Genomic DNA, 288,358 nt, shown 5'->3' with positions numbered 1-288,358 from the left:
AATATTTGTGCTTGATATTGAAAAAGCTTTTACACATAATGTGAACTTGCTGGTTGATCATATTTACTCCATTCAGTTCTAGCGAGGAAGTCTGCTCTTGTCCCTGTTGAAGCAATAAATACCAGTATATCTTGTGATCTTCCTTTGACCAAATGAGAGACATCAGAGCAAGGCAGTGAATCACTATTTTGCTGTATCCCTGATAGGAAAAACAGAAGGACACTATTCTGCTCCTCAAGTCTACTTCATTAAGATTGCATTCAAATTTGACCTCTTAACACTTGCCAAACAAAATCCTTCTTGAATTGTTTTTTTTTAAAGACAACCAAATCACATATAATCCAACGGAGATCAAGGAAAACTTTAGAGAATTCTATGAACAATTATACCAAACTGAAAACGAAGGGAAAGAAGGGAAAATTGAACTACCAAAATTACAAATAGAGGAACAAAATAAATTAACAGAACCATTTGAAATAGTAGAAATACAAGAGATAATAAATAAATTACCAAATAATAAAACACCAGGAGAGGATGGAATCCCAATAGAATTCTATAAAACATTTAAAGATTTAATAATTCCTCCCCTCCTGGAAGTAATCAACCAGATTGATAAAACACAAAGCTTACCAGATTCATGTAAAACAGCAATAATTACAGTAATACTAAAGCAAGGGAAAGATCCACTCGCACCAGCATCATATAGGCCAATATCATTGCTTAACACAGATTATAAGATAATAGCTAAACTATTAGCAAACAGATTAGCAGAGTATGTACCTAAAATGGTAAATCTATATATTAAAAAAAGACACACAGCAGACAATATTTGTAAATTTATTAACTTAATTCATGCAGTAGGAGGGAGTAAAGCGCCAACAGTAGCAGTTGCTTTAGACGCAGAGAAGGCCTTTGACAGAGTAGAATGGAATTATTTATTCAAAGTATTGCAAAAATTCAGTTTACCAGAGAAGTATATTAATTGGATTAAAGCATTATATAAGGGGCCATTGGCGAAAGTGACAGTAAATGGATATATATCAAAGCAATTTAACTTAAGCAGGTCAAGATGGCAGTGATGTCCACTATCACCCTTATTGTTCGCGATAGCTATAGAACCACTAGCAGAATTGATAAGAACAGAAAATAATATAAAAGGGATAAAAATAAAAGACAAGGAATATAAAATCAGTTTATTTGCGGATGATGTTATAGTATACTTAACAGAACCAGAACTATCAATAAAAGAATTATATAAGAAATTGAAGGAATATGGAGAAGTGTCGGGTTACAAGATTAACGTAAATAAAAGTGAAGCAATGCCAATGAATAATGCGGATTTCTCAAAATTTAAGAAGGAATCACCATTCAGATGGCAAATGCAAGCAATAAGATACCTAGGTATACAAATAAATAAAAATCTCGGCCAACTATATAAACTCAATTATTATCCACTAATGAAAAAATTACAGGACGATTTAGAGCATTGGAAATATTTACCATTAACACTAATAGGAAGGATAAACTGTATTAAAATGAACATTTTCCCAAGGATATTATACCTATTTCAGGCATTGCCAATAAACTTGACAGAGAAATTCTTCAAGGAGTTAAAGAAAATAATAAGGAAATTTTTATGGAAAGGGGGGAAACCGAGGATAGCACTAGATAAATTAACAGAATGGTATAAACAAGGAGGCTTACAACTGCCAAACTTTAAAAATTATTATAGAGCCGCACAATTAAGATACCTATCAGATTTTTATCAAACAAGGGAAAAGCCAGATTGGACTAGATTAGAATTAGATAAAATAGGGGAAAAGATACCTGAACACATATTATATAAATGGGATGAAAAATTGGTACAACATAGAACTTCTCCAGTATTACATCATCTACTCAATATTTGGAAAAAGATTCATGTAGAAAGGAATAAAATAAATTACCAATTACCAAAACTAATATTGATGCAAAACAAGTTACTCCCTTTTACAATAGATAACCTTTCCTTTAGAAAATGGGAGAAAAAAGGGATCAAAAGAATAGAAAATTGTTTTTCAGGAAATAGATTATTATCCTTTGAATAAATGAAAGATAAATACAATATAACTCAAGATACAGTGCTGGCATATTACCAATTGAGATCCTACTTGAAGGACAAATTAGGAAGCAGTCTAAGGTTACCAGAGGGAAGTAACTTTGAATATGTGATTACAGATACAATGATAATCAAAAGATTTATAACAAATATGTATATTAAACTGCAAGAAAAGGAGAATAAGGAAACAAATGGTAAAACTAAACAAAAATGGGAACAAGATTTAAATATAAAGATAAAAAAGGAAACATGGGAGAAGTTATGTTCTGGAACGATGAGAAATACAATAAATACGAGGTTACGTATGATACAGTATAACTGGATACACCTCAAAAGTTAAATAAATGGGACCCAACAGTATCTGACAGATGTTTTCGATGTAAAAAAGAAATGGGAAAGTAGAAAAATTTTGGGAAGATCTAAACCAAATATTAAATAAAATTACAGAAAACAATATACCAAAGAATCCAGAGATCTTCCTCCTAAGTAACATAAAAAACAAAGAATTTGGAATTGATTTGGATGGCGCACAAAAAAGATTTGTTAAGATAGCTCTAGCCATAGCAAAAAAATGTATTATGTCAACCTGGAAATTGGAAGATAATTTGAAAATACAACAATGGTATATAGAAATGAATAAATGTATTCCATTAGAAAAAATAACATATAGTTTAAGAAATAATACTGAAATATTTGAACAAATATGGGAGCCTTACATGAAACACAATAGAGAAAACCTACCGGGGACATTCACTACCTAAATTAACGAAAGGAGAAGGAAATGAAAAGAATTGACTCAGTGGAATTTCTTGTTTATTTTTATTGAATGACAACATTCTTTGACTGGTTTAATGTATCTTAGATTTTGTACTTTAAATGGATGGGGGGAGTTAGGGAGGGTGGGATGGGAGGAGGGAGGGGGGGAGAAAATGGCACTGTATATATTTGAAAAGGAAAATGGTCAATGTGGTTTATGGTGTGAAAAATTAAAAAAAAAATTTTTTTAATTGTTTTTTTTTTAATTTTCAGGTTCCCATCCAATTCATACTCCTGCATTACCTGAAAATGTATTGCTTCCAGGTCAATTCCCCAGAATTCTATTCCTAACATCTCTGGGGGAAAATCTTCACAAAGACTGCAGCCAAATAAGAAAACAAAAGGTCATTGGCCTGAAGTACTACATCTGTTCTTCTCTTTAGGAACTTTGTGTCCTCCTTAGTATTTCTCCAATCCTCCTTAGTATTTCTCCAAATTCAGTTATTTTGCCTTCGGAAAGAGAAGTGGAGTTCAAGTTTTGGTCACTGTGGAAAGATATCAATAAGACTGAATCAGTGCAGAGATTTACAACGCTGTTGCTGGGACTTAAGCTGGGTTAAATGGGTTACAACTTTACTCCCTTGAGAATCAGATAATGACAGGAGATTTGATAAAGGTATAAAAAATTGTGAGGGCTATAGATAGAGCAAAAGCAAGCAGGTTTTTTTCCCCCACTGAGGTTGAGTGAGACAAGAACAAAAAGACATGGGTTAAAGGTGAAATGTTTCAGGCGAACTTCTTCACTCAGAGGGTGGTGAGAGTGAGGAGCCAGCTGAAGTAAATGCAGGCATGATAGAAAAATTTGGGTTGTTACATGGATGGGAGGGGTATGGACAGATTTCCGGGTGCAGGTAAATTGGATTGTCAGAATAATTGGCATGAACTAATGGGCCAAGGAGCCTATTTCAGTGCTACAGTGTTCTGTGGTTCCACTGCACTTTTTTTAAAATTTTTTATTTTTCACACCATAAACCACATTAACCATGATACATACTTTTTCCTTTTCAAATATATACAGTGCCATTTTCTCCCCCCCCTCCTCCTCCCATCCCACCCTCCCTACGTCCCCCCCCCGCCCCATCCATTTAAAGTACAAACTCTAGGATACATTAAACCAGTCAAAGAATGTTGTCATTCAATAAAAATAAACAAGAAATTCCACTGAGTCAATTCTTTTCATTTCCTTCTCCTTTCGTTAATTTAGGTAGTGAATGTCCCCGGTAGGTTTTCTCTAGTGTGTTTCATGTAAGGCTCCCATATTTGTTCAAATATTTCAATATTATTTCTTAAACTATATGTTATTTTTTCTAATGGAATACATTTATTCATTTCTATATACCATTGTTGTATTTTCAAATTATCTTCCAATTTCCAGGTTGACATAATACATTTTTTTGCTACGGCTAGAGCTATCTTAATAAATCTTTTTTGTGCACCATCCAAATCAATTCCAAATTCTTTGTTTTTTATGTTACTTAGGAGGAAGATCTCTGGATTCTTTGGTATATTGTTTTCTGTAATTTTATTTAATATTTGGTTTAGATCTTCCCAAAATTTTTCTACTTTCTCACATGTCCAGATTGCATGAATTGTTGTTCCCATTTCTTTTTTACATCGAAAACATCTATCAGATACTGTTGAGTCCCATTTATTTAACTTTTGAGGTGTAATGTATAGCCTGTGTATCCAGTTATATTGTATCATACGCAACCTCGTATTTATTGTATTTCTCATCGTTCCAGAACATAACTTCTCCCATGTTTCCTTTTTTATCTTTATATTTAAATCTTGTTCCCATTTTTGTTTAGTTTTACCATTTGTTTCCTCATTCTCCTTTTCTTGCAGTTTAATATACATATTTGTTATAAATCTTTTGATTATCATTGTATCTGTAATCACATATTCAAAGTTACTTCCCTCTGGTAAATTCAGACTGCTTCCTAATTTGTCCTTCAAATAGGATCTCAATTGGTAATATGCCAGCACTGTATCTTGAGTTATATTGTATTTATCTTTCATTTGTTCAAAGGATAATAATCTATTTCCTGAAAAACAATTTTCTATTCTTTTAATCCCTTTTTTCTCCCATTCTCTAAAGGAAAGGTTATCTATTGTAAAAGGGAGTAACTTATTTTGCGTCAATATTAGTTTTGGTAATTGATAATTTGTTTTATTCCTTTCTACATGAATCTTTTTCCAAATATTGAGTAGATGATGTAATACTGGAGAAGTTCTATGTTGTACCAATTTTTCATCCCATTTATATAATATGTGTTCAGGTATCTTTTCCCCTATTTTATCTAATTCTAATCTAGTCCAATCTGGCTTTTCCCTTGTTTGATAAAAATCTGATAGGTATCTTAATTGTGCGGCTCTATAATAATTTTTAAAGTTTGGCAGTTGTAAGCCTCCTTGTTTATACCATTCTGTTAATTTATCTAGTGCTATCCTCGGTTTCCCCCCTTTCCATAAAAATTTCCTTATTATTTTCTTTAACTCCTTAAAGAATTTCTCTGTCAAGTTTATTGGCAATGCCTGAAATAGGTATAATATCCTTGGGAAAATGTTCATTTTAATACAGTTTATCCTTCCTATTAGTGTTAATGGTGAATCTTTCCAATGCTCTAAATCGTCCTGTAATTTTTTCATTAGTGGATAATAATTGAGTTTATATAGTTGGCCAAGATTTTTATTTATTTGTATACCTAGGTATCTTATTGCTTGCATTTGCCATCTGAATGGTGATTCCTTCTTAAATTTTGAGAAATCCGCATTATTCATTGGCATTGCTTCACTTTTATTTACGTTAACCTTGTAACCCGACACTTCTCCATATTCCTTCAATTTCTTCTATAATTCTTTCATTGATAGTTCTGGTTCTGTTAAGTATATTATAACATCATCCGCAACTAAACTGATTTTATATTCCTTGTCTTTTATATTTATCCCTTTTATATTATTTTCTGTTCTTATCAATTCTGCTAGAGGTTCTATAGCTCTTCTTTCTTTGGCTTGGCTTTGCGGACGAAGATTTATGGAGGGGGTAAAAAGTCCACGTCAGCTGCAGGCTCGTTTGTGGCTGACAAGTCCGATGCGGGACAGGCAGACACGATTGCAGTGGTTGCAAGGGAAAATTGGTTGGTTGGGGTTGGGTGTTGGGTTTTTCCTCCTTTGCCTTTTGTCAGTGAGGTGGGCTCTGCGGTCTTCTTCAAAGGAGGTTGCTGCCCGCCAAACTGTGAGGCGTCAAGATGCACGGTTTGAGGCGATATCAGCCACTGGCGGTGGTCAATGTGGCAGGCACCAAGAGATTTCTTTAGGCAGTCCTTGTACCTTTTCTTTGGTGCACCTCTGTCACGGTGGCCAGTGGAGAGCTCGCCATATAACACGATCTTGGGAAGGCGATGGTCCTCCATTCTGGAGACGTGACCCACCCAGCGCAGCTGGATCTTCAGCAGCGTGGACTCGATGCTGTCGACCTCTGCCATCTCGAGTACTTCGACGTTAGGGATGAAAGCGCTCCAATGGATGTTGAGGATGGAGCGGAGACAACGCTGGTGGAAGAGTTCTAGGAGCCGTAGGTGGTGCCGGTAGAGGACCCATGATTCGGAGCCGAACAGGAGTGTGGGTATGACAACGGCTCTGTATACGCTTATCTACTCTTTGCAGATGATGCCGCTTTAGTTGCCCATTCAGAGCCAGCTCTTTAGCGCTTGACGTCCTGCTTTGCGGAAACTGCCAAAATGTTTGGCCTGGAATTCAGCCTGAAGAAAACTGAGGTCCTCCATCAGCCAGCTCCCCACCATGACTACCAGCCCCCCCACATCTCCATCGGGCACACAAAACTCAAAACGGTCAACCAGTTTACCTATCTCGGCTGCACCATTTCATCAGATGCAAGGATCGACAATGAGATAGACAACAGACTCGCCAAGGCAAATAGCGCCTTTGGAAGACTACACAAAAGAGTCTGATGTTGATGCTGTTATGTTTAAGGCTGTGCAGGAAGAAAATTGTGTGTTGTTCCTCAAGTTTGAACTCGCCCTGACAATGGATAAGGCTGGGGACAGACAAGGCTAATTCGGAATGGTGGGGGATGTTGAAATGATTGGCTGCAGGTTCAGCCTGGAACCTTGTAAAGTTGATGGTGACTGGAGTACTGAGGGGAAGCCCCTCAATCAACAAAAGGTGGGGGGGGGGGGTGGAGAGGAGAAACCCAAGGTCCCATAGTGGTGACAATGGGGAATTAAGAGAAGAATATTCAATGATGAGTATTTATCCAGATGGTTAACACTATGAATGTAAAAGGTTTAGTTTTTTTTTCCTGTATTGTAAATATTTTAGGGGGAATGAAGTCTCACAAACGTGGTCGAATTTCTGGAGTGGCTCAGTTTGTTATTTCTCTCCAATCTGCAAAGAAAAGTGCGCTGAGAAAAAAGTTTGTATCCTAATATCCAGGTTACAATGCAATTTTACCGATTTTTTTTCTCGTTAATCCTTGCATTTTCTCTTTCTCCAATCCCACACTCGCTTCAAATCACATGTAACGAAACAAATCTTAGTTCTGATCCCTTACTCTAAATGTTCAGTCAGTCTTGGTGTGTTTTTTGTCCCCCGGTTGTTTTCTCTCTTCGTGAGGTTGATGAGTCATGCAAAGCAGTAAATATATGTGTGTTTGTGAGAGAGAGAGAGAGAGAGAGAGAATGAGTCAGGGCTTTGCCAAGAGTCGCATACGCACAACCCGGGATACCGTGCATCACCACCGTCCCCAGAACCAAGCCATGCCAGCCACCAGCCGCTGATCACGCAGCCCTCGCCCTCCCATTGGCCGCCGCGCAGCACACCTTTGCGCGTGATTGGCCAGAACTCGGGCACCGCCCCCGTCCGCCCGGGCTCCACCTGAATGGGGCTCTGGGCGAGGCAGTGCTTGACGAGCCGGTGTCAAACAGCTGCAAAAGTGGCAACAGTAGCGGAGCTGCTTTTGTCATCGCCTCAATTCAACAATTTGGTCGCCGAAAGCCAGCAGAGTGTGAGTATTCCTCCCTTATATCTCTCCTCGATGAAAGGCTGAAGCCCGAAACGTTGGTTGTGTCTGTGCTCCATACACTGTTTCCCCAGCTGAGTTTCATAGTTCTCCTTTCTGAGCGGAATAAGAAGGGTTCAAGCCCGAAATGTTTGGCTGGGTATCTTTGCCTGAGCAATACATTTCATCTGATTTTCCCTCCCCTTTGGACCCGTGATTGCCCGGGAGATTGCCGCCAGTGACGGCACCCTGCACTTTTCTTCTTGGAATCGCGCTTCTTTGGGGCTGGATTGTTTTTAAAGAAACTCCTGTTGAAATGAAAAAAAAAACCCCGATGCAAATCTATGCGCGTTTGAAGAAACGGTCCTGGGTTTCAGTGATTTCTCCCTCAAATCCTGAACGGGAATCCCCTTGTTTGCTTAAAACTGGTGATTTCATCCCTCTTTCTCCTCCACCCGGTCTCAATGGGAATGTTTGTTTGAAGTTCCACTGACTGTGATTGCGGGGGAATTCACTTGAATCCAAAGTGCTTTCCGGGTTAAAACACAATTGTCAAGTGAATCATAGGAAGTTGGGGTATTTTCCCCTATAAACTGGTGCATTCGTTTGCAGCGACCTGGGCCGGGTTTTCCTCCTCAACCCTCCTGCACTGGTGCAAGTGACGCCGCTGCCTGCGGCCCGGGGGATGGGGGAAGCTGAGCCCGGGGGAGGGGCGGCTAGTGTGTTGCGGCGCGCCTGCAACTGGGTGAAAGGTGGCCGCGGCGACTGGTTCAAGTTCGCGCACGGCTCGGCACGCACGCACGCAGTCGTCACGCGGCTGGTGGGTGTCTGCCCGCCACCTCCAGCAGGGCTGGCGGCGCATGCGCGGAGCCGCGACCGGCGTCGCTGCTGCTGCTGAGTGAGTGAGTAAAGGCCAGTGTGGGAGAGTTGTGAGCGGGCACATCGGCAATTCCCCCTCCCCTTCCCCCTCATCCCTCCGACCTCCCCGCTGTTACCGGGTTAGCCTGGAGGGAGGGACCACCGTCTAGATCCCTCCCATTACCGGGCAGTGAAGGGGAAGCCCCTCAAACCACAGAGGGGGAGAAACAAGGTGCCATGTAACGGGGTGCAGTGTACATTGATGAGAATGGGTAGATATGACTGACAATATGTGTGTAAAAAGACTTGGACTCCTTTCTTGTTTGTAAATATTTTTTTCTAGACCATGTGTAGAAATGACAAGGTGCAACAGTGGTGGTGACAGTAGATGAGAATGTATAGATATGACACACTATGAAATTTTAAAAAAAGCCTTGAACAGTTTTCTTGATTTGTAAAAAACATTAATGCGAATAAAATATATTTTTGGTGGGAGAAAGAAACAAGATAAATCTGAACTTAAATACAAAAGAAACCTACTTTCTGTTTTGAAATACTAAAAAGCGAAGCTGATTGAAGGAATCATTTAATACTATCAAATGAATAGATGCTCTTCCTATTACTTTAGACACCATACAGTCTAAGATCCTCTTGGGCAGTATTTTTAAAATTCAAATCTTAAGAGATGGACATGATAATAAATAAACTATCAAAATTTATAAATGCAGCATGCTTCATTTATGAACACGAGCAGTTATAAAGCAAATTAAAGTCAACATTTGACAAAAATGTAAACATTTTTCACTACAAAAAAAAGTGGGTAATGCTTGAAATTATGTTTAAAAATGAACATCGTAAAAGAAAAATACAGTGTACAAATGAATTTCTTTGATAAGATTACCTGTATTAAGCATAGTCGCTTGATGCTGCTGTGTATCTGTGGCGCTTATGCATGCACACGCACACGAAAAAGCCTGCTAAATTTAAAAAGCCTGAGAGTAGATTCTCGTGTGGTCTGGATTTTTGCCATTCAGATTTTTGGACTTTTATGTATCTTGAAGTCTGGGAGAGGCTGTCACACAGGACCCAGGCTTGCAATGTCCAGTAGTGGGAAGGCGCCAGACTCTGTTCCTTTCTCTCCCCATGTCTCCTGAGCATATGGTCCTGCACCTTGGAATGTGCCTATTGGCAGCATTCATTTCCGGGCATCTCCTTGTGTTGGACGATCCACAGGTTTCAGGCAAATCAAAATGTATAATTCTGCAAGTAAGTGAACATTTATATGCTGTATCTAAAAAAAGAACTACAGATGCTGACAAAGCACCTTTGTGCTGATGTGTTAACTCTATTTCTCTTCCCACAGATGCAACCTGACCTGTTGAGTAATTCTGGCATATTCTGTTTTTTTACTTTGTTTCTTTCACTGGGTTGATGTTTCTCTGTCAGCACTTGATGTTGGTGTCAGTGGGCAAGTCTCCATCCCTGGGAACAGGCCATAGATTAGGAAGTTCCCTCTTGTGTTGCTTTGCTGTATTAGCTGAGGCATACAAATTAAGGGAATGGCGTGATGGTATAACTTGTAATTCGACCATAACTTGAATCCTACATTAAGTACTGAAAACACAAATGCTGAAGGAACTCAGCGTTCAAACTCAAACCCAAAATGTCAGTAATATATCTTTACTTCCTATGGATGCTGTGAGACTGGCTGAGTTCCTCCAGCATTTCTGTGCTTTGACTAGAATCACAGCGGCTGCAGACTTTCATGTTTAACTCCAAAATTCGATACTTTGTGGAAGGGCTCAGGCCTGAAACGTCAGTAATATATCTTTACCTCCGATGGATGCTGTGAGACCAGCTGAGTTCCTCTGGTGTTTGTGTTTTCACTGCAATCACAGCATCTGCAGACTTCCGTGTTTCACTCCTACATAAATTACTGATGACCATGAGTGCAGTTATGATATTACACTGGAGAAGGTGCGGAGGGGATCTACAGGTCTGGGTCATTTTAGCAAAGAGGGTTGATTGTTTTCCCTGGAGGTTGAGAGAGATTTAATTGAGATGCACTGATTAGGGTTAGATTGTAATTTGCAGAGATGCTTTTCACTTGACTCAAGAGTCAAAAACCATAGGACATGAATTTCAAAGCCAGAGTTTAAAGGATTAGAGGGGAAGGGAGAAGAGGAAATAAAATTGTAGGGGATACTAGAATTCTGGTGTATATTGCCTATAAGGGTGTTCAAGGCAGAAATCCTTCATATTGAAGATGTGCTTGTTTTAAAATTTTGCAAGTACTAATAAGGCTAAAACATACAATAAATATTTAGACATACATACAGCACGGTAACAGGCCATTCTGCCACACAAATCTGTGCTGCTCAATTAACCTATATCCCTGGGTACATTTTGAATGGTGAGAGGAAACTGGAGCCCCCAAGGAAATCCCATGCAGACATGGGGAGAATGTACTCCTTATGGGGAGTGCAGGATTTTAACCTTGGTCCAGATTGCTGGCACTGTAAAAGCATTGCACTAACTGCTACATCAACCATGCTGCCCCCTATGCCAAATGTGCTGCCTCAGTAGTAGGACCCGGGTTGGTTGGTTAGTGGGTGGTGGTTGGAGTTGATCCCTGAAGTAGTAGATAAGGTGGTGAAGGGGTGTCTTAGCAAGAATACAAGAGCAGGGTGGTTATGATACAACTGTACCAAACTTTGGGATTGAGCATTGCAGTTATTAGGTGGGACTGGATAAACTTGGTTTTCTTTCTTTTGTGTGGGTGCCGATAAGAGGTCCCTTAAATGATGGGGGAAACGGGGAAGTTGAGAGCTCACTTGGAGCATTGTGTTTGGGCTCCTCATTTTAGAAAGGGTGTGCTAACAATGGAGAGGTGTCAGAGGAGGTTCACAAGGATGATTCCAGGAATTAAAGTGTTATCATATGAGGAGTGTTTGACAGCTCTTGCCCTGTACTCATTGGAATTTAGGAGAATGGGGAGTGGAATCTCATTGAAACATTTTGAATGTTGAAAGGCATGGACAGAATAGATGTAGAAAGGTTGTTTCCATGGTGGGAGGATCTAGACTCTAGGATAAGAGAGCACAACTTCAGGATTTAGGGTGGGAAATATGTGGAATCTGTTCCCACAGGCAGCCATGGAAGCGAGGTCATTGGGTGTATTTAAGGCAGAGTTTAATAGGTATCTGATTAATTAGGGTATCAAAGGTTATGGGGAGAAGGTTGGGTCGTGGGGCTGAGTGGGAAAATGGATCAGCTCATGACTGAATGCTTGACAGTCTCGATGTTCTGCTTCTATGTCTTATGGTAAGAAACTTTTCCTCATAGTGGAGGTGTCTAAAACTAAAGTGAACAGTAAAAGGTTTCGAGGGGATCTGACGAAGATTTTCAGCCAGAGTCTGGTTGGAAACTGAAATGCATTACCTGAGACACTGCCATAACATTTAAGAAGTATCTATCAAAGCACTTGGGCATTGAAAATGATGGTGAAATACTGGAAAATAGGATTTGTGCAGAGGGCTGCTCAGTTATTGACAGGGCGGGTCTGTGCTCTGAATCTGACTACAAAATGACTGGGTAGTGCAGATTCAGACATGTAGTGCTGGAGGCTGGTTTTGGGTTGGTTTGCTCCTTTTCTACTAGCATGGGTTTGATGGGAAGAAGGCTTTCTTCTGATTTGCAGGTTTTCAAATTACAAAGTGAATGTGATAAATGTATCATTTTTCTGCACAATTGCGTAGGATTGATACACAATTTATTTTGGATGAAGCCAAGACCTTAAAATGATCGTAAATTAATTTTTTTTGTGGGCCAAGTGAAATTGATATGTTTGAAATTTGTGTGTACAGCAAGAATTTTTTTGTGAACTGTACCATCATGTCACATAAGATCATAAGATATAGGAGCAGAAATAGACTTCAGCCCATCAAGTCTGCCCCGCCATTTAATCATGTACTGTTTACATCCGGTACCGCACGGATGGCAGTCTCTTCAATCTGAGGCGCCTGCAAGCTCACACCAAGACACAAGAGAAACTTGTCCGTGAACTACTCTTTGCAGACGATGCCGCTTTAGTTGCCCATTCAGAGCCAGCTCTTCAGCGCTTGACGTCCTGCTTTGCGGAAACTGCCAAAATGTTTGGCCTGGAAGTCAGCCTGAAGAAAACTGAGGTCCTCCATCAGCCAGCTCCCCACCATGACTACCAGCCCCCCCACATCTCCATCGGGCACACAAAACTCAAAACGGTCAACCAGTTTACCTATCTCGGCTGCACCATTTCATCAGATGCAAGGATCGACAATGAGATAGACAACAGACTCGCCAAGGCAAATAGCGCCTTTGGAAGACTACACAAAAGAGTCTGGAAAAACAAGCAACTGAAAAACCTCACAAAGATAAGCGTATACAGAGCCGTTGTCATACCCACACTCCTGTTCGGCTCCGAATCATGGGTCCTCTACCGGCATCACCTACGGCTCCTAGAACGCTTCCACCAGCGATGTCTCCGCTCCATCTTCAACATCCATTGGAGCGCTTTCATCCCTAACGTCGAAGTACTCGAGATGGCAGAGGTCGACAGCATCGAGTCCACACTGCTGAAGATCCAGCTGCGCTGGGTGGGTCACGTCTCCAGAATGGAGGACCATCGTCTTCCCAAGATCGTGTTATATGGCGAGCTCTCCACTGGCCACCGTGACAGAGGTGCACCAAAGAAAAGGTACAAGGACTGCCTAAAGAAATCTCTTGGTGCCTGCCACATTGACCACCGCCAGTGGGCTGATATCGCCTCAAACCGTGCATCTTGGCGCCTCACAGTTTGGCGGGCAGCAACCTCCTTTGAAGAAGACCGCAGAGCCCACCTCACTGACAAAAGGCAAAGGAGGAAAAACCCAACACCCAACCCTAACCAACCAATTTTCCCCTGCAGCCGCTGCAACCGTGTCTGCCTGTCCCGCATCGGACTTGTCAGCCACAAACGAGCCTGCAGCTGACGTGGACTTTTACCCCCTCCATAAATCTTCGTCCGCGAAGCCAAACCAAAGAAGAGCCATTTTCCTACTCAGCTCCACCTCTGGCTAATCAAGAACCTAACAATCTCTGCCTTAAATAGACCCAATGACCTGGCCTCCACAACTGCCTTTGGCAATAAATTCCACAGATTTGTCGCCTTTTGGCAAAAGAAATTCCTCCACATGCATCTCTGATCTAAGCAGTCCCCTCTTGTCCTGGATCTCCAACCATGGGAAATAACCTTTCTGCATTTACTTTGTCCACACCTTTCAACATTCAAAATGTTTCAATGAGTTCCCCCTTCATCCTAAATTCCAATGAGTACAGGCCAAGAGCTGTTAAAAGCGCCTCATATGATAACCCTTTCATTCCTGGAATCATCCTTGTGAACCTCCTCTGAACTCCAACCTTTCACAAATAGGGAGCCCAAAACTGCTCACTATACTCCAAGTGAAGTCTTACCACTGTCTCATAAAGCCTCACATTTGATCACAGTAGTCTATATCTCACTGTCTGACACAGAATCTGTGACTGATATCATTTCAAACTGCCTGTTTGCAGTTTAACAGTCACATATTTTATTCATTCCTTAGGCTTGGATTGCCCTTAGAATTTGTCCTTGTGATGGAGTGAAGGGGAAGATTTCTCTTCCTCCCTCCTCCCCCCCACCCCCCCATCTGCATGGATGCCCACTGATGTCATTCATGCACACAATAAGTTTCTGTATGCATCTGTTTCTGTTGTGTACCTCAATCCTACAATGACCTCCATGCTGATCTCAACCACATAACTTCTCATTTCTATTAGTATTTGCTAGATGTTGACACGTGTAGGAGTCACCATTTCTTCCAGCTTGGCATAACCTAATAGTTTGAAGCCTCTTGCGCCGCCATCTCTGAATGTTAATTGTCTACTCTTTTCCTCACCATTCCCCCAGTGCTGAGCTTATAACTTCAATTACTTATCACCAAGATTGCCTTGTTTCTCATTTTTTTTACCCATGTTTATTACTAAAGCCTGAAATTGATATTTTGGTCAACCTCTAGATTTCTTTTCCCAACTTTAAGCTATCAAAGGGTCAAAATGGTATCCTCAAAGTTTGTTCTCTGTTCTATATGTCATCTCTTCCTCAGTGGGTTTTGTTTCCTTTTTTTGTCCTTCCTGGTACAATATGCATCTTCCTAATTACAGTAAAATCCCCGTAATCCAGAATTTATAAACAACTGGCAAAACAAATCACAAAAGATAAATAGGTAAAAAATGCAAGTTTAAATTTTTCACCCCCTAGCAGCCAGTTCACCAATCAACATGGAATCTCAAGCAACCAGCAAATTCAGTTATTCAGCATCTACCAATCCCCATAGGTCCCAGATACTGGGGATTTTACTGTAAATTTTTTTCTTTCACCACATGTTCAGCAGTTTTGGAATATTTTCTATGTTAATGGTGCAAGGTAAATTCAAGTGGCTGACAGAAGGGAGTATTGACAGAGAATCTGCTCTCAATACCTTTTGGGGGACAAATGGTTAAAGCTTTGAGTGGACTCTTTTTCAACATTCTGCTGAAAGATTTGTACATTTTAAGTATGCACAGAGTCAGGAAGAGGGAGGAGAGGAAGTGTCGAAGGGGAGATTTGTGAAGGGGAGGGCAGGAGAGGTTAAATTACATAGAGAATGTTGGTCAGAGAGTCGAAATGGGGTAAATAAAGAAATAAAAGATGAGTAGAAATGGGAATTTGGCAAAAACTGCCCTTGGGTGAGGTGGAATGAGGCCAGTGGGTTATGGCATGAAATGACTGAGTCATTGTGGAATCTGAAGGCCTGATATGTTCCCAGTTGAAAGATGAGCTGTAGTTGTTCCTGCTGGCATTGAGTTTCATTAGAACAGCACAGGAAGCCAAGGGGTGGCTGGAATCCCTAGATCTCACAGGCTGAATGGAAATTTCCACAAAGTGGACCTGGTCTCCCGCAGGTAGTGAAGACTACATCATGAACATTGAATACTTCAAGATTCTATTATTCTCATGTAATAAAACAGGTGTAATGAATTTTAAAGCCTCATGAATTGGTCCAACCTTTGAGAACATTAAATATCTTTCAATAGTAACTCTGCAGCATGGTTAGTGCAGCAGTTAATGTAATGCTATTACAGCGCCAGTGATCTGGGTTTGAATCTGGCACTGTCTGAAAGGAGTTTGTATATTCTCCCTTTGTCTGCATGGGTTTCCTCCCACCCTTCAAGACATGCGGGGGTTGTAGGTTAATTGGGGTATTTGGGTGACATGGGCTTGTGGGCCAGAAGAGCTTGTTATTGTGCTGTATGTCTAAATCACTCAAAATTTGCCATCAGCAGAAATTGCCTGGCACCCCTTACAGTCTGAGAAAAGGATGCTAAAGAGAGTTGCCGAGTGTCCGTGGATTTTTCTCTTGCGCTGCCATAGCCTCCACAGACTCCAAACCAAACCATCGGCAACCTGAACTCCAAACCTCTGACGCGATCAGGAAGCCTCCAGCATCTTCTCGTAGCCTGGTTCCAATACTTGGTACCCCTTCAGCCAGTCTCCAGCAGTCCACTGCCTGGCGCGAGTCTTTTGACTGCAGTTACCAGCAGCCCGCAGTTGTAATGCAAATAAATGTCAGTTTTACTTTGAAGGAATATGTTCAGACCTATGGATAGGTGCAGTCAGGAGATCTATAAGAGCAAGGGAATGTGTCTGGAATAAAAACTGAGGAATATGTGGAAGTTACAATGGATCAAATGTAGGTTGGACATGTGAATTTCAAAGCTTCTGAAGATGTTGTTCCTGATCTTGTCTGGGCTTTTAATCTTTATAATGCTCTCATGAGAATTTTGCACAGCTCCATTTGAAGTGTGGATTGTTTCAAGTGAGGGCTTAAGTGGAAATAATTGGAAATCAAAACAACTGCAGATGCTGGAAATCTCACTGCTGGGAAAACTCCTCTGAAAAGAGAAGCAGTCAGTGTTGCTCAAGCCCAAAATGTTGACTTTTTTTTTAACACAGACGCTGCCCCAGCTGCTGTTTCAGCACCACTTTTTGTTTATAATACAAAATATTTTTTATTTTAAAAGTGTACTTATAGGAAGGTAATGCAGTGCAATGAGTCTTTCTTTAAATTTACTGCAAGGTATTGTCGGTGTTTTTAGTCAAGGCACGTTAGTGCTGTGTTTGAGGGGGTTGGGATTGTGTGGACTAGTGTTAAAGAACGAATAGCTTTGTCGAACATTGGGTGCTGATCTTTGGACGGAAGAGAGGGAGACCAAGTTTACTTTGTGAAAGTGTTGGGATTTTTCTTGAGTTTTGGGGAGAAGAATGGCCTTTGCAGAAGGAGTTTGGGGCAAAGGAAAGCACCTGAATAGTCAGGTGGAGGGCGTGGGAGTTTGGTCTCATTACCTAAGGAGGAGATGGAGAGGAAAGCTGTATTGATTTTGATGTGGTTAAGTAAGGCAGGACTGCATTGAACACTTGATTAGCTGTGTTTATACTAAGGACACCTCGCATCACCCCGCATCACCTTGAATCACCGCGATTTTTTGTCGCTCGCATCACCGCGCATTTTTGGACTACCTGAACTGTTTCTACCGAACGATTGAATACGCGGTGATGCAGGGCGATGCGAGGTGATGCAGGGCGATGCGAGGTGACCAGGAAGTCCAATGAGCATTTGAAAACTGCGGGTGAAAAATCGTGACTTCTGGTGAGTCACCCGCGCTGTTTCCACTGTCCCTTGCGTCACCCTGCATCGACCACCTCAAAAGTTGGACAACGAAGCACCTCAAATCACCGCGCATCGGCCGCAACCGGATGTGTTTTCAGTGCGGCAAAATTCGAGGTGTTACCGCGCATCACCTTGCATCACCTCGCATTACCTCGCATTTCTCCGCTCACTGGAAACACCCCCATTGACAGGTGAAATCTTGGAACCACAGAGTGATAGGAGCACTATCAACTTAGTTGTATTCTTTGGGTAAAATGCTGAGAGAAGGAAGGAAGCACTTATCTACATCCTCTGTTAAACCAGGACTTTTCTCTCTCTCTCTCTCTCTCAATAGCAGGAAATGATGGAGACTGGTTTCAGACCATCCTGGGACAGCAAGCATCATTGGGGCAGTCAAACAGAGCAAGGTGATATTGAGGCGGTTGAAGCACTCATGTCAATGAGCTGCAGCTGGAAGTCCGAGCCCAGAAGGTACACCGAGCTGAGACCACTGACACCAGCCTCTGATGTCTCCGAGGAATCTGAGGATAGCTTACTGTCCAGTTCCAAGGATTTCCACACATTGCCCCTGTTTGTAAGTAACTATTGATTGAGAGCTGTAAATACATCATGTAACAAATGGTTTTGCAATGGCTTATTGGGTAAACCTGTAGGATGCACTGAGCTGTCAATCCCATCTAGAATGTCATCGAGTGATGTTACAGTTATCCTTTGTTCCAATACCAGGCAACCAAGATTCAGCAAAGCTACACATGGGTACGTCAGGTTCAGGCTTGTGACTTGGGATTGTGCATGAAGATGCGCCATTAGGAAGAGGTATCCTTGACTGTAAGCTCCTAAAAAGCTATAGTTCTCTAGCATTCAGGAAAAGGAGATGAAAGTATCTGAGCAAAAAGAGAGATTTGCTTTCTTAAAGCATCTTTTGCAAAGCAAGGAATTTCCAAGTGCTCGCAGTCAGTTAATGGTCTTCATGCTCCATCCTTGTGAACAAACTGCAAAGAGATGAATAACCTGCAGCAATTTGTAAATTTGGATGAAATTTAGTCTGAACTCTGTCTGTAAATAGTCTCAATAGTTTTCAGTGTTCAGTGAATAGGCAATGACTTAAACTAGAATCTCAACTCTCTGTCATTATCATTGAATGCAAAATTTCCTCAGGACTGCACTGTTCTGTTTTCAAATGAAAACTCCTGTGAAAGATAAAATGTACAATATATTAAAGGAAATGGTGGACTCTAACTCTTGTTTTCTGTGTTTCTAGTGCTTAACCCCACCGTACAGCCCTCCTACTTTTGAGGCATCTCAAACGGTTCATTCTGCAATGCCAGTCCTTACTACTGTTCCTAAAGTGGGAGTTCCTTTATCCAGGCAAACCGGGAAGGTTGTGGCCACACCGGTGCCATTATCCACCAGCTCCACCAATGCCAGGAGTCCAGATACTGCCAGGAGTCAACAGTCCCAAGCAACAAGTGTGATTCGTCACACCGCTGACATATTGCCCTGCACAGATGGATCTTGTCCAGTTCGAGTGGCCCAGTTGCCTGCTGGCCACAAAAAGATATACAGGACAGAACCAGTGGGTAGAAGGGAAGAGGAAGCACTAGATCATAATGGCAGTGAAAAGAACATCTGTACGGCACAGGAAGTGATTTCTTCTATCAAGCCGGTAAATGAAACTAATCAAGGACCAAAAGAAGATAATAATCAGAACCAAAGCTTGAATTCTGCACCAGTTTTAGGACAAGATCCTCTTTCAATGATCCAGTCTCCCATCAACACTCAGATTCAGCAAAACTCGGTGTTGGTGTCTCCTCCGGCCCCTCCATTACCTATCATCTGCCAAGTGCTACCAGTTGCCACCAGCAGCCCTGTGATGACTACTGTAATCCCTAGCACTCCAGGCAAGAACCTGACCATGAGACCTCCTCTTGTCTTCATGGGGACTCCGGTTTCAAAGGGTGCCCTGATGTTTGTTTTGCCACAGCCTGCAGTCAAGCAATCAAAGCCGCAGGTCACCAGTCTCAATGGGACCAGACTATCTCCTATTGCTCCTGCCCCAGGGGTCATGCCGCCTGTCCAGAAGATGGCAACACAGATTGATGTGTCTCGGCACCGCAGCCACATCTGTCATCACCCAGGCTGTGGGAAAACTTACTTCAAAAGTTCTCACCTGAAGGCCCATATGAGAACTCACACAGGTATGGGAAGTGCACCTTCAGGATTGCTTGTGCTTTGCCATCAAATTACTTTGTTTCCTGGAGATTGAGTCTAGTGCGATGTTCCTGAAACTCCTCTGATTAGGCATAAGGTGTTGCTCGATGCCAGGCAGATAACTCCACTTGGGAAGCACTGGGGCATTAGTGCCTTGGTGAAGTGGGCTGGAGTTGAGGGTATTCTTCTTGTTCCTTTGTTCTTCCATTCTTGGCTTAATTTTATTTACTGCCTATGTAATTTTTGCAAATAATTAATCCAATCGACTCTTGTCTCATAAAATGGTAATTATGAATTATAACAAATTAAATTGAAATAGGATGATGCTGTAGCAAGGTTGCAAGCAAGCGCAGTGAAGAGACTGAGACAACAGACTTGGCTCAGGTATCACAACTGGTTTATTTTGAATTCCGTGCTGCAGCCTTTCAGCCAGTCCTCGGTCCCGCCCTTAACGTCCTCGTGTTTGCTTCCCGATGACACAAGTGCATAAGCGACCTTTTGGTCTGGACCAGAAGAGATGGTTCCACGACGCCATCCTTGCCGCGGCTGCCCTGCTGACCATGTGCGACAAGCGAGGCTGGTTCACCGTTGCTAACCTGTGTGTCGCCACACAATTCCCTCCTCCCCCCCCCCCCCCACTCCCCAGAACTGGCACTGATGGTTTCGGGATGCGTTGTCAGTGAGGTGTGCTGTTTTGGTAGCCAACCTCTGTGCATTGGTGGGGTCACCTGTACTGTCTGGGGCGTCCAGATGATTTGGTTTTAACCAGTCCAACGTGAATCACTCTACTTTGCCCCCAACATCAAGGGTGAATGTTGAAGCATTCCAGTCTAGTACCCTGTATGACCTTCATTAGATTGCTGAAGGGGATTCCTGTGTGCACCTCTGCGCATGAACCCATACTCACAGGAGAATGTCCAGTGGTAGTTGCAGGGTGGTTGGCCATGTCGTGATGGCGGGGGTGGTGCAATGGAGCCCAGTTTGTCGCGCAGCCTTTCGAGGATGATGGCAGTGTCAGTGTCTTGCTTGGTTGCTAGACTAGTTCAGCAGAGGAGACCCTTGGGCGCTGTGCAAATCCCCAGGAGAATCCAGGGTAGCTCATCCACACAGTTGGGATTTTCAAGGCGTGCCATCAGCGCTGATTTGAGATGGTGGTAGAAAATGCTTGACTAGCCCATTGGCTTGGGGGTGGTAAGCTGTGGTGTGATGCAGCTGGGTGCCTAGGAAATTGGATAGTTTTGGAGGTGAATTGCACCCCCAGGTCAGTTATAATGTCTGCTGGAACGCCGAAGCAGGAGACCCAGGTGGTGAAGAAACCTCTGGCACATGTCTCTGTGGAGGCATCTGGAATGGGATTGGCCCCTGGTCAGCGAATAAACCTGTCCACCACCGTGAGTAGGTAGCGCGACCATCGGGAGACTGGCAGGGGTCCAACTATGTCAATTTGGATGGGTCGGAACCTGCAGGTCGCAGCATCGAACTGCTGGAGTTGGTGTTTGGTGTGCTGCTGGACTTTGGTCATCTGTGCAGGTTTTCGCCCACTCCGAGACTTGTTTACGCAGGCCGTGCCAAACAAATTTTGCGGACACCAGTTGCACTATTGTGCAAATTAAGGGGTGCAACAAACCGTGGATCATGTTGAAGACTGTTCTCCATTGGGTGGGGATGAGAGGTCGGGGTTGGCCAATGGAAATGTCGCAGAGAAGCATAGTACCATTGGCGTCAAGTGGGAGGTCTTGGAGCTGCAACCCCATGATTGCAGTCTGAAGCAGCATGTCTCGGGGTCATTCTGTTTTTGCCCGAACCAGATCATGGTAGTCGGTGCCCTGAAACATAGCATTGACTGCCGGCCTGGAAAGTGCATCTGCAGCCAGATTGTGCTTTCCTGATAGATGTCAGATAACAGTGTTGAATTCAGAGACATAGGATAAGTGTCTCTGTTGTCGGGCAGACCACGGGTCAGATTACTTTGAGAAGGTAAAAGTAGAGAGGAGTCACGTGATGGAGTAGTGGCCGGACGGTGAACTCCAGCCCTCTCCAGAAAAGTCGGGAAAAACAAGAAAAAATACAAAGGCACAGAAATACAAGTTAAAGAAAAGTGAGTATAAAGGTGGAAAGAAGATGGAGACAAAAGGAGAAAAATCAAAATCAACGGAAAGAAGAGAGGAAGAGAAGACAACGGAGGAAAAAGGTGAAGGCCTTACCTGTCCGAAGAAGCCCGCTGTGGAGAGAAGACCCCACTACCTCAGGTCGGTAGAAAGAGAACTACAACAATGGCTCACAGAGCCGAGTAAAAATGCGCAACCGCGCATGCGCATAAAAAAAAAACACACCGACGGGAGGGGGGACCAGCTGGGGAGTCGATCTCCACAGCCGGCAACGACAGCTGCAGAACACCTGCAGCAAGAAGAGACCACAGAAGACAATAGAAACAAGAAAGAAGAGGAGGAAAGGGCAGCAAAGAAACAACAGATGGTCAACCTAGAGGAAGAAGAAGAGGAAGAGGAAGAGTACAGAGAAATAGAAGAAGAAAAGATAGGCAAGGTAAAGGAGGTACTTGCTCTTGTTAGAGGATACATGGAGTCATTTAAAGAATGGCAAACACAGGAATTCAATGATTTAAGAAGAAGAATAAACAACACAGAAAAGAAAATAAATAAAATGGATATGACCTTAACAGAAATGGGGAAAAAAATGGACAAGATGGAAGAACGGGCAATAGCAGCAGAAATGGAGGTAGAAGACTTAAAAAAGAAATTGGAGGAATCTAATAAAAAAACTAAAGAGACACAAGAATTACTAGCCCAAAAAATAGATATAATGGAAAATTATAACAGAAGAAATAACATAAAGATAGTGGGCCTCAAGGAAGATGTAGAAGGCAAGAATATGAGGGAGTTTATAAAAGAATGGATCCCTAAGGCCCTAGGATGTCCAGAACTACAGCAAGAAATGGAAATAGAAAGGGCACATAGAGCATTGGCCCCTAAACCACAACCACAACAAAAACCAAGATCTATTGTAGTAAAATTCCTAAGATATACTACAAGAGAAAAGGTACTGGAGAAGACAATGGAAAAAGTAAGAGAGGGCAACAAACCACTGGAGTATAAAGGGCAAAAAATCTTCATTTATCCAGATATAAGCTTTGAACTCCTAAAGAAGAGAAAAGAGTTCAATGCAGCAAAAGCGATTTTATGGAAGAAAGGATATAAATTTACACTGAAGCATCCTGCGGTATTGAAAATATTTATCCCAGGACAACAAAACAGACTATTCTCGGATCCAGAAGAAGCACGAAAATTTGCAGAACAATTACAAAAATAGACTGAGGGATGAAGACGGGTAATGAGAGCAAAAATTATCACGATTGATATGTATGTGGGTAAAGACAAAAATAGACTGAGGGATGAAGACGGGTAGGGAGGGTAAAAATGACCACGATTGATATGTATGCGGGTAAAGAGGTATAAGAGTGAATAGAGACAATGGGCATATGTGAAAATATCTGTAATTAGAGGAAAACATAGAAAGTATAGACAAGAATTAACAAGGGAAGGTAATGGAATAGAGAGAATAAGGAGGGAACTAAAAGAGTGACCTTTGTGACATATAAAAAACGAAATCTTTTCTGGGGGGGGCTGGGTGGGGGGAAAAGAGCGGTCACTGCAAAATCAGTTGACGCTTGCGAGTGGATTCGCAAATCCAAATGGAGAGGGGAGATGTGGTTGTCCGACAAGGGATAAAGGGCAACTCAGGAGGGGAAGGGGAGATTGGGGATAAAGAAGATAGAAATAGGAGAATAAGGAAAATGTTGGATGTTGTAGGAATGTTGTCTGGTAAAGAGTTGAAAATAAGAAAACAGAAATGGAAAAGGAGGAAAGGTAATGATGGAAAAACGGAAAGAGAAGATAAACAAAATATAAAATGGCTACGCTGAACTATATGACTCTAAATATTAATGGAATACATAACCAAATTAAAAGGAAGAAACTACTAAATTTACTGAAAAAGGAAAAAATAGATATAGCATTTGTCCAAGAAACACATTTAACTGAATTGGAGCACAAGAAATTAAAGAGAGATTGGGTAGGACATGTAACAGCAGCATCGTATAATTCAAAAGCAAGAGGAGTGGCTATATTAATTAGCAAAAATGTGCCATTTAAAATAGAAGAGGAAATAATAGATCCAGCAGGGAGATATGTTATGATAAAATGTCAGATATATTCAGAGCTTTGGAATCTACTTAATATATATTCACCTAACGAAGAAGATCAAAAGTTTATGCAAGATATCTTTTTGAAGGTAGCTAATACGCAAGGGAACATACTAATAGGAGGGGATTTCAATCTGAATTTGGATCCAAATATGGATAAAACGGGGAAAAAAATTAACAGGAAGAACAAAGTAACCAAATTTATAAATAAATCAATGCAAGAAATGAAACTTGTGGACATATGGAGGAAACAAAACCCAAAAGAAAAGGAATACTCATACTACTCGACTAGACATAAAACATACTCAAGGATAGACCTATTCCTGTTATCAGCCCACATACAAGGGAGAGTTAGGAAAACGGAATATAAAGCTAGACTATTATCGGACCACTCACCCCTGTTATTGGCAATAGAGCTAGAAGACATCCCTCCAAGAATGTATAGATGGAGATTAAACCCCATGCTACTTAAAAGACAGGATTTTAGAGAATTTATTGAAAAACAATTAAAAATGTACTTTGAAGTAAATACGGAATCAGTGGAAGATAAGTTTATACTATGGGACGCAATGAAAGCATTCATTAGAGGGCAAATAATAAGTTATGCAACCAAGATGAAGAAGGACTATAATCAGGAAACAGAGCAGTTGGAAAGGGAAATAATAAACATAGAAAAAAAATTAGCAATAAAGGAAGATACAACCAAAAGAAGAGAATTGGCGGATAAAAAAATAAAATATGAAACATTACAAACATATAAGGTGGAGAAGAATATAATGAAGACAAAACAGAAATATTATGAACTAGGGGAAAAAACACACAAAATCCTAGCATGGCAGCTTAAGACAGAGCAAACTAAGAAAATGGTCTTGGCAACAAGGAAAAAAGACAAACAAATTACATATAATCCAAAAGAAATTAAGGAAAACTTTAGAGAATTCTATGAACAATTATACCGAACCGAAAACGAAGGGAAAGAAGGGAAAATAGATGAATTTCTGACTAAAATTGAACTACCAAAACTACAAATAGAGGAACAAAATAAATTAACAGAACCATTTGGAACAGTAGAAATACAAGAGATAATAAAAAATTTACCAAATAATAAGACACCAGGAGAGGATGGACTCCCAATAGAATTCTACAAAACATTTAAAGACCTAATAATACCGCCCCTCCTGGATGTAATCAACCAGATTGATGAGACACAAAACTTACCAGATTCATGTAAAACAGCAATAATTACAGTGATACTAAAACAAGGGAAAGATCCACTCTCACCAGCGTCATATAGACCAATATCTTTGCTAAACACAGATTATAAGATAATAGCTAAACTATTAGCGAACAGATTAGCAGAACAGGTACCGAAAATGGTAAATTTAGACCAAACTGGATTTATCAAAAAAAGACGCACAACAGACAATATTTGTAAATTTATTAACTTAATTCATGCAGTAGAAGGAAATAAAGCACCGGCAGTAGCAGTTGCTTTAGACGCAGAGAAGGCCTTCGACAGAGTAGAATGGAATTACTTGTTCAAAGTATTGCAAAAATTCAGTTTACCAGAGAAGTATATTAATTGGATTAAAGCATTATATAAGGGACCGTTAGCGAAAGTGACAGTAAATGGACATGTATCAAAGCAATTTAACTTAAGCAGGTCAACGCGGCAGGGATGCCCACTATCACCATTATTGTTTGCGCTAGCTATAGAACCACTAGCAGAATCGATAAGAAGAGATAATAAGATAAAAGGAATAAAAATAAAAGACAGGGAATATAAAATCAGTCTGTTTGCGGACGATGTGATAGTGTACTTAACAGAACCAGAACTAGCAATAAAAGAACTATATAAGAAATTGAAGGAATATGGAGAAGTGTCGGGATACAAGATAAACGTAAATAAAAGTGAAGCAATGCCTATGAACAACGCGGATTTCTCAAAATTTAAGGAGGAATCCCCATTCAGATGGCAAACGCAGGCAATAAGATACCTAGGTGTGCAAATAAACAAAAATCTAGGCCAATTATATAAACTCAATTACAATCCACTAATGAAAAAATTACAGGACGATTTAGAGCATTGGAAAGAGCTACCACTAACACTGATAGGAAGGATAAACTGTATTAAAATGAACATTTTTCCAAGGATACTATACTTATTTCAGGCATTGCCAATACAACTGACAGAAAAATTCTTCAAAGAGTTAAAGAAAATAATAAGGAGATTTTTATGGAGAGGGGGGAAACCGAGGATAGCACTAGACAAATTAACAGAATGGTATAAACAAGGAGGCTTACAATTGCCAAACTTCAAAAATTATTATAGAGCCGCACAATTAAGGTACCTATCAGATTTTTATCAAACAAGGGAAAAACCAGACTGGACGAGACTAGAATTAGATAAAATAGGGGAAAAGATACCTGAACACATATTATATAAATGGGACGAAAAATTGGTACAACATAGAACTTCTCCAGTATTACACCATCTCCTCAATATATGGAAGAAGATTCATGTAGAAAGAAATAAAATAAATTACCAAATACCAAAACTAATATTGACGCAAAATAAGCTACTCCCTTTTACAATAGACAACCTTGCCTTTAGAAAATGGGAAAAAAAAGGGATTAAAAGAATAGAAAATTGTTTTTCAGGAAGTAGATTCTTATCCTTTGAACAAATGAGAGATAAGTACAATATAACGGGAGATACAGCGCTGGCATATTACCAACTGAGATCCTACTTGAAAGATAAATTAGGAAGCAACTTGAGTTTACCAGAGGGAAGTAACCTTGAATATGTGATTACAGATACAATGTTAATCAAAAGATTTATAAAAAATATGTATATTAAACTGCAAGAAAAGGAAAATGAGGAAACAAATGGTAAAACTAAACAAAAATGGGAACAAGATTTAAATATAAAGATAAAAAAGGAAACATGGGAGAAGTTATGCTCTGGAACAATGAGAAATACAATAAATACGAGGCTGCGTATGATACAATATAATTGGTTACAAAGACTATACATTACACCGCAAAAGTTAAATAAATGGGACCCAACAGTATCGGATAGATGTTTTCGATGTAAAAAAGAAAGGGGAACAACAATTCATGCAATCTGGACATGTGAGAGAGTAGAAAAATTTTGGGATGATCTCAATCAGATATTAAATAAAATAACAGAAAACAATATACCAAAGAATCCAGAGATCTTTCTCCTAAGTAACATAAAAAATAAAGAATTTGGAATTGACTTGGAGGATGCACAAAAAAGATTTGTTAAGATAGCCCTAGCTGTAGCAAAAAAATGTATTATGTCAACCTGGAAATTGGAAGATAATTTGAAAATACAACAATGGTATATAGAAATGAATAAATGTATTCCATTAGAAAAAATAACATATAGTTTAAGAAATAATATTGAAATATTCGAACAAGTATGGGAGCCTTACATTAAATACAATAGCGAAAACCTACCGGGAACAAACATTACCTAAGTTGATGGAAGGAGAAGAGAAGAAAAGAATGGACTCAGTAGAATTTCTGGTGTATTTTTGTTGAATGACAACATTGTCTAACTGAATTAATGCAACCTAGATTGTATAACTAAAATGGATGAGAGGGGGGGGGGGGATGGGGGGGTGGCTTGGGAGGAGGGAGGGGGGAGGGAGAAAAAGTCACTGTAAATGTGTGGAAAAGAAAAAGTGTATATCATGGCTATTGTGATTTATGGTGTGAAAAATAAAAAATTTAAAAAAAAAAAAAAAAAAAAGAGAAGGTAAAAGTAAGTGGCTTGTGATCAGTGAAGTCAGTGAATGGATGCCCTTCCAGGAAGTAGCGGAGGCCAGATAGATGGTGAGTAGCATCCGGTCAAATATGCTGTACTTCAGTTTGGGCCATCGGAGGTGTTGACTGAAAAAGGCGAGGAGTCTCCATGAGTCATCAACAAACTATTCCAGGACAGCGCCCACTGCTGTGTTGGATGCAACGACAGTGAGGGCCGTCGGTACACCCATTTGTGGGTGTACTAGTATCATTGTGTGGCCCAGGGCCTCTTTGGTCTGCTCAAAAGCGGTGTGAGCCTCATCAGTCCATTCGAGCTCCTTTGATGAGCCTGACATTAATGTGAAGAGAGGGCGCATACTCTTGGCCACCACAATTTCTGTTGTAGAAATTTACCATGCCCACAAACTCCTGCAAGCCCTTCAATGTTGTCGGTCTGGCGAAGCATCGTATGGCATCCACTTTGTCTGGTAAAGGGGTGGTGCCAGCAGTGGTAATTTTGTGGCCCAGAAGGTCTATTTCCGTGAGGCTGAACTGGCACTTCTCCAGGTTAATGGTGAGGCTGAACTGTGCGAGGTGAGTAAAAAGCTTGCGGAGATGCGTCATGTGCTCCTCAGGTGAGCTGCTGGCTACCAGGATGTCGTCGAGTTAGATGAAATGAAATGGCAAATCTCTGCCGACCACATCCATGAGGCACTGAAATGTCTAAGCCGAATTTTTTTTAAACCAATCAGCATACATAAGAACTTGAACAGGCTGAACGGGGTGATGATAGCTGTCTTTTGGACGTCACCCAGCTGCACAGGGATCTGGTCGTATCCCCAAATTAAGTCGGCTTTGGAGAAAAGCTTTGCACCATGGAGGTTTGCTGTAAAATCCTGGATATGGGGAATTAGATAATGGTCCGGCATCGTTGAGACATCTAATTGTTACAAGGTCTCCAGCTGCCTTTGGACTTGGGCATCAAGTGGAAGGGTGAGGCCCACAGGCTATCAGAATGATGGATGATGCCGAGGTCCTCCATGCATCTAAACTCTTCCTTGGTGAGACTGAGTTTGTCCGGGGCCAGGCAGCGGGCCCGAGAATGTAATGGTGCGCCAGTGGTGGCAATATGGTGTTGGACGCTGTGCTTAGGATGGAGTGAAATTCGGCGAGAAGGCAGTTGTACTGGCTGTGTTGGGTTTCCACAGAAGCAAGTTGGGTGGAAGGCTCATTGGACTTGCTGAGGGTTCCATGTGGAAAGTCTCAGCATGGACTAGATGTCTGCCCTGGAGATCGACAAGTAGGCAGAGGAAATCTGCGCCTAGAAAAAGCTTGTCCAATGAAGCCAATGTAAAAGGCCATTAGAATATGATGTCATCAAAACGTACAGGAATTCAACTTTTTCCAAAAGTTCTGATGACGGTGTTATTGGCAGCATGCAGGGAAGGGCCATGGGGTCTCATGCACATCTCGAGCGCAGTAGAGGGTATGACACTTATCTCTGCCCGTGTTCACAAGGAACCTGCGGCCTAAGATGCTGTCCCAGATATGTAGACATGCAGCTGGCCCCGTTGTTTCCCGAGAACAAACATGGCTGGTGGCACCTGGATGCGGATGGCCCCCCCCAATGTTGGTGATAGAAACACCATCTGGGATCAGACCTCTCTTTTTCTAATGGGGTGGGGCCTGCTCACTTCATGGACTTGCGCATTGTCCTCTATGATGGCCGCGTGACACGGTTGTCCGAGTCTATGGCTTCATGCTTGGAATGGTAGAGATCGTCCACTTGCACCACAACCTTGTGCAGGTCGCTGAAATCCGCGTCAGTCAACCGGAGTTTGATGTCTTTGGGCATCTGCTCGAGAAACACCTGGTCAAACATGAGGCAGGGCTTGTACCCTTCTACCAGTGTAAACATCTCGTCCATGAAGGCAGAGGGGGTCCTATCGCCTTGGCCATCCAGGTGCAGGAGTCTGGCTGCTCTCTTGCGTTGTGAGAGACTGTACCTGCTAATGAGGAGGTTTTTCAGAGCTATGTATTTACCTCCCTCTGGCAGCGCCCAAATGAGGTCATTGACTCATGAGACGACTTCCTGGTCGAGCGAGCTGACGTCATAGATGCATTTTGTTGAATCAGAGGTTATATGTTTGATCTGGAATTGGGCCTCTGCTTGGCCAAACCAATGTGGGGCCTGTTCGTCCAAAAAGTTGGCAGTTTCAACACAATGGTGTCTACAGCTGCTTGTTCTATTGTGTTGAGTCTTTAGGACGTGGAGACTCACTGGGGTCACCAATGTAGTGGGTTGTGAGCAAGCGCAGCAAAGAAGCTGAGACAACAGCCTATGAGCTCGAGTATCACAATTGGTTTATTTTCAATTCCGCGCTGCATCCTTTAAGCCCGTCCTCGATCCCGCCCTTAATGTCCCGGCACTTGCTTCCCAATGATGCAAGTGCATATGCGACCTTCCGGTCTGGACCAGAAGAGACGGTCCCGCGACACCATCCTTGCTGCAGCTACCCTGCTGACAGTTACAAGCAGGGCCGGTTCACCATTGAAAACATGTGTTGCCACAGTGCAAATTTTTTAGTGAAACATTTTTTTTAAAATTTGAGGATAAAATTGACTTTGATTTGATGTGGAGATGTTCTAAAGGTGTATTTTAAATAACCCTGTGAATCCTGTTACAGGTGAGAAGCCTTTCAGCTGCAGTTGGGAAGATTGTAACAGGAAATTTGCACGCTCTGATGAGCTTTCACGGCATCGCAGGACGCACACAGGTGAGAAGAAGTTTGTGTGCCCGATGTGTGAGCGACGTTTCATGAGGAGCGATCACCTGACAAAGCACGCTCGGCGTCACCTCTCTGCCAAGAAGCTGCCCCACTGGCAGATGGAAGTGAACAAGCTGAATGACATTGTCTCTCCAATGTCTGCTCTGTAATCCTGGTGGCCCAAATGGTCATTTTCTCATCAAATGGAACAAACACAATTTTGTGGGAACTGTTCTGATCTGTTAGAAATGATGGAGCTGAGAGAATGCAAGTTTTTATGTATTATGTATGTATCTTGTAAATGTTTATGCATATAAATGTAAGCAAAGCATTGCATGCTGAACTGAGAGATTACAGAAATACATTAAATTTGTGTATCACCTTCGGGTTAATGGCAGCTCTTGTGGGCATAGAAGGGCAGTGCAGATTTTAGAAGGTGGAGAGTAAGGGGACATTTAACTGTGAGAATAGTGAAATAGTTGTTCACTATCTCTTGCCAAGTCCATCAATGCAGAAACTGCAGGTGATCTGGTGGCCAAGCCTGTTAGAGGTGCTTGTGAGCCAAGAATGGCAGTGGATAGAAGTAACTGCTGGTTGCTATGTACCAACATGTAACCAACTCCTCAGCAGTGAAAGGAGTAGCCCACTCACCTGTCAGTGAATGGAAAGAGTAATGAGAGAAATGGTGGAGCCTCTGGGGCCCTATCTGAGAGAGGCAGAGACCAGCAAGGAGAGACACCATGACATTATATACATTTGCCATGATGGGTGGACATTGGGGTGGAAATTTAATTGCTTGTGCAGTAGATAGGGTTGCACAAGCACAACCAAATATTCCAGAGATGAATATTGGGCAGTGCCAGGAAGGGCAACTAAAGTGGATCACCACCACTTGTGCCAAATTTCTGCCCCATTATATATCTTTGCTTTATGAAGTTATGGTCACAGAGCATGAAGACAATTGTCTGTCTAAATGCTGATTTAAAAAGTTGACATGGGCAAATTCCCAAGCTAATTATTTTTGTGATTGTATTTTAATGGGAATGCTAATATAGCAAGTTAAGTTTTGGATGATAATTGCTTTTCCTCTGCTCAGATGGAAGTTTATTTTGGATCTTGCACAGAAATGGGGACATGACTTGTGCCACACATAAATTTATACGTAAATTACTATATAAATTTACATGTTTTGTAATTGTTGAAACTTATTTATTTCATACGGTCATCATAAACTGTTATTTACTGAACTGTTTTGCTTGTTTTCCTGCTGTCCAGCACATAGCTTCCTCTGAAGAGATGGGGCTGGTCCATTACAAACAATTAGCGAGTGTCTGTTTTGCTTCTTGTATTATACGGTTTAGAATTCAGTCTTGTCTCTCTCTCCGTCAGGTGGCAGTATTTTGAAAAGAATATTTGTTTTGCAAGGAAAGTCCTCTTACTGAATTAATTGTTAGAACATGTCAAACCTTATCTGTTGTTTGCTCTAGAATTATTTAATAGTGTATTTGTTCAGCTGCAACAATCTTGCCTTATGTTTCCTCTTATCAGCAAACTTTGTGTTGGGGTGACCAAGAGCTATCTTTACCCACATATCCTATAAAATGGAGAACCTTAGGGCCCGATCGCAGTACTGTGGTTACTGACCTCTCAGCACAGCTTCCTTCATCAGCTTAATGGAGGGAAGAAAATGCCAAGTTTTAGGTTTCATTGTGAAAGCCCAAGGGCAAGGGGTGGTTGATAAGGGCTCTGATAAACATAGTGTATCACATGGCTGTGTGAAACCTTGTTCTTAACATGATTGGGTGTGTTATGTAACCAGTGAATCCAATGAGTGGTATGTAACCAGCCAGGAGGAAGTTAAAAGTACAAGAAGTGCACGTTCCTTTTTCCCAGAAGTGCAAATGCTTCCTGCACAGTACGCCTTTGGTGATGAGAATTGACCAAGGTATTGAGTGATTCTCCAATAGTTTGACTTCCCTTGGAGGTGGTGGGTATGTGGGACTCGGACAGCCTCCTAAAGAGCAGGGCATCCCAAGTAGTTGCACTATGACCACACTTGCACTTTTGCATTTAAATCTAGTCAGAATCAGGTCAGAAATCATTTCTCCTATTCCAAATCTTGAAGGTCCAATTGACTGGGAGTGATGAGAGAGTGTTTTTTTTAAATGCATTACTGGTAATTTTTCAAAGTATTTTTAAAATAATCTGTTATAAGAATTGTGATGGTAGATGATGAGGTGTGTCAGATTGTGGGATGGTCCTCTGAGAAAAGGCCCAAAGGATAACTCTTCCTCACCAAGTGTAATGACAGCTGTAGTGGGGGCTGGCTGGAGCAATCCTTCACATTCTCTTATGGATCAAGAAAACAAGTGAACATTTATTTTCAAAATTAGACTTTGTGAGTAAAAAATTATATACAGGAAATAAAAGATCTGACCGTGTCCTTCTTTGCATTCATTGGGCTCTCAGACAAGTATGTATCTCCTGTTTTCACTTTAAACAACTGATACTGGACCCACCCTCTCAGTGAATCAATCCAGCAGGAACAGGCTACGGAGAAGTATGGATGAACAGTTTTGCCAGCCCTAGGGTGTGATCCAAGTGACCTAGTGGACGACAATGATGTGTCTGATTTCTAGCCCCAATCTATTAAATGAATGATTGTTCTCAAAGCCAGGTGTCAACTACTAGTTTCAGTAGTAATTGTTCAAAAAATAGAGAAAAGGAAGAAAAAAAATAGGGACTGATCAAGTGGCCCTATGAACCTACAAGTCAGTCCAGCTCAGTAGTGGATGACCTATAACTCTTCAACCTCAGACTTGTTCTTATGCTGGGGAAAAAAACCTTGGCTAAAGTAAAGGGAGATGCCTGTATACCTCATTCTCCAAAACTGAGACATTACCAGGCTGGTGACCAATGAGTGAATGTTGCCTGAAGTTCTGTCAGAGCTATTACTGATGTGATGGGTGAGATCACTTGGTATACTGGGGCTATTACTGATATTAGACACATAGTGCATTGAGATTGCTCAGTGCAAATCAGTTACTGATGTTAGATGAACATTTGGTTGGGACGACAATATTTCTATTGTTAGACATAGAGGTTGGTGGGTGTAGGACAGAATATGGGTGACCATTGCTGACAATTAGCTGTGAGGTGGGATGAGATCACTGCCTACAGAAAGAGTGATTTCTGGATGTGGGTGAGATCATTGTTTTTAAATGTAGACATACAGCACAGTAACATCATTTTGACCCACGAGCCTCTGTTGTCCAATTACAAGGAATTGACCTACCACCCCTAGTACATTTTGAACGGTGGGAGGAAACTGGAATCCCCCAGGGAAAACCCATGCATCCATGGGGAAAGTGTGCAAACTCCTTATAGACCGCACAAGATTCAAACCCTGGTCCCAATCACTGGCGCTGTAACAGCGTAGCACTAACTGATCAGTTGGTGTGGGTACAGTTCCTAATCCAATACCCAAGGATAAAGGGCTTACCCAGTCATTTCAGGTACATGTTAAATGCCCCAACAATTGCTAATTACTGCAAATAGTACCAAAATGTGACTACTAAAAGCACATTACGTCAATGGGTCATCTCACCCCTCTCTTCCATGTGACATCAGTGACCGCCAATGAGATTACTGGAGGCTTAAAACATAAATTAATTTTTCAAATTTTTATCCATTCTTATTTTTCTTTCTACTTGTATTTGCCTCATATGATTTCTATCTCCTTGGTTATTCGCTCCTGAGCCTTTCTGCCAGACTGGTTAAGGAGGTTACACGACTGCTTGTCCTGTTCACTCAGCCTAGAGATGCTCAATTTCTCCTGCAATTTCACAGAAAAATACCACAGGAATAGACTCATCAGCCTATGGTCCATGCTGCCCATTTAAACCACAAATCTTTCTGCACGTGATCTCTATCCCTCCATTCCCTATCTAAATGTCTCTTGTATCGTCCTCCACCACTTACCCCGAGCAGTGTCTTCCAGGTACAACCACAAGTGTAAACAACTTGCTGCTAAATCTCTTTAAATTCCCCTCCCCCCCCCCTCACCTTAAAGAATATTCTGGTATTTGACATTTACACCCTAGGGAAAAAGATTCTGACTAATCTTGACTCTCATAATATAAACTTATATCAGATTGCCCTCAGCTTCTTGTGCTTGAGGTAAAACATCTTGTCCATGAAGGCAGTTCTCCTCACAGCTCAAATGCTCTACTCCAGTAACATCCTTGTGAACCCTCTTCTGAAAGCCTCCACTTGCTTCCTGTGATGTGGTGACCTGAACCGCACACAATATTGCATATTCAGAAAGTTAGGTGCCAAGTTGAAGGACTGGACCTAGAGGGTCGTGATCTCAGGATTGCTACCCGAGCCACGTGGTGGTGAGGTTAGAAATAATACAGATCAACATTTGGCTAAAGATGCGGTGTAGGAAGGAGGGCTTCAAATTTCTGAATCATTGGCCTCTTCCAAGGAAGGTGGAACCTGTTCCCATGGAGCAGTTTGCATCTGAATTGGAGTGAAACTAATCCTTGTGGGAAGGTTTGCTAATGCTGCTCAGGTGGGGGGTGGGGGAGGGGTTTAAACTTGATTTGCAGGGGGAGGAAAAAGATGATAAAATTGCATGCTCTGTTAGAAGTCAATGGGTTGTACGAGGTGAAAATGTTCTCAGGTGTGTCTATTTCAATGCAAGGAGTACTGTAGGAAAGGCAGATGAGCTTAGAAAGTGGATTGACACACAGAATCATAGCATGGTGGCCATCTGAAATTTGGTTGCAGAAGGAACAAGAGTGGCAGCTCAATGTCTGGGCTTCCATTGCTTTAGACGTGATAGAACGGGGGAGATGAAAGGGGGAGGAGTGGATTTTCTCGCCAGGGAAAATATCACAGCTGTACTCAGACAGGACAGACCAGAGCACTTGTCTACTGAGGCTATATGGATGGAACTGAGGAACAGGAAAGGTATGACCACACTCGTGGGGTTGTATTATATACTGCCCAACAGTCAATGAAATTTGGAGGTGCAAATCAGTAGAGGGATAGCAGAGAGTTGCAGGAAACAATAAGGTTGTGATAGAGATTTTAATTTTCCACATATTGACTGGGTCTCCCATACAGTAAAAGGGCTGGATGACTTGGAGTTTGTCAAATGCATTCAGGAAAGTTTTCTAAATAAATATATAGAGGTACCAACAAGAGAGAGTGCAAGACTGTTAGGGAATGAGACAGGTCGGGTGACAGAAGTGGGTGTAGGGAAACATTTTGAGTCCAGTGATCATAATGTAATTAATTTCAAGTTAATTATGGAGAACTTGGATTGGGATTCTAAATTGGAGAAAGGCCAATTCTGAGGAAATGAGAAAGGATCCAGATTGTGTGGATTGGGATAAGTTGTTTTCGGACAAGAATGTGCAAGGTAAGTGGAAGGCCTTCAAAGGTGAAATTTGGAGAGTAGAGTTTGTATGTTCCTGTCAGGATTAAAGTATAAGTTAACTGACATGGGGAACCTTGGTTTTTCAAGGAATATTGGAGATCTGGTTTGGAAGGTGTATAGCAGGTATAGGCAACAGGGAGCAAATGAGGTACTTTTGTTATACTCCTCATTTGTTAATGCAAGAAAAACCTCAAGAAATAAATCAGGAAGGTGAAAAGAAGACACGAGGTTGCTTTGGCAGACAATGTGAAGGGAAATCCTAAGGGTTTCTACAGATATATTAAGAGCAAAAGAATAGTAAGAGACAAAATTGGTCCCCTTGAAGATCAGAGTGACTGGCTATGCACGGAGCAAAAAGAGATGGGGGAGATCTTAAATGGCATTTTTCCATCAGTATTCATTCAGGAAATGGGAACAGAGTTGAGGGAAGTAAAGGAAACAAACAGTGAGGTCATGGAATTTACACAGATTAAAGAGGAGGAGGTACTTGCTGTCTTAAATAAGGGTGAATAAATCCCCAGGGCCTGATAAGATATTCCCTCGGACCTTGAATGAGGATAGTGTAGAAATTGCAATGGCTCTGTCATAATTATTTAAAATCTCCTTACACATGGTTTGGTGCTGGAGGATTGGAGGGTAGTTCACATTGTTCTGTGGTTTTAAAAAACACCCACAAAAAGTAACCCTGGAAATTATAGATCAGTGAACCCGATGTCATTATTGGAAGGTGTTCTAAGAGATCAGATATACAAGAATTTGGATCGCCAGGGACTGATTAGGGATAGTCAACATGGCTTTGTGTGTGGTAGGTCATGTCTAACCAATCTTAAAGAGTTTTTCAAGGAAGTTACCAGGAAGTTGATGAAGGAAAGGATGTGGATGCTGTCTACATGGACTTTAGTTAGGCCTTTGACAAGGTCCAACATGGGAGATTAATCAGGAAGGTTCAAACAATGTATTCATGGTGAAGTAGAAAACTGGATTCAACAATGGTTGGATGGGAAAATCCAGAGTGTTGATGGATGATTGGAGGCCTGTGCCTCAGGGATCGGTGCTGGGACTATTGTTGCTTGTCATTTATATCACTGATCTGGATGACAATGTGGTAAAGTTGTATTAGACATTGGCGAGGCCAAATTTGGATTATAGTTTTGGTCACCTAACTACAGGAAAGATATCAATAGGATTGAAAGAGTGCAGAGAAGATTTACTAGGATGTGGCCTGGACTTCAGAAATGGAGTTGCAGGGAAAGGTTTAGCAGGTTAGGACTTTATTCTTTGGAGCATAGAAGAATGAGGGAGATTTGATAGAGGTATTTAAAATTATGAGGGGAATAGACAGAGTAAATCTAGGTAGGCTTTTTCCACTGAGGGTAGTTAAAATACAAATCAGACGACATGGATTAAGGGTGAAATGGAAAAAATTTAGGGGGAACATTGGGGGAACTTCTTCAGAGAGTGGTGGGAGTGGAACAAGCTGCCAGCTGAAGTGATGAATGTGGGCTCAATTTTAATATTTAAGAAGAATTTTGATGGGTACATGGATGGAAGGGGTATGGAGGGCTGGGTGCAGGTCAGCGGGGCTAGGCAGAATAATAGTTCAGCACAGACTAGAAAGACCGAAAGGGTCTGTTTCTTTGCTGTATGTTTGTCTGGTTCAAAATGTGGCCAAACCCATATTTTATACAGCTGCCACAAAGTCCTGATTTTTATCCTCAATGTCCCAACCAATAAAGGCAAGTATGTCATTTAACTGAGTACTTAAAATGCAACACCTCACATTTGTGCAGATTAAACTCCATCTGCCATTTTTCTGCCCATATCTCCAACGGGTCTAGATGCTGCTGGATCCTCAGACAACCTTCCTCACTGACCACAAATCTTCCAATGTTTGTGTCATCTGAAAACGTACTTATCAGCCTACTGACATTTTCAAATTTAATTTTAAAAAAAATTCAGATATACAGCACAGTATCAGGCCCTTCCGGCCCATGAGCCCCTGCTGCTCAAATATTCCAATTAACCTACAAACCTTGTACATTTTGAAAGGTAGGTGGAAATCGGAGCACCCGGATGAAACACACACAGACACGAGGAGAATATACTAACTCCTTACACACTGCACTGGAATCGAACCAGGTTGCTGATACTGTAATAGCATTGCACTTACTGCTATGTCAACCATGCCATATATCACAAATAACATTGGTCCCTGCAGAACACGACTGATCACAGACCTCCAATCAGGGAAACATCTTTCCATATCTACCCTATGGCCAAGCCAGTTTTGATCCAAACATCCAAGTTTCCATGGATCCCTTATTCCTTAATCTTAAGGAATGTTGAGCAGCATGCAATATATTTTGAAACACTTCCAACCATTTGAGGATGTCTAATTAATAGCTGACGTTCTCTCACCCTCCCCCAACTCGTGACAAAATATAATATTCAGATTGGGTCTGCTCAATGTGGAAAGACTGCCAATTGGGCAATACAGAGATGGCCAGGGCCTGTTTTAGAAGCTCTTAAATCAAACGAGAAGATTTATAATTTTAAATTTAGACCCACTGCACGGTAACAGGCCATTTCAGCTCAAGGGTCTGCCCCACCCTATTTCACCCAATTAACCTCCAACCTTCGGTACGTTTCGAATGATTGGAGGGAACTGGAGCCCCTGGAGAAAACCCACGCAGACAAGGGCAGAACATACAAACTCCTCACAGACAGCGCGAGATTTGAACCCCGGTCATGATTGCTGGTGTAACAGCATTGCGCTAACTTCTACGCTAACCGTGCTGCCTGAGAAACAAAAACACAACATTGCAAAGCTATCAGTTTACCAAGGGTAGATCCCTTTATGTGCAGCCATCCTTTCTGTGTGAGCAAACCAGTCCAATATGTGAGTTTGAAGCAGGTGGAAGTGGTGAAGATAGATGAACCCAGGTTGGAAGTGGAAATTAAGGTCCCTCTTATTGTCCATTTATGAATTTTGATCTTTGGAAAATCACAGTGGGCGAAGCAGTTTCTGATGCACGTTCCCAGTTTGTGTTGTTGATTCAGCTTCCTAGATCAGCAGCAGAAGTGCTGAGAACTGACTTTTTTCTCTCTCCCCGTCACAAGGTCAAACAGCATAAACCTCCCCCAAAACTATTAACTCATCAGAAAACCAATCTTGACTTTCTGCCTCATTAGGGTTTAATGGGACTATACAGCAGATCCATTTCTAAATATCACCAGCTTTGTCTCTAGAGTGTTCCATGACACCAAATAAATAAAGTAAAGCTCCTGGTATCCGACACCAATGAAGACTGGTAGATGCGGGATAAGTGAATTTTCCATTTGCTTGAGATTGCATGCTGTGTGGATTGGCAAAGTCTGCTAGGGTCGCCAAATTTTTTAACAAATTTTCCATAATTTTTTTCCCCAGTTGTTTGAGGCTGCTGGTTGCTTGAATTCTGGATAATAGGGATTTTACTGTAACAACTTCCCTGGCCGGCAGTTAAGAAGTTTTGTGTTTCAGTAGTGCCACCAAGTGGCTAAATAATGAGGTAGCAGGGTTCATTCAAAAAATATTCAAGTTTCTTTTATTGTCACGTGAAGAAAACAGAATCAGGTCACTGTCTGAGTGCTACTGGTACCAATGTAACCCAGTACTACCTGTCGCATGGTCAGGTGGTTGGCGACTGAACCGGCTTCTCCAACAAGCTTGCCTAGTGCGGAGGGTGGCTGGACACCCTGCAGGATGAAAAATAAGACCTGCCAAAGGGCGGACAAACCCTCTCGTAGGGTCAACGGCCATCAAGCAAACACATGCCGTGAAGCGCAGAAAGGGCGTCCCTTGCATCGCAGCTTGGCCTGGCCATTCACTTCAGTAGAACTTCCCCCAGCCGTTTTGGACCTCACCATGCCACAGGATTCGGGAGGGGATGTCGAGAGGGTGGGGTCTGGACCTGTGCAACCTCCTACTCACCTAAGTCCATTCACGCACACGCTGTTCCTTTCTGAGGAGTGGGGTATCTTCATATCAAACCCCACCAACTGACTGGAAGGAACCATCATCATCCAAGGGGATGGATAGCCAGAGGAAGATTAAAACAGAAAATGTAACATCACATGAAATTTCATTTAGCCTGCTGTAAGGCAGACAGAGTGCCACTATTGCCTGGTGCCCTTTGCAGGAAGAGAGAAGCAAAAATGAGTCCCTTCAGAGTCACTGAGTTTCTGTGGATTCACGTCCAGTGCTCCCACAGCCTCTGCAGCCATACAGACCCTTGTTCTACCCAAACTGCAGATCCAAATGTCTGATATGATCAGGAAGCCTTCAGCGCCTGAGTCCCTTTGGAAGCTCTTCTTGCTCTCAACACCCTCTTGAAGTCCAATGCATTGCATTGCACAGTTCTGGATCCCAATAGATATATAATGTATTGCTGCTACGAAACATGACCAATGTTGTCACTTTAGATTGGGCACAATTCTGCGTGGCACAAGGAAATACAAATACAAGGATGTTAAAAATTGGGATTTTTCTCAATAAGAAAATGCAGGTAGATAATAATGCAATATGATGGAATGGATTCAGTCTTTGCTTGTTTATTAACCAATTTAGCTAAACCAATTTGAAGGACAAGGGAATTTCATTCATAGAATAGTTTCCAACAAAACCATTTGATGTTGCGTTTTCCACACATTTAACTTAGTTCAAGCATCAACTCACCTCAATCAGAACCTGCCTCCTTCATAAATGGCAAATTCCAGAGATTGTGTTGGTTACAGCTATCTCTTTTAAACTGTCCAAATCTTAGGAACATGGGTATACATTAGCCCCTTTTCAAATCTAAAGATATTTATCAAGGAAAGTACATGTTGATGAAGCTATTAAATGGTTCAGAATAGTTTTTGATAATTTTCTGATGTTTTACTCTCAAATGCTGTTTAATACTAATGGAAGTGCTAATTTCTTGTTCAAAAATATTTTTTCAGCTGCATTTATAGAACTGAACCTGCTTCAATGTAAAATTAAAAAGCAATGGACATCTTTTTCTGCAGCTCTCCTTGATTTTGTGGCTTTGCAGCATGTTTGCAGATTACAATGTATACTTGAGAAGAGGTCTGAAGCTTGTCTGACCAAGGCATTTTGGAGCAATTAACTCTGTGGCTTCCAAGTTGGAAACCCGCTCCCAAAATGTTTATAATTAGGAAACGATGGGGTTTTTAATAGGCGGGAGTAGGTTGTTTCCTGCAGTTGACCATCAATACAGTCAAAGTCTGAAAATCCGGACTGCTCGGGAATTGGGTCAGTCTGGATTAAAATACAGCAGGCTTAATTTATCAACTCGAGCAGCTAAAAAAGAACAAAATCAACAAGGGTGGCTCAGTTAGCGTAGCAGTTAGCGCGAGGCCTTTTACAGCGCCAGTGATCCGGACTGTATGTGGGTTCAAATCCCACACTGTCTGTAAGGAATTTGTACATTCTCTCTGTGTCTGTGTGGATTTTCCCCAGGGGCTCCGGTTTCCTCCCACCATTCGAAATGTACTGAAGGTGTAGTTTTATGGGTTGGAAATTGGACAGCACAGAATCATGGGCTGAAATGGCCTGTTACTGTACTGTATGTATAAAAAAAATTAATTTCAAATTTAAGTGTGGTCATTTGTTGCCACTGTGCATCTAGGACACTTAACGCATGCATGGACACACACACACACACACTAAATTTAAAAAGTTTGAGAGTTTTTTTTAAAAGTCCAGATTCTTGTGTGGTCCATATTTCTGCCATCCAGATTTTTGGACTTCGACTATACACATTTAAATGTAAAAACTTTTTAAGAGGCATCAGGAGCCACTGTTTAATTCAAAGAGATGGAGTTAGAAGTTTGCATGAGTGGCTGTAAGATAATTTAAAATAGTTCACCTGGTAAAACCAAGCAGGCTGTGAGAAAGGCATTTGACTCAAATCCACTCTTTTACCAATGATGAGGCCTTAGGTTGAGCAATATCCAATAATCAGATATCTAATTGTGGATAGTATTGACGGTTGTTGTGGGTTACAAAAGGATACAGACAGGATGCAGAGTTGGGCAGATAAGTGGCAGATGGGAGTTCAATCCGGATAAGTGTGAGGTGATGCTTTTTGGAAGTTCAAACCTTGTGAGTGAGAGATCACATTCAATGCGTCTCAAAAGCAAGGACTCTGAACACAGTCTGGCAGTAAATATTTTTATTTACAGAAGACGTGTGTGGGAAGATCATAATGGGGATAAAACATAACCATATAACAATTACAGCACAGAAACAGGCCAGTTTGGCCTTTCTAGTCCATACTTGAACACCTTCCCCCACCTAGTCCCACTGACCCGCATCCAACCCATAACCCTCAATACCTCTCTTGCCCAGATATGCACACAATTTGTAGATGATGAGCATGGGAAAATAATAACGGGAATAAAATACACACACACACACACACACACACACACACACACACACCCAACATACATACACACACACTCACAAACACCCCAACACACACAGACTCACAACACACACCCACCCATTCACAAACAACACACCCACCCACACACCCCAACACTCACAAACACACCCACCCCAACACTCAAAAACAACACACCCACCCCAACACTCACAAACAACACACCCATCCACACACACCCAACAGACACACACCCTGAACTAGGTACATACAATGAAGAAAATACAATACCCATGAACCCTTGACTGAGTGCAGGTAAGGTTCTATGCTACTAGGAACACTAACTAAAATGCTCCCAACCCCATAACAGTGCACACCTCACCAAATGATTCTCCAGCACTGTGCCACGGTACTTGGCCTGGAGTGAAGCAGGGTGGTCCTTCAAAGATGGCAAAGAGGAAGAAGCAAGCATACATGCCGCCCTTTATTGAGTGGAGCCCAGGTAATTTACAGAGAGCCAATGGCTCGGTGCCAGCAAGGTCTAGTTAATTACAAAGGCCAATAGCTCAAGGCCAACTACAAAAGTACTTAAAGGGACCAATGGTCAGGTGTGCACTGATGGGTATGGTGGGACCAAACCTTGATTGCCAAGTGGTGTGTCTTCCAACCAGGAAGTGGGTAATGCTGTCACGTGACAGCCACAACCCTCCACAATACAAACCTGAAGGCTGAGTACAGGGTACTTAATAGCGTGGAAGAAGAGAGGGACCTTGGGGTCCAAATCCATACATCTCTCAATGTTGCTGCTCAGGTTGATAAGATAGTTAAGAAGGCCTTTGGGATGCTGGGATTCATACATTGGGAGTTGAGATGTCATGTTACAACTCTACAAATTTCTGGTGAGACCACATTTAGAGTATTGTGTTCAGTCTGGTCACCTCATTATAGGGAGGATCTGGAAGCTATGGAGAGGGTGCGGAGGAGATTTACTAAGATATTGCCTGGATTGGGAAACATGTCTATTGAAGTAAGGTGAGCAGCACCTTTTCCCTTTGGAGTGTAGAAGGATGAGAGGAGACTTAATAGAGGTCTACAAGATTATGAGAGGCATAGATAGGGTCAACAGCCAGTGCCTGTTTCCCAGGGCAGGAATAGCAAACACTAGAGGATGTATGTACAAAGTGAAGGGAGGGAAGTTTAGCAGAGACATCAGGGGTAAGTTTTTTTAAAAGAGAGTTGTGGGGGCCTGAAATGCTTTGCCTGGGATGGTGGTGGAGATTAAGGGCATTTAAAAGACTCTTAGACAGGCACATGGATGAAGGAAAATAGAGGGTGATGAGGTAGGGAGGGTTTAGTTTTTTTTGGTAAGAATATATAGTTTGGCACAACATCAAGGGCTGAAGAGCCTGTACTGCGCTGTAGTGTTGTATGTTCTATGTTAATTGGTAGCCAGGTTGTAAGTAAAAGGAACTGAGTATATTAATATGATTGTATGAATGAGCAATTGCATGGAGTGACAGGCAAATGCCTGTGATTTCTGCAGATAAATTGACTGATGTTGACTTTTCCTTGTCATCAAGTTTATCGCAATGTGTATTGAGGGTACAATAAAAATATTCATCAAGCCAACCCATACACAAGTAGAGCAAATGTATCAAGATACACAGGGCAGGGTTATAGAGATATCCATTAGAATTGGACAAGGACAACATTGTTTGACTTGTGTGAGGCCCATTCAGGAGTTTGATAACAGTGGGAAAGAAACTGACTTTGAATATGGTGATGTGTAATTTCACATTTGTGAATCTTCTCCCTGGTGGAAGGAGGGAGAAGATGGTGTGAGCAGGGTGAGTTGAGGCCTTTAATATGTTGGCTGTTCTTTTTCAAGGGAGCAGGAATTGAAGGTGGAGTTGATGGAGGGGTGGGTTTTATCCACGTAAACCACTCTCTGTATTTTCCTGTCATCTTAGGTGGATCAGTGCCTGTGCCATACAGTGATGCTTTCAATGGTGCATCTGTAAATGTTATTGAGGGACACTGGAAAATAGTGAATTTCTTCAGGTTTCTGGGGATGCAGAGGTATTGATGCACTTTCTTAGCCATCGTGTCATCACATTTTTCCTTTATTTGCCCATGTGCTCCACAGTTTAACATTTATAATCAAACAATTCACGTAGAATTAAAGTGTACATTCCAGATTTTAATTCAAGATTATATGTATACATTTTGGTTTGACCATGTAGAAATTACAGCATTTTTTAGACATAGGAACATCCCCCCCCATTTCAGGGCCCCATAATGTTTGGGACATTTGGTTTCTCAGGTGTTTGTGAGTTCTCAGATATGTTTAATTGCTTAATTGGTGCAGGTGTAAGAGAGCTAAGCTTGCTTCGTCTTTTTTGTTTTTTAAATTTTTTTTATTTTTCACACTATGAACCATACTGACCAAAATACACACAAACATTTCCCTCTTGAATATACACAGTGTCATTTTCTCCCCTTTCCCCCCCCTTCACCCCTCCCTCCCCACCCATTCAACGTTCAACATTTATGATACATTAAACCCATTAAACAATGTCCTCACACAATAAAAATAAACAAGAAAATTGTGTCATCTACTTTTACATACTGTTTAAGTTCATTTCGTCTTCTTCTCCTCCTGTCATTTTAGTTGGGGGAGGTCCACGGTAGGATTTCTCTGTTGTGTTCCATGTACGGTTTCCAAATTTGTTCGAATACTGTGATGTTATTTCTTAAATTATATGTTATTTTTTCTAATGGAATACATTTATTCATTTCTATGTACCATTGCTGTATTCTCAGGCTATCTTCTGATTTCCAGGTTGATATAATACATTTTTTTGCTACAGCTAAGGTTATCACAATAAATCTTTTTTGTGCTCCATCCAAATCGAGTCCAAGTTTGCTTCAACATTTTTGATCACCTTTGGAGTCTGTAGTTGTCATTTTTCAACATGAGGACCAGAGTTGTGCCAAATAAGTCATTATGAGGTTGAAAAACAAGAATAGAACAGCAAGAGACATCATCCAAACCTTAGGATTACCAAAATGAACTGTTTGGAACATTATTGAGAAGAAAGAATGAACTAGTGAGATCAGTAATTGCAAAGGGACTGGGAGGCCAAGGGAAACCTCCATTGCTGATGACAGAAGAGTTCTCATCATAATGAAGAAAAATCTCCAAATGCCTGTCCGACAGATCAGAAACACTCCTCAAGAGGCAGGTGTGGATTTGTCAATGACTACTGTCCTCAGAAAACTTCATGAACAGAAATACAGAGGCTACTCTGCAAGATGCAAACCACTAGTTAGCCACAGAAACAGGATGGCCAGATTACAGTTTTCCAAGAAGTATTTAAAAGAGCCTGCAGAATTCTGGAAAAAGGTCTTGTGGACAGATGAGACCAAGATTAACCTGCATCAGAATGATGGCAAGAGCAAAGTGTGGAGGCGTAAAGAGCTGCCCAACATCCAAAGCATACCACCTTTGCCAAGGTTTGCACCTTGCTGTGTAGCCTCTGTATCACTGCTCATGAAGTCTTCTGAGGACAGTATTCATTGACACATCCACACCTGCCTCCTGAGGAGTGTTTCAGGCCTGATTACTGTAATGTTTCTACTTTTATGATAAAGAAGCTTGAGTTCTTTTATATTACTTACATTTTATTATCAACTCACGACCTTGTGGGAAATATCCATTTTGTGTATCTAACCCAAGGTGATGCCTTCTGTCTCCGATGTCTTCTAGTGATCAGGAGGATCAACTCCCAATCACCACATCCCCTTTCCTTAAGATGTTTAATCTAGCAACTTTACATGGTAATACAGTATTCGTTTCAATTTAAAGTTAAACACAAACATCAACAGCACAAACATTTTAAGTGTGCAATTCTTTTCTTTTAGAGACTCACCTGTTGTGTGCTTTAATAATGCATGTGGATCTTCCCAACACAAGTGCTTGTGTCAGCTCCGCTGGTCCACAACTGTCCAGCACTGGTGGTGTTTTCCCTGTTGCTGTATAGGCTGGACCTTCTGAATTTGTCTGTTCTTGCAGCATTACTTGTGTTTTCAGCAGACTCTTTTGATTCCTTCTCAGTGTTTGACCATCCTTTGTTCTGACAGTTTAGGATCTTGGGTTTACTTCCTCCAAGACTGTAGCTGTCTTGTCCCAGGTGTTGGAATATCTGATTTTTACTGTTTCATGTTGTGTCAGCCTCTTGCTGATGTCATAGATTGTTTTTTGATCCCTTTGCAGATGCTTTTGATTCTGTTTGACATTTCAATTCTTGTTTGGGTCTGCAGAGTAGGGAAGTGTGGTGCGTAGAGTATGTCCCATCAGGAGATCAGCAGATGACATGCCATGTTCAAGTGCTGAAGTTTGGTAACTCAACAGAGCTAGATAAGGATCTGAGCCACTGTCTTGTGCTTTCTTGAGCAGCTGTTTAACTATTTGAAATCCTTTCTCTGCTTTACCATTTGACTGGGAGGCAGAGGTCGCATGTTGAAAATCATACTCTTCTGCAAAGTCCTGGAATTCTTAAAAAATGTTGCATGGTGCATTGTCACTATAGACAATATGAGGAATTGCATGTCTCGCAAAGGTCGACTTCATGTATCTGATCATGCAGGCAGCAGACATGCATCAGTATTTACTCAGGAAGGAAGGGAAACACAGAACATATAGGGATTAAAGAGGAGGAGGTGCTTGCTGCCTTACAGCAAATAAAGGTAGATAAATCCCCTGGGGCTGACATGATATTCCCTCAAACATTGAGGGAAAGTAGTGTAGAAATTGCAGGGACCATGGCAGAAATATTTAAAATGTCATTAGCCATGGGTCAGGTGCCGAAGGATTGGAGGGTAGCTCATGTTGTTCCATTGTTTTAAAAAAGGCTCCAAATTAAGCCAGGAAATTACAGGCCAGTGAGCCAGATGTCAGTAGTGGGTAAATTTTTGGAGGGTGCTCTGAGAGATTCAATATACAAGTATTTGAACAGCCAAAGGCTGATTAAGGATAGTCAGCATGGATTTGTGAGTCGTAGGTTGTGTTTAACGAATCTTGTAGAGTTTTTTGAGGCGGTTACCAAGAAAGTAAATGAAGGAAAAGCTGTGGATATTGTCTACATGGACTTTAGAAAGGTCTTTGACAAGGACCTACATGGGAGGCTAGTTCATAGGGTTCAGACACTAGGTATCCATGGAGAGGTTGTAAAATTGGCTGAATGGGAGAAGACAGAGAGTGGTAGTAGATATTGCTTCTCAGACTGGAGGCCTGTGATTAGTGGTGAGCCTCAGGAATTGGTGGTGGGACCATTGTTGTTTCTTGTCTATATCAATGATCTGGATGATCATGTGGAAAATTGGATCAGCAAGTTTGCTGATGATACTAAGATTGGAGGTGTTGTGGACACCGAAGAAGGCTTTCAAAGCTTGCAGAGAGATCTGGACCAGCTGGAAAAATAGGCAGAAAATGGCAGATGGAATTTAATGCAGACAAGTTGAGGTGTTGCATTTTGGAAGGACAAACCAAAGTAGGACATATAGTAAATTGTAGGGGACTGAGGAGCGTGGAAGAACAAAGGGATGTGGGAATACAGATACATAATTCCCTGAAAGTGGCATCACAAATAGATAGGGTTGTAAATAGAGCTTTTAGCATATTGACCTTCTTAAATCAAAGTATCGAGTTCAGGCATTGGGATCTTACGGAGAGGTTGTGTAAGATATTGGTGAGACCAAATTTGGAGTATTGTGTTTAGTTCTGGTTGCCTAACTACAGGAAGGATATCAAAAAGATTGAAAGAGTGCAGAGAAGATTTACTAGGATGTTGCTGGGTCTTCAAGAGTTGAGTTACAGGGAAAGATTAAACAGGTTAGGACTTTAATCCTCAGAATGTAGAAGAATGAGGGGAGATTTAATAGAGGTTTACAAAATTATGAGAGGTATAGACAGAGTAAATGTGAGTAGGCTCTTTCTACTTAGATTAGGAGAGATAAATGCAAGAAGACATGGGCTTAGGGTGAAAAGGGAAAGTTTGGGGGAACATTGGGGGAACTTCTTCATTTAGAGTGGTGGGAGTGTGGAATGAGCTGCCATCTGATGTGGTAAATGCATCAGATGGCAGCTCATATTGGATAAATTGGGTAGATACATGGATGGGAGAGGACTGGATGGTTATGGAATGGGTGAAGGTCAGTGGGACAAGCAGAATGATGTTTTGGCATAGACTATATGGGCTGAATGGCCTGTTTTCTGTGTTGTAGTGTTCAATGTTGGGAAGCAGCACCATTTTGGATAGTCCGATAGTCAATAATCAACAGGTGATTCTTTCCATCTAGGTGGAACAGATCCGTTCCAATTTTCTGCCGTGGCTCCTCTGGTAAGTCAGTTATTTTCATGGGTTCTGTTGTCGGCTTTGTATGATATTTCAAACAGGTCTCACAGCTTGAGACCATTCTGTTGATGTCAGCATTTAACCTTGGCCAATAAACAGCAGTTCTGGCCCTCCTCTTGCAAATTTCCATTCGAAATCCTTTTCAGGATCTCTTATCACAGTGATTGAGGAATGACAATTTTGTGCTGACTGAGTAGAAGCTCATTGACAACACTGGGCTCAGCTCTGATATTGTGGTATGGCTGACAGTCATCTCTAGGCCATTCTTCATTGAGATTCTTGATGATCTTCTGTAGAACTGTGTCCTATGAGAAGATATTCAATGATCAGGTTCATGTGGAGATTCACATCTGTACCTGTTGAACTCTTATTGTGTGCTTCACTCTGCGTCGTTGCCCTGGACGGTGTATCAGTCAGTACAATAACTTTCCCTGGTATGTACACCAATTCAAAATTATTACATTGTAGCTTTATCATCAATTTTTGGATATGTGGCAACATCTCACTGAGGTTTTTCTTGATTGTGGCTAGTAATGGTTTGTGGCCTGTCTCTGCCACAAATGTTGGTCGAACATACACATAATTGTGGAATTTCTCAAGTCCATAGTCCAGACATACACATTCATTCTCAATCTGTGCATATCAACATTCAGATGTTGTCATCATCCTTGATGCGTATGCTACTGGCCTCCAATCTTCTCCCACAGCCTGAAGTATTTTGAAGCATTCAGATATTTTTTGTCCTTCTGGATGGGTCAAAGAATGTCAAAAGTTGGAATGGTCTTCAGTCGTCCACATTCTTCCTTGTGGTTGGCCGTCCACTTGAATTCACATTTATCCTGTAACAACTTCCTGAGGTACATTGTTTTGGAGGATAGGTTTGGTATGAATTTGCCAAGTGAGGAGATGTTGTTTCCAATTTGTACTGACTGTGGTCTTCTGAGGAGGAAGTCAAGGATCCAGCTGCAGAGGGTCAGAGTTTTCAGCTCCTTGACCACTCCTGGTACCATATGATTTTTCTTCTATTCTGATAAAGGAACTTGGATTCTTTTCTATTACTTATATTTTATTATCAACTCACAACATCCTGAGACACATCCATTTTGTGCATCTAACCTGAGGTGGGACCTTCTGTTTCCCATGCCCTCTAGTGGTCAGGAGGATCACCGACACTCCCAATCACCACAATTACCTCCTCCTATAAGACTTGTGACTGTGCAGAGTAGCAAAGAGAGCAACATCTAGGGTTGCTGACGACTTGAGGTCAGGGGATCCACATGGGCTGCGGGCTGCTGGAGACTGGCTCATGGGAATCAGGTATTGGAACTGGGATTTGAGAAGGTACTGAGGACAAAGAGGAGTTCCTGAAGGGGATGGGAGGTTTGGATCTAGAGTTTGGGTGGCTGATGGTTTGAACAGGGGTCTGTGCGGCTGCAGAGGCTGTGGGAGGGTTGGAGGCAAATCCACGGACACTCAGTGTCTCTGAAGGGACTCTCTTTTGTTTCTCTTTCTCCTATTGTTAGGGGCACTGGGCGACTCTGCCTTACAGCAGTCAAAAGTTGAAGTATGTCATGTATATTACATTTTTATGTATTATTATGTGACAATAAATGGAACCTTCCTTGAACCTGCTTTAAAATGAACCCAGCTCCGCTGTTGCACAAACTCAACTCTTCCTCTTGGGAGCACTGGTAGGAGGCTTTGAGGTTGGAGCCACTGCTAGTAAATCAGCATTGAATTTTCTCACTGTAAAAACTTCACATTGTCCATCTCTGATTTTAGAATGCTTGGTTTATTTTTTGTTCACGCACTACACTATAATGAAGGTTGAGTGCCAGTGTTGGGAATGGCCAAGTTTTTGGTTAGACCTTGAATACCATTTCCTTTTCTGGAAAGAAAGACGAGGAATATTCAGGTTCTGGTGGGGCAGAGGTTGATCCCAATGTGCAGAAAATGGGTTTTGAATGGAGTTTAGAGAGGTGACATTATTGTATAATTATTACCATTGTAAAGAGATAAAAATTGACATAGAATTTTTTTACAGCAATCACAGCCCTTCTGATCCATGAGCCTGCACTGCCCAAACACCATCATGTGACCTATTAACCTACTATCCTCATACATCTTTGGAATGTGCTAGGAAACTGGAGCACCCAGTGGAACTCCACGCAGATACGGGGAGTACGTACAAACTCCTTACAGACAGTGCCAGATAGGAACCTGAATCACTGGCGCTGTAATAGCGTTGTGCTCTCTGCTACACTAATTGTGTCCTAATGCATAAATAATATAAAATCCATCAGCCATGATTTGAAGGGCAGGGAAGATGTAATGGTCTGAATGGCCTAATTCTGTTCCTGTCTTATGGTCTTAATTGCTTTAAATGAAAGTGACATGAAGTATTGGGAGCTAGCAATTACAAATTGGAGAGATTCTTTTTGGAGTGATAGAAAGAATATCTCTTTACACAAAGAGTCATGAACAAGGCAATTAAAAATAATCCAAAGGTGTAAAAAAATAAGTGAAGATATTCCTTTCAGAATTGAGTGTACCAAGTAGTCTGACCCTGAAGCGTGGTTGTAAACTGCTATTTAGTTGAAGGTTAATACCTTCTCAAAAGGATGTTAATCTCTAATGAGCCTATAGACACTGCACTGGCCTCAATGTAGAAAAATGCTGCTTAAGGGAGTAGCAGAACAGTGGTCTAGTGTAATGTCCAGGGTAATGAATGTGGCATATACATGGGAAGGACTGAAAAAATGAAAGGATACAACCACTTTCCTGGCTGTGGAATGAGTGGAAATGTTTCGGAGGGTAAACTGAAACACAAATATATTGTTGTTGAAGTTCTCTGAAGCCCACAGCCAAAAATGAGTTGAAAAATAAAGTATTGTTGCTGGTGAAAGCATTTGTAAGTCCACTGCCCCAAAAGAAGACATGGTGGCCACATTAAAAGGAATTTTAATCCTGCTGTCAGACTTCCGACAGTTACAAGTGTGGTGTTAGCTCTCAGGGTTCGGATGAGATTGCTAGCTTGCATTTACCTGGAGCAAGTCTTCCAGAGGCTACTTGTTCCCTGAAACCATCTCCAACACAGTCAGTGAAACATGCTGGCCTAACTGGCTCAGTTCACAAGATGTAGGAGCAGAAGTAGACCCATTGACCCACTGAATCCGCTCTGTCATTCTAATCATGAGCTGATCATTCCTCCCACTCAGCCCCTCTCCCTGCCCTTCTCCCCGTAACCCTTGATGCCCTAACCAATTAAATACCTGTCAGTCTTTGCCATAAGTACACCCAACAACCTCACTTCCACAGCCGCCTGTGGCAACAAGTTCCATGGACTCATGACTCTGGCTAAAGAATTTTTTCCACATTTCTGTTTTAAATTGACACCCTTTTATCCTGAAGTTCCCATACCATGGGAAACAACCTTACTGCATCGACTCTGTTCAGGCCTTTCAGCATTTGAAATGTCTCTATGATATCCCCTCCTCATCCTTCTGTACTCCAACAAGTACAGCCCAAGAGCTGACATTCATTCCTCACATGCTAACCCTTCCATTCCTGGTATCATCCAAGTAAATATTCTCTGAACCCTCTCCAACTCACACACGTCTTTTCTCAAATAAAGTGCTCAATACTGCGCACTGTTCATGGAAATACTTTCACAACAGCCAACTCCAAAACAACTCACACCTATCATGAGTTGCCAAATATCAAAGAGTTTGAATATAATGCTGGAATAATTCAACAGGTCAGGTAGCATCTGTGGAGAGGGAAATGAAGTTAACCTTTCAGTCTGATGACCTTTCATGTGAATTGGTCAGCTTTAAATTTTTATTTTTAATTTTTTATTTTTCACACCATAAATCACATTAACCATGATACACACTTTTTCCTTTTCACACATATACAGTGCCATTTTCATCCCCCCCTCCCTCCTCCCATCCCACCCTCCCTACCTCCCCCCTCCCGTCCATTTAAGGTACAAAATCTAGGAGACATTAAACCAGTCAGACAATGTTGTCATTCAATAAAAATACACCAGAAATTCCACTGAGTCCATTCTTTTCATTTCTTTTCCTTCCGTTAACTTAGGTAGTGATTGTCCCCGGTAGGTTTTCGCTATTGTGTTTCATGTAAGGCTCCCATATTTGTTCGAATATTTCAATATTATTTCTTAAACTATATGTTATTTTTTCTAATGGAATACATTTATTCATTTCTATATACCATTGTTGTATTTTCAAATTATCTTCCAATTTCCAGGTTGACATAATACATTTTTTTGCTACGGCTAGAGCTATCTTAACAAATCTTTTTTGTGCATCCTCCAAATCAATTCCAAATTCTTTGTTTTTTATGTTACTTAGGAGGAAGATCTCTGGATTCTTTGGTATATTATTTTCTGTTATTTTATTTAATACCTGATTTAGATCTTCCCAAAATTTTTCTACTTTCTCACATATCCAGATTGCATGAATTGTTGTTCCCATTTCTTTTTTACATCGAAAACATCTATCAGATACTGTTGGGTCCCATTTATTTAACTTTTGAGGTGTAATGTATAGCCTGTGTATCCAGTTATATTGTATCATACGTAACCTCGTATTTATTGTATTTCTCATTGTTCCAGAGCATAACTTCTCCCATGTTTCCTTTTTTATCTTTATATTTAAATCTTGTTCCCATTTTTGTTTAGTTTTAGCATTTGTTCCTCATTCTCCTTTTCTTGCAGTTTAATATACATATTTGTTATAAATCTTTTGATTATCATTGTATCTGTAATCACAGATTCAAAGTTACTTCCCTCTGGCAAACTCAAACTGCTTCCTAATTTATCCTTCAAGTAGGATCTCAATTGGTAATATGCCAGCGCTGTATCTTGTGTTATATTGTATTTATCTTACATTTGTTCAAAGGATAATAATCTATTTCCTGAAAAACAATTTTCTATTCTTTTAATCCCTTTTTTCTCCCATTCTCTAAAGGAAAGGTTATCTATTGAAAAAGGGAGTAACTTGTTTTGCGTCAATATTAGTTTTGGTAATTGATAATTTGTTTTATTTCTTTCTACATGAATCTTCTTCCAAATATTGAGTAGATGATGTAATACTGGAGAAGTTCTATGTTGTACCAATTTTTCATCCCATTTATATAATATGTGTTCAGGTATCTTTTCCCCTATTTTATCTAATTCTAATCTAGTCCAATCTGGCTTTTCCCTTATTTGATAAAAATCTGATAGGTATCTTAATTGTGTGGCTCTATAATAATTTTTAAAGTTTGGCAGTTGTAAGCCTCCTTATTTATACCATTCTGTTAATTTATCTAGTGCTATCCTCGGTTTCCCCCCTTTCCATAAAAATTTCCTTATTATTTTCTTTAACTCCTTGAAGAATTTCTCTGTCAGTTGTATTGGCAATGCCTGAAATAGGTATAATATCCTTGGAAAAATTTTCATTTTAATACAGTTTATCCTTCCTATTAGTGTTAGTGGTAAATCTTTCCAATGCTCTAAATCGTACTGTAATTTTTTCATTAGTGGATAATAATTGAGTTTATATAGTTGGCCGAGATTTTTATTTATTTGTACACCTAGGTATCTTATTGCTTGCATTTGCCATCTAAATGGTGATTCCTTCTTAAATTTTGAGAAATCTGCATTATTCATAGGCATTGCTTCACTTTTATTTACGTTGATCTTGTAACCCGACACTTCTCCATATTCCTTCAATTTCTTATATAATTCTTTTATTGATAGTTCTGGTTCTGTTAAGTATAATATAACATCATCCGCAAATAAACTGATTTTATATTCCTTGTCTTTTATTTTTATCCCTTTTATATTATTTTCTGTTCTTATCAATTCTGCTAGTGGTTCTATAGCTAACGCGAACAATAAAGGTGATAGTGGGCATCCCTGCCGTGTTGACCTGCTTAAGTTAAATTGCTTTGACACATGTCCATTTACTGTCACTTTCGGTAATGGTCCCTTATATAATGCTTTAATCCAATTAATATACTTCTCCGGTAAACTGAATTTTTGCAAAACTTTGAACAAATAATTCCATTCTACTCTGTCAAAGGCCTTCTCTGCGTCTAAAGCAACTGCTACTGTTGGCACTTTATTCCCTTCTACTGTATGAATTAAGTTAATAAATTTACAAATATTGTCTGTTGTGCGTCTTTTTTTGATAAATCCAGTTTGGTCTAGATTTACCATTTTCGGTACATACTCTGCTAATCTGTTTGCTAATAGTTTAGCTATTATCTTATAATCTGTGTTAAGTAAAGATATTGGTCTATATGACACTGGTGTGAGTGGATCTTTCCCTTGCTTTAGTATTACTGTAATTATTGGTGTTTTACATGAATCTGGTAAGCTTTGTGTTTTATCAATCTGGTTGATTACTTCCAGGAGGGGCGGAATTAATAAGTCTTTAAATGTTTTATAGAATTCTATTGGGAATCCATCCTCTCCTGGTGTCTTATTATTTGGTAATTTTGTTATTATCTCTTGTATTTCTACTATTCCAAATGGCTCTGTTAATTTATTTTGTTCCTCTATTTGTAGTTTTGGTAGTTCAATTTTAGTTAGAAATTCATCTATTTTCCCTTCTTTCCCTTCGTTTTCAGTTCGGTATAATTGTTCATAGAATTCTCTAAAGTTTTCCTTAATTTCTTTTGGATTATATGTAATTTGTTTGTCTTTTTTCCTTGATGCCAATACCATTATCTTAGCTTGTTCTGTATTAAGCTGCCATGCTAGGATTTTGTGCGTTTTTTCACCTAGTTCATAATATTTCTGTTTTGTCTTCATTATATTCTTCTCCACCTTATATGTTTGTAGTGTTTCATATTTTATCTTTTTATCCGCCAATTCTCTTCTTTTAGTTGTATCTTCCTTCATGGCTAATTCTTTTTCTATATTTACTATTTCCCTTTCCAACTGCTCTGTTTCCTGATTATAGTCCTTTTTCATCTTGGTTACATAACTTATTATTTGCCCTCTAATGAATGCTTTCATTGCATCCCATAGTATAAACTTATCTTTCACTGATTTCGTATTTATTTCAAAATACATTTTAATTTGTCTTTCAATAAATTCTCTAAAATCCTGCCTTTTAAGTAACATGGGGTTTAATCTCCATCTATACATTCTTGGAGGGATGTCCTCTAACCTTATTGTCAATATTAAGGGTGAATGGTCCGATAGTATTCTAGCTTTATATTCTGTTTTTCTTACTCTATCTTGCATACGAGCTGATAACAAAAATAGGTCTATTCTTGAGTATGTTTTATGTCTTGCCGAGTAATATCAATATTCCTTTTCCTTTGGGTGTTGTTTCCTCCATATATCCTAAAGTTGCATTTCTTGCATCGATTTAATTATAAATTTGGTTACTTTGTTCTTTCTGTTAATTTTTTTCCCAGTTTTGTCCATATTTGAATCCAAATTCAGGTTGAAATCCCCTCCTATTAATATGTTCCCTTGCGTATCTGCTATCTTCAAAAAGATATCTTGCATAAACTTTTGATCTTCTTCGTTAGGTGAATATACATTGAGTAGATTCCAAAACTCCGAATATATCTGACATTTTATCATTACATATCTCCCTGCTGGATCTATTATTTCCTCTTCTATTTTAAATGGCACATTTTTACTAATTAATATAGCTACTCCTCTTGCTTTTGAATTATACGATGCTGCTGTTACGTGTCCTACCCAATCTCTCTTTAATTTCTTGTGCTCCAATTCAGTTAAGTGTGTTTCTTGCACAAATGCTATATCAATTTTTTCTTTTTTCAGTAAATTTAGCAGTTTCTTCCTTTTAATTTGGTTATGTATTCCATTAATATTTAAAGTCATATAGTTCAACGTAGCCATTTTATACTTTGTTTATCTTCCCTTTCCGTTTCTCCATCATTACCTTTCCTTCTTATCCATTTCTGTTTTCTTGTTTTGAACCCTTTATAAGACAACATTCCTAAAACATCAAACATTTTCCTTATTCTCCTATTTAAAACTTCTTTAGCCCCAATCTCCCCTTCCCCTCCTGAGTTGTCCTTTATCCCTTGTCGGACAACCACATCTCCCCTCTCCATTTGGATTTGCGAATTCACTCGCAAGCGTCAGCTGATTTTGCAGTGACCGCAACTCCCCCCCACCCAGCCCCCCCCAGAAAATATTTCACTTTTCATATGTAACAAAGGTCACTCTTTTAATTCCCTCCTTATTCCCTCTATTCCATTTCCTTCCCTTATTAATTCTTGTCTATACTCTCTATATTTTCCTCTAAATATGGATACATTCATGTATGCACACTATACATATACACACATATACCTCTTTACCCACATACATATAAATCGTGGTCATTTTTACTCTTATTACACGTCTTCATCTCTCTGTTTGTTTTGTAGTTGTTCTACAAATTTCCTTGCTTCCTCTGGATCGAGAATAGTTTTTTTCTATAAGATCGTTTTCGCTGTATTGAACTCCTTCCTCTTCTTCAGGAGTTCAAAACTTATGTGTCTTTTTAGTTCGCAGTCTTTTGTACTCTCGTTACACGTCTTCATCTCTCAGTCTATTTTGTAATTGTTCTGCAAATTTTCGTGCTTCCTCTGGATCCGAGAATAGTCTGTTTTGCTGTCCTGGAATAAATATTTTCAATACCGCTGGATGCTTTAGTATAAATTTATACCCTTTCTTCCATAAAATCGCCTTTGCTGTATTGAACTCCTTTCTCTTCTTCAGGAGTTCAAAACTTATATCTGGATAAATGAAGATTTTTCGCCCTTTGTACTCCAGTGGCTTGTTGTCCTCTCTTACTTTTTCCATTGTTTTCTCCAGTACCTTTTCTCTTGTAGTATATCTTAGGAATTTTACTAAAATAGATCTTGGCTTTTGTTGTGGTTGTGGTTTAAAGGCCAGTGCTCTATGTGCCCTTTCTATTTCCATTTCTTGCTGTAGTTCTGGACATCCTAGGATCCTAGGGATTCAATCTTTTATAAACTCTCTCATATTCTTGCCTTCTTCATCTTCCTTAAGGCCCACTATCTTTATGTTATTTCTTCTGTTATAATTTTCCATTATATCTATTTTCTGAGTTAACAGCTCTTGTGTCTCTTTAACTTTTTCATTAGATTCCTCTAATTTCTTTTTTAAGTCCTCTACCTCCATTTCTACTGCTGCTTCTCGTTCTTCCACCTTGTCCATTCTTTTTCCCATTTCTGATAAGGTCATATCTATTTTATTCATTTTCTCTTCTGTATTGTTTATTCTTCTTCTTAAATCATTAAATTCTTGCGCTTGCCATTCTTTAAATGACTCCATTTATTCTTTAATAAGAGAAAGTGTATCCTTTGTCTTGCCTTTCCCTTCTTCTTCTATTTCACTGTACTCTTCCTCTTCCTCTTCTTCTTCCTCTGGGTTGGCCATCTGTTGTTTCTTTGTTGCCCTTTTCTTCTCTTCTTTCTTGTTTTCGTTGTCTTCTGTGTTCTCCTCTTGCTGCAGGTGTTCTGCAGCTGTCATTGCCGGCTGTGGAGATCGACTCCCCAGCTGGTCACCCCTCCCGTTGGTGTGTTTTTTTGCATGCGCATCGCGCATGCGCGAGGAGTCGCGCATGTGCGGTTGCGCACTTTTACTCGGCTCAGCGAGTCATTTTTGTAGTCCACTTTCTACCGACCTGAGGGAGCGGGTTTCTCTCTCCACCGCGGGCCTCTTCGAATAGGTAAGGCCTTCTCCTTCTTCTTCCATTGTCTTCTCTTCCTCTCTTCTTACCATTGGTTTCGATTTTTCTTTTTTCGTCGCCATCTTCTTTCCACCTTTATACTCACTTTACTTTAATTTTTATTTTTGTGCCTTTATGTTTTCCTTTGTTTTTTCCGACTTTTCTGGAGAGGGCTGGAGTTCACCATCCGGCCACTACTCCATCACGTGACTCCGCCAGCTTTAAATTTTTGACGTAGTTTTCAAAGTCATGTGTGGCCTTTGTTTGTCCTTGACTTCTTTCTCCTGATATCTGCTATCCTCCAATTCTGGACCATTGACTAACCTTACAGATCATCAGTGAGTGAAACACGAGAGTCTCCAGACAGTGTGATTGAAGTAAAAACACAGTGCTGGAGAAACTCAACAAGTCAAACAGTGTCCTTTATATAGCAAAAATAAAGATGCAGAACCAACATTTCAGACTTCAGCCCTTCATCAAGATATAGAAAAATGTCAGCAGGTGTCTAAACAAAAAGGTAAGGGGGAGGTGTGGGGTGAGGACCATGGTAGTAAAGGCAGGGGGTAATAGGTGAAGGGAGGGAGGGCACAGCAGCAAGGGGAGGAGAAATGGCTGGGTGAAGAGAGATGACACAGACATCCCAGTGGCCACCCTTTTCAGTTCTGCACCCCACTCCCATACTCACATGTCTGTCCATGGCCTTGTGTTCTATCCCACCAAGACCACCCATAAATTGGAGCACAACACCTGATTTTCCAACTGGATACACTCCAGCCGGATGACATTAACATCAACTCCTCTGGTTTCTGCTAACCTGCTCTCCTTCCCCCCCCCCCTTTCCCCATCTTCTTTCCCTCAGCTCTCCACCCCCTTCCCTCTCCATTCAGAGCCATCCCTCCTCCCCTAGCTTACTGCTTGCCCTCCCTCTCTTCTCCTCCTATTACCTTCTGCCTTTGCTACCATGCTCCTCCCCCTTACCTTTTTGTTTTGATGTCGTCAACATTTTTCCATAACTTGTTGAAGGGTTCAAGCCCAAAATGTCAGTTATGTATCTTTATCTTTACTACATAAAGGAGACTGTTTGACCTGCTGAGTTTCTCCAGCGCTGTGTTTTCACTCACAGATCATCACTCCACTAGCAGGGACCAGACCTTGAGGTGGCAAGGCTCTAAACTGTGGATTCAATCCCAAGCCTCTCCTCCTCTCTGGATTGTGGGGTGCAGTGACAGAATGGAGTGGCAGACGCATTATCCACAGCCAGCAGGATTACACCCATTAGATTCTAAATAAAATCTTAAAGACAGTACCTCATAGCCTGAATACGCCTGAGATTGTCTGATCTTGGAAGCTGAGCAGGATCAGAACTTGCCAGTACCTGGAGGGGAGACTGCCTAGGAACACTTGGTGCTGAGGGTTTCAGTGAGGGGTGCTGGACAAAGTGGCAACTCTGTCTGCCTTACGGTAGACAAAAGTTAAAGAATTTCATCTATGTTACATTCTAAATGTAGTATTATGTGACAATAATGGAACCTTTACCTTCTTTCCTTTTTTTTCTGCCATCTTAAAGAGGCAGTAATAAACTGGTGCATTTTGGACGATTTTCTGTCTTGCTTGTATAACAGAGGCTTTGGAAACAAACTCATTTCAAGTTTCCTTAGTGGTGACAAATTCACCATCTTAACTAGTGTAGAGCGCGTCGAAAGAACCAAAGACTTGTTGATCCAAACCAAGGCTTTTATTAACTAAAAGACTGGAGCATATCACAAGTAGGTCAACCAGTCCAGAATGACCTGGTCTGGCTAGGAGCAATCCTTTAAGACCTGCCAGTAGGTGTGGCTACACTCTCAGCCAATCACAGTCATCCTACACTAGCATCTGTACATATAGAACTGATAGAATCTGTACTATCACAAGTAGTGATACTGCTATTTAATCAATTTCATGTATATTGTTGCTCCATTCTCTCACTGAAGCTCCATGTCAGGACTTTGAGCTCAATACCCAGTGTAGCAATGAGGGAATGTTGCATTGTTTCAAAGGTTCCTTTTATTGCCATGTAATAATACTTTTAAAAATGTAAATTACATGATATACTTCAACTTTTGCCTTCTGTAAGGCAAACAGAGAATTGCCATGAGCATTAACTGGCACCCCTCACAAGAGGAGAGAGTCTGTTCAGAGACACCGAGTATCTGTGGATTCGCCTGCAGCGCTCCCGCAGACTCCGCAGCCGCACAGATTCTTGTTCAAAACATTGGCAAGCTGAGATCCAGGTCCAAACCTCCGATACAATCAGGAAGTCTTCAGCACCCGAGGCCCTCCGGGAGCCCTTCTTGCCCTCAGCACCTTCACTCTATCCTTGCCAATATATCTCCTTTGACCAAGATCACCAAAAACTCATTCAACTCCTCATTGTATATGGAACACTCAAACACTGAGGCTTGGTCACAGTCCCTTAACATTATATTTTAATGCAAACAGATAACAAAGCATGACTCTGCTGGTCCCCATCCTCTTTGTTGTGGAGCCAGGCACTGGTAAAGGTGCAAATGGTCTCCATTGGACACGGCAAGTTGCATTCTCTTGGAGACCTTCTTGGTGAAATCTCCAAACTCAAAATAAATTAGGCTTTTGTACCTTTTAAATATAAAGACAACAACAAATGATCAACAGCAGCTCCATTTGACTACAATTGTTATCTTAAACATTGAATGGAGACAGACAAATATACAATGGGGACACAGGTCAACTGGCAGAATCTAATTATTCAGCCAAGAGTGTCTGGTCTGAGGGCTTTGAACATAAAACACCAGACACCCAAAATATACTACTTTTGTTACAAAGTTGAGGATTGGCTCTGAATATACTCCCCAGTGACATGCAATCACCAGGAGATGGCCACTTAATACTTTCTCTGGTCTCATTTTGAAATGATTAACATCAATATTGACACGAACATTCATTTATTATCTTCCTCTGAGTGATTAAAATCAAAATTTGATACCCAATGACTGGCTTCTACAGTAACAAATATACTATTAGTTTGCTTTGAAAACTGGGTTCTTGTTTGAATCGTGGGCAGCGCGTTTGGCGAAGTGGATAGCGCAACGCCGTTGCAGAGCCAGTGATCAGGCCAATCCTGCGCTATCTGTAAGAGCTTTTGTACCTGTCTACGTGGTTTATCCCGGAGGGCTCCAGTTTCCTCCCACTGTTCAAAATGTACTGAGGGTTGTAGGTTAATTGGGTGGCATGGGCTCATGGGCTGAAATGGCCTGTTACTGTGCTGTATATCTAAAAAAATTTTTAAATTACAATTTAATACTTGGTATATTCAGATAGTTCCACAACCTATGTGTCCTGCATAACCTGTTACACTACTTCCTATCCCTTCTGTTACCTTTGGCTTGGCTTCGCGGACGAAGATTTATGGAGGGGGTAAAAAGTCCACGTCAGCTGCAGGCTCGTTTGTGGCTGACCAGTCCGATGCGGGACAGGCAGACACGATTGCAGCGGTTGCAAGGGAAAATTGGTTGGTTGGGGTTGGGTGTTGGGTTTTTCCTCCTTTGCCTTTTGTCAGTGAGGTGGGCTCTGCGGTCTTCTTCAAAGGAGGCTGCTGCCCGCCAAACTGTGAGGCGCCAAGATGCACGGTTTGAGGCGTTATCAGCCCACTGGCGGTGGTCAATGTGGCAGGCACCAAGAGATTTCTTTAGGCAGTCCTTGTACCTTTTCTTTGGTGCACCTCTGTCACGGTGGCCAGTGGAGAGCTCGCCATATAATACGATCTTGGGAAGGCGATGGTCCTCCATTCTGGAGACGTGACCCATCCAGCGCAGCTGGATCTTCAGCAGCGTGGACTCGATGCTGTCGACCTCTGCCATCTCGAGTACCTCGACGTTAGGGGTGTGAGCGCTCCAATGGATGTTGAGGATGGAGCGGAGACAACGCTGGTGGAAGCGTTCTAGGAGCCGTAGGTGGTGCCGGTAGAGGACCCATGATTCGGAGCCGAACAGGAGTGTGGGTATGACAACGGCTCTGTATACGCTTATCTTTGTGAGGTTTTTCAGTTGGTTGTTTTTCCAGACTCTTTTGTGTAGTCTTCCAAAGGCGCTATTTGCCTTGGCGAGTCTGTTGTCTATCTCATTGTCGATCCTTGCATCTGATGAAATGGTGCAGCCGAGATAGGTAAACTGGTTGACCGTTTTGAGTTTTGTGTGCCCGATGGAGATGTGGGGGGGCTGGTAGTCATGGTGGGGAGCTGGCTGATGGAGGACCTCAGTTTTCTTCAGGCTGACTTCCAGGCCAAACATTTTGGCAGTTTCCGCAAAGCAGGACGTCAAGCGCTGAAGAGCTGGCTCTGAATGGGCAACTAAAGCGGCATCATCTGCAAAGAGTAGTGGGCTTCTCCTCCAGGAAAAACAAGGACTGGTTTGACGAAAACAGCCAGGAAATCCAGGAGCTGCTGGCAAAGAAGCGAGCTGCCCACCAGGCTCACCTTACAAAGCCGTCCTGTCCAGAGAAAAAACAAGCCTTCCGTCGCGCATGCAGCCATCTTCAGCGCAAACTCCGGGAAATCCAAAATGAGTGGTGGACTAGCCTCGCCAAACGAACACAGCTCAGCGCGGACATTGGCGACTTCAGGGGTTTCTACGAGGCTCTAAAGGCTGTGTACGGCCCCTCACCCCAAGTCCAAAGCCCGCTGCGCAGCTCAGACGGCAAAGTCCTCCTCAGCGACAAGATCTCCATCCTCAACCGATGGTCAGAACACTTCCAATCTCTTTTCAGTACCAACCGCTCAGTCCAAGATTCCGCCCTGCTCCAGCTCCCTCAACAGCCCCTAAGGCTAGAGCTGGATGAGGTTCCCACCCTGGATGAGACATATAAGGCAATCGAACAACTGAAAAGTGGCAAAGCAGCAGGTATGGATGGAATCCCCCCAGAAGTCTGGAAGGCTGGCGGCAAAACTCTGCATGCCAAACTGCATGAGTTTTTCAAGCTTTGTTGGGACCAAGGTAAACTGCCTCAGGATCTTCGTGATGCCACCATCATCACCCTGTACAAAAACAAAGGCGAGAAATCAGACTGCTCAAACTACAGGGGAATCACGTTGCTCTCCATTGCAGGCAAAATCTTCGCTAGGATTCTACTAAATAGAATAATACCTAGTGTCGCCGAGAATATTCTCCCAGAATCACAGTGCGGCTTTCGCGCAAACAGAGGAACCACTGACATGGTCTTTGCCCTCAGACAGCTCCAAGAAAAGTGCAGAGAACAAAACAAAGGACTCTACATCACCTTTGTTGACCTCACCAAAGCCTTCGACACCGTGAGCAGGAAAGGGCTTTGGCAAATACTAGAGCGCATCGGATGTCCCCCAAAGTTCCTCAACATGATTATCCAACTGCACGAAAACCAACAAGGTCGGGTCAGATACAGCAATGAGCTCTCTGAACCCTTCTCCATTAACAATGGCGTGAAGCAAGGCTGTGTTCTCGCACCAACCCTCTTTTCAATCTTCTTCAGCATGATGCTGAACCAAGCCATGAAAGACCCCAACAATGAAGACGCTGTTTACATCCGGTACCGCACGGATGGCAGTCTCTTCAATCTGAGGCGCCTGCAAGCTCACACCAAGACACAAGAGAAACTTGTCCATGAACTACTCTTTGCAGATGATGCCGCTTTCTGTTACCTAAGCAAGAATAAAAGGGCAATGAGAAATGTTGATATGCTAAATAGCAACTGACCCATTCAGATTCTCTGGCGAATACAAAGGAAAGAAACAACAGTATTTTGAGCTTGAGCCATTCACAGGCATCAGGGCTGACAACCTTGAGTTTTACAACTACACTGTAAGGTAACCTCGCCAGACATTGCATAGATACACATAATTTTGAAGAGTTCTCCTTTGTCTTGCTATAAATCAGAGATGTGCAGTATTGATTTCAAGTTGCCATTTTCCTCCAATTTGGCCAAATTAAGTCCTTTTAATATTTCACAAGATGGCCACAATTTCAATGGCCAAACCTCCAAAACAGCCTTACCCATTCAATCTGTGCAAATCAGGGTAATCTGAAAATACAATGCAGTTGTAGCAGCAACATTTCACTTGTGAATCTGCAGGGGTCTTTTACTGCATTGGTGCTTCCATTGTGGTCTCCTCTACATCAGACAGACTGGATGCAGACTGGGAGATCACTTTGTTGAACACGTTGGCTTTGTCCCCTGCAATAGCGGGGATCTCTCAGAGGCCACTCATTTCAATTCTCCACTCCATTCTCTTGCACACATGTCTGTCCATGGTCTCGTGCACTGTTGGACTGAGACCACCCACAAACTGGAGGAACACCACCATATATTCCGTCTGCGCACCCTCCAATGGGACAGCATTAACATCGATTTCTCCAGTTTCCATTAGTCCTCCTTTCCCATTTATCCCTGTTTCTTCTCTCCATGTGCAATCAACATCTCTTGTCTGTTGGCCTGTGCTCCTCCCCTGCCCTTTCTTTACTTCTACACAGACTAATTCAGACACCTGCCTGCTTTTTACTCATTCTTTGATGAAGGGCTCAGGCCCAAAACATCAGTTACAATATCTTTACCTCCTATGGATGCTGCAAGACCTGCTGAGTTCCTCCAGCATTTCTGTGGTTTTACTACAATCACAGCATCTGCAGACTTTTGTGTTTCTACAATAATGTCTGCATTTCCAGTTTGAAAGTTGTATTTAAACTCAAAGAATAGATAATTGTTTTTAACATTTTTTTTGCATGGATAGCATTTGGATCACTCTCACTTGTGTCATTTTACACAATTAGAAGTTCTGTTGTTTCTTTTTGTTCTAAAAAGCAAATATCATTTTTTTATAAAATATGTGTTAATTTGCAATGGATCTTTAGAATGGGCCTGATCACCAATCAGGTAGAAAAATGTTGGGAGTCAACAGTTTTACATGTTAAAAAAATGGAAGTAATGTGAATAATATTAATCAGCAAATGCTTAACCTTATTAATTTAACATTCCTCCGCCTGCTGGCTTAAAAGACACATTAACCCAGTTAAAATAAACTAGTTCATGCCTCCATTGTAACAGGGGATAAAGAATTGTGATTTAGTGTTTGTCTCTCAACATCGGCAGCTGTGATGTTTAGCTATGTGAACTTTGCTTTTCCAAAGCTAACGGAAGACTGTTAAAAATAATTTACAAGTTTTGAATGTCCATTTTTAAAATGGTTTTAGTTTTATTCTTAATTTAAAAAAAATCTTATTACCCAGCAATCCTTTGATAATTTGTGGAGCCTATTTTTAGCTCTGCTCCCTTCTTTATCATTACCTCATTTAAAAATTAACCTGTCTTGGTGAGAGATGGCCCACATATGCCAACCCCACCTTGATGTCCTAGTTTTTGTTTGGTAGGAGATATTTTTGTAGCTGCAAAACCTACATTACTGTGTACCACAGGGTACATATCAGCCAGGTTTCATTTTTAACAGGTGAGCATTGACAAGAGGCTGTACAAAAATTGACAGAACACATTGATGAAAACTAGCGGTGAGATAATGAATACAGGTCTATCTCTCACTGTATATCCCAGGGACAAGCCTCCTGTTTGAGTACAGTAGTTACTTTTTAGGCTGGGTCCAGTGAGAAATGATGCAACAGGATGAGGAACAGAATGCCATTCTGTAAAGTTGAGACCTAAGCGTCATCTGCACATTTCCATCTTTACCTGGAAGCTTCATCTTATTCCTTTTAGGGAAGCATACTGACTTTGTCCCCATTGCACTCGTTTTTAGTAGCTGGAGTGATACTTCAGAAAAAGGAGCTCCCCTGCTTGCATACACTCCTGGAGGCCCAGCCTGTATATTGCTTTTCAGACATTTGACACAGTTGAGTGATTAGACTGGCCTTGAGCTTGGTGCTGAGTTATTCTTCAGTCATTTCCAACATTCAAATACCTGTCCCTGAAATATAATCAATTCTACAAATGTGCTGGCATCTAATTCTCGCTATGTTACAGCTTTTTAGCTGTTCCTTTATTAAAGTCATTGAGTCATTAAAATACATTGTAAAACAGAACTGCATGATATCCTGCGCCATGTTCATTCCAGGTTATGATTTTTATGATTTCATCTGGTTTCCTGTCCATGGGCCATGCCCTTTTATGAACATATATTTGGGATTCAGTGTGGCATCAGACCTGAGTTGCAGCCCAATCAACATCACTTGGCATTTTTACATAGAAACCAGTATTCTGCAAAATTAGCATTCTTACCTCTGGTGTGCCCTGATGTGGTCATTTACACAGGGGCACTTTTGCACAACCTTCCTGTGTTGTGGAGATTGATGGAGGGGGAATGTTGTATTCATTAGGCCTGTTTCTTACAATGTAGCTGCAGTTAATTCACACTGCTGCCACTCTGTAAAAATGTGTAGGGGTCCCAATGGAAAGATTATGGGATGGAATTAACATAATAAATTCTTCAGCGGCGGTGTAAAAGTGCCTAGGGGTTGCTTGTCAAGCATCACTTGTGTGTGTAGCATCCTAGAGAGAACAAAGAGATTTTGAACCTGTATTTGGAAGCTTGTGAAGGGTTTGATATGTCTAAGTCTGATACGGATTCACTAAAAAAAGTATAAATAAAAGGCACATTTATACAATCTCATTTACTGTTCTGAACCCTGTTACAGAAAATGGATTGGAGGGCCTTAGTTATCAGGAGTGATTGGATAGGCTGGGTCCTGCTCTTTCTGGATCGAAGGAGAGTGGGAGGTGACAATGATAGGAGCACGTACACAAATTGATGAAGGCATCAATAGGGTAACTTGCATTGTAATGTCTAAAACTAGAGAGGGAGGAAGTTTAAAGTTGATCTAAGGAATTGATTTTTAATCCAAAAGAAGTTGGTTTCTGGAATGAGCTGCCAGAGGGGGCTGGTGGAGGCAGGATCAGTCACAACATGCAAAAGGTCTTGCTTCCAGCCAGCCCTTTTTTAAACCAGTGAATCCCGTGGCTTGATAATAAAATGGCACAATTTTGGAATGGGGAAGGAAATTGGAGCACCTGGAGAAATCCACACATCAAAAAAGGAAGATGCAAAGTCCACAGTGGTCAGAATGAACCATGTGCCTAGAATTGGAGTGTTTCTCTGGAGCGGAGAGTGGGAGAGTGCCTATCCAATCACTTCTGCCAGCTTTGCCATTGTGTTGCCCACAGCTGGCATAATTGCAAATGGGAAGGGAAGCAATGTTCTTTCAATGAGTTGAACATGAGAAATGTAGGGAACAGGAGGTCATTGGGTCCATCGCATATTTGCAAATAATGGAACTACTTAAACTATTTCTAGTTCTTGGCCTCTCATCCTCTTACAGTATAAAAAATGATTTTTCCAGTGGTGTGTCGTAGAAATTGTACGTACGTATCTGCTTAGTTTAATCATCACACAAACATTGGCAAATAACCTAAGCTATACAGATGTAAGTGTGCAATCGCTAAAGTCCCTGATCAGTGTGTTCAGTGCAACAACAAAATCTGGAGGAATCTAACCAGCACATACCTTCAGAATAGTTTTATCCTATTTTTCAATCAGCAGGTCTTGTCATCGGACTCGTAAAACAAATGCAACATGCTCGTTTTTCAGAGATCAAGAAACTCTTGCAAGAAGGAGCTGCTTCTTGGCTGTCAATCCCACCAAATGACCCGGAACCATCTGTCAAATATCAAGGGAAACAGGACAAATGTGAAAGAAAAGGGACTTCGGCATAAGCCTGGTGATGCAACTAACTCGACATACATTAGATCATAAGGGGTCTTCTCCTGGTCTCAATACCTCATTGTGGAATTGGATCCTCAATTTCCTCACCTCAAGACCTCAGTCAGTTCAGATTGGCAAAAACATCTCCTCCACAATCTCCATCAGCACCAGAGAACCACCCGATGCATACTTATCCCCCTGCTCTACTCGCTTTCCATCGATGACTGTGCGGCAAAGAGCAACAATGGCAACAACCCCTAATACCATATAAAAGCTTGCTGATGACACTGCCATAGTGGGCTGTATAAAAAGGGATGATGAGTCAGCAGACAGGAGGAAGATCGAAAATCTGGCTGAATGGTATATTAACGACAACTTCTCACTCAATGTCAACAAGTCCAAGGAACTGATTGTAGACTTTAAAGGGAGGAAAACCAGAGGTATATGATCCAGTGATCATTGGGGGATCAGAGGTGAGGTGGAGAGGGTCAACCACTTCAAATTCCTGGGTGTCACTATCTCTGAGGTCCTGTCCTGGTCCCATCATATACGGTGCTCTCCATAATGTTTGGGGCAAAGACACTTTTTTCCTTGATTTGCCCCTTACTCCACAGTTTTAAAATTGTAATGAAACAATTCACATTTCATTGAAGAGCATATTCCAGGTTTTATTCAAAGTTATTTATATATATTACAGCACTTTTCATGCAGAGTTCCCTCATTTTAGAGCACCATAATGTTTGAGACATTTGCCTTCACAGGTGTTTGTGAGAACTGTTAGGTCTGCTTTGTTCAAGAATGAGTGAGTCAGACACCAGACTGAGTCGAAATCAAGGTTCTTTATTACCGGATTGTAACACTTACAACTAACAGTGTTAGTTGGAGAAGGCGCATTCTGCCGTTATCAGCAAGTGGTGTTTTTTTTATACCTCAGGATACGTATTGTTAGGTCTGCTTTGTTCATGAATGAGTGAGACAAACACCAGACTGAGTCGAAATCAGGGTTCTTTGTCCTTTATTACCGGATTGTAACACTTGCAACTAACCATGTTAGTCGGAGAATGCATTCTGCCGTTATCAGCAAAATGGTGATTTTTTATACCCTTGGATACGTGCTTAGAACATCATCATATCATTACTTGTCCAATGACTAAAACTGTTGCTATCCTTTCCCTGCTAGCTTCCTGCCTCTCAATCCATCAATGTCTCTCTTATCTTGTAAGTACAAGGATGCATTCACATCTTGTTACAGCCCTGTACAGGGTAACTCCTTACACATTCCCATCTCATGATGTTTTACCTTACAGTACTTAGTAAATTATCATACCATTACATTGTCCAATGAATAAGCTGTTGCTACCCTTCTCTGTTAGTCTGCTGCACATCATTCTTGTTAGTGCCAAGCTTATCTTGAGTGTACAAGGTCACATCTGCATTCTGTTACTCCTTAGTACTGGGTGACTCCTTCTCCGGTCCCATCTCATGATGTTTTTACCTTACAGAACTCAGGCATGTCTAATTGCTTCATTGGTGCAGATATAAGAGAGCTAGGCTAGCTTCTAAACTTTTAATCATCTTTGGAGACTGTAGTTGCCATTTTTTCAACATGAGGATTAGAGTTTTGCCAATTAAAGTCAAAGAAGCCATTATGAGGCTGAAAAACAAGAATAAAACAGTGGGAAATATCACCCAAACCTTAGTATTACAAAAATCAACCGTTCAATGAGCCTTCTGAAGGGCATTTCTGATATATGTTTAGGATTTTTCTTCATTTAAATTTAACTGTTATAAACCCAGAGGACTATAAACCCAGCAGCAATAGATATTCACCAAGACAAATGGTTACTTAAACAAAATTGCTTTTAATTATTTTTAAACATGAAAACAGAATCAAACTTTAACTTATCTATTATTAACTTAACTTAACCCCCTTCTAATTCTAAGCGCACATGTATGTAATGTGTGTGTAAGTTCAGAAAAGTTCTTTGGTTCACAGTCCAATCTCACTTCTCATTCCTCCAAGTTCACTGGTTGCAGGCAATTCTTATACTGTGCACAGAATTTAACATGTATAAAGTTCACCAGGCTTTAGTGCTTGAAAGGTAAAAGGTTACCGCTCAGGAAGGTTCTTGTCGGTTTTCAGAGCAATTTGTTGTTCCAGGACATCCACAACTGATGCACTTGCATCAGTCACCTCAGTTTCTTCCTGACAAAACTTGCCCCTTTCAGGGTTCTCCAGATGATAACCTCTTTCTTTCAGGTCACCACAGAGTTCCTTTTTGTTTCCCTTATTCCAAGTGAAACATTAGACAACCAGTCCTCTCCTCTTGCATGAACCACAAGGGCTGTGACTAGGCCATCTTCCACACTGGGGCTTCTTGCCAGCTTTTCCTGTTTCAGTTCCAGCTGCTCTTGCTGGCTGAAAAACAGTCAGAGTGATCTCTACTTTTCTCTCTCTCACACACACACTGAGACTGAGAAAAAGCCTGTTTGACTCCTCTGCTATCAAAACCACATGAACCTCTTACAACAGCAAATGCTCCTTTCAGACAGCAACGGCTCTAGCCTGCTCTATCATCTGTTGCCTTGATAAACAATAATCCATTAATGACATCTCTTGTGCACTCTTCAAAGCTCTTGCAAAAAGGTGTGAGAAGCCAGTATGTCTCCAGTATTTCAAATAAGATCTGTTTTAAAGTATTTGCATGTAACCTACCCTAACAAACCTTTCCCAATTTATCTCCCGAAAACATTTCTATATATTCTGTCACAAATAACCTCCCAAGGATGTTGGGAAACATAGAGACTAATGCAAGGGAGGAACTGAAAGAAATCAGTATCTCTAAGGACATGGTCTTGGGGAAATTGATGGGATTGAAGGCAGATAAATCCCAAGGGCCTGATAATCTACATCCTAGGGTACTTAAGGAAGTGGCCATTCAGATAGCAGATGCTTTAAGAATTATTTTCCAGAGCTCAATAGACTCAGGATCAGTACCCATGGATTGGAGAGTAGCTAATGTTACCCCACTATTTAAAAAGGGGGGGTAGAGAAAAAGCGGGGAATTATAGGCTGGTGAGCCTTACATCAGTAGTGGGCAAAATGATGGAATCCATTATTAAGGATGTAATAGTGGAGCATATGACTAGCAGAGAAGGGATCGGACAGAGTCAACATGGATTTACAAAAGGTAAATCGTGCTTGACAAATCTATTGGAATTCTTTGAGATGGTGACAGGTAAAATAGATGGGGGAGAGCCAGTGGATGTGGTGTACCTGGACTTCCAAAAGGCCTTCGATAAGGTCCCGCATAAACGACTGGCTTACAAAATCAAGGCTCATGGGATTGGGGGCAAAGTATTGATGTGGATTGAGAACTGGCTGGCAGGTAGAAGACAGAGAGTTGGGATAAATGGCTTGTTTTCTGAGTGGCAGGCGGTGACCAGTGGGGTGCCACAGGGATCTGTACTGGGACCCCAGCTGTTCACAATTTACATTAATGATCTGGATGAGGGGATTGGATGTAATATCTCCAAATTTGCAGATGACACTAAGCTAGGAGGGGTTATGTGCATGGAAGAGGGGGTCAGGAAGCTCCAGTGTGATTTGGATAAATTGAGGGACTGGGGAGATACATGGCAAATGCACTACAATGTGGATAAATGTGAGGTTATCCACTTTGGTAATACAAACAGGAGGGCAGATTACTATTTGAATGGCAATAGATTAAGAGATGGGGAAGTGCAGAGAGACCTAGGGGTACTTGTACACCAGTCTCTGAAGGTGAGCATGCAGGTACAGCAGGTGTTTAAAAAGGCAAATGGTATGTTGGCCTTCATATCAAGAGGGTTTGAATATAGGAACAAGGATACCTTACTGCAGCTATACAGGGCCTTGGTGAGACCCCACCTGGAGTATTGTGTGCAGTTTTGGTCACCTTATCTAAGGAAGGATGTTCTTGCAATGGAGGGAGTGCAGAGACGATTCACCAGGCTGATACCTGGAATGGCAAGAATGACTTATAAGGAAAGATTGCGCAAATTGGGATTGTACTCGCTGGAGTTTAGAAGATTGAGAGGGGATCTCATAGAGACCTATAAAATTCTGGCAGGACTGGACAGAATGGATGCAGATGGGATGTTTCCAATGATGGGAAAATCCAGAACCCGGGGCCATGGTTTGAGGATAATAGGAAAACCATTTAGGACCAAGATGAGGAGGAATTTCTTTACCCAGAGGGTGGTGAATCTGTGGAATTCATTGCCACAGAGGGCAGTAGAGGCAGGTTCGTTAAATCTATTTAAGAGGGAATTAGATCTATTTCTTCAGTATAAGGGTATTAAAGGTTACGGAGAGAAGGCGGGGACGGGGTACTGAACTTTAAGATCAGCCATGATCTCGTTGAATGGCGGAGCAGGCTCGAAGGGTCGAATGACCTACTCCTGCTCCTATCTTCTATGTTTCTAATACAGCAGTTACAAACCATTTTGGGCCACAAATCTGTGACACCAATTACAACTGATCAACCTACACCCCTGGTACATTTTTGAACAGTGGGAGGAAAATGGAGCCCACAGGGAAAACCCAAACATACATGGGGAGAATGTACAAACTCCTTAAACAGTACAGGATTTGAACCCCGGTCATGATCACTGGTGCTATAAAGGCTTTGCGCTATCTGTTACACTAACCATACTGCCAACCATTATAGTGAGAATTCTTCTGTCAGCAGCAGTAGTGGGCTTCCTTTGAGTTTCAGCCCCTCTGTGATTACTGAACTCTTTCTTCTTAATGATGTTCCAAACAGTTGATTTTAGGTAATTCTAAGGTTTGGGTGATGTCTTTTACTGTTTTATTCTTGTTTTCAGCCTCAGAATGGCTTCTTTGACTTTCATTGGCACAACTCTGGTCCTCATGTTGCAAAATGACAACTACAGACTCCAAAGGTGATCAAAAGCTTCAAAGCAAGCCCAGGTCTCTTAAACCTACACCAATGAAGCAATTAAACATACCTGAATTCTCACAAACACCTGTGAAGCCAAATATCCCAAACATGTAGGGACCGTGTATAAAAAGTGCTGTAATTTCTATATGGTCAAACCAAAATATATAAAAATAAAATTGAATAAAATCTGGAATGTGCACTTTAATAAATTGTGAATTGTTTGATTACAAATTTAAAACTGCAGAGCACAGGGGCAAATAAAGAGGGGAAAAAAGTGTCTTTGTCCCAAACATTATAGAGGGCATTGTAAATGTTATTTCAAAGAAAGCACGTCTGCGCCTATACTTTTTCTGGAGTCTGCGGAGGTTTGGTACATCATTAAAAACCTTGGCAAACAGCCTCAGATGTATGGTGGAAAGTATGCTGACTGGCTGCATAGTGGCCTAGTATGGGGGCACCAATACCTCTGAGCAATAAATTCTGCAAAAGGTAGTGAACACATCCCACTACATCAAAAGCAAAACTTTCTTAACCATTGAGCATATCTTTCTGGACTGATGCTGTCAGCGAGAGGCGTCAATTATTAAGGACCCTCACCACCTAGGCCATGGTCTATACTTGCTACTGTCATCAGGAAGGAGGTACAGATATCTCAAGAATAGTTACTACCCTCAGTTATCAAACTCTTGAACAATAAGGGATAATTATATTCATTTAGAGACTCAATTCAGGATTCATATGGTCATTATTTATTACTATATATTTAAATTTACATTTTAATTTACATCGTTTGTTTACAGTTCCTGATGTGTACAGTTACTGGTATCGATTTGATAAGCCTGGCCTATGGAAAAAAGAATCTCGTTGCGTGTGATATCATATATGTAACAATACATTTTAACTTGGACTTGGTTCTGACATTCTTGTGGTCTGGGCACCTGTGTACAATATTAACTTTGTGTTAATCACAAACCTGACTGAATATATAAGGATTATTAAATGTAGAGAAAAGATGAAAATGTTGTCACCCTGTGAAAATAGACGGTTCCCAGCCATTGCATGAAGAATGTGGATTTGCTATATATGCTTTCCAGTCCAATATTGTTACCTTACCTTTCCTGGGTATTCCTAAAAAAAAGACACTGGATCAACAAAAACATGCAGAAGGGGACCTTCCAGGTTTCTGGCCTCATGATATGCTTTAACAAAGGCACGAGGCAGTCGTTGCTGTCCTGAGATTCTGCAGGAACATGGAAGTGGAGCATGTTGGAGAAGTCCAAGGATTCACAAAATTTTGGAACACAAGCCCGTGCCGCCAATTACACCCGATTAACCTACAACCCCCAAGTAAGGTAGGAGGAAACTGGAGCCCCAGGGGAAAATCCACGCAGACAAAGGGAAGAACGTACAAACTCCTTACAGACAACACGGGATTTGAACCCCAGTCTCGATTGTTGGTGCTGTAAGAGCATTGGACTAACATCTACGCCAACTGTACCATGTAGAAAGGAATAAAACAAATTACCAATTATCAAAACTAATATTGACGCAAAATAAGTTACTCCCTTTTACAATAGATAACCTTTCCTTTAGAGAATGGGAGAAAAAAAAGGATCAAAAGAATAGAAAATTGTTTTTCAGGAAATAGATTATTATCCTTTGAACAAATGAAAGATAAATACAATATAACTCAAGATACAGTGTTGGCATATTACCAATTGAGATCCTACTTGAAGGACAAATTAGGAAGCAGTCTGAGGCTACCAGAGGGAAGTAACTTTGAATATGTGATTACAGATACAATGATAATCAAAAGATTTATAACAAATATGTATATTAAACTGCAAGAAAAGGAGAATGAGGAAACTGTACCATGAGTGAGCTTATGGTTTCATGATCTTCCTTTTCTTCCTCACACTCATCCTCCATAGAAGTGACCTTAAGTTTATGGAGCCTCTTTTATAAGACCCTGAATGTTGCTTTGCCAGAAACCAGATCACAGGCGATGTCTCCCAATCTATTTCTCCCACTATTTCTCCATTGTGATTCTTCAACTTGACTATAGATCCTATTGGATGATCCAGAAATATTTGTTAAAGATCAAGGAAAACAAGTTGAATGTATAAACAAGACAAACCTTTAACACAAAGTTGTGAACTACCTGACAAGCTTTGTTAATCTATTTTATTGTATGTTCAGCTACAGTAAAAAAAAGATTAAGAGAGGGTAAGGTTCACAGCAGAAGGGATGGTGGCTTATTTGGGGGAGGACTATGCACTCTTGGCCATTAATACAATCGGCAAACATCTTCTCTCAGATACAGATAATCGTGTGGCGTCAGCGGGGCTCAATGTGGAAAAACAACTGTGAAAGGTTTATAATTGAAAGAGAGTTAGAAGTTAAAGGCAGGGCTAAATCAGGGAAGTTCTCATCTAAAAAGAAAAAAAAAATGAAATAAATCATTTAGGAAGTAATTTATTGATCTTGTCGAAGCCTTTTAGGGTTTTCTTCTGAAAGATTCTGGAAATATACAGAATGCCATACAAGTTGCTTAGAGAGTTTGATTTTGCAATTGGATCAGCAGGAAAGATTATCTAACTTTTTTTTGATAATTGTAGATCATTGTTTTTGTGCTATGAGATTATAAGGATTGTACTCAGAATACAAAGAAAAGGTTATCATTCCCCTTTTCAAAGACAGGTTCGTTTACACCCAGTATTGGTAGTAATTCTCCCACAATAAATCAAAGTGAGTGCAGTGACAGTGTGGTTAACTTGCTGGTCTTAGAGCTTCAAGTTCTGGAGACATAATAGAGTCACGAGTTTGAATCCCATGCTGGGGCATTTCATTTCAAGTAATTAAGTAAACTTTGATTTTGTTATTTTGGGGAAAATAAAAACTAGCTTCAGTAATATTAACACTGAAGTCAGTAAAAACAATTTGGTTCATTCATGTCCTTCTGGAAGGGAAATCAGCCATTCTTACCCAATCTTGTGGCTTTGATGTTGGAGCAAATAATGGGGTTGGTTCTCAGTCAGGGACGATTGGGTATGGACAATAAAGGCTGGGTTTTCCTGTATTGTCTATCTCTGTGATGAAATAAACGTGGAAAAGGTTGTGAGTGCAAATTATGGGGGAAGAGGGGAGAGAAGGGATTGAATTGCAATTCCTACTGAACCAGCCAAGCCTCTCCTCCTGGCTCCATCGGAAAGAGTTTACAATGCTTAGGAAAACAATATTTTTGAAATGCTTTTAATTCAGAAGCCCACAGGGGGCTTTCTCCACTCGGTCTAATTTCCAAAGGGTTCCTGGTTTGGATATTCAAGGGACTTTACACATGGTGCCCAAGATACAGAGAATCAGGGTGTTACAACCCCCTGCTCCAGTTTTATGTTGGAATGCTGGATGCTGTGCAAAGTATGTGAAGATGAAGCATGGAAATGGTTGATCAGGGAGTTCAGAGCAAAAGTAAGGAAAACCAAAAAAAATGAGATGATCTCATGGGTTTGGAATGCCTGTGCAGAAGAATAAATGCATAGGAAATAGGAGAATTGAAAAATAAATCCAGGGCCACTGAAAGGAAAATTATCAGTGGAATATTAAACTGAGTTCTCAGATCAGCCAGATGGCACATTTGAAACAGCTAAACTCTACAAGACATCTCAGAATTTGAAACCCAGTAATAAAAATTAGGAACTTACTTGTGCTTCTTAGACAATTTCAATGGAATTCACAAGAGAAGAATGCAGCAACACTGCTGATATTACAACCCAGAACAAAAAAGAATGAACTGTGATAACTTGGAAAATATTGTTAAGAAATTTGAGCAAATGATGCTTCACTCAACAGAGAGCAGAGCAGGCAATATAATGGAAGGTGCGAGGGATGGTGAAATCTTGAGTGAACCAAGAAAACATGGAAGAACTCAGCAGGTCAGGCAGCATCCGTGGTTAAGACCATGGCTGAGACTAAAGTGGGAAAGGAAGATTTCAAGTATATAAAGAGGGGAAAAGAGAGGAGAAAGCTCTGGGGAGGGGTCAAGACAATAGGGGTATTAATCAGAAGGTGGAAGAGAGGAGAGACAGTGGGTGGAATGGATTAGAGAGAAAATTGTGAAGAGGAATAAATTATGAAGAGATGGTAAAAGTAGAATCAGATTGAGGTAGGTTTACCTAACACTGGAAAATTCTGTGTTCATGCCATTGGGTCTAAGGTTGTCCAAAATAAATGTTTAGATTTGACCTCATTCTATGAGACTGTGGGAAATGGCAAAAGAAATGAAATGGCTGGCAATGGAAGTTTTATCTTGCACCCACAGGCAGAGATCAGGTGCTCAACCCAATCTTCCTTTGCACTCACTGATGTAGTGGAGGCTGCAATGACTGCATCAAATACAATAGATTAGGTGGAGTTTGGCTTGAGTTTCTTAATCATTTCTGATGGAAGATGCTTGGAGCTTCAGGTATAAGTTGTGGTTCTTTATTGCTTGGAAAGTTGACGGTTTGTAGTCTGCTCCAAATAATCCTGCCTGATCTTTTAATATCCCAAGCATTGGTACATTGTTGCCAGTGCAGTTATTCTCAAACTGAAATGCCTTCCCCCTTTAGTAGTCCCCATGGCACTATTCAGAAAAGGAATCCCAGAGTTCTACCAGATGTCCTGTTGAATATTACTAAAGCAGGTGACATCATCATTTATTTCATAACTGTCTGTGAGATTCACTATGCATAGCTAGGCTTCAGACTTTCTTACACAGCAAGTGCAGCTGTTGTCTATAAGTGAATAATCAGCTGTAATGTACTCTAGGGCATTCTAAAGTGATAAAAGGTGTTAAATAAATGCAAGTTATTCTTCCTCTGGCAAAAGGAGGCGGGGTTTGACCTGAGGTTCTTCAAAGTTCGTGACAAAAGATGCTTATCGCTTTAGGTGTAGGTTATGGTTCTAGTCTCACAGGAAGTTGTTGGTTCACAGCCCAATTCCAGAAATCTGAATTGCTAATTCAGTGACATTTCAGGGCAAAACTGTAACCATATTTAATGTTTCATCCCCTCTTCCCATCCCCCACTGTCTGCACCAAATTATTTTTCAAAAATTCTAGGCCAATATGATACGCCCTAATAACTAGTTATTCTTAAAATTGAATGAAAAAATGTTAGAAACTCTCGGAGGTGGTGAAATAGAGGGGTTTCCCAGGCTGAATCCACAGTTTCTCTAGCATGGCTGAGAACAAAGGAATGGCTACTGGGCATGCGCGAAGACATGAGGCAACTTCTTATTTGTTAAAATCCTGTACTGATCTTCTGAGCTCTTTTCTAAATAAGCAATTTCTTGGACTAATTCACCCATCTCCCTCTCATATTCTTTCCCTACTGTTTTAGTATATCCAAATATTTGACCCCTCATATAAGATTTGAGGTTGTTCCATAAGAGGAATTTATCTGGAGTAGAGGTACAGTTGGCCTCACAAAACATGTCTATCTACACTCTTATGAAACTACAAAACTCCGGCTTCTTTAACAGCAATGCATTAAGATGCCATCTGTATACCATCTCCTGTTTGTCTGGAATTTCAATTTTAACTATCAGGGATGAGTGATCTGAGAGAAGTATTGCCATGTACTCAGCTTCCATGATCCTACTCTCGATATGGGCTGATGCTAAGAAAAAATATTTTCTAGAGTAGGATTCACGCTGCCTTGAGTAGGAGTAGTCCCTCTCCCTTGGATGCTTCTGCCTCCATACATCTATCAAATTAAGCTCCTTCATACCATCAATGGTGGTGAGTGCTGCTTTTGTTTTCACTATTTTCTTTATTGACATCCAAAACAGGATCCAAACAGAAATGAAAATCTCCCCCAACTAGAATGTTCTCCCTCTCCTCTGCCAATCTTAGGAAAATGTCCTGCATAAGTTTTTCATTGTCTATGTTGGGGGCGTATACATTTAATAAGGTTGAGGATTCCGAGTATATTTGACAGTGTACCTTTATAAATCTACCTGCTTTGTGCTTTGTTTGCAGTCACACCCTGCACTCTCACCAGAACACTATCAGAATTGCCACCCTCCTTGCCTTCAAACTAAGCCACCTAGCCACCTATCCTCTTTTTAACTTTTGATGGTCTCATTCTGTTAAATGGGTTTCTTGAAGGAAGGCTAGGTCTACTCCCATTTTCTTAATAGGTGCCAAGATTCTATTTCTCCTGACTGACCCATTTAAACCATTAACATTAAAATGAGCAAACTTTATGCTCTTAGCCATTGTCTCAGGGGTTGATAGAGCTGTATTTCTTCTGTACCTCTACAACCCTAGGTCCCCTCCTCATTCAACTCTTTGTCTTCACCCGTCTACTCCTGATCGCCAGACCCATGCCAGATCTTGGGGGGAAAAAAAACAAAGACTAAAATAACTAGCTAAGGAAAAATAAAAAGACAAAATATAAATGAAAATTAAGGTAAAACAGTTAATTAACCCCAAACACTTTCCCATCCAAATTCTTGCCACGCGTTACACCACCCTCCCTTGGAGACTATGTCCTCTAAATCATCACCATCCCCCTCATTATTACAGGCTGTACCCCTCGCACCCATCTTTTCTTCCATCCATTTCCCTTGGACTCTCAGAATGTTTTCTCTTATCACTTCATTTTTATTTAACTAAACTCAATATTTATACTTATTTGCACCAAAAAAAACTTTACATGGCATGTATTTATATTATTGTGGGATAATCTCCATTTTGGCTTTTGTTTTTCTTTCTCCCACAAGCATAGGCAAATCCTCGGCAAACTGCTGTGCCTTTCCAGTGTCGGTTTAAAAACTTCCTTTCCCCCCTTCCCCCACCCCAGTAGTACCACTTTCAGGGTGGCTGGGAATCTCAGCATCTCAGTACGCAATCATATCCTTTCTGTTTTATAAGCTTTTTGGCTAGCTCAAGCACCTTCCTGGCCTTTATGAGCGCTGCACTGATGTCGGGGTAGAAGAAAAACTTGTTCCTCTCTATTTCTATCGGGCATCCCCTCCTTCTTGTGCTGGCCACTGTTACTCCCAATATTTTTTCCTGTCCTGGTAACACAATAGATGGACAGAACGTGATTTCTGTCTGGGACCTGGTTTCTGGAGCAGGGACCTATGTGCCCTCACTATTTCCACCCTTTCTCCATATCTGTCTTTACCCAATACTTCAGGGATCCAACTTTGGAAAAAGCTCACAGGGTTCTGCCCTTCAGTACCCTCTTTTACCACACTTTTTAAATATTATTTCTACTGTAATTTTCAAGGGCATCTAACTTTCCCCATATATGCTCTCTCTCTCCCTCATCAATGTGTCCAGTTTATCTTCCATGTTGGGTATCTTACCTTCACTGCCCCCATTCTTTCCTCCACCTCTGACATTCTCCCCATTAGGCCTCAGAGGGCACCCTGCATCTTGTCTAGTTTTCCCCCCCATGTCCATTGCTTGGAGAGATGCAGAGGGCACCCTGCATCCTGTCTAGTTTTCCCCCATGTCCATTGCTTGGAAGAGTCTGTCCTCCACGAGGCCCAGTGCCTTCATCACTTCCCGCAGGGAGGGCTCCAAGTCCCCCGCTTGCTTTGCCTCACTAGTGTTTTTTCCCTGGGTCTCATCGCCTTATAAAGCTTTCCTCCATCACGACCCTCAGCTTCTTCACTCTCGTTGCTGGTGCTTCCTGTCTCTCTGGACCCAACGCTGGAACCGCCACTGGGATTCCTCGCAGAACCCAAACTATTAACAGTTGCTCTGTGACAATGTAGAGAATTTTAAGGAATAACCAGAAATAGAATTGAACATAAAGTATCTCTTTAAGCAGATGATTTATTGCTTTTTAGTTCAAATCTGGAGGTTTCTATACCAAATATATTAATTATGCTCGCTCAATTTGGACAATTTTTTGGGTTATAAAGTAAATTTACACAAGAGTTTAAGGTTGTACTGTGGCGGCGCACATCCTCATGGCAAACCAGCCCCGCTTGTATCGCCACGTGGTGGGGCAGCCATGGGGAAATGGCGTCATCAGAGGTTTCTCTCTGACTCCAGCATCCCTTCCAGCGTGCACTTTGGTCAGCAATTATGATGTCACAATGCACCAGGTGACCGAGCTCCTGCTGCCCTTATAGGGGCGTGCTGAATTTGAATAAGAACAGTCATTAACAACCCTCAACGTGGTGGCTGTGTTTCTTCCACTGCTCTCACCGCCACAGTGGTGACCCCGACGAGCCCAGATGTTTTTCTGGACTCAAAAGACCATGGATTCAGCAGATGTTAACGCTGTCTCCATCAAGCTTCCTCCTTTTGGACCCAGCGACCCAGAACGTGGTTCGGGCAGGCGGAAGCACAATTTTAACTCCACAACATCTCCTCAGACGCCACAATGTTCTATCATGTCGTGAGTGCTCTGGACCAAGGTACGGTAGCGAGGGTGGACGACATCATCCACCACCCTCTGGCTAAAGGCAAGTACATCGCCCTCAAAGAGCTGCTGCTTGGAACTTTTGGGCTAACTGCCCAGCAACGGGCTTCCAGGCTCCTTCACCTAGATGGGCTTGGGGACCGTAGTCCGTCGGCGCTGATGGACGAGATGCTGGCCCTGGCGGAAGACCACAAGCCTTGTTTTCTCTTCCGCCACATATTCCTGGAACAGATGCCAGAGGACATCCAGCTGCTCCTCACAGATGAAGACTTCTCGAACCCGAGGAGAGCAGCAGCCCGTGTGGATGCCCTCTGGCGCACAAAGAGGGAGAACGAGGCAGCCCTCAACCAGGTGGCATGACCAGGAGCCAGCTGACTGCAAGCCACTCCCAAGACCAAGCTAGAGGAGGGCCAGTCAACCTGGTGTTTCTACCACCAGCGCTGGGGAGCACAAGCCCTTAAGTGCCTCCAGCCCTGCGGGTTTCAGGGAAATAACCAGGCCAGCCGCCGTTGATGGCTGCAATGGCTGGCCACACAAATAGCCTCCTTCATGTGACGGACAGATCCACCGGCCGCCAATTCCTTGTGGAGACAGGGGTTGAGCTGAGCGTCCTTCCCCCCACAGCATTAGAGTCTCGCTCCCGATCTCGAGGTCCAACCCTGCGGGCGGCCAACGGCTCCACCATCAGGACCTATGGCACCTGCAGGGCACAGATCCAGATCAGGAAGGAGAAGTGCCACTGGAGTTTCATCCTAGCTTCCGTGGGCATTGCGCTGTTAGGGGCCGAGTTCCTCAGAGCTCACGGCCTACTGGTTGACATGAAAGGCAAAAGGCTGGTCAATGCCCGAATGTTCCACTCTACCTGAATGGACAAATCAGAAGCCCGCAGGCCCGAAATCGCCGCCTTAGCTGCCACCGGGGACGAGTTCGATGAGATCCTCCACGAATTCACCGCCATCTTAGAGCTACGGTTCAACGCTGCCCTGCCCCAGCATGGAGTCTTCCACATCGCCACATAGGGTCCCCCGCTGCATGCTAGACCCAGACGGCTGCCGCCCGAGAAGCTCCAGCAGGCAAAGGAGAAATTCTCCAGGCTCCAGGAACTGGGAATCATCCGGCGCACGGACAGCGCCTGGACATCGCCGCTCCATATGGTTCTGAAATCATTCGTGGGCTTGTATCACCACATGGCGGGGCAGCCATGGGGAAATGGAGTTGTCAGAGGTTTCTCTCTGACTCCAGCATCCCTTCCAGCGCGCACCCTGGGCAGCGATTATGATGTCACAATGCACCAGGTGACTGAGCTCATGCTGCCCTTAAAGGGGCGTGCTGAATTTGAATAAAGACAGTCGTTAACGACCCTCAACGTGTTGGTTGTGTTTCTTCCACTGCTCACACCACCACAGTACATAAAATACATATGTCTAAACTTATATTATCTCATTTTTATGCAGAGGTTAACCCATTATGTGAAAAAAGCAAAATTTTTGAAGCCTCATTGATTCATATGTTTTATGAAGATTTTGGGAGAGTATCTTTCAATCTTTATCAATAATTTTTAAGACTAAAATAGACCCATACCCTTTAATTGCCTTGTTTGGTTTTTCTCGCAAACCGGATAAACTTTTGTTGGCATCTCAAGAGAAAGTTTTAGCTTTGAGCACATTGATAGCCAGATGAGCAATTTCAATGAAATAGATAGATGAACTCTCAGATGAACTCTCACTTACTTGTGCACAGTGGCTACAGGATATAAATTAGATACCATATTAAAACTACGGGCCCATCAATAGAATACTGTCACAATTGGCAGTTTTAGGTAATTTGGATGCTCCAGTGATGCTCTGTCTGTCCTCTGAGTCACAACTTGATTCATTTTTCTACTTCTTTTGGTCCTATTAAGCAACCTTGATTAGAGGGAGGGGTTAGATTAGTATTAGCTTTTTTTCATTTTTTTTAAATATGTTGATCATATATGGTTTAATTACAACTGTCCTAGATCATAACAATTACTTAGATTTTATATCAAGCTATGATGAGTGTTGGTATAATGTAACTCAAGTGGTTTATATTCATGATTATTTTAACAAATAACGTCAACTTAACAATTATAGATGAAATTTGTTGTAAGCTGGATTTATATGTATAGGATATGTTATTCCTTTGTTATATTAGTAGAACATGAATATAGGATTATTATGTTAAAATAAAAATATTTTAAAAATAAACATTTAATGGACAAAGAAGTAAATTAGAAGTACAGTAGACTCCCACATTACAGAGTGATCACAGTCAGAGAAAATCAGCCATAATCATGATTTTCTATCACACGAACTCTTTTTTTTAATTTTTTTTTATTTTTCACACCATAAACCACATTAACCATGATACACACTTTTTCCTTTTCAAACATATACAGTGCCATTTTCTCCCCCCCCCTCCCTCCTCCCATCCCGCCCTCCCTACCTCCCCCCTCCCATCCATTTAAAGTACAAAATCTAGGATACATTAAACCAGTCAAACAATGTTGTCATTCAATAAAAATAAACAAGAAATTCCACTGAGTCAATTCTTTACATTTCCTTCTCCTTTCGTTAATTTAGGTAGTGAATGTCCCCGGTAGGTTTTCGCTATTGTGTTTCATGTAAGGCTCCCATATTTGTTCAAATATTTCAATATTATTTCTTAAACTATATGTTATTTTTTCTAATGGAATACATTTATTCATTTCTATATACCATTGTTGTATTTTCAAATTATCTTCCAATTTCCAGGTTGACATAATACATTTTTTTGCTACGGCTAGAGCTATCTTAACAAATCTTTTTGTGCATCTTCCAAATCAATTCCAAATTCTTTGTTTTTTATGTTACTTAGGAGGAAGATCTCTGGATTCTTTGGTATATTGTTTTCTGTAATTTTATTTAATATCTGGTTTAGATCTTCCCAAAATTTTTCTACTTTCTCACATGTCCAGATTGCATGAATTGTTGTTCCCATTTCTTTTTTACATCGAAAACATCTATCAGATACTGTTGGGTCCCATTTATTTAACTTTTGAGGTGTAATGTATAGCCTGTGTATCCAGTTATATTGTATCATGCGCGACCTCGTATTTATTGTATTTCTCATCGTTCCAGAACATAATTTCTCCCATGTTTCCTTTTTTATCTTTATATTTAAATCTTGTTCCCATTTTTGTTTAGTTTTACCATTTGTTTCCTCATTCTCCTTTTCTTGCAGTTAATATACATATTTGTTATAAATCTTTTGATTATCATTGTATCTGTAATCACATATTCAAAGTTACTTCCCTCTGGTAAACTCACACTGCTTCCTAATTTGTCCTTCAAGTAGGATCTCAGTTGGTAATATGGCAGCGCTGTATCGTGTTATATTGTATTTATCTTTCATTTGTTCAAAGGATAATAATCTATTTCCTGAAAAACAATTTTCTATTCTTTTAATCCCTTTTTTCTCCCATTCTCTAAAGGAAAGGTTATCTACTGTAAAAGGGAGTAACTTGTTTTGCATCAATATTAGTTTTGGTAATTGATAATTTGTTTTATTTCTTTCTACATGAATCTTCTTCCAAATATTGAGTAGATGCTGTAATACTGGAGAACTTCTATGTTGTATCAATTTTTCATCCCATTTATATAATATGTGTTCAGGTATCTTTTCCCCTATTTTATCTAATTCTAATCTGGTCCAATCTGGCTTTTCCCTTGTTTGATAAAAATCTGATAGGTATCTTAATTGTGCGGCTCTATAATAATTTTTAAAGTTTGGCAGTTGTAAGCCTCCTTGCTTATACCATTCTGTTAATTTATCTAGTGCTATCCTCGGTTTCCCCCCTTTCCATAAAAATTTCCTTATTATTTTCTTTGACTCCTTGAAGAATTTCTCTGTCAGGTGTATTGGCAATGCCTGAAATAGGTATAATATCCTTGGAAAAATGTTTATTTTAATACAGTTTATCCTTCCTATTAGTGTTAGTGGTAAATCTTTCCAATGCTCTAAATCGTCCTGTAATTTTTTCATTAGTGGATAATAACTGAGTTTATATAGTTGGCCGAGATTTTTATTTATTTGTACACCTAGGTATCTTATTGCTTGCATTTGCCATCTAAATGGTGATTCTTTCTTAAATTTTGAGAAATCCGCATTATTCATAGGCATTGCTTCACTTTTATTTACGTTGATCTTGTAACCCGACACCTCCATATTCCTTCAATTTCTTATATAATTCTTTTATTGATAGTTCTGGTTCTGTTAAGTATACTATAACATCATCCGCAAATAAACTGATTTTATATTCCTTGTCTTTTATTTTTATCCCTTTTATATTATTTTCTGTTCTTATCAATTCTGCTAGTGGTTCTATAGCTAACGCGAACAATAAAGGTGATAGTGGGCATCCCTGCCGTGTTGACCTGCTTAAGTTAAATTGCTTTGATACATATCCATTTACTGTCACTTTCGCCAATGGTCCCTTATATAATGCTAACGTCGAAGTACTCGAGATGGCAGAGGTCGACAGCATCGAGTCCATGCTGCTGAAGATCCAGCTGCGCTGGGTGGGTCACGTCTCCAGAATGGAGGACCATCGCCTTCCCAAGATCGTGTTATATGGCGAGCTCTCCAATGGCCACCGTGACAGAGGTGCACCAAAGAAAAGGTACAAGGACTGCCTAAAGAAATCTCTTGGTGCCTGCCACATTGACCACCGCCAGTGGGCTGATATTGCCTCAAACCGTGCATCTTGGCGCCTCACAGTTTGGCGGGCAGCAACCTCCTTTGAAGAATACCGCAGAGCCCACCTCACTGACAAAAGGCAAAGGAGGAAAAACCCAACACCCAACCCACCAATTTTCCCCTGCAACCGCTGCAACCATGTCTGCCTGTCCCGCATCGGACTTGTCAGCCACAAACGAGCCTGCAGCTGACGTGGACATTTACCCCCTCCATAAATCTTCGTCCGCGAAGCCAAGCCAAAGAATCCAATTAATATACTTCTCTGGTAAACTGAATTTTTGCAAAACTTTGAACAAATAATTCCATTCTACTCTGTCAAAGGCCTTCTCTGCATCTAAAGCAACTGCTACTGTTGGCGCTTTACTCCCTTCTACTGCATGAATTAAGTTAATAAATTTACAAATATTGTCTGTTGTGCGTCTTTTTTTAATAAATCCAGTTTGGTCTAGATTTACCATTTTCGGTACATGCTCTGCTAATCTGTTTGCTAATAGTTTAGCTATTATCTTATAATCTGTGTTAAGTAAAGATATTGGTCTATATGACGCTGGTGTGAGTGGATCTTTCCCTTGCTTTACTATTACTGTAATTATTGGTGTTTTACATGAATCTGGTAAGCTTTGTGTTTTATCAATCTGGTTGATTACTTCCAGGAGGGGCGGAATTAATAAATCTTTAAATGTTTTATAGAATTCTATTGGGAATCCATCCTCTCCTGGTGTCTTATTATTTGGTAATTTTTTTTATTATCTCTTGTATTTCTACTATTCCAAATGGCTCTGTTAATTTATTTTGTTCCTCTATTTGTAGTTTTGGTAGTTCAATTTTAGTTAGAAATTCATCTATTTTCCCTTCTTTCCCTTCGTTTTCAGTTTGGTATAATTGTTCATAGAATTCTCTAAAGTTTTCCTTGATCTCCTTTGGATTATATGTGATTTGTTTGTCTTTTTTTCTTGATGCCAATACCATTTTCCTAGCTTGTTCTGTCTTAAGCGGCCATGCTAGAATTTTGTGCGTTTTTTCACCTAGTTCATAATATTTCTGTTTTGTCTTCATTATATTCTTCTCCACCTTATATGTTTGTAGTGTTTCATATTTTATTTTTTTATCTGCCAATTCTCTTCTTTTAGTTGTATCTTCCTTCATTGCTAATTCTTTTTCTATATTTACTATTTCCCTCTCCAACTGCTCTGTTTCCTGATTATAGTCCTTTTTCATCTTGGTTACATAACTTATTATTTGCCCTCTAATGAATGCTTTCATTGCATCCCATAGTATAATCTTATCTTTCACTGATTTCGTATTTATTTCAAAATACATTTTAATTTGTCTTTCAATAAATTCTCTAAAATCCTGCCTTTTGAGTAACATGGGGGTTAATCTCCATCTATACATTTTTGGAGGGATGTCCTCTAACTTTATTGTCAATATTAAGGGTGAATGGTCCGATAATATTCTAGCTTTATATTCTGTTTTTCTTACTCTATCTTGCATACAAGCTGATAACAAAAATAGGTCTATTCTTGAGTATGTTTTATGTCTTGCCGAGTAATATGAATATTCCTTTTCCTTTGGGTGTTGTTTCCTCCATATATCCAAAAGTTGCATTTCTTGCATCGATTTAATTATAAATTTGGTTACTTTGTTCTTTCTGTTAATTTTTTTTCCCAGTTTTGTCCATATTTGAGTCCAAATTCAGGTTGAAATCCCCTCCTATGTTCCCTTGTGTATCTGCTATCTTCAAAAAAATATCTTGCATAAACTTTTGATCTTCTTCGTTAGGTGAATATACATTGAGTAGATTCCAAAACTCTGAATATATCTGACATTTTATCATTACATATCTCCCTGCTGGATCTATTATTTCCTCTTCTATTTTAAATGGCACATTTTTACTAATTAATATAGCTACTCCTCTTGCTTTTGAATTATACGATGCTGCTGTTACGTGTCCTACCCAATCTCTCTTTAATTTCTTGAGCTCCAATTCAGTTAAATGTGTTTCTTGCACAAATTCTATATCAATTTTTTTCTTTTTTGAGTAAATTTAGCAGTTTCTTACTTTTAATTTGGTTATGTATTCCGTTAATATTTAAAGTCATATAGTTCAGCGTAGCCATTTTATACTTTGTTTATCTTCCCTTTCCGTTTCTCCATCATTACCTTTCCTTCTTATCTATTTCTGCTTTCTTGTTTTGAACACTTTATAAGACAACATTTCTAAAACACCAAACATTTATCATACGAACTCTTGACAAAAATTTAGAAAATTTGTTATTTCTATCACATTTTGTGTATATTTTGTTTTTTTCTCACAATGTTTTATTCTTCATCTCATTTTTTTTAGTGATTTGTGAATTCCATAATTGTGAATTTCTGTTCCTGAAACTGCCATAATGCAGTGGTACATTATTCTAAGTATACAGAAATTAAAAAAACTAGGAGCAGTAAATAAAGCCTTTTGACCTTCCTTTCCTCTGCTAACCTTTTGCAAGAAATGCAACATGCCCAGACATAAAAATTAGGTTCTGTTGCTCAGGTTTGTGAGTGTACAGAACAATGGGTCAGAAGACAAGTGGGATGAGAAACAGAGGCAGTCAACAGGAATATCAGGATTGCACTTGCAGATAAGACTGATTGTAGAGGGAGGGTGCTGTGGGAAAGGCCCACAGTCTTGAGTTCTTCCATTGCTGGGCATTGAGGAGCTGAAACTGAGGGAAGTTCCTCAAACAACAGAGGAGGAAAAAGTAATAAGGTGCCACGGGATGACAAATTAAGTTAAACATTTTTAATTTAAAAAAAAATTAAATTTAGACATAGAGCACAATAACAGGCCCTTTCGGCTCATGAACCTGAGCCACCCAATTATACCCAATTGACTTACAACCCTGGTACGTTTTGAACGGTGAGAGGAAACCAGAGCCCATGGAGAAAACCCATGCCAACAAGGGGAGAACATACAAACTCCTTACAATGTACATGAATAGGAATGTATAGATATGATTGACACTATGAGTGTGAGAAGAGGTTGAACGGTTTTCTATTTTGTAAATAATTTATTGAGAATGGTCTATTTTTGGAAAAAAAAGATTGCAGGCTTCATGGGAGATATTTTGTAAGGATACAATGCATTCCATCTGAACATATTAAATGTACTTATAGTCATGTTTGCTGGGATTCTTATATTTTACTGATCAACAAATTAAAATACTACCCAGATTTCATCCACAATCAGTACCCCTTCCCCACCTTCTCCTCATATCCCTTGACTCTGCTATGTTTAAGAACTCTATCTACCTCTTCCTTGAAAGCATTCAGAGAATTGGCCTCCACTGCCTTCTGAGACAGAGCATTCCACAAATCCTCAACTCTCTGGGTTTCTCAACTCCATTCTGTTACAGGATATGTTAGAGATCGATGTGGAGGTAGTGTGGGTTGTACTTCACGAGTAACCACAAAAGACATCTCATTTAAAATGCAAGAGCTTTGTTGAAGTGAGACATTGTTGCACCGGTTGGCTTTACAGAGACAATGGAACTGCTTCGGAAAAAACCTTCACAAGGAGGTGCAAATGGAACATAATGTTGATTATGTCCAGGCTCAGGATGCTGATAAAATCTTTCGACTATTGGATTTGGAGCCCTGGAAGAAGTCATGTAGTTTTAACAAGCAGAGAGAGAATAAACAAACAAGTGATTTCTCCTTTGGAGAGAGAGGTCAGTTCTATAGTAGAAGTTGAGGCTGCAAAATGGCAATCTGCCACACTTGTTGAAAAAACCTCATTTTGAAGTCAGGTTGTGAGTTCTGAGTTCAGCCTGTTCAAAACCTTTGTAGTCCTTACAAGTGGAAATGGCTGGCTATAGTGTTTTTCCTGAAAGAAGGGAAACAAAAGGAACTCTGTGGTGACCTGGAAGAAGAGGGTTATCATTTGGAAAACCCCTGATGGGGCAAGACAATGAAGTGATTGATTGGAGGAAATCAGTTTGTTTGTTTCCAACAAGCAACAAGTATCTAAATGAAATCAACAAGAACCTTCCTGAGCGGTAACCATTTAAATTAAGCTCCAGAGCCTGGTGAAGATTCATAAATGTTAAATTCTGTGCTCAGTATGAGAATTGCCTCATACAGGTGAACTTAGAGAAGTGAAAAGAGAATGATTGAACAGTGAAACAGACAACTTTCCTGAACATATATACATCACATAAATGTGTGCTTAGAATTAGAAGGGGATTAAATTAGGTTAAGTTAATAGTAATAAGTTAAAAATTGATCTTGTTATTATGTTTAAAAAAATTAAAAGCAACTTTTGTTCAAGTAACCATTGTCTTGGTGAATTTCTACTGCTGCTGGGTTTTCGAGTTCACTGGGCTCGTAACAAACTCATAAATGGCCTACTCCTTATTCTGAAACTGTGGCCTCTGGTTCTGGACTCCCCCAACATTGGGAATGTTTCCTGCCTCTAGTGTTTCCAATCCCTTAATAATCTTTTATGTTTTAATCAGGTCTCCTGTCATCCTTCTAAATTCCAGTGTATACAAGCCCAGTCGCTCAAATCTTGCAATATATGACAGTCCTGCCATCCCGGGAATTAACCTCTTGAACCAACGTTGCATTCCCTCAATAGCTAAAATGTCCTTCCTCAAACTTGAGACCAAAACTGCACACAATACTTCAGGTATGGCCTCACCAGGGCCCTATACAACTGTAGAAAGACGTCTTTGCTTCTATATTCAACTCCCCTTGCTATGAAGGCCAACGTGTGATTAGCTTTCTTCACTGCCTGCTGTACCTGCATGCTTACTTTTAGTGACAACACCTAGATCTCATTGTACTTCCCCTTTTCCTAACCTGACACCATTCAGATAGTAATCTGCCTTCCTGTTCTTGCCACCAAAAAAAGGATAACCTCACATTTATGCACATTAAACTGCATCTGCCCACTCACCCAACATGTCCAAGTCACCCTGCATTCTCATAACATCATCCTTACATTTCACACTGCCACCCAGTTTTGTGTCATCTGCAAATTTGCTAATGTAACTTTTAATCCCTTCATCCAAATCATTAATGTACATTGTAAATATACATTAGTGCCCCACTAGTCATTGCCTTCCAGTCCAAAACGGACCCGTTAATGCCTACTCTTTGTTCTTTGCCTGTTAACCAATTTTCTATCCATGTCAGTACCTTACCACCAATATCATGTGCTCTAATTTTGTCCACTAATCTCCTATGTGGGACGTTATCAAAGGCATTCTTAAAGTCCAGGTACACTACATCCATTGGCTCTCTCTTGTCCATTTTCATAGTTACATTCTCAAAAATTTCCAGATTAGTTAAACATAATTTCCTCTTCGTAAATTCATGCTGACTCAGACCAATCCTGTTATTGCTATCCAAATGTGCCGCTATTTCATCTTTTATAATAACTCCAGCATCTTTCTCACCACTGATGCCAGGCTATTTCTCTCTCCCTCCTTTTTTTAAAAAATGGGACAACATTAGCTACCCTCCAATATGCAGGAATTGATCCTGAATCGATAGACCATTGGAAAATGATTACCAATGCATCCACGATTTCTTGAGCCACCTCCTTAAGTACCCTGGGATGCAGACCATCAGGCCCTGGGGATTTATCAGCCCCATCAGTCTACCAAACACCGTGTTCTACCTAATGTGAATATCCTTCTGTTACCCTTTGTCCACTATATCTAGGAGATGGTTTGTGTCTTCCCTAGTGAAGACAGATCTGAAGTGTACCTGTTCAGCTCTTCTGCCATTTCCTTGTTCTCCATAATAATTTCACCCATTTCTGTCTTGAAGGGCCCAACTTTGATCTTAACTAATTTTTTTTCCTCTTCACACATCTAAAGAAGCTTTTACGATCTTCCTTTATATTCTTGGCAAGCTTTCCATATCTCATATTTTTTAGTTATCTTCTCTTGCTTTTTAAAAGTTTTTCTTCAATGTTTAGCTTCAATGAATTTTACAGGTAAATTTGGTATTGTGGTTGGTGTGCTGTGCAGCAATCGAAAGAAAAAAAACCCACAGAAACTGTGACTTTATTGGAACTGTCCGAGAGCTTATCAGCATGACTCCCATGATCCTTTACCCCCCCCCCCCTCCACCCAGACCATTGTGATGTCAGCCCAGTGCAAGCCTGCACCTCCATGACCCAGTTTGCTTGTGGATCAGTGCAGCCCACTACAGTATTGGAAACAGTCTATAAATGTAGCCTGAGTTTTAACCCACATTGGAAAAGAAAACAATATGTATTCAGACAGAATATTCAAAATGCATCATAATCCCATATGTATTTATGTCAATAAAGATCAAGGTTAAGAGTGAAATATGGAATATTAAAGGAAATATGAAGGAAAACATTCTATTTTTCCAAATATATTTATTGAGCATCTGTCTTGGGTAAACTTATACCTCTCATTTTGTTCATTTTAGATTGGTCACAGTGTTTTAGCTACCGAAAGAAAATAGACACACACACCGAGAGCAGTTCAGTTTATACAAATGTTTATTACTAATTCAAAAGCTGATTTCACACTACAATATGCAAGCCCTTCCCAACTATACTTATCAACGCTTGGACTGGTCCCAACTGCCGAAGCGAGGCAACAACTGCACACTTGTAGTAGGTTGTCAGGGCGCTGGTAGCAGCTTCTCCACCTCCCCCGACCGGGACGTTGCTCGGACTCTGGCTGTTCTTCCTTCTTGACAAGGGGTGTTCCCACCCCTCGGAGAGTCTAAACTTCAGCAGCAGGACCACAGACTTTTATACCCCAAAAACAATTAATCATGCACCCACTCCCTCTAACATTTGTCAGTCAAAATCAAAGCTGAGCATACTATTCTACAATTTAGAAGATTAATTATTATGGAGCAGGATGCTATGATATCCTGGTTTATCTCGTAGATACAAGGACTCATTAAAACTTCTTGAGCAAGACAGGTTGTGACCAATACGTCAATTTCAGAGTGTCGTATTTGACAACTGCTTTCCCTGGGCCTCACGGTGGAATTCCATTTCAAAGTGTATCTTCAGATAAGTCCCCATGGCTGAGTTTAATTACATCTGCTAGTTCTGAAAGTAAGGTGACCTGCGTGTGGACCCAGTGTCGTCAGTTCCACATAAGCAAAAAGCATCTGAGTACATGGTTTTAATCCTCCATTACATTCCACCCCTTGGTCACAATCTGTCATTTGCGAGGCCTAACCAGTATTTGAGTACAGAGGGAGCGAAAAAAGAGAAATCAAAACAACAATTACAAAGATAAGCAATGACGCGAGCAACCAACGGAGGATAGTGTGGCCCACTCCCCCAAATGTAGCAGTTAGCCATGAGAAAGGATTCCAACCAAGGCTCAAATTATCCTTGTTGGCCACAATACCCAGATACTGGAGCTCACGAACAGATTTTGAAACATGCTGAACAATAACATATTTATATAAGCTGCACTTGAGGCTGGTGACCGAGGACTTCCTTGGTGTAATGCATCGGACCGTGTTTCCCACTGGGAACTCCCTTGGAACGTCCTCGACATTACAAATCCAATTGCTGGCATCAAAGCAGCTGTTAAGCCAGATCACCAGGAGTGTAAAATGGAGAACCTGGAACAAAGAAGCCTGACACATGTCACTCACGATACCATAAGCGTTCAGTGTTTAAACAGACTAAATCATCCTGTCCCTCAATAGCTACCCACCGAGTGTTACCCTGGGCAGGTGTCACTATTTCCCCTTTTACAGGAGGGCCACTACCTGTTGGTGCCACCCATACCTTTTGTCCAACATTCTCTAGTTCGGGGATGGGGGGCATTGACTGTTATTCCTCTGGAATAGGCTGTAATTCAGGAGCGTGAAGAAGTCGGTGGAAAGGTGTACCTCCTTTTAAAGGGCGATGATTCAAATTGTCGACTGCCTGCTGCAGCACATGGCACCATCCCTTCTGGGTCCCCAGTGATGTTAACAAATGAATTTGTTCCTTCAGTAAGCCGTTCATTTGTTCAACTAACCCGGCAGCCTGCGGGTAATAAGGAATATGGTGGACCCATAAAATACCGTTGTCATTTGCCCAATCACAGATTGCTTTCCCGGAGAAGTGCGAGCCATTATCAGAGTGAATCTCCTCTGGAACATCATAACGATAAATCAAATGGTTTTGTCCTTGGATAGTGCTAGCTTGGTCAGCCGTCTTCGTGGGAAAAGTAAAAACCAGGCCCGAAAAGGTGTCAACCATTACTAGGACGTAATATTTACCCATGCAGTCTAGCATGGGGCCTATGTAATCAATTTGCCAGACCGCAGCTGAGTGAGCACCCAGTTTTATTCGGCCATGCGGACCAGGTGGAACGGTATGGAACTTCACAAGCTGACATTCTGGGCATGTACATATGACCATGCGGACATCATCCTTATGGATGGATAAAGCATGTGTACGGGACCACATAGCTGATCCCTTCTCCCCCAAATGACCACTCTGTTCATGTGCCCATCGAGCCAGGGGGACGGTATCAGCACAGCTGATAGTGGCAAGCTGATCTGCTACTGCATTATGTTGAGCCATGTTAGTCGCCATATTGGTATGGGCATCAACGTGATAAACGGTTATCTCACGATGGTGGGAAGCATCCCACAACAGCTGCCACAACTCTTTGCCCCATACTGGGCGGTCATGTATCATCCAGTTGTTCTTTTGCAAATCAGGCATCCATACCACAAGTCCATTAGCCAAAGCCCAGGAATCAGTAAACAGGCGAAGAGGGTGATCATGGGGATCTAGTGGTAAAGTGACTGCCTTCAACTCAGCATACTGACTGGAGCCACCATCCCCCTCCTCCGATAACTGAGTTCCTGACCTAGGATGGTAAGCCACCTGTTCGTGTATGCGGCCCACCCCTTCAGGCCCTCTGGTCGCACGACTCTGAATATACCACTTCCATTTAACAATAGAAGACTGCTGAGCCCGCCGGATCTTTAGATTAGCATCATTAGCCAGGACCCAATTCATTATAGGAAGTGCAGGTCGCAATTGAACATCTGCATCACCTGTCATTCTTTCAGTCTCTAGCAGGGCCCAGTAACAGGCTAGTAACTGTTGTTCAAAAACAGAATAACGAGTGGCAGCCTCAGGCATGGTACGTGACCAGAATCCTAGTGGGACTCGGCGACCCTCTTGTTTCTGCCAGAGGCTCCAGGAGGCCACATCATCAATATAATGGTGAATTGAGAGGGAAGGCGATACTGGAAGGTGGGTGAAAGTATACTGGCGCCCCTTCCAGGTAAAGGCGAACTGATCCTGTGAGTCCTCAGCTATAAGAATACTGAAGAAGGCCTTAGCGAGATCAATGACAGCATACCATGTTCCTGAGTTCCCAGTAGCAATGTTTTCAATAAGAGTGACAATGTCCGGAACTGCTGAAGCAAGTGGTGGGGCATGTTTGTTCAAAAAACGATAATCAACTGTCATTCTCCAGGAGCCGTCCGGCTTCTGGACCGGCCAAACAGGGCTATTAAAGGGCGACGTTGCGGGCCTCACTACCCCTTCTTCTTGCAGAGCATCGATGGTGGCAGTAATCTCTTCCTGCCCCCCAGGGAGATGATATTGTGGAATGCACACTGGTTTCATGGGGGCTGGCACCATCACAGGATCCCACTTAGCCTGACCCACTACTAGTTTTTTTGTAATAGTTCGAATTCCAAATTCAAATCCCCCTTGGCTAGTATTAAGGGCCATACCGGCCAACATATTAATACCCAGGATACACTCGTCAGTAGCAGCCACCAGGGCATGTAACCAAACAGGGGAAGGGCTATCACCCACCATGGCACAGACTTTTATTTCCTTTGCCAGGGTGACCGCTCCTCCCAACCCCTCTATTCGAAAGGCCGGTCCAGTCCAGAGGTCTGGATTACCAGGAATCACCGAGTGCTCTGCACCGGTGTCGACCAAAGCCAAGTATTGGCGATCATTACCCCCACCCCAGTGGATTGTTAACGGTATGTAGGGCCGCGGATCCCCGTGTGTGCGCCGTGTCTCGATGGAGTAGACACGGGAATCCTGCCCACACCTTCAGGCTTCAGAAGGGTTCGGGGGCTTCCAGGACCACATGCTATTGTTATCTTTAAGAGCCTGTTTAACCCATTGTTTTACCTCATCATGAGTAACTGGAGCAGGAGAAGCCAGCTCGATAGAAGCAGCAGTGGGAGCAGAAAGCACAGCTGGGCCAGGAGGACTCAGCAGCTGGGGATGATGTTCCCCTGCTTTTTGCCTAAATCGATCTCCAATGGCAGCCAGCTCTTTTACAGAGAAATCACGGATCATTGACTCCTTCCGACCCCTGTTCCCACTTTGGCTCACAGGGTCCTCCACCCAGTCTAGGGGAGGAGGTGGAGGCCATCCAACAGAGGGAGTAGGCCATAGAGCATAAGCAGGGGTTTGGGTATTTTCCCCTGGGTCCACATGGGAAACCGGGGTATCTATCCCTTCCATCTCTACCCTTACATCATCCCCCCTTCTGTCTGTTTGGGAAATCTGCTGCCTTATAGGGCGGGCATGAACAGCAGATGGAGAGGGTAGTATGTTAGACACATGCTGAGGAGTATCTGCATTATTACCATTGTCATTCCAGATATTCCCATCCCAATCCTCAATTACATCAGGATCGTCACCATTCCTTATCATGGCATGAATACGATATGGATCGGGTTCTACTCCATGCCTTTCCTTATCTGCACAGAGCTGCTGCCGGAGTTTAATATTACGGCAAATCATTTGGACATGCTTATCTTCCCATTCTTTGGCTCTGTCCTGACTGGTACGAACAATCTCGCTCATCATGGAACAGCATTGTCGCAGGACTTCTAGCTCCTCCTCTAATTGCTTTCTTTTGCACTGAGATTCTACTTCTCTTTGAATTAATTCTGCTTCACGCTGAACGGAGTGGCGTAATGCTGTGGCCAGCAACCAAAAACCATTCGTCAGCATTCCCTTTTTATCAGGAAATTTACTTTCTCGAAGGAGAGTGGCAACCCGCTCTCCCAGAGGTGCACTTGATGAGTCTAACTTCTCATCCCAACTAATGGGTGGTCCCAACAAAGACAGGGTATTGGCCAACATGCCAAACCCATCGTCTTTGGAAGTCCATCCAGGAATCAAGAACTGCTCAGGGCTCACCTCTTTCTTTCGGCGAAACATCTTGAGACCAATCCTGCTCGCAGCGCCAATTGTCTTGGGTAAACTTATACCTCTCATTTTGTTCATTTTAGATTGGTCACAGTGTTTTAGCTACCGAAAGAAAATAGACACACACACCGAGAGCAGTTCAGTTTATACAAATGTTTATTACTAATTCAAAAGCTGATTTCACACTACAATATGCAAGCCCTTCCCAACTATACTTATCAACGCTTGGACTGGTCCCAACTGCCGAAGCGAGGCAACAACTGCACACTTGTAGTAGGTTGTCAGGGCGCTGGTAGCAGCTTCTCCACCTCCCCCGACCGGGACGTTGCTCGGACTCTGGCTGTTCTTCCTTCTTGACAAGGGGTGTTCCCACCCCTCGGAGAGTCTAAACTTCAGCAGCAGGACCACAGACTTTTATACCCCAAAAACAATTAATCATGCACCCACTCCCTCTAACATTTGTCAGTCAAAATCAAAGCTGAGCATACTATTCTACAATTTAGAAGATTAATTATTATGGAGCAGGATGCTATGATATCCTGGTTTATCTCGTAGATACAAGGACTCATTAAAACTTCTTGAGCAAGACAGGTTGTGACCAATACGTCAATTTCAGAGTGTCGTATTTGACAACTGCTTTCCCTGGGCCTCACGGTGGAATTCCATTTCAAAGTGTATCTTCAGATAAGTCCCCATGGCTGAGTTTAATTACATCTGCTAGTTCTGAAAGTAAGGTGACCTGCGTGTGGACCCAGTGTCGTCAGTTCCACATAAGCAAAAAGCATCTGAGTACATGGTTTTAATCCTCCATTACAGCATCAAAAACAACTTTGAACACATTATACAGATGTACATTGCACTCTTATTTTCCTTTTTTAACAGAAAAACCAACGCACAATGTTCTCATACACCCTCAGAAATGCCTGGATCTCCCAGTCTCATCACCTTGGTACCTTTGCTGACAGTATCATGTGTATATTACTGAATATACTGGTAAAACCGTCTCACAGTTAGTATTTCACTCCATAAGAACTTGCAATTCAGAGAAATAACACATAAAGGGTTGCCATTTATGGACACATTTTCCAGTGGACCCTTTTAATGTGTACTTGATTTTCTTCAGCTTAATAAAGACACTGATATCCTTAATCCATTGTGTAATAGAAGGATCCCTATCAGACATGCAGTGTAACAAGATTAAATGCTTGGCTAATAGAGGTGTAAATGCTTTGCATCTTTCTGCAAGTAATTTAGTGAGTTGTTGGAGATTCAAAACATTGCAGTCAATGGGAAGGGTTGAAAATTGACTTAAATTTTTCAGATAGTGTGCTTAAAGACTCAGCTCCAGAACCTTTGTATTTTGGGGCACTAATGAAACATGTGTCTTAGATGACAAGGGGAGCCATTACACTGAATGCATTGGTCCTCTATTTTGAGATACTGTAGATGGATCCCCGTGCACCATTTCGAAACATTCTGAAGCATCATACAAACCACTCAGATTCTTTACCTCCTGAGCAGTAAAGGGAGTGCTTAAGACATGGCAACTCAGAAAAAGTCTGAAGAGGGCATGCAAAATCATTGTGGACCCCTTCCACCCTGCACACAGCATCTTTCAGCTCCTCCCATCGGGGAAGAGATACAGGAGGATCAGAGCCAGCCCCACCAGGCTGAGGAACAGCTTCTTCCCACAGACAATGAGATTGCTGAACAACCAAAGGAACTGATCACACTAACCAGCCGAGATGCTCATATTCACAAAATAATATTTATTTGTTTGTATATTTGAATACTTGTCCTGCATATGCATTGTTTGTCTGTATATATGCTATGACCACCAGCCCCCCCCCCCCCCCCCCACATCTCCATCGGGCACACAGAACTCAAAACGGTCAACCAGTTTACCTACCTCAGCTGCACCCTTTCATCTGATACAAGGATCGACAAAGAGATAGACAACAGACTCGCCGAGGCAAATAGCACCTTTGGAAGACTACACAAAAGAGTCTGGAAAAACAACCACCTGAAGAAACACACAAAGATCAGCGTGTACAGAACCATTGTCATACCCACGCTCCTGTCGGCTCCGAATCATGAGTCCTCTACCGGCATCACCTACGGCTCCTAGAACGCTTCCATCAGCGCTGTCTCCGCTCCATCCTCAACATTCATTGGAATGACTTCATCACCAACATCGAAGTACTCGAGCTGGCAGAGTCCGCAAGCATCGAATCCATGCTGCTGAAGACCCAACTGCGCTGGGTGGGTCACGTCTCCAGAATGGAGGACCATCGCCTTCCCGAGATCATGTTCTATGGCGAGCTCTCCACTGGCCACCGAGACAGAGGTGCACCAAAGAAGAGGTACAAGGACTGCTTAATGAAATCTCTTGGTGCCTGCCACATTGACCACCGCCAGTGGGCTGATATCGCCTCCAACCGTGCATCTTGGCGCCTCACAGTTCGGCGGGAAGCAACCTCCTTTGAAGAAGACCGCAGAGCCCACCTCACTGACAAAAGACAAAGGAGGAAAAACCCAACACCCAACCCCAACCAACCAATTTTCCCTTGCAACCGCTGCAACCATGCCTGTCTGTCCCGCATCGGACTTGTCAGTCACCAACGAGCCTGCAGCAGACGTGGACATACCCCCCATAAATCTTCGTCTGCGAAGCCAAGCCAAAGAATGTATGCCATGTCTGGTTGTACGTCTGCCTTTTTTTTTTGCACTGAGGATTAGAGAACACTGTTTCGTCCGGTTGTACTTGTACAATCAGATGACAATAAACTTGACTTAAAGTGATTGCATGATTGCAAAACTTAAAAAAGATAGCAGAGGAGGAGCAGAACTTAGAAGTGTTTGTGGCCATGAATATTGGTGAGGGAGGAGGTGTGAGTATGTGTAGCACTTTTTTGTCGAGACAGGGATAGGTACGGGGGTGGGAAATTGATGGGAAGGGATGAGTGGATGAGGGAATCGCTGAAAGAGCTATCACTATGGAAAATGGAGAAGGAAGGAGAGGTGAAGGTGCGTCTGGCAGTGAAATCCTGTTGTATATGACCGAAATTGTGGAGTGATTTGTTGGATGTGGAGGATGGTGGGGTGGGAGTTGAGGACGAGGGGAACCCTGTCCTTGTTGTTTCTATGGGGGGGGGGATGCAGCTAAGGCAGATGTGTGGGAAATAGAGGAGATGCAGATGAAGGTGTGTAAATGGAAATAGAGGGGAATCCATGTTTATTGAGGGAGAAAATCTCAGATGTCCTGGAATGTAAAGCCTCATCCTGGGAGCAGATGTGGTGGAGACAGAGAAAGGAATATAATCATTATAGGAGATAAAGTGGATACAGTTAAGTTGAGTGTGGAGTTAGTGGGTTTATAGAAGATGTCTGTAGATTGTTACAAGCCCAGAGGACCTCAAAACCCAGAATCAATAGGTATTCACTAAGACAAATGGTTATTTAAACAAAAGTTCCTTTTAATTATCTTTAAACATAAAAACAAAATCAAACTTTAACTTTGACTTAACTAACCTAACTTAATTCCCTTCTAATTCTAAGCGCACGTGTATGTAATATGTGTGTAAGTTCAGAAATGTTCTTTGGTTCATAGTCCAATCTCACTTCTCATTCATCCAAGTTTACTGGTTGCAGGCAATTCTTATACGGTGCACAGAATTTAACATTTATGAAATTCACCAGACTTTGGTGCTTGAAAGATAAATGGTTATCACTCAGGAAGGTTCTTGTTGGTTTTCAGAGAGAAATTTGTTGTTCCGGGACAACTGATGTACTTCCAACAGCCATTTCAGTGTTTTGCTGATGAAACTTGCCCCTTCAGGGTTCTCCAGGTGATAACCTCTTTCTTTCAGGTCACCACAGAGTTCCTTTTTGTTTCCCTTATTCCAAGTGAAACATTAGACAGCCAGTCCTCTCCTCTTGCATGAACCACAAGGGCTTTGACCAGGCCGTCTTCCAAAATGGGGCTTTGCACAAACTTGCCAGCTTGCTCTGTTCCAGTCCCAGCAGCTCTTGCTGGCTGAAGCCTGTTTGACTCTCTCTGCATGCAAAACCACATGACCCTCTTAGAACAAGAAGTTCTCTTCCAGCCAATCTGTGGCTCCAACAAGATCTTTCATCTGTTGCCTTTTGTAAACAATCCATTAGTGGATTCATTAAGCTCTTGCAAAAGCTTTGGACCCGATATGTCTAGCATGGGGCAGAGCTCCAGTATTTTAAATAAGATGTGTTTTAAAGTGTTTGTATGTGACCTATTCTAACAAACTTTTACCAATTTATTTCCCAAAAACTATTACTGTTACGATATATTAAATTACCATTTCGCTATGCTCTCTACTAATGATAAGAATTTTTGAGAAGAGGTGAACTATAAGCTGGTTGAGTGAGATAAATTATATTTTTAATGCTGAACAGAGAATATCATTTAATTACTGAAGCTATGGAAAGACATAATGCCTGGGCAATTTGGGATCTTTCTGATTATTCTTAAAAAGTTGGAAGAAAATTGAGGATAATATCATGTTTTTCAGCTCTGTTGAATCTGAATTTGTACCAAAAAGGATTCCCACTTTTGAGAGGAGGAACAGTGGTAGAGTGAAGAGTTATAAGCCTCATAATTACCATCATAAGTAGCAAACACTTTAGGGTCTTTATTTCAGGATTCACATGAGATGGAAAAGAAAATTGTTACATCGAGTTAACAAAGATTTCAAATATGAATCACTGCATGATACTTTGAGCAGGTTATTAAGTATTTGACTTAATGTACATTCATTTCAGAAAATCTTTAAAAATGTGAGACTACTACAGATTATGAAAGAGGATTACGAGAAGGATAACAAATTAGAATAAATAATGTGAACAGAAAAGACTGGAAGCATTCTTTGAATGAGGGAGCTCTTCAAAAGTGTTATGAGGTTCAAGTTTATTGTTATCTGATTGTACAAGTACAACCTGACAAATAGCTTTCTCCGGTCCTCAGTACACAAATGCAGACACACAACTAGACATAACACACATACAGACAAACAATACAATTGCAGGACAAGTTTTCATCTATACAAATAAATAAATATTGTTTCATGAATATGGGAGTCTCGAATGGTTAGTGTGAGCAGTTCCTTTGATCATTCACTATTCTCACTGCCTGTGGGAAAAAGCTGTTCCTTAGCCTGGTGCTGGCTCTGATTCTCCTGAACCTCTTGCCCGATGGGAGCAGCTGAAAGATGCTGTGTGCAGGTAGAAGAGGAGCTCAATGATTTTTTATGCCTTCTTCAGACAACGATCCAGGTAGATCATGACAGCGTGGTGGTCAGGAGACTGCAGTGATCCTGAATTGGTCTCTGGAAAACACTACGCTCACGGTTTGTAGAGGCAGAAACCCTTTCTATAGTCCTTTTTATAGCCGGCTCAAGTGAAAAAAAATATCTTAACTTTTAATGGTGACAATCTATAAGGCAGATCCTGTGGTCCTTTTTTTTTTCTTTTTTCTTTGGCTTGACTTCGCGGACGAAGATTTATGGGGGGGTATGTCCACGTCTGTTGCAGGCTCGTTGGTGACTGACAAGTCCGATGCGGGACAGGCAGGCATGGTTGCAGCGGTTGCAAGGAAAAATTGGTTGGTTGGGGTTGGGTGTTGGGTTTTTTCTCCTTTGTCTTTTGTCAGTGAGGTGGGCTCTGCGGTCTTCTTCAAAGGAGGTTGCTGCCCGCCGAACTGTTAGGCGCCAAGATGCACGTTTGGAGGCGATATCAGCCCACTGGCGGTGGTCAATGTGGCAGGCACCAAGAGATTTCTTTAAGCAGTCCTTGTACCTCTTCTTTGGTGCACCTCTGTCTCGGTGGCCAGTGGAGAGCTCGCCATAGAACATGATCTCGGGAAGGCGATGGTCCTCCATTCTGGAGACGTGACCCACCCAGCGCAGTTGGGTCTTCAGCAGCATTCTGCCAGCTCGAGTACTTCGATGTTGGTGATGAAGTCATTCCAATGAATGTTGAGGATGGAGCGGAGACAGCACTGATGGAAGCGTTCTAGGAGCCGTAGGTGATGCCGGTAGAGGACCCATGATTCAGAGCCGAACAGGAGCGTGGGTATGACAACGGTTCTGTACACGCTGACATTTGTGTGTTTCTTCAGGTGGTTGTTTTTCCAGACTCTTTTGTGTAGTCTTTCAAAGGTGCTATTTGCCTCGGCGAGTCTGTTGTCTATCTCTTTGTCGATCCTTGTATCAGATGAAATGGTGCAGCCGAGGTAGGTAAACTGGTTGACCGTTTTGAGTTCTGTGTGCCCGATGGAGATGTGGGGGGACTGGTGGTCATGGTGGGGAGCTGGCTGATGGAGGACCTCAGTTTTCTTCAGGCTGACTTCCAGGCCAAACATTTTGGCAATTTTCGCAAAACAGGAAATCATGCGCTGGAGAGCTGGCTGTGAATGGGCAACTAAAGCGGCATTGTCTGCAAAGAGTGGTTCACGGACAAGTTGCTCTTGTGTCTTGGTGTGAGCTTGCAGGCGCTTCAGATTGAAGAGATTGCCATCCGTGCGGTACCGGATGTAAACACCGTCTTCATTGTTGAGGTCTTTCATGGCTTGTTTCAGCATCATGCTGAAGAAGATTGAAAAGAGGGTTGGTGCGAGGACACAGCCTTGCTTCACGCCATTGTTAATGGAGAAGGGTTCAGAGAGCTCATTGCTGTATCTGACCCGACCTTGTTGGTTTTCGTGCAGTTGGATAACCATGTTGAGGAACTTGGGGGGGCATCCAAGGCGCTCTAGTATTTGCCAAAGCCCTTTCCTGCTCACGGTGTCAAAGGCTTTGGTGAGGTCAACAAAGGTGATGTAGAGCCTTTGTTTTGTTCTCTGCACTTTTCTTGGAGCTTCACCCTCTGGCCTTGGTGGTCCCTTTATGCGCAGTGGAGTCAGCAGCTGGCTTCCAGAGCTGAAGGAGGTGGGGCAAGTGGAGCAGAAGCACTGCTCACCACCATGACATCAAACACACAAGCCGAGAAGGGAAAGCGGCCTATGGCATGCATTGAAATTGCGTCCCCTCCACCCCTGTTAAAATTTACTAACTTTCAACGGTGCTGTGCTGCTGGAGCTCACCGGAGTGCCGCTCCGGCACCTCACCGAGCTGCTTCGGGGCTGCTCCGGCACTTTGCGGCAGCAGTGGCTCAACGCGGGAACACTGGCCGTCTTCGTTACCCATTAAACCCCCACCTCTGCAGCTGGAACCACTCTGCGTTTCCCTGGCACTGGTACTGAAAGAGCAGTTCCAGTTGCGTGGGGGATTATGGGTTACAAAGACAGCCAGTGATCCGCATTAAAAAAAGAGGTTCTCATTATTATACCTGAGGCACATTCTTCCACCTCTTCTACCTGACGCTGCCTTTCCGGCAAGCTGAACCTGGTTCTTCTCTCCCTTCTTTCATCCATTGGTCTCCCCGGCTCTGCTTCTTCGTGTCCACTCCTCAGCAGTCCAAGGCTCACCCTGCCGGGCTTTACCACGTTGTTTGCCTCCTTCTAGCCTGGCTCGGCTGCTGTTGGGCTGCTTCCAATCATCTACAACAGCTTGGCTGCTGGAGTGGGGGCTTCCTGTCATCTGGTCTCTCTGCACCAGCTTGGCTTCTGGCTGAGCCCAGTGGGCTTCCCATCACCTGCTCCTCCCTCGGGCCCAGCTCTTGCTGCTGTTTGGGATTGGCCTCTCCCGGGCGTCCCCTCGACTTCTCTCCCTCCAGCACCACCACCTCCTCAGCACTGGCTCAGTTCTCTACTTTTTTCTTCTGGACAGTGGAGCTCAGCAATCAGGTCCCTTCACCCTCTGGCCTTGGCGGCTCAGTGGGTTCCAAATCGCCTTGCCCCTGCTGGGCCTCCACGCTCTTTGGGCCTAACTCCCTCCACTCCCCCTCACCTTGCACATCCATTTCCGGCTCTTCGTTGCCCTCCTGCTCCTTGGTCTCAATGACCTTGGTGAAGGAGCGAGGGCAGAGGGGGAATGGGAAGAGGACATTTCTGGGTGGTAGGAGGGAGCTTGAGGCATACCCTTGGGGCAAGAACAACTGGAAACTCCTTAGGTCACAGAATTACACCAAAATGGTGCTGGAAGCTTCAATAACAACATCCTGTTAAATTAAGATTAACAAATTGTTCAGAAACAAGTGATATCAAATATGAGATCAACTCTCCAGTGTGCCATTTATTCTTGAATAACAGCATTTTATTATCACAATTACCATGATCTTTAAGTTTTTTACTTGAAATTGGTATTCATTTCACTTCTGTAATCGGTCTGATTTTCTGCTGTTTTTTAATGTTCTCTCAGGTATTTTATTAAAACGTGACCAACACTAGAACTAAGGCTGAGCTCGGTGCCCGGGAGCGGATGCACCACGAAGTGAATGGATATCCCTCTGCCCCTCCATAACCAGGAGCACGCTGGGCTGCGGCACCACGAGCCATCCCCAGCACCAATCACTACGGGAGCCCTGGGTGGTGGTTCCTGGGTCGCGGGCTGACTGTGTCATCGCGACATCCTCAGCTTTGTAGCCGCTTTCAGTGGCATTCCTTTTATGGAGGAGGTGGAGCGACTTCACACCACCTCCAAGCGTACCTCCCAAGGCGGATGGAAGCATATCTGAGCAGTCCATCTGCCTTTAGGTCTTTTATGGAGGCAAGTGCAATGATGTAAAGATGGAGAATCTCTGTATTTACATTCACCTTTTTTTCTCTATAAAAGGGCCTCGTCATCAAAGAAGTACCCCGATGAACATCAGCCATAAAATATAGGATGATGAATCAAAACCTGGAGGAGGGCTTCAAAAACATGGTGAATACTTGATAAAACTGTCAATTTATTGAATTTTTACATAAAGGGGGAGAAACTGCATAAATTGGGGTCAAGAGGAAAGAGAAAACTGAAGCATGGGCCATAATTCTGCAAAGGATATCAAAAACTTATTTTCTCATTTAAATAATTTAAAATCGTTCTTTTCAATAGCTCATTGGATGATCAGCGAGCATTTCAACACGTTAGAATTTGACAGAGTAAGTCAAATTTGGCAGAAGAAAGGGATTAAATGGCTATTTAAGGCTCACCTGTCACGTGCGCACTTCCTACAATGGCCCCCGGCTGACCTGAAATCACGTGGTCGGTCACGCGTCACCTGACTTGTACCCAATGCTTTTGTCCTACCCTCGCCTTCTGCGGTGACCAATGGTACAGCTCGTTATATCCGCCAGCCGGCTGAGCGAGCGCAGCCAATAGCAAAACGGATTTTATTGTAAGAGCTCATCTCCAGTAAGATGGCGGTGGCTGCTGGTTGAAGCGGCGGGTGTCCAAGAAAAAAAATAAGCTGTCTAATTATAAACGTTTGGGGTTCAAAAATAATCGAAGGAATTAACTTCTTAAAAATTCTTGGTTTATTTATTTGGTTTCCCTCCCCTCACTCCCCAGACACCTCCTCCTGCCTCTCTCTTCCCCCCCCCCCACCCCCCCCATCCCCCCCATCCCCCTCTCCTCCTCTCCTCCTCCAACCTCGGCTAGTGGTGCGCGAGTCGGCTGGAGACTCTCCCCTTCCAGCCGACGATGACATCCATTCACTTCGTGGTGCATCCGCTCCCGGGCACCGAGGATCAGCTCAACGACAGGTGAGCATTGCAGGGCCTAGGGCCTGTTCGGGGGCAAAGGAAAGAAAGGCGGTGGTTTAATCCGAGTCCATCTCCGCCGGGCCTGGTGTGGCTGAGCCGAAAAGTTATCGAGACAAAGCGGCCTCGAAGGTGGGAGGTTTTTATTGGGGGGGGGGCGTGGGGGGGGGGGGAGAAAGAGTAGCTCTGGCCTCTTTGCAGTGAGGAACTGGAACACAATGGCTTGATGTCTGCCTCTTGTTCTCAGCGCAGAGGCCCGGGATTGGGTCGGGGTTGGTGCGGGGAAGAGCTCAAATTAGCTCTTTTTATTGGGGCATGACGCACGAAGCACATGTCTGTGCAATATTTGAGTGATGGTGAAGTCGAGAGTGTTGGGCCCATCCCGCGGTGATTGAGGAGCGAATTTGTGCAAGTCGATGCGTCATTTGCAGAATGATTGTTTCTGACCCCCCCCCCCCCCCCCGACTCGGGATGTGAATGTTCTGTTCCTCATAATGACGACCAGTCTCTTTAGATGTTGATTCTGATGGACATGAAGGAATTCCATTTTCTTTAAATCATAATGTTGCTAAAACTTTTCCATCCGAGTTATTTTATGGTTGCTCATCTTTGCCATTTATTTCATTCACATAATTGTAAAATAATTGATTATATTTGCAATAAATAAACTTGAAATGCATGCTTCGATCACCAAGGTGTGAAGCGTTATATTAATGTCCAAAATTATGGGGCTCTGAGACCGTTAACAATGGATTTCAATAAGTCCATGTTTGAAGTATAATTTGGATTGAAAATCACGATTAATGACCTGAGCATAATTTAATAAAATCCAGCATTGTATTTTTACTTCAATCACTGCGAGTGCAGACTTTTGGTATATATTAAAAAAACTTTTAAAAAAATCTGTCATTCAGCATTGTTTGGAATCTAAAATAAGGGCCATTAAAGATGCAACCTTGTGATTTTTAAAAAATTATGGATTATTTTGTAGCTTGTTTTTGCCATGCATGCTGTGCGTCCTTGGGGAAAAAATTAGACCCGAGTTGCCCTTGGTGTTCATAGTTGTGGAGAGGGAAGAAAGAGGGCATTAACACATTGATAGTACATAATTAACTGATTCTTGCTGCCACATTAATAAGGCAATTAATGGAGGGCTGCTACCTTCTGAAAAGATTGTATCAAGGATAAAAATAGGGATGAAATAAATATGCTGTGTTGCATTACTTAGTACAAATATGGTTTAGTTACAGTGATCCCAAAAGAATTGCATATAGAATTCATTGGATTGAGTTTTTTTAATGATTACACAGGTCAATAAAGGATATGCAACATAGAACAGTATTAGAAACCATTGATGCATTGCATACTTTACTGCACTTGAGGAAAAATGACAACATTACTTTAATCAAATCAGATTTTAAATTGATCTAATGCAGCAGTGAAATAGCCAGAAAATCAAAGAAAAAAAGTAAATTACATCTATTCAGTTGAATGTGTAATTTAAAACATCTGCAGTAGTGGTGTGTCAGATATGGTTATTTTCTGGTGTGATGCATACAGAACTTGCCAAAAAACATGGGTAGAATCCTGATTTTTAAAACTAGTATATTCAAATCCTTTTGCATTACTGGTGCTAAATTGTTCAGTTCATGTCCCAGTCCTGCTCTAATGGATGTTTTTCCTCTGATTAAACTTGATACACAATTTTGATGCCTTGGCTAAGCCTTTGACTCCATATGCGGTTCACTATCAGGATTTCTCGCATTTGAAACAGCTTTTTCTGCTTATCCAAAAAAAAATTATTGCATTTTGTCAAATTATGGTTTGTCCCCTTTAAAATGTGGGGTTTTGCAATTCTAATGCATCTTTTAGATTATAAAACTTGCCCTATGTCCCATGAAATTTGCTAAATCAAATGTCAATCATTATGAGTCATTCATATTTGGTTGCATGTTTATTTGCTGATCATAGCTACTAATCTCTTATCAACCTCCAATCTGTATTTTATAATTCATCATGGACTTTTGCTCATATTAAAAAAAATCACAAAGTTTGAATTAGTGAATTTTGGCCCAGTTGCTTCAGTGTAAGTTATCTATATTTTAATTTACCCTTTTGCAATGTTTAGTAAAGTCTTCTGAAAAATGGTTAGAAACACCATTGGTCTTTTGCAAATTCTTTGGAATTGTTTTCCATTAAAGAATGTTAGAACTTTTTTTAAATAAGAGCAAATTGTAGCAGTCAAAAATATGAACATGCAGCTGTGATTTCTTTTAGTTTTATTTGCTTTTCCATTGCCTGAAAGTAGATTATCAAGTATCATCTGGTCATTTGGTTTCAAAAATAGAATTTGTACCCAGTTCAACTGGGTATGTTTGTATTAGGTAGTTTTACAGGCAGAGAAATAAATTTGGTTGCAGGTATATCATCCATAATTCCTAACAAAGCTAATGCTATTACTGAGCAATTGTGTTTGCAACAAAATAATGTGAAAGAAAAAATTATTTATCAGGCATTTTTAAGTTTAAATGTTTGGGGAAAACTTGAATTTCTAATGTTTTAATCTGTGTACTTTAAAATAGACAAATCTATGCCTTTTGATTCCTCTGATCCAGTATGATGGACATTTTTACCAAATTGCTACTTCTGATATTTTTTGGTTTTGAAATTGACACATGTTTAAAAGAATGTTCTCAAGTGTTGGTTTGAATAAAATGGAACACTGATCACTTGATAATAGGTTAATTTTATAATTAAACCTATTTTAAACGGAGTGCTCTCTGAATAACCAAGTTGATATTTTGAAAAAATTAAGATTATTGCTGTGGCAAAATAATGAGATTTTTATTGGCGGATTTGATTACTTGCTATATTTGATAGTTGTGAAATGTGTCGTAATACATTTGAATTCAAGCGCCATCAAATTCATATTAAAGATTTGCACTTGTAAAGTCACTGTATATGTGTGAAAAAGAAATAGTGTATATCATGGCTAATGTGATTTATGGTGTGAAAAATAAAAAATTTAAAAAAAAAGATTTGCACTTGTAATCTTGATATACATCGCTGTTATGTCAGTGAATTACTGCAGAACATTGATAGACTTCTTCATACTTCACTGCAATATTTAAAATGGTAAATGAGACAGTTTACCATGAGCTGAGATGTACATTCATCTTTAACAAAGTAAAGTTGATATTTTATAAATCATATTTCATTGTTTCTGCTATATCTTGCAAACTGATTTCTCTCCACATTGCACTGCTGGTAAAGCTATTTTCTATCTCATCTTGCTCCAAACCTGTCTGAGACCCATGGGTTACATTATGCTCTCCCTTCTTTTCAGTGCATCTATTTTTATGTTGGCAGTTCTATCCCAAAGAAGCATATTTGAGATGAAGTCAATTGAATAGTAGAACTGAGTTTGTATGGCCATTAAAATTGGAAAATTAATCATGTTCAATCCATGGTGAAAATTTCAGTTCAAATATTCCATTGTAAGATAGTTGAACATATGAACTTTGATTTAATGCAAGTGCATGAATTTTTATATTTAAAATTAATCCTGTAATGCATGCTTCATTGGATTTGTCCTCCATAAATACCTGAATGCATATCCTGCAGCACATTTGAGCAAAAATTAAACTGCTGCAGAAAATAGGTACTTGGGACAACTTGGAAGATTTTGGATACAAATAGTAGGGAGTTTGTAGCTTCTGTTGAGAAATAAGATGTCAAAAATATGTTGGTTATATAATTTGGGTGAGAATTAATTATCAGAATAGTTGTGTAGACTTCATAGTTGCTCAGTAACTGTGTTGTGTTAGCCCTGAACCCTGTTCTCAGGTAAAGGCTTTGGTATCTGTTTACAGCTAGTATTTTATGATGGATTGGGGCTTCACAACTATGATTAGCAGAGTTTGAGGCAGAAAAACTTCAGCTAATAGAATGGTGTCATTTTACAGCTTTCATACTGTGTGCAGTTATATCCCAAGGAATTCATTTTGAGTGCCTATTTTGCAGATTGAGGTTTCCTTTTTCTGAAGTTGTCATTACAAAACTGGTTTAATCAGAATGGTCACAAATTTAATCTGTTACTTTTGAGGAAATGTGTTAAAGAAAGAAAAGCATATCATGAAACAATCATGCATTTGAGATGTCAGTTGACTTGCAGTTAAATGCACAACTTTTACATATTGAGATGTCATTGACCTTGAAATTTGCCTGCAAAGTATGGACATTTAGTTGTTTTCTGATATTAGTTACCTTAGATGTCAATTCAAGGAAGTTTTAACAAGAAGCAACAGTGATGTTGAGTACTAATTCTCAGAAAAATGTCTCAAGACATTAAAATGATAAGATGTATTTTAGTTAAACAATAAAGTCGGTATCCATGGGAGTGCAGAATATAAAACAGATGAGAATTGATGGAGAGGGAACAGGGTTGAGAGGAAAGGAGACAGAGGGAATCATGAGAGATAGGGAAGAGTTCTAATGGAAACAGAAGTTGATAAATGCCATCTGGTTGGAGAGTGCTTAGATGAAATATAAGATTGTTCCTCCAATTTGCAGGTGGTGTTAGTGTGGTAGTGCCTGAGACCAGATATGTTGGTATGGGAATGGGTTGTAGAATTGAAATGCTTGGCTGCTGAGTAGTTTTACCCCCCCTTTGCAGCAGATGGTACAAAGGTACACAATGATTTCCCAGAGTGCGCCAATTCTTTCCTCTGTAGAGTAGGTTGCAACAGGTGCACTGGATGCAGTAGGTGACCTCTGCAGATTCACGTGAAGTGTTGCTTGGAAGGACTGTTTTGACCCTGAATGGTGGTGAGGGAAGAGGTATGGCTGCAACTGTAGCATTTCCTGCAGTCACAGGGTGATTAGTGGGAAGGGATGAACAGAGGGAGCAGTACCTGCGGAAAACGGGGAGTGGAAGGTGTGTCTGGAGGTGGAAATTGCGGAGGATATGTTGGATGTTGAGGATTGTAGGCAAGGACAAGGGGAATCTTGTCCTTGTCGGGGCAGGACAGATGTGAAGTTGCAGGGTTGGATGGGAGTCAGAGTTGGGGGAGGAAGTTGGGGGTGGAGTCAGAGAGGGGCGGAGGAGGAGCGGAGATGAGAGGGTCAGAGAGCTGGGGAGTGGGAAGAAAGGGAAGCTCAAGGGAGAGGTGTGAAGGGATAGAATGGAGTATGGAGTTGTGGTGAGGGTGAAAAGGCAGTGGGATCTTGGAGCAGAGGTTACATCTTTGTGGTGGTTGAGGTTGGTGTGGGGACTGGCGAAAGAGTCAGTGAGGATGCCCGAATGGAGGTTGTCAAGACCTGCATTGTCTGGACAGCTGGGGTTAATGGAACGGAATATAAAAATTGGCAAATATTGGACTGTTACGACTTTTATATAAATATATCTTTAAAAGAGATAGATTGTGGGGGCTTAGTGTAGGTCACTTCTCAAAGATACACTTCACATCTCATTTAAAATGCAAGAGCTTTGCTGAAGCTGGACATTCAGGCCCTGTAATTTTGCAGACACAATGGAACAGCTTTGGAAAGTGTTTCAAATGCAGGTGCAAATGGAAAAGTCTGGGCTCAAGTGCTGATAAAGATCTTTCAAGGATTGGGTTTGGAGCCTTGGGATGGGTTCTAGATTTTACAAGCAGAGAGAATAGAGAAGAAGCTTTTGAGGCTGGAACATGTTGAAAACCCCATTTTGAAGACTGTTGAGTTCTGAGTTCAGCCTGTTGAAAACCCTTGTAGTTCTTACAAGAGGAAATGGCTGGCTAAAGTGTTTCTCCTGAAATAAGGGAACAGAGGAATTCTGGTGACCTGGAAGAAGAGATTATTATTTGGTAAATCCATGTTGGGGCAAGTTTCTTCAGCAAGACACTGATGTAACTGTTTGGAGGAAATCAGTTTGTGTGTGTCCAGTGAGCAACAAATATCTCTCTGAAATCAACAAGAGCCTTCCTGAGTGGTAATTATTTACCTTTAAGCACCAGAGCCTGGTAAAAATTCATAAATGTTAAATTTTGTGCACAGTATAAGAATTGCCTGATACTGGTGAACTTGGAGAAATGAATGATTGGACTATTAAAGCAAATAACATCTTGAACATGTACACATTACATACACGTGTGCTTAGAATTAGAAGGGGGTTAAGTTAGGTTAATAGTAATAAGTTAAAGTTTGATCCTATTTTTATGTTTAAAGAAAATTAAAAGCAACTTTTGTGTAAGTAACCATTTGTCTTGGTGAATTTCTATTGCTGCTGGGTTTTGGGGTTCTCTGGGCTTGTAACAGGACATTTTAAGTAAAATCTGAAAATTGGTCAAAACTAATTGGATTTTAAAATTAATGACTTGGAATGTTCTATATTAAGTTTTTATAAAGCCAGAGAAATGATGAAGCACTAATCATTGTTTAGTCTGCCATTAAAGTTGTTCACACTTCATGTAACACAGTAGAACTGTTTCAGGATTTTTACTTGTGAGAATAGAAAATTGTTCTTGATCTCTGAAGATTATGTTCAAGATGGATAATATTTTGGACTGAAAGTCTTCAGAATTTTTTCTCCCACTTGTGCTGCTCAACCTGCATATTGTTTAGCTGCAGATTCCAGCCTCTCCAGTCTCCTTGTGCTTCCAGAATTTCAAGTTTGACATTTCAAACAGATGCTGGGGTCAAGTGTAGTGCACAAATGTCCTGGAGAAACTCAGCAGGTCATGCAGCATCCATAGGAAGTAAAGAGGAACCAACTTTTTGGGCCTGATGAAACATTCCCACATTTCTGGCAAAGGGCTTGGGACTGAAACTTCATTTGAGTATTGCCTTTGCATGTTTGTTATTTGCTGTCTCTGGCCACTGATGTCTAATGAACGCTTTATTGAAGCAATAAGAACATCATGTAGAGTTTCTATTGGTTACTAGTTTTTACTCGTAACTCCTTTTCTTAAATTTTTTTTTATTTTTCACACTATGAACCATACTGACCAAAATACACACAAACATTTCCCTCTTGAATATACACAGTGTCATTTTCTCCCCTTTCTCCCCCACCTTCCCTCCCTCCTTCACCCCCTCTCCCCACTCACTCAACATTCAACATACATGATACATTAAACCCATTAAACAATATCGTCACACAATGAAAATAAACAAGAAATTTGTGTTTTCTACTTTTACATACTGGGTCAGTTCATTTCGTTGTCTTCTCCTTCTGTCATTTTAGGCGGTGGAGGTCCGCGGTAGGACTTCTATTGTGTTCCATGTATGGTTCCCAAATTTGTTTGAATACTGTGATCTTATTTCTTAAATTATGTTATTTTTTCCAATGGAATACATTTATTCATTTCCATGTACCATTGTTGTTTTCTCAGGCTATCTTCTAATTTCCAGGTTGACATAATACATTTTTTTGCAACAGCTAAGGCTATCATAATAAATATGATACTCGTAACTCCTTGATGTACACTGGGTTTGATTCCTTTAATCATGGAGACTTGCAACACATATTCAGGTTCTTTGGCCCACTAAGTCCATAGCAGCCAACAATTGCCCATTTACACTAATCCTACATTAATTCTTTATTCTCTCAGCAACCCCCATTCTCTTTTTTTGAATATTTTATTTAAATTTTCTATACATGATTTCACAACCCATTCTCAAGCCCTCTTCCACATTCTACCACTCATTGCACCATCCACATTTTCCCATGATTCAGCAAAGAAAATGCTTAACAAAGATTGATTACCAGCATATTCATTTTCTTTGTTGTGAATTATACAAGTGTTTTCCTGGTTTTAAGTAGATGTACGTATTAATTAATTAATTGCATTATCAAAAGATCTATTAGTTCCATAATCAGGAGAGAAAGGTGACCTTTGTGCCCATTGGAATGTTCCAGCCTACTTCATAAGCAGTGAAGAAAGCAATTGCATATAATTTAATTGGGTGAAATTAAGACTGTGCATTAATTGACCATTAGATGCAAATAATGCCATAAAATTTTGAACCCATGGAATTTGGAACAAATTGAGTACCTGCATTATTCCTTGGAAAATTGTTTAGGGCTTCTTAAATTTAGTGTAAAAATAATAAAATATTGACAGCACAGCATATTTGAAAATGATTGACCAGCTAAAAGGCCTGAAATGTCTTTTCACATGAGCATCTGACTTGCTAAGAATTTTTTAGTTGGGTTGAATTTGAAATGGAGATTGCAGTTATTCTATGAAGTTCTTGTGATGAAAAGTATGGTTTCATTCTTGCATTTTTGCATTTTATTTGCAATCCACCTGGGGAACTCGCCAGATTTAATGAATTGCCATATCAAAATGATGAGGGCATGAAAACATGCTGGAAACTTGATCACAAAAAATTTCAAAAAGCCTTTGTTCATTTAATCTTCATGAATATAACTTTACCTACATGGTTCCAGTAATTTTATACTTTGGTACACTCAGATTAATGAGTAATGTTAGTTTGTCATTTATACAAGTACAATGTTTTGTACAGGTTCCTGCTGAAGCCAAACAGATACACAAAATAAGCTGACTACAAAATTATACAATAAATTACCATAATTTGCCAAGACATGAAAAGAGGTCATATAAAAGAACAAATATTCACAGGAGTGAAAATAAATCTTTTGGTGGTCCTGGGCTAGTTTAGGGTTTGGATAGTATGGGGAGTTTCAAGAAAATGATAACTGTTGGTTGCAAGAAAGAATCCAAGAATCTAACTATTGGGGGCCAGGGGTAGTACCTTGTATTGATCTTCCATTTCGAAGTGATAAGGTGTACCTTGAAGATTCTCTGTGATTTGTGCAAAATGTTATCTTTGTCTTGTTTGTCCTTGGCTGAATAATTGAAGAGAATTGGAGTTGGAATGTGGAGGTTGGATACCTACTGGCAAATTATGTTTTTGTTGCGGCTCACCACAAGGCAGGCGAACCGGCGCTTGTAAGCCACGCAGTGGGGCAGCTAGCAAAAATGGCACCGTCGGGGGTTTCCCTTCCTTCCAGCTCGGGGCTCAGAAACCCACGCTTGGGGACCACGTGATGCCCGGGTGATGTCAGTGCCCTCCAGTACGGTTCTCAGCCAGGTCCGGGCTGGGAGTATAAGTGCAGCCCAGCAGCCTGCAATAAACCAGTCTGCTCACTGAGATCAGCCCTTCTGGTTGCGTGTGTTATTGCAGGAGCAGTTTAGCCGCCGCTACATTTTCATCTTTGTGAGAATTGCTGGCCCTGATACTAAGCGGAAGGAACACTTGAAATTGTGCAAAAGTTAACTTTTCAATCCCATACTTATCATATGCTATGTTACCTGTACCTGTTCAGTGCATTAATGCATTTCTTGTTGAAGATTATTTAAAATATAATTGATTTTTAATTAACTTTTTGTTGGGAACAGTTTTAACAATTTATGTAGAGTTAAGTAACTTGAATTTGTATGGGTTTTTTAATGTACCATAATTTTCCAAGACTGTTTATAGGTGTATAAGTAGCCTACAATTGACAGTGGCTAGGTTCAAATAATATCTTGAGGAAAAGAAGAATTTTAGGGACAGATTCTTGAGTTTAAGGCTAAAAGAGTTGTATACCTATGATGCCAGAGCTGGAGGACCTTTGAGATGACAAGTGAAGCCGCTATTGTGACTGGGATTTAATATAAATGGTGCAAAAATGGAGTACTCCAGCACTTTTGTGTATTGCACAATTCCTGTTTAACTCCTGCTTTAGTGACCCAGCCTATTTCAATAAATTCTAGTTTAGCCAGAATGTTGTTGCCCATTTTTCACCATTAATATTAAATCCCAGTCACATTAGCTACTCACATTTATGGCTTCACTTGTCATCTCAAAAAGCATACTACTTCATAATTTAAACAATTTTGTTTCAAATCTTTAATGTATTTTTATAAAGCAATATTACACTAAAGCAGGCCCCTCCAGCCCGGGTAAGAAACTTGCATAGGAGAAGGCCACTCCGATATAAAACCTACGACCCAAGGACCTCGCTGCCACGTCCCAGCTTGCTTGGCCACGGCACACGAACCATGGGTGTAAAGGGTGGGGCCAGTACTGCGCGCACTGCACTCCACCTAAAAGCTCCTTTGCGCAGGCCCGAGGACAGGTCCACGTCCTCCCCCTCCACGTCCTCCCCCTCCACGTCCTCCCCCTCCACGTCCTCCCCCTCCACGTCCTCCCCCTCCACGTCCTCCCCCTCCACGTCCTCCCCCTCCACGTCCTCCCCCTCCACGTCCTCCCCCTCCACGTCCTCCCCCTCCACGTCCTCCCCCTCCACGTCCTCCCCCTCCACGTCCTCCCCCTCCACGTCCTCCCCCTCCACGTCCTCCCCCTCCACGTCCTCCCCCTCCACGTCCTCCCCCTCCACGTCCTCCCCCTCCACGTCCTCCCCCTCCACGTCCTCCCCCTCCACGTCCTCCCCCTCCACGTCCTCCCCCTCCACGTCCTCCCCCTCCACGTCCTCCCCCTCCACGTCCTCCCCCTCCACGTCCTCCCCCTCCACGTCCTCCCCCTCCACGTCCTCCCCCTCCACGTCCTCCCCCTCCACGTCCTCCCCCTCCACGTCCTCCCCCTCCACGTCCTCCCCCTCCACGTCCTCCCCCTCCACGTCCTCCCCCTCCACGTCCTCCCCCTCCACGTCCTCCCCCTCCACGTCCTCCCCCTCCACGTCCTCCCCCTCCACGTCCTCCCCCTCCACGTCCTCCCCCTCCACGTCCTCCCCCTCCACGTCCTCCCCCTCCACGTCCTCCCCCTCCACGTCCTCCCCCTCCACGTCCTCCCCCTCCACGTCCTCCCCCTCCACGTCCTCCCCCTCCACGTCCTCCCCCTCCACGTCCTCCCCCTCCACGTCCTCCCCCTCCACGTCCTCCCCCTCCACGTCCTCCCCCTCCACGTCCTCCCCCTCCACGTCCTCCCCCTCCACGTCCTCCCCCTCCACGTCCTCCCCCTCCACGTCCTCCCCCTCCACGTCCTCCCCCTCCACGTCCTCCCCCTCCACGTCCTCCCCCTCCACGTCCTCCCCCTCCACGTCCTCCCCCTCCACGTCCTCCCCCTCCACGTCCTCCCCCTCCACGTCCTCCCCCTCCACGTCCTCCCCCTCCACGTCCTCCCCCTCCACGTCCTCCCCCTCCACGTCCTCCCCCTCCACGTCCTCCCCCTCCACGTCCTCCCCCTCCACGTCCTCCCCCTCCACGTCCTCCCCCTCCACGTCCTCCCCCTCCACGTCCTCCCCCTCCACGTCCTCCCCCTCCACGTCCTCCCCCTCCACGTCCTCCCCCTCCACGTCCTCCCCCTCCACGTCCTCCCCCTCCACGTCCTCCCCCTCCACGTCCTCCCCCTCCACGTCCTCCCCCTCCACGTCCTCCCCCTCCACGTCCTCCCCCTCCACGTCCTCCCCCTCCACGTCCTCCCCCTCCACGTCCTCCCCCTCCACGTCCTCCCCCTCCACGTCCTCCCCCTCCACGTCCTCCCCCTCCACGTCCTCCCCCTCCACGTCCTCCCCCTCCACGTCCTCCCCCTCCACGTCCTCCCCCTCCACGTCCTCCCCCTCCACGTCCTCCCCCTCCACGTCCTCCCCCTCCACGTCCTCCCCCTCCACGTCCTCCCCCTCCACGTCCTCCCCCTCCACGTCCTCCCCCTCCACGTCCTCCCCCTCCACGTCCTCCCCCTCCACGTCCTCCCCCTCCACGTCCTCCCCCTCCACGTCCTCCCCCTCCACGTCCTCCCCCTCCACGTCCTCCCCCTCCACGTCCTCCCCCTCCACGTCCTCCCCCTCCACGTCCTCCCCCTCCACGTCCTCCCCCTCCACGTCCTCCCCCTCCACGTCCTCCCCCTCCACGTCCTCCCCCTCCACGTCCTCCCCCTCCACGTCCTCCCCCTCCACGTCCTCCCCCTCCACGTCCTCCCCCTCCACGTCCTCCCCCTCCACGTCCTCCCCCTCCACGTCCTCCCCCTCCACGTCCTCCCCCTCCACGTCCTCCCCCTCCACGTCCTCCCCCTCCACGTCCTCCCCCTCCACGTCCTCCCCCTCCACGTCCTCCCCCTCCACGTCCTCCCCCTCCACGTCCTCCCCCTCCACGTCCTCCCCCTCCACGTCCTCCCCCTCCACGTCCTCCCCCTCCACGTCCTCCCCCTCCACGTCCTCCCCCTCCACGTCCTCCCCCTCCACGTCCTCCCCCTCCACGTCCTCCCCCTCCACGTCCTCCCCCTCCACGTCCTCCCCCTCCACGTCCTCCCCCTCCACGTCCTCCCCCTCCACGTCCTCCCCCTCCACGTCCTCCCCCTCAAAAGATGCTCACAAACTCAAGCTAGCATGCTGGAACATCAGAACCATGCTAGACAAGGCTGACAGCCACCGACCTGAACGTCGGTCTGCCCTCATTGCACATGAACTCCTCAGACTTGACATCGACATAGCCGCTCTCAGTGAAGTCCGCCTGGCAGATGTAGGCAGCCTTCAAGAACGCGGCGCGGGCTACACACTCTACTGGTCTGGCAAGCCTTCGGATGAACGACGCCTATCTGGTGTAGGCTTCATGGTCAAGAGCTTCATTGCCTCCAAACTCGAAAACCTTCCGACAGGCCTCTCGGACCGAATCATGTCCATGCGACTCCCCCTTCAAAACAAGCGTCACATTACCCTCATCAGTGTCTATGCTCCAACCCTCCAGGCGGAACCAGCAGAAAAGGACAAGTTCTACACCGACCTGCGCAACCTCATCCAACGCACCCCTACAGCCGACAAGGTTGTCATCCTGGGCGACTTCAACGCTCGTGTCGGCAAAGACTCAGAAACCTGGCAGGAATCCTGGGCAAGCATGGCGTCGGCAAGTGCAACGACAATGGGCGCCTCCTGTTGGAGCTCTGCGCAGAACAGCGGCTTGTCATTACAAACACCCTTTTTCAGCAGAGGGACAGCCTTAAGACCACCTGGATGCATCCCCGATCCAAACACTGGCACCTCCTGGACTACATCCTGGTGCGAGAAAGTGACAAACGAGATGTGCTCCACACCAGGGTCATGCCTAGCGCGGAATACCACACTGACCACCGGCTGGTTCGCTGCAAGCTCAACCTTCACTTCAAGCCAAAGCCCAGGAACAATAAAGCCCCCAGAAAGAGGTTCAATGTTGGAAACCTGCAGTCAGACGAAGCGAGAGGAAACTTCCAGGCAAACCTCAAAGCAAAGCTCGACGATGCAACCCGCCTCACGGACCCGTCCCCTGAAACCCTCTGGGATCAGTTGAAGACTACCATACTGCAATCCACTGAAGAGGTACTGGGTTTCTCCTCCAGGAAAAACAAGGACTGGTTTGACAAAAACAGCCAGGAAATCCAGGAGCTGCTGGCAAAGAAGCGAGCTGCCCACCAGGCTCACCTTACAAAGCTGTCCTGTCCAGAGAAGAAACAAGCCTTCCGTCGCGCATGCAGCCATCTTCAGCGCAAACTCCGGGAGATCCAAAATGAGTGGTGGACTAGCCTCGCCAAACGAACCCAGCTCAGCGCGGACATTGGCGACTTCAGGGGTTTCTACGAGGCTCTAAAGGCTGTGTACGGCCCCTCACCCCAAGTCCAAAGCCCGCTGCGCAGCTCAGACGGCAAAATCCTCCTCAGCGACAAGATCTCCATCCTCAACCGATGGTCAGAACACTTCCAATCTCTTTTCAGTGCCAACCGCTCAGTCCAAGATTCCGCCCTGCTCCAGCTCCCTCAACAGCCCCTAAGGCTAGAGCTGGATGAGGTCCTCACCCTGGATGAGACATATAAGGCAATCGAACAACTGAAAAGTGGCAAAGCAGCAGGTATGGATGGAATCCCCCCAGAGGTCTGGAAGGCTGGCGGCAAAACTCTGCATGCCAAACTGCATGAGTTTTTCAAGCTTTGTTGGGACCAAGGAAAACTGCCTCAGGATCTTCGTGATGCCACCATCATCACCCTGTACAAAAACAAAGGCGAGAAATCAGACTGCTCAAACTACAGGGGAATCACGTTGCTCTCCATTGCAGGCAAAATCTTCGCTAGGATTCTACTAAATAGAATAATACCTAGTGTCGCCGAGAATATTCTCCCAGAATCACAGTGCGGCTTTCGCGCAAACAGAGGAACTACTGACATGGTCTTTGCCCTCAGACAGCTCCAAGAAAAGTGCAGAGAACAAAACAAAGGACTCTACATCACCTTTGTTGACCTCACCAAAGCCTTCGACACCGTGAGCAGGAAAGGGCTTTGGCAAATACTAGAGCGCATCGGATGTCCCCCAAAGTTCCTCAACATGATTATCCAACTGCACGAAAACCAACAAGGTCGGGTCAGATACAGCAATGAGCTCTCTGAACCCTTCTCTATTAACAATGGCGTGAAGCAAGGCTGTGTTCTCGCACCAACCCTCTTTTCAATCTTCTTCAGCATGATGCTGAACCAAGCCATGAAAGACCCCAACAATGAAGACGCTGTTTACATCCGGTACCGTACGGATGGCAGTCTCTTCAATCTGAGGCGCCTGCAAGCTCACACCAAGACACAAGAGAAACTTGTCCGTGAACTACTCTTTGCAGACGATGCCGCTTTAGTTGCCCATTCAGAGCCAGCTCTTCAGCGCTTGACGTCCTGCTTTGCGGAAACTGCCAAAATGTTTGGCCTGGAAGTCAGCCTGAAGAAAACTGAGGTCCTCCATCAGCCAGCTCCCCACCATGACTACCAGCTCCCCCACATCTCCATCGGGCACACAAAACTCAAAACGGTCAACCAGTTTACCTATCTCGGCTGCACCATTTCATCAGATGCAAGGATCGACAATGTGATAGACAACAGACTCACCAAGGCAAATATCACCTTTGGAAGACTACACAAGAGTCTGGAAAAACAACCAACTGAAAAACCTCACAAAGATTATCGTATACAGAGCCGTTGTCATACCCACACTCCTGTTCGGCTCCGAATCATGGGTCCTCTACCGGCATCACCTACGGCTCCTAGAACGCTTCCACCAGCGTTGTCTCCACTCCATCCTCAACATCCATTGGAGCGCTTTCATCCCTAACGTCGAAGTACTCGAGATGGCAGAGGTCGACAGCATCGAGTCCACGCTGCTGAAGATCCAGCTGCGCTGGGTGTGTCACGTCTCCAGAATGGAGGACCTTCGCCTTCCCAAGATCCTGTTATATGGCGAGCTCTCCACTGGCCACCGTGACAGAGGTGCACCAAAGAAAAGGTACAAGGACTGCCTAAAGAAATCTCTTGGTGCCTGCCACATTGACCACCGCCAGTGGGCTGATAACGCCTCAAACCGTGCATCTTGGCGCCTCACAGTTTGGCGGGTAGCAACCTCCTTTGAAGAAGACCGCAGAGCCCACCTCACTGACAAAAGGCAAAGGAGGAAAAACCCAACACCCAACCCCAACCAACCAATTTTCCCCTGCAACTGCTGCAACCGTGTCTGCCTGTCCCGCATCGGACTTGTCAGCCACAAACGAGCCTGCTGCTGACGTGGACTTTTTACCCCCTCCATAAATCTTCGTCCGCGAAGCCAAGCCAAAGAAGATTACACTAAAGCTATCTGGAATTCAAACTCTCCATGTAAACCAAGTTGTCTATGCAAGCTAGTCCCATTTGCCTGTTTTTGGACTTTATACCTCTCCTTTGACTTGATCAGTATCAAGAAAAATGGATTCAAACTAAATGACTAGATGTGACATTGTTTATCCCAATTGCTGAAATCCTACACAAATTGGTTGACAACATCATATCATGAAATAAATGTAAAGGGAGGCGACTCTTGTCTTTGGAATTGACAAGAATTTGGAAGCTTCGGTGCACATTTCATGCTAACATTTTCATGCAACACAGAGGTCACCAGAAATCTTTAATCCTTGTGCTTCATTTCCCGATGGTGGATACTTTGATCATGATTTGAAGTATACCAGGTTCCTTGGGTCTTGGGTTGAACAATCAATCACTTTACATTCCTTCTCCTATTCCTTGGAGATGTTGCTATTCATAAATGTATCTACAACTCAGCAAAACACTGTCACACAACACATTGAGACATTCATCACAGGCCATTTCAGCCCATTAAAGTGTGCCACCCTATTTACACCCAATTAACACCCAATTAGGCTATGCCCTTGGTATATTTTGAACAGTGGAAGGAAACCAGAGTCCCTGGAGACATGAGGAGAATGTACAAACTCCTTAAAGACAGCACGGGAATCAAACTCTGGTCCCAGTCGCTGGTGCTGTAAAGGCGTTGTGCTAACCACTACACCACCTGTGCTGCCTGATTATTATGAAGTATTGAGGATATTTGCACATCTTGCAAGATAAAAGCTATTTGGCCCATTGAACTTGAGCCAGATATGCTTTTTATTCTTCTGTTCAAAGCACAAAGAAAAGTTCTTCCTTTACTAATAGTTATCCAAATCGTATTTGTAAGCAAGTATTGAGCCTATTCTAAAACTGAACATTTTGGGCCATAACAACTTCCTATGTGAAGAAAACATTACTGGTGTCCCCAGCATTTGCATGAAATATCCTTTCGTCACTGGCCTTCTTGCCACAGGGAGCCCTTATCTCTTGCTTACCCCGCCAAAACTTAGACAATTGAAATGCAGAACTGTAACTGATATGTCCAACATGGTGAATCTACAATTTAGCCCTTTAAAAGAAACTCGTATGTTGAAGTAAGATTTAAAAAAAACACTATTATTCCATTGTTTCAACTAAATTTGTTTCTTTGCAGATTACGAGAAGTATCTGAAAAACTCAACAAATTCAATCTTAGCAGGTACTGTGAATATTTAATTTATATTTTTGTCACTGTACTCAGTTCTTGATGTAGAGGTTTAAACCTTGAACTTCATGTATTTTTCTTTGGCCAAATCTAAGTAAGCACTTGATTTGGAAAATTAATTTTTCCTGAATGGATTTTTCCTATTCGATAGGACAGAAAATGGTCTTTTTGAAATAAAATAGAACTGGAATTAATTTAGTCCATGCAATAAATATTGGGATATGGAGAATTAGGACTTGTGTTTTGCTGTTTGTTGCACGTGCGGCGATCTGTTGTGCACAGCACATGGGTATAGAGCATTGCCAACTCTGGGTTGAATGTTGTGTATATTTAATATTTGTAGACTTGGATTTGGGTTTGCAGTAATTTGTTTTATTTGCTAGTAATTGATGAATCCACTCCTGGAGTTCCTAATGATAATGATTTCAAAGGAGTTGATTATTCAACATTGCCGAATTTAATAAGCTTGCTTTAAATATTTTCAATTTGTCTTCAGTAATGGACGTTTAAAAATTGATGATATTAATGTGTAACTATCTCCAACATTCATCATATCATTTTCTCTGCTAATATATCCTTTGTAACTGTTTTATCTCTGCCTTCCCTGTTTTGTTTCCAACTTAGTTTTGACTGCTAGCTTCTCCTTTTTTGGCATGTGTAGTACAGAATTTAGAGGTTGCAGATTCAAGATTGGCAACCATAGGACCCAAACACAACATTAAACCAATTCAGGTAGATATTTAAAAAAAGCCATGGTCTTGCTGAAAGATTTTTCTCTTTGTCCAATGTTCCTGCCTCTGTTGGCACCATGTTTTTTTTAAAAAAAAAAGCTCAAATGTGTTATTTGTCTCATTTGATTTATGTCAAACTATTGCTCTTTAAATTATGGGATCAAATTCCAACTATTGAATTTGCAATTTGATGCCATAATTCATATGTCTAACATACTTTAGGTAATGGTGAATGATTAGAACAAATTACAGGTTAAGTGGATTGGGAAATGGACCAACTAGTTGAAGCATTTGTTCCTTAATTTTGTGAAGAATGGAGTGTTTCAACATGTAAATAACACTGCTTTTTTTTTTAAAGTTAGCATCTTTGGGTGTGATGGAGTCCAATGGCATGGGTAAAAAGTTATTGCAGGGGTAATAAATTACTCGCAGTGGATATTTGTCTTGTTTCTGGCAATCTTTAGAAATCCAGCTATAAATACTTAAATGAGGGCACATTTAATCACATATAATTACACAGATTTGGCATTTGTTTCTCAGCTGTAAATGTCATAATTTGTTACTTGCAATGCCCCTGTAAATGTTTGAGCATGATGTTTTTGAGTTCATCTTTTGAACAGGAAAGAGCTTCCTAATGGGATCAATCCATATATTAATTGCTAAATACAGAAATCATATCAAATTGTAAGTCATTGGTGTTTCTGGTGAAGAGGGCAAGTATCACTTCTATAAGTTTAGTTTGTGGAGCTAAATTACAGCAAACATTGGTAACAGGAAAAATAGCCATTGTTACATTCATGCAGACACCTGACCTGAATGTGTAAATTCATAGTTATGCAATAACTTGGAGTTTTATTTATGGTCGTGATTGAGGTTGTGTTGAGTCAAGTTGGGTTTTCAGACAGATTGCCTCAGTCATTTTAGTTATGTTTATGCAAGATTTAGAAAACAAAGTTTTGATTTCAGGTCAAAGTTCTAGGAAGGTGGCAAGATACACAAATTGCTTCGATTTATGGATTATTCTTGATCCATTATTACGCCTATTAAATTCCTTTTGATTTGGAGTACTGGTTTGTGTGCCATTAGGTTTGTTTGTAGGGCTGGAAATTGTAGTAGATTGATATTGTAATGACTAATGACAAATATTTACCTTGATTTCTCCACAGCCAGCACTCTGCATGGGTAGGAGATACAAAGTTATAATTTGAACAGATATTAAATACATAGGCTAGCAATAAAGCATTTCAAAGAAGCAAATACTAGCTTGCAGAGACTGCCTTGCAGAGCACCTGCTTTCAGTTCACAAGGGCAACTCCGTTGTTGCCTGAAACATCAATTCTTAACACTCCCACTCTGATTTGTGTCTTTTTGTTTGTTATAGTATTATAACAATACTCCATGCAAGTTTGAGGAGCAACTTCTTGTTTTGCATCTGGACATTCAAGATTTCTTTGTCATATAATGGTATAGAACATGTAATATTATACAAAATTGCCTTTTTCCTGCCCAAAGGCAGATAAAGAGTTGGCATTAGTGTTGCCTGGTGACCCTTACAGTAGGAGACAGAGAAGCAAGAGAGTCCCTTCAGATTCTCTGGGTGTCTGTGCATTTGCCTCCAGTGTACCCACTGCCTCTGCAGCTGCACAGACTCTTGTTCGCCCCCATCAGCAACCCAAGTTCCAGATCTAAATCTTTGACATGATCATGAAGCCTTCAGCGCCCTTCATGCTGGGAGCCCTTCTTGCCCTGGCTTCAATACTTGGTTCTCATAAGTCAGTCTCCAGTAGCCTGGAACCTTTGCAGGTCCACCAACCGCAAGTTGCCCGCAGTCTATGTCCTGTGTTCTCATACCTGGATTCAATATTGAAGGTTTCAAATTCAGCTAAAAGTATCATGTTTCTTTTAACATTGATACTGTCTGATGTGATTCAACCCTTGTCTTAAAACAGCTATGAGGAAAGAGACTCTCCACCACCACGTTAGGAGTTTCAATGGCAGTTTAATTCAAAACCCACGAGTGCCCCTTTAAGGGCAGCGTGAGCTTCGTCCCTGCGCAGGGGCACAAGCTCAGATCAAACAATGAGGCAAGGAGGTCCTCGACGGCACCCTGTTCTCGCAGCTGCCTCGCTGGTGTGGCGGTACAAGTGGGGCCTGTTTGCTATGAGTAAGTGCGCCGCCACACACCTCCAGAACCGGCTCGTGTGTCTTGCTGCTTGGGTGGGCGGCCTCAGCGCTTAGGTTGGGCTGTTTGAACTGGCTGACTGGGGTCCAGGTGCACCGCCTTGAGGCAGTCGATCGTGAATAGTTCTCCTTTGCCCCCAATGTCTAAAGTGAAAGTCTTGCCCGATCACTGCAGGACTCTGGGACATTCATAAGGGCACTGCAGGGGCACGATGTGTGAACCTTGCCAGACGAAAACTTACTCGGCTGCATCCAGTTTCTTGGGCAGGCGGGACGGTTGGTTACTGTAGTGGGATGGAGGTGGGGGGGAGGGGCTAGCGAGGTGAGCTTACTCTGAAGGTCTGCCAATAAGGTCGGATTGTCGGCTGCCGAGTCCGTGTCTGGGCCTAAATACTCACCGGGTAGCGATTCTGGCGCGCCGTAAACCAACTCTGCAGATGATACCTGCAGATCCTCCTTTGGGGCTGTCCTGATGCCGAGTAGAACCCAGGGCAACTCATCCGCCCATCCGGGGCCGATGAGGCGAGCCATGAAGGCAGACAAGGTGTCGGTGGAATCGCTCCACAAGGCCATTGGCTTGAGAATGATATGCCATGGTGTGGTGGAGCTTGACCCCCAAAAGGCTCGTCCCTTGCGCCTGAAGGGCAGACATGAATTGGGCACCTTTGTCGCTGGTAATGTGTGCTGGGACTCCGAACCTGGCGATCCAGTGAGCGAGTAAGTTCCTGGCACATGTCTCGGCGGAAGTGTCTCACAGCGGAATGACTTCCGGCTACCTTGTCGCTCAGTTGACCACCGTCAACAAGTAGCGGGCGTCCCTGGACACTGGCAGGGGGCCCACGATGACCACGTGTTTATGTTGAATCTCTTGGCTGCAGAGTCGAACTGTTGTATCAGGGCTTTTGTGTGATGGTGGACTTTGGAGGTCTGGCACTGTGTGCAGTTCCTCGCCATCTGGGCTACTTGTTTTTTGAGCCCATGCCGCACAAAATACTCTGCCACCATCAGAACCGATATCTTGACCGAGGGGTGGGCTAAGTCGTGAACCATGCTGAAAGCCTGCAACCTATACTGCGGCGGGCCTACAGGGCACGGCGAGCCGGTGGAAACATCGCAGAGCAGTGTCTGGTCTGCCCGGCAACCGGAGGTCCTGAAGTTGGAGTCCTGTAATGGTGATGTGGAAGGCTGTATTTCTACATCCTCCCTCTGGCCCTGTGCTAACTGGGTGTTGTTCAGGCTGGGGTGAGGCTGTGGATGGTGGGCCGCGAAAGTGCATCTGCATTTGATGAATTCTGACACATATGATAGGTGCCACTGCTGGCAAGCTGACGGGTCTTTTGACACCGCAAGGGCTTGTGTGAGCGGCTTGTGGTCAGTGAACACGGTGAATGGTCTGCCCTCCAGGAAGTATTTGAAATGCCTGATGGCCAGGTACAGGGCTAGGAGTTCCCTGTCGAAGGCGCTGTACTTTAGTTCTGGAGGACGGAGGTGTCTGCTGAAAAAGGCTAGCGGGTGCCACTGGCCGTTGACCCATTGCTCCAGAATGCTCCCAACGGCCATGAACGTATGAGCATCCTGCCGTGGGTGGCATAATAGAGTGGCGCCCACCAGAGCGTCTTTCGTTGCAGTGAAAGCGCCATATTGGGACTTTGTCCTTTACGGCGATCAGTGCGAATAATGGCCGCATGATGTGGGCTGTCCTGGAGATGAACCGGAGGTAGAAGTTCACCATGCCAACGAACTCCTGCAGGCCCTTGAGGGTGGTGGGGTTCAGAAACTGGTGCACAGCTGCAACCTTCTCTGGTGCCGGGGTGGCTCCGGCCACCGAGGTGGTATGGCCCAGGAACTGCAGGGACTGCCTACTGAACTGGCACTTGGCTACGTTGACTGTGAGGCCGAACTCTGCCCGATGGACGAACAGTGCGCTGAGATGGATCTTGTGCTCGTCGCGGTCTCGACTGGTGATGAGGATGTTGTCGAGATAGATGAACACAAAGTCCAAGTCTCTCTGCCCACTGTGTCCATCAGGCACTGAAAAGTTTGGGCTGCATTCTTTAACCCGAAGGGCATCCGCAAGAATTCAAAAAGGCTGAACGGGGTGACTATTGTGGTCTTGCCAATGTCATCAGGGTGGACCGGGATTTGATGGTAGCCCCGTACCAGGTCGACCTTTGAGAACACTTGGGTGCCGTGCAAGTTCGCCGAGAAGTCCTGAATATGCAGGATGGGATATTGGTCTGGCGTGGTCATATCGTTAATGTGACGGTAGTCCCCGCAAGGGCACCAACCCCCTGAAGTCTTGGAGATCATGTGGAGGGTGGAGGCCCAGGGCCTGTCAGATCTATGGACAATTCCCAGTTCCTTCAGTCATGAGAATTCTTCTTTGGCCAGTTGCAGCTTTTCTGCGGGTAATTGCCTGGCTTTGGCGTGAAGCGGGGGTCCCTGTGTCGCGATGTGATGATAGACTCCATGTTGAGGCAAGGCGGCGGTGAACTGCGGCTACAGGATGGAGGGGAACTCATCGAGAATACTTGTGTATTTGTCCTTGGGGGCACTGATGGCGGCTATCCCCGGGTTGCTCGCGTCTGTGGCATCCAGGTGGACAGATTGAAAAGTACGAGCGTTAACTAACCGCTTGCCCTTGACATCCACTAACAGGCTGTGCGCCTGGAGGAAGTCTGCCCCCAACAGCGTCGTGCCCACTGAGGCCAGCACGAACTTCCAGTGGAACCTGTCCTTTCCGATCTGGATCTGTGCTCTGCGAGTTCCAAAGGTCCTGATGGCGGATCTGTTGGCTGTCCGCAGGGTAGGACCCCGTGCTCTGGTGTGAGTCTTTGAGGGCTGTTGGGGGTGGGTGGGTGGGGGGAAGCACGCTCAGCTCCCCTCCGGTATCTATTAGGAACCGTCAGCCAGTGGATTTGTCGGTCACATGCAGGAGGCTGTTCGCGTGGCCAGCCACCGCAGCCATTAATGGGGGCTTACTGAGTTGTTTTCCTGAAAGGTACAGGGCTGTACCCCCCCCCCAGCTTTGATGATTGAAACACCAGGTGCGGTGGTGCTCCTCCGGCTTGTGCTTGGGGGAGAGCCTGCGGCTGGATAGGCCAGGGCGGGTGACCTGATTGAGGGTGGTCCCGTTCTCCCATTTGGTGCACCAGAGAACGTCCACGCAGGCCGCAACTCGCCGTGGGTCGGAGAAGTCTTCGTCTGCTAGCAGGAGCTGTATGTCCTCGGGCATCTGCTCGAGGAAGATTTCCCGGAACAGAAAACATGGTTTGTGGTCCTCTGCTAACGACAGCATCTCGTCCATCAGGGCAGACGGGGTTCTGTCTCCCAATCCATCAAGGTGAAAGAGCCTGGAGGCATGCTGCTGTGGGGAGAGGCTGAAGGTTCTTGAGGGCGGGATATTTACCGACCTCCGTCGGGTTGTGGATGAGGTTGTTCACCCTGGCCGTGGTCTCTTTGTCGAGTATGTTCACGTCGTGATAAAACATCGTGGCACCTGATGAAATGTTTGAGGCGAAACTGCGCTTCTGCCTGTCCAAACCACACACATGAGCAATGTGTCCAGAAGGGGGGCAGTTTCATCGCGACTGCGTTGATCTCCAAGGGATCCATAGTGAGAGGCCAGAAAAACATCTGGACCGTCGGGGTCACCAATGTAGCAGCAGCTACCTTCCATGTTGTATCCTTGCTATTTCAGTATCTCCTGGGGAAAAATACTTCCTAACTGAGAAAGATGCTGTTTTTAACCCTTCAGATGCATCCAGCCATTGGTAGCTGTTGCAACAGGGAAATCAATTTCTTTATTTTGTCACAACCTTCAAACATTTCAATAGCTTTGGGTTATAGTAGACATCTTCTATCCTCAGCATCCTTTTGTTCTGTTCATTGTTATCTTTGCACTACCCTGAACCTCATGCAAGAATTGTTGATTCTAGTCTCACTGCTTCAGGGCTCTGCTTTACCACTTACATTAGACATGGAGTAAATTTCAGCTCATCCAATGTTTATTTGATGAAAAATTGCAACATGCTGTCATTCAGAAGGACTTGTGAGTTCTTGTGCATAATCACAAAAGAATGGGTTGCAGGTCCAACAGGTTATTAGAAAGACAAATGGAATGTTGACCTTCATTGATGGTACTGGTGATGTACAGTTCTGCTCTCCTTACTTGTAAAAAAAAATGTACTGGATTTGGAGTGCAGCAGAGGTTCATCAGGTTGATTTCAAATATGAGGGTGTTAGCCTGTGAGGAATGATTGAGTCACCTGGACTATAGTGAAAATCAGAAAGATGAGAAGGGAACTTATTATAATTCCATAATTTTATGTTTCAATATATTATAAAAATTGGGTAGGTGAGTCTAGAACTAGCTTCAAGATTTTGAGGGAGTAGATTTAAAACAGATGAGTGGAACTACTTTTCCAAGAGTGGTGAATCTCTGGAATTTTCTATCCAAGGAAGCAGTAGAGGCACTCTCATTGAAAAATCTGTCTGTGTTTTATATTCAAAGTAGGGGAATTTGGGGGGGGGGGGGGTGGAGGGGGGTGGGGGAAGGCATGTAGATGGAGCTCAGTCCATAATCAGATCAACCATTAAATTAAATAAAAAAAAAAAAATTAAATAGAGAATCAGGTTTGATGAACTGAATGGTCTTCTCCTATTATCTTCCTTCATAGGCTAACTACTTGGAAGCCCATCCACTTTCATTCCTCTGATGTTGACTTGATATGACTTGATGCTGCTTGCTCTCCATTGCTAGATCAGTTTTATAACTCATTTGTGTTTAGATCTCTCCATGTTCATTCTCCATGTCCCTGATATCTTCCTACACCCATGTTGCAATAACTTTGTTTCTCATATTCTGGCTTTTTGTACTACTTCCAAGGTTGACAGATGTCACTAGTTTTTTTTTTAGGCTATCTGCACTGGAGTTTCTTCATCAAATCTCTCCATTATTTATTAACTATGAACATTTCCATCTTTTTGACGTTATTTTGGATAAGTTGAAACTTTATGGAGGAGGGGTTAAAGAAAAAGATTAAATGATGTGCTTAAAGCTTTCTTCAAGAAATGTTGTCTTCTGGCCTACATTGGCCCGTGGTGGTCAAAGTGTAGGACTATTTGGAATGGTATTGAGAATACATTGAGAGCACATGAGAAGCCTGCATTGAGTATGTAGTTCCTCAAACTACCCACTTGTAGGCTCTGTCATCCACCTTCTTCACCATTCTGAGAATCTGCTTTTTTTTTCTCATTGGCTTTATTAGCCACCTAAGGACCCAGAAGGCTAGTGGAAGGTGTTGTCCTTGATCCCAACCAACTGCCAAAGGAAGATTGGTCCAGGAAAGGTTTTTTCATTAAAGGTGCAATATTTAAAAAAAAAACTAAACTTGTTATACATTTATAATTTGGACATCTAGCCATTATTTGGATGTATGATGGTGAACCTTTCGTGGATCTTTATCAAGACCTCCAAATATGGAACTGCTTTGCTGGCTTGGCTTGTGTCCTGTATAAATAGAACTATCTGAATTACTTAGCATCCAAATGACAGTTACACATCTTTGAATCAAAGTTGGATGTTGTCTGCTGCAGATCTACCTTGTACTTCCACCTTGGACCCACACTGTCCTACCATCATTGTAATTAATTTTTAGTGACAGACTTGGATTTTAGTGAGTGAACAGTGATTGACAAATTTTGCATTAGTTTGGATCAAAATGGACAATACAAAAGGTTATTTGGATAATCTCTTAAATCCTACTTCCATATTGTAACTCAACTGAAAAATATTGTGTCACATTGCTGCAATGGTGATCATTCTGGGAAAAAATACTGTTCACTTTATCTCTTTGGAAAGAAATATCATGGGAAATCCATTCATATTTTTCTGCCATTAAAAGTGTATTTGGATTTGTTGCAACCTCTGGTACAAGTTTAACCATTGCTGTGCAAGTACAAAATACCTACATAAACATTTGGTGAACTCCCAAAGATGTGTTTCGTCCAAAGATGAGGGATTCATGAAAATAATTGTACATAATGCTAATATATTTTTGTTCTGAAAGCAAGGTTTAAATATCTATACAATATCATACCAAAAATAAACTTGTTTTGTTGCACAGAGATAACGGTTGGCTGAAGTTTGAAGACCTATTAATTGGATATGTTGTCTTACATCTGAATAGAATTGTGCAACATATTGATATGCCGTCAGTAATCAAAAGGGTTAGTTTATTGAATGAGATGATACTGCTTTGTCCTGGCTGGAAACTTCCCAACTTAATCTGGATAATGTGATGTAGGTTTGAAGTATCAAATTATTTCCTCAAGACATTTGAAGGTGCATTCTAATATATCCTTGCATTTTCTCCCTTTTTGTTTAGTGTACCAGGTAAAGGATTTTAACTTTGAAAAGTTGAGTAAATCTCATTGAGACTTGAAGTATCAACTTCATTTCATTTTAACTAAAAATAAACATAGCATGTCATAGTCCTTTTATTAGATCCATCATTAATGGTAAATTATAAAAAGGATGATGAGTTAGCATTACAGGAGGGAGATTAAAAACTTGGTTGAAAGGTATATTTAAAAACCTCTCACTCAATGTCTCCAAAACCAAGCAGCTAATTGTAGACTATAGGAAGGGAAACCAGAGGAGTATGATCTAATGATCATTGGTGGATTAGAGGTGGAGAGGTAGAGAAAATTTAAATTCCTGGGAGTCATTAAATTGGAGGACTTTTCCTGACCCCATCATACTAATGTCATTGTGGCTTTGGAGGAGGTTCTCCCAAGTTGATTCCCGGGATGAAGGCGTTGGCCTATGAGGAGAGATCAAGTCATCTGGGACTGTACTCGCTGGAATTTAGAAGAATGATAGAGGATCTTCTAGAAAGGCATAAATAAGATTCAGGTAGGTAAGTTGGTAAGCGAGGCAATAACTAGAGGACATGATCTGAAGATTAAGTGTAGTAAATATAGGACAGAGATGAGGAGGAACTGCCTTTCCCAGGGGCTAGTAAATCTGGAATTCGCTTCCGAGTGGAGGTGACCTCAGTAAATATATTTAAGACAGGGTTGGATATATTTCTACATAATAAGGGAATTAAGGAATATGGGGAAAAGGCAGGTAGTTGGAGATAAGCCAAGATCCCATTGCATAGTGGAGCAAGCTCAGCAGGTTGGATGGCCGACTCCTGCTCCTATTTCTTGTGTTCTTATGAAAGCACCTCAACTTTCTCAGGAGTTTGGGTGGTTCGGTATGATATCAGAATCCTTGGCAAACTTCTACAAATTTGTAGTGGAATGTTTGCTAACTGGCTGCATTATGGTCTGGATGGGGGCACCAATACCTCTGATCAGAAAGCCCTGCAAAAGGGTAGTGGACACAGCCCAGTAAATTGCAGGCAAAACCCTTCCCACCATGAAAAAAAATCTGAGGAATGCTGTAATCAAAGATCCATCCCACTTGGGGTATATTCTGTTCTCACTACTGCCATTAGGAAGGAGGTATGGTGCCACAAAACTCATTTCACCAGGTGCAAGGACAGTTGCTCCCCCTCCAGCATCAGACTCCTAAACAACACTGAATCTGAGACTCTTTAAAGACTCTTAATTTGCTCATTATTTTTGCTGAATATTTATTTTCTGTATTTGAACAGTCAGTTTGTTCACATTCCTTTGTATACATTTCTCTCTTTTGTTTATGTATTTTTTGAGTATAGTTACACTACTGATGAGTGAAAATTCTACCTGGTGTGCAGCTAAAAGAATCTCAAGGTTTTGTATGATATCATGAATGTAGTCTTGCAGCTGACGTGGACTTTTTACCCCCTCCATAAATCCTCGTCCGCGAAGCCAAGCCAAAGAAAGAAGAAAAGTCTGACAATAAATTTGAACTTTGAGCTTCATGAGTGATCTCATTGAGAACATTTGAAAACCTGGTTTTAACTTGTCCAGTTTTTTCTCAGGTTTTGCAAAGGCTAATGGAACCATAACTTGCATCTTAGTACTGGTATCACTAAGCAATGTTATAATTGAAACGATATGACTATGCAGATGGTATAGAAAGGATACTTGACCCAAGACTAGAACTAATTTTTCTTTCAAGAATGTTGTTTTCCTAGTTACTGAACGATGCAAAAATTTATTAAATATGCTCAATTCCATGCTTGTCACGTTGTATGTAATTTTAGTAACGAGCAAAATATCAAGATGAGCATTCCAATGTAAAACTGAGGGAGTGCTGCAGTGAGTGCCAGTCATTAGATTGCGTGTTAACCTGAGGACCTGTTCACTCAAAAGATACCAAGATGCTATTTTGAAAAGAAGAATCTCTTGAAACTAATATTTATGCCTTCGAACATTAGAAATGTTTATAATTTGAACCTGATTATTTAAATATTTGTGGCCCTGTTTCCTGCATTCTGGCAATGACCACCCTTAATGTTCTGAGATTACTGAAGCCACAATGTCAGTATAACTCTTTGAACGTTTTAAAAAAAACTTCACTTTTTGAACTGCTAATTTGTATTGCCATCATGCACAAACCAATGATCAACAAATTGTATTTTTTATTTCAGCTTCATGTTATTGATTTATCTAGCCTGATTATTCTTGTAATTGAATATTGAAATTGGTCATGTTCTGAAAATTGTGCATTGGCACCTTGATTCAATTTCCTTCCAGGGTCAAGATGAAACGTCTTGCAAAGACAAAGATGTTGTGCGAACCTTCTTAAACCTATTCTGTGATCAACCTAACCCTTCTATCAAGGTCCATAACACCCCTGCCCCCATTTTTCTTGGGTCCATGTGCCTATTTAAATCTTTTAAATGTCCCTATTATTTATCAGCCTCGACCACCTCGCCTGGCAGTGCATTCCAGGAACCCACTACTTTTTAAATAAAAACCTCTTGATATATCCACTAAACTTAAACTGATGGTGATTGCTGCACTGGGTAAAATTTGGTGGCTGTCCACTTAATCTATATTTCAAAATCTGGGTACACCTCTACTATGCTGCCTTTGTTTCTCTGTCACTCCAAAGAGAAAAGCTCTAGCGCACTCAACATGTTCTCTAATCCAGGAAATTAAATACTAAAATGTTTATGTTAAATAATGGTTATTTGGGTAGGGAAATGTATTGTAGTTTCAATACATAGGTTATTCATATAGAGGTGGTAAATGTTCTGTTTTTTAGTAGAAAATCAAAATTGGTTAACTTGTATAATATTGGTCCAATGTGACCCGTTTTAAATATAGTACAACTCTTTATTATTTGAAATGGCCAGGCATAAATGTTTTTAGGAGAACTGGTCATTTTTTTAAAAACAACCCAGTAGTAACAGCAAATCACTTTTAACAGTGTTCAAAATACAACAAACAAGAAGTGAAGGCTTTTTAAACTAATAAAACAATGTTTAATTATCACCCCAAAAAAGTGCTGACTGTTGCTGATCACTGACACCTCCCCCACTGAGGTCCCCACTCCTGCCCAGGAGCCCGAGGTCCCCTGTCAGTTTGGCTGATTTCTGATAAATAAAGATTTTTGATTTATTTTGGAAATCCACATTTATCTGATATTTTAAAAAATATTTGGTAAATGAGGATTGTAGAGAATCAGATTTCAGATAATCTGAGTTGGACTGTATCTTGCTTTTGCAAGGAAAAGTATTCTGATAGAGCCTCAGTTAAAATCATACTCTTCTAAACTCTTAATTTTGTTTCATTAAAAATGAGGTTGAATGAGTGTTGTGCAATTTTAAGTGATGTTGGTTAATTGACATTTTAAAGTATTCAGAAATGGTGGTTGAGGTTGGAATTTAGGAATGAAAAGTTGAACATATGATTTTTGACATGTGACTATTCAGACTTATCCTGCACATTTTAGTCAGGATCAAATTTTTATTTTTGGGTGGTAACTTGTAATAAGGTTTTAAAACTGCATTGATAAATGCTTGGGAGTGGGGCTATTAATTTGTGACAGGGAAGTATATAGTGGAAGTAGATCTATATGAGGAAGGGACCAAATAAGAAGTTGTGTTTAAAATGTTTTTTTTTAGAAAAAGTTGTTGTTGATCTGAATATTTTAAATATTTTTGGTTTTAATTGCATTTTTAACTACATATTTCAAATGCTGAGCGAGTTTGCAATTTATTTTCAGTCATCCGCCTCTGAACGTTTTGGAACAGGCTACAATTAAGCAGTGCATGGTGGGACCAAACCATGCTGCATTTCTCCTGGAGGTAATGTATTTTATTAAACATTTCTGAGGTGCTTGTATTTTGAAACAAATCAAAAAGTATGTCCTTGAAGCTAAGGTTATTTGAAATTTGCAATGACAGCAGAAATTAAAGTTCCACACTGATTAATTCTATATGCTCATGTAAATATGTCACAAGTTCTCTTGATCAAAATGTATTTCTAGTATCTCATCAAGAAATCATTTCTCCTTGTGATATTCATAAATCCTTCAGAAATTGAACAGAGATTGCTTTTGGCCATACCATTTACTGTGTATACTCATGTAATAGTTATTCCCACCTATTTTTGGCCCCAAAAAATTCATGTGTTTTCCGTATAACCTGTGCAAAAGTCAACCCAGCCCTAGGCCCTGACTGCTCGCCCATCCGAGGCCCTGACCATGAACCCTTGCCTCAGCCATCCTGCCCATCTGAACACCCGACACCCCAACTGTGAACCCTCGCTGTGGCTGCTTGCCCATCCAAGCTCCCAACATCCCGGCCGCGGATCCTTGTCCCATCTACCCATTGGAGCTACAGATGTCCAGCCTCTCACCCAGAGCTTTTGATTTTTTTCCTCTATCTTTCTTCCCCCTCTCCCCCCACCCAACTGTGGACCCTCCCACCAATCGCCTGCCTACTAGAGCTCCCGATGCCTAGCCACCATCGTATGAGCTCCTGACGCCATGGCCACACTCTCTCCTTGGCCCCGACTGCCCACCCGTTGGAGCTCTCAGTGCCACAACCGTGAACCCTTGCCTTGAACAACGTAGATATTTAGTGTGGTCAAAACTATGATCATTGTAAAAGTCAACCCCCCTTCCCCCATATTTGACCCAAAAATTTTATCCAAAAAACTTGACCATAACACAAGTATATATGGTATATTGCACCACAATTACATAGTATCTAAGTACATGATTGAGGTTCAAGATTGTGAATTTTTCTTTCCAGCAGAACTGAATAGGAACATTGGTTCTTTTGATCTAGCAAGTTGCTTGTCAATCTTCTGCTCTCTTTAAATCTTACTAATATCTTTCCTGTGTGTAGGTTATCAGCACAATTCTCCAATATGGCCTCACCAATGTCTTCTACAATTTCAACATAATATTCCAACTCTGTACCCTGATTTATGAAGGCCAATTTGCCTAAAATTTTCTTTACAAAGAAAGGCTGTGAAAATTACATTTTTATTTTCCTCCCTGAGTATTTCTGTGTGAATATATATATATATAAAAATTGAACACCACATTTTCAATTTAGTTGATTGTAAGGTAATTATGGAACTTGTGTGGGAATCATTGTGTGACATTTTGTTCTTAAGGGGGCAGTTTCCTTAAAAATAAACATTAAAACATTCACACCTGAATTGATTCAAATTATTTCAATTCTTTGTGGCAAGTAATCAATACATGTTTATCAATCAGGTTTTTTGACCTTTTAAAGATGACAAAAATTGAAATGTTGTCCAATATTTTCTTAAAGTAGATGCTCAAAACATTTTTCAGTAGGAACCTAGCCCTTTCTGACAGCCATAGAGGTAGTAGAAACATCAGAATGAAGCAGCAGGATAGAGTAGTGAATTTTTTGCCTGTTAGGCTCAAATTTGGCTGTGCAATAGCTTCAGCAGGTGAGCTTGGACCAGATTCTGTTCTCTTCCTGTGGGGAAAGGTTTTGTGGTGACAAAAGGTTCTTTAATTTCAAAATTGATATTTTGATAATTTGAACAATCTCATCATCCAGACAATTCACTCCTATTTGTGTTGACTGTAGCATTATTTCTTCATGTTTGTGTTTGAAAAATGTTAAACAGTTTATTATTAGTCTTTAGAATACTTCAATTTGAAGATTAGTTTCAAAATTTTCTGCAACATTCTAGGTGAGAATGTAAGTTTAAAAGTAGTAACCAAAATAATATTGCAGAGAACATTTTAGGGCCCCACAACCCTCTTCACTCTACTACCATTGGGGGGAAAAGTACAGGAGCCTAAAGATGAGCACTCAGCGGCACAAGGGCAGCTCTTCTTCCCTGCTGCCATCAGATTGCTGAATGATCAGTGAACCAGTCACTCACTGCCTTACTTTGACTTTCATGCACTATTTTTATAAGGTGGTTTAGATGAATGTTTGCACTGTGATTCTACTGCAAAACAACGAATTTCATGACTTGTTCATGATAATAAATTCTGATGGTATGTTTTGATAAATCAATAAGGTTAAAGATCAGCAATTCTATTTGACTCAAGAGAATTCTAATAAAGATACCATATTTTCATGCATAAAATGCACACATGCATATAATGTGAAGAGAATCACAAATTGTGTATTGTAAGTTCTGACTAACAAAGGCAATTTACATTTAAATGGAATATGAGACAAAACACATCAGTATATGCCACAATCTCCCATAATTAACACCCAATCATATTCCTCCAAATGTGTCATTCGCCCATGATATGGGCATTAACAAGCTTTGGAGAGGCTTCAGAGTTGAGCAAAATTTTAATTCTTATATTTGCCTCAAATCAGAGGCACTTGATATGTTAATCTCCTCCCTCAGGGACAGGTCTGGGCAATTAACATTGATAAAGTGCAGTGCCCTAGCCTGAATATCATGTTTAAAGGAACACCATGGCATTCAGTACAAAGATATTTCCAAGATCAAAATTTTCCACACCTGCTATAAATTGTGCACACTTTCATTGCCACTATTACATCCTCATGCTGGTTATAGCATTCTCATGCTCGCTATAATTGTGCACAATTTATAGCAACCATGGGAAAGACATTCTTTCAATGCCACTATTGTATTCCCACACCCGCTATAAATTGCCAGTTTGACTTCCCCACTGCTGTTATTTTTGTACATTTTCAACACGTAAAAATATTCTCATATAGTGCGTACGCATATAACACGTGGGGGGGGGGAGTGGTGCCTGGTTTGTAAAATACACATTTAAAGCGTGTGTTATATGCGTAAAAATGCGGTACTTGTATGGGGAAGTCTGTTTGAATGTTCTGGAGGAATGGAGGCTTATCTGTATAAATATGCAACTTGTGAGCCACAAGGCAGATTTTCTTGGGGTGAGACTTCATTGATGTAACAGAGCTTCATGATGCTTCATGATGTAACAGAGTTCTCTTGTTTTGCAAAGTGATTAAAATTTTGTTTTTTCAGCAGTATTCATGTTTGTTTTCAAGCCACCTCAGGTCCACTTTAACATGGGCTCCAAAATATTTAACAACACACCTTTTACATGTACATTTTAAAAAATTGCACCTTGGTGTTACTATAATTCATGTTTGAAGTATTTTCTTGATAGTTAATAAGGTTCTCAGATGCTGAGATTTGGGGACTGCTTATCATAATTTATGCTGTTTTCACAGCACGAAAATAGGACTTTAATCCACTGAATCTGTGCTGAACAAGTGCCAATTTAGACAGAGTTAAACATTGCAATTGCCATACTCAAAAGTGCTAGAAATCCTCAGCAGGTCAAGCAGCTTCCATAGGAAGTAAAAAAGCAATAATTGGGGGGTGGCATGGTGGTGGTGTTAATAACAGGAGCTGTCACCATAGCAAAAATATGTTCCCTCCACACAAAAGAGTTGGTATCAATAAAGAATTGGTGCAAGGATTTTGGGTGATGGGTGCATTTAAATCTAGAAATTTTAATTTACTCTACACTAATAAATGTATTAAAGCTAGATCGATGGCTTGTGCTCATTTAAAGTTCACTTGTTTACTTTTTTTAATGTGTAGCTGCAAATTGTAGATTATTTGTAGCTATTATAGAAGTCATTTAACTCATTTCTGTATTGTAATTCATTGGTATACTATTTTATGGTATTTCATGCAGGAATATTTTCTTTCTTTTACCCTCCCTTCCCAACATAAAACTGTTCACAATAGGATGGTCGTATCTGTAGAATTAGCTTTGCTGTTCAACCGGACAGATTGGAGCTGGGAAAACCAGATACGAGTGATGGGTAAGTATTTGTTCTACTTTCTACACAATTTGTAGTTACACTTTTTGATTTGTGTACAAATTCAGTTCTGATGTTTTGTAGCATTCCAATCACAAGCATACACCTATTGAAAGAAAACCTTTAATTTGTGCATTTGTTTTTTTGCATAACTTGGTAATTGAATTTATTTTAAATCTTGCATCAAATTGTGTGAAAATAAGATGCATTATTCATGTTTTTGTTGGAAAAACAATGCTTCTAGTCAATTATTTGGTTTTGTTGAATTGAAATATGATTAATAATGCCCAAGGTCTAAAGATTCATGTACTCTCTGACCAGAGCTTTGTTTACTTTGGTTTGGATATGATTTACCAAAAATGTCTAGCCATCCTTTTCTGTTTATATAAAGTACTTTTTCCTTGTATGTGGCTGTAAAGTTTTAATATCATCCTATCCATATTTGTGAAGGGCTTGGCACTATGGTCTGTGAAAATGAAGTGCATTCCAGATTGTACTACTTTTCAAGATTATTTTAAGTCAAAAGTTATTTTTTGAAATGTGTGCAATTTTAAGAAATCTAATACAAATTTAGATTTATAATATCACAGTGGCATAAAATGTGTAGACATGCTGAATACTACAAACAGCTTATAAAACATAGTAACTGAACAAATTTTGAAAGCTAAAAATTGCCCAAGGGTGTTGCCCTGGCTGGTCATTCACCAGTTAAAGAAAATGTAAAGTCCCTGAGCTAAGAGGCTTGGGATACCTGTGTTGTAACCCATCTCCCATCTTTGTTTCCAGTTCAAAGTTGAGCAGTGGTTCAGGCACAGGAAGGACTTCCAGGCCAGGCAGGAGTAGTGATTCCCCATGGTTTTTGTCTGGTTCTGATACTCTGGGCAGACTGGCAGGCAACCCCCTTGGGTAAGTTTTGGCAGGGTTGTAGGTCAGTGTGACCTTAAATCAGTCCCTGTGCCAAAGAAATATGCACTGCTAGGGTGGTGTAAACTTGTTTTGAAACTGCTGGCTGTAAATTTTAGCTGTTTATTCATAGTGCATGATGCATTCAGGAACCTGACTCATCATTCCTGCTAAAATGGGTTGCTTGATTTCCTCCTTTATTGGCTTTTTGCAGCTAAATTTTACTTGTCTACTTTTACCAAATACAGTGTTAACAATTCAATTGGACACAGTGACAATGAAATGGTACTTTCAGAAATGCATTCTTTTGAATTACTGAATGGGAATCCGAGTAACTGCTTTTCTAACATTGATTTGCAGAGCAATACTTGCTTTATTCTGTTCATGTGCATTTGACTTGAAGTATTTATACTGCACTCTCAATAATTCAAACAATGAAGTGTTGTAAAAGATCTGTGAAATGGGATTTGATGTGATCATGCAATAATGGGTATACTTGTCAATTACAAGAATGAATATTTTAACAAAAATTGTCAAAGCCAATGCTGGGATTCTAAAAAGAACTCTAGCTCCTGTTTATAAACCGAATCTAGCTAAGAAGTATATAGAATTAGAATAATCTAGGAAGGAATTACAGGTTCAAATAGCCATTACATTGTGCAATCTTCCATTGCCATTCACCTGAGCCATTTTATAAATCAAAACAAACAAAATATTTCAATGAATGTTTGTCATGAGTGGCTTGGTTTCTTCATTAAGACAAATATTTGGGTTTCAATCTCTGAAGGAATCTGCTTTTCCATTTTGATTGATATTTACTCCAGATGTTATGATTATCATGGCTAGAAACAATTCAGATACAGAGGATTACTTATTAAAATGCTTGAATTGTATATGAAATAATCTGCTCCTGATCTTTTCAAGTATTTACATTTTCCATTCCTATTACCAAAAATAGTGTTGATGACAAACATTAGCTGACAATCCCATTAAATATTAGCCCTGAACCAAATTCTTTATTAAAGCATGTTTGTGAATTTTGTACTTGCAATTCATTTGCACTTGTTACAAGCTTTGGTTGGCTGTTCTGGGATGCATTATTTTAACCTCTTGCTTTTTGCTATTGGGTTATGGCTTAATTCAGAATCATTTAGATAAAATGCTTCTGGAGAATTGTAATGAAGGTGGTTTGTATGTTTCAATCTCTCATGATGTATGCAGGCTTCTTTTGGAATCTTTGTTTTCATCCCTTTTATAGTTCCTTTTAGGGTAGTTTTAGCTAATACAAACTTCATGAATTACACATTCAGGAGTCGTTGGAGTTCTGGAGTGAGTGGTGGGGCATCAGGAAGATCATCCACAGGCACAAGGGACTCGAGGAGGCAGACTAGAGTGATACGTACTGGTCGTGATAGAGGATCTGGGCTACTTGGAAGTCAGCCACAGCCAGTCATACCAGCATCAGTCATCCCAGAGGAACTGATCTCTCAGGTATAGAAATTCACTTTTACAGCAGTAGCACAGAAATGCTTTGATAGAATATTGGAGGAAGGATTAGAGAAGGAACTGTGGAAACATTTTCAAGCATTTTCATTAGGGTCAGCTCTGCATATTTTTAGAACAAGAGCAGAAATTTAGCAAGCAAATGTGGGGCAAGGTAACAAATAATTAAAATTTTAAAAACAAAATTACATCAGTAATGGGAGTGTCATTAAAGTAAAATCACACCTATAAATGTAGTTTAAGAGTTACGAACTTTAGTTATTGGAATTGCATGGTTTACAAATATAACATTAGTTCCAATAGTATGCAAAATAATTGCTATTAATCCATGAGATTGAATGTGGAATTTTATTTTCACATTTTATTCTTGGAATTGGAGATTCAGCTGTGCAGGATAATGTTAGATACATTAATTCTTTTTATCTTTTTAAAATATTTTTATTGAGTTTAACATAACAATCCATATACAAAATATTAATAAAGCAAGACAAAATCATAAGGTACATCATTTCATAAAAGTTGGTAATTGCTTTATAATGTTTATAAATAAATGTAACAGACCGATGATTCACCTTGAGAGGTCTACGGTCAGAGTAAAAGCAGCACTGCTCACACAAGCAGAAGTGAAGTATGGGAACGAAGAGGAATTTCCCTGAACACCAAGCTGGAAGTGTATTGTGTTGTTGTATCTCCTTCCTCTATTCTTGTAAAACATGGACAGTTTAGCAGCCATTCCAGACGGCTTAGCCACATTCCCGTGACCTGACTGCCTATGAAATTCATGACAAGATTCCAGACTTCGATTCAGACAGACTTCCCCAGCGTCTCCATTTTGTTGAAAGATTACAGGTCAGATGGGCAGAACTGTTGGAAGAATTCCAAATGACAAAATACCAAAACAATAACTTTATGGAGAGCTGACTGAGGGAAAACAGTCATAATGGACACAAATGAATTCAAAGCCTCTTATGGAAGAGCTTCAACTTTGACATGCACCACTGAGAACAAGAAGCTGGGATCTTTCTGTTTGACCTGCTTGTTTTTTTAAAAAGCAGCATTCGTTCATATGAGGAAGCTAGAGTTGAAAGAGCAACGAGGAAAAGAATCTCAATTATGAAGAACCACTGTAGCATTCTTAAACCTGTCACCTGTGTTTTAAATAAAAAAAACTTTTGAAGCCAGATAGGTCCATCAGCCACCTTCAGACACATCACACATCTAATGACTAGATGTTATAATGTTGCTTGAGAATGGATGACCTAAATAGTAATTTTTCCACGTTTTAAAAAAAAAATTTATAATCCATCACAACATTGATCAAATGGTCTAAATATATTTAATATTATTCCCATTAGATGTTTTATTTTTCATTTTACTTGCTAATACCTTGTAAATAAATCATGAAGTTTGATAGCTGATTTAATTTTTTTTAAAAAGATTGAGCCTTTACAAATGCATTAAATGCGATAATGAGTAGAGAAGCCAAATTCTTAATAGCCAATGTAAGTTGGTATATTGAAGTCAACATTTCAGATTTTCAACTTCCTTGTGCACACCTTGAACAAAAATTAGCATTTCTTGAGAGACTAAAAGAAAATCCACTGCAAAATTTTTAGATTCTAGACTGATTTTATTTTAAAAAAAATTAACATGTTTTTAATTTAAACAGAATTTCCATTCCATCCTTGTTTAGTTCTTACTCTTGCACACAGGCACAAGTTGTATTACAAGGCAAATCTAGAAGTGTTATTATCCGGGAACTGCAGCGGACTAATTTGGATGTAAACCTTGCTGTAAACAACTTACTTAGCCGTGATGATGAAGATGGAGATGATGGTGATGATACAGCAAGTGAATCTTATTTACCTGGAGGTTTGTGTGCTTGATACTGTGATTTCATATTCCCTTCTCCCTCAATGAATCCCACATCCGCTTGACCCTTCCCACTAATCACCCTCTTGGTACCTATCCCTGTAACTGCAGGAAATCTATACTTGAGCCCACATCTCCACCATTTTGAACCCCAAACCATCCTTCCAGGTGAAACAACACTTGTGAATCTGCAGGAGTCATCTACTGCATCCGGTGCTCATATGGTAGCCTTCTCTACATCAGATGGACTTGACTGGGAGTTTTTTGTTGAGAACCTTCGCTCTGTCTTCAGCAGTGGCGGGGCTTCCTAATGGCCAAATATTTCAATTCCTGACCTCACCTCCACACGGTCATGTCTGCCCATGGGCTTATGCATTGCCAAACCAAGGCTATGTGCAATCAGAGGAAGAACACCTAATATTCTGCCTGGGCACTCTAAGCAAATAGCATTGCTATCAGTTTCTCTGGTTTCTATTTGCTCTTACTCTCTGGTTCAGAGCTGTCACTTCCCAGCCCTTTCTACCCTTCCACCCATATCTGTCTGTGCCCCCCCCCCCCCCCCACCATTTTATTCAGGCACCTGCCTGCTTTTTGCTCATTACTTGACGAAAGGTTCAGGCCCGAAACTTGGGTTATTTATCTTGCTACGTTGAATCTGTGTGTGACCTGTTGGGTTTCTCCAGCAATTTTGTGTATTGAAGTACACAAATAGCATCTGCAAACTTACTTATTTACTTTCATATTCAGTTGTGTTTTGCCTTGTGTAATTAGCCAACCTTCAATTTTGAGCAATTAGGAGATGAAAATTTTCTTTAAAAGTTTGCCTAATTTTTGAATGTGATGTGTAACTAAAGACAGGCTTCATGTTAACTGTTGATTTTTGATCCTTGACTTGTCTATTGTAGATTGGCTTTTCAGGCAAAGCTTAAATCTGATTTTTATTTCCTCGTCCCATTCCTGTTGAAGGTGGTGTCACAGGTAGATAGGGTTGTAAAGCAAGCTTTTGGCACATTGGACTTCATAAATCAAAGTATTGAGATGTGTTGATGTTGTATAAGACATTGGTAAGGCCAACATTTGACAGGAAAGATTTCAATAAGATTGAAAGAAAAAATTTAGAATGTTATTGGGAAAAGTTGAATAGTATAGGACTTTCTCCCCTTGAGTGATGGCGAATAGAGGTGATTTCATGGAGGTAAACAAAATGATGAGGGCTATACATAGGGTAAATTCAAGCAGACTTTATCCACTGAGGTTGGGTGAGACAGGAACTAGAGACATGGGTGAAATTATTTGGAACATTTTTGGAAGCTTCTTCACGGAGGGTGTTGAGGGTGTGGAACAGCTGCCAATGGAAGTGATGGGTAGGTTTTGACTTCAATGGAGAAATTAGGATAGGTACATGGATGGGAGAGGTACGGAGAGCTGTTTTCAGTGTAGATTGAAGGGACAAGGTAGAACAGGAGTTTGGCATAGATTAGGTTGGTCAAAGAGTCTGTTTCAGAGCTGTAGTGTTCTATGATACCATCTTTCAACAACATTTCTGAAAGATTTTGATGTAAACATTGACATGCTGCTCCTTGAATATCATTTCATTTCTGTAGTTTTTCATATAAAATAGACTTTCAGATTTTACTTTTCAGTTGAAGAACTGAGTCTCTGATATCGTGGGTGTGCATCATACAGCTTTCTAAAATGAGAATTATTTTTCATCATGAAAGATATTGTGCTAAGTTATATGTAGTATTTAAAAATATATTACTGTGATTAATGCTTGTAATAAATTGTTTTGTTTAGTACACTGAATTTTGATATTCTATTCATGATGTACATCTGTTGTTTCTTTTATCTTGTATGGGGGAATGTATATGACTCATTGTCTGAGGAATAGTATGCTAACATACTTAGGCACTTGTTTTGTACTATTAACAGTGATGTGTTCCCTTCTCAGAGGATCTTATGTCATTGCTGGATGCAGATATCCATTCTGCTCATCCGAGTGTCATCATAGATGCTGATGCTATGTTTTCTGAAGATATCAGCTATTTTGGTTATCCTTCCTTCCGTCGCTCTTCTCTATCCAGACTAGGCTCATCAAGAGGTATTTTGAAGCCAAGATAATTTTACAAGCACTGTGCCTTTCAAGGTGTTTTCTTCTTAAGTACCATGTATAAGAACCCTAGAAAACATTTTCAATTCTCCCATGTCAGTGAACCCCCTTGACAGTGGTACTGGAGTATATCTTGCCTCCATTTGAAAACTCTGTAATATATATACGTAGAAGTTTCAAGTTGCCTCATGATGCTGTTTCTGCATTTACACAGGTGGTACCTTAAAGCACAATTCGGTATCCAAATCGTGTGCTTTCTTAGTTATAGTTTTGATTTATTTTGATTAGAGTTTGCCATTTAGGCTTTAAACACAAGAGATTGGTGATTTGTTTTTTTCAGGTGAACAATGAAGAACACGAAACGGCCCTTGGGCTCATTCAGTTTGTCCCAAGCAGTTGTGATATCCAAAAATGAGTGATTTCCTCGGTGGCTGACAGCCATAATAATGTCTTTTTGGAGTGGGATGTGAGGCTTGTTCATTTTTGGATTGTAGCCTCCCTTCTCTTCATGCCCTCATTCATTTTGTGAACTAGGATCATTTACTAGTGTTATGAGCCCAGAGGACCTCAAAACCCAGCAGCAATACATATTCACCAAGACAAATGGTTACTTAAACAAAAGTTGCTTTTAATTATCTTTAAACATGAAAACAGGATCACCCTTTAACTTATCACTATTGACTTAACTAACCCAACTTAGCCCCCTTCTAATTCTAAGCGCACGTGTATGTAATGTGTGCGTAAATTCAGAAAAGTTTGTTGATTTACAGTCCAATCTCACTTCTCATTCCTCCAAGTTTACTGGTTGCAGGCAATTCTTATACTGTGCACAGAATTTAGCAATTGTGAAGTTCACCAGGCTTTGGTGCTTGAAAGGTAAACGGTTACCACTCAGGAAGGTTCTTGTTGTTTTCATAGAGAGTTGTTGTACACTGGATACCCACAATTAATTCCTTTTTAATCAGCCACTTCAGTGTCTTTCTGAAGAAACTTGCCCCATCAGGGTTTTTCAGATGATAACCTCTTTCTTTCAGGTCACCACAGAATTCTTTTTTGTTTCCCTTATTTCAAGTGAAACATTAGGCAGCCAGTCCTCTCCTCTTGTATGGACCACAAGTGCTTTGACCAGGCTGAACTAAGCACTCTCAACATGTCTTCCAAATGGGGTTTTCCTCAAGCTTGCCAGTTTGTCCTGTTCCAGTCTCAGCTGTTGCTGCTGACTGTAAAACTGCAGAACTGATCTCTCTCTCTCTCTCTCTCTCTCTCTCTCTCTCTCTCTCTCTCTCTCTCTCTCTCTCTGTCTTAAAAAAAAAAGCCTGTTTGACTCCCTGCTTGCAAAACCAAATGATCTTCTTAGAACAGCAAGCTGCACTCAAGTCAGCCTGTGGCTCCGAACTACTCCTTCGACCTCTTTCATCTGTTGCTTTTCAAAACAACAATCCATTAGTGAAATCTCTTTGGCATTCCAAGTTTTTGCAAAGGCCCCCAGATGCCACCCTGTCTGGCTTGAGCAGAGCTCCAGTATTTTAAATGAGATCTGTTCTGAAGTGTTTGTATATGACCTGCACTAAAAAAAACCTCCCACACTTTATCTCCCAAAATCATATCTATATATAATATAAACACAACAATCTGTCACACTAGCCTGTAATGTTACTTTCAAATGTTCTTTTTTTTTTAAAAAAAAAAGGTGATAATCAAGATGTCTGCAATTGAAATTTGGCTTCAGTATGTTGTTAACCAGTGGCATTTGGCTACCATTTTGTAAAAGACAGATGCTTGCTTTATCCTATCGTGGAAATTATCACAAGCAAAGAGTGTGTATCAATATTTTTAAAAACTTTCAAGCTGCTTTCAAATTAAATGCAAAATTTAAGGGGTCCTGTAGATTTTGAGTCACTCCATTTGATTCTTGCAAAAATAGTTTTCACAAAACTGGGCAACTATATAAATAGAAGATTTCTTCCAAAGTTGGGTCATTGGATTATAAAAAAAAATTAGTACACAGATGCATATAATTGACACTACAGCTAAGGTATTTTTGTTGTTTTAAGAAATAAATGTTGATAAATTATCTTTATGATGGACAATAGGCCAAAATTTGATTAAACGTGGTTATTCTTGATTATAATGTCACGTCACCGGAATAGATTTGCTTGGTGGTGCTGTTAGCATAGTCTTTTGTATTCATTGAGTCTAAATTGATTCCTTGGCTTGGTGGTAATGGGGAGTGAGCACAGCACTAGCGATATTTCATCATACCTCTACCATGGCTTTACTGGAGCTTCATTGTGTCTCATGGTATCTAATTTTGAGCTCCAAGTTTGTCTCTGCATCTACTAATATGCTAAAAGGATAGGAATAGGAAAGTACTATCGACAAACAAAACTAATTATCTGGTAACCAATGCTCCATTTAGCTTATGCCTGAACAAATCTACAAGGATAGTATCATACAACATGATGGGTCTGTTCATTTAAGGTAGAACTTGATTTTTTGCAAGGACAGGGTGATGGTCATTTTGTCCAGTGTTGTTACTGACAGGTAAATTGGAGAGTACCAAGTCAAATACGTTCTTCAGAAACTTACTGTAAGTACAGCTTGGCCACTAAGTCCTCTTGGAGTTGGTCAATGGCTGTTCTGCAAAACTACTCTTATTGATGGACACTGAAATCCACTCTGCTGTGCATATGTTCTTCAAAGTGGTGTTTAGCAAGGAAAAATACTGATTCATTGGTGATGGGTGAATATTATGGAGTTACACATTCCGTCTCATTTCCTACATTTAACAATCACCCATGGGGTTTTATGGGGTGCTGTAGATTTTGAGTCACTCCATCTGCATGCTAAAAAGCTGTCACCTTAATTTTTTTTACACTACTTTCGTTCTGTATTAGGGCTGCTTTCCCAATTTTGTGTCCATTGGTATTCATGATGTTTCCTTGTGTTGACTGTGTATTTTTACCTGGGGATTTTATTTTTGCCGAGTATTATTATATGAAAGAGAAAATAATTCAAGCTGCATAACTTTCAGAAACAGTTCTGTTTGTTTTTAATAATCATTTTGGATTTGGCTTAGTGCAGAGTTGTTATCCACAGGTCTTGTGTAACACTGCTATTAGTTGTTCTGTGGAGGGTTTTCCTAGAGATTGGCTTATTTTTATTTCACTGGTGTGACCCCATTGCATACCAGTTCTCCTTCTTCCCTTAGAGAGAGACTCCGATCTGTTGCGTGAACGTGAATCAGTTTTACGTTTACGTGAAAGGAGGTGGCTTGATGGTTCCTCATTTGATAATGAAAGAGGCTCCACAAGCCGTGAAGGTGAATCGAACTTGGATAAGAAAAGCCTTCCTGTCCAAAGTCCTGTTTCCTTGGGAGAGGAACTGCAGTGGTGGCCTGATCGGGTGAGTAATTTTGCTATGGTTATAATTGTATTGAAATTTTGATTGTGATATTTTTGCTTATAAATCCATAATTTATGGAACGATTCTATCCAGATTATTGCTCTGGGAAAAATTGAGCTTTGAGTGGAATTGAGAACTTGAATTTGTTATTCCAATATACTGTTTTTATATGTATATGCAGATGTACTGGTTAGGCATTGTAAGAGTAAGTCTCAAGCAACTGGAAATTGTATTTATCTGGCATCTGCCAATCCCCATAATTCTAGATACCAGGGGTTTTACTGTATTATAATTCTAATGGCTGATAGCTGTTGTTTAATTTAGAATGGGAAATAACAGGACACTGGTTTAGGAGCTACATGAATTTCTGAGAGGTAGAAAAATGAAGTGCTACTTCTATTTTTTCCCATGACCCTGGGATGCAATTTGAGTGTCAGGAAGACTGCAGTAAAAGACACCTGACTTCTTTATTCATATGGGATTTGATTGGTTTTGTTCAAGGCTGTCACCTTAAAATAATTGGCTGCAGAAAGCTTAAAGAATGAGTTGTCATTTGGATCAGAGGATGTAATATGAAGACCAACAAAACATTTTCGGAAGGAAAATAAATTTTGCTGGAGAGTTGATACAAATTCACTGAACTTTCTTCCTCAGGATGGTACTAAATTTATAGCTATTGGAGCCTTGTATTCTGAACTTGTAGCTGTAAGCAGTAAAGGTGAATTATATCAGTGGAAATGGAATGAATCTGAACCATATAGAAATACACAGGTATAAAATTCCACTTAATTTTCACTTTGATAATCAATTTTTTGATAATAATTAATGTTCATGTTAACTGAATTGTTAAATCTTCAATCCTAAAGAATCCTTCAGTGCACCATCCTCGAACTGCACAGTTAGGTTTAACCAATGAGAAAATTGTCCTTCTCGCTGCCAATAGCATTAGAGCCACCGTTACTACAGAAAACAGCAAAGTGAGTATAATTTAAAAGTTTTGATCTATTTTTATTTTACAAATTGCTCCCCTGTGCTTATTATCCAGTGCAGCATGTCAGCAAGGCTTTTGAGTTGTGGTGCTCAATGTATTTTTATTTCCATACAGTGCTTGGTTTTATCAGAAAAAATTCACGTACTATCAGAAATTTTCTATTGGAGAAACCACAATCCTGGTTAATAACATTATTGTCACATTTAGTTAACTCCAGCATTTAAAAAAAAAAATCATAGAATATATGCATTTGCTGGTGATACAAGGCTGTGAGAAGGATGCAGAGGAGCTTCAAGAGGTTAACTGAATGGACATGGGAGATTTTTAGTGAGATTTTTTTTTTTAAAAAGGCATTGATGACATCAGGGTACCCTTGTACACAGCTAATAGAAAAACAAGATGTAGATTCAGCAAGCAATTATGAAAGCAAAATGGTATTTTTTCGTTTGTCACAAGCGGACTTGAGTGTAAGCGTTGAAACATCTAGCATCAAGTTGTATGGACTTTTGGTGGGAATGTATTTGGATGGTTATGTGCAAATCTAATTTGTGCAAGGAAGGATGTACTTCCAATAGAGGGAATGCAGCAAGAATCTCGAGAGATCAGAGAGGAATGAGGGAGGGTTGGTTCTTGAAAATTCTTGTGAAGTTTGACAAGGTAAGTACAGAGGTGAGGTTTTCCCTGGTTGGGGTGTCTGGAAAAAAGTTAGTCTCAAGATGATGGTTTAACTGTTCAGGTTATTTGTGTATTTTAATGAATAACTTTATAATGTTATAATTTTAGAAATATCTGATTATGATTTGTGGTTCTTAAATTTTGGACACAGAATTGAATATTTACTTTTTTTTAAACCTTAGGTTGCCACTTGGGTGGATGAAACATTATGTTCTGTAGCTTCTAAACTGGAGCACAGTGCACAGGTTTTTCCTGAGTTGCAAGGAGAAAAGATTGTAGCTTTGTATTGTTGTGCCCTGTATACGTGTGTCCAGCTGGAAAACTGCCTCTTTTGGTGGTAAGTATTGAACACATTTAAAATATTGGTATATTGACAACATCTTAACTGAAATATGTTGGCATTGGTGAACATTATGACATTCGATTCTGTTTAAATGGTAGTTTCAATTATCCTCAGTGCAAAACTGGTCCTGTTCTAACTGTTATGCCAATATGTATATAGCAAAACCAGCTATGTTAGAATTTGTATTCCTGCTCTTTACTCAGAAGTTTTAAAGCACTTTTATTTTCCTTGGTTTCCAAATTTCTAAATTTGAAAATGTGTTTTCATTGCCCCTTTATTTTATTCTGGCTAAACCTGCAGAACTGTGAATAATTTTTTTTTACACTTTGATCAATTTTTTTTTACTCTTTCAAGATTAGAAAATTAATGGAATGAGTTTGCGTCCAAATTAGATACTCATTAATGTGGGAGGAACCATAATTTATCCAGGAAATGCTTCATTCCACAATTATTATTAAATGTTACTTGGTGCTGGGAGCCATTGCATGGAGTACTGATGCAGATTATACTGGTTGATATTCTTAATTCAACATAATATATATTTTTTACAATATTTTATTTAATATAAAACAACTTAACAAACATATCACAATATTTCAAACATAATCCAAATACATGTGGTATTTTATATATTTTTAAAAAAAGTAAAAGCTCCTAAATCTCACTCCAACCCCCTGCAAACTTTAAAAAAAAAACCCACAACAGGAGCACTTCACTTTCCAATATTTTTAAAATTTATGTATAATATATTCATAGAGACTGATAGAAGAAAAGAATGTTTGAGATGGATTTAAATTTTAATACCAACAGTTTGTAAATATGGACTCTATTTCACAAAAAAAATTCTCAAGTGGAATACAACTGAACTTCTGCATGCCATCTATCCATTCCCAAATCAATACTTGACTTCCAAGTTGTAGCAGTACATTTCCTAGCTATTATCAAAACTATTTGAAAAAATTTTACTTGATACATATTCAATTTTAATTTAGGTTTAATTCCTCTAACATCTCCCAGTAAAAATAACATTAAATCCTGTGGGAATCTTGCTCCAGTTATTTGTTGTAATAAATTATCCAAATCTAGCCAAAAAGATTTAATAGTGGAACACTGCCAAATTGAATGTATAAAAATACTGGCTTCTTGTCCACGTCGAAAGCATAGATATGAATAAATATAATTCATATTATATAACTTTAGTGGTGTTGAATATAACTGATGAATAAAATTATATTGAACTAACTGCTATCTCACATTTATTGTACTTTTCATACTCTCTACATATCTGAATCCACCCTATGTTCATCCATTTGCTTATTTAAATCTGCCTCACATTTATATCTTGATTTATGAACTAATTTTTGAGCCTTCTTTTGTAATAATTTATACATCTCTCAAATGAATGTCTTTACATCCCTATTAATAACTCTGACAAAAGGCAAAGGAGGAAAAACCCAACCCCAACCAACCAATTTTCCCCTGCAGCCGCTGCAACCGTGTCTGCCTGTCCCGCATTGGACTTGTCAGCCACAAACGAGCCTGCAGCTGACGTGGACTTTTACCCCCTCCATAAATCTTCGTCCGCGAAGCCAAGCCAAAGAAAGAATAATTCTACTAATGTTTCTGCTGGTAATACAAAATCACAAGAGTCTTGATAATAACAAAATTTTATATTTGCCAATATCTTAAATTTTTCCTTCATTCTGCTAAAAAATAATAAATTTCATGGCTTCAAAACAATCTTTAATTTTCTTAATGCTACAATTTTGTCAAATTTATAAAAAAACAATTCATTTTTTTTATAGAAAATGGAATGTCTATTTTGAAATAAAGATGCTCTTCCAGACTGTGCAATCATCTGTGCAACCTACTTGAAATTAATTTGTGGGAAGAATATCCTTTTATATTGCACAAAACCATTATTTTATGGGGGGTGGGGTGGGGGGAAAACACTAAATAAGAATTCTGTTTACTTTCTATCTATATGCAAGTATAATGCCTTGCCAAAAAGAGTGTTTGAGGGGGGTGGGTGAGTGTGTAAAGTAGTACCATTGAGAGTTCAAATATGAACTGATCCAAATCACTGGAATAACATTTGTTTTATCTACTGAAAGAAACATTGACTAAGTCTCCAGCTATGAATAATATACTGAACTTATCCATGACTTTTGTGGCTGCTTCATTCCTTTTTAAAAATTAAGTGAAACAAAGATGAATACATGTTAATCTTCAATGCAGTCAGTGTGGGCTTAAAGAGAATCGAGGATAGGGAGGATGCTTTGACATAAATTCTGCCCTGCAATTTTCCTAATCTATTTTGACATTTAATTTTTATTCTATTGTTTTGACTTCCATTTCTGAAAATGTGAGATTATGGGGGGGGGGAGAATGCTGCGTGTTATCTGCGCTAAATGTAGCTTTTGAGAAGGTTTTACCAGGTTAATAAAAACAGATTGTTGGATGTACTAGAAGCATTCTGCAGGTCATGCAGCATTTGCAGAAGGAAGTTAATATTTCAATTCAAAGTTTCTTCATCAGAATTAAGCAAAAATAGAAAATAAGTTGATTCCAAATTGCAAGGAATGGAAGAAATTGATGGGATAAAGTGAATTTTTCTCTGGGATGAAGCCCCAAGATTCCAGTAAGAGTATACTGAAAATGATATTATCCAGTTAATGGGGATAGGTAGAGGATCTGAATAAAGGAACAAAAAAGCTACAACTGAGAGATGTTAAAGAATGAGAACGCAAAATGTTAAATTTTCAAAATGCGGAACTGTGGGATGTTGCCAGTGGGATCACGCTGTGCAATTGTGGTAAAACTGGCAATATTACAGAGACAGTAGCCAGTTCTGATACAGAGCAAATGATTGACTGAAGTTGTTGAATTCAATATTGAGTCTGAAAGGCTGTAACTTATCCAGGCAGAATATGAGGTACTGTTCCTCAAGCTTACTTTGGGCCTCATTGTAACATTTCAGGAGGCAACAAACAGAGAGATCAGAGTGGGACTGGGATGGAGAATTGAAGTGGCAGGCAACAAGAAATTCAAGGTCATCTCTGCGGACTGAATGCAGGTACTCTGCAAAGTGGGCACACAATCAGTACTTGTTTCACCAGTGTGGAGGAGATCACAGGAAGAACTGCAAGTGAATCACTGCTTCACATGGAAGGACTGTTTGGATACTTGTGTGGTGGGAGGGGAAGAGGTAAAAGGACAGATGTTGTATCTCCCTTGGTTGCATGGAAAAATGCTCTAAGGAGGAGTGGTTGGTAGATGGATAAGCAGACCAGGGAGTTGAGAAGGAAACGGTCCCTTCAAAATGCTGAAAGGGAGTGAAGCTATATTTTGTTGTGAAATTTCATCGACACTGATGTAAGTTGTGGAGGAATTTCCGTGGTCACTCTCTGAAAGATTTTCCTCTTTTAATGATTATGGCTCTGTTCGTTAGGTCACTGTGAAGAAACAATTATTCAAACATTTTTCATTGCGTCAGGTTTTTTACAAAGTGCCTCTCAGCAATTATTTGTCTTGTTACTAACGTGATGTCAAAAAACATATCAGATTTTTGAGATGTTAGTTAGGACACTATCCAGGTCTCCATGCAGAGCTATTCCAAATGTTTTTTGTGCAATTGCAGACATGCAAATGGATGTTTTTTTCAACCTTTGTGTACCAATTCATATAAATAATGTTTACATTTGTAGAATTTTGTATTGGATAAATAAGCCTTCAGCTGTGAAATATTTACAAAACCTCTTTGCCTTTTAATTTTAAAATTTAGACAAACTGCACTATAACAGTCCCTTTACAGCCCAAGAGCCCATCCCACCCAATCATACCCAATTGACCTACAAATTCTGTACGTTTTTGAAAGGTGGGAGGAAACTGGAACACCTGAGGGAAAAAAAACCTATGCAGATACGGGGAGAACATACAAACTCCTTACAGACAGCACCGGATTTGAACCTGGGTCCCTGGTGCTGTAACAGAGTTGCACTAACTAACTGTGCCATAAATAATTTTATAATAATTTTTATCGTAATGCAGTATTTCTAACTGCTCTTCAAAGCAAATTCAATGCATTGTTTTTCAAATCTTTTATTTAAAATTTTAAAACCCTAATACGTATAGTGAATAAAACAATTAGTACATAGTATGTTAGTAAATGTACATGGTGTATAACCCCAAAAAACCCAGTATCCCACCCTTTAATCAATGTAACCCTCCTCCTTACTTGCCCCTTACCTAATTCCACCCCTAAACTACCAACTATCTATCCCCAAAAAATAAAAAGAGAAAAGGGAAAAGAGAGGAAAAAAAATGTAAACTACAATAACATAGACAATTACTGTGGACTGAGGTGCTTCCACCACAACGAGGCTGAAGTATTCAAATTTTAAACCCATATAATCCAAATAAGGGCTCCAAATTTTCAGATTTAAGAAAAAGATAATTATTTCGTAAATTATATGCAAAATGCATTGTTTGATACCCAATTGCTGTTCTCTAATATAGCATTAGCCTTTGTTTAGTCAAACAAAGAAAGCCTTTTTGCTCATCCTATTCATCAGAGCAAGTAACAAAATAAATCCAATCTTCCCTTTGGAAATAAATGCAAAATTATCAATCTCCAGTAGTCCTGGCAATCCATAATGTAGTAAACAGTACAACTCCTCTTGAGTTGACATAACCAAAAAGTCAAGCTTTCTTATTTTGTCACAGCTGTTTAATTCTAATTTTCACTTTAAAAAGAAAAGGTCCTCCTGTTGCCAATTCTCATTTCCCAGATAGACTAGTTATTGATTGATGGTTTCCATTTGGAGAACAGTCTAATTTCTATCCTTGCACAGCAAAATGTTTTGAATCAATTAAAATAAAATAATTGAAATATCTCTTCAAACTTTTGAACCAAGCAACTTGCATGAACTGGCTGAAATTTCAAATTTTGTTTATATTCAATTGGAGGCGTGTGTATATTGGTGGAAAATATTGGGAAGGAAAATGCTATTTCAACAATTATTAACTTGTGCAAGACTTCTAATGTTAAAGCTGATAACAAGATTATTGCTGGTGGCTGATCAGTGATGTGCTTATAAATGGAAAATTGACCTGAAAGCGATTCTGTGTTTTATACACATAGGTTCTCAACTGAATGCTCTGCCCTTTTCAGGATTAATATCTTTTTTTATCTGTCACCAATTATCTTAATTAATTATTTGGATAAATTCCATAGGAAGGAGACTAGTGCTTTTTTTAAAAATTAGCTTCAGTACTTTGTTTCGGTGCTTGATCTTTGTGCCTGAGAAGTCCTTGTGTGCTTGTGCTACTTCTCCAAAATATGCCAATTTTGCCCCAATTTAATCCATTCGTTATCAATAATGACAGTAAGTAAAATGCTTAAGGCTTTGCTTCAGCTTTTTAGTTTGTTCATTCTATTGAGTTACTTGGACAACTAATTCCCAGATATGCTCAAAACAGATTTTTTGAATAAGTTTTTCTGTCTTCACAGTTAAGCTGATTGGCAAACATAGTAAATCTGGACAGCTCACTTTTAATTTTCAGGATACTTTTAGTGTTGATGTTTATCTTGCAAATCTGCATTTTGGTCAACTTTACAAATTGTTAACACTTTTGCTATTTGGGTGTAAATAGTCACAATTGTACACTTGCCGCAATTAACTAAAAATGCTTTCAGATTCAGTTATGCTTTTTAAACTATATTTGACTTCCTCTTCAGGGGTGTAGTGCCTTTCAGTCAACGAAAAAAGATGCTTGAGAAGGCCAGAGCCAAAAACAAAAAGCCAAAATCCAATGCAGGCATTTCCTCAATGCCAAACATAACAGTTGGAACACAGGTCAGGAAAATTCTTGTGCCTTCTAATTAACTCTCAATTTCTTTCATAATCTAAAATGCTGCAGAAATATGAATTGAGGTATCTTTACTCGAGAAGAAGGGAATAGACTTTTTGGATCAAGCAAATTTGCCTTGTGGCTTTGTATTTATGATTTCTATTAAAGCAAATAATTCTATGATGTATTGTTACATTGAGTCTATTATCCGACCTGTTCTTTTATTTCATTGAAAGATTGTGTTGAAGTTGAATGCCCAGTTAATAAAATGTAATTTTATTCCATTCATTAGGTGTGTTTGAGAAATAATCCACTTTACCATGCTGGAGCAGTAGCTTTTTCCATCAGTGCTGGCATTCCAAAAGTTGGTGTATTGATGGAGTCGGTTTGGAACATGAATGATAGTTGTCGATTCCAGCTCCGATCACCAGAAAGTTTGAAAAACTTAGAAAAATTGACTAAAAGTACTGAAAATAAGTAAGTAATTGAAGTAATGCCAGAGCTTGCACATGTATCAAGTTTAGTAAATAAATGTCCTTAATTTGTCTTTTCTATTCTTGGAAAACCAAAAATTGGAAGAAAATATTAACAAAACATAAACAAAGATATTTTCGCTTCATCTTGTATACTTTTATTGAAAGTTAAAGGATTATAAATGTAATCCATGCACCTGAGTTTGAATGGTGAGCCTCCATACTGACTGGGAGGACCTCGCAAAAAATCGCACTGCGTGGCGTTCCGTGATTCGCAGTGCCAACAACTACAAGAAGTTCTGTGAGGGCAGAAAAGCTACAAGGCACCGTGTTCATCTTCGCTCGCGGAGGGATGGGCCATGATGATGAGGAGTTTGAGTGCAAATCCAAGGCTAGTGCACTCATTTAGCACTGAGCATTTGTCATGAGACATGCCATTCTTGAGGTGAAACATTCAACTGAGATGTTAACTGCAATCTTGTAACATTAGTAGCAAAAAAAACTGAAAGATAAACCTATATTACTTGTGATTTTTTTTTCTATCCCCTCCTCCCATCTGGCTCTGTTTATCCATCTTTCCTCCCATATCTGATTCCACATCACTTTTCTCATCAGCTCGTTTCCACTTAACACCTTCCATCCTCTGCTCCTAACCCAATTTTTCCTTATTCCTTATCAGTCTATACCTATCGCTCACTAACCAGTCACTGACTCCACTCCTCCATCTCCCTGTTCACCTAGTTCATCTATTTCCCTTGCCTCATCCCTCCCTCTCTCCTCTTTATACTGGGTTATCTCCTCTCTACATTGTCTTGAAGAAGATTAAACCTTTTGTGTCAAGACCATCTGTTTGCCTCCACAAATACTGCTGGACTTGCTGCTTGGGTTTTCTCCAGGTGCTCCAATTTCCTCCCACATTCCAAAAAGTACAGAGTTAGTAAGTTAATGGTTACATGGATGTAATTGGGTGGCATGGGCCAGAAGGGCCTGTTTTTGTGCTGTATCTCTAAATTAAAAAAAATAAATTCAGATGAAGTGTTTTTTCCTCTAATTATCAATGCACGTTCCCTCTTTTTTAAATCCTGCATTAAGGATGGTTCTTTTTTTCATGTCTTTGCTTGTTTCTCCTCTCTGCCTTAAACAGTGTGAGATATTTAATTAGATAATTTTGGTTGAACAATTTTGACAATAATGAATGGAATTTGGTGCTTATGTGGCTACTAGGCATTGCTTTTACTTTCCACGCAACTAATACTGGAAGCTGTTGACTACGTCGTTGGTTCACCATAAAAGGATACCTTTGTTTTTTAGTTTGAGGTGAAATTGTATTGAAGTTAATGTCTGATATTTAAAAAAAAAAATAAAATATCTTGTTTCATTTCTGTTCATTTGTAGCAGTTACTCTGTTAGCTGATTTGATTTACAGTATGTTCTCATTATGAGAAAAATATTTTTGATAATAATTCTGGAAGCTGAAAACAACTTGTGTTTGATTCTTTTCATTTTGTAAAACTGATCTTCTGAATGATTAAAATAATTGGTATAATTTCAAGGTGGAACATTCTACAACTTTGTTCCTTGAGCTGGTGTTCATTCACTTTTCTGTACAGGACAGAAAGCAAACAAGAACCAGTCAAGACTGAGATGGGACCACCACCATCACCAGCTTCTACTTGCAGCGATGCATCCTCTATTGCTAGTAGTGCATCCTTGCCTTACAGTAAGTATTCCAAGAAATTCTGCAGTCTTTGAAGTTATTGGAATGATCAGGTGTGATCTGAATGATCTGCATTAAATAGTATTTGAAAGGGACGTTAGCTTGAGGAAAATCAGTAATTTCCTCTGTTCTTTTGTTTGATTTTGTCGTATGCTTTTTGTATGAAGCAAACTAAGCATAGCAACATACTTGGCGTAACTAACATATGATGGATCAACATAATTTTTCGAAGTTACGATGGTACGATAGTGATGCGCATTCTAATGAGAATACCTGCATGTAGTCACTTGGTTCTGTAGTTGCACAGTTCGTTGTATGGTGGTGTGACTATCATTATCTCTATATTTTATGATTAAATTTTCTTTCAGTTTGGAATAAAAGGTATTCAACATTATAAAATAGGCTTTGTTTTAGTTAAATTTGCCCAGCTGAAGGCTGTGGTAACTATTCTGAGCACATTTAAGTTAGGCTAGGCTATGGTGTTGGGTAGGTGTGGTACTGTATTCTTTTTCAACTTGAGATTTTTCCACTTATGATGGGGTTATCGGAAAGTAACCCCATCGTAAGTCGAGGAGTATCTGTAATGTCTGGTCATTATAATGTAATTTGTAACTATTCGAATCTTGACTGAACTATTTTTCTAATTCAGAACGCAGGCGTTCCACTCCAGCACCCAAAGAGGAAGAAAAAGTGAATGAAGAGCAGTGGCCACTTAGAGAAGTAGTATTTGTTGAAGATGTTAAAAATGTGCCAATGGGGAAGGTATGCAGTTCATGAATATTTGTTGTCACGGATGTAATGAATAGTGGATATTATGGGAGGGGAGGAAGGTGGCTTTTAAGACAAAGTATTTTTTAAGCAGCAATGTTTCAATAAGAAATTTGATTTAAAAAAAAAAATATATATATATATATAATCCTGCTTTTATATAGAAATATCCATTAGATGAATTACCTTAATAGTAACTAGTTAACACATGCTTCTCATGAATGGAGAAATGTTCATTTTGCTACTAAAATGACACAATATTTACATTTGTGTGTAGTGTTACTTAAAATTTAAGTAGAGTACTTAAATAAGTATAAATTGACATTTCATGTCATGGAGTCTGAGCCTGAGTTGTTGAGAGTTCTCCCAAAGCACCTCAATTTAATATTGTGCTGGTTTAAGTGTACCTGTCGCAAAATACCTGATACGGTGAAAAGGGTTCTTTTGTGAGCAGATGAACCAGTTATCTCTAACCTGTATATATTTTTTTTGAGTTTTGTGTGCCCGATGGAGATGTGGGGAGGCTGGTAGTCATGGTGGGGAGCTGGCTGATGGAGGACCTCAGTTTTCTTCAGGCTGACTTCCAGGCCAAACATTTTGGCAGTTTCCGCAAAATAGGACGAGATAGACAACAGACTCGCCAAGGCAAATAGCGTCTTTGGAAGACTACACAAAAGAGTCTGGAAAAACAAGCAACTGAAAAACCTCAAAGATAAGCGTATACAGAGCCGTTGTCATACCCACACTCCTGTTCGGCTCCGAATCATGGGTCCTCTCCGGCATTCGGCTCCGAATCATGGGTCCTCTACCGGCATCACCTACGGCTCCTAGAACGCTTCCACCAGCGTTGTCTCCGCTCCATCCTCAACATTCATTGGAGCGCTTTCATCCCTAACGTCGAAGTACTCGAGATGGCAGAGATTGACAGCATCGAGTCCACACTGCTGAAGATCCAGCTGCGCTGGGTGGGTCACGTCTCCAGAATGGAGGACCATCGCCTTCCCAAGATCGTGTTATATGGCGAGCTCTCCACTGGCCACCGTGACAGAGGTGCACCAAAGAAAAGGTACAAGGACTGCCTAAAGAAATCTCTTGGTGCCTGCCACATTGACCACCGCCAGTGGGCAGATATCGCCTCAAACCGTGCATCTTGGCGCCTCACAGTTTGGCGGGCAGCAACCTCCTTTGAAGAAGACCGCAGAGCCCACCTCACTGACAAAAGGCAAAGGAGGAAAAACCCAACACCCAACCCCAACCAACCAATTTTCCCCTGCAACCGCTGCAACCATGTCTGCCTGTCCCGCATCGGACTGTCAGCCACAAACGAGCCTGCAGCTGACGTGGACATTTACCCCCTCCATAAATCTTCGTCCGCGAAGCCAAGCCAAAGAGAGAGAGAGTATATATTTTTAAAAAAACATTACAGCCATGTAAAAATCACAATGACAGAGGATAGCAATTAAAAGAATTAGCACCAAGCAAGAAGCAAGTGTGTTTTTTTAAAAAAGAAATATTTAAATCCATCCAAGGAATACAAAGCAATGTTTAGCTGTTTGTTATAAAAAGCAAACTGCTATTTTTGTTTTGTCATCTTTCTGTACCTGAATAATTGTCACTTGCACCATTAAAATCGCTTCTTTAATATTTTACTTGTGATATTTTCATCAGTTTTGAGTGCTAGAGTTTTCTTTTGTTTTTTTTTTTGTTGGACATTTTTCTCTACTTTTTAGTTCCAATGTTGATAATGGCAGCAAGATATGGATTGGGGTAATAAAGTATATTAATGAGATCTCAGAATCTAGAAAAACAATAACTAAAGTAAATTTGTGTGGGTAGATTAATTTTGAAAAGGTAGGTTTGAGAGCAAATTGATGCTGTTGGGAAAAGTATCATTCCAAAATTGATTTTAAATTGTTCCTATTCTGTACATGGAGCTTGATTTATACTGTTCATGTCAAATACTCATCACTATCGCAAATGTTTTGCCGTTAAATGGATTGCAGGGTAAACTAAGGTCTTCAAATAGAACTATATAAAATTGGCAGATGTAGAGGTTTACAACTTGGACAGCTCTGAACTTTCTGCTTTGTACATGAATGGTGTTTTTCCTCAGCCAGATCTGGTTCTTGTTGAATTTTGTTATTGCTGTATCAATCATATTCACTTTTATTTTCTGTGTAAGGTTTTGAAAGTGGATGGTGCTTATGTTGCTGTGAAATTCCCTGGAACCTCTAGCAATGTCAGTAATCAGAGCTGTACTAGTGCAGATGCTGATCCAACTTCTCTCCTACAAGACTGTAGGCTGCTTCGAATTGATGAGCTGCAAGTAAGCGTTTTATTTTTTAAAAATCATGAATACGCTCATGTTGACAAGCTGAATTGTAGTAAGGATAATTTCTGTACTTGCACGGGTGAGGGTTCTTTGATATTAGTTTGATAATTCTAAATATGTATCAGTTGCTGGGGTTTTTGTTAGAATTTCCTCAATTCGGTCATCTTAACAATTCAGCCAAGGTGAATTTGACATGAGTAAACATCCAGCACTATGCAGGTGGGTGGGTGGTATTTTTCATACGAATCTAAACAGAATTACCATGGATGAAGACAACATTAAATTAATTGACTTTTTTTAAACAACAGATTGGCAATCCTGGCTGTTCCTTGTGTTTTTATTTACTCCTTACCCTCTCCAATCCCATGATATTTTTAAAAAAATGCTTGTGTTCTTGCTGTTGTGGTTCCCAACATTTGTATTTGTTTGATGGAACAAATAAGTTTTTCTCATCTGTGGCCAGGTGAAATATGATTGTTAACTATCAGCAGTATGTATTTTTGGGTGTGGAACTTGCGCTTTAGGAATGCATAAAATTAACCCAGGGCCAAAATTGTCACCAATGGGCAAATGTCTTCAGTTTTTCCACTGACCAGATCTAGTGGACAGGGTTGTTCACTATCCCCGGCTCTATTCATCTTAGCCATTTGCTGGGGTCCAGACATCAAAGGATTTAGAGCGGGCCAGGAAGAACAGAAAATTAATTTATTTGCGGATGATGGATTTTTTTTGGAATATTTTATGTTTTAAACCACAATATTAATTACATTTAATTAAATTCAAAAATAATTTCAGAAATTTATACATGTGGTATATAAGAAAAAGAAAAGTAAGAAAAAAAGGACCAGAGAATGCAAAGGGAATAAAGCATTTATATCATAGTCTAATATTGGAGGTTATCAAGAAGTGAGGTCTTCAGAGAGTTTATCACATTTTGTAAATGTGAGCACCATAAACTATAAGTAATGTTCTTTAATGATATACAGCTACGAAGTTCTGCATATCATTTTTCCATAGCTAAATTGTTAATTTTAATTTTAACATTATAACCTTAATGTTACTCAATAAGAATAACATCGGATCCTGTGGGAACTTGACCCCTGTAATTTGTTTCAAAAATTGTTATTTTGTAATATGATAAAAATATCTGACTTTAGGTCACTGCCAAGTAAAATGCAAAAAAAATTCCAATCACATGTCTACACCTCAAACATAAATCTGGATTTAGTCTGTTTAGTTTTTGTGGAGTCTAATATAACTGATGCAAAAAATTATATTGAACTAACCGCAGACGGTGTGTTGATATATTTGACAGAACCAGTAGGGTTATTGACCAGGTTACAGACTATACTGAAGAACTATGGTAAAATCTTGAGATACAAAATCATTTGTGATGAGTGAAATAATGGCACTAACAAAAGAGGATTGTGAGGAATATCAACGAGAGGGTAAGTTTAAGTGGCCACGAAAGGGGATTAAGTGTCTGGGGATAAGGGTGAACAAGAACCTACAAAATTTACATAAACTGAATTATCTCCCCCTGCTGAGAAAGATTGAGGAGGAACTACACAGATGGGAAAACCTGTCCATAACATTGTTGGGCAGAGTTGACTGCATTAAAATGAACGTGATGCCAAGGCTACAATATATTTTTAAATCTTTGCCCATGCCATTGCTTCAGAGTTTCTTTAAGACAATTAACAGATGTGTCGGACATTTTCTTTGGAGGAATAAGGGAGCTAGAATCTCCATGGAGAAATTGACTTGGGATTATAGTTTGGGAGAAATGAGGCTCCCGGACTTCAAAAAATACTATTGGGCAGCTCAGTCATTGTTTATTGCCTTGCTCTTTGAGGGGGATGGCACACCCTCCTGGGCATAAATTGGTCTACACTCGGTAGGGGAGAAGATAGCAGGATAAATTGTATATAAATGGGATACTAAATCAATAATCCAAAAAATGGACAGCCCTATACTGAAGCACATAATTCAAATGTGGCAAAAGATAAAACAGATTATGCCAGATGATGCCAGAAAGGGATCAGGTGTAATGAGGACTATTAAGAGAAGGGGCAGTTCCATGTCATTTGAGCAATTTAAAAAAAAAACATTTGATTTATCAAATAAGACCTTCTTCTGCTATCTTCAATTAAGATCTTTTTTGAGGGTAAAATTAGGCCCATCTATTGTCCTGTCGCTATGTAGTGATATGGAGGCCCTAATTCAAAAGGGGATCATGTAAATTCATCTCTGCTATGTAACTCCTGTTCCAAAATGAAGGCCCAAAACCAGGTCTTTATATATAGAGGCAAAGATGGGAGTCAGACTTGAGAACAACAATTTATGACGATGCAGGTCCAACCTATGTTGGGTCAGCATGACAGTAGTCATTATTGTCAGATATAGGCTGGTGCAATACAATTTCTTGCATCAGCTGTATCTTCCGCCGCAAACATTACACAAGGTAAAACCAGAAATATGAGAATTGTGTTTTAGATGCAGCATAGAGACAGGAACCTTTGTGCACTCAACCTGACTATGTGCCAAGGTGAGACCCTTTTGGGTAGAATTGGGGACATTTTGGAAAAAAATTACAGGGTAGAATATCCACAGGATCCAGTGCTGTCCTGTTAGGGATATTATGGATGTGAATCCAAGGCTGTCCAAACACCACATTCAATTTGTAAAAGTTGTCTTGGCAGTGGCCAGGAAATGCATAATAGTCACCTTGAAATCTGATTCCCAACTAAGCAGATTACGATGGAACATGGAGAAAATAGCATAATTTAAGAGGGAGATACGATACGTTCGTTAAGGTGTGGCAGCCATACTTGCAATACATTGAATCATGTGATTAACCTTCCAAGGCCTTTCTCAAAAGGAAATAGTGGAGAATAGGCTCACAAGCCCTGAAATGTTGAGAAAGGAGATAATTTGAAGGCCTGGCGGGCACCCTCCTTTTTTAAAATTTGTATTTGTATTGTTATTTTTAATTATTTTTTTTTGTAATGTTGGGGTGGGAAGGAGGTTGAAGGGTGGGGGCTGAGGGGGGGGGAGAGAAGAGAGAACGCGATATAAAATGATCTTTAAAAGGGGGGATTGATCCCCTATAATGTTTGTAAAGTAAGAGTCTGTAAAATTATAAATAAATTTTCAACAAAAATACAGAAAATCATTTCACTTAAAAAAAATTGTAAATTTGTTCAATCAAACCCTTTCTGCTTGGTTTGTTTCAATGAAATAAGCTTAAGGTCATGGTTTATTCCACTGGTAGATATAACAGTGCATTGAGTGTAATGAGAAAGTCTGTAGACGCTGTGATTGTAGTAAATGCACAAGTGCTGGAGAAACTCAGCAGGTCCTGCAGCATTCATGTGAATATTTGCTCAAACATTGACGAAGGGCTCAGGCCAGAAACATTAGTTATATATCTTTGCCTCCTATAGATGCTGGAGGGTTCTCCAGCACTTTTGTGTATTTGTAACACATGTATTTCTAGCTTTGTCACTTCCATTTAAAAGAAAACCTGCATATCTATGTCATGTCTCTTTCCTCTTCAAATAAGAAATTGGTATTAGAGACAGAGTTGAATGAGAAATTTGAGACCATTTTCTTTGTCCTTTTAAGTTTCGAATATTGTACTTTTGGATCAAAATTTAAACTTGTAAGGCATCACTAAACTGAATACTAAGTATTAAATCAAATTAGCCTGACTTAACTGTGGTGTGAGAAAGGGATGGATAACCACATTGCAGGTTCTCTATCTCATAGCATGGCATATTTTTTGGTTTTAATTGTGCCACATGAAATTTTCATGTCATTCAACTGGTCATCAGCACCACATGCAAGTTCTCTATATTTACTCGGCTTCAAGGTTTGAGCACTGGAGTGTTTTAAAATCATCACCACACCAATTTTAGTTTTATTTTCCTAGCAATTATTGCTAGCACTTAGGAAATCTTGAGCCTTTGTGACAATTAGAGTATTTTTGTTTTACTCCCAGCACTATTATTGGTACCAATGGGTTCTCCAATGGGAATCCTCCTTATCTAACGTGTATGGAAAAAGAGGACCAACGGAAGGCTGCCAACCAGGTCAGACTGCGCGTGAGGTATTCTGTGCCCACCCAGCAGTACCCTCACACCTGAATCTGCAGACAGAGGTGACTAGACCTTGCTTTGGCAGATAATTAGTGCATGTGGTGGTTCCTATTTCCATAAGAAACTGGAATACCCAACCCAGTAATTTTTTTCACATGTTGATACTTGACTGTCTGTAATACTGGATTGATTCTTTAGAAGTAGCCCAATCACAGTAAGTCATACTTCCTGTTTATTTGAAAAAAGGCATGCTAGGATGAATATAGTCAGCAGAACAGGCCTATCAATTATATTTGCGGATTTATTGGATCAATTTGACAAAGTTTACCAGGCATTCTCTTGTCTGGACCCAAGTTGTTAGCACAGAGCCAAATATATGTGTATTGTCTGCTTGGTTACTTGAAACTGCCTTGTAAATAGGAAATGGCATAACCAGTGTCGATCTTGGCTTTATTTGGGGATATTGCAGTCTCAGATCATGTTGTGGAGTGAAAACGGAGGCAGTTTTAACCTGCTTTAAGGAGTATGAAATATGATTGGGCTCTGGGTTGATTTTATCATTTGCTTGCAGATGTCAGTTTTTCCCTTCGATCTTTGTACTTTGAATCTTGCAGGTGCTCTAAAATTTTGTACTGTTATCTGCTCACACCACTTCCAAGATCTGTCTTTGGCAGCTTCAGCTAGTCAGTTAACAAGTTATGAAATTTAACTAGTATATTGATAACTGGTAAGAATTTCAAGGGTCTCAGAAGTATACTGGTATATCAAATGCAACCTATTCTGATCTATAAAACATGCAACACAGAAATTAAATTTTGCACAAATTTAATCTGCACAAGTCACCCAGTGTAATTACAGACATACCCTGTCTTACACTGTTTTGATCAGCTTTGGATTTTGATAGAACATAGTTGGTTCCCGTCCCGAGTGGTCAATCCATGCACTTTCATTCTATCTTTGATCAGATAAAAGTGTAATTTCTGTACTTCACCAGATTGAAGATACAATTAGTGAAGAACCTAATTTTTATTTTTCTTTGCATCTTGTAAAATTAATGACATAATTGATTGGCCATGTGCCTATTTTGGTATGATTTCAGGTTGGTTAGCCATTCTTTCAGTCCCTGTCCTAGGTGGGCAGTCACTGTCCCTATGCAACTGATGATCACTTGGCTCTGTGCTCTATGTCTCCGCCTTCATCCCCATCCTCACCTGATGGGTGTTGCGGGCTGAGTTTGCTGGAGACAGGTGGGGGAGTTGAAGCGAAAGAAGAGCAAACTACATTAGACAAATATTTTCCTAAATAAACAATGTTCACTTGTTGCCAATAAAGATCTTCGTCATTTTTTAGTTTTATATAACCTTTTTAAATATTTTATGCATGTTTACATAAGAATTCTAGGTAAAAGGATAATTATAGGATTGGAATGTATTACATTAAAGTGCATTGTAATAACGCTTTGAACAATGCAGTTTTCCATAACACTGGAATGTATTAACAGGCAGGATATGCCTGTATTTGTTCTTCACCCTCTAGAAATGTACATTTAGTACAATAATATCTAACTTCCTTGGATAAACGTGTATGGCCTCTTGCATGTGCAAATTCTAACAATCCTTTGAGAACTTTCTCTACCTGTCGATACATTTCTTTCTCTTGATTTTAAGTATGCCTTCACTGCAAGCTGACAATTGTTCTTTATTTTTCCTTCTATAATTATTTTACCCCTTTGGTTGTAGAGAATAATTTCAATAACTCCCCATGTTACCATAGCATACTGAAAATACATGATGACCATTCCATTGCTTTTTATCATCTTTAGTGGTGTGCAGAACTAAAGTTGAAAGGGTTTTGCATATAAACTAGAATTTAATTTGGCTTGTGTGATTTTGGTTTTCCTGATGTTACTCCTGATAATCTGATATCTGTAGCCATTATATATTAGTTTGCTTCATCTGAAAATTATTTGAAGTTTAATTATTTATGGCATATATCCTTCAGTTGTGAACTCCAGATTATCGTATTGCAAATAGGTTATTAAAAATTGCTTTAACACAAAATTTTTGCTGTGGATTTCTTAATTGATCCTTCAGTCCAAATAATTTGCATATTCATTTTGTTTTTACCCTTCAGTCTGGGTATTAAAGTTCCCTTTTTCCTCCCTCAAAGAATTTTTTAAATATTTCAGACATAGTCTTTATAGAAATCCAGATCAATTGCCCCTAATGAATTCCTGTTTTGCCAGGTACTTCACTAACTGCATCCTTTTTTAAATTCAGTTTCCCCACAACTGAAGTAATGAGCTAAAGTAATTTCTTCACTTTTCTCTTTGCCAACCATTTGACAATGACATTTTGCCAGTTATGCCTGTTGCAACATTTTCATTAAGAATTTGAAAATCGTGGAGCTTGCGCATATTCTTTCAGGATTTCCTTTGTGGTATCTTAATAACCAGTTTGGAATAATGTCCCTGTCTAATTTTTATCTAATAATGGTTCTCCACATTTGCTCTGTGATCCTAGTATCAGCGTCCCTTATGTAAATGGAGGAAAATTATGCAATGTTCCTATCTTAAAACTTGTTCATATGTGGTAGATAGTCCTTGCTCAGAAGTGCTCATGGAAGCTTTTTGTTTCTTGAAGAATTAATTGCTTTCCATTTTTTATTTCAAAAATTCTCATTCATAAATGTTTACACTTAATCAGTGATCCACTGAGAATTTTTCAATTACAGTGTAGTTAGATTTTATCAACTGCCAGATTTTTTTAAAAAAAAGAACAAATTGGAATCCCTTGTTGATTTACATGATCAGACTACCTCTAAAAGATTTAAGATGGTATCTGCCAACTATAGTTCCTTTGTGGATAAGTTTTTTGGTGTAAAGATTTGGATTTCAATTATTTCACAAAACAACTTCAAACTAATTAATTCTCTGTGATTGCACAGGAGAACAGAGAATGGGTGCCTTTAAGGCTAATTGGACTGAGTCAAAAACTGAAATCATTCTACATTTGTTTTTGCATATTTTAATATGAGATTTCACATCAAAAGTACAGAGTACCTATGGATAGATGTTAAAATTCTCAAAGATACACTACACTTAAAATCACCAATGCCTGAAGAGGGCGCACAAAATCAGTGAACCGGTGTGGACTCAAGGCCAACATGGCCTGTTTCCGCTCCATAAATGGTTATATGGTTATGGTTATTATCTCACCACCCACCCACCCCCAAAATAATCTCTCTTTAAATGTTGCCCTTCAACCATTTTAATAATGGCTTGGTTTCCAACCTTTATTTCCTTTCTGAAGTATCAGAACTGTATTCTGTTCTTCCATTGCCATCTTGTATCCTCATACTTGCAGCACTCTTCACTCACCCATCTTGATATTCATTTGCCCATCATATGTGTTGGTGTTGCACCTTTCTCTCCACATCCATTTGCTTTATGCTGGTAAATGGGCTCCTTTATTTGGGATGTAAGTATTGAAACATTATCCTTTTTCTCATGAATCCAAATATTCAAAATGTGCAGTTGTGGTGTACCTCAGTTAAAGTTGTAAATTTTTAAAGCATTAATATGCTTATTATGAATATATTACAACTACTGATTATGATTTGTATGTTGTGCTTTTCTATCTTTAGGTGGTGAAAACAGGTGGAACACCAAAGATTCCAGACTGTTTCCAACGGACTCCTAAAAAGCTTACTATTCCAGACAAAGCCGAGATTCTTGCAGTGAATGTGGATTCAAAGGGTGAGTTCAGATGCTTGTACTTCTGTTTTTAATAAAACCACTGCTGAAAAATTGAACATTTTTTTTATTGCATGTGTAATAATTGACTTCTTGTATTTCGTTCTGGCCACATATTTAAGACAACCTTATTGCTGATAAATCCAGCAAGTGTAATGTCATAATGAAAATAATTTTAATCTTTGTAAACTGTGCAAATTGGTGTGGAAGGTGAATTTATTAATTGTACATTTTCTCATTTAGAAGAAAACCCAACTAGTGAACATACACTTTGCACTCTATTTCCCTTAAAATAGAAAAGGGACAAAAGATCAATGATTCAAAATTATTTAGTCCAGTCTGAAACCAAGGTCTTGCAGTTTGCTTTGTTTAAATGATGAACAATATGTACAAATGTACTGGAGAACCTCACCAGGTCACACAGCATCCTTGGAGGTAAAAGATAGCAAATATTTTGGGCCTGAGCCCTTCATCAGGAATAAGATAAACAGGTAAATGCTTGAATAGATGGGGTGGGGGGTGGGTGGGGAACAAGGAGGGGAAGAGGGGAAAGCACAGGCTAACAGGTAATGGGAAAACATGTAGGAGGGTTGAAGAGAAAGAAAGGTGAGAAGTGATGAGGTGAGAGGGTAGAGGCTAAGAAAGGTAGCTCTGATGCGACGATGAAGGGAAGCGGGTGGTGTGTGGAATTAAAATGGTGGTCCTTGTTGCAGCAAACAGAGTGAAGGTGCTCAACCAAATGATCTCCCAGTCTTTGTTGAGTATCCCTGATAAAGAAGAGGCTTCATTGGGAACATTGGATACAGTGGATGACCCCTATAGATCACAAATGAAGCATTGCCTTTCTGCATTTTTTTTGGCTTCATGAGATTCCTCCCAGTTAGACAATAAAAATTGCACACAATGCTCCCAAGTGCAGTCTCACCAATTTCTTGTACAATTGTAACATGACATCCTGATTTTTGTACTCAGTGCCCTGACTAATGAAGACAGATGTGCCATACTGCCCTCACCATCCTGTCTGTCACTTCTTTTGAGAAAATGTGTACCTGTATCTCTATGGGTTTTCTGTTCTGCAATACTCCCAGAGCCCTGCCATTTCAATTAATTCCCAGACTGGAAGATAGTAACCTTAACTGCACCATTTAAGAAGTGAGGAAGAGGGAAGATGAGGAACTGTTGATGAATTATCCTAAAATTCAGAGGGGAAAATGGTGAAAGGGCACAAAAAAATCAAAGGATTAGACAGCGTCAGTGTGAATTTATGAAAGAGAAATCACGATCAAAAATGTTACAGCTGCAGATTTGATAACGGGGAAGGGCCAAATGTGGTTTTAAACCTTAAGATATTCAAGATTATTGTGTCATGTTATAAAACAGAAAATGTGATACTGCACAAAATTTCCATTAGTCTACTATAAGGCAAAGATTCACTATCAGCAGAAATTGCCTGGTGCCCCTTACAACCAGAGAAATAGAAGGAAAAGAGTCACTGAATGTCCATGGCTTTGCCTCCAGCATTTCCCCAGCCATGCATCCTGCAATCAAAACCATCAACAATCTGATCTCCAGATGCATGCCTTTGACACGGTCAGGAAGCCTCCAGCATCCTCTCGCATCTCATACCTGGTAACCCCTTTCAGCCAATCTCCAGCAGTCCACAGCCTGGTGTAAGTCCTTTGACTGCAGTCAAAGCCCAGAGCCGAAGTGGGTTCCTCTTCTTGAGTCATCAACAGCCTGCCGTCTGTATGCTTTTCAGCCTCTGGTCCCTCACTGGTCTGCCACCGTGGTCAACATCCTCAGCTTCTCCTTCTCATATGGTGGGGGGGGGTGGGTTGGGAGTGTTCTCCCTGTTTTCTGGTGCCCTGCACCAGTCCTCTGCTTCCCTGGAATCTGCAACCCCTTGTAGCTGCTGCCAATCATAGACATGTGATTGCTGGATTTTAAAATAAACCACTGTCAGCTCCTTCAACAGACTTTTTAAAGTTTGTACAGAACCAACAGTTGGTTGAACCCCATGGGAAGCACTGCGACTTCATTCCCGCTCCATGCGAGTCCGCACTCGTGGCAGTGCTGCCATTTGTCTTGAGTTTCTGTAATGTGCCATGAAATAATTTTTAAAAAAATTAGATGAGAGATGGAATGAGAATGAATTGACAGACAAAAGACAAAATAGTATCTCTTTCAGGCTGAGAGAATGCAATGTATGTTGTGCCACTGTATTCTGGTCCTTCACAATCTACACAAGTATAATGAATCTAATATTGCTGATAAAGCAAAGCTGATGAGTGATGGGAAGGATGCAGAATGGCATCAAGGATGCAACGACAGGTTGTGTGAATGGATATAGAATATAATGTCAAAAAATATCAAATTGTCCACTTTGGTATAAAAGAAAAACTTGAACTTTTACATGATGAAAGAATGAAAAGTGTTATTCAGCAGGACCTTAGTGTTCTTACTAATTCGCTGGCCTTTATGGGGGAGTGGGGGGGTGGGGGGGGAGAGGAAATAAGTTGAAAGTGAATGCATCTAACAAAAACTTTGTGTAGCGAGATCAGACTTGGAATGTTGTGTACAAGTCGAATCTCTATAATTTGGGAACGTTCCAGTCGTGATGAAGGGAATGCAATGGAGAATCATTGAAATTAAGCCGAGATGATCGATAATTCCTTGGAATCAGAGGCACTTTAATTGAAGCAAACAGCACATCAATTGGGCTTTACATGGAAGATGCAAAGATGTTGATTTCTCTGGCTGGGGTGGTGAGAACAAATCCTCACTAGCTATAGAAGTCATCCATTGAAGATGGGTTGAGAAGAAATTTCTTGGAGGCTATTGCATCATTTTGATTGTTCCCGTGTTCTTGTTAACTAAAACAAGTGCCAGTATGATTTTTTAAAAAATCAATATTTAGATCCAGCAATAGAGTAACTTCAACCATGCGATTAGTGACATTTGAAGAATGGGGAGAAAAAAATCATAAGTATTCACAGGAACTTATTTTGAGAGTTTAACATGGATAAAGTGTTCAATCCTCTTATATTGACCTCTTCACAGAAATGGAAGAAAATAGAAAAAGTGACCTACAGAAAAGTTGAATTCAAGTCATTACCAGTTTCTAAAAGGACAATGTATGTTGGTACTTTATCTAAATGCCTATAGCATTCAAATCAAGGTCAATGAACTTGTGGCACAATTTAGTAAAAAGAGGTTCAGGATGCAGGATGGAGATGATGAGGCATGAGATTGGGTTGATAGAGATGATACAAGATTTATGGAACAGAATTTTAAATCCTTCTGAGTAGAGATAAAGAATAGTAAGGTGGGGGGGGGGGGGAACTGGTAGATGTAGTCTCTGGGACAGCAAATAGCATTACAGACACAGGCAATAAACCAATAAATACCTGATGTACACGAGTGGAACTATAATTTTCATGGGGATTTGAACTTGCACATTGGGTAAATCAAGTTGGTTGAGATGCACCTTTTCACAGTAGGGAATTTCAGGGTTATGGAGAAAAATTAGGGAAATGAATCAGAGTCCACAGCCAAATCAGCCATTATCTTGTGAAATGGCAGAGCAGGCTTCATGGTCCAGGTGACTAACTCCTGCCCTGATTTTTTTTTTTAATGTTCTCGTAAAGTGTTCATCATAAAAGAATGAATGAATGAGAGTTTATTGTCGTTCACACAAGCACAATGTACAGCTGTAAAAAAAAAAAAAAAAACTCTTGCGTGCTGCAGCCTCCTTTTTCGGATGTGCTTTGTTGACCACGGTTTTGGATTTAACACCATCATCTCCTCAAAACTGATCAGCAAGTTCCAAGTCCTGGGACTCAACACCAGACTGTGTAATTGGATTCTTGATTTCCTCACCACCAAACCATAATCTCCATGGCTGTGGGGACGCCAATACCCCTGAGCGTAAAGCCCTACAAAATGTAGTGGAGACAGCCCAAGGCATCACAGGTAAAACCAAGAAACATCTAGGGGAAAGCTGCTGTCGGTGATCAGCAGCAATTATCAAGGGTCCACACCACCCAACGGACGCTCTGCTCTCGCTGCTAACATCAGGAAAGAGGTATAGGTGCCACAAAACTCTCACCACCAGTTGCAAGAACATTTGCTATCCCTCCACCATCAGACTCCTCAGTGACAACTCAATCAGGGACTCATTTATTTTTTTTCATTTTATTGTTTTCTTTTTTCCTTTTTGTATTCCACAGTTGTTTGTTTTTATTTATGTGTGTACATTATGTACAGTTTTATTTTTGCACTACCAATAAGTGGTAATTTGGTCTCACCTGCAGGAAATAGAAAAGCACCACAGGGCTGCATTCTTAGCCCCCTGCTTTACTCACTTTACATCTTTGACTGTGCAGCTCGGTTTGCCAACATCAATAAATTTGCTGACGATACCATGGTAGTGGGTTGTATTAAAAGGTGTGATGAGTCAATGTACAGGAGGGAGATTGAAAACTTGGCTGAATGGTGCACCAATAATAACCTCTTTCTCAGTATCACCAAAACCAAAGAGCTGATTGTTGACTTCAGGAAGGGAAAACCAGATGTGTATGATCCAGTGATCGTGGAATTAGATGGAGAGTGTGTGCAAATTTGAGCTCTTGGGAGTCACTATCATGGATAATATTTCCTGGACCCAACACACCAATGGCATCATGAAGAAGGAATGTCAGTGCCTCTAGGAGTTTGTGGAGGTTTGATGTGACGTCAGACACCATGGAAAATTTCTACAGATGTGAGAGGAAATGTGCTGACCAGCTACATCATAGTCTGGTATGGAGACACTAATAACCCCAAGCATAAAGCCCCGTAAAAGGTGGTGGAGACAGACCAGGACATCACAGGCAAAACCCTCCCTGCCGTTGAGAACATCTACAAGGAATGCTACTACTGTTGGAGAGCAGCAGCAATCAAGTTTCCACACCATCCAGCACATGCTCTGTTCTCGTTCCTACCATCAGGAAAAAGGTATAGGTGCCACAAGACTCGTACCACTCTTATATTTGCACTTATTGATTATTTTTCTCCTTGCATTGCACGGTTCGTTTGCATTTCTTTGCACTTTTCTATATGAGTTTAAATTAGTGTTTCTTGATGGGTTCAGGCCTTGGTCTGCATTGATCCCTGCCTTGCCATCAATTGGAATGTCAAGGATATCCTGCAATCCTGAAGAAAAGCAATCAAAGTTGCCTAATAACGTTTGCCAATCCTTGCTGCAAAATATGCTGAGAATAGGCATTGATTTAATATGAGATTCAGTCTTGACCTTCTTGCAAAGTAGATGATGGATTATGCTGATCTTGGATGATTTACAGTTCTGTGGTATTTGATTCCAATGCATGTCTGTGAGTAGTAATAGCTTTGTGCTGCATATACTGAAGCTGTGCTTTTTCCCTCTTGAAAGCTTGCTATTGCCAGAAACTTTACAAACCTTCCAGGTAGATTTAAAGAAAAGTAAAGTTTGCCTTTAACTACTGGAAATAAAATATAAATAAAACCAAGCCAGCCACTTATTGTACTTTTTACTGTTGGTGACTGGCTTAAGTGGGGATTGCACTACTTGTAAAATTGAGTGGCTGGTTGATGAGAGTTGGTGATGCAACAGGATTCTTGATGTCCTCATTGGAAGATCACAGTCCGTACAAATTGGAAACAACGTTGTCTTTTCACTGATGATCAACACGGACGTGCCTCAAGGATGCATGCTCAGACCACTGCTTAACTTGCTCTTCATCCATAACTGTGTGGCCAGGCAGAATTCGAATGCCATTTACAAATTTGCCATTTCACCATGGTTGTCGGCCGAATCACAGAAAGTGTGCAGGAGGGAGAAAGATCAGCTTGCATTCAACACCTTGCATTCAACATTAGCAAAACCAAGGAGATGATTGTGGAGTTCAGGAGGAAATTAGGAGAACTCAAACCACCCCTCATTGAGGGGTCAGAGTGGAGAGGGTCGAGAACTTAATTCCTGGGTGTCAACATCTTTGATGATCTGTCCTAGAGCCTCCCAAGTCGATGCAATCATAAAGGCTATACTTTGTGAGGAGTTTGGTTTGAGGAGAAATTGGGGCGCTGCCGCTGGTATGGACCCATGGAAAGCAGGAAGCAGAGTCAAAGCGCTCCTGCAGGGTCCAACTGCTATCAGCTCCATACATTATTTTAAAATTTTGCGACCAAGATGGGGGCACCTATGAACTGCAGCAGCCATGAGTGGTTGCAAGCTCTGGGGAAGTAGAAGACTGGTGCAGAAAACCAGAAAACAGGGAGAACGTGCCCCTTTTGAGAAGAATCAGAGGAGACGACTCACGCGACTGTGACCATGTGGCGGACCAGTGAGGGGTTGAGCAGCTGAAGAACACATAGGCTGTTGGCAACTCAAGGTGAGGAACTCCTGCAGACTGCGAGCTGCTGGCAGCTGTGATCGAGGGATTTACAACCGGCTATGGACTGCTGGAGACTGGCTGAAGGGGGTGCCAGGAGTTGGAGCTGGAACGTGTGAGGGTGCTGAGGATTTCCTGCTCGTGTTGGAGTTTCGGGTCCTGGAGCTCGTTCTGCTGCTAGTTCGATCTCTTAGTGGCTGCGGGTATTGCACAGCGCTGGATTTGAATCCACAGTCAGTTGATGACTCTGTGGGGGGTGGGTGGGGGGAGTTGGAGGGGAATTTCTCTTTTGCATCTTTCTCCGATTAAGAGGCAATTCAGGCAATTTCTGCCAATGGCGAATCTTCCTGCTTTTCAGCAGACTAAAGCATATTTCTGTGTAATATTGCACTGTTTTTACTTCATGACAATAAAAAAATCTTTTGTTAAATAATTATTTATTTTTTCACACTGTGAACCATATCAACCAAAATACATACAAACATTTCACTCTTAAATATACACAGTGGCATTTTCTCCCCCTTTTTTCCCCTTTCCTTCCCTCCCCCCTTCCCATCCCCCTCCAAAACCAATAAATATTCAACATATACAATAAAACCATTAAACAATGTCATCACACAATGAAAATAAACAAGAAAAATGTGTCATCTAACACACTGGATCAAGTCGTTTTGTCTTACCATTTTAGGGAGTGGACATCCGAGGCAAGCCCTCTCTGTTATGTTCTGTGTACGGTTCCCAAATTTGTTCAAGTATGTGACTTTATTTTTTAAATTGTTATTTTTCTAATGGAATACATTTGTTCACTTCCATGTACCATTGCTGTATTCTCAGGCTCTCTTCTGATTTCCAAGTTGACATTATACATTTTTTTGCTACAGCTAAGGCTATCATAATAAATCTTTTTTGCGCTTCATCCAGTTTGAGGCCTAATTCCTTACTTCTTATATTACTTAGAAGAATGATCTCTGGATTTTTTGGTATGTTTTTATTTAATATCTGATTTAGATCTTCCCAAAACATTTTCACTTTCTCACATGCCCAAATTGCATGTACTGTTGTTCCCATTTCCTTCTTACAGTGAAAACATCTATCTGGTAGTGTTGGATCCCATTTTTTAAACTTTTGGGGCGTGATATATAACCTATGTAACCAATTATACTGTATCATGCGTAACCTTGTGTTTATTATATTCTTTATAATTCCAGAACATAACTTTTCCCATGTTTCATTTTTTAATCTATATGTTTAAATCTTTCCCACTTTTTGGGTTTATAGCTTGTTTCATCATTTTCCTTCTCTTGCAGCTTGATGTACATGTTCGTTATAAATCTTTTTATTATCATTGTTTCTGTAATCACATATTCAAAGCTGCTTCCTTCTGGTAATCTGTCTGTTTCCCAATTTATTCTTTAAGTAAGCTTTCAGTTGGTGATATTGCAAACATTGTACCATGAGTTATTCCATATTTGTAGTTCAATTGTTCAAATGTTAATAAATTATTTCCCAAAAAACAATTTTCTGTTCTTTTAATTCCTTTTCTCTCCCATTCTCTAAAGGAAAAGTTATTGTAAAAGGGATTAGCTGATTTTGCATCAATAATAATTTTGGGATTTGGTAATTTGTTTTTTTCCTTTCTAAGTGGATCTTCCATATATTGAGTAAATACTGGTGAGCCAGTATTGCACCAGCTTTTCATCCCACTTATAAAGTATATGTTCCAGTACCTTCTCCTCTATTTTATCTAGTTCTATCTTAATCCAGTCTGGTTTTTCCCTTGTCTGGTAAAAATCTGATGAATACCTTAATTGTGCTGCTCTGTAATAATTTTTTAAGTTTGATAACTGCAAACACCTTGGTTGTACCTCTGTTAATTTATCTAACACTATCTTCGGCTTCCCCCCTTTCCACAAGAATTTCCTTATTATTCTCTTTAGTTCATTAAAGAATTTCTCTGTTAAGGGAACTGGTAACAATTGAAATAAGTATTGTATCCTTGGGAAGACATTCATTTTAATGCAATTTACCCTCCCTATCAATGTTAGTGGTAAATCTTTCCAATGTTCTAAGTCTTCCTGCAATTTCTTTATTAGTGGCTGATAATTTAGTTTGTACAGATAGCTTAAGTTATTATCTAACATAATACCAAGGTATTGGATTGCTTGTGTTTGCCATTTAAATGGTGATTCTTTTTTAAATTCTGTATAGTCCGTGTTACTCATTGGCATCACTTCACTTTTATTTGCGTTGATCTTGTACCCCGATATTTCTCCTTACTCCTTCAATTTCTTATGTAATTCTTTTATTGATATTTCTGGTTCTGTTAAGTATACTATGATGTCATCTGCAAATAAACTGATTTTATACTCCTCCTTTATTTTTATCCCTTTTATTTTATTTTCTGTTTTTATCAGTTCTGCCAATGGTTTTATTGCTAAAGTGAACAGTGAGGGGATAATGGACATCCCTGTCTTGTTGACCTACTTAATTTAAATTGGTTCAATACATATCCATTTACTGTTACCTTTGCCAATGGTCCATTATATAATGCTTTGATCCAATTAATATATTTTTCTGGTAGATTGAATTTCTGTAATACTTTAAATAAATAATTCCACTCTACTCTGTCAAAGGCTTTTTCTGCATCTAGAGCAACAGCTATTGTTGGTTTCTTATTTGCTTGAACTGCGTGAATTAGATTAATAAGTTTGCAGACATTATCCGCTGTTCGTCTTTGCTTAATAAATCCAGTTTGATCTTGTTTTACTATTTTTGGTACACAATCGGCCAATCTGTATGCTAATCATTTCGCTATTTTATAAATCTGAATTAAATAGAGATATTGGTCTATATGATGCTGGTGTTAGTGGATCCTTCCCTGTCTTTAGTATTACTGTAATTATTGCTGTCTTACATGAACCAACAAGGTCGGGTCAGATACGGCAATGAGCTCTCTGAACCCTTCTCCATTAACAATGGCGTGAAGCAAGGCTGTGTTCTCGCACCAACCCTCTTTTCAATCTTCTTCAGCATGATGCTGAAACAAGCCATGAAAGACCTCAACAATGAAGACCCTGTTTACATCCAGTACCGCACGGATGGCAGTCTCTTTAATCTGAGGCGCCTGCAAGCTCACACCAAGACACAAGAGAAACTTGTCCGTGAACTACTCTTTGCAGACGATGCCGCTTTAGTTGCCCATTCAGAGCCAGCTCTTCAGCGCTTGACGTCCTGTTTTGCGGAAACTGCCAAAATGTTTGGCCTGGAAGTCAGCCTGAAGAAAACTGAGATCCTCCATCAGCCAGCTCCCCACCATGACTACCAGCCCCCCCACATCTCCATCGGGCACACAAAACTCAAAACGGTCAACCAGTTTACCTATCTCGGCTGCACCATTTCATCAGATGCAAGGATCGACAATGAGATAGACAACAGACTCGCCAAAGCAAATAGCGCCTTTGGAAGACTACACAAAAGAGTCTGGAAAAACAACCAACTGAAAAACCTCACAAAGATAAGCGTATACAGAGCCGTTGTCATACCCACACTCCTGTTCGGCTCCGAATCATGGGTCCTCTACCGGCATCACCTACGGCTCCTAGAACGCTTCCACCAGCGTTGTCTCCGCTCCATCCTCAACATTCATTGGAGCGCTTTCATCCCTAACGTCGAAGTACTCGAGATGGCAGAGGTCGACAGCATCGAGTCCACGCTGCTGAAGATCCAGCTGTGCTGGGTGGGTCACGTCTCCAGAATGGAGGACCATCGCCTTCCCAAGATCGTGTTATATGGCGAGCTCTCCACTGGCCACCGTGACAGAGGTGCACCAAAGAAGAGGTACAAGGACTGCCTCAAGAAATCTCTTGGTGCCTGCCACATTGACCACCGCCAGTGGGCTGATATCTGTGCATCTTGGCGCCTCACAGTTTGGCGGGCAGCAACCTCCTTTGAAGAAGACCGCAGAGCCCACCTCACTGACAAAAGGCAAAGGAGGAAAAACCCAACACCCAACCCCAACCAACCAATTTTCCGCTGCAACCGTGTCTGCCTGTCCCGCATCGGACTTGTCAGCCACAAACGAGCCTGCAGTTGACGTGGACATTTACCCCTCCATAAATCTTCGTCCGCGAAGCCAAGCCAAAGAAACATGAATCTGGCAAGTTTTGTGTCTCTTCTATCTGGTTCCTTATTTCCAGGAGAGGAGGAATTAATAACTCTTTAAATGTTTTATAGAATTTGATTGGCAATCCATCCTCTCCAGGTGTTTTATTTTTCAGCAGCTTTTTTTAATATATTCTGTACTTCCTCTATTTCAAATGGTTTTATCAGTTTGTTTTGCTTCTCTTTTTGCAATTTCGGCAGTTCAATTTTAGCTAAAAACTCTTCTATTTTATCATCTTTCCCCTCATTTTCAGTTTGGTATAATTGTTCATAAATTCCTTAAAGTTCTCATTAATCTCCATTGGATTATATGTAATTTGTTTGTCCTTTTTCCTTGATGCCAATACAGTTCTTTTAGCTTGTTCTGTTTTAAGTTGCTCGGCTAATATTTTGTTTTTTTTTCTCCTAGCTCATAATACTTTTGCTTTATTTTCATTGTTCTTCTCCACCTTATGTTTGTAGTGTTTCATATTATTTTTTTTTGTCCGCCAATTCTCTTTTTGTTACATCATCCCTTGTTGCTGTTCCTTTTCTGTACTTACTATCTCTCTTTCCAACTGTTCTATTTTCCGAATGTAGTCCTTTTTCATCTTAGTTACATAATTTATTATCTGCCCTCTAATGAAAGCTTTCATTGCATCCCATAATATAAATTTGTCTTTCACTGATTCCGTATTTATTTCAAAGTACGTTTTCATTTGGCGTTCAATAAACTCTCTAAATTGCTGTCTTTAACGTGGAGAAATTCTGACTGGTTGCATCACTGTCTGGTGCGGAGGTGCAATCGTTCAGAATGGGGAAAAAACTCCAGAGGGTTGTTGGTACCAGCCTTCATTCAATTTATGACATCTAGTGTCTTAAAGCAGTCTCTATCTACAAGAATCCCTACTACCCTGGCCATGCCCTCTTCACACTGCTACCATCAGAAAAAATGTACAGGAGTCTGAAGACTAGCACCCAGCGGCACAAGAACAGCTTCTTCCCCTCTGCCATCAGATTTCTGCATGAACAGTGAACCACAGACACTACCATTGTCTTTTTCTTGCATTATTTTATTTTGAAATGTGGTTTATAGACATGTTTGCTCTGTGATGCTGCCACAAAACAATAAATTTTATGACGTGTTCATGACAATAAATTATAATGTATATAAGTACAATGTACAGATGCACCAAACTTGCAGTAGCCACATGATATGTAAGATACTCGAACTGCAGTAGTACATATTACCACAATATTCCAAGCCTGAAGACTGTCTACTACTCTAGATACTGTATATTATTGTAGATATATGTTGAACAATTTACAGTTAGCGTAGCAGTTTGCACAATGCTTTAAAGCACCAGCTACCAGGTTCAAATCCAGTGCTCTCTGTAAGGAGTTTGTACGTTCTCCCACTGTCTACCTGTTCTTTCCCGTACACTTTGGTTTATTTCCACCTTCAAAATGTGCAGGAGTTGTGGGTGTAACTGGGCAGCACAGGCTTGTGGGTGGAAGGGCCTGATACTGTGCTGTACGTCTAATTGAAAACTTAAATGTATTTAAAAAGATTAAATATTCACAGTCGCAGTTAGTGCGACCTGAGGGGTGGAAGGTGAAAAGTGATCGTAGTGCTGTAAGCATATCTTTTGAGTGCTGAAGAAACAGATGTGAAGAAATTTAGGGTTAGGATAGTATGGGGAGCTTAAGAACCTGATGACTGTTGGGGTGGGGGGAGGAGACGGTTCTTGAACCTGGAGGTGCTGGACCACAGTTCTGCATCTTCTGCCTGAAGGTGGCTGCAAAAAGAGATTGTGGCCTGTATAATGTTGGCTGCTTCCTCAAGGCTTTCTCCAGCCACAAAGCTCACTTTATTTATGATCTGTGTTGAGGTGGAGTAGGGAGCGCAAGCACGCAACCTCCACAATACCCTGATGAGTGCATTTAAACAAGCAGACATGGAAATGGGAAAACCTCATCTGCCAGTAGTTCTGTAATGAATTGTCATCCTGAGTCCAGTACATCAGCCCATTAATTTCCATAGTTTTATGGGGTTTTTTGTACTTTTTGTATCTCTTGGGTGCAGTTCAGAGTGACTTGCCCTCTGCTTTTGTAAGCCATTTTGGCTTGATGTTTCTCTTGACTGGTTTGTTGATCATTGTTGCTTAAGTAACATTTTTAAAGTAGAACTTTTTCTTCATTCACTAATCTAAATACTGCTTTGAATAATTTATTTGTTAATTTGCTCCATCAGATTAGCCTTTGTTTACTCAGTTTATTTCTGAACTTAGCAATTAGCACAATGCCTTTACAGTGCCAGCAATTGGGACCGGACCTGGGTGCAATTCCTGTGCTGTCTGTAAGGAGTTTGTGCGTTCTCCCCATGTCTGCATATGTTTTTCCTCTGGGGACTCCAGTTTCCTCCTACCCTTCAAAAAAAAATGCAGCAGGGTGTAGGTTAATGGGGTGTAATTTGAACGGCATGAACTTGGGGCTGAATTGGTATGTTACAGTGCTGTATGTCTAATTTTTTAAAAATTAAAATTTAATTTATTTTTAAATTTCCAGCTAAGGTTATGATTTACTAGATTTTCTTCCCACCAACTTGACAGCAAATTATTGGAAAAGAAAGCGAGTCCACATGTTGAGAAACATTGTAATTTTTTTTTCCTTTATAAACCGAGGTCTTCACAGTTGAATGTTTTTCCATCACAAGTATTGGCACCCTTGAGCATAATCTTCCCTAAACTTAAAAGGATGCACCTGTTTTTAAACAAAATGACAGTGAAAATGCTTTTTTTCATTTCTTCTTGACCTACAACAGTTCCTTTACAGTGAAATACTGCTTAAAAGAACTGTATGTTGTGTACAGTTTCATGCAGTAACTTTTGATGGGGTATTTGAAAAGTTATTGCTCAATGATGGTGACCCTTTAAAAATGATGATCAAAATGACTGCAGTAATGAATATCGTTGAATTATTAAAGTTGCACAATAGTTGATTATTTTATAAAATTTGATTAATCATTTTGTTGTGATCACTAGGTGTTCATACTGTGCTAAAGACAGGAAGTTGGGTACGCTACTGTATCTTTGACCTAGCTACGGGTAAAGCTGAACAAGAGCATAACTTTCCGACAAGCAGCATTGCTTTTCTTGGTCAGAACGAACATAATGTAGCAATTTACACAGCTGGGCAGGTACGTAATATTTTAATTAGCTATTTCTAGAATGTAGTCCAATATCAATATCACTGTCAAGATCGAAAGTTGTTTTTTTTTCAAATTTTTCCAAATTTTTAAGTGGATTTCGGTGTGTATTCCAGTATACATGTTTGTTGCTAGTGGCTGAGGGTAAATTTTAACCACACATCTTATCATAATATTGTGGACTGGGCTTAACCATCGGGGCTAAAATAGATGCAACAGATATTTCAATCTCAAATCCACAGTCAGTCATTCCTGACAAATGAAATGCAATTACCATGGTTAGTCAAAAAAAAAAATCGTGCACAATCTCAGGTGGATAATATGGGTTGAATTTGTTAACTAAATTAGTTTCCACTCCCCCCCACACAGACTCTTTGAGGGACTGGGACTATGTGCATAGCTTTATTTGACGTGTGGGTCCAGTGGAAGCTGATTTTGATAACTGTATACCTGTATTGGATTCATTTTGCTTTAAAACCTGCCTAGTCATTAAATCTATTAATTTCTCTGTAAATTTAATAGTCTAACAAATAAAGCTGAAGAACCCAACAACTTGTACCCAAACATAGCATACAAATAATGCAAATAAAAATTCAGCATGTTTCTTTAGAGACATTGTAATGCCCTTGCTTTACCTAAAGTGCAATATGACAAGGGGTAATGTGCTGAGACTGTGCTGTACAAGGGATATTTTTTCTCCCACAGGCTCCCCCAAAAAACTTCCTTTAGTGCCTTTTTTTGCTTTTTATGAACAAGGGTAGATATTAAGATGTTGTTGAAATTATCAGTAATTTTATCAGTAAACGAAAAATGTTTTAAATGCTCTTTTTCCATTGCTTAAGGTGCAGCTGTTTATATTCACTATGTATGGAGAACACTGACTAGCCCAGGGTTTTTGTTTGCCCCAATAGCTTTTGTAGTTGTGACTGAGCTGCCTTCACCAGTCCTGTGAAGGAATTCAATGGTATTGGATAGGTAATTGCACGGTACTTTTTTGGGGGTGCCAAAGAATGTAAAAGGATGTGAATCAATTACAGATATGTGAAAAACATGGCAGATGGTGTTTAATCCAGACCAGTGTAACATGTCACACTTAGTCAACTGCAAGGGGAACCATATATATTTAATGGTAGAACTTATAAAATCATTGATGTGCAGAGGGATCAAAAGATTTGGGTGTATAGCTCCTTGAAAGAGGCCATGCAAGTAGATAGGGTAATAAAGAAAGAAACTGGTGTATTTGCCTTCATTGGGCAGGGATTGGGTGTAAAAGTAAGGAAGTCACATTACACCATTATAAAAGTGGTTGAATTTCATGTGGAATATAGAGTGCCATTTTGTTTACCCCATAAAGAAAGGATGTGGAGGCTATGGCAAGGATTAAATAGAAATTTACCAGGATATTGCCTGGGATCAAAAGGTATGAGTTGTTAGGAGAGGATGGACAAACTTGTGCTGTTTTCTCTGGAACGTCATGGGCCAAGAGGAGGCCTGATGGATTTTTTTTTTAAAAAAAGGTATTGATAGGGAAGACGGTCAAGATCTTTTTATCTCAGAGTAAAAATGCCACCAATTGTAAGACATGTTTAAGGTGGGGGGTGGGGGGGGGGGTTAAAGAAAACATGATGCAATTAAGTACAACATTAGGAGATGCTTGGAATGGGCTGCCAGGAGTGAAAGGAGGGGCAAAAAATAAAGTTAGAGGTTTCTAAATAGAGGGTAAAATATGTAGGAAATAGTGGTATGTATCATGTAAACAGCCAAGTTCATGTTTAATTTGGACATCATGTTTGGCACAGACAGGTGGGCTGAATGGCTTGTTCCGTAAGGTTTAAAGTTTCTTTTGTTTTCATGTAATATACATGATACGTGTCAACCGTGCCTTCCATAAATGTAAACAAAGAGTTGCCATTAGACCCTAATAATAAGAGAAAGAGAAGCAAGGGAGTCCCTTCAGAGATACTGAGTGTCCGTGGATTTGTCTCCAGTATTCCCGCAGCCTCTGCAGATTGGCAGCCTGAGTTCCAGGTCCAAATGATCAGGAAGCCTTCAGCATCCGAGGCCCTTCTTGCCCTCGGCATCCTCCCATTTCTGATACAGTACCTGCTTCCCATGATCCAATTGCCTGCAACTTGGTGCAAGTCCTTTGACCGCAAGTTGCTAGCAATCCACAGCCTGTGTGAGTCCCCCCAAGTCGCCAATAGACTGCAGTCTGTGTGGGTCCTTCAGTGACAGAACCTTTCACTGGTTTGCTGCTGAGGTGACCTTTCAGTGCAGTGTTCTGTTTTATGACGTGTATCTTAGTCAGTTTGAAATTGTTTCATTGAATCTTCTGACCTTGTTTTTATTATAATTGAGGTAGATATTTCAGAAGAAACTTTGTCTCCAAAAATTCTTTTACCTTTTTTTCCTGGAACCAATGAAAGTATTTTGTACATGTATCAATTTAGTGGGAAGAAAAACTAGAATGGAGCAGATATACTTTGAACTGGTTATACAACCCATGTCCCACCCTGATAGATTTTTAATTAATATAAATTGTACAAGTTGCCGTGCTGAGATCAAAATGTGTGTAGTTTCTGAGAGGGCTTTGTTATCAGAAACAAAGCTGGGTATCCATTGAGTTGATCATTGTTGATTTTGGAGGAACTATTTAAACATACTGCCTTAATAATGTAGTCCCAGTTTTTGTGTAGTATTTAGATTTTTTAATATGTAGCAAATTTTTTCCTGACTTTAATTTTCAGTGAAGGTTGACTTGAAACTTGGATTCATTTCATCAAGCTCGAGGTTTTGAATAATTTGTATGGCTTTGCTTTATTTTTATCTATCATCTTCAGTACATTAGTTCCTCAATCTGGCAACTACCATCATGATGTCAGACAAGTGATCTGATGATGGCCCTGAATGAAGCACTCCAATGAGTGGTAGAGTCCAAGAAAGAGACAGCAAGCAAACAGGCCCTTTGACCAACTAAGTCTATGCTAACGTGTAAATGTTGGAATGCTCTAAGAAGCTATATTTGACACTATTGCCAGATTTTGCTCTCTTGCCAATAGTTTAAGCACTGTGCAAGGTTGAGCTTGACCTGTGACCCCCTATGACCTTGTTCTATCTCTTGAGTTTCCCAATTCACATTATCCACATCACAAGCAGTTTGGCATTATCTCTAATAGCTCAGACAATCAGCCCTTCTCCAACTACTTTTGTATTTACCTGCTGGTGGTATTTTTAAATGGGTTTTTCTCACCTATTGGCTCTCTGTTCCTTCCCACCTCCCCCTGCCTATGATGCTCCTTAATACTTGCCTCTCAAAGCACATCTTTAGTAATGTCCTTGTTTTCCTTAATCAGCATATATGGAGTGGATTTGAGGGAGTAATATTTTTAAAGTTGTGATATTAATGCAACCTTGTATATACTTGCACAGGTTTTGAACTCTCCAGTCGGTGTGTTTAAGTTGTGGTTTGTAGATTGACATTAAAAAGAAAATTTGAAGGTCTTGCAAGGTTATTTTTTTCCCCCATGCATTGGTCACTGTCCCATTTGAGAATTAAAACCAAAATTTCTGAATTTTGAAATTTACTTGATACTTTCTGGAGTTTGAGCAAATGCAGTTAGTGGCTGAATTGTGAAGTATGATCATTTTAAGTGTCATAATGATGTTTCCAGAGGAATTATCCAGTGCCTGGAGGTATTGGCAGTTAATGTGGCTAAATGGGTAACATTTCAATATGTGTCCATAAAATAGAGCAAAATTTCACACTTTAAATATGAATTCTGTACAATGATTCTTCATTAGGACTAAGTTGAATTGAATTTGTTTAGTTATATTCTCTTTGTTGGTATTTCATTGATACCTAAATAATCCAAGTAGTCAACCTTGAGCTTCAATTTTTAAATAATTTTTGTTTTGTGTAGTTATTTATTAACCAATGCATTACATCAATTATAGGGACACGTATACCTTGTTTATACCTTGTTCAAGATGCATGTTTTTCATTGCATATGTTATTTCTAGGAATCTCCCATCATCCTCACGGATGGAAATGGCACAATCTACCCAATGGCTAAAGATTGCATGGGTGGAATTCGTGATCCTGACTGGCTGGATCTTCCACCAATCACTAGTCTTGGAATGGGTATTCATTCTTTAACAAACCTTCCTGCAAATTCATCCATTAAAAAGAAAGCAGCTGTCATTGTAATGACAGTAGAGGTAGGTTGATTAAATTTAGTTTATTGGATTTTGGATTCATTTTATGGACTGTATTTAACTTGACACCAATCAGTGAACCACATGCTTGACAATGTAATAAAAGAAATGTAATCTTTGGAGGAAAGAATTTTTGGAAGAGGAATGCTTGAGCCAGCCATTTAGGTTTTCTTTGACAATTCATTTGTGTTTTATATTTCGTAAATTTGAATTATTTATAGTTGAGGATCAAAATTGATAGAAATTTTGAAGAATAAAGGAGGAGATTGAAACATGGTAGGTTTGGCTACCTGTAGAAGGCGTCATGGGTCCTCTACCGGCATCACCTACGGCTCCTAGAACGCTTCCATCAGCGTTGTCTCCGCTCCATCCTTGACATTCATTGGAATGACTTCATCAGCAACATCGAAGTACTCGAGCTGGCAGAGTCCGCAAGCATCGAATCCATGCTGCTGAAGACCCAACTGCGCTGGGTGGGTCACGTCTCCAGAATGGAGGATCATCGCCTTCCCGAGATCGTGTTCTATGGCGAGCTCTCCACTGGCCACCGAGACAGAGGTGCACCAAAGAAGAGGTACAAGGACTGCTTAAAGAAATCTCTTGGTCCCTGCCACATTGACCACCGCCAGTGGGCTGATCTCGCCTCCAACCGTGCATCTTGGCGCATCACAGTTCGGCGGGCAGCAACCTCCTTTGAAGAAGACCGCAGAGCCCACCTCACTGACAAAAGACAAAGGAGGAAAAACCCAATCCCAACCCACCAATTTTCCCTTGCAACCACGGCAACTGTGCCTGCCTGTCCCGCATCGGACTTGTCAGTCACCAACGAGCCTGCAGCAGACGTGGACGTACCCCTCCATAAATCTTCGTCTGCGAAGCCAAGCCAAAGAAAGAAGGCGTGAAGCAGTAATATTTGTGGGAGGGTGGGACGATTAGCATAGCGATTAATGCAGTGCTATTTTAGCGCCAGTGACATGGGTTGGAATCCAGCGCTGTCTTTAAGGAGTTTGTATGTTCTGCCTAAACAATGCCATGAGATACAGTATGATTTGTTGATGTAGCGGTCTGCATTGAGGGAGAACCTTTAGTAGATCTTTTGATAATGATCTAATTAAGTGGAAGAATCTAGGATTACGGGTATGAAATCACCAAAAATAATCACATCACTGTTATGTTGAGAGGTGCCCGAGCTGATTCAGAATGGAAGGTTATCTCCTGGATTGCAAAGGAAGAAACTACGATCCAGGGTGTAACTGGCTGATGCTTTGATGTTCAACATTTTGCATATTCTTTGAGCGTCACCTGATCTTTTAATTTGGTTGTTTTAATTTTTAACTTGCCCTAAAATTGTTCTTTGAATACTTTTATTTATAAATTTTTTAAGTACCATGATAGTTACATTCAGTTCTAAATTACTTCAAAAGAAATTATACATGTGGTATATATCATCCCACCCCTCCCATCTCCCCCCCCCACCCCTAAAAGAAAATTTGGAGAATGCCAAGAAAGTAAAACATCTACAATCCAGTCCATTGGAGATTACCAAGAAGTGAGGTCTTTAGAGAGCCATACATGTAAACCAAAAATTTGTAAATATGGGCACTTGGCCTACAATATGACCAAATGTGAAACTTTCTGACGCTTTTATGTGCTCTGTCAACTGTCAGAATTGAAGGACTATTATATCTGATTGTGTGTTAAACCATTTTACATTTTGTATAAAAAAAACCTTCTCCATGTAATTAGGCACTGTTGTATTATTTGCCTTCTGCAGAAGCAAGCGTTAATGCAGCATATACTGAGATGTGATCATGAAGCCTCCAGGCAGTACTTGATGAATCTTGAACAGGCTGTTCTGTTGGAACAAACGCCACAAGCCCTGAATACTTTTCTAAGCAATCGGTGTGATGGGAATCGTAATGTCCTGCACGCTTGTGTATCTGTCTGTTTTCCCACCAGTAATAAGGAAACTAAAGAGGAGGAAGGTGAGTTAATTATTAATTTAATCTGAATCTTGCAGGTAATGTTTGGTGATAAACATAAAATTGAAATTCTTAACTTCTGTTTGTATAGCTGTGTTTAAATTTTAAATTGCAGGCTTAATGATTAACCTTTTTCTTAAAAATAAGCATTGTATTTTAGATTGTTCATTTAGGGGGAGGCAAGTTTGTTGTTACATTAGCAGTTAGGAATTCTGCAAAAGACTTTCCAAACGTTTTGTTTAATCAGCAAAAAATGGAAACTGGAGACTGGTTCAAATTTTTATTCTTTTTGCTATCATTGTTATTGAGACCAAATGATTTAAGTGCTTCCATCCCACAGAAGCAGAGCGCTCTGAAAGGAACACGTTTGCAGAGAGGCTTTCGGCAGTTGAGGCCATCGCAAATGCAATTTCAGTGGTATCCAGTAATAGTAGTGGTAACAGAAGTGGACCATCTAGCAGTCGTAGGTATGTATAAACACTTTTGGATGTTAATTTTGTACCAATTTTTGAAATGTAACATTGTGGCGGTGTGAGTAGTGAAAGAAACACAGCCACCACGTTGAGGGTCGTTAACGACTGTTTTATTTGAATTTGGCGCGTGCCCCTTTAAGGGTATTATTGGCTCAGTCATCCCGTGACATCACAGAAGCTGCCTGGGGCGCGCGCCACGCGGGAGATTCGACTGGAGAAGAAACTCCCGATGGTGTCATCTTCCCAGGGCTGCCCTGCAATGTGGCGTTACAAGTGGGACCGGTTCGCCCTGAGCGGGTGCGCTGCCACACAACCCCTCCTTAACCTGCTACGTGTCCTGCCGCTTGGGAGGCTGAGACAAGTCCAGATGGCCGCCTTCAGGTGGTCCACCGTAAAAAGTTCCTCCCTCCCCCCAATGTCTCGGGAGAAGGTTCCACCAGTCTGGTGCAAGACTTTGTACGGCCCCTCGTATGGTTGCTCCAGTGGTGCTCCCTGCGGCCCCCTTCACACGAAAACGAACTGAGTCGAATTGAGTTCTTTGGGGAGGTGGATTGGCCGGGGGTGGGGGAGCCAGGGAGCCCAGTGTCCTGCGGAGGTCCTCCAGCAGATTTGCGTCAGTGGCCGCGGTGTCGGGTTCTGAGCCGAAAAACTCACCCGGTAGGGAAAGCGGCGCGCTGTACACCATCTCCGCCACCGAGGCTTGTAGGTCATCCTTGGGTGCTGTCCTAATCCTGAGGAGGACCCAGTGTAGCTCGTTCGCCCAATCTGGTCCAGAGAGCCTGGCATTGAGCGATGCCTTCAGGGGCCTGTGGAACCTCTCCACCAACCCGTTGGACTGCGGGTGGTATGCATGATGTGGTGGAGCTTCACCCCCAGGAGTTTCGCCATTTGGGTCCACAGGGCGGACATGAACTGTGTGCTGCTGTCGCTCGTGATGTGTGCCAGGACTCCGAATCAGGCGATCCACTGGTTGACCAGAGCCCTGGCACATGTCTCTGTCGAGGCTTCCTTGATCGGGATAGCCTCAGGCCACCTTGTGGCGTGGTCAACCACCATGAGGAGGTAATGAGCCTCGCTTGACACCGGCAGGGGTCCAATGATATCGACGTGGATGTGTTAGAACCTGCGAGCCACCGAGTCGAAGTTCTGTATGGGAGCCTGCGTGTGTCTATGGACCTTGGAGATCTGGCACCTGGTGCAGTTCCTGACAAGCTCCGCCACCACCTCCTTAAGCCCATGTCCCATGAACCGCTCTGCGACCATCTGCACCGTCGTTTTCACCGCTGGGTGAGCGAGGTCATGGACTAGGCTGAAAACCCTCGCTCTCCAGTGCGGCGGGACTACCGGACATGGTGTGCCTGTTGAGACATCGCAGAGCAGTGTGTACGGGCTGTTGGGAAACTGGATGTCTGAGTTCGTGGCCCGAGATGGCGGTCCACAAGGCCTGCGTCTCCACATTGTTCCTCTTGGCCTGGGCCAGTTGGGTGTAATCTCGGCTTGGTGCGAGAGTGCATCCGCCACCACATTGTCCTTGCCGGCCTTGTGTTGGATGTCGGTCATGAAATCCGACACGTACGAGAGGTGATGCTGTTGTCTTGTGGATCATGGATCCTTGGCCATCGCCAGTGCCTGGGTGAGGGGCTTGTGATCCGTGAAGACTGTGAACGGCCTGCCCTCTAGGAAGTAGCGAAAATGGCAGATGGCCAAGTATAGCGCCAGGAGCTCCCGGTTGAAGGCGCTATATTTGAGTTCTGGCGGGCACAGCTGCTTGCTGAAAAAGGCCAGCGGACGCCAATGTCCATCGAACCACTGTTTCAGGACCCCCACTTCACCCACTGCCGTAGCTGAGGCGTCTACAGAGAGTGCCGTGTGCGCCTCCGGCCGGGTGTACAAGTAGTCGCGTTGGCTAGGGTCTCCTTCGTTGCAACGAAAGCCCTGTCCACCTCTTCCAGCCAGGATAGTTTTTGGTGGCCATCAGCGTGAACAATGGGCTCACGGTGTGAGCGGGTCCGGGGATGAAACGATGGTAAAAGTTCACCATCCCCACGAACTCCTCAAGGCCTTTGAGGGTGGGGGATTTGGGGAAACATTGAATGGCCGCCACCTTCTCCGGCGCTGTTGCGGCCCTGGTCACCGAAATGGTGTGCCCCAAGAACTGGAGGGTCTCTTTGCCGAACTGGCATTTCGCCGTGTTGACCATGAGGCCGAAATCCGCCAGCCGAGCAAAGAGGTGGGCCTTCTGTTCATCGCGGCTGCGACTGGCAATGAGTATATCATCCAAGTAAATGAACACAAAGTCCAAGTCCTTCCCAACTGCGCCCATGAGGCGCTGGAACGTTTTGGCCACGTTCTTTAGGCCAAAGCGCATACGCAGGAACTCGAAGAGGCAGAATGGGGTGATAATGGCTCTTACCCACGTCGTCTGGATGCACTGGGATCTGATGGTATCCCCGCATGAGGTCCACGTTGGAGAAGACCCGTGTGCCGTGGAGGTTGGCGGAGAAGTCCTGTATGTGGGGCACTTGTCGGGGATGGTTGCATTGTTCAACCGACGGTAGTCCCCGCATGGTCTCCAGCTCCCAGACGATTTTGGGACAAAATGGAGCGGCGATGCCCAGGCGCTGTCCGAGCGCCGGATGATTCCAAGTTATTGGAGTCTGGAGAACTCCTCCTTTGCTTGCTGGAGCTCCTCGGGTGGCAGCCGTCTGGGCCTAGCATGGCGATGTGGTGGAAAACCTCACGCTGGGGCATGGCGCCGTTGAACCATGGCTCTAAGATGGCGGGGAACTTGCGGAGGATGTTGACGAGGAACTCGCGGAGGATGCTGGCAAACTCATCTGTGGCGGCGGCTACGGCGGTAATTTCGGGCCTGCAGACCTCTGCTGTGACCAGTCATGTGGAGTGGAATATTCGGGTGTTGACCAGCCTCTTGCCCTTCATGTCGACCAGCAGACCGTGAGCCCTCAGGACGTCTGCCCCCAACAGCGCGGTACCCTTGGAGGCTAGGACAAACGTCCAGTGGAACCTTTCCTTCCCGATCTGGATCTGTGCCCTGCGGGTGCCGTAGCTCCTGATGGTGGAGCTGTTGACCACCCGCAGGGTTGGACCGTGTAATTAGGTGCGAGTTTCTAATGCGGTGGTGGGGAGGAAGCTCAACTCAGCCCGTGTCCACCAGGAATCGGCGGCCGATGGATCTATCCGTCACATGAAGGAGGCTGTTTGTGAGGCCACCCGTCGCAGCCATCAACAGCGACTGGCCTGGTGATTTCCCTGAAACCCGCAGGGCTGGCGGCACTTACAGGCTTGTGCTCCCCAGCGCTGGTGGTAGAAACACCAGAAGCTTTGGCCATCCTCTTGTCTGGTCTTGGGGGTGGGCGGTGGTCTGCTAGTTCCCAGACGTGCCACCGAGTTGAGGGCTGCTTTGTGCTCCCTCTTCATGAGCCAGGGGGCATCAGCACCGGTGGCTGCCTTTCTCCGGTCTGAGACGTCCTCGTCTGTATGGTGCAGCCGAATGTCCTCCGGCATTTGCTCCAGGAATATTTGGCAGAAGAGAAAACAAGACTTGTGGCCCTCTGCCAGGGCCATCATTTCGTCCATCAGCACCGAAGGACTACAGTCTCCAAGCCCATCTAGGTGTAGGAACCTGGAAGCCCGTTGCTGGGGGGTGAGCCCGAAAGTTCCCAGCAGCAGACCTTTAAGGGCAGTGTACTTCCCCGCAGCCTGGGGGTGATAGATGATGTCGTCCACCCTCACCCCCATGTCTTGGTCCAGGGCGCTCACGATGTGGTAAAACATCATTGCATCTGTGGAGATGTTGCGGAGTTGAAACTGCACTTCCACTTGCCCGAACCATGTCCTCAGACAGTGGGTCCAAAAGGGGGGGGAAGCTTGATGGAGACAGCGTTAAGCTCTGCCAAATCTGTAGTTTTGAGTCCAGAAAGACGTCTGGGCTCGTCAGGGTCACCACTGGCGGTGTGAGTAGTGTAAAAAAAAAACACAGCTACCACGTTGAGGGTCGTTAACGACTGTTTTATTTGAATTTGGCGCGTGCCCCTTTAAAGGCAACATCAGCTCAGTCACCCTGTGCGTGATGATGTCACTGAAGCTGCGTGGGGTGCATGTCAGGCGGGAGATTCGACTGGGGAAGAAACCCTCGATGGCACCATCTTCCCAGGGCTGCCCTGCCATGTGGTGTTACAAGCGGGGCCGATTTGCCCTGAGCAGATCCGCTGCCACAACATACTCATTCTCCGATCTCTGGCTGTCTTGAAGATGTGGCTCAAACTGCACATGTTTGACATGGAAAAGCTGGGTATTAAGTTTTGTCAGTTATTCCTCTTCAACATGGGACTCTGTTAATTCAAGAGTGAGCTGTTAAATAATTGAAACTTTAGGGATTACAAATGAACTGGATATTTTTGTGTTGACATCCAGAAAGATAGAGGAAGCGTTTGTTCCATTTCTTTTCGGTTGTGGCAGTGTTGTCACAAGTTATGAAAATCTGCTTCGTAAATTAGAAGTTAACTCTTTCTTTTGTCGTAAAAGGCAACCAGATTTCAAATGTGTATTTGGTTGATGGAGTTCATTTGTCAATGCCTATTAAAAATCACTGGGTTTTACTTATAAATTAGTTTCTCCCTCTCAATCCTCCCTTTTCCCCATTACTCTTCAGCTCAACTCCTCTCGGAATAATCTATTTAAAATTAATTTCTCCAAGTTTAAGATTGCGTGAGATGATGAGGCGTTCGCTACGAGCTGCAGGCTTAGGCCGCCACGAGTCCGGTGCTTCATCCAGTGACCATCAGGATCCAGTGTCTCCTCCTATTGCTCCACTTAGCTGGGCACCAGATCCACCTGCAATAGATCCAGGTTAGTTTTTCCAGATTTATGAGAAAATACTTGGTTGAATACCAAATCCTCATTGAAACTTGAGCATAAATACAAAAGAAAGTTGGTAATTTTTACATTGGAAATGGTTCATTGTTTGCTGTAATAGAAGTTTCATTTGATATTCATGCAAATTTATAAATGGCACCCTCTTGGGCAAGAACTTCACCTTGCAGTTGAGATATGTATCATTTACTTCATGTAAGAAAGGATTTAGTCAGGTTTGACATCATATTGCCCTTTGCCAGCTCATTCATTCTGTTGTGCAGATGCAGAAAATGTAATACTATTATTAACATTTTAAATGTTAGCACTTTAGTGGTGTTCTTTTACTTGCAGACTTTTAATTAAGTGTCCGAGTACATTACACGGGACTCGGACTGTACTTTGTGCACTAACCTCATTTTATTGCTCCACTCACTTTGTCCCTATGGCTGTGTTGATTGGTACAACAATAACACCATCTACAACTTGCTGATGATACCATGGTAGTGGATTGTATAAAGAAAGATGAGAGTCAGCATTTTGGAGGGAGATTTAAAACATCCTTGCCCTCAATGTCACGAAAGCTAAGGAGCTGATTGTTGATTTTAGGAAGGGAAAACTCGAGGCATATAATCCATGGATCATTGGAAGATCAGAGGTGAAGAGGGTGAGCACATTTACATTCTTGGGAGTCACAATCTCAGAATCTTCCCTGGATCCAACACACTAATGACATAATGAAGAAAGCACGTCAGCACCTGTACTTCAGGAGTTTGTGGAGGTTTGATGTGACACCAGAAACCCTGGCACATTTCTACAGATGTGTGGATGGAAAGTGTGCTGACTGGCTGTATCACAGTCTGGTATGGGGACACCAATGCCCCAGAGCGTAAAGCCCTCCAAAATGTAGTGGACAGCCCAGGACATCACAGCTTCACTGTCGAGAACACTTACAGGGAACACTGCCTGTGAGCAGAGAGCAGCAGCAGTAATCATCAAGGATCCATGCTATCCAGCAAACACTGTTCTTGCTGCTGCCATCAGGAAAGAGGTAGAAGTTTACCGTGCTTTACAAAGGTAGAGCATTCCTGAGAAACCATTCATGAACCGAAACTTTGTAAAGCGAAGACCCATTGACAACTATTGGAGGCAATTTTCACAAAAGCAAAAACCCACTATAAACCCATTATAATTTCTTCATATAAGTGAACATGGGTTTCTTTGTATAAGTGAATTTTCGTAGAGTGAGTATTCGTAAAGTGGGGTTTACCTGTCTAGGTGCCAAAAGACTCGCACCGCCAGGTTCAGGAACAGCTGCTCCCCCTCCACCATCAGACTCCTCAACAACAAACTCAATCAGGGACTCATTTAAGGGCCCTTAATTGTGCAATTCATTGATTTTTTTTTTAAATCTCTGTATTGCATAGTTATTCGATGACATTTGTTATCTGTTCAGTTCTTTATTTGTTAACATGTATATGCTGTGAACAATATTTTTTGCACTACCAGTAATTCTGCCTGGCCTGCAGAAAAAAGAATCTCAGGGTTGTATGTGATGTCATGTATGGACTCTGACAATCTGAAGTCGTAGTTAGGTGTCACTTGGGCCATGTTCCCGATGATCATTCCCTATGACTGATGAGTGCATCTGGGCCTTCCGATCAGTTACTTCTGGAGGTTCAGGGGACTGGAGAGAGGTCACATCTGTGTGCAAGTTGTCTTGTGCATTTCAACAGGTGGATGATGTATGGAATACCTGCAGTTCATCAAGGGTTCTTTACAAAACCATTGTCTAGCAGTCAGCATGATTTTGCCCATTGCCTTTCATCGTACCTGTCACTAGCTACCTTCTAGACTCTGTAATGTTTCATTGTAGTAACTACAGCTGGGGATTTGCACTTCTACAATTATGCAATAAATTGTGGATGTGTCTGGTCATGTTGGTCGAACAAGGAGTTCCTGTTCTAATAATGCAGTGATGCTATGTCCACCTCACCGGTGTCTTTGATTTTATGCTTCATACTGAAAAGTCAGCTGAACACAAAAGACAATCAAACTGTGATGTTAACAGAAATTTTATATTCAAAATTTCTGGATTATGATTTTTACCTAATCACTGCACATAAGCAGTCACAGTGGAATATTATTCATTTTGATGGGTGCAATTTTTTTTTATGTCGAGTTCACTTTTTGGGTTGCATCAGACCTGACCATGTTTCGATACCTGATCTGGATCCAAAAAATGCTGGTGTTTCTGCAGACATTCTTATTTTCCAGCTTTTCCATGTTTTCGGGTTTTCTTTTGTCTGGTCATTGTCGACATATTTTTTCCAAAATTAATGAGTTGAGGTATAATGAAATTAAATCATTGCTTACCATTTATTTAGTGCAGCACTTCCATGTTGGTCTATAAAAGTGACATTTGAAAATGGACTATACCCAAAAATATGATGAGTTGTTGTGCAAGTATTACTTTCATCCTCCAGTAAGTCATCCAAGGCATGAAGTGTGTTCTGTAATTGAAGAAAGAAAAAGTGGGATGACGACCTTGTATTCAAAGGCTATTAGCCTTTTTATTGTCTTCATCTTCAGTGGTTAGACTTCATCTGATGTAGCAATGTCATTTGTATTTCGCTAAACTTCAGACATTTATTCTTGCAATGATCTACTTTTATACTCTGAAAATAATTTTTATTGTTTGCTGTTAACTAATTGAGTACAAACATTTTTTCTTACTCCTTCTCTAATTCTTCCTCCTATTACTGACCAGTCTATATCTTCTTGCCAATGGCCACTTGCCTCATGGGCGAACTACTTTATCAGGCTCCAAATATTTAGATCTAATTCTTCAATGTATATTACAAAAAAATCATCTGACAGAATATTGAGCTTGATGGAACACAAGTGGTCCAGTCACACAAATACCATCTAATGTTTCCCGACTGAGCCAGTTTTGGATTCAATTGAGTCTCGAGGTTTTAAGCTCCAGTATTCTTGGACTGATGATGCAATTTTTGCTTGATGTGTATGATATATCCCTGGAGTCTTCTGCAGATGTTCTTGGTGTAAAATTGCAAGGATTTTATAAATCTGCAGGAAGAGTAAATTTTTTCCATGTTGGAGTGCTGGCCTGGGGAATTTTAAAAATGTACGGTAATTCATGGGCTTTTCTATCGGTAAAGCTCTATGACTGTCAGTGAATTCTATGTGAGATCGGAAGTACTGAAAAGAGAAGTTATTTACATTTCATGGTTCTCAACCTTTTTCCACTCACATACCACTTTAAGTAATCCCTATGCCACCAGTGTTCTGATTAGTGGAATGTGAGTGGACAGAAAAAGGTTGAGAACCACTGGTTTTCCTCACTGAAAGATTTTTCATTGGGGCCCCAAATTCATTTATTCACGCTCATTCCTGTGCTTGTAAGGTTTGGTTGCAAAATTTAAAAAAAAAAATCTTGTATTGAGCATTTGTTTGCTAAATGTAATTTCTCTTACAAAATTCAGCCATAATTCCAAGATCTTGATGTGCAACCAGGAATCTTGTTTGGCATTTAAATTCTAACACAGTTCTCTTTCAGTTGAAGTATTATCTAAAGACATTAAAATGCTGGAGCAGGATTTGTAACAAGTTAGCGACTCCAATCAACAAATAAGGATTCCAATTTTTTTTTAAAGAGTTAGTGATTCATTTACCCAAGGGAAAAATTGAATCTACAAAGCTATTTTGTCAGGCTGTAGTGCAGGTTTGTATGGGCTGCTAAAAGGTTTTTGCTGTTGCGGTTTTAACAATGCCAATGGTCTGGTGTGAATACTGTCATTCTTGTATGAACTATACTGTTGTGAATACTGGACTTTCATAATTTTCTGGACTGTTTCACAGGAGTTTCATGAATGTCTGGATTCTCAGGGGTTTCATGATCACCAGTATTAAATTAGAGCTTGGAAAGTGTCTAGCTTTTCAAACGATCTAGTTGAATTTTTGTGATTTATTTCGGACAATGCACTTATTTTACATGTTCTACATTATCCAGAACTGCACTTTTAGTTTATAGTGCTTGGATAATCTGGGTATAGCAGTGCTAAGTGTCATAATTTGTCAGCAGTGGCAGGAGAATTTTTTTTATGTCCAACTAAGAACAAATGGCATTTATTCAGTACCATACTGCATTGTTTGCCTTTATTGTTAAGCACATATCCAAACTTGCAACCCCTTACTGCGAAGCAAGAGTTCTGTCTGCTTAACCAAGACTGACACCCAGTGACATTGCATTGTATGTTTTAAAATATCCTTGTTGCATTTAATAGTTTTGAACATTGTTATTTTTGGCATCTAGATGGTCTTGACTAGCCCAAAATATATTGTTCGTTGCTCTTGAGATAAGTTGGTAACAAGAAAAGTTGATTTTAAGAGCTTCTTTAAATGTGTAAATAAAAGTCACATATTTGGGAGGTGTTGACGGCATATCACTTGCATGCATTTACAAATGTATGTCATTTCAAGTTTTTTTAATGAACATTTAAAGTGCTCCTTTGGTATTATCCAAACTATTTTGGGCAAAATCCATAATTTTCAGGTCCCAACACTTCTAATGTTAACCATAACACTTGTTTTAATAGCAATGTGTTTAAAAACTCACTTTCTAATGTTACTTTTGGCAGTATGATTTATTTTTTGGTTTGGTTTTTTGATGTTAGTGAATGTTCATTTCAGTTTCAGAAAATTGTAGGCAAGTGATCTGGTTTTCTGCTTTTTTTTCTCTGGAATTTCTCTTTTCATGGAACAAGTTTCCCTTGTGTTCTTGGAAATCCCTTTATCGTTAGTACTTTTCTGCGGCATTAATTCATCCATGCTGCATTCGGCTGTATGGTCAGGTTGTGATAAATTGAGGGCAAATTTGAGAATTTTCACAAATCTAAAGTTTTAACAGGCTGTACAGTATTAAACAATAGTTCTTCAAAAGTGCAGAAAAATGTTTTTAATCATGGAATCACTTTTCTAAAGAGATTTTGTTGATTAATATCTGCTTTCATCTTTATTGAAAGATGGTGACATTGATTTTATCCTGGCCCCTGCTGTTGGATCACTTACCACAGCAGCATCTGGCACTGGACAGGGACCAAGCACATCTACTATACCAGGTGAGCATTAAGATTTTTAAGCAATCTACCTTTCCTGCATATTTTGACACCTTTAACATTTGCTGCATCAAAATAATGGTTCTTATTGTGGTCCTTCACCAGCATTGGCAGGAATGGGAAAAGTGCTCTTGAAATTTGTAGTTGTGTACCTTGAGTGATTGTCAATAGATTGTGTTCAGGAATAAAACCCCTACACGTAAGCAGATGCATCGAGACGTGCGCTTGCCATGCATGAAAGTATAGCTGCTTTTCCATCATTGATCTATATTCTGGAGCTCCTTGCCTAACAGCCCTATGGGATGAGTTTTACCAGAAGATCTGCTGTCATTCAAGAAAGCTGATCATCTATAACTTCCCAAAGATCATTGGGAACATTCATAAATGCTGGTTTTACTTGTGACATTTATAGTCTAATTTTTAGAATTATCAAAAATAATCCTTTACCATGCAAGACCAAGGTAATGTTAGGAATCCTATTGGTGCTTTATCATGTGGCTGTATCCATGGAGTACATTGGGTGGGCTGTCAATGCCAGCCTGGTCAGTGATGACTGAATCAAATTTAATCAATGTTGGAGCCTTGAGAGGCGAGGTTAATGTTTTCATCCAATTCGGTTTAAATTAATGAAAAATTGGATTTCACATTTCCTATTCCAGTTGACCTCAATAATTAACTTTTTCATTTACATATAATTCTCACTGTGTATATTCATGTGTATTGGTATGCTTGTATGTTAAATATATCTAACTTGAAATGTGAAATGAAGTATATCAAATCTCTATCATTTAAATTGGTGGAAACTTGGGAATTCATTGTTCCTTTCTAATGCCAGAAACTAAGCAATTTCTCTTTAAAACCACGATTGTTTCCAAACTCTGCCTGAATTAAGATGTTGAAATGATTCAAATTGGCCACCTTAATTAATAAGGATTAGTTTGCAAGCTTGTACCTGTTGGGATTTCAGAAACAATTATTCAAGAACTTGAAAATTGGAATTGGATTGGCACTTGATTGGGGGGAAAAAAGTTAGAGGATTATGCTGAGGGCTATGACTGGCAAGATCGATCAACTAAGTATTGGCAGAGACTCAAATGGCTGAATGAAGTCTCATTTGTTGTAACAATTCTGAATCAGTATATTTCTACCTAAATTATTAGCTTTCTGCTACCTTCCCAGAATGCAAGCAAGTAACGCTGAAATTATTGTGGCATGTAATGCAACCTGAAACTGCACAATGCCCAATTATGTGCAATGAGGCTCCTCAGTATACCATGACAGTGCCATTAGTCAAGAGCCCTACTCCCATTGTCCTGCATTCTTCTCCCCCCAACTCACCCATCTTCCTCCAGTTGTCATAATTTTATCGGAGCGACGATATTCACTTTGTATAAATTTACCAGCTACCTTTAAAACATTTCCATATCAATTTTACAAAGTAAAAAGAAACAAAATAACTCTTATCTGAATAATGTTATTTCAGAGATGGCGTGTGGTTTATTTAAGCAAAGCAGGACTTCTAATCCAAAAGTTAAAAAATCAGATGAAGTAATACACTGGCTATTTCCACAAAATAAAAACATTAAGGTTGAATATATAAAATATTTTAAAAATAAAATTGCAGGTCAGTATTGGTATATTTTAATATTTTGGTGTAGACCTTTTAGTTTTTAAGATAATTTGTAATCTATGGTTTTAAGAATAAAATCTTGCTGAATAGTATATTTCTGTGTGATAGTTACCCTACACTGCAACTGCAAGTCCTGGGTATGTTGGAGGCTTTTAAGCAGATGTGTTAAGGAAATATTGCTTCCAAATACTAATAGGCTACATTTTATTTGTTGTTAGTACCATTCTTGAAATCTTAATGCCAAAAGCTGAATAAGTAATCTTGGAGTTACCATACCTGTAGAATATGCTTTTCTGTTTATTGCTTCCCCTTAACAGTATTACTGAGATGAAGATGGACCTTTATTTCATCAACTAGCACCATGTTTTGCTGTTCTACGTAATATTTTTATTTTAATTTCGACACACAGCACGGCAACAGGCCCTTTCGACCCATGAGCCTATGCAGCCCAATTACCTTCAACCTCACATATTTGGAGGGTGGGGGCAACTGGAGCACCTGGAGGAAACCCACACAGACATACAAACTCTTTACAGACAGCACAGGATTCAAACTTGGTCACTGGCGCTGTAATAGCGTTATACTAACCGGCTCACAAACTGCTGCCCTAATTATGTCCAGATTTCTTTCTTTCTTTCGTAAAGTGGTTTGTGCAGGATAAAATATTCTGTTTGTTTGAATCTTAATGCTGTAAAATTAGTGCATAAAGCATTATGTGTAAAAGAGTACTTTTCACATCCTTTTTATGTGCTTGCTTTTTCAGGTCCATCGGCTGAGCCACCTGTTGTTGAGTTAAAGGACAGAAAAGCCAATGCTCATCTCATCTTAAAATTACTTTGTGAAAGTGTAGTGTTGCGACCTTATCTTCGAGAATTGCTTTCAGCGAAGTAAGTGAGGAGCATTTTTAAAATATCTCTTGCAACACGTTAAATTGAAGTAAGAATTATAGAATTCTTCTTGCAGGTATCTATCAACTCGATGCACTTATACTTTTGAACCATTAGCTTGAAACCTAGGGTATTGACCAGACTGGTAGCTTATCTCATTGCATTTCTGTTATGTAATGGGATGGAGCAGCTAAAGGGTGGGGAGTAAATTCCTAAATTGGCCATGGATGCATCTCTTTCCCCAAACCTTTCTTTTTGAAGGATAATATATAAATGCATCTACTAAATTTTGAGAATTTTGTCATTGGAGCTTGTGCATCTAATAGATAATTTTTGTGGTCTTAATTTTCAAGAAGTTAACAGGAAAACTATCTACCTTCAGTTTCCAGAAATCCAAGCTAAATGATTAAAATGTAAATATTAACACATAAATTGGAATCAACTCTGTGCACTTTCAGGGATGCTCGAGGAATGACGCCTTTTATGCTTGCTGTTGGTGGGAGAGCATATCCAGCTGCAATCACTATTCTAGAAACTGCTCAAAAGATAGCCAAAGGTAATTATTATATGAGGAAAATATGGAGTATTCCATGATGTATCTCTCAACAGCTCCGTGAAAGATCAGTTGGTAGTTCATGAATTACCTTAAATTTGTGACAGCTCTGTTTGCAGTCTGATGTGTGAGAAAAGTCCCTGCTAGCATGTCTATAAGAATTACAAGAATGAAGTTTGAATCCCTCATATAAGCAAAAATAACAATGTTCCCATTGATGGTGTGTTTCTTTGGAACAGGGAAGATTTCCCAAAGAATGCTTTGATCATGGATTGATAATGCATTTTGAGGTTTCTGAAGCATTCCTCTTCAATTTTAGAGTTTATAAACAAATTAATTTAAACATTTTCACAGCAAAATTACAGCAGTTGCATGGTTTCCAAATATTGTGGAACTGAGGCCACCCAGTTGTGGGCTGGTTAATACACTTATGATTTCTAAAATGGCCATTACCATATTTTCACGTATATAGCACACCCAAAATCATAAATTGTGTAAAAATATTTTCATATAACGCGTGGGTGTAGTATTTTAAATTGTGACTGACAAAATGAATTTGCATTTAAATAGGAAATGAGACAAAGCACATACCGATCGTTATCTGCCCATTAATCTCCTGCAATTAACACCCAATCAATTTTCCCAAAGATGTCAAAGATCCATTATATAGATGATATCCTACTGCAACACATTAACAAGCTTTGGAGAGGGATCAATTAAATAAATTGAAGACAGTTTTTAAGAGTTATGCAGGATTTGAATTCTCGTGTATGAAATGAGAGGCACTTGATATGTTAATCTCCTCCCTCAGGGATGGATCTGGGCAATTAACATTGATAAAATGCAGAGCCATAGCCAGAATGTCCTGTTTATAGGAATATCATGGCATTCAGTACAAAGAGATATTCCCAAGATCAAAATTTCTCATGCCTGCTATAAATTGTGCCCATTCTTTCATTGCCGCTATTACATTCTCATACTCACTATAATATCCCCACACTCACGATAAATTGTTGGTGCTGCTTTCCCACAGCCGCTATTAATTGTGGGCGTTCTTTCAACGCTGCTGTTATATTCCCATCCCCGCTATAAATTGCCGGTTTGACTTTTCCATGCCCGCTAATAATTTTGCATATTCTTTCAACATGTAAAAATATTCTCATCATAGCGCGTGTATATATAATACATGGGGGGTGGGGACACTTGGTTTGTAAAATATGCATATAATGTATGTGTTAGATGTGTAAATAAATAAGGTACTGAATCTCAAGAAACCTGTTAATATTGAACTTTTGATGAGTTTTTCTATGTAATTTTCAATTTCGGGAGTGAAAGAGCTGGTGGCAAAAGAAAATTAAGGATGGCAGTGTCGTTTAGGGGAATGGTTGAAAATTATTCTTTTCATTTAAAAAAAACTTCAAAATCTGAGTTATCAAATTATATAATTTAGCCCTCAGCTAAGCAAATGTAGCAATAACCCAGGTTGTGTCTAATTAATAAACAATTGCAAGAGTGCCATTGCAATAATTTTGAAGCCTTGTTATGAAAAAGTTTGCAAACATTGATTGAATACATTATTTATTAGTCAGGAGCACCTTGGTGAGTGTGTTTAAAACATTTATATTTTGTTTCTGAATGGTGATATTTGTTTCAATGATCTTAAAAACCAATAGCCGAGTTTATTAATTGTAATTTTGAGATAAATCAAATTGATTATTTACTAGCCAGTTATAAAGTGCTACCACGACTTCTGCTTGTCCTGTGCTGCAAAAGGAACAAGAAGTATTACATTAATATTGATGTGAGATTCTGTCAATATCATCTGGTTCTGGCAGTAAATTTTTTTCCCCTCAAGATCATGCATTTAAACCATTAAATTCCTATTTGGAATCAACTTTTAAACAAGTTTTACTTCAACGCAAGTTTGCAGTAATAGATATTTGAAAGCTTCCAATTAATTGACTCCAAATGTTTTTTCCCTCAGGGGATGTCTCTGGTGAAAAGGAAGAGGATATATTCATGAGCATGATTTGTCCACCAGGTACAAATCCAGATGACTCCCCATTATATGTTTTATGCTGCAATGATACTTGCAGTTTTACCTGGACTGGAGCAGAGCACATTAACCAGGTATTTTAAAATGAGAGGAACCTAATTTGTATGTCTACAGCAAATTAAAATTAAAGTTTCCAGCAGCTTATGTTGCTTCTCGACAAAGTTATAACTTTACATGTGAGTTACTGCTTGTATAATAGGAGATATTTTTTTTATTTAAAAATAGCAAAAATCAAATGTTTATAATTATGGATTTTTATTGTCACCCAACATTATTAATTTAAGAACAAGATTTTTAAAATTAATCTTTCTTGCCCATAACAATCTTTGACCATATCTTTTTGCAAGTTTCCAAATGGTTTGTTTTACCCTATAAACTCTCAGAAGTCCAATTTTCAAACTGATCATTTGTGCATCTCATGACTTTAATCTCTTTGTTGGCAAACACACCTTGATCCCTCAAAGCCCTAATCTCTGCAATCTCTGACCGTCCACCCTTTTCCTTTGAACTAAAGTCAACGTATTTGACTTTGATATTCACTTTCCTACCTACTTAATTTCCTCATCTTGGTATGTTATTGTATCGTGCGTGCTACTGCAAATTATGAAAAGACAAACACATGATAAGTTGAAGACTGATCTGGAGCACTGGCAGCTTTGCTTATATTCTCTCCCCGCTGCTGACGACAGGAGGGATGTCACAGCAGCGCCGATCTCCAATTGGGCGGTGTTCGTGCCATTGCTTGTTGTTTCCCACCGTGAAGGTGGTCACCTGCGACGAAGGTCGTTGCCCCCGTGGGGGTCGTTGCCCATTTTGTGTACTGGGTTGCATCCCAGTTAGTGGGCCACTACTTGACACCCACCACCCCCCCCCCACCGCCCCACCAGAACCAGTGATCGGAGCGTTGTTCGCTGCTTTTGGTGGCCTACATCTGCGTCGCGGGGGCTGCATGGAGACCATTGGCTAATGGTTTGAGGTGGTCACTAGTGAAAGTCTCTTACTTGCTGCCAATATCCAGCACACATGTTGACCACGTGCCTGATTACTTTGTACGGCCCTCATCCGGCTATTTGCAGAGGTGTTCAGTGTGCCCACCTCCAAATGAAAACATACGCACAGATCTTTAAATCTTTGGGGAATTCGGCTTTGGCCTGGCCATTTGTTGGAGGTGCTAGAGAGCTCAGTTTTTCCCTCAGCTTAGTCAATGAAGCTGTGGGGTCCTCGGTCCTACGTGGCAGCCAAGAACTCCCCTGATATCACCAACGGTGCGCCGTATACCATATCAACTGCTGAGGCATTGAAGCCCTTTTTCGGCGTGATGCGGATCCCCAGGGTAACTTTTCTGCCCAGTTTGGGCCGTTGAGCCGGGCCATCAAGGCAGCATTTAGGTGCCTGTGGAACCACTCCTCCAACCTGTTGGCCTGAGAGTGGTAAGCCATGGTATGATGGAGCTGGGTTCCCAGCAACTTGGCCAGCACTGCCAAGAGTCCCAAAGTGAACTGTGTTCCTTTATCGGAGGTTGTATGCTCTGGGACCCTGAACCTCGACGCCCAAGTGTTGATCAGTGGCCTGGCTCTGGTCTCAGTGGTTGTATCGGCCATGGCGACAGCCTCCGGCCACTTCACGGAGTGGTCAATCGTGGGGAGGAGATATCTTGCCATACGAGAGACCAGCAGCGGCCCTACAAATGTCAATATGGACATGGCTGAACTTACGTGGTGCTGGCTTGAAAGTCTGGTGGGGGAGTACCTTGATGTGTGTCTGCACTTTGGACATCTGGCAGAGTTGTGCTGGTCTTGGCCCAATGACTGACCTGTTTCCAAAGGTTGTGCCAGATGAACCTACTGGCCACCATTTTGACATAAGTCCTGATGGCTGGGTGAGCCAGGTTGTGCACCGTGTCGAAGACCTGCTGCCTCCACACTGTTGGCATGATGGGGCAGGGTTTGCTGTTGGAGATGTCTCAGAGGAGCACCTGGCCATCAGGACCAATGGCAACATCTCCAGCCTGAGGCTGGAAACTGCTGTTATGTATGTGATATCTCAAGGTTTTCCTGCTGTGCCCTAGCTAGGGAGGAATAGTCTATTCCCTGGAACAGGGACTGTACGGACTCGATCATGGGGCGGGACAGTGTGTCGGCCACCATATTGGACTTATCCTCGATGTGTTGGATGTCCATGGTGAACTCTATTCTCAGACAGGTGTCGTTGCTGCCTAGCCAACCACGGGTCAGACACTTTGTGGAAGGCAAAGGTTTATGGTCCTCAAACCTTTCAAAAAATACCTGAAGTGCCTGACTGCCAGGTACAATGCCAATAGCTCATAGTCAAAGGTGCTGTATTTGAGTTCTGGTGGCTGCAGGTGCCTGCTAAAGAAGTCCAGGGGCTGTGATTGTCCTTCGATGAATTTCTCCAGAACGCCCCCTACTGACCGCTGTGCTAGAAGCGTCTACTGTGAGAGCAGTTGGCGCCTTTGGTCTGGGTGTACCAGAAGGGTGTCCTTGGCCTTCTGGAATGCCTCTGAGGCCTCATTGTCCCAGGTAATTTCTTTACCCTTCACTGCCATGAGCGCATAAAGGGGGCACATGATGCGATCTGCTGCCTGTTTGAATCATACCTGCAAATTTTTGCAACCCCTTCACTGTGCGGGACTTGATGAAATGACGAATGGCCCCCTACCTTTTTGGGCAGGGGTTTTAGCTCCGTGCCTATTAATTTGATGCCCCAGGAAGTAGATCGTTTCCAACTCAAACTGACCCGTAGCAAGTTTTACAGTGTCTGAATTCTTGCAGCCGTGTGCACAGTCACCTTAGATGGGCTGTGTACTCAGTTGTTGCGGCTAGCGATGAGAATATCATCCAGATAAATGAAAGTGAATGGGAGATCCCAGCCCACCACATCCATCCACCTCTGGAAGGTCTGGGCTGCGTTCTTAAGCCTAAAGAGCATTCTTAGGAATTGAAAGAATCCAAAAGGTTAATGATGGCAGTTTTAGGGATGTCGTCGGGATGGACTGGGTTCTGATGATCGCCCCTGATGAAGTCAACTTTTGAAAACACCTGTGACCCTTGTAAGTTAGCGTTAAAATGCTGGATCTGGGGCACAGGATAGCTGTCAGGTGTGGTGGCCTCATTGAGGCGGCAATAGTCACCACATGGCCTACACCCTTTTGCTCCTTTGGTACCATGTGGGGGGGGGTGCGGCCCAAGGGCTGTTGGAACGCCGCACTATCCCCAGCTCTTCCATTTTTTAAACTCTCCCTTAGTGAGGGTGAGCTTGGAGGAAGGCAGTGCGCCCCGGTGTGGAGTGGGGGCCCTTGATGACAATGTGGTGCCTTACCCTGAGCTTTGGCTCAGTGGAGAAAAATTGTGGTGCCACGATCGAAGGAAACTCCACTAGGATCCGCGTAAGTACATTGTTGGACAAAGTGACAGAGTCAAGGTGGGGGGGGGTGGCGTGGGGGGCAGGTAACTTTGCTTCCCCCAGGGGCGTAGTTTGAAAAGTCCTGGTGTGCACCAATCGCTGCCCCTTAAGGTCTACCAGCAGCCAGTGGGCTTGCAGGAAGTCTGCTCCCAGGAGCAGTTGCGCCACCGCTGCGATTGTGAACTAGTTGATGCTGAAGTGGAAGGGGACGGTGGAGATGCCAAAAGTTTGTATGGTGGTGCAGTTCGCTGCCCTCACTGCCATATCTGGCTTGCTGTTCTGGGTGTTGTAGTGCGAGGGGAGAGGACGCTTATTTCGGCACCAGTGTCAATGAGGAAGCGCCTTCCTGACAGTCCCACTTGTGGAGGAGGCTGTCACATTGGCCAAACGCTGCCGCTGTTAATGACAATTGTCCATGGCGTTTCCCTGAAAGGTGCAGGTTTGGCAGGATCGATGGGCCCCCGCACCCCATCATTGGTGATGGTAGCAATACTGTTGGTTCGGGGGTCCACTTTCCTCTCTGTTTCGTGGGGCCTTGTTGCTGGCTGTGTGTGGGGCCTAGCGATTTCTTCCACCAGAGTATGTCCGCTCGGCGGCTCCTATGGTCGCTGAAGTCCTCATCGGTGAGCAAGAGTTGGATATCCTTGGGCAGCTGCTCCAGGAAAATGTTCTTGAAGAGAAGGCAAGGCCTGTATCCCATGAGGGGAGATGGAGTCATGTCCCCCAAACTGTCCATATATAACAATCGGGCAGTGTGCTCGCACTGTGAGAGCCCAAAAGAACAGATTAATAGATTCTTGAGGGCATCATATTTGCCTTGCTCCAGAGGCTGCTGTAGGAAGTCAATGACCCTTGCTACCATCTCCTGGTCAAGGGAGCTCACCATGTAGCAGTAACACGTGTTGATCTGTCAAGGGTGGAACTGAGCTTCGGCCTGTTTGAACCGCAAGTGTGGCTGCGACGCCCAGAAAGTTGGCAGCTTCAACAAAACCCTGTGAAGAGCTGCTTGATCAGTCTTCTTCAGGTCCAACTGTCGGTTGTTACCATGCTTGTAGCCAATGTTGATACCAATGTAGCATGTGCGTGTGGAAAGAAGACATGCACACGAGCAGTCGAAGACTGATTTATTGCACTGGAGGCTCTGCTTGTATTCTCTCCCCGCTGCAGACAACAGGAGTGATGTCATGGCAGGGCTGATCTCCAATTGGGTGGCGTTCCTGCTGTTGCTCATTTCCCACCATGCAGGTGGTCTCCTGGGATGAAAGTCATTGGCCCCATGGGGTCTGCGCGGTCGCCATGTTCGTCAGCCATTTTGTGTACCGGATCATGAACTGGTTAGCGGGCCACCACATTATCAGTTTTTCCTGATTCTCCCATGGCAAGCATTCTGATCTCTTCTGAATTGAAGTTGGAACATTAGAAATAGCTGGAGTAGGCTTTAATTCCTGCAGCTGACGTGCATTTAGTCAGGGATCATCATTTTGAAATAAGGGGTCAGCCTTTTGGGCACAAATGAGCAGAAATCTTCTGCCCGAGGATTGTGAATCTAGCATTCTGTAACCAAGAGAGCTGGGAAGTTCCAACACCAAGTATATTCTTGACAGAGATCAATAAATATGTATAACAGCTGGAATTAAGAGAAGGGAGTCATGCAGGAAAGAGATTTGAGACAGAAGATGGGATATGATTAATCCAATAGAGCAGCCACAAGGGGCTAAGTGGGACTGCTCCTGTCATGTATTGAGATCATGTTTGATTCTGCACCTTGATTCCATTTTTTTTGTCTTATCCCAGCATTCCTCAATTTCCCTGGTGTCCAGAAGTTGATTATCTGACTTTTTTTAATAAATACGCTGAACCTCTTCACATTCCTAGTTCTTTGCCATGTGCAATTCTTAAGGTTATTTTTCATCTCAAGCCTGGCTCTCTATTACTGACACTCTAGGGGGAGGAATCATCTTGGCCATTAATCCGTTTTGTATCTTGTGCATTCAAATGTAGTCATCTATGTCCTAAACTCCAGTGGAAACAGGCCATTTTGTCCTCAAATGATAAACCCCCATCCAGACAAAATGCACTGTGCCTCTGTGTATTTTAACTTGAGTATTGAAACTAAGGTTTGTGAGCTTATTGGTCTTCTCGGTTTTCCTTGGGAATATAGTAGATCTCTTTCCACAGCACAATTTGACGTAACATTCCAGAATTTGTACTCTGACGAAGGAGAACCTGTCACAGTTTGATGTCAGAATTCATTGAACAAGTAGAGGAACCTACAGGAACAATGGCAAAAATACTTTATTCCTCTTGTCTATCTTTCTTGCAATTAAAAACAATTACATATTGTTTGTCTTCCAAATTGCCTGATGTACCATTTGGATTTTTGCAATTAATGAACGACAACTTGTTACCAAATTTTCTTACAAATCCTTTTTATAATCTGTGAAAATTAATAGCTTCAAGTTGCTGCTTTAAAATGGCCAGCATTTTGTGCAATTCATTTGATTTTCTTGCAGAAAAAAGCATTTGTCCATTATTACTGTAACATGGTAAATTGATTGTGCTTGATTTTGTGCTAAATTCTATGCAGGATATTTTTGAATGTCGAACATGTGGATTGTTGGAGTCTCTTTGTTGTTGTACAGAGTGTGCTAGAGTCTGCCACAAAGGACATGATTGCAAGTGAGTAACTATACTGAGATAACAAATTACCTAAATGTTGTTGATAAAAGCACAAACAATGATTTAAGTGCATGAACTCTTGGGGGAAATATTATTGAAAATATATTGGATTGAGAACAAGCTGCTTGTTTCTGCCCCCTGTTTAACCTAGGAATAAGGTTAATGTTTGCATGGGACACATGCAAGCATTTTTGAGTTGACCTGAAAAGATTAAATCTGTAATATCAGCAAGTAATATGTCACAATGGGGAAAAATTTGGACATGGTTCTGTTAGCTAATAATGTTGCATATTTGTTTTGTTGCCATGTCACTTGTAATTTGGTCTTTGTCTGGTCATATCTGGCTAGCTAACTTTAATTTACTGATTGCAATGTTAAGTCATTTCTAATATTTAGAATTGCTCTGTTAAAATGCATTTTTATGTAAAACTCTAGATTGAAAAGGACTTCCCCTACTGCATATTGTGATTGCTGGGAGAAATGCAAGTGCAAGACACTGATTGCAGGACAGAAGTCTGCCCGACTTGATTTGCTCTATAGACTCCTTACCACAACTAATCTTGTGACTTTGCCAAATAGCAGGCAAGTATCAAGAGTTCTGGAAATACATTTAAAGCAAGTGATAATTCCATTGTGATAATGTATGCAGGTTTATTGCTTGCTGCTAGTTCTATATACTAGCAATCTACAACTTGTAAAAACTTTCTGGAATCATATCAACTTCATAATTAACATTGTGTTTGATAAACTTGCAATCATCTGAAGTATCAAAGGTGCAATTTTGCTCAAAATATAATTGAAGAAAAAAGTACAGATGCTACAAATTTGACACAAACAGAAAATGATGGAAACACTTAGCAGCTCAACCAGCTCCTGAGAAGAGAAATAAATTCAACTTTTGGGTCACTTTATCAGAAGTGGAAAGGTAGAGAAAAAAAATGAAGTTGCAGAGAGGGAGGGATGAGGGAATTGGCAAGGTTGGTGATGGGTGCAAATAAATTTGTCAAGGAACCAAGCAGTTTAAGACAGTTTATTGGAGACAGAAAGGAAACAGTGAAAAAGAAAATGATACTTGTGGAACACAAACGTGCTAGAGAGATGGTAAAAAGGAAACTTACAAATTCAATATTAGTTACAAAGGGCTGTCAGATGGAAGTACCATTACTCAAACTTGCATTGGGAACTGTTGGAGTAATGCAGGAGGCTGAAAATGGTTTAGTGTGAGAGTGGAGCAGAGTATCAGTGACAGTTGACTCAGAATCCAGCGTCAGACCACTAGTTGGGGTGATGTTCCACAAAGAGATCAGGCAATCTGCATTTCATAATCGGGATTTATTGTCATGAACATGTCATGAAATTAAATTTGTTTTTGCAGCAGCGTCATTATATAAAAATAGTTCAAGAAGAGAAAAATTCAAACCAAGGTGATGTCTATGGTTCATGGTTCATCAAAAATCTGATGACAGAGGAGAAGAAGCTGACCGACCTTGTGATGCCGAGTGCTTGTCTGAAGCTCCTGTACCTTTTTTCTGATGGTAGCAGAGTAAAGAGGTCATGGCCTGGGTGGTGGGGGTCCTTGAGGACAGAGGCTGCTTTTTTAAAAAGATGTCCTCACTGAAGTGAAATCTGGTGCCCGTGATGTCACAGTCTGAGTTAACAATCCTCTGGAGTTTATTCTTGTCCTGAGTGGAGACCCCCTTCATACCAGCCAGTAATGCACCCAGCCAAAATGCTATCCATGGTACACCTGTAGAAGTTTTTGAGTGTCTTTGGTGACGTACCGAATCTTCTCAAATGCCTCACAAAGTATAACCACTGGTGAGCCTTCTTTGTGATTTCACTGGGATGAAGGCTCCAGGAATTTGAAGTTCTTGACCCTCTCGACTGCTGACTGGTTCTGGTTTTCCTTGTTTTCTCCTGAAATCTACAATCATTTCCTTGATTTTGCTGACGTTGAGTGCAAGGTTGCAGTGACACCACTCAAATAGCTGCTCCGTCTCCCTCCTGTTTGCTTCCTCATTGCTGTCGGTGATTCTGCCGACAACTGATCCCTCCACTGTGGAAGGGAGACCATATCATTAATGCCCTTTGTTAATTGAAAGGAGCTTAAGTCCTTCATCTGAAAGGATTGTTTTGGTCCTTGGAAAATAGGATTCAAACAAACAAGGATAAATAGTTATTGCATCTCTTGGTTGCATGGGAAATTTCTGCAAGAAGGTGTGCAGTTAGAAGAGAGATGAGTGGATCATGGTGTTGCAAAGGGCATACGAATGCTGAGAGGGGAAGGTGTTTGGAGGTGGGATTTTCTGGCATTTTCAAAGCTTTGATTTTTCACATGATCCACACCTGATTCTTCCCTTTTCTTAACACCCCTCAGTCAGCGTCATGGATAGACTATTTGTCAATGTCCATTATAAGATCACTGACTCCCAAGACTATGCCAACTGCACCTCCTCCCACTCAATTACATATCTTTTTTAGAAATATAATACATTAACAGTTCCTTCTGGCCCATAAACCCATGCCACCTAAATACACCAATTAACCTACAAACCCCCATGCATTTTTTGGAGGATGGAAACCAAAGCTCTCAGAGAAAATCCATTCAGAATGTACAAACTCCTCACGGACCATGCCTGGCTTGAACATAGGTCACTGACACTGTAATAGCATTGTGCTAATGACTATCTCTGCTGCTTTCTTGACTTGGTGTATCTGATCTTTTGACTTAACATTCATGCCAGTGACTTTGAAATGTTTTCCTTGAGCAATCTTTCTTCTTGTACCATAGTTTACAGGTCTCCCAACCATGTCATTATTTACCTCGTCTATTCTCAAGTCCTATCCTATCCCTCTCTTTCCAACCCACAAGCCTCCACATTCAACAGATCCTTCATAACTTCTGCCATCTCCAGTGGAATTTCATCCTGAATAAGATCCGTACCCCTCCTAATCCTGTAGCATTCCAAAGGGACTGTTTGCCCCACAACTTGATAATTTTCTCTTGCATTTCCCACAACTACAGTAAAATCCCCATTATCCGGCACCTACGAGGATTGTGGATGCCAGAAATGTGCATTTTCCATTTGACTGAGACTTACAACGACTAACTAATTAATACACATGCATTAACAATATACCATTAAAAAGACAAAAGTCAACCAAATGTAGTGGGGGGGGGGGGGGAGGAATCAGTATTGTAGACTTTAATTATTTAAAGTTCACTCTAATCAAACAATTTCTGTAGCTTACAAAATTTCAATATGATGCCTGGTCACTGACACTGTAACAGTGTTACACTAGTTGCTAGGCTTAACTGTGTTGCTGACATTAATTAACCAAGTTTACAGATAAAGCCTTAATAATATACCTAATAAAAATATAGACTCTTACCAGGCAGACATGGGCAACACTTCAGGAGAGTCACCCCAGTGACGAGCAACATCGACCGGCTCTTCATCCTGGTGTCCTGGTCTGACCCTTGGCGCAGCCTGACTCACTTCCACGCAAGTGTCCTGGTCAGGCCCTCAGCACAACCTGACTCGGTTCAATGCCAGAGTCCCGTTCAGGACCAAGTCGCATTTTCCTTGTCCTGATAGCCCCTCGCCTCCTCACCAGTGTCCCTGTCAGACCCTGGGTGCATCTTCCTTTAAAATTCAAACCTCATTCGCAAGTGCAATAACTATGTTGGACTAGCCACTGCGCTAACTGTGCTGCTGTCAGAATTAAACCCCCCCCCCCCCAACAAGTTACAGATAAAACCTTAATAATAAACTTAATCTTAGAACACTACAGCACAGTGCAGGCCCTTCAAATCTCAATTTGGTGCCGACCCAAAAATTCCTTTTATAAAAATGTACTGAACCTTCCCTACCCTATAACCCTCTGTTTTTCTTCCATCCATGTGTTTGAGTCCCTATTGTTTCAGCCTCCACCACCATCCTTGGCAGCTATTCAAAGCACCAATTCTCGGCGCAATATTTAAAAAAAACTCTTATCCTGATGTCTCCCTTAAACTTCCCTCCCTTAACTTTGTGCATGTGTCCTCTGGTGTTTTCTATTCCTGTCCTGGGAAAAAGGCACTGGCTGTCTATTCTATCTTTGCCTCTATTAAGCCTCTTCTCATCCTTCTACACTCCAAAGAGTAAAGTCCCAGCTCTTCTAACCTTGCCACATAAGACTTATTTTCTAATCCAAGCAACATTCTGGTAAATCTCCTCTGCACCCTCTCCATAGCTTCCTCATCCTTCCAATAATGAGGTGACCAGAATTGAACACAATACTCCAAGTGTGGTCTCACTAGAGTTGCAACATGACCTCTCTACTTCTGAACTCAATCCCCCTATTAATGAAGCCCAACATCCCAAAGGCTTTCATAATTATCCTATCCTACTCGTTGTTGGGGGTTGTGGGTTGGAAGGAGAGGGAGTACTATCCATATTATGGATTGGATATTGAGAGATGTATGGATTTGGACCTCGTTCCCTCTGTTCCTCCACGCTCCTAAGTAACTTCCAAAATGAATTGCCTCATGCTTAACTGGATTGAACTCCATCTGCCACTTTTCTACCCAACGCTGTATCTTGTCTATATCTTTTTGTAACCTACAACAACCTTCAGCACCATCCACAGCTCCTCCAATCTTTGTATCATCAGCAAACTTACTGACCCATCCTTTCCCCTCTTCATCTGGGTCATTTATAAAGATCACAAAGAGCAGGGCTCCCAGAACAGATCCCTGTGGAACTCCACTAATCACTGACCTCCAGGCAGAATACTTTTTTTCTGCTACTGCTACCACAGATAAAAACTCTTGGCAGGGATAGGGAGACACTTTGGGGAGGAGCCCCAACACCGAGTCGCATCAGCCAACTCTTCATCCTGGGGGGTGCCATTTTATTCAAACATAACTTTATTCAAACAGCTGCTGTGGGCAGGGGATTACTGGGGCTCTCCACTGGCTAAATGTCTGCTCCGAAGGGGTTATGTGTTGCCTCAAAGAACATTTATTTCTACAATTTTAAACTTTTATTTAAAATGTTATTTATTCTTATTTATTTAAAATTTTTTGCTGGTGGTTTGAATTCTCTTAACACCTTGCAGTTTTAGTGGAGGTGTTCTGCAAAGACAGTGATGATCTTAGTTATCTGTCATTTTAGTTCCATTCTTCTCCATTCTAATTTCTGTCATCTATCTAGTTGTGTTGAAGCCCTCCAGGGTTTTGGCTAATCACTCAGTTGTGTCCCTCCCTCACCCCTTCATTTCAATTTATTTTGTCTTCTGTCTCAGACTGCCAGTTTTTAAAATGGTGTTTTGTCTTCACAACTGTGATAAGTGCTGTAATCACAGATCCTCTCTCTGTTCTTTCCCACTCTCTGCAAGCCAAGTTGTTTGTTTTTGAATTTTTCTACCTTCAGTGAAGGGTGCTTCAACTGAAATATTGACTTGGTTTCTGTCCTCTATGATCCTGCCTGATTTGCAGAGTTTCCACAGGCTCTGCTTTTTGTTTGCTGAACCCAGGTTCTACATTTGTGGTCAGCTAAACTAAGACTGCAGAACTAACCTTTGTGAATTAGTAGCACTTTTTAAAAAATGCCCATTATGTGGTGAACTTCGAGATTGATGTTTGTTGTTTTTTTACAAACATGGATTTTTATTACTGCTTCCTCTGCAATCTATAGCATTGGAGCATCAAGTGCAGCAAAAGGAAAAGTCTCAAATACAATCAGAACAGGTAGCGGCAGTCAGGTTCCACTTGATTTGGATTGGGGAAAGAGTGCCTGGGTTGTATTTGCTTTTAAAAATTGTAATCAACAAAAACAACTTTTTACCCTTGAAGTAGTTAGTCTCCTCTAATGTCACTGGAGGAGTATCAGAATTTCAGTATAAACAGAATGCTGGAGAAACTCAGCAGGTCAAAGTGTACTAGCAAAGATAAAGGTACATAACCAATGTTTTGGGATTGAGCCCTTCAACAAGGTATGAACAAAATGGAGGCAGGGGGTAATAGGTAGATAAGGGAGAGAGGCCACACTCCAGCAAACAAGGTGAGGGGGGCTCTGAATGGTGAAGGAAGGGGGTAGATAGCTCGAGGAAAGACAGAGGAATAGGGAAGAGAGGGAGAACAGGGAGTAGGGAAGTAGAAACTGGGGAAGTCTATGTTAATGCCATCCAGTTAGAGAGAGCCCAGTTAGAAAATGAGGTGTTGCTCCTCCATTGTATAGGTAGACAGTACAAGAGGCCATGGACAGAAATATCAGTGAGGGAAAAGGGTGCAGAATTGAAATGGTTGCCCACTGGGAAATCCCTGCCACTGATGTGGACAGAACAAAGGTTCTCAGTGAAGTGATCTCCCAGTCTGTGTCCAGTCTCTCCGATGTCAATAAGGCCACAACGTGATTCCCACGGATGCACGTGTTGCTTGACCTAGAAGGACTGGAGCCCTGAATGGTGGTGAGGGAAAAGATGTCGGCACAAGTGTTGCATTTTCTGTGGCCACAGGGGAAGATCCCAAGGAGGTGACTAATGGGAAGGGATGAGTGGACGAGGGAGTCACAAAGAGAGTGGTCCTCACAGAAAGCGGAGAGGGGGTGAGATCATGTTGTAATGTATTAGATTTGGAGGCTGGTGAGGTGGTAGATGAGGTCAAGGGGAATCCGGAGGCAGGGCAGATGAGTGGGAAATCGAGGAGGTGCGGGTAAGGGTGGAGAGGAAGCCACGGTTTTGGAAGAAGGGGAATATTTTCGATGATCAGGACTAGAAAACCTCATCTTTGGAACACGTGGCAGAGGAGAAATTGAGAGAAAGGAATAGAATCTTTGCAGGGGACTGGGTGTGAAGAAATGTAGTTGAGGCTGTTGTGAAAAAAAGCCATTCGAAAGGTTTTCTCCTGAGATTAATTAATACAGATCAAGAAAGAGATGAATACAGATCAAGAAAGGGGAGAGTGTCGCTGGAGATGGACCAATTTGAGGTCAGGATGAAAGCTAGCAGCAAAGTGAATAAAATTGATGAGCTCATCACTGGTGCCTGCGGCAGCACTGATCAAAAATTTTGGTGCCCATATTTTAAAAACACTAAAATGCTGGAGAAACTCAGCAAGTCACGCAGCATCCTTTACATAGCAAAGATAAAGATACATGACCAACATATCAGGCCTGAGCCTTTCATCAAGTTTGATAAAATAAAGAATGCTGTGTGATTTGCTGGGTTTCTCCAGCATTTTTATGTAAACTACAACCACAGCATTTGGAGATTTTCTTGTTTAGTCCCATATTTTAAAATGTGATTGTTTCTGGACTGTTGTCAGAAACTGGCTTGGAGTGTTAAATCTCCTATTTATTTTACGTACAAAAGCTGTCACAGATATGGGGTAAATGCTCCAATTCCTTTTCAGGGTGGAGGGGGGGAGGAAGGAGAAAGTTTTTCAAGAATGAACATAAAGTTTACTTTTGAATGATTTAGGCTGGAAAGGATGCAAAACTAGAAAGTAAAACTAACTTCTTAACCCTGAAGTCACAAGTTTTTCTAGCTTGGTGCACTAAAATATTTTTGCCTCTTGATAATCAAGTTCCTTCCTCAATTCACAAATTTCATCTAAGTGTTAAAATCTTTGCAGGGGTGAACATCTGCTGTTGTTTTTAGTACAGACTGTTGCTAGGCAAACTGTAGAACATTGTCAGTATCGTCCACCACGGATAAGAGAGGATAGAAACCGGAAGACTGCAAATGTTGAAGGTTGGTATAAATTTAGAAAATACCTTTGGGATTGAACTACAGATTTGTGAGACATCTGTTGCACTTTGGGAATTGATTGTATTATCTAAAATTATTGAGACTATAAAGTATATTGTAAATTCAATTCAACTTCTAGATACCATTTGAAGGGGTTTTTTATTACAATCTGATTTGTGAACATATTTCCAATGTTACTTGGACATGAAGGAATTAGTTATAGATTCCCAAGCATGTCAGAAGAAAGTGGAAAGGTTTTTTTAAAAAAAAATTAAGGTACTAGGAATAATGGATTTAAATAAAGCCCATGAACATGCTTTGTTCAGCCTGTGCCTCTCACTTGATCATGGCTGTGCTCACATTATTCCTGCAGCTGCACTCATCTTTTGCAGGATCAAAGTTTCATCAAATTTCAGCCCTTGCTGCAATTGCACTCCTGTTAAGTGGACCTGCCTTGGAGCAGTGGCAGTCTCACATGGCAGAATCCTGTTACAAAGACCATTGAGCAGCCTTCACATGTCTCTGATCAATTAAAATAAAAATAAATTTGCTGCGAAATAAAAACATTGAGCCTGTGCACAGCAGATCTGGCCTGCACTTTGAAGATACATAACACATTTAGCTTTGGAGCTGCGCCCACCTTTTGTGGCTGCATGGCACATAAGATCTTGAGGTTTGCCGAATGGTTGTCACTCCCACAGTTTTCAAATATCATTCTCAAACTCTCTTTTAGAATCAATTGGAGAAAAAAAAATTGTTTACTTATTAATTGATGAAAAAAATTGTGGGTAGGCAGGGAACACTTTCTTTTGTTATTGAAGGAAGCGAGTGAATGAAGCTGCAGTTGATATATCAGTGCATTTGTTACTTTCACACCACCCTTAATTTTCTGTAGACCAATTAGCTAGCTATCAGTGTGATCAAGTCCATTAATACACTTGGTGGGGGGGGGGGGGGGTGAGAATGGTGAGAGACTACTTATTTGCGCTTGTCTTTTCAGTCCAACAGTAACCCACTCAGATCATTGGGATAACATTGTGTACACAAAAAAAGACAGGTAAAAAGCTGAGTAGAGAAGAATAGTATCTAACCATTTGGCTGGCTTGATTACATTCGCTGTTGAGTCTGGTGGTGACATTATGGCATCTGTTCTCCAGTATATTCCTGACTTTCTTGCTGCATCATCTTGGTTGAGAAGTCAACCATGACAAGCACTGAACTGGCAGAAATTTTTTCACCCTAATATGTGTTACAGTGTTAAACATATGTGAACGTGTTGGAAATTATTCATTGACCATTAAACTAACTAGCATTTCTATTTATTCTCATTTTGGGGATATTGTGAACTTGGTAATTGATTTTGTCATTTAAACTTTTAAATCATCAAGAAATAATCAGATTACTTGCAACATAAATAACCACTGAATATCCTTCACCATTGATTTCATAAAACTCTTACATATATTTAGCTTTTGTGCTCCAAGTTTTCCATTCAGAATTTTTAAAAGAAAAAGGACAGGGAAGAGGTCCAAAAAGTTCAATCTTTCTGCCCCTTTGTATACTTTTATTATTTCATTGTATTGCAGTGATCGTTTCCATCCAAGTGGACGACCTTTTCCCAGGCCTGTATTAATGCTTTTACATATACAGATTTCTACAATCTATCTGATCTAATGATGCATTGTATCACCTGATTTGTTAGTGGATGACTAGCTGCTAGAAAATAAACTTTGGAAAACATAATTTTAACTGGTTTAGACTTAAAATTTGAGAACGATTGGCAATTCAAATGCATAATGAAAACAAAAATGGGTCAGGTCTAACCATGATATATTGGCAACTATGACAAAGCTGCTTAAAGGTGTGTAAAAGCACAAGAACTTGATAGAAGTTGGAAAATTGTTTTCCTTTGGGACTACATGTCACCTGCAAGCTATTAGCCCACTGCATTTTAATCTGTGGTTATGCCTGTTTTGTACTAAATTCCATTAACTCTGCCATGTTGAAATATTTTGGAATTAAAAAAAACATAGTCTGTAAAGTGATTTGTTGAAAAATAGATGTGTTGTTCTTGATGTGATGGTTGAATCACTATCGTAACAATCCCCTCAACTACTTTGAAAGGAAGGTAAATCACTTGATGTAAAATTTTGGAAAATTTGTAGGTATACCCCTGAGAAGCTGCCACTAAAAAGCTTTAATATTTTTAGGTTATCTTAGCTCAAAGCTGCAAAATAAATTTTGAGTTTTGATGTATGTCTGTTAAAGCCTGATGCCCACTCAGATTTTTGCATAGCTTTATTGTTTGCTCTTTGAGTTTCCCTCGCATTCCCATTTTCATAAGATGAAGGATTTGGTTATTTCATTGTAGAATGTTTGTTTTTGATAACACTTGTATAATACTAAAAATACCATTTTTCAATTACTTCTCAGATTCCGATATGCCTGATCATGACTTGGAGCCTCCTCGATTTGCTCAGCTGGCTTTGGAACGTGTCCTTCAGGACTGGAATGCATTGAAATCTATGATAATGTTTGGATCGCAGGAAAGCAAAGATCCGTAAGTGAAAGCAAGTTGCTGTTTTATGCAGTGTGCCTCATGAAAATAAAGGAGAAAGAAAGCTAATTCTTTTTGCATTCATTTTAGGCTGAGTGCCAGCAGTAGGATAGCTCATCTGCTGCCAGAAGAGCAAGTGTACCTCTCACAACAAAGTGGCACCATCCGGTTGGATTGCTTTACTCATTGTCTCATTGTAAAGTGTACAGCTGACATCTTGGTAAGTCTTTTGAAGATTCTAAATTTGGTGCTTTTGCTTGTGACACTTGAGAGTTAATATAGGTTGGCTAACTTTTCAAGAATATTACAAGCGTATTCACTCAGTTTTCACTGTGCTGTAAATTTATTGGAGTGAAACTGCATCTGATATCTTTAACCAAGATGTTTTGTGCACAAGGATTTTTCTGCTAAATGTCACTTTTCAGACACCAAATCTTTTGTTGCTTTTCCCTTGTGGTGCTTTCAAGTTTGCATCAAAAGTATAAAAATTTAGTAATGTACTTTAATATTTTTTAAATCTATTTTGAAGCTTTTGGATACCTTACTTGGAACACTGGTGAAGGAACTACAGAATAAGTATACTCCAGGGCGTCGAGAAGAAGCTATCACCGTTACCATGAGATTCCTTCGCTCAGTAGCAAGAGTGTTTGTCATACTGAGTGTAGAAATGGCTTCATCAAAGAAAAAAAAGTGAGAAATCATTTATATATCTTTCTTTCTTTTCTTCTTTGGCTTGGCTTCGCGGACGAAGATTTATGGAGGGGGTAAATGTCCACGTCAGCTGCAGGCTCGTTTGTGGCTGACAAGTCCGATGCAGGACAGGCAGACACGGTTGCAGCGGTTGCAGGGGAAAATTGGTTGGTTGGGGTTGGGTGTTGGGTTTTTCCTCCTTTGCCTTTTGTCAGTGAGGTGGGCTCTGTGGTCTTCTTCAAAGGAGGTTGCTGCCCGCCGAACTGTGAGGTGCCAAGATGCACGGTTTGAGGCGATATCAGCCCATGGCGATGGTCAATGTGGCAGGCACCAAGAGATTTCTTTAGGCAGTCCTTGTACCTTTTCTTTGGTGTCACGGTGGCCAGTGGAGAGCTCGCCATATAACACGATCTTCCAGATATATATATATATATATATATAATGACAACTTTTCCATGCATTGTGAAGCTGAAAAATTATGAATTGTGTGGTTCATTCTCCCAAACGTTTTTGAACATTGAGATAATTAAATTTTTATTTTGGAAGCAACCTGAACGGAAATGGTCTACTTCCCTTTTTATCATAACACTGTTATTTTAAATGAACAAACTAACAATAAACTACACTAAAACCCCTGGTATCTGGCACCTATGGGGATTGACAGATTCCAGATATGTTTATTTTTTGGTTGCTTGACACTTACTCTTCCAATGCCTAACAAATACACCTGCATTAAGAATAAGCAGTTTAAAAAACAAAAATCTATACTTACACGAAACAAATTTTCATAAATATATAAGCCTTAAAGCATTTTACTTTATTTTTAGTCACATTCTTTGAAAACATTTAACTGTAGCTGCATCTGCAGGTTCCTCCCCCTCCACGGAGCCACCTGAAAGATGAACAATAACATTATAGATAATTAACACACACCACCCTCTTTTCCCCCCCCCCACACTCAGTTTACAAATAAAGACTCTGACTGGGGCAACTCTTACTAAGCAGTGATAAGAGAGTCCCCAATGGCAAGTGGCATCAACCAGCTCTTCATCCTGGTGACACCATTTCTGTTTCACAACTTTATTCAAACAGCTGCTATGACCAAGACACTCGTCTGACTGAATGTTTGCTCTCATCTTCATGAAAGATTGATATGTAACTTCAGAGAACATTTACTTTTACAATTTTAAACTTGCATATTTTTATCTGTTATTTTATTTATTTTCCTTGAATATTTTGCTGGTGTCTTGAATTTCTGGATACCGGGAGTTTTACTATATTTTGAATGGATAAAAAAGAATGTTTTTTCACTGATGCAGGAGTCTAGTGCTTGAAGGTGTGATAGATATAGTGTTAAATTTTCTATAAAAATCTTAAATTTTGGGGGAACAAAGAAAATACAAGGGTATTGGATCAGTCCTAGTTAAATTATTCTTGCACATATGTTTATCGAAATGTTTATGCTAACTAATCTTTGCAGTTTCTACAGTTATTTCCTATTTTTGCAGTAATTTCGTACCTCAACCAATTGGCAAGTGCAAGCGGGTGTTCCAGGCACTTCTACCCCATGCTGTAGAGGAACTCTGTAATGTGGCAGAATCCCTCATTGTTCCTGTTAGAATGGGAATTGCACGTCCAACCGCTCCTTTTACATTGGCAAGCACTAGTCTGGATGCTATGCAAGGTAGTGAAGAACTTTTCTCTGTAGAGCCCCTTCCTCCAAGGCAATCCTCTGATCAATCCAGCAGGTAACTGTTACATCTGTCATTTTGCTTCTGAGCCACACTTTTTTCAGCAATTTTAATCACAGAAGAATTTATACCTGTAATTTGACATCTGTTGCAGTTCCAGCCAATCACAATCTTCGTACATCATTCGTAATCCTCAACAGAGACGTATCAGTCAGTCACAACCTGTTCGAGGCAGAGATGAAGAGCAAGATGATATTGTTACAGCAGACGTGGAAGAGGTAATGTTGTTGAATTTTTTACTCACTGAAAATTGGAGCTCGACTGAGTTCTGTAGATAGTGAATCTTTGGCTTGGCTTCGCGGACGAAGATTTATGGAGGGGGTAAAAGTCCACGTCAGCTGCAGGCTCGTTTGTGGCTGACAAGTCCGATGCGGGACAGGCAGACACGGTTGCAGCGGCAAAATTGGAGCTCGACTGAGTTCTGTAGATAGTGAATACTGTGTTTAATTTTACTGAATAATTTAAGCTTATTTGTTCAGATCATTATGAACTCTGTTTCTCTCGCCACAGACTTTTAAATTTAGTCCTGACTGTTGTTTATAATGCCTGTGTAACCTTCAAATAAGGTTGGTGATAGTTATTTATGATAAAGTTCCTGGGCATTTCTGCTCTGCACATTATTCTTGAACTTGGAGAGCATATTCAGAATAAAGCAGCATTTTATCATGAAGTTTCAAGATGACCAAGATTTTTAAAAATAATTTTTGAACTCATTGGGAGCTATAAATAATTCTATAAATGATCTGGAGTTATATTTTCAAATTATGCAGTAGTTAAGAAATGAATATTGTTAAAGTTAAACAAAGTCTTCAGTTTTTACAGCTTATTTTTGTTAATATAGTTTAAAAAAATACAGTTGTATTTGAATTTCATTTTGCAAATAATACTCAAGTTTTTCCAAGTATTATTCAAGGCAAAAATATCTCATTCACAATTCTCTGTAGTTTCTTGCATCTTGAGCGGAACAGTTCCTCTACTAAAAAGCTCTGATGCACCTAGACAGAATTCATTCTGTGGTGCATCTTTAGAAATTAGTCAGGGACACTGGGAACATGCTGAATTTCTTTGGGCTTCTGAGAAAGTAGAAGCATTGATTTTTTTTTTGTCGAACATAAGTTGTGAAGCTTTTTGATGGCTGTTTCCTTCTGATTGTAAATAATTTTATTCCATTAAGATCACGTGCAAAATTCTGAGAATATACATTTCAACTGTTGCAGGTCGAGGTGGTTGAAGGGGTCGCAGGTGAAGATGATCACCATGATGAGCAGGAAGAACAGGGTGAAGAAAATACAGAAGCTGAAGGGCACCACGATGAACATGATGATGATGGTACCACTAATACATTTTCAACGATTAATATTGTGGGAGCTAATTTACACGAGTTCCTTATCCATCGTACAACCCAGGAATTCCATAGAGCACTACAGCACAGAAAACAGGCCCCTTAGCCCTTCGAGTCTGTGCCAAACTATTATTTTGCAGACCTGCACCCACTTCACATCATCCCTCAGTGCCACTTCCATCCATAGACTTCTCCAAATTTTTTTTTAATGTGAAAATTGAGCCTGCATTCACCACTTCAGTTGGCTGCTCATTCCATAGTCCCACCGCTCTGAAGAAATTCTACTCGACCCCCCCCCCAAAAAAAAAACCATGTTTCCCCCCCCCCCCCCGCAAAAACATTTTCCCTTTCACCCTGAACCCATGTCCTCCAATTTTAATTTCACTAACAAATTCTGCCTCATCCCATTGTAATAAGCCCTTTAATGAAATTATTCCATTTGCTCTGGTTTTAACGTTATCCATAACAATGCTAAAGCTCAGGGAGTTATGGTCACTCTCAGCAAAATGTTCCTCCACCGAGAGGTCTGTCACCTAACCAGGTTCATTATCCAGAATTAGATCCGTATGCCCTCTCTAGTTAGCTGTTCAAATGCTGTGTCAGGAATCCTTGAACACAGCTGACCAATTCAGCCCCAATTTATCCCTCTTGCAGTCAGGAAGTGTCTGTCAATATTAGGGATGTTGAAGTCTCTCACGATAACAATCCTGTAATTGCTGGATCATTCCAAAATCTGCCTGCTTATCTGCTCCTCTATCCTGAGGGCAATTTGGGGACCTAAAGACTACTCCCCCCTGTACAGTGATTGATGCCTTCCTATTTCTGACTTCCACACACCCCTACTCAATAAACACTCTCTGCAGAGTCCTCCTATAGCCGTGATACTATCCCTGACCAATAATATGACTCTCCCACTGCCACCACCCTCCCCCCCCCCCCCCCCCTTTCCCTCCCATCCTATTCCTTTTAAAACACTTAAACTCTGGTACCTGCATCAGCCTATATTGCCCTTTCTCCAGCCGTCTCTAAAGGGCACAACTTCATAGTTCCACATATTGATCCATTTTGATCATTGATCATTTTGTTTATTCCTAATACTTCTTGCATTAAAATAAGCACATTTCAAACCCACTAACTGACTACATTTACGTTTTCTCCCCTGCCCGTCCTTCCTCAGAAACTCCGAACACATCGTACTAATCTTTTGACCTTCAGACCTATTCTCACTTTCGTGATTCCTATGTCCCTGCCAAACTAGTTTAAACCCTCCCCAACAACTAGCAAACCTGCTGGCTAGGATATTGGTCCCTTTCCAGTTCAGATGCAGCTCATTCTTTTTGTACATGTCAGACCTTCCCAGAGTTCCACAAATCTGAACCCCTGCTCCCTGCACTGACATCTGCCACAACTTCCTATCTTTGCTGGTGTGTGGCACAGGCAGCAATCTTGAGATTACCACCTTAAGGTCCTGTAGTTTAACTTCTTTCCTGACTTCCTGTACTCTTACAAGAACTCATCCCCCCGCCCGAGTCGCGCCGCCGGCTGCCAACAAAAATCAAATGTTAATTAAAACCCCATCCCCCTAACAACCTTATACGGCAGAGAGAAACAACAATAAACTTCACTCCTAAAAGTGAATGAAAAAAGCCAACAATACTCAGATTATGAAATATATGTGAAGATTGTGATTATGATTCAAAAATGGTCTCTTTATGTTGTGCTTCGATAATGTTCTCTACCTCTATTGAAGTTTTATTTCACTTGACTCACTTAGGGAGTGATATGGAACTTGATCTCTTGGCAGCAGCTGAGACTGAAAGTGACAGTGAGAGCAACCACAGCAACCAGGATAATGCCAGTGGGCGCAGAAGTGTTGTCACTGCAGCTACAGCAGGGTCTGAAGCAGGTGAGTTGGAAATTTGCTAAATTTCAGTGTTTTCCAGCTGCTACTTAAAGATGATTTTAACAGGCTAATATAACTAACCATATAACTGTTTACGGCATGGAAACAGGCCATGTCGGCCCACTTGAACAACTCCACTAACTTCCCCCTCCTGCTCAGGGGAGAGATGTGAATTGGCATCACTTTATACATTCCTATTTAAATAATATTATGGTCAAGAAGTTTAATGGGATGGCCTCATTGGTTTTGTGCTACTCTGTGCAAAATCAAGTTTAATCTCTACAGATACCATTATTACAATTTTCCTTTGGGTTTTAGTATTTTCCGAATCATTAGTTCAGATGTGGAGGTGCTTTTTTTTTTGCATAATTGTTGTATATTAGCTGTGCTGCAGAATAAATAAGGTTGTCTGAATAATTTGGACCCTGGTCTTTTTCCAACCTGAATAACCAAAACGGACTAACTCTGATTACCAAGGTGCCAGCAGTGTTCCAGCATTTTTCTCAGAGGATGATTCTCAGTCTAATGACTCCAGTGACTCTGACAGCAGCAGCAGTCAGAGTGATGATGAAGAACAGGATACATTTTTACAAGATGAGCCTTTGGAGAGAACGACCAGCAGCTCTCATGCAAACAGCGCAGCGCAGGCACCGCGTTCCATGCAGTGGGCTGTACGCAGCACCCAGAATCAAAGGTCAAATAGTACTGCTCCATCTAGTAATAGCACTCCTGCAGGTAAGCCCTAATGGCCAGTTATTTGTTGCATTTGTTAAATAAAGGAAAGCTCCGATGCAGGTATGTGGATTTCTGAAATATTGCACACTTTGCAAGAGCTCTCAGATGAGATTTAAATTTTATGTTGAATCACTTTCAAAATAGTAAAGTTTGTATATAAACTAGAGGCTATATGTTGTGTGTATTGGGTTTAATTCTTTAAGCTGTGTACAGAAGGGCTTAGATCTGAACATATCCTTTACATTTGCCATGTGTAGCATTTTAGTTGATTTAAGTGGAATTTCCATCTTATGCGTTTACATGAATGCATCTTTTTCAGGTGGCTCAGCGGGTTTAATTTACATTGATCCTTCCACCTTGCGACGCAGTGCAACAATCAGTACCAGTGCAGCGGCAGCTGCTGCAGCTTTAGAAGCAAGCAATTCAAGCAGTTACCTCACATCAGCAAGCAGCCTAGCACGAGCCTACAGTATTGTAATACGGCAGATATCTGACCTCATGGGCTTAATCCCAAAGTATAACCATTTGGTTTACTCTCAGATACCAGCGGCCTTGAAGATAACATACCAGGATGCCATTAACTTGCAGGTTTGTTTCATCAATTCTGATAAGTATATACATGTGCCCCATATGCTTTTAGTGATGAGTAGTCAAGTTTTATTAATTTAATAAGTTTACATAGCCTTTGGTTAAGAATATTGTATTTCACTAAAACCTTCTACTATATTATATTTCAATTGATCTTTGCTTCTCCAAGTTTAATTGACTGAATTATATTTCTGTCTCAACACTTCTGCATTTTATACATTTGTGCCTGGAAACGAACGAAGACAAAACAGGTTTCACTATGAGGTATTGGGAAAAGTATCAGGTTTGGTGGGTTCATAGAGAGATGAATGAACGCAAGTGTTGCAATCACATATAAATGTAATTAACACATGGGAGATAAACAGGGAGAATGTTAAATGGTACTCGATTACTATTTCACTTAAGCAACGATGTAGACATTCACCTTGGACCTAGGTTGGACTCCGACAATAGTAAACCTATACTTGACACACTCACATATGTACAAACATTACAAATAGGGACTCTTATGCACACCCGGTTCCCTGTACCAACGGGGGTGCGGCTCCCTGGAAATATTGATCAATCGTAATATGGCTCAGCTTCAGTGTAGTGCACACCTTACCACCAACACTTCAAGCAATGTCAACGGTAGCGACCTGGCATGGAGTGATGTCCAGGGCTTGGACCACGAGGCAGAGAGATAGAATGTGCTGTGCGTTGGTGTTATATACAGTGCTAATCTGTGCTTCTAGTCAACAATGACCCTAGATGATTTAAATTAACCAACAACCAGGTGTGCACTAATGCGTGGCCTGAGTCCAACCTTGATTTACAGTTTGCCTTCCGAATAAGTTTCAGATGGAGGACACACGACCACCCACAATACATGCATTCCAGACAGGCAGGGAGGCTACATTTCCTCTACAAACAACATATTAATTCCCATCTTTACCTAGGAAAAAATTATTTTTGTCTGAAGCCTCATTCCCTTGATGGTTAATTTTGTACGTCAACATTCTTTTTCATCTATTACCTCCCTTTTTTTTTTTGAAAGGTCCTAACATCTGCCCTCAAATAAACTTGTGCACCTCCTCCAATTTTTTTCTCGTGTCCTTTTAATCTTTCCTTTCCAATCCATGTTCACTTATTTTGCATTACCTTGACTAAATTTCTCTAATTAGGTTTTCACTGACCTCACCAAGGATCACAACGTTGTTCATAACATTTCAACTGACTACTGTGCACAATTCCTCATGAACCTCCTTGAAGTCTTCTGATAGGATTAGCTGCAAGATCTGAAATGCCTATGGTATCTTCCAATGAACAAGACTTTCCCTTGGTTCCATTGTATCCCAATGAAAGTAACCCTGTGCTGTTAACATAAATAATTTGCTTTGAAGCTTGCTTTTGAATGCTGCACCATGCCTGCCTCATCAGACATAATCAGCGTGTGCATCCAGAGCAACTTAAATAGAACACTTATGTTCTGAAAACAAGACATGCCCCTGGCCCAGTGTGAAATATTACATAAAATGATCAAAACCATGAACATGTTAGTTTCAGGAGCTTCTTGAGGAATGAGGCAAAGGTGAATAGGAAATAGTGTGTTGCTCATCTGCCACCTCAGGACAGTACTGAGGAAGGGGTGCTGCACGGTGGCAGCTGTCATCTTTTAGACAAGATGTCAAACCCATCTGTTCAGTTTGGGGGAAACACCCTGTTGGATTATTTTCGTAAAAGAACAGGCAAATTATGCCAGATGTAGCACTCCATATTTTTTCTCCATGCAGCACTGAAAAAGTTGATGTCGTTCTTCGCAATTCTGTTGAGTTTGCTGTGCAAAAATGGGCTCCTCTATTGCCTTCATTTACATTAATGATTTCATTTCAAAACAACTTAATTTAATATGAAATTCTTTGAGATGTGTTAACTCGAAGAAAGTTGTCTTGTAAATGCAAATCCTTTGCGGTTTAAACTGAGGAATTTTGTTGACATTTGAAGCCACTTAATGATATTTGAAATTTAAATTTAATGTTTATTCCTAAAATTTGTCAATATATTATAATTTAATCATTTCAGCCCTTGCCATCATACAAGTCTGAAAAGGTCTGTTTTCTTCCATCTGCATAACAAAATGCACTTTTACAAATTGGTACCATCTTGACCTTGTAACAAGTTATTAAGACTTTAATACTATTGTGTTGTAATCTGTTCAAAATAGCAGTTTAAAAAAAAAATTGACTACTATTTTAAGTGATAAAAATTTATTTTATCATGGAGCGTTGTTTGCTTCACCTGTATAAAGTTGATGCCTTCCCTGTTACCTCTTTCTCCATCAACTTTCCAATCGAAGGAGTATCTTTTTAGTCAACTATTTATTACTGCTGTTAGAACATAGAACAGTCCTTTGGCCCTCAATGTTGTGCCGACCAATCTATTCCTTAAAAAGAACTGCATCCTCCCTACCTGTAACCCTCTATTTTTCTTCCATCTATGTACCTGTGTAGGAATCTCTTAAATGCCCCTAATGTTTCAGCCTCCACCACCCCTGGTGTGGCATTCCAGGCACCCACAACTCTATGCGTCTATCTTATCTATTATTTAAATAAATAAAAGTACCCCCCTGATGTCTCCCCTAAACTTCCCTCCCTTCGCTTTGTACTCGTATCCTCCGGTGTTTGCTATTCCTGCCCTGGGAAACAGGTGCCAGCTGTCCACCCTATCTGTGCCTCCATAATCTTGTAGACCTCCATTCAGTCTCCTTTCAACCATCTATGCTCCAAACAAAAAGGCCCAGCTCTGCTAACCTTGTCACATAAGAGTTATTTTCCAATCCTGGTAAATCTCCTCTGCACCCTCTCCATAGCTTCCACATCCTTCCTAAAATGAGGTGGCCAGAACTGAACACAATACTCCAAGTGTGGTCTAACCAGAAATTTGGAGAGTTGCAACAGGACTATTAATGAAGTCCAGCATCCTATTGGCCTACTTTAACTATCCTATCATCCTGGGAGGCAATCTTCAGGGATGTATGTATTTGGACCCCAAAGGCCCTCTGTTCATCCACACACTTTAGTAACCTACCATTAACCCTGTACTCTGCCTTCTGGTTTGTCCTTCCAAGATGTATCACCTCACACTTAACCGGATTAAATCCCATCTGCCACTTTACTGCCCAACTCTGCATTCTGTCAATATTCTTTTGTAACCTTTGACAATCTTCAGATCTATCCACAATTCCTCTAACCTTTGTATCATCTGCAAATTTACTGACCTATCCTTCCACCTCTTTATCCAGGTCATTTATAAAAATCATTAATGTGCAGGGGTCCCAGAACACATTCTTGCGGTACTCCACTAGTCACTGACCTCCAGGAAGAATACTTGCCTTCCACAACTAAGTATTCTCTGCTTTCTACCTGCAAGCCAGTTTTTTTTTATCCTCAGAGCCAAGGTTCCATGGATCCCATGCCTGAAGACTTTCTGAATGAGTCTCATGGGGAACCTTGTCAAATGCCCTACTAAACTCCATGTAGACCACATCTACCACCCCTACCCTCATCAATTTGTTACCTTCTTTAAAAACCTCAATTCTGCTTGAGGCATGGCTTTCCCTTCACAAAGTCATGCTGACTATCTTTGAGTAGACTGTACTTGTCCAAATGCTCATAGATCCTATCCTTACGAATCCTCTCCAATGGTTTGCAGACCACTGACAGGATTCTCCCTATTTCCTTTTTTAAACAAGGGGACAACATTTGCCATTTCCAATCCTCCAGCTCCAACCCTACATCAAATGAGGACCCAAAGATCATAGCTATGGCCCCAGCTATTTATTCCCTTACTTCCCTCAGCACTCTGGGGTATATCACATCTGGCCATAGGGACTCATCAACCTTAATGTTTTTAAGATTAACACTTCCTCTTCCTTAATCTCAACACTGTCCAGCAACCAAGCCTGTTCTATTTCAACCTTACACTGATCCAGGTCCTTTTCTCTTGTGAATACTGAAGCAAAGTATTCATTTAAGACCTCTCCGACCTTCTCCAGCTCCAGGCACATGTTGCCTCCTTTATTCTTTAGTGGCCCCACCATTATTCTCGTCATCCTTCTGTTCTTCACGTATGCATAGAATGCCTTGAGATTCTTCATATTCCTACATGCCAAGACTTTCTCATTCCCTCTTTGAGTTCTCAGAAGTCCATTCTTAAGCTCCTTCCTGGCTACCATATACTTCTCATGAACCCTTCCTGTTTCATGCTTCCTATATTTAATATTTCCTTCCTTCCTACTCTTGAGTAGCTCCCTGTTTGGTCAACTATAGTTCCCTTTGCTTACCATTGTTTTGTCCCAGAGGGTCAAACCTATCCTGAACCTAGCACAAGTGGTCCCTAAACTTCCTCCACATTAGTTCAGTGCTATCTCCCTTTAACATTTATTTCCAATTTACTCTTACTAGGTCCTGCCTCATCCCATTGTAATTTGCCCTTCCCCAATTAAGCACTTTCTCATTTTGTCTTTTATCCTTTTCCCTAGCTATGCTAAAGCTCAGGGAGTTGTGGTCACTCGCACCAAAATGCTCCCCCACTGAGAGGTCTGCCAGCTGACCAGGTTCATTATCCAGAATTAGATCCAGTCTGGGCTCTCCTCTCGTTGGGTGATCCACGTACTGTGTCAGGAATCTTTGGACATACCTGACTAATTCATCAGCACCATCTATCCCTCTTGCAGTAAGATGTGCCAGTCAATATTAGGGAAGTTGAAATCACCTATAATTACAACCCTGTATTTCCTGCCCCATTCCAAATTATGTCTTCTATCAGCTCTTCGGTGTCGGACAAACTGCTAAAGTTCTCATAGTATAAACATCATAGGGTGATCTTGCTAAACCATAATGAACCCACGCTATTGTGGTATTGTAAAGGAATCATTCTCTTGGTGCCTGCCACATTGACCACCGCCAGTGGGCTGATAACGCCTCAAACCGTGCATCTTGGCGCCTCACAGTTTGGCGGGCAGCAACCCCCTTTGAAGAAGACCGCAGAGCCCACCTCACTGACAAAAGGCAAAGGAGGAAAAACCCAACACCCAACCCCAACCAACCAATTTTCCCTTGCAACCGCTGCAATCGTGTCTGCCTGTCCCGCATCGGACTTGTGAGCCACAAACGAGCCTGCAGCTGACGTGGACTTTTTACCCCCTCCATAAATCTTCGTCCGCGAAGCCAAGCCAAAGAAAAAAAAATTCTCTGCTTGCTTTGCCAAATTCCCCAGCCATTCCAGCTCAAATTAAATGACATTCTTGTTCAAGCTAAGCATACACAGTAAAATCCCCATTAACTGGAAAAGCAATTGCAGAAAATAAATAGGTAACAAAATATGAACGTTTCGAATTGGCACCCTCTAGCACATAGTTCACCAATCATACAATACGCAATCTCAAGCAACCATAAAATTCCACATAGGTTCCAGATACCAGGGGTTTTATTGTATTTGGAACTCCAGGCTTAAGCAGTTGAACATTCAAACTGTCTATTGTTTAAAGTTTTTATCATTTCTACAGAATTATGTGGAGGAAAAACTTATGCCTACATGGAACTGGATGGTCAGCATCATGGATTCCACCGAGGCTCAGTTACGATATGGTTCAGCATTATCATCAGCTGGAGATCCAGGTCATCCAAGCCATCCTTTACACGCTTCTCAAAATTCTGCCAGAAGAGAAAGATTAACAGCACGCGAAGAAGCTAGTTTGAGAACTTTGGAGGGAAGAAGGTGATTTTACAGTATAGAGAATATTTTTGTGGTGTAATGGTAATCTGTGTCACTAAATTCAAATGGATAAATACTCCCATGTATAATAAAATTAGAGAAGATGAAATTTGATTGAGGTTTTCAAAACCATCCTCCTACCAGGATAAATCTTATTCTTAGAGAGATTATCAAGTATTTTCCCCAGTGAAGAATTTAAATTTTAGACATTCAGCACAGTGAGAGGTCATTGCAACCCACTAGTCTGTACCGCCCAATTTACATCCAATTATCTACAACCCCAGTATGTTTCGAACAGTGGGAGGAAACCGTAGTTCCCAGGGAAACCCATGTGACACAGGGAGAATGTACAAACTCCTTACAGACAGTGCAGGATTTGAACCATGATCCAAATTGTTGGTGATATAAAGGTGTTGCACTAACCACTATGACAACTATGCCTTTCTAAAATAGTTTTCCAGCTACTTTCATGAAGGTTCGGGCTGCTCATCATTTCAAAGTATTATTAAGTTAAGATATAGAGTACACTGTGACAGGGAGGAATATCATTTATGATTTTGCTCTCCTGTCCATCTCTTTCCAATTTCTCCCTCTTATCTTGCCCCCAGTTAGTGTCATTTACCAAATGGCTTATAGTGACTGGAGCTTGGTATGCTATTCAGTTGAAGTGAAAGCATTATCAAGTAAAAGAACATTTGCACAGAGCTGCTCATAATACTCTTGGTGTATGGCTGGTATCCTATCATTTGATGGTTAGTTAGATTCATTGCAATGTACTATAACATGCACTAATCTTTTAGGCATCAGACAAAAAAAATTACATTTCTGTTAAAATATTTGTCGTTATTAACATAGCTTTTGTACATAATAGTAACTGAGAGCTCTTTACAAATCTCAAGTTGGAATTACAGTAAAACCCCTGTTATCTGGAATTCAAGCAACTGGCAAAAAAAATTGCGGAAAATAAATAGGTAAAAAATACGGGTTTAAAATTGTTGTACCTCGCTGTTAGTTCGCCAATCACAACAAGCAATCTCAAGCAACCAGAAAATTCATTATTTGGCATCTACCATTCTCTATATGTGCCAGTTATCAGGGGTTTCACTGCAGTTAAAAACATTACATGCTGAAATATTCAGCACCACCCTCCTTGCCCCCTACTGCTTTGTGTAATTAGAAAACATCTATTTGATGTTTTTGAAATGGCTATCTGTTATCTTTGATAACGTATTAACATTGCATGTTAATGACAGTGTGGTAATGAGAGTGATTTGTTTAGCAGAGATTTATTTTTGAGGAAAGCAGGAACATCTTTTATTAATAGTACTGTAAACATTGCTGAAATGTACTCGAAGTTTAGTTTTGAAGGCAACATTTCAGTATTTAGTTTAAGCAAGATTGATTGAAAGAAGACTAAATATTAAATTTTAATGCTTGTGTTCTTTTGACCTTCCCTAGGCGTGCCACCTTGTTGAATGCCCGTCAAGGAATGATGTCTGCTCGGGGTGATTTTCTCAATTACGCTCTTTCTCTGATGCGTTCCCATAATGATGAACATTCTGATGTCCTGCCAGTGTTGGATGTCTGTTCATTGAAGCATGTGGCATATGTTTTCCAAGCACTTATTTATTGGATTAAAGCAATGAATCAACAGACCACCTTAGATACACCACAACTGGATAGAAAACGGTACTTGCTTATTTAAAAAAAAATGTTTTGAGGTTGAGTTTTTGGAAACACTTTTACTTTTTATTACTGAATGTTTGTAGCCGTCCTTGTGCTCTGAGTGCCCCAGAAATGGTGTTGATTTGGACATTGGACAATTTTGATGTATCAATGGTTAAGGAATAGTGCAAGTTGGGATGGGCAGGGTTGTGAGGCTTGGACGAGATGTTGTTCCCGAAGCTTGCCTGTGGCAGTGAAGCTTATGGGGTAGCATTTGTGCAGAGAATCTTGCTGCATCTGGAGAGCCCTGATCCTCAAAGAAGTGACGATGAAGTTCAGTGGACAGCACTTTCCTTTGACATTCTCTCAGTGGGTGACATTGAGTTTCACATTCTTGGGAATTTATCTGTCAAGGTGAGAATTCAATCACATTTCTAACTCAGCTTTATAGAAGCAATGGCTCTAAGAATGCAGAAAATGTGACTCATTGCAGAGCAGTCGGTCTCCTCTGGCGTGCTCTTCTGAGACTGCATCATTGGGTTTCTTCAGGTTCATTCTCCACTAAGAATGCACCTGAAATAGAGGAAGCGGCCCTTTGAATTGTCATTCAGGTGGCAGCGCTAAAGGCGCAGCGGTGGCCACATGAAGGGACAGCTGCACAGGATGCGCCTCTGAGTGCACACCGGCTCCTGTCCCTTCGGGCTGTCAGAGTTGGGACAGCCGGCTTGGGCTATCAGCGCTGGGACGTCCCCACACTGTGGGGTGGCGGTGCGGGTTGGGGTGGGCGGCGCGGGCTGCAGTGGTTGGAGTGGCCATTCCAACCACTAATGCCTGCGCCAATCACCCCACAGTGTGGGGACTGGTGTCGGGCTGTTGGGAGAGCGGGATCAGTGTGGGGACGTCCCCGCACTGACGTTCCACGCCAGGGGCAGCTGGGAGGGGAGCTGTCAGGAGCTGCCAGCTGACTGTCATCCCCTTAGCAGCCACTTTCAGGCGGCTGCATTCAGATGGCTGGGGGGACTACTGTGCTGCGGCAATTATCTCTCTCGGAGGAGGGTTACAAAATTCGCCTCACAGGCGCCTCCTGCGCATTCAATTGCCATAATATGATGCGGCTTTACAAGCAGGGAATTTGGCCACCTGACAGTGCCTACTGTTGTATAATTTTACCATAGATGGGCACCTGCTATTTTTTTTATAAACTTTATGAATATATAAAGTACATAATTTAAAAAAAAACAAACCCAACCCCAACCCCCCCCCCCCCCAGAGAAAGAAAAACCCCTAAATACCTCCCTCCACTTACCCCTCTAACCCTCTAGAGGGAGGAAAAAAAACATCAGTTACTTATTGCTGCGGAATGTGCCAAACTGTTACAATTTTTAAAAAAATACATGAAGCACCAAAAATGGTGACTATTGTCCCTCCAAGCCCATGTGTCTAAAATATGGAGACCACATCTTCACATCAAAAGAATAATTATTACATAAATTATATGTTATCTTTTCCAAACAAACACAAGCTTTCAATTCATTATGCCCAATGATTCATATTCAAATCCATATAATTCTTCCGTGTAATTGCAATACATTTCCTTGCCACTGCTAAAGCTAAATGAATAAATTCACTAAGAAATTTATCCATTTTTAAATCTCTTGTCAAAATTATAATATTCCCCATTTTAAAAAAAAACATTGGATCCAATATTAAAATAATCTCACTTAAATCCTCCAAAAACTCTTTAATTTGTATCCAAAAAGACTTAAATTGGAACTTTTTTCATTCTGTCTGGTTGTGTGATAAGGATGAGTCCCACAGTGAAAAAATAAATCCAAATGACTAAATAAATCCAAATGACTAAATCCATATCTTTTTAACTTTTCAGGAGGTAAATATAACTGATGTAAAAAAATTACAATTCACCAAACTATATCGGGCACCTGCCATTTGAATAAGTAAATAGACAGCTGATTACTGTGAAACAGTTAAAAGTGCAATGATTTTGTTAATGAATGTTGATGAGTATTATTGCAGACTAATCAACATGTTCCTCAATTTGGAACAATGAAATAAGTAATTGTTATGAGGAGAAATGGTTCTTCTATCTTTGCATCTGATCTGTGGAACTTGCCCATATTGTATCCATCCAGACTTCAATAAATAATCTTCGAAACTAGAAGTAAATTGTAGAGGGTTTAGATGATGCCTGGCTTCTTAATTGCGACCCAAATCAAAATGTTTAAAAATTGCCATAAGTTAAAAAGCTGCCTGATATATTAGTAGAGAATATCAACTTTTTGGATGTTCATAAACTAATTTCAGACCCATGATAAAATGGGTCATAACTTTTCAAAATGTTAAATTTAGACATAACAGTGGCCCTTCCAGCCCCTGCCACCCAAATACTCCAATCGACCTACAACTCTCTACATTTTGGAGTGGGAAACCCATATAGACAAGAAGAAAATGGGGGGGAAAAAACCTTACAGTTAGTGTCAGATTTGAACCTGTGGGGCTAGTGTGATAGTGTTGCTTGAACTGCTTTGTTAACTGTGCTGTCCCAATTGGCAGTAATTTTTGTTTAGTCAGGGCTCGACAGTGAAGAGGATATAGCAATATAAAACCTAATTTTTTTTTACAGTCAAATGGTATTCAAAACTCAATGGTCTGGTGCAGTTAAAACTTGTTTCTATCCTTGAGTTCATTTGACTAGTATTTTGCTTTTAACCCAAAAGACTTTGTGATGTTATGTTTGAATCTAAATCTGTAATATGCTGTTACTGCAGGACTCGAGAATTGTTGGAATTGGGTCTTGACAATGAAGATTCGGAACATGAAAACGATGATGATACCAATCAAAGTGAGTGTACTCGAGTGTAGAAAAAGCTTCCAGAATAGCAAGGCCATTCTTTCTATGTACAGTCCTCATTTTGTGTTTCATTGCCGCAATCCAACTGTGGTGAATTTTGGTGTGACTTGTGAAATGGGAACATGAATGAGCTGCTCAAGCCTGAAATTTATGCCATTTTGTGCTGCACCTCTGCAGTTATTTGGAGTAGAGACTTTTAAAGATTTATGATCTCTTGAGGTGGGCAAGCCCTTATTCTAGAACAGCTGTTCTCATTGGGAGCCGTGCATTCCCCAGCCACAGCATGTTTAAGGGAAACGGACATAAATAAAATAGATTTTTTATGTTGATTAGAATCTTGTTTCAAGAAGATCACCTTTCATTCTTCTAAATTCTAATACATATAGGCTCAGCCTTTTATTTGCCAAACCTTTCATCCTCAAGAACCTAGTGAACTTTTTCTGCATCACCTTAATTGTAAGCATATCATTCCTTAGATACAGTCAAAAAAGTTATTTATAAAACTCTCGATGTGAACTCACCAGTACTCTAAGTTGCATCAAATCATCCTGCTTTTATATTCCATGTTTCTTCCATTACCCTTTTTGCTGCATCTGTGTTCCATGCCCGATGACCATTTACCCGCCACCCCCCCCCCCCCCCCCCCCACCCCAGCACTCTTTGTAGTATTCGTGCATTTGTGGTCTTACTCCATTGAAATAATTTGTATTTATATTTTAATAACTTTACATCAAGCTTTTATTTGGGAGCACCAATAGCCGTGATTTAGTACAAGGCCAATCAACCCACTGTGTCAACTGGTGAGCTGAGTGGGTAGCAAAGTCAGGTTTCTCTCATCCTGTGCAAAATAATTTGAAGGAAATGAGGACATGTTGTGAAGAACATAACTTTGGCGATGATTAACCCAATTTGGATCTGAGATTTTGGCCTGAGTGGTCAGATCTGGATTCCCGATCCCAGTTTATTTTTTAACAAGTCACATCACTTCCACAAATTATTCTGCCAAAGGTTTTGTCCATTTCCAATACCAATCTGTATCAAAATCGAATTAATGTTGGACTTCTTCAGTATGTCATGTCCAGTTTAATGAGTTGTTGGAATTAGAAGAGCAAGTGTGGTGCTTACTACATAAATTATGCAGGCATTTTGGTTATGTTTGCATGACACACAACTTGGAGGTCCTGGTGAATTTCCATATGTTCTATTTTGCAAAATGACCATTGACATTGCAAAAAATTTGAGCTTCAAGAAGTAATTTTTCCTGAAACCCATCTTTAGGCATTGGTTTCACTATTATCATTTATTGTCATATTACTTGATGAAATTACGTCAAATCATTAACCTGTAGCATCAGTTAAATTTACTCATTCTTCAACTTTTGACAAATTTAGTTTGTTTTCTGGCATGATTATCTGTGGATTTTTAAAATTGTTCTCACTATTCTGTATATATTGCAAGTTCATAAACCTTTATTAAAAAACTATTTAGCAATTTTTGAAGGACTCGGATGGACCTGAGGTGTGTTCCATTCACAGACTTCTACCCTTGAATCCTGTTCATTTAAGGGGCATGCTTAGGTTACAAACCTGACAAATGAGGGGCCTACATTGAGGGATTAATTTGATTTGTATGTTAATCATTTTTAAAATTCATTGTTGTTTTTGTCTAGTACATTGTTCCTGGCCTAATTTACCAACAGTGGGTACAGCTATTGCTTCAGCAATTCTTCAGAATGGAATGGCTTGCTTCCACTTCAGTTTTGTGGCTTCTTGCGGGTTAATGAATGAAGTCAGTGCATGAATTTCACGGTTGCAGCAGGTGGTGCTGACAAAGTGGGTGGGTAGTGTGAGGTGCTGTGTTCTTTCTTGTTTGTGGAGCCCCTGAGCTCCCAAACCACTGCCCTAATGCCATTCTGAATTCCTCTTTCTTTGAGTAGGCATGGACTGGAGATTACCCAGAATTGGTGAAGATGTTGCATTTATTTTTTAGGAGACTTTCAGCACATCTTTTGAATCTGGAATTTTATTCACTTGAGAGAGTGACTCACTCGCGCTGCCGAGAGACCATGGAAATGATCTGGCCTGCTCAGCATAGCTGATGGAATATAATTAAGTTATTGTACTTGGGATAATAGCCTGGAAGCCCACATTACATCTGTCACCTCAATGTAACCTTTTGCTTCTCTCCCCATTCAGGTTCTGGTCTACATGATAAGGATGATGAAACGCTGTCAACAGAAGCAGGGCAAAATCATCCATTCTTCCGGCGTTCTGATTCAATGACCTTCCTTGGCTGCATTCCACCAAACCCATTTGAAGTTTCCCTGGCTGAAGCAATTCCTTTGGCAGACCAGCCTCACCTTTTACAGGTAAAAATGCCTGCATCCTCAAATAGCTCTGCTACTGCAGGAAATTAATTTGATGTACAATACAACTCTGATTATCTGAAATGGTCGGGTCCTGGCCTGTCAGATAAATGGTTTTTACAGAGAACTGGTCATTTTTTAAAAACAGCGCAGTAGCAACAGCAAATCACTTTTAACAGTGTTTAAACAACAACAAGGGAAAGCTTTTTAAGCATTAAAATAATGTTTCATTCTCACCCAAAAGAAAGCTAGTTGCCACCGATCACCGACACATTCTGATGAGGCCCTGCTGCTGCCAGGAGTCCGCTCTCCTTGATGTTGCCAGGACAAGGAATTCTTCCAACCACTTGCAGCTGGGAGACAGTGGCACGCAGTTTGAGAGGGAGAGTTGGAGAGAAAAGTCAATAGGGGAAGTTAAAGAAAAAAAAATGGAAAGAGAGAGGGGAGGGAGTTACCTGAAACAAAGACAATTGTTCTAATTTCATGTTGAGTGAATTTTTTTCCCCCAACCTGTGAGTTCAGTTCGGCTTTGAAAAAATTTCAGATAAATTTCACTCAAATTTCAGATAAATTTCAGATTTCTGATTTCTGATTTGTTTCAGATAGCCTCATTTATCCAAAATGTTTTTTTAAAAATTGTGGATAAATGAGGATTTCAGATAATTGGAGTTGTACTGTAGTTGTCTCTGCAAATTGTAACTATGAAGACTATTGGTTAAGATGATTACTCCAGAGCAGTTTTGAGTTCTTTCCTTTATTTTATAGCCCAATGCCAGAAAGGAAGATTTATTTGGTCGCCCAAGCCAAGGTCTATATTCATCCTTTTCTGGACTAGGGAAAGGAATAACAGAAGTAACTGTGGATAGGAACTGTTTAGAGGTAAGGCAAAACCTAATGCACAAACACTTGCAATTCACTATTTGACAAATGAGCTTTCCTTTGTTTATAGAATTTGTTCATTTGTCATCATATTTCCCAGGGTGCAATGAAAAACTGCTTGCAAGCAGTTCCGTTAGACATTCCGTATCTAGTACAGAATTACAGAGAGATCAGTTAGTACAGAATAAAGGTAACACAATTTTACTGGTGTGAAGTTACTTCAGGGGTCTGATAATGTTGGGAAAGAAACTGTTTTTGAATCTGGCAGTGTGTGATCTCACACTTGTGAATCGTTTTCCTGACAGGAGAGTGAAATGTGTGGCTAGGTAGGATGTTGGCTGCTTTTCCAAGTCAGGATAGGGGAATGAGGTTTGTACTTGCTGCAGGCGCTGAAAATCTGAAATTAAATATAAAATTCTCATTATTTATACGAGGCCACATCTGTGCGAAGCACACTCGTGATAGTTTTTTTGTAACGAGTAATTTATATTTTTGTTTCAGCAACTGAACATTTTTTTAAACATTTTATTTTTTTTATTTGCATCAATTACAAACATATTTCTTCATCTTGAATAATACATTATAATAAAAACAATGCAAAAAGATAGATAATTTTATCCCCATTCCTCCCCTCCCCCAAAAGAAAGCAAAAAAAAGAAAGCACACCTGAATAATTTTACATCATTCATTATTTATATTTTTTAACCTATTCTATCTTGAACATATTAAGTGGGAGGAGTGGGTATAGCAGACAATATGGATGGATTTTTATCAACCAAATCCAGATATGGTTTCCAAATTGTATAAAATCTTTCTGGTTGGTTCCTTAAGTTATGTAATTTTTTTCTAATGGTATACGATTTTATATTTCCATGTGCCATCTATCCAACCCTACAATATTGTCCAACTTCCACATTACCGCCATACATTTCTTAGTCACCAGTATTGCTACATTCAAAAACTTTCGTTGATATTTGTCTAACTTCAATTTAGTATCTGTTTCATATAATTCACCTAGCAAATATTTTCTGGGATCTTTAGATATTTGTATCTACATAATTCATCCTAATAATACACACAAATCTTCCCAAAACTTTCCAACTTTTTTACACAACCAAACTGCATGTAGTAAGGTACCTATTTCCTTGTTACATCTGAAACACTTATCAGAACAGTTTGAATTAAGTTTGTCATTTATATGAAGTATAGTATAGCTGGTGTAAAAAAAAATGATATTGTATTATTTGATATTGACATTAATTGTATGAGTTACACTCTCTTGACACATTTTTGACCATACCAGCAACTGGACTTTCAATACTAAAGTACTACATTGGTTAAAATAAGATATTTGATGTTTAAAGTTATATTGTCAAGACCTTCAAAAAATGTAGTTCATTGTTTTTCCATATTTAGTGTTATGAAGTATTGGAGGTTAGCATTAGATTTTTTTGAGCACATTGGTACATCAGCAGATAAATGAACTGAGAAGATGAATATAGTTGTGATGAATGCCAGTGAGGGTTGTTTTCCAGAAGTACATCTTTCTAAAATGAAGATGGATTAATTGATTATCCATGTGAAAATTACCTCCAATTGTACGATATTTGAGAAGTGTCCTTTTTTTGCTCAATTTCTGCAAAAGTTTATTTGTTTATCACTAAATGCTCTATAAACTGGAGTAGATGAAAAACTCTAGACTTGTTTAAAATTCTTCTTAGTCTCTGTGCCACAACCCAGACAACCAACTTCAAGTAACAAGAAATTGCTTTTAAAAATTTTAGAGAATGTGTTCAATGTCGTGGTAGATCTTGGTACAGGTACACTATCCTTTATCCGGAACCCTTAGCGGCAGTGTGCTCCTAATTTCAGATTTTTCCAGATTTCGGAAAGCCAGATTTAAGCCCACCCGACTCGCGCTGCAGTTCTCCCCCTCGCCAGCCCGACTCACTCGCGCTGCCGGTCTCTCGCCAGCCCGACTCACTCGCGCTGCCGGTCTCTCGCCAGCCCGACTCACTCGCGCTGCCGGTCTCTCGCCAGCCCGACTCACTCGCGCTGCCGGTCTCTCGCCAGCCCGACTCACTCGCGCTGCCGGTCTCTCGCCAGCCCGACTCACTCGCGCTGCCGGTCTCTCGCCAGCCCGACTCACTCGCGCTGCCGGTCTCTCGCCAGCCCGACTCACTCGCGCTGCCGGTCTCTCGCCAGCCCGACTCACTCGCGCTGCCGGTCTCTCGCCAGCCCGACTCACTCGCGCTGCCGGTCTCTCGCCAGCCCGACTCACTCGCGCTGCCGGTCTCTCGCCAGCCCGACTCACTCGCGCTGCCGGTCTCTCGCCAGCCCGACTCACTCGCGCTGCCGGTCTCTCGCCAGCCCGACTCACTCGCGCTGCCGGTCTCTCGCCAGCCCGACTCACTCGCGCTGCCGGTCTCTCGCCAGCCCGACTCACTCGCGCTGCCGGTCTCTCGCCAGCCCGACTCACTCGCGCTGCCGGTCTCTCGCCAGCCCGACTCACTCGCGCTGCCGGTCTCTCGCCAGCCCGACTCACTCGCGCTGCCGGTCTCTCGCCAGCCCGACTCACTCGCGCTGCCGGTCTCTCGCCAGCCCGACTCACTCGCGCTGCCGGTCTCTCGCCAGCCCGACTCACTCGCGCTGCCGGTCTCTCGCCAGCCCGACTCACTCGCGCTGCCGGTCTCTCGCCAGCCCGACTCACTCGCGCTGCCGGTCTCTCGCCAGCCCGACTCACTCGCGCTGCCGGTCTCTCGCCAGCCCGACTCACTCGCGCTGCCGGTCTCTCGCCAGCCCGACTCACTCGCGCTGCCGGTCTCTCGCCAGCCCGACTCACTCGCGCTGCCGGTCTCTCGCCAGCCCGACTCACTCGCGCTGCCGGTCTCTCGCCAGCCCGACTCACTCGCGCTGCCGGTCTCTCGCCAGCCCGACTCACTCGCGCTGCCGGTCTCTCGCCAGCCCGACTCACTCGCGCTGCCGGTCTCTCGCCAGCCCGACTCACTCGCGCTGCCGGTCTCTCGCCAGCCCGACTCACTCGCGCTGCCGGTCTCTCGCCAGCCCGACTCACTCGCGCTGCCGGTCTCTCGCCAGCCCGACTCACTCGCGCTGCCGGTCTCTCGCCCCACTTGCCAGATTTTGGAGCTTTCCGGATAAAGAATAGTGTACCTGTACTGCATAGTTCTGTTTAAAGCTTTTAAGCAAGCTTAATGCTGTTCTTGCATGAAAATCAAGATTTTCAGCACATTTAAGTGGCACAGACCATTTGTATAAAGTTCTTTTGATGGTTTCAGGTGCATGACTATTCTGTAGATTAGACTGGCTTTTAGTTTGTGTTATAAATTGCCAGAGATCATTTTGTGCTGGGACAAAATTGCAGTCTTGTGGAAACTCCTGATTGGATTTAACTGAACATTAATTCTTCCAGTTAACTTTATCTCACATTCTCAATCTGTAAGAGCACTTAAAGAAATATATTTACATTTTGATCACATGTTCCCTCACTATTTTATTTCAGTGAACATGCAAACAAATGCCATTAAAGGGTTTCTGGCTTTCTTGGTATATTTATTTCAGTTGACTTTGAGTTTAAGTAATGAGACTTTTGAGCTGCAAGTCTTGAGAGATTTGTTGTGGAAAGGTTTTGAAGGCAACTAGAAAATTCTATTAACCCTTGTGTAACATTTAATACCCTATCATGGTAATCAACACATGAAAAAATCCCTGGTTTCAGATTTTTTTTTGGTTGCTGTATGGTTTTCTGCGTACCCTCTTGTTCACTTTCACCCATCTTTAGTAGCTCACTCACAACGAATTGGCTTTTTCTGGAAGGTTTGTAAAATAAACTCTTCCTTATACATTGGTCTGGCTCTGTTTTTAAATTGCTTTTGCTGACGAGTGTCTCTTCTTTATGAAAATTGTACAATACATTAAAAGACCTCCTGCAGGACAATTATTAGGATTCACTGCATCTTCTTCAAGCTCCATTTTCTAAAAATGCTGAAAATTATAAGTTCGGCATCTATGCAAAGAGACGGGTACAGTTTTGGTTCCAAGGTCCTTTGTCAGATCAGAAATGTTGATACTGTTTTTCTTTCCTCAGATGCTCCATGTCCTTCTGAATGCTTACAGCATCTTGTATTTAATATATTCAGCTTCTGCAGTTTTGATTTTCAAACTTTTAATCTTTTTGCTATGGTATGCGTGATATTATTCTGGATTGATGTCAGCATCTGCAGGTCGTTTTGATAATTATCAGAGTAGGTGATTGTTTATGATAACAGTCTAGTGATAGAGATCAGAAATTATGAATGTGCCAGCAAATAATGCTGAAAGATGTGTCACAGAATTTTGGCAAAAATTGTCCCTCCAGGACAGACCAGAATTAGTGTTGAATTCAGCGCAACGCTATTACAGTACAGGTACACAATCCTTTATCCGGAACCCTTGGGGGACAAGTGTGTTCCGAATTTCAGATTTTTCCAGATTTTGCAAAGCCAGATTTAAGCCCACCTGAATTGTGCTGCCGTATCCACCCCCACCCCCTTCCAGTCGCGCTGCTGAATTCTCCATCCCCCCCCACCTCTTCCGCCCGACTCGCGCTGCCGGTCTCCCGCCCGACTCGCGCTGCCGGTCTCCCGCCCGACTCGCGCTGCCGGTCTCCCGCCCGACTCGCGCTGCCGGTCTCCCGCCCGACTCGCGCTGCCGGTCTCCCGCCCGACTCGCGCTGCCGGTCTCCCGCCCGACTCGCGCTGCCGGTCTCCCGCCCGACTCGCGCTGCCGGTCTCCCGCCCGACTCGCGCTGCCGGTCTCCCGCCCGACTCGCGCTGCCGGTCTCCCGCCCGACTCGCGCTGCCGGTCTCCCGCCCGACTCGCGCTGCCGGTCTCCCGCCCGACTCGCGCTGCCGGTCTCCCGCCCGACTCGCGCTGCCGGTCTCCCGCCCGACTCGCGCTGCCGGTCTCCCGCCCGACTCGCGCTGCCGGTCTCCCGCCCGACTCGCGCTGCCGGTCTCCCGCCCGACTCGCGCTGCCGGTCTCCCGCCCGACTCGCGCTGCCGGTCTCCCGCCCGACTCGCGCTGCCGGTCTCCCGCCCGACTCGCGCTGCCGGTCTCCCGCCCGACTCGCGCTGCCGGTCTCCCGCCCGACTCGCGCTGCCGGTCTCCCGCCCGACTCGCGCTGCCGGTCTCCCGCCCGACTCGCGCTGCCGGTCTCCCGCCCGACTCGCGCTGCCGGTCTCCCGCCCGACTCGCGCTGCCGGTCTCCCGCCCGACTCGCGCTGCCGGTCTCCCGCCCGACTCGCGCTGCCGGTCTCCCGCCCGACTCGCGCTGCCGGTCTCCCGCCCGACTCGCGCTGCCGGTCTCCCGCCCGACTCGCGCTGCCGGTCTCCCGCCCGACTCGCGCTGCCGGTCTCCCGCCCGACTCGCGCTGCCGGTCTCCCGCCCGACTCGCGCTGCCGGTCTCCCGCCCGACTCGCGCTGCCGGTCTCCCGCCCGACTCGCGCTGCCGGTCTCCCGCCCGACTCGCGCTGCCGGTCTCCCGCCCGACTCGCGCTGCCGGTCTCCCGCCCGACTCGCGCTGCCGGTCTCCCGCCCGACTCGCGCTGCCGGTCTCCCGCCCGACTCGCGCTGCCGGTCTCCCGCCCGACTCGCGCTGCCGGATTTTAGATGTCCGGATAAAGGATTGTGTACCTGTACTAACAACTTGGATTCTAATCCATTGCTGTCTATAAGGAATTTGTATATCCTCTCAGTGACCTGCATGAGTTTCTCTGGTGCTTCAGTTTCTAAATTTAAAAAAAAATTTAAATTTAGACATACAGCATGGTAATGGGCCCTTTTGGTCCACAAGCCTGTGCAGCCCATTTGCATCCAATTGACCTCCAGCCAGCCCCAGTACATTTTAGAGGAGTGAGAGGAAATGAGCACCCAGAGGAAACCAGTGTAGATACTAGAATGTACAAACTCCTTACAGACAGCGCGGGATTCGAACCTGATCATTGGCGCTGTAACAGCATTGCGCTAACCGCTACACTAACCATTTCTTTCTACGTTCCAGGAGTTGGTAGTAAATCTGTAGACACCATGGTTGAAGTAAAAAACAAAATACTGGAGGAACTCAGAAGGTCAAATAGTGTCCTTTATGTAGCAATGGTAAAAAATACATAACCGACGTTTTGGGCTTGAGCCCTTCTTCGAGTATGAGAGAATGTTGGCAGATGTCCAATCAAAAAGATGGAAGCGGGGGGGTGGAAAAGACGGGAGATGATAGGTGGAGAAGGAAGTGAGGGGATAGCAGCGATCAAGGGAAGGGGAGATGGCTGGGTGGGTGAAAAGGGAAGGGGAAGATGGAAAAGGGGAGGGGTGAAAGGCAAGTAGGTTAGCAGAAAGAAGAGAAATCTATGTTAATGCTATCTGCTGGAGGGTGCCCAGATGGAAAATAAAGATGTTGTTCCTTCAATTTGCAGGTGGTCAAGGTGGAATAGCACATAAGGCCATGGACAGACATGTGAGTTTGGGGGTGTGACTCAGAATAGTAATGGTTGACAACTGGGAGGTCTCTGTTGTGGCAAACAGAGTAGAGATGCTGAACTAAGTGATCTCCCAATCTTGATTCCATCCCCCTCTCTGAATTTCTCTGTCTCTGCCGTGTCTGTTCCAAAGATGGTCTTCCAGTCCGGATCTTCCAAAATGTCTGCCTTCTTCCACAAACGTGGCTTACTCTCCACCACTATCAACTCAGCCCTCACCCGCTTCTCCTCCATTTCTCGCTCATCTGCCCTGGCCCCCTCTGCCCCCAGATGCAACAAACATGGAATCCTCCTCATCCTCACCTTCCAGCCTCTGCATCCAATGCTTTATCTGTTGGAATTTCTGGCACTTACTACATGATCCCACCACTAGACACATTTTTCCTCACTCCTCCTCACCTATTGCCCCTTCTTTCCTTACCCCAGCATCACCACCACCACTCCCCAGACACCTTCCCCTATGGCTGCAGGAGGTACAATACTTGGGCCCACTCCTCCTCTCTTACCACAGTTTGGAGCCCCAAACAGGCCCTTCAAATGAAGAGAACACTTCTCTTATATATCCACAGGACTGATTTACTGCATCTGGTGCTCCCTTTGTGGTCTTCTCTCCATCGGAGAGACTGGGCGCAGACTGGGAGATCGGTTTGCTCAGCACCTCTACTCTGTCCACCACAACAGAGATTTCCTAGTAGCCAACCATTTCAATTCTGAGTCACGCTCCTACATTCACATGGCTTATGTACTATCCACCCTGACCACCTTCAGATTGGAGGAAATGGGCACTATCAAGCTAGATGGCATTAACATTGACTTCTCTGCTTTCTGCTAGACTTGCTCACCATTTTTCCCCTCCCTTTTCCAGTCTTTATGGTTCTCTCCTCCTTACCCACCCAGCCATCCCTCCTCCCCCTCATTGCTGCTGTCCCCTCCTCCTTTTCTCCACCTATAATATCCTGCCTTTGCCACCCACTCCCCACCCCCTCCATCTTGTTTGGACAGCTGCCAACATTCTCTCATACCTTGATGAAGGGCTCAAGCCTGAAACATTGGTTATGTATTTTTAACCTTTGCTACATAAAGGACACTGTTTGACCTGCTGAGTTTCTCCAGCATTTTGTGTTTTTACTCCTGGAGTTAGTAGGTTAATTGGTCACATGGGTGTATTTGGGCGGCACAGGAGCGTGGGCCGAAAGGGCTGTTACCATTAAAAAAAATTATGCCCCTGCTTTTCAAGGATGATGTATTTTCCCTTAATGATAGAGTTTCTCCTTGATTTTGTGAATTCCCAAGATCTGACAACTTAAGGAATGAATGCCTCATTTCAACTCGATCTGTTGATGTCACTTCATGCCATTACTTCTACTGTAGTTTGACACCAACTTTCATTGTAATCCCAATAGCTGTGTTAAAGTAGTAACAGCCCTCCAAATGAGCAAATTAGTTGGGCTTCTATGAGTGCCTCTCAGTTTCAGTGCACACATTCTGTTTCCTATTTCAGCACCTGGCTGCAATGTTTGTTCAGAAGAACATATGTTCCCATTTCTTTTCCCTGTTGGGGAAAGGTTTTCTTCTGGCCTGGTTGGAATACAATGTTTCTTTTGAAAATAGTGAAAATTAAACTCCGTGTTTGATTGTGTTTACTTGCTTTATTTCTCAGCCAAGAATCCAGATATTTGAACTCCTTAGATGTCCATTTTTTTGTCAAAATGTCTTGTACGTAGCTAAAAGTTTATTAAATTTTCATGTTCTAAATTTTAATGAAGGGGGTGCAATTGATTCCTTGATTTAATTCTTTCATCTCCATTCAATTATTATTCATGGATATTCTTGGTTATTCTGCCCTTGTTCTATCTTCAAAAACCCAGAGCTGATAGCTAAGTCCACAAATTAAACTTTTAAATTTTAGCTAATTTTTATCAGTATTGTGGTCCAATACAGGTACTTCCCACAAAAATGTCTTACTCATCAAACCTCAAGAATGTTACGAGTGTGCAGAATCGGCAGAGGAAGACAACTGATGAACAAGTATTACCAGAAGATGAATCTGAAAATTCACGAATAGGTCCATCTGCTCAAGACCTCGCAGCACAACTAAAAAGTAGTTTGCTGGCTGAGATTGGGCTAACTGAAAGTGAAGGACCACCACTTACATCTTTCAGGTAACTGTTTTATCAATTGGATTCTCTACTATCCAGCTATCTTTCAATGGTTCAAAACAATGACAGTTTGTGGTAGAAATTCAGCATCCATTGTTTCATTTAACAGGCCACAGTGTAGTTTCATGGGAATGGTGATTTCTCACGACATGTTACTAGGACGTTGGCGATTGTCTTTGGAGCTCTTTGGCAGAGTATTTATGGAAGATGTTGGGGCTGAACCTGGTTCGGTAGGTAAAATGTCACATCGTGACATTGCTGTTTTGTAAACAAAAAAATTCAAAGTTACTAATTATTTTCAAGATTATTGTAGTTTTGTGTTGCATTTGAATTAAATTTCTCCATTAGATCTTGACTGAACTTGGTGGGTTTGAAGTGAAAGAATCTAAATTCCGGAGGGAAATGGAGAAACTAAGAAATGCTCAATCCAGAGATCTAACTCTTGAGGTAAGGCTTGGTGTGATTTCATAATTGCTCATTGGATAACTGTAACTTATTGGCATCTGTATCCCATGTCACCTTAAATCTTGAGCTGTAGTATGGAAGATTAATTTTTGTATTTGCAAGTTGTATCAGATTTTTTAAAAAGAAACGCAAAGCCATATATAAATGAACTGATATTTTATTTATTTCCAATGCTCTTTGGAATTATTGATATTTAAGTTGGGCTCGGCCTCTTGGATAATATAGGTACTTAAGTGTCTCTGAGCAATAATTATCCAATGGCCACACCCCCCTCCCCACCCCTTTTCCAACAATATATTCTCCAGTCAGGTGGTAGTGTTCATGTGTTAGCTTGTCACAGTGGGTTTTGAATGTTATTGAAAGAATAAATTTGGGGGCTAACTGGATTATACAAATTTTTATTTCCAGATTTTGGCAGTCTCTTTTTGTAGAAGTATTGATATCACGCAAATTGAAAAACGGTGGTTCAGTGTTTAGTGTTTAAAATCTGTTTTTATTACCTAGCCATTAACATGATTTTTTTTATCTCGGTACTTGCTCCCTTTCTTGTAACTAGTAAAATAATTCTGGGAATTTTAACAAAGTAAGTGAAAGGTTAATTTTAATGTGTGACATTTCAGGTTGATCGTGATCGCGACCTCTTGATTCAACAAACAATGAGGCAACTGAATAATCATTTTGGTCGCAGATGCACCACAACTCCAATGACGGTGCACAGGGTGAAGGTCACTTTCAAAGATGAGCCAGGAGAGGGCAGTGGAGTGGCTCGAAGTTTTTACACAGCAATTGCTCAAGCATTTCTCTCCAGTGAAAAATTGCCAAATCTGGACTGCATACAGAATGCTAGCAAGGGATTGCAAACTAGTATGTGATTTTAAAAAATATTTCACAAATATAAGTGGCTTGTGTATGCGAGTACTTTTTTATATAATTTGTGGTTGGAAGATTAGAATAAAACTGGGTTTTACATATATCTTTAGAATTGTCATAGAATGATACTGCATCTAAATTGGTGTGGAGTATATGAAAAAACTGCAATAATCTGAAAGTTGACTGAAACTTTTGATAATTGATAGGATTAAATTGACTTAAATCAAGATTACCCATTGATACATATTTTACAACTTTCATTTTCTAACCTTGATAATCCAAATCATTATGTCAGAGGAGCAGATTGCAAAACTATCAGAATAGATTTGTTAGAAACTGGTCTTATTTCCTTGAAGAAAGCATGTGATTAAACTGCTGAACTCTGAAATTCAAGCTAATCTTACATAACTGTAAGATTATGTAACTGCAGAATGTCGAGATGTTGGGCCTGTTTGCCCTGCCAGTTGAAGATGAGGGTCACTTCTGCATATTTGGTCCTTCCTGTATATTTTGTTTAAGGATTAATAAAAATCTACCTTTGCTGTTTTTCTGGTAGTCTGTAGATGGAAAGCTGATCTTTCATCTGATTATTTCAGAAACAGGAATACATTTTATGAATTGACAATATATTCATATTGCTTCAGAATAAACTAAAATTTGGTTGTTTTTCATTTTGTTACTTTAATCAGTGGAACTGGTTATAAGTAATTGAGTATAGAAGCTAAATATGTTAAGTGGTTGTTTATGGTTTAGGCCTAATGCAGCGCTTGAGAAATCGGGAGAGAGAGCGGGAAAGAGAGAGAGAAAGAGAAATGAGGCGAAGTGGTGGAATGAGAGCAGGCTCTCGTCGAGATAGAGATCGGTGAGTGAATTTTTCTATAACCACCTGTTGATGTCAAACGATTTAATGTGACAAAATAATCATATTCTTGTCATATTCTGTTTAATCTGGTTCCTTCGATTGAACGACCAAATTGTGACTCTGTCCAGTGTCAAGGTTGTATTTGGCTCCAGGTTGAAGAGGAGAGAATTGAGCAGTGGAATAGAGTCCACTCCTAGATATTTTGTAACCTTGCAAAATTAATTTGTTAAGTTCAATAGCATCACATTTAAGTTTCCAGAAAATACCCTGATTATCCAAAAACTTTTTTGTAAATAAACTGAAAAAATGCCACTCTATATTGACTATTCCAGCTATTTATATTCATGTGAACTGTACTGTTATCCTGCCAGCTCAGTCAAAAAAATATATTCTATTTTCTTCCTAATCTTTTGTCTGTTACTGGATATTTTTACCAGCAGAATGATTGGTACATTTTGTGTTATAATCTTGAGTTTTAATTGTGGGACCTTAACTGATTGTGATCAAACATAGCAAGTAAAGACCTATTATTTATATACAAAAATTATGATTGCAACTGGGTTTGGGTTATTAGTCAAATAGAAATTACCTGTACCTCAATGGAAGTTGCTCAAAAAGATTAATCATTTCTGTAATGTAGATGCTCTTTCTTTCCCCCCCCCCCCCCCCATTCAGCTCTGATTGAATAACATCATTGTTTCTGAGCTCCACTTATTAAACTAGATACACATTGAAAATTCTTCACAGAAAACCAAAAATTGAAAGGCACAGTTTTTAACCGACTGGTTTAAATATTTTACAAGTCAAAAATAAAAATTTGAACAGAAGATGAAGCAGAAGCTGGGATGCAAATAATTTTTAAAATGTGGTTTTAAAATCTTTTACTTTTCTCTTTTCAAAATTCCATGTAACATCACTGATTTCTCAAGTAGAAATTTTGTGAAACGGTAATCATTGTTTTTAAATTGCCAAATTTTTAGGGTATTAGTTTGCGGATAGCCAAATTTTCTATTTTCTTTTATGCTGAAAAAGCCCATAAAATAGCAAAGTCTGTGAGGTTGTAGGTGATCAGTGACAAATCCCTCTGGATTACTGATCTGAACTGCATCTCTGCTACTCCAGAAATGATTGTCTGTTTCACGTAAGAAAAGCAAACATTGACAGCTTCATTGTCATTGCAAGTACAACATCTGGACTATTATTTAGTTTGCCATTATATCAAGGTTCTTTTTGTAAATCCTACTCTTTCACAAATACATTGGAGTCCAATCTAAATTAATAGTGTGTGTAAATAATGCATGCATTGATCCTCCAATGAGTTCTTGTGTAATATAATCATTATTTTTATTGAAATTTATGCTCTTAATTTGTAGGGAATCAAGAAGGCAACTATCAATAGATACTAGGCCATTCCGGCCCGCATCAGAAGGAAATCCTAGTGATGATCCAGATCCGCTACCAGCCCATCGACAAGCACTTGGAGAGCGGCTATATCCTCGAGTTCAAGCAATGCAGCCAGTGAGTGGGCTGAGAAATGTTTTTGGCTCTTCTTTACCAATTCTCATCATGGGTGCAATTACTCTAGAACGTTTTCTGCATAAACATTTTTGGTAATTTCTAACAGAAAGTAGTAATATCTTAATTTTTGTATTTCAGGCATTTGCAAGTAAAATTACTGGAATGTTACTAGAATTATCCCCTGCACAGCTCCTGCTGCTTCTAGCTAGTGAAGACTCGTTAAGAGCAAGGGTTGATGAGGCCATGGAACTTATAATTGCACATGGAAGGTAAAGTGCATTAACCTTCATCTAAAAACTGTAGAGATTGGAAATCTAAATTAAAAACAAAGTCTGGAATCTTTAACTGTTCGGTAAGCATCTATGGAAAGAGAAACCGATTTAGTGTTTTAGGTCAATGACCATTCACACAGAATGCAAGGCAACATCTCCACATATGCGGTAAAAGTCTGCAGGCACAGTGATTGAAGTAAAAACACAATGCTGGAGAAACTCGGCAGGTAAAACAGTGAAATTTAAATAGCAAAGATCAATATACTTGACCTGTGTTTTGGGCCTGAGCTGTTCATGTATGCAGTCTGACCTGTGGACTATTGCCACTGTATTCTAGTTTTATTTCCTCTTTCTAAATCTGTGTGTTTCTATAACATTGCGTTTATTTTGCAGGGAAAATGGCGCTGATAGTATATTGGACTTGGGATTGCTTGATTCATCAGATAAATCCCAGGTAGTGAAATTTCATTTCTGTGAATACATTTTGCTTTCTATTTAAGGTTGCAGAGTATTATAAATAGTAAAAAGACTTGTTCTTAATGAAAGATACAGAGCAAGTCAAATTATGTCTGCATTAATGTTCATTTTGTATGACCATTTTTATGATCTGTTTTTATTAGATTTAATGGGTAGTAATCCTTCATTTTTGAGGAAGTTTTGCTTTCTACAGAAGCCAGCCATTGCTAGTTGAAGTTTTATTTTTCTCTAGCCTAATGTTTGAATTGCTAATACTGGAATTGTAATGACCTAGCCTGATTATAGAGTCCAAGAGATCCACAGTGAGGAAACGGGCCCTCGGCCCAACTTGTCCATGTCAGTCAAATTAGTCGTATTTTATCCAAATCACTCTTAAAAACTTTCCTATCTATGTGCCTGTACAAGTGTCTTTTAAACGTTACAATTGATCTGGTTTCTACCACTTCCTCTAGTTCCGTGTAACTAATGCCCTCTGTGTGACAACAATGCCCTTAATTTTTTTCCCTTTCACCTTAAATATCTGCCCTTTAATTTTAGATTCCTCTATTCTCAGTTTAAAGGTATGACTATTTATTTTATCTAGGCCCCCAAATGATAACATAACCCTTTCAGATGACAGCTTAGTCTCCAACACTCCAGTGAGAAAAGTCTTACAATTCTGACACTATTTTTGCTCCTGTACTTATTTCCCTGACTGATGAAGCCAAGTGTGCCAACGCACCTTCACTACCTTGTGTGTCTTCAATGTCACTTTCCTGGAACTATATACCCCCATGTTTCTTTGCTCTCCAACACTCCCCAGGATCCTACCATTCATGTGAAAGTCAGATGTTAAGCTCGCTGGCCTGTTCCTTCACTTGTCCTTGCAGGCCTTTTTAAAATAAAGGCACCACAGTAGCCACCTTTCAGTCTTCTGGCACCTCACCCTTGCTTAACGATGATGTATACATCTCTGCCAGGATTCCTGCGTTTTTTTTTTCCTATCTTTCCATAACAATCTGGAACACACATGATCAGGTCTCTAAGATGTATCTTTATGCATTTTAATAACTCCAGCATAATGGACTCTCTTCATGACAATACTATTTATTTCCCTCAGTTCCATAGCCTTCCTGTCTTTCTCCGTGTCAAATACAGATGAGGAATACTCATAAGGAGCTGCTGTGGTTCTGCACATAGATGACTGATTAAATGTTTCTTCCTCTAAATACTCTTTTGCCTTGTGCAATCTCTTCGAGTTTTGCCCATCCTTATCTCCAGTGGTTATTCCCCTCCTTCTTTGGCTTGGCTTCGCAGTCGAAGATTTATGGAGGGGTAAATGTCCACATCAGCTGCAGGCTCGTTTGTGGCTGACAAGTCCGATGCGGGACAGGCAGACACGGTTGCAGGGGAAAATTTGTTGGTTGGGATTGGGAGTTGGGTTTTTCCTCCTTTGTCTTTTGTCAGTGAGGTGGGCTCTGCGGTCTTCTTCAAAGGAAGTTGCTGCCCGCCGAACTGTGAGGCGCCAAGATGCACGGTTTGAGGCGATATCAGCCCACTGGCGGTGGTCAATGTGGCAGGCACCAAGAGATTTCTTTAGGCAGTCCTTGTACCTCTTCTTTGGTGCACCTCTGACACGATGGCCAGTGGAAAGCTCGCCATATAACACGATCTTGGGATGGTGATGGTCCTCCATTCTGGAGATGTGACCTACACAGCGCAGTTGGATCTTCAACAGCGTGGATTCGATGCTGTCGGCCTCTGCCATCTCGAGTACTTCGATGTTAGGGATGAAGTCACTCCAATGAATGTTGAGGATGGAGCGGAGACAACGCTGGTGGAAGCGTTCTAGGAGCCGTAGGTGATGCTGGTAGAGGACCCATGATTCGGAGCTGAACAGGAGTGTGGGTATGACAATGGCTCTATATACGCTTATCTTTGTGAGGTTTTTCAGTTGGTTGTTTTTCCAGACTCTTTTGTGTAGTCTTCCAAAGGTGCTATTTGCCTTGGTGAGTCTGTTGTCTATCTCGTTGTCGATCCTTGCATCTGATGAAATGGTGCAGCCGAGATAGGTAAACTGGTTGACTGTTTTGAGTTTTGTGTGCCCGGTGGAGATGTGGGGGGGCTGGCTGATGGAGGACCTCAGTTTTCTTCAGGCTGACTTCCAGGCCAAACATTTTGGCAGTTTCCGCAAAACAGGACGTCAAGCGCTGAAGAGCTGACATGGTCTTTGCCCTTAGACAGCTCCAAGAAAAGTGCAGAGAACAAAACAAAGGACTCTACATCACCTTTGTTGACCTCACCAAAGCCTTCGACACTGTGAGCAGGAAAGGGCTTTGGCAAATAATAGATCGCCTTGGATGCCCCCCAAAGTTCCTCAACATGATTATCCAACTGCAGAAAAACAAACAAGGTCGGGTCAGATACAGCAATGAGCTCTCTGAACCCTTCTCCATTAACAATGGCGTGAAGCAAGGCTGCGTTCTCGCACCAACCCTCTTTTCAATCTTCTTCAGCATGATGCTGAACCAAGCCATGAAAGACCTCAACAATGAAGACGCTGTTTACATCCGGTACCGCACGGATGGCAGTCTCTTCAATCTGAGGCGCCTGCAAGCTCACACATTCCCCTCCTTACTTCCCTCTTAAATAACTTCTACACCCTCCATACAAAGACCATATGAGATTTGCTTAATTTCAGTGGTTTATAACTAACTTGTACCTCCTTTTTCTTGACCAGGTTGATCCTAAATATATCTGGTCAACAAGGGTTCCCTATTCTTGCCAGCCTTTTCCTTCACAGGAGAATGATTTCCCTGAACCCCTTTCTTTTGTTGCAATGGCCTGTTGCATTCAATCTTTTAGTTCCTCACATGTACCATCAAAATTTGCCCTCCCCAATTGAGAGCTTCAATTCTGATATTGCAGGAGAAAATAGGAAGAGTAGAGATTTAAATGAGCTAACCAATGAGCTTGATGTTTTTAAAAAAAATTTTCTTAATCTGCAGCAGGACACTAGAAAACGGCATGGCTCAAGTCGAAGTGTGGTCGACATGGAATTAGATGAACCAGATGATGGTGATGATAACGCTCCGTTATTCTACCAACCCGGAAAGCGAGGATTCTACTCACCAAGGCCAGGCAAAAATACAGAAGCACGTCTCAACTGTTTCCGTAATATTGGCAGGTAAATTGTACTGTGGCATTATTACGGTTCTGTGTCATAAATTTGTTTTTATCTTTAAAATGAAGATCATGACTATTTTTGCATTCCTTTCAGGATATTGGGCTTGTGTTTGCTACAAAATGAACTTTGCCCTATAACACTAAATAGGCATGTTATTAAAGTTCTACTAGGAAGAAAAGTAAGTAGCATCATGAATCAAAATAGTTATGAATATATTGTTTGCATTTTATACAGACTTACTGAAAGTAATGATTTTTAATTATTTTCAGGTGAATTGGCATGACTTTGCTTTCTTTGATCATGTGATGTATGAAAGTTTACGACAACTCATCCTTGCTTCTCAGAGTCAGGATGCATATGCAGTGTTTGCAGCAATGGACCTTGCTTTTGCTATTGATCTTTGTAAAGAAGAAGGCGGAGGACAGGTACAGTGATTTTGTATGAAAGCTTGGTTATAATTGCAGCTACATGAGTTAATGACTGTGATATCCATAATATGTGTCACTTTAAAAGACTGGTCTTACAGAACAAAAACAAATTTAGTATCTTTTAATCAAAAGAAAAATGTTCACAGTAAAGACGAACAGTTTTTGGTTAATATTCGGAGACAGAAGTCAAAAGTGCATTTGAAGTTGCATTGTGTGTAGTCTTGGCACCTTTTATAAATGTTTCAGAAATTAGTTTAGATTTTAACTTGATTCCTTATAGTCGTTGGGGTAACTAGCCAGCAGGTATCAACAAGTTGGAGAATCTTCATTCTTTTATTTGGATCCAAGAAGAACTTGATTACAAGTTGAGTAAATTAAAGTAAATAGCAATAGCCAAGTCCCTTCCATCCACTGAGACCTCAATGTGAGGTGCTGCCCTCATCACCTTGGTCACAACCTCTTCCTGCTGCTACTTTCAGACAGAAAGAACAGAAACTTAAAGTCCAGATTAAAGGACTTTTTCCAACAGCTGTCAAGCTCTTGATCCTCTCCTTACTGCCCTACTCCAGCACCACTAAAAAGGCTTGGCTGCACTGTTGAAACACCTTTTTTCCTTGCACTCCAATAACTGAATATTTATTATCTACCTTTTAAATTTATCCTTTTCCATCCAGTTATTTAATGAATACTGGAGTTTTTCCTCAATGTACCTATTGGGTTGCAACAATTAAGATCTTCAGTACACATGTACTTGTTTATTTTACAGACTCAAAGTAATTTCAACAATCAGGGAACGTACAGAGTTTGTGTTTTGTTCCTCCCCCTGCCCCCAAATATAACCATACTGATTATACATTATACAAATATAAGTGGAGTTCAGATCCTCCACCAAAAACCTAAAAAAACAAACAAACTAATTAAATAATCCAAGTAAGAAAAATAAAATAAAAGGGCTAAAAAGAAAACATGCACGTTGCCTGTGCCATGTTCCATTTCCTTAACTCCAATTATTTTATAATATCCATATTTCACGGGGAGGGGGCAGCTAGTCAATCTACATACCCATGTATTTTAGATATGGCTGCCACATTTTAATGAATGTGTAAGTGATTTTTCTCCAAGGGAATGTATTTCTGCATTTCTATATTCCATTGTGTGATATTTAATGAGGAGTCAGACTTCTATATAACTGTTGTACACTTCCTGGCGACCTTTACAAACTGAATGTAATATTTGCATAATCTAAAATTCACATTTCCTGTATCACCCAAAAGTTACAATTCTGGATCTTGTGGAAAATCCACATCTATAATTTTTTTTTAAATGTCCCCCAGTTTTTCCAAGAAGGGTCTCTCTCACCTTGGTTCATAGCCAGGTGGAGTGGACAAAGTTTCCTATCTCCACACAATATGCAAATAAGTTATTTTTAAAGGGAAGAATTAGGACCTAAATGACCCTGCCTAGGTCTAGTAATGTGGAGATCCTAATTCAACAAAGGAATATGTGTAAATTTATTTCTCAAATATATTACATATTCCAAATTGAGGGCCCAAAGCCAGGCTTACACAGGTCAAGGTAGAGATGGGAGTCTGACTTGGGCACAACAATAAATGATGTCTAGATGGTGTGACTGGGGTCATTAACGCCAGATACAGGTTGGTGCAATATAACTTTTTGCACCAGCTGTACCTCATACACAAAAAAGACATAAATCAAAGCCGGAAAATTCAGAAATGTGTCTCATAATTTTTCACTCTTGCTTTGTTCACTGGAAAACAAGTTTGCTGCTTCAAATGTAAAAGTCACCTTTCTTCAGCATAGGGAAAATTCTAAATTGTCAAACCAATATAGAATGCAGCCATGTACAGGAAGTATTCAAAGCTTCCTTTTTGTCAAGCCAAAATTCGGTGCTTTCCCCAACTGTCGGTACAGTTAAATTCCACATTGCCTCCAAAATGGATCAAAAAATATTATGCAATCCCCATGTCAAATGTTGAGTGGTGTTTAGCTTGGTGTTCTCCAGTGTCTGCCTATTTATTTCCACCCCACCCCCACCCCCCCCCCCCCACACCTTTCCAGTTGTTGGAGAACATGTGGGATGTGGGATGAAAGTTCCATTCATAGAACTAAAATAATAAGCGTAATTATTAAAACTTGCATGCACAATTAATGTCACAATGGTGTTTATTACATTCTTAAAATTAATTGAGCCTTTATAAAGATATCTTGACATTTTCAAAAGGCTCTTGACATCAAAGGTGAACCTTCTGTTTGTTTTCTGCTTTGATTGGTAGAAACAGTCTGAACCATTGCCTCTCTAGATCTAAAAGTACACAAATTCTTTCCTTATTTTCCACACTTAATAAATGTGAACACTTTTCTTTGTTGCAGGTTGAACTTGTTCCTGGTGGAGCCAATATTCCAGTCACTCCTTTGAATGTTTATGAATATGTTAGGAAGTATGCCGAATACAGAATGTTGGTGGTTGCTGAGCAGCCTCTTCATGTAAGTCTGCGTCTCATGCAAATTTGTGGTTTTGCTGGAGAGATCACTTATGAAGTCAATTCATCACAGTACCGTAAATCTGTTAATGCTATGGAAACACTTTCTATTATTGCTGAAAATGTGCTCTATCAGTTCATGACATTTGCTCTGATGTGAGGCATTTCCAAGATTAAAAATCATTGAAATGTTTTGCATTCCCTGCTGTTGGAAAATACACTATTTGATGTTTCTTGTGTTCATTTCATTGTGTGCACGATCATTTCAAAAAAACCATGCAGTATTGAAAACTTAAATAGAGGTACACGATCCTTTATGCGGAACCCTTGGGGAACAGTGTGTTCCGAATTTCAGAAAGCCCACCCAAATTGTGCTGCCGTATCCACCCCCACCCCTTTTCAGTCCCACACCCGTCTCCCCCGACGCGGTCCCTCAGCCGTCTCCTCCAACCCGTGGTCCCCCGGCCGGCTCCCCTGACCACCGGTCCCTCAGCCGTCTCCCCCGGCCGCCGGTCCTCAGTTGCCAGATTTTGGAGCTTTCCGGATTTTAGATGTCCTGATAAAGGATCGTGGACCTGTATTAATCTCACTGAAGATGATTGAAATCCTAGAATGTAAGATGAAAACATACCAAAAAGCAACAGTGATGTTTCTTCCATCCTCTCCAATTCTACATAATCTGTTGGGAGAAAAACACAACACTGGAGATGTTTGAGAAATTAATCCTGACACTCAAAAACAAGCTGGCAGGCATAAGAAGACTGTAGTCGATTTTCTTGGAGAACTCTAGCAATATAATCAGTACACGTTTGTTCAGTTGCATTCCTGCAGTGCAAAGCCACAGAGATGACTAAGAAAAAAAAACTAGCCAATCATGTTGGTACATGAACCCACAATGCCTTGACTACATTTTGTATGCCATGATATCAGCAACAGTTTTGACAGGGCTAGGGTTAGGGCTAGGGCTAGGGCTAGGGTTAGGGTTAGGGCTAGGGCTAGGGTTAGGGTTAGGGCTAGGGTTAGGGCTAGGGCTAGGGTTAGGGCGAGGGCGAGGGCGAGGGGGAGGGGGAGGGGGAGGGTCTACATTCTTCCATATTTCAAATGTATGCATTTACTGGGTAATCATAACCTATCAAATTCATGCTTTTTACTCAAGTCTATGCACACTGACTGAATAGATAATGTGACTTTTTTTATTTTTCACACCATAAATCACAATAGCCATGATATACACTTTTTCTTTTTCACACATTTACAGTGACTTTTTCTCCCCCCCCCCGATCTCAATCAGATATTAAATAAAATAACAGAAAACAATATACCAAAGGATAATGTGACTTCTTGAAGTGTTTATTTTGGTCAAGCTTTTAAGAAGCTCAACCTCTGTAATAAGCTCTTTTAACCTTCATGTCAAACAAGTACCTCTCATTTGAATCACCTAATAAAGGAATTCATACCTACCTCCCCCTCCATACTGTTTGGGACAAAGACACTTTTTTTTCCTTGCCCCTGTGCTCCACAGTTTTAAATTTGTATTCAAACAATTAACGCGATTAAAGTGCATATTGCAGGTTTTATTCAAGGTTATTTGTGAAATTGCAGCACTTTATACATACCCCTCATTTCAGGGCACCATCTATTTGGGACATGTAGTATTTTAAAGTAGCCATGTTTAGTACTTTGTTGCATATCCCTCGCATGCAATGACTGCTTGAAGTCTGTGATTCATAGACATCACCAGGTGCTGAGTATCTTCACTGGTGATGCTCTGCCAGGTCTACTCCAGCCATCATCAGCTCCTGCTTGTTTCTGTAGCTTCTATGGAAGGCATGCTCATATGGATTTAGATCGGTTGACTGACTTGGCCATTCAAGAATTTTTAGCTTTGATAAACTCCTTTTTTTCTCAGCAGTATGTTTGGGATTGTTGTTTTGCTGTAGGATGAAATGTCATCCAATGTTTGGAGGTGCCATCAGAGTTGCATCATCACTGAAGATGTGTGCCAGTACCCGTTCCATCCCAGGCCATAACACTCCCATTACCATGTTTCACAGATGAGGTGGTATGCTTTGGATCTTGAGCAGTTCCTTTATGCCTCCATATTTTGCTCTTGCCATCACTCTGATACAGGTTAATCTTGGTCTCATCCATCCTCAAGTCCTTTTTCCAGAATTCTGCAGGCTCTTTTAAATTCTTCTCGGCAAACTGTAATCTGGCCATCCTCTTTCTGTGGCTAACTAGTGGTTTGCAACTTGCAGAGCAGCCTCTGTATTTATGTTCATGAAGTCTTCTGCAGACAGTAAGTCATTGACAAATCCACACCTGCCTCCTGAGGAGTGTTTCTGGTCTGTCGGACAGGCGTTTGGGGACTTTTCTTCATTTCTTCATTATGAGGAGAATTGTTCTGTCATCAGCACTGGACGTTTCCCTTGTCCTACCAGACCTTGTGCAGTTACTGAGCTCATCAGTACACTCTTTCTTCTTTTTTTTTAAAAAATTTTTTATTTTTCACACCATAAATCACATTAGCCATGATATACACTATTTCTTTTTCACACATATACAGTGACTTTTTCTCCCCCCCCCCCCCCCCCCATCCATTTTAGGTATACAATCTAGGTTGACGCTCTTTCTTCTTAATGATGTTCCAAACAATTGATTTTGGTTTGGGGATGTCTCCTACTGTGTTATTCTTGGTTTTCAGTTTCTTTGTCTTTCATTGGCACAACTCTGGTTCTCATGTTTTTAAACAAAAATGGCAATTACAGACTCCAAAGGTGATCAAAAGCTTAGAAGCTCTCTTATACCTGTACCAATGAAGCAATTAAGCATATTTGAGCAATCGCAAACACTTGTGAAGCCAATTGTCCCAAATATTATGGCGCCCTGAAATGTATAAAAAGTGCTGCGATTTCTACATGGTCAAACCAAAACGTGTATAAATACCCTTTAATAAAATATGGAATGTGTACTTTAATCACATGTGAATTGTTTGATTACATATGTAAAACTGTGCAGCGAGGAGGAAATAAAGGGGAAAAAATGTTTGTCCTAAAATTTATGAAGGGCACTATATATGCGTGAATCCTGCACAACATCCAACCTTGAGCTGTTAAGTAGAAATAGCATTTGTCCCTTAGTGACCTTCACTATGCATCTTTCATTAGGCATCCATGTCGACCTGAGGTGTGAGGCCTCATGGCGTTTGGATCGTCCGAGGTGGGGGGAGGCTTTAGGCGGACTGTTGCTCTGCCGCCTTGAGAAATTGACTTGATGATTTCCCTTTTGAAGCTGACAGACTTTATATCTTAAGTCCTGCTGATGCCGGTAAACCTGCCCTCAGATGGCTGCGGTTGGACTTTTTGAAACATCCAAACAGAATTGCCACCAGACTTGTTCTTTGAAGTCTGGTGTTTGTAGCACTGTGTTGTTCATATGAAATTGGTAAGTTGTTCATTGCTGTGATTGGAAGGAACAGCTTGGGGTTTAAATAATTAATGTTCTAGGTTGGATAGTCTATGTAAAAAGATGGCTGCGCCAGTATATTTTGGCTGCCTGTGGTCATTTAGAGTAACCAATTTTTTCCTAATTGTATGCTCAGCACTTTGGATCAACATGTGTTTGTTAAATGCACGATATAAATAAACTACTACGACTATTAAATGCTAATCTTGCCTGCATCAGCCAAACAGATACCATGGTTGAAAGAGCAGGACAGAGATGGAATATTCTGCAGTGAGGGGCTTATTAACCAATTCCAAAAAGTTTTTTCACCACATACAAGTCATAAGAAAGACCCTCCATTTCTTTGGTTAAATACCATTCTAGTGTTACTTCAGCTCACCTCCAGTAGGACAAGATTTTTTGATCGACACTGTTCTTTCCTTCCACCACAGAGGATGGCTTTAGTGTGTTATGTGCAAAATACATATGACAGTTTTTCACAGTTTCTCTCAAAACCATTACCTTTGCTACCAAAGATGAGGACAATAATTTGGAGCATTCCCACCACTACAAACATTGCCATTTATAGTTGGCCAGAATCACCATTCTTTCATCCTTGATCTGGTCTGGGGTTCAAGTTCCGCGCTGTCTGTAAGGAGTTTGTACTAATGTCCCGATTACTGGTGCTAACTGCACCGTCCCACAATATTTCCTGTTTTGAGCTTTGTTCTACCTTTGATATGTTTACATGGTGGGAGGGTTAATTTCTGTTTTTCAGCATTTTCTGTGGTCCGGCAATGGCCAGGTCTCTCTGTTGCTGGATTAAAGTCACCGGTTCAACCTGCAATGAAAAATGAGGAGCAATATTCTCACATGTTCCCACTATTTATATTCAACCCAATTCAGACACGGCATTTCAACATGCACATAGAGTCAGTCTTTACAGATAAGTGGTGGAGGCCTGTGTCGTGTTTAGAAAGTTCTTAATTTGATTTTCTGTGAAATCTCCTGGATGAAACAGGAGTGCTCCTTTTAAACTTGGCAGCCAGTGCGAGATCTCCTTGGCCCAGAACAGGCATGTGTTACCAGAGCAAAAAATAGCCAGCCCTAATTTTATACCATGAATGCTTTCTTGCTTGTGTAGCATTTTTGGGAACCTTGCCCTCTTTTCACTTGTTTTCAGACGGGTGACTGTCCCAGATTATTTAAAGCTTGCAATTGATCCTGCATAACTTGTCTTCTGTGACTACAGTTGACAGAGGGATGGAGTTGTATTTGTGTATTGATCTATTTATTTTAATACTGTCTCACTTCATCTGAACAATATCACTGTTTTTGTGTACTTTTCTGGCAGCTATTAGATCCTTTGATTTCAACTATATGAAATTTCTGCAAATGTACAATTACGTTACTTTGCTCATTGACTCCTACATTTGACTTGAACAATTCATCATCCTGACCTAGTTAGTTAATGAGGCTCTTTAGAACTTTTCTGACACGAACAATGATGACTTTTTCAGCTATTGTTCAACACTGCCACTCATAATATGACCAATGTTGTTTTCCAGCCACCCACCCACCATCATCATCCCACAGCGACATCTGCCAAATGCAGATCCAGAAGATGGATTCTGTGGCCTGATGCTCCACAGGGGCTTGCCTGCAGTTTGGATCCTGCACAATGCTGCGGAGAAGCCTCATTTCCACAGCTCCCCTGTCCATTTTGAAAGCAAGCAAAGCCCAATCCAGATTTTTTTTTGCCATCTTTCAAAACTAATTTGTAAATCTTTTCATCTCATTGTAATTTAATTTTACTCAAAATTTTGATTAAAATATAAACATTTTTGAGTAAAAAAAACACTTAAAGGACAAATAATTTAAAACTCCAAAAAAATCGCCACCATTTAACCTGGCGCATGATCCAGAATAAATGCTGGTGGATCTCGTCAGGTTCCAATGATCTTGTTTGGAACTTGGCATTCATGGTTGAGAAGTCCCAGACTTGCTGTCTTGTTCAGAGTTGTCAGCAAATCTCTGCTCATCAAGCCACACTTTCAAATGTCCATATCTTGCCTACAACATGTCCTTTTTTTAAAACAAAGTGACAATTTTTGATTATACATGCCTGCTGCTTCATTTGATAACCAAGAGTTATCTACATTCTGTCTGGCCTTCCTTAGTAATAAAACATTACAATTTGTATGCTCTCAGTGACCACAGTTACATTTTCTTCATACAATTATAGTCATTAATGATGATATTTGGCCATTTATAGGCGATGCGGAAAGGATTGCTGGATGTTCTTCCTAAAAATTCACTTGAAGATTTAACAGCAGAAGATTTTAGGCTCTTGGTCAATGGCTGTGGAGAAGTGAATGTCCAGATGCTAATTAGTTATACATCTTTCAATGATGAGTCGGGTATGAAACAAAAAATTGCTTGGCATTATTGGCATATATTAATGAGCTTTTGCTATTCATTTTTTTTGTGCATGAAATATTTAGCGCAACGCCTTTACAGCGCCAACAAATGGGACCAGACCAGGGTTTGAATCCCGCGCTGTCTGTAAGGAGTTTGTACCTTCTCCCTTTGTCTGTGTGGGTTTTTTCCAGGGGCTCTGGTTTCCTCCCACCCTTCAAAACCTACCAGGGGTGTAGGTTAATGGGGTGTAAATTGGGCAGAACAGACTCAAAGGGCCAAATTGGCCTGTTACAGTGCTGTATTTCTAAATTATTTAAAAAAACAAAATTTAATTAAAAAGGATGCACCAGAACTTGTGCGTTATCTTGCATACTGTAATGTGATCTGAATTCTGCCAAATTTTGGATATATTTTATGATAATTTTACATCATGGAGAGGTAATATTACATTGGAGTGTGAGTTTGTGAGGCTTAAGTGTTATTATTTTTCTTCTCTTTAGTGGCAGCATGGCCTAAATATTCTCCAAAATTGTTAATATTGATGGCTTGTTAAGTTTACTAGCTAATTGAAAAGAATGCTTGGTGCTATGTTTTTTGTGTCTTCCCACCAGAAGGGAGACTTTTCCCTTTGCCATTTTGAAATTGCAGGTTTAAATAAAGTTCAACTACGATTATCTGAAATGGTTGGGACAGGGCCTATGTTGGATAAACAATTTTTTCGGATTAAAAACAGCCCAGTAGCAACAGCAAATCACTTGTCTCAATGTTTAAACAACATCAAACATCAACGGAAGGCTTTATAAGCATTAAAATAATTCACACCAAAAAAATGCTAGCCGCAACACTGCTGCCGATCACCGAGACCTCCCAACCGCCGCCGATCCCCAACACAAACTCAACGCTGATCAGAGACCTCCCAACCATTGCCGCCGATCACCGAGACCTCCCAACCACGCCGATCCCCGACACAAACCCAACGCTGATCAGAGACCTCCAAACTGCTGCCTCTGATCCCCAACACGAACCCACTACCGCTGCTGATCCCCGGGGAGGCTTCCTGCGCCGGTGGAACACTCACTGGCAAGTCAGCAGGCTCCTGTCTCCTCGTCACTGGAGCTCCCGACATCCAAGTCCTGACTCCGAATCCTTCCCTAGGCCTACTACACGCACACCAGGGTGCGTGTATGGTATTAGGCCAAGGGGAAGGTTCAGAGTCCGCATCCGGTGGGGAGGGTAGGGGGTGCCACTGAGCCTGGGGTCCCACTCCTGCCTGAGAGGCTGCTCTCCTTGATGACGCCAGGACAATGGATTCTTCTGATGGCGTGCGGCTGGGAGACAGTGGCATGCAGTTTGAGAGGGAGAGTTGGAGAGAAAAGTCAATAGGGGAAGGTAAAGAAGAAATGGAAAGTGAGAGGGGAGGAGTTAGCTGAAACGAGGACCTGGCTCCGAAAAATTTCAGATAAAGTTGCTGATTTGTTTTGGATATTTTCACTTACCCAAAATGTTAAAAAAAAATTGGATAAATTAGGATTTTGGAGAATCTGATTTTGGATAACTGGAGTTGTACTGTGTAATAATCTTTTCATTAATAAATTGGAATGTTGTAGCAGTATCATCCAGATAACTATTGAATTTATTTGCTTTTGTAATTAAATCCTCCACTGAGAAGTTATAAATTGACATTCTTGTATGATTTAAGATGTACATTTTAATAGGGGCACTTGTTACCCTATTAGATAAGGTTAAAATTTGCATGTGACAACTTAAAAATTTGTTTCAGGAGAAAATGCTGAAAAGTTATTACAATTCAAGCGGTGGTTCTGGTCCATTGTGGAGAAGATGAGCATGACAGAAAGGCAGGATCTGGTAAGACTAAAGTAAATGTTACTGGGCTAGGAAATTGAAGGCTTCAGCAAAATAATTCACTGGATTATGGTAAAACCTGTTTGTTTAATGGGATTCATTAGAAATAGTTTGAATGTCAGTTTTCTTTCTGCATTAGGTTTACTTCTGGACATCAAGCCCTTCATTACCTGCCAGCGAGGAGGGCTTCCAACCAATGCCATCAATCACTATTAGACCACCTGATGACCAACATCTTCCAACTGCAAACACCTGCATCTCACGCCTCTATGTCCCACTTTATTCCTCCAAACAAATTCTCAAACAAAAACTGCTACTAGCCATCAAGACCAAGAACTTTGGTTTTGTGTAGAGTATAATAAAATGTGTGTACTGTGTGTAATAATATAACTAGGTCCAAGTTTTGTAGATTACTTTTTCATTTGTCTATAAAATTTATGGAAGTTAATGCTGTCACACACCTGGAGGTTCTGTGGTGGTGAACATTCCTGTATTTGGCTTGTAGCTGAAAGCCCAAACCACAGGCTGTAGCAGCTTTGACTGTAACCTTCTAGGCTTCTGGCTATTCAGTAACTTGTTAGCCTAACCCCAGCCAAAGATTACAGCAGATCATGTATTGTTACACTGTGATTTATGGTCATTTGGCCTCGGAGAACTGAAAATGTTTCTGAAATTTCACTGCTGCCTTTGTCGAAAGTTTGATCAAAGGTTCTTGTACAGAGGGAAGTAGGGGAATTCCAAATAAAACGAGAATGCTTTACATTTTGTGTGTGACTATTAAACCTGATGGGAAAAGCCCTTTTGTTTGCCTCATCCATTCATTATTGGATAAATTTTAAATGAAGTATTATGATTTGTTCATTTTAATATTGCCGTAATAGGTGAAAAAGATTATTTGTCCTTCTGCCAAGTCATGGTTAAACTGATTTAAACTGGTATGCACTCATTTAATTTATAAGGATGTTTAGTTTTGGTATTGACAATACTGTTCAGTCACAAAATGTAAAACTGAGCCTTTTGTGCAGGTTGTGCAGTATGCTTCTATTTATCCAAGCTACTTATTAAAAAAAATCATTGGTTTGGGTAATCACTAAGTTTAACAAATGGGTTATTGAAGATATCAAATTGTGTACTGTACCAAAGAGTTGGCAAATCAGTGCACATGTAGAAAAGTGCATTTTTATATATTAAAAAAAAATAAAGGAAATTTGCATTCACTGTTTTTGGTGCAGTTCACACACTCCTGTTGCCTCCTTCAGAATCACAACTTCTTCCCTTCCCTTTTGTGACAGCTTCTGCCAAGTGTTGACATGCAAGTGCAATAGATCATACTGAAGTTATCAAAACTTTTGTAATCTATGTACAAACCCATTACTTGTTTTTAGATCGCAAATACTCCGTTCTTGCTGTGTTACAGAAGAAAATATATGCCATGTTGATGCACTTTGTGGTGCATCACACTATGTTGGCCTTGAGCTTTGAAGATGACAAACTTTTCAATTCAAATTTTGTAGAATAATCCCTTGATCTGTTGCAACTGGTAGAATATTTATGGATCTTCATGCTGCTTTTTGAAACCATATGGTGTACTGTTTAACTGATTCTCTCAAGAACCTCATGTTAGAAATATAGGCTGTGGATTCCAGTAACTGAGGAATAGATCAAACTGAATGCCCAGCGTTTCCCATGCTGAACTCCAATGGAAATTTATTAAAGCAGTGCCAAGATTCTGTATCTGAAGGCTTTGATCCAAGTTTATCAGTTTGACTTGTGACGAAGAAACTTTGATAACTGAGATTTGACTGAATGGTATGGTTGAAACCCACCTTCTCTCTGTGCATCCTTTAATTTTCTGAAGGAAACACAATGACCAGAAGAAAAGGATGACAATACAATGTCAACATGGATTTCAAAAAGTAAAGTTTTGCTTGTTTGTCCTTGTTGAATCCTTTTGAGAGGTAGCAACTAAACTTTCAAAAGACATTGAGAGAGGAACCCTAAAATAGTGTAATGTTAAAATAAATGGACTGGAGCTGAGTAGTGAAGTGTTAGTTGGCTTCAGAGTACAAAACTGGAATGAGGGGTAGATGTTTGAAAAGGAAGAAAGTGAGCAGGGGAGTTCTGCAAAGGTCAATACTGGGGCTAGTGTTCACATTTGTCATTGATTATTAAGCCAATGGAAATATGCTGTTCTATAATAAAATATCAGTGTATCGACGGAGGATGGAGTGTGCGGGGTTCATAATGAAGAAACAAAATTAATTCTCGAGTATCAATGAAGATCCATGAAGTCATTAATAATCTTGCAGCATTTGCAAATGAGAATATGGAATCTACTACACAGAGTATCAAAGCACAAATCATTTAAGGAGATATTGAATAGATGACTAGTCATAAATACATCACAAGACAGGTCCTTTAGCTCACTGATTCCACACCAGCCACTATTGTATAACTAGATTTGATTATTTTTTTAAATTTCATGCTACTTTGCCATCAACTTACCACAGATTCTACTACTCAAGTTCTGGAATCATCTGAACCATCTCCAATGGATCAACTTGTAATCTCAACATATGATACTAGGAAAGTTGAAAGGTTTCACTCACCAGTTTGCTGCACTTGTCTAAGCTTAGATTCTCAAACATGTTGTCATAAAATGTCTTGAACTCATCTTGCTTGCTTTGGTCACTTTATTTGCAATGACATAAAGGGCAAGATGACATTCTTGAGGACAAAAGAATGATGGAAATGCACAGCAAAGAGAAACTAAATTAATGTTGGGAGGTGGAAGATTTCATCAAACTTTCTACCCGTGTTATTAATTTTGTTACTCTTTCTGCAGATGATACTGCATGATCATGACAGTTCTTGTTTTTAATTCGGATTTACAGCAGCTGCAGTTTTTTCAATTCTGAGGAACCCCACTGAGGGGAGGGACGGGCTGCACCTTCATTTATGTGTGCCGTGGTTGTACTCATCCCCAAGCGGACAGCGGTTCACCGTGTCATGGGGCAGACACTACTCAGCCATCTGTTTTGAGTACTCGCACATTGACTTATAAGTAGCTCAAACCAACAAAACTCTTTCTGGTTGAGAGATCTCCAATCTTGCCATTTTGTTCAGCCAGAAATCCCCAAGTACCATCTGGTACCTCTGCGTGGTTGTAAATATGATGGTAGATTTGCAAGGACATGATCGTTTATTACATTGAATAATTAGGGTGCAGAGGATAGTCAGGCTGCTGGCAGAGATGCGGCATACAGGTTTGAACTGATGAAGATGATATCTGACACGAGTTTCAAAGTAAAATTTTGCTTACTGAGGTTCATGAGCAACTGGGTGGTTGGATGATGACATAACATTCAATAATTTTCATTTTGTGCAACCGCATGAAATTAATCAGTCTGGCAGTTCTGAATGGAACAAGGATCACATTCCTCAATGAGGAATGCAAATAAAACCTCTGGGTTCCCAGAAATACACAGCATTGTTAAACTGCTGTGCCTGGCTGCATTTACCTTGGTGTTCAGGGACACTTAAGAAGAGAAGCTTGGAGTTTCAATAGAAACACGTGTTCATTTTCTCAACATGGAGACAGGTGCTGAATTGTCTTCTCTGCTCTAGGAGTCTGCCTCGTCTTCTTTGATAACTTTTTTTTTCTCCCTGTTTCATTGGTTTCACTGTTTCAACTGCTCTGGAACATTTAAAAAGAGTTTACAAAAAATGAGAGCAGAACCTGCATCTGCATGCAGCCACTTAGTGGCTGAGTATGGACAACTGTGCTGGGAGCATTTATTCATTTAAATAATGTCAGGTGTTGCTGTTGTGTGGTAGGTCCAATGGATTGGCTAAGCAACAAATCCAGCCAAAATCTGCCATGCAAGAAATCAAAACAAATTTCAATCTGCCAAAAATAATCTGTAAAGTCATCTGAAATATCAAGAGTCGTGCTAGGTACCTGTTAATTTTTTTGATGGCAGTTACCAGTAAATGGATAATTAGTTTGGTGTGACCTCATTATTAAAATGCAATGTGCACCCTTGAAGTTGAGATCTGAACAAATCCTTCGTCATTAGATTATGTTGTTAATAATCGTATGAAAAGTATTGAAACTGGGCCAGATGTATTTCTTCTACAGCCTGGCCTTTCAACTGGTGGAAAAATTAAGAAGGTAAATATGGGGAAAGCTTCACTAATCAATTATTTTTAAACTACTTCATATGCTAGGAACTGCAGTAAGAACAATTAAAAGTAGGTGAATTATAATTATAGAATTTCTCCTTAAAATAACCATGGGAAATAATTTGGGCTATTGTCTGTTATCGATGCCAATATTTTTTTTAAAAAGGGACTTTGCTAGACTTTACCGAGTCTGTTCCCTTTAAATCTGGGATGCCAATATTTTTTTTAAAAAGGGACTTTGCTAGACTTTACCGAGTCTGTTCCTTTAAATCTGGCCAAGGACTGCACATCATTGGACGGGGAGTGCCTGAATAAGAACCAATTTGTTGCTGATGCACTGATGGGGAATTGATTGTTCCTCTCCACAGATGCAGGTGAAGGTCCACTGGATGGCTCATTTGGTGATTCCCTTTCTGGGTGATCGTCGGCCCTGCTCGTTCAATTGCCTCACACCCAAGGGCGCATCTTAGTCTCGTCATTGTTATCCAGTGGGTCACTACTTGGGTAGTGGACCGTTAGACAGGATTGGGGTGAGGAGGGGGTGGTGATAGAGGGGTAGGGGAGGAAGAAGAGAGAAGAGGGGGGATTTGTTTGTGGTGAGTATTGGTTGTTTGTCTTGGGCCTGATTTCCTCGGTTCTCTCCTGTAGACCTGTGGTCTCCCTCTTCCCGGATGATTGCTGGTGTATGGTGTTTGGTACCCCAGCTATTGGAAGAGGGCTTCGCCAGGGTGTGTGCTGATGTGGTGTGTGATGCTTGGTGTCTAGGGCTATAGTGTGGTGGATGGTGTAGTGTCTGAGGGTCCCTAGTTTAGTACCTAGTTAGTTGAAATTCAGTACTTTAACCCTTTAGAGTGGGCTCTAGTGTATGTGTGGCTAAGCTCGGTTAATTTGATCCCCTAACTTGTCTACCTAAGTTTCATTTAATCCATTTGGTTTTGTGGTTCCTAGTAGTTCTATCCACCTTCGTTCTGCTATCTTTCTTTGTGGAGTTGTCCAGTTCATGTCTAAGCCTAGGATTTCTAGTGAGACTCCACTCCATGTTGCAGGAAGTGTCTGCTTACTGGCCAATGTTGGTCCTTGGCTCTGATGTTGCTCAGGTGCCCATTAAGGCGGGTTCATAGACTATTCCCTGTTTCCCCTATGTATAGGATGCGGCATCTCCTGTATCTGATTGCATGGTCTAGGTCCTTTTGCTCACAAGCGATCCTTTGTTCTATCTGGGCCCATTTGTTGGACTTCTTGTTCTGTATGTTTCTGTGTGTCCTCAAATGTTTGCAGGCCCCAAATTGGCTCTGACCGCAGTTTGGGGCAGTGTGTAGTTTTGTGCTGACCAGGAGGTCTTTCAAATTTCTAGCCCTCTTGAAGGCTGATACAATTTTGTATTGGCTGAGGGTATTTAAATTTTGTTTGAGTGGCTCAAATTTGGTTTTCACTGCTGTGTGTACCTTGAGGGCTGTCTGGCTGTAGCCTGTTATGAGGGAGAGTTTGAGGGTCGTCTCATCCCTAGGCCTAGGGTCCCTAAGCCCCTTCAAGAAGTCTGATTTGATGTGTCTGAGTCTGCGTCAGGTGTACCCTCTCTGTCTCAGGGCAGTGAAGAGGATGGTCGTGGCCTGGTTAAAGTTCTCCTCTCTTGTGCAGATACAGTGGAAGCGGGTTAGTTGGGACTTGCTGTTTGCATCCCTTTGTCCCGAATCCCTCCTCCCCAAATCATAAACCAATCTCCCTTCCATCGACTCAGGGCCACTTCCCATCCCAGTCAACCTCTTCTTCCATCAATCAGGCAGGCAGAAGATGTGCGAGCTTGAAAATAGGACCCCCCCCCCCCCCCAGATTCGTACAGTTTGGCCCACCCTAACGTATGGCATCCTATGCCGCAGGTGCTGTGTAGTTAGTGAAGAGTTACTGAAGGTGGCATGTAAGTGGGAGAAAGGTTGAGACCCACTTGCATTACAAGGTTTCACTGCACTTTTGTTGCATTGTCTCCTCTCCCCTGCACCTTTGCTTTTATTCTTGCACTGCTTCTTTTTTTCTACAGATTGACTGGATGGTATGCAGAGGTTCTCGCACTATTTCAATACATGTGAACAATTCAGTCCCAATCCCTCCGACTTCTCCGCCTGTTGATTCTCACCTTCCTTTCCCAGATCCCGTCTCTCACTCATAACCGTGGATTAGTGCTGCCACCCTGTGGGCAATCCTGCAATAAACGAAGAGGAGGCAGCATCGTAGATACCCAGGGACCAGTCAGGGTATGTCTGCTGCTCAGTATCAACTGGACGAGTTCGATTTAAACCCAGTCAATGGAAAACAGGTTGGGGAGTTGCCTCTCCCCACTGGAAATGCAAGGTAGGGTTAAGCACCTGGTGGTCATTTTACCAAGATGTAAAAGTGAAGCTGCATGGAAATCATCCACTGTTAAAAGAGTTATATAAATCAAGGCAGGTGGGTGCAAACAATAGACAGCTAGATTGATGATTGCAATCTAGTTGGGCATAGTGGTTAGTGCAATGCTGTTACAGCGCCAGCGATCGGGACTGGGTTTGAATCCCACGCTGCCTGCAAAGACCTGTGTCTATGTGGGTTTTCTCTGGGGGCTTCAGTTCCCTCCCACCCTTCGAAACGTTCCAGGGGTATAGGTTAATTGGATGTAATTGGGCGACATGGACTTGTGGGCTGAAATGGTCTACCTCTGTGCTGTAGGTCTAAATTTAAAATTAAATGATGCTGGAATCTTGGAGCAAATAAAAATGGCAGAACTAACTTCAAGTCATTGGTGAGGCCAAATTTAGAGAATTATAGGAAGGATATCAACAAGTTAGAGAAAGTGCAGAGAAGATTTACAGAAATGTTACCTGCATTTCAGAATCTAGATTACGAAGAAAGATTGAGCAAATTATGTCTTTATTCTTCAGAGCATAGAAGGCTGAGGGGGTGATAGAGGTGTTTAAGATTATGAGGGGGGATAGATAGAGTTGATGTGGATAGGCTTTTTCCCTTGAGGGTAGGAGAGATTGAAATAAGAGGTCACGAGTTAAGGAGCAAAAGTTTAGAAGTAACATGAGGGGGAACTTCTTCACACAGTGGTGGCTGGATGGAATGAGATTCTGGGATAAGTAATGGAGGCAGGGTCCATTTTGTCATTTAAGGAAAAATTGGATAGGTATATGGATGGGAGGGGAATGGAGGGTTATGGGCAGGGTGCAGGTAGGTGGGACTAGAGGAGAGTACTTACTAGAAGGGCCAAAATGGTCTGTTTCCATGCTGTAATTGTTGTATGGAAGTTAGCATCTGTGGAGGGAAAGGAAAGGTGAAGGCCCTGTATCAGGATGGTGAGTGAAAGATGTGTTGGGTATAAGTCCGCCCTCTGCTGGACATCATGACACCCACTTCCATATATATAACCTTGCGTGTCAGTAGCCATGTTAGTCTAATAGAAGGATGAGAAAGCATTTACATCTCCAAGTTGTAATTGTGTGAGTGCATACACAACAGTGGCGACGAGGAATGAAACGAACCCTACACATACTCCATGCACCAACCATGAGAAGGAAAACGACAGAAGAAACGTAGAAAATGACTTCCTAACAACCCCAACAAATTTCCGCCAAAAGATCAAGCTGAAAACACACCAAGATGGCAGAGGGAAAGTTAGGGGAATTCAACGAAGTAGAAGAAAGTTGGGATAACTACATAGAATGGTTTAACCACTACCGCGTAGCCTACAATATTGTGGAAGGTCCAGTAAACCGCAAAAGTTCCCTCTTCCTCAGTATAATGGACAGCAACACATTCAACCTCCTTAAGATCTTGCTGGCCGTGAAGGATCCAGGGATGAAGACATTCAACAAATTATATACAGCTCTAAGGAACCATTCAAGCCCCAAACCACCTGTTCTGGCAGAAAGGCAATGATTCTATGAAGGGAGACAAGGACCAAGAGAAACAGTAAGTAAATACCTGGCATTGTTGCGCAAACTGGCTGAGAACTGTCATTTCGAGCAGTTTCTAAATCAGGCACTGCGAGACAGATTAGCGATGGGGTTGGCAAATTGCCAAGAAGGCAAAAGTTATTAGCAATGGATGAAGACGTTACATTACAGATTGCATACAGGGCTGCCTGCAACTCTGAAATGGCAGATAAAAACTTAGATGTGGGTCAACCAGACCTACTGATCAGGAGGTCTTCCCGCCAACATTGTTTCCGTTGTGAGAAATACAACTGAAAACTTTCTTCAACACTTCTAAATGCAGAAAAAGTCACTGTAAATGTGTGGAAAAGAGAAAGTGTATATCATGGCTATTGTGATTTATGGTGTGAAAAATAAAAAATTTAAAAAAAAAACACTTCTAAATGCAACCACTGCAAACCAGAAGGACATATCAAAGCTAAATGTCCGCTTCTAAAGCGCAGGTGGCCTGCAAATAAGCAGGCAGCTAAAGTCAAAACAATTGGAGGGGGGGGGGGGCAACCTGGCAACAATGATGATAACAGCCCAATGGCTGACCTTCAAGCTCCTGAAATTTCAGCTCCTGAGATATTACACGTCCGAGGAATAAACAGAGGAAACACAGCAACCTTTATACAGCTAAAAATAAACGGACATCCCCTGAAGATGGAGTTAGACACAGGGGCAGAGGTGTTCCTAATGTCATTACATGTAAAGGAACATGTAAAATAACTCTTAAGATCTGTTACAGGAGATGGAATCAAAGTGTTTGGAAAATGTACGGTTCAAGTACCATACAAATTTTTTTTTTGAGGGGGAGGACGTGGAAATGCCCTCGGGCCTGCGCAAAGGAGCTTTTAGGTGGAGTGCAGTGTGCGCAGTACTGGCCCCACCCTTTACACCCATGGTTCGTGTGCTGTGGCCAAGCAAGCTGGGACGTGGCAGCGAGGACCTTGGGTCGTAGGTTTTATATCGGAGTGGCCTTCTCCTATGCAGGTTTCTTACCCGGGCTGGAGGGGCCTGCTCCCCTCCTAGGTCGGACCATACTGTCCGGACGGGGGCCGGGGCCGCAGCAGCTTTCCTTGTGCCCAGACCGGGGCTGCCGCCTCCTTCTTTCTGCCCAGACCGGGGCCTCCACCTGCCTCACTCGACTGAGGCCGGGCCGCCGCCGCCTCCCCCTCACTTCTGCCCGGACCAGGGCCTCTGCCTGCCTCACTCGAATAGCATTACGAATAGCAAAACATGCCTTACAACTGCAGATCCTGCAAAACAGTTTCTTTGATACTGAAGCAGCTCACCAGGGGCTTAATCCAGCTAATATAGGCCCAGTTTCCCACCCCTGGGCCCGGTTTTCCTGCACCAAAAACACTCTCTCTCTACGTCGTAGATACCCAGGGACCAGCACTCTTCGGAAGAAACTGGCTACAACACATTCCCCTAGACTGGCTGGAAATCAGTTCAATGCTAAATGTAAACCACACGGACATCTCCCAGTCAGAACTCGAACAAATCCTCACAACCACTCAATGATTTTCCAACAAGAATTGGGGAAAATCAAAGGTGTTCAGGCCAAACTGCAATTAAAAAATAATGCAGAACCAAAATTCTTCAAAGCCAGAACAGTCCCATTTGCTATGAAAGGGAAAATTCAGGCTGAATTAAGCAGACTAAAACATGAAGGCATATTAGAACCAATGCAATACAGTGATTGGGCAGCGCCCATCATACCTATACAAAAAGCAAATGGTGAGATTCGTATTTACGGCGGTTACAAAGTCACCATCAATCCATCACTCAAAATACCTGAACACCCAAGGCAGAAGAATTTTTCGAAGCCCTAAACGAAGGGCAAAAATTCACAAAACTATATTTGTCACAAGCATATCAACAGATAAAATTGGACAAAAAAAATCAAGAGAATATGTGACAATCAATACCCATCTGGGACTATTCACCTATTGTAACAATATTAATATTTGGGGAGAATTTATAAGATTTAGAGTAGGTCACATACATACACACATTTTAAAACCGATCTATTTGCAAGATCTTTGGAGAGAATGTAAGCACCTTTCACAAGTAGGTGTTAATTGAACTGACTTCATAAAATGTTTGACCATTGTCTTGCTGGAGTCATGCTGTCTATCAGTACCCTTTCTGCAAAGTGCTGTGCTCAAATAAAGGTCACCCCTGGATTTTTATCTAACAACAGATGGGAACAGAAGAAAGAACTGTTGTTTCGCTCAGGAAGGTGGGGTTTTGCAAGACATGAGTCACATGCTCTCTTTGGAGTTTCAGTTGGAAGAGAGAGAGAGAGAGAGTTAACAGCTCAAGTCAAGTAACTGAAAAGTGCAATCCAGGGAAAACTGTTTGAAACTGATGAAAGCAAGTTCCAGAGCAGTAGATGGCTGGAAGTGCTATCTGTCTGATGTTTCTCTTGAAATAGAGGAAGGAATGGAACTCTGTGGTAGCTTGAAGAAAGAGGTTACCATCGAGAAGACCCTGATGGGGCAAGTTTTATTAGCGAGACCCGGAGGTGACTAGTGTTGTGGAAATCCTGGAGCAACAAATATCTCTCTCTGCAAACCCTACAAGAACCTTCCTGAACAGTAAACATTTACTTTTCAAGCACCAAGCCTGGTGATCTTTATACATGTTAAATTCTGTGCACAGTATGGTGATTGCCTGCAACCAGAGAACTTGGAGAAGTGAGATTGAACTATGAACCAAATTACCCCTCCATAAATCTTTGTCCGCGAAGCCAAGCCAAAGAAAGAAAAAAAGAAGAAAATACATGTGTACTTAGAATTAGAAGAGGGTTAATTTGGGTTAGTTAAGTATAGAGTTAAGTTAATGTTTGATTCTATTTTCATGCTTGCAGTTGATTAAAAGTAACTTTTGTTTTGAAAGCCACGTCTTGGTGAATGACTATTGCTGCTGGGTTTTGGGGAGTCTTTTGGGCTCGTAACATGTATACACACATGACTTATGAAATTTCAGTAGCACCCTACAATTTTTCAAGTAACAATAGACAAATTACTACATGGACTTTCACTTCGGTGTTACCCAAATGATTTCACTATCACGGACCAAAATGATAGTGAGCACTTACAAAACCTTGAAAAGGTTTTAACTGACAATAACCACACCAGCAGTGCGAGTATAAGACAGCTTTAATAAACTAATATGTACACTGAGAGATCTTGTCTCTCTGCAAGATGAACCCAGAAGGCTAGACTGTAGCTCTGGACTGCTTTATATACAAGGTCACCGGGATGACCCCTAGTGACCTAGTGGTGTAATTACATATCACCACATTCAACCACCCCCCCCTCCCCCGCACTATGTAGCCCAGGATTGGCAACTTCCTGGCGCTAAAGACGCATTTGTCCCTGTTGTACATTAGGTTCCTTTCCTCAGCTGCCTGGAAGAAGCGTTTTAAATTCATGTCATGACCCTCCTGAGTGTGGCCACCGATTGTCACGCTGTCTAAGTAGGGGAACACCGCTTTCATTTGGAACTCATCTACTATTCAGTCCATTTTTCTCTGAAACAGGGACACTCCATTGGTGACACCGAAGGGAAGACACAGAAATTGATACAGCCTGCCGTCTGCCTCAAATGACATGTAAATGCGATTGCTGTTTCTAATGGGCAGTTGGTGGTATGCTGCCTTCAGGTCTATAGTGGAGAACACCTTATACTGCGCAATGTTGCTGACCATGTCTGCTATGCATGGCAGGGGGTAGGCATCTAGTTGTGTAAATTTGTTGATTATCTGGCTGTAATCCACTACCATGTGCAGTTTTTCTCCTGACATTTACTACAACCACCTGGGTTCTCCAGGGGCTGGTGCTCTGCTCTATGATGCCCTCCTGTAGTAGCCTGTGGACCTCTGTCCGAATGAAGGCTCTGTCCCTCAGGCTGTCCCTCCTGCTCTTTGTGGCAATTGGTGTGCATTCTGGGGTCAGGTGTGTGAACAGTGAATCAGGACAGACAGGCTGCAGTGTTGTTTCTTCGTAAGGCGTAGTGGGGGGTGAAGCCCGTTGTGCACTATTGTAATGCTTTCTAACTGGCACTGAAAATCTAACCCCAATAGTACCAGGGCACAGAGGTGAGGGAGTACTAGTAATTTGAACCCTTCGTATTTTGTACCCTGGATTTCTAGAGTAACCCTGCAAAACTGTTTTACCTCAGCAGCAAGGCTGCTAACAGGATCTGGTGCTCACTTGGGCGTTTGGGGAGGGCAAGGTGGTTGACTAATCCCTGGTCAATAAAACTTTCAGTGCTTCCATTATCTATTAAGCTATTTACCCCCACATCATTAATTTTGATGCACACAGTGGCATCAGATAAATTGTGTGGATTTGCCTGATACATGCGTAGGAAAGCAAGTCTGGCGTGTCCTTCCATCCGATAGTACTCTGCGTCATATTCATCTCCTGAAGACTGTGTCCTCTGCTCTGTAGCATTTGTCCAAGATGGCCAGCTGCACATGGCATTCTTCTTCTGTTTGTCTGTGGAGAAAGAAGAGCTTTCCCGCCTCTCATTAGCATGAGAATGGGCCTTGGCTGTGGCCTTGGGGCTTCTGCCCCATGTCTTCCACAGTTGGAACAGACATTTTCTCTGGCAGGGCAGAGGGCTCTGGGGTGCTTCCTTTGTCCACAGAAAAAGAACTTGGGACCCTCAAGGTGCTGCTGCTGCTGTGAATTCCTGTGAGGGACCATACTTTTCTTTTTATGGGGCTAGAGAGTCCAGCAGTGTGATGTTTGTCCCAACCCCAGGGTCCTGTGAGTACTCCTCCAATTCTTTCCTGGTGCTTTCTAAAGCTTCTGCAATAGTCTCTGCCTCATCTAGCCCCACCATTCTTTTCTCCAGCAATCAATGTATTGTCTCAGTGGACCGTATGCCCACAACAATTCTGTCCCTAATAAGGTCCTCCTCATACTCCTGAGCTGATACTGCTTTAAAGTTGCAGCCTCTCGCCAGGTCTTTCAGAGAGAGTATAAAGTCTCTGGCAGTCTCCCCTACTTGTAATTACATAGCACCATGTCGGATTCTGGCTTTACCTTACTCATAAATTAGTCTATGTGTAGTCTGAGTCCAGCGTGTTCTTTGAATGAAGTGATAGGAGAAGGTATTCGGTTCAACAGTCAATTTATTACACAGCACAAGAATAAAACTAACAGAGCTGTGGGTCAGTCGTTAGTTCATAGGTCACCTGCACAGTGAGCTATTCCCCAAGACTGACCCCTATTGTCCAGTTGGCTCAGTTTATATAGATCAACCTTATCATACAGAACAAAAGTTGGCTTCCTTTGCTAGATCTTTGCCTCCCAGGCTGACCACAAACCCTTTGTACAGTTGTTTCCTTCTCCAGATGCTTCAAGGGCTAGGAACAACATCACCCATAGTCCCCACATAGTGTCCATCACAGCCCCCTAAATTGGGTTGATTTCAATATAGAAATATCACTTCAAATACTGAAATACAGTCACCGTAATCCAATAGTCTCTTTAAAGGGACGTGTTAAGTGTTCTTAGTCCGTGGTTTCTTCACAGAGTCACAGTCACCTCCGTTCGAATCTGTTCCAGTGTCCGTGTTGGTGGGTCCGTTGCCGTTCACTGACTCCAATGATACCACGTCTCGCCTTTTCCCTGTAGTCGAACCGCGTGGGACGTCCTCTCCACCACTCTGTAGGGTCCTGTCCACCTGGGCTCCGACCACTTTCTTTTGATGACCTTTAGCAGAACCCACTCCGTGACTGAAGGTATCGGTGTTTCCTCTTTTCTGTTGGGACTTGTGACCTGTTGTGAAAAATCTGACACCAGAGCCATTAGTTTATCCTAATAAAGCTTCCATCCCATTGAACTTACCTCATTCTTCGTAGTCTGAATTCCAGCTCCCGGTCCCGGAAACTGGTGCCCCGTTTGTAGTTCATATGGAGTAAATCCTGTCACAGAACTTACCGAACTCCTTATTGACATTAATGCCAGGGGCAACGGATCCACCCAATTTAGTTTGGTCCGTGCCTGTCCTTTCCCGATCTTACCTTTTATTGTTTGGTTCATCCTCTCCACTTTCCCTTGGGATTGTGGATGGTACACCGTTCCAAAGGCATGTTTCGGTCCCAACATTGCTTCTACCTCCTGTAGATCGTTATTCTTAAAATGACTTCCATTATCGGACCTAATTTTTCTAGGAAATCCGTGTCTCGGAATATACTGGTTGATCAGGAATTTACAACCCGTCCTTGCATCTTCTCTTTTAGACAATAGGAGCTGGAGTAGGCCATTTGGCCTGTCGGGCCAGCACCACCATTTTAGATCATGGCTGATCATTACCATCAGTACCCCTTTCCAGCCTTATCCCCATAACCCTTAACTCCGTTACCCACAAGAGTCTTATCTAACTCTCTTTTGAACATAGTCAGCGAATCCGCCTCTACCACCCTCTGTGGCAGAGCATTCCACAGATTCACACTTCTCTGGGTAAAAAAATGCTTTCTCATCTCCGTCCTAAAGGGCCTACCCTGTATTCTTAAACTATGCCCTCTAGTCCTCGTCTCCCCCATCATTGGGAACAAGTAATCAGACTTCACCTTGTCTATCCCCCTGATGATTTTGTATACCTCAATCATGTCCCCCCTCATCCTTCTAAACTCCAATGGATACAAGTCCAGTTTTTCTAGCCTTGCTGCATATGACAACCCTGCCATCCCTGGAACTAACCTTGTAAATCTGCGCTGCATACCCTCTATAGCTACTATGTCCTTCCTCAAGTTTGGAGACCAGAACTGGATGCAGTACTCCAGGTGGGGTCTCACCAGGGCCCTGTATAACTGCAGAAGGGCGTCTCTGTTCCTATACTCCAATCCCCTCTTTATGAAAGCCAACATTCCATTTGCCTTCTTCACAGCTTTCTGTACCTGCATGCTAGCCTTCAGTGACCGGTGAACAAGTACACCCAGATCCATTTGCACTTCCCCACTCCCTAGCTTGTCTCCATTTAAATAATACTATTACTATTACTTCCCCCAAAATGAATAACCTCACATTTGTTCACATTGAAATTCATCTTCCATTTAGCCGCCCACTCCTCCAGCCTGTCCAAGTCCCTCTGCATTTACCTTACATCCTCCTCACACCCCACACCACCACCCAGTTTAGTGTCATCTGCAAATTTGCTCATGTTATTTATAATCCCCTCATCCAAATCATTAACATAAATTACAAACAACTGAGGACCCAACACCGATCCCTGAGGCACTCCACTCGTCACATCCTGCCATTCTGAAAAAGACCCATTTACTCCAACCCTTTGTTTCCTATCTCTTAACCAATTTCCTATCCATGTCAGCACCTTACCTCCAATACCATGCTCCCTGATCTTGCCCACTAGACTCCCGTGCGGTACCTTATCAAAGGCCTTCTGGAAGTCCAAATACACCACATCCACTGGCTCTCCCGAGTCCACCCTCTTTGTCACATCCTCAAAAAATTCCAGAAGGTTAGTCAAGCATGACTTACCCTTAAGGAATCCATGCTGACTAGCCCTTATACTATTATTACTGACTAAGTGTTCTGCTATTTCTCCTTTTATGATGGACTCCAATATCTTCCCCACCACTGATGTCAGGCTAACCGGTCTATAATTTCCCGTTTTCTCCCTCCCTCCTTTCTTAAAAAGCGGCACCACATCAGCCACTCTCCAATCCTCAGGGACCTCCCCGGAATCTATGGAACTTTGGAAAATGTCGACCAGTGCCTCCACAATTTCCATAGCCACCTCTTTAAGCACCCTAGGATGCAGCCCATCAGGCCCTGGGGATTTATCAGCCCCCAGTCCCAACAATTTACTCATAACCTCCTGCTTCTGGATCCGGATATCCATTAGATCCCCTACCTCCCCAGTAAAGTTCCCCAAGTCTCTTGGTACCGCATGACCACTACCCCCTAACTGACTATAACCTATATCCTCCTTGGTGAAGACAGTTGCAAAGTATTTGTTAAATTCCTCTGCCATCTCCTTGTTTCCGGTAATAATTTCACCCTTGCCCATTTTCAAAGGGCCAATTTTAGACCGAACCAATTTCTTCCTCTTCACATACTTAAAAAAGCTTTTGCTATCCTCCGCAATATTATCTGCTAATTTCCTCTCGTACTTCATTTTCCCGTCTCTTATGGCTTTCTTAGTTACCCTCTGATGTTCTTTGAAGGTTTCCCAATCCTCTAATTTCCCACTCCACTTCGCTATCTTATAATTACTCCCTTTGGACTTGATAATGCACTTGATTTCCTTAGTTAGCCAGGGCTGCCATTTGCATCTCCTAGAGCCTTTCCTCCACTTTGGAATAAATTTGTCCTGAATCCTGTGAAAAATGTCCATAAAAACCTGCCATTTTTCCCCAGTTGTCCTCCCAGCTAGTGTATCTTCCCATTTTATTTTGGATAGCTCCTCCCTCATAGCTGCAAAATTCCCTTTATTTAAAACTGAAGTACAGATGCTTCCGACTTCCTTTCCATTTCCCTTTCTAATTGCAGCTTAAAAGTAACCATACCATGGTCACTATTCCCTAATGGCTCCCCTACATCAAGGTCACTTATTAAGTCTGCGTCGCTGCACAGCACCCAGTCCAGAATCGACTTCCCCCTGGTAGGTTCCTCCACTAGCTGTTCCAAGAAAGTAACTCGTAGACATT

The 288,358-nt window shown here is 41.3% G+C and overlaps 2 protein-coding genes and 1 long non-coding RNA gene across 24 annotated transcripts; 2 read left to right on the top strand and 1 right to left on the bottom strand.

Annotated features, from left to right (window-relative positions):
• The first annotated feature begins 7,803 nt into the window (after positions 1-7,803).
• On the top strand, positions 7,804-32,970 carry LOC138755127 (Krueppel-like factor 10). 2 transcript variants are annotated; one of them, XM_069920482.1, is made up of 4 exons: positions 7,804-7,940; positions 17,895-18,131; positions 18,819-19,755; positions 30,449-32,970. In XM_069920482.1, the coding sequence occupies exons 1-4, from the start codon at positions 7,815-7,817 to the stop codon at positions 30,697-30,699; spliced, it is 1,551 nt and encodes a 516-aa protein (XP_069776583.1). In that variant the 5' UTR covers positions 7,804-7,814; the 3' UTR covers positions 30,700-32,970. The 2 variants fall into 2 exon arrangements, with proteins under 2 accessions (XP_069776583.1, XP_069776582.1); XM_069920481.1 differs by having other exon boundaries at positions 17,892-18,131.
• Positions 32,971-61,007: 28,037 nt separating this feature from the next.
• Positions 61,008-106,823, bottom strand: LOC138752622 (uncharacterized). 4 transcript variants are annotated; one of them, XR_011350775.1, is made up of 6 exons: positions 106,744-106,805; positions 79,556-79,634; positions 75,132-75,327; positions 68,116-68,268; positions 66,834-67,103; positions 61,008-61,199 (listed from the first exon to the last, which is right to left on the bottom strand). It is a non-coding gene; the product is annotated as an uncharacterized lncRNA (long non-coding RNA). The 4 variants fall into 4 exon arrangements; XR_011350773.1 differs by lacking the exon at positions 79,556-79,634 and having other exon boundaries at positions 106,744-106,823; XR_011350776.1 differs by lacking the exons at positions 79,556-79,634; positions 106,744-106,805 and adding an exon at positions 92,204-92,509.
• Positions 106,824-106,921: 98 nt separating this feature from the next.
• On the top strand, positions 106,922-272,324 carry ubr5 (ubiquitin protein ligase E3 component n-recognin 5). Of its 18 annotated transcripts, none has more exons than XM_069920465.1 (62): positions 106,922-107,295; positions 124,052-124,096; positions 137,186-137,267; positions 141,178-141,254; positions 142,038-142,157; positions 143,465-143,645; positions 145,370-145,529; positions 147,481-147,630; positions 150,851-151,044; positions 151,699-151,815; positions 151,911-152,021; positions 152,893-153,047; positions 156,034-156,129; positions 158,794-158,911; positions 159,199-159,383; positions 160,990-161,099; positions 161,746-161,858; positions 164,047-164,190; positions 168,200-168,358; positions 171,942-172,053; positions 185,645-185,799; positions 189,829-190,026; positions 191,798-192,008; positions 192,346-192,472; positions 197,196-197,347; positions 202,396-202,491; positions 204,882-205,005; positions 205,464-205,561; positions 207,543-207,688; positions 213,625-213,716; positions 214,152-214,298; positions 221,335-221,453; positions 223,037-223,072; positions 223,884-224,010; positions 224,098-224,227; positions 224,537-224,697; positions 226,206-226,445; positions 226,543-226,666; positions 227,666-227,777; positions 229,565-229,696; positions 230,171-230,428; positions 230,748-231,016; positions 236,562-236,773; positions 238,229-238,459; positions 241,222-241,295; positions 243,500-243,672; positions 244,435-244,548; positions 253,003-253,241; positions 253,348-253,468; positions 253,587-253,685; positions 254,324-254,567; positions 255,327-255,435; positions 256,809-256,953; positions 257,092-257,222; positions 257,619-257,679; positions 260,690-260,868; positions 260,962-261,046; positions 261,138-261,293; positions 263,688-263,801; positions 269,517-269,661; positions 271,443-271,528; positions 271,665-272,324. In XM_069920465.1, the coding sequence occupies exons 1-62, from the start codon at positions 107,234-107,236 to the stop codon at positions 271,875-271,877; spliced, it is 8,676 nt and encodes a 2,891-aa protein (XP_069776566.1). In that variant the 5' UTR covers positions 106,922-107,233; the 3' UTR covers positions 271,878-272,324. The 18 variants fall into 18 exon arrangements, with proteins under 18 accessions (XP_069776566.1, XP_069776563.1, XP_069776565.1 ...); XM_069920462.1 differs by having other exon boundaries at positions 150,833-151,044; positions 192,349-192,472; XM_069920464.1 differs by having other exon boundaries at positions 150,833-151,044; positions 253,021-253,241.
• Positions 272,325-288,358: the final 16,034 nt, after the last annotated feature.

Source organism: Narcine bancroftii, chromosome 2 (assembly GCF_036971445.1).
Source record: "Narcine bancroftii isolate sNarBan1 chromosome 2, sNarBan1.hap1, whole genome shotgun sequence".
Taxonomy (NCBI): Eukaryota; Metazoa; Chordata; class Chondrichthyes; order Torpediniformes; family Narcinidae; genus Narcine; species Narcine bancroftii.
Note: the sequence above shows the minus strand (reverse complement) of the source record. Positions and strands in the feature narration are given on the sequence as shown.

Coding starts and splice junctions, on each gene's coding strand:
- LOC138755127 (XM_069920481.1), top strand. CDS start 7,815: ATGGGGCTCTGGGCGAGGCAGTGCTTGACGAGCCGGTGTCAAACAGCT. Junction 18,132..18,818: donor TCCACACATTGCCCCTGTTT/GTAAGTAACTAT, acceptor CTGTGTTTCTAG/TGCTTAACCCCACCGTACAG. Junction 19,756..30,448: donor CCATATGAGAACTCACACAG/GTATGGGAAGTG, acceptor ATCCTGTTACAG/GTGAGAAGCCTTTCAGCTGC.
- ubr5 (XM_069920461.1), top strand. CDS start 107,234: ATGACATCCATTCACTTCGTGGTGCATCCGCTCCCGGGCACCGAGGAT. Junction 156,130..158,793: donor TCTCTGCGGACTGAATGCAG/GTACTCTGCAAA, acceptor CTTCCTCTTCAG/GGGTGTAGTGCCTTTCAGTC. Junction 168,359..171,941: donor ACCTGAATCTGCAGACAGAG/GTGACTAGACCT, acceptor TTCTATCTTTAG/GTGGTGAAAACAGGTGGAAC.